Source organism: Ochotona curzoniae, unplaced genomic scaffold (genome assembly GCF_017591425.1).
Source record: "Ochotona curzoniae isolate NIBS_2020 unplaced genomic scaffold, NIBS_Ocur_1.0 contig_4105, whole genome shotgun sequence".
NCBI classification, from domain to species: Eukaryota; Metazoa; Chordata; class Mammalia; order Lagomorpha; family Ochotonidae; genus Ochotona; species Ochotona curzoniae.
Genome location: NW_024466129.1, coordinates 10,438,340 through 10,726,697, shown reverse-complemented (window position 1 = coordinate 10,726,697; position 288,358 = coordinate 10,438,340). Strand labels below are relative to the sequence as shown.

Below are 288,358 nucleotides of genomic sequence, written 5' to 3'. Positions count from 1 at the left end.
AGCCCCAAAGGATGAAAACAAAAACACCCAACAGCTTCTCAGAGTAATGAAGTCCATGAGGTCTCCATCTCAGGAGAGGAACTCATTAGATGGGACAGGAAGAAATTCCCAAGCACAAGATAAGTAAGTCCCTAATCAGTAGGAATTAGAAGCAGAAATGGAATGAGTCTGCACCCTTCAGCAACCATAAAGATTAGGGACCAGAAATCTCTGATGAAATGGGATAGTAGGTAGGTAGTCAGAAGCCACACCTCCTCCATCGTAGGTGTACCTATCCACCTACCTGCCTGCCAAAGGATCCCTTCTCCAGGATGTACTCTCCACACCAGAGACCTGGGGTGATGGCATGTGACCATTCCTACTTCCAGACTCATAAGCAGTAGGTCAGTGGGGAAAGATGCTTCCTCTCTTCCCACAGACACAGGAGAGCAGATTTCTACAGGCTCCACACATAACAAACCAGAAAGTGTTGGCATAACAGACCCGGTCTACCTGGTTCTTCTATAGCTCCAGATCTCGTCCCACCAGTCCGTACCAAAGACTTGCCCAATCTGCTGCACCAGTTCAACTCAGCAAGACTTGCACTGGCACCCTGCTCAAAGCCTGGAAGAGGCATCAGATGATGGCCCAGGTGTGTGGGTTCCTGCCACCCTGTGGGAGATCCAGATCAAGTTCCTGGCTCCTGACTTTAGCCAGGCCCATCCCTGGCCCCTGGGGCCATGGGTGAAGTGAATCAGCAGATGGAAGACCTTGCTCTCTTCTCCAGCTCCTTCTCTGTAGCTCTGACTTTCAAATAAATAAAACAATTTTAATGTACTAAAGAATTCTACTTATAGTATGGAAAAGACACAAAATGGCAACTCACATCTTACTAGCAAGATAATAGATATTATAAATAAAAATCTGCAGAAATGCTAAACATTTAGCCTAGCAGATAAGGTGCCCAAATTCCAAGATGCCTTGCTTGTGCTGGCACCTAGGAGCCATCTGGAGCCTGAGGACTTGTGTTGGGGGCTGGCAAAGTGTACCTGGAAACTCTCACACAAGCTTGGGTCCTAGGTGGGCCTGAGGTGGGGGGTGGTTAGGCTCCCAGGCTGGTATGGCATACTGGTGGACCAGCCTGGGACTCATGAACATACTTGGGTCCCAGGCAGGCAGAGGGGTAGGGTTCCAGCCTGGCATGGAGTGCCAGAGGACTGGGTCTGGAGACTCATGCATGTACTTGGGTCCAGGGTTGGCCAACAGGGCTCCAGGCCAGCATACTCTCCTGCTAGAAGAGTGGGCTGGGAAACCCATGCAATTATGGGCATAGAGGCCGTATATTGCTCAGGGACGAGGGTTTGGGATGTGTGGGTGGGGAGACCATTGAGAGAATACATTGAAGGTAATGAATAACTTCCGGGAGACTTCCACCGACAAGGCCCTGTACTTGCAGGTAAGCAAGGGAGCTGAGACTGAGTGATTTCAAGGAGGGAAACTGGAGGACCTTTCTGTGTCAGGCCAATGAACCTGCCCATGTGGGAAACCTGAACTGGGCTAGTTAACACTACCCACCACCCACCAGCATACACGAAATATAGGGCTAGGGGAGCTTGTCTGGCGGAACAAGACCACAGCACCAGCCAGTGAGTGCTGGAAGAGGGGATGGGTCATGTTAAGCTGAGCCATGACACTAACCAGCATGAGAGAACTGAGTCTCGGGGTAGATTCTGTGAGTAATATGTGGACTGTGGGACTGTTTGCTTAAGAGCTGGGAGTAGTGATGAACTAAGCTAGGCATGACCATGGAACTCACTGACACTCATGGGTACTGTGGCTGTGAACAGGCCAGGCTGGTCCAGGCTGCAGCACCTGAAGGCATAACTCAAGAATTGGGTGAGGGGAAGGCTGGGTTACAACATCCATCAGCACACAAAAATGCCCAAGACTGGGGGTAGGGGTTGAAGGAGGAGGCAGTAAGCTGGGTAAAGGCCTAGCACTCACTGGCATGTATGAAATCTGGGTCTGGGAGTTGGTCTGGTGGGGGAATTTTGGAAACTCCCCTGGTGGGCAGTAGCTTTCACTGGTGAGGATGTAAGTCAGGACTGGGTGTTGGTCAGGCTTGGCAAGGCTGCTCCATTTGTCAGCACGTATGTGGGTTGGCTTTAGGGGTATGGACCAGGCAGTATCAATTCAAACCACAGCACCCTAGTATACTGCAGGAGCATGAAAGGTATGCATGAAAGCTGGGGATGGGGACAGATTGCGCAGGACTAGGCTGTAGCACCCACCAATGAGAGTTGGGACTGGGAACAGCCCAGACCAGGCCAGGTTACAGTATTCATTGGCACACATGTGATTCAGGTTTAGGGGCAGGCCATAACACCCACTGGCAAATGCGAGAACCACAATGGGGTGTGGGACTGGCCAGGTTGGGCCACAACACCAGCCAGTTCACATTAGGCCCATACAGGGGGCTGGCTGGGCTGGGCTAGGTTGCAGCACCCTCCAGCGTGAGCTGGAAATGGGAGCAGACCAGACCAAGGCATGATGCGACATCAACCAGCAAATGCCGAGGTGAAGCAGACCATGCCAGACTTGGCTGCAGCTCCCACCAGCACACATATCAGGGAACAGGGTGTGAATCTAACGTGGTGGTGCGGGGGCTCCCGTGTTAGGTCACTGTTCCCATTGTAAGCACAAGAGCTGGGACTGGGGGCAGACCAGGCTGGGCAGGGCTATAAAACCTGCTAACCTGCATGTGAGTCAGGTTGGGGGAGAACCAAGCTGGGCTAAGCAATTGTATTCACTACTGCAAGTGTTAGCTAGAATAAAGGCAAGCAAATTGGGCCTTGCTGCAGCATCAGCTGGCAATTGCTGGGACTGGGGGCAAGTTCTATCAGGTTAGACTGCAGTACCATCTGGAAGGTACAAGATCCAGGTCTAAGAATGGGTTTAATGGGAAAGCTGTGGACATGCCTCTGATGGGTGGCAATTCTCACTGGTGAGCATGAGAACCAGGGCTAGGGCCTGGCTGGACAGGAAGTAGTGCCCATCAGCATAAGTGTGGGCTGGAGAGTGGGGTTGGTCAGGCTGAGCTAAGCTGTAGCACCCAATGGTGTGTACAAGAGCTGAATGGGATGCAAGATGGACTGACCGGTCTGTTGCACATATTGGCATGCAGAGAAACTGGGGATGGGAGCAAGCCTGGTAGGGGTTCTAGGACCATCACTCCAATGGGGCTGCAGATCCTGCTGGTGTACATGAGGGCTGAGTGTGTGTTGGGCAGGGTTGGGCTAGATCGCAGCATCCATTGGTTTGTATATGAAAGGGAGCTGGGGACAGCACTGACCAGATGACTGCAACCACCAGTGTGTGTGTGTGTGTGTGTGTGTGTGTGTGTGTGTGTAGGCTGATATGGGTGATGGACTGAGCTGGACCCCACACTGCCTAGCATACACAGGAGTCAGTGTGGGGTCACCTCAGGCAAGGTCTTTTGGGGATGACCCTCCCAAGTGGACTGCTGGACTCAAAGCTCCAGTCACAGGGAAAATCAAAGGATCTGTGGTCTGACCTGAAGTGCCTGTGTCAGAATAAGGCCTTCTCCACTGCTGAAGCCTGTGCAGGGGACAGAACGCCCAGATGCACGTGGGGGACATGACAGATCCTCAAGGCCTGCAGAGGACATCTAGTACCATGGAGGACAGAACAAATTGGCCAGCTCTGCTGGTCAAGCTTTGACAGTAAGCATCTGGGTGAGTGGAAACTCTAGGGTGGACAATGTCAGCCAATGGACCTTAGGATTTCCTCAACCTTGGAGCAACAAAATCAACAACATCTCAGAACTATCAAAACCACTTAAGCAGTACCCTGTTCCACACTGGGGACCTAGGATGACACTGGGTGGCCATGCTCCATTCCCAGGTACTGATGCCGTAAGGCTGCTGGGAGCCTCTCTCTCCCTTTCTGTTCTCCCACCCCTAGACACAGGAAGAAAGCAAAATTGGAAGTAATCACCTCGCCCACTTTCCCCCATTTGTCGACCCTCCTTCACCCTGATTAGTGGCCCATATGGGTTTATTACCTTTCTCAACTCTGTCAATATCATCAAAAATAAAACAAAAACATTTTTTAAAAAGCCCACATTGCATAGCATAGTGCCTGGGTTCTATTTCGGCTTCTGCGTCAGGCAGCGAACACCCTGGGAGATAGAGATGACGGCTCACGTACTTGGGCTCTTGTCAAACCTATGTGGGAGACCCAGGATAAGTCCCCAACTCCTGGCATCCTCCTTACCCAGCCCTGGGCAATTCAGGACACTTGGGGAGTGAACCAGCAGAAAGGAGCTTTCTGTTTTTCAAGACAACATGTAATAATAATAATAATAATAATAAATACAGGAAATAAAATGTGGAGATACTGGAACTCTGTGCCCTGGGAGAGGAAATCTGAAATGGGGCAGCCACTGAGGACGACAGCTTGCAGACCATCAGGAAAACCGAGCAGAATTGCCATGTCATCCACACTGGCGTGTCTCAGTACATACTGCACGAAAGGATTCAAAGACGGATCTCAAAGAAGCTAGCATTGTGGTCCAGCTCGTTAAACAGCAACCAGCAAGACCGTTATCCCACACTGGCACCAGTTCATGCCCCAGCTGCTCCACTTCCTAGCCAGCTCCATGCTGATGTGCCTGAAAAACTAGCAGATGATGGTCTCAGCACTTAGGGCCCTATATTCTGGCTCTTGGTTTCAGTCTGGCCCAGCCCCACTTATTGCAGTCATTTGCGGAGTGAACCAGCAGACAGAATATCTCTTCCTCTAGGTCTCTCTCTCTTGCTGTAATTCTGCCTTCCCAATAAATAAAATGAATCTTAGAAAGAAAGAGAAAAAAAAAAAAAAACGGTCTCAAAGAAGCCCTTGTGTACCCATGGCCATAGCAGCATTATTCGTAAGACTCAAACAGCAGAAGCAACCTGAGGGTCAATCGCCAGCCTGGGTGAACATAATGGAGTCTATCTTTGCAATAGAATAGTATTCAGCCTGACAATTCAAGAACATTCTAATGCTGACTACAACATGCCAACCCCTGGGGACAGAATGCTGAATCAAAGAAACCAATCACAAAAAGGGAAAGACTGCTGGATTTCACCTGCCTGGGACACTCAGAAGAGTCGGTCTCATACAGACACCGAGAATGGTGCTTGCCTGTGGCTGAGATGAGGGAAGGAGGAATTAGTGTTTGGCAGGTGCTCATTTCCAAAGAGCATTTGGAGAAGATGGACAACTGGAGATGGCTGTTGCAAAAGGAGGAGCAACGATGTCAATGTATTCAACACCCCTGACTTGCGTCTGTGAAAGTGACTAAGATGGCAGATACTGTCCTTTATGACTTTTTTTTTGTTTTTGCCACAATTGAAAAACAAACCCAAGCACCACATATTATTCATGCTGCGTTTCGTACAGTCACTGCCAATACAAACATCCTGTCAAATGCATGCCTACCTTGGGGTAGGTGGTGAAGATGACCTGCACTTTCTACAGCAAGTATACACCAGAGTAGGAAAAAAAAAAATAAAGTACCTGGAACCCAACAGAACAGCAGGAGCCAGAGCTCACAGACAAGCAAGAGGCCCACAGCACTGGGGCAGAAAGACCTCAGGGGACAGACTCAGGCCAAGTCCCTTAGCCTGCACCTGCTCCCCACGTCCTCCGAGGATTCCTCCCAAGACAGACACCCTTCTGCAAATATCAAGGAACCGGAGCTAGCCCCTTCTAGACCTAAGTCCAAGTGTTTAACCCACAGTCTTTCCCCACAGAAAAACACTGATTCCATCCATGCTCCACACATGGTGTTAAGCTGCGGCACTGGGCCAGGCACAGAGGCAACACAGTGAGAGGCAGCAGGTGCTGCTGCCCTGAGCACCAACACACAGGGAAGACGGGCCACAGCTGATCCGGAGGCGGATGGGCGGTGCCGAAGACCACATAGTCTTAGAGGCAGAAACTGCTCAGTGAGCAACAGTGGGCACAACCTTGGCAGAACCTCTTTGCTCCCAGAGGCCTTTCTGCTCCCTCCCTGCCAGACCCCACCAAGCTGGGCCCTGAAAACAACACCAGGCCTGGTTCCCTTCCAAGGCCACTGGGTTGCCTGGCCAGGAGGTGATGGGCAAAGTCCTGTATCTTCAGGCATCTTTCCCACTCACAGTGTGCCCTCCCATGTCTGTCTTCTTCTAGGAATACCTCAATGACCTGTGCATTCAATGAGGACTTATCTGCAGCCCACCATGGGCTCCAACGTAGAGGCACCAAGACCTTGAGTTTTGTGGTGTTCATATGGAGCTCTAGTTCAAGCCAAGGCAATGACAATGAACCAGTAAAACAGTAAGGAGAGACTGCAGCCGTACATGTCATCACGGCTCTGAAAGAACGCAGAGTGAGGAGCGAGAACTCCCTTAGACAGCGGAGCAAGTGGAAGGCATGTGGAGTAGTAACTAAAAGATCGCAAAAGGAACATCTGAGATAAGACTGAGAAGTACAAGAGCACCAGACACCTTCCCATGCAGTGTCCATGGTGGCTGCTCCAGCGAGCCATGGTTGGTCAAAAGAGGCCAGGGATGAGGGGGGGTGAGGAGGCCTGGGAAGCCCAACTAGCAATCAGCAGTTTCTGTGCAAGACAAAAAGCTTCAGGATGGGACAGCCATGACATAGGATGCCTGTGGAGAGGATGAACTAGGCTCTGCAGACTGACACCCTGCCATCCCTAACCAGGCACTGCTTCCTTCTTGGAGCTCAGTTGTGCACCAATCAGGTGTAAATTACCAGCATGTTACCAGAGAACCGAACCAACCGAACTAATCGAAACAATCGACCTCCCTCTCCCTATCTCCCTCTATCTAGCTCTCCCTCTCTCCCTCACTCCCTCTCTGCCCCTGCCCTAACCCCAACTGTTTAGCAATCACCCTCAGGCAAACAAATGCAACAATCTCAACACCAAGCCCTACGGGCCCACCTGCAGCTCCTCCCAGTTCTCCACCACTCCCCCTTCCAGGCTCACCTGGTTTGTATCAATGAACCTCCACGTGTGCCCCCTTTGCCTTTCTCCTCTTTACTCTCCCACCACCCCCTTCCTGTTGCTACCCTGCTAGCATAAAGAACCTCTTAAAGTACCTACTCCTGTCTGGTCTGTTTTCTACTTAAGGAGAAAGAGGACTTGCTGTGGGAATCAGCTTCGCCTAAGAACTTTAAGTGCATTAAAATGGAGCAGAAACAAGCACAGGAAAGAACCCGTCCAACGAGACAGAAGTGAGCAAGTCACAGGAGTCAAGGTTGCAGACAGGCAGGCATGTGGCACAGTGGTTTAGCACCAATAAAGGCACCAGCATCCCATACTGGTGGGCATGGGTTTGAATCCTAGCTCTGTTCCCAAGTCCAACTTCCTGCTGATAGGTAACCTGGAATGCAATATATAATGGCTCAAGCACTCTGCTCCCTATCACTCATGTGAGAGAGCTGAATAGAATTCTGGGTTCTTGGCTTGGCCTGCCCAGCCCAGCCCCAGCTCTACCCCCAGCTCTAGCCCAGCCCAACCTCAGCCCAGCCCAGCCCCAGCCCAGCCCCAGCCCAGCCCTAGCCCAGCCCAGCCCCAACCAGCCCCAGCCCAGCCCAGCCCCAGCCCAGCCCCAGCCCCAGCCCAGCCCAGCCCAGCCCAGCCCAGCCCCAGCCCAGCCCAGCCCCAGCCCAGCCCAGCCCCAGCCCAGCCCAGCCCTAGCCCAGCCCCAGCCCAGCCCCCAGCCAGCCAGCCCCCCCAGCCCCAGCCCAGCCCCAGCCCAGCCCCCCCCAGCCCAGCCCAGCCCCAGCCCCCAGCCCCAGCCCAGCCCCAGCCCCCCCAGCCCAGCCCCAGCCCAGCCCCCCACCCAGCCCCCCCCCCAGCCAGCCCCCAGCCCAGCCCCCCAGCCCCCCCAGCCCCAGCCCCCCCCAGCCCAGCCCCAGCCCAGCCCAGCCCCCAGCCCCAGCCCCAGCCAGCCCCAGCCCCCCAGCCCAGCCCCCCAGCCCAGCCCCAGCCCAGCCCCCCCAGCCCCCCAGCCCAGCCCCAGCCCAGCCCCCCCAGCCCAGCCCAGCCCCAGCCCCAGCCCAGCCCCCCAGCCCAGCCCAGCCCAGCCCCAGCCCAGCCCAGCCCCAGCCCAGCCCCAGCCCAGCCCTAGCCCAGCCCCAGCCCAGCCCAGCCCAGCCCCAGCCCAGCCCAGCCCAGCCCCAGCCCAGCCCAGCCCAGCCCAGCCCAGCCCCAGCCCAGCCCAGCCCAGCCCCAGCCCAGCCCCAGCCCAGCCCCAGCCCAGCCTAGCCCAGCCCCAGCCCTAGCCCAGCCCAGCCCTAGCCCAGCCCAGCCCAGCCCCAGCCCCAGCCCCAGCCCAGCCCCAGCCCAGTCCCAGCTCAGCCCAGCCCTAGCCTAGCCCCTGCCTTAGCTCCGTTTCACCCCCTGCCCTAGCCCAGCCACTGCCCCAGTCTAATCCAGTTCAGCCTAGCCCCAGCTAATGAGGGCAGCCTCTGAAAACCTTCCAAATGGACAAAATAAGCAGTTATGCTTTTTGAAAAATCACTTTGACTTTTGTGTGAGTGCAGGAAGGAAGTGGAGACTGACTAGGAGTGCCTAGATCAGCAAGCGGATGGGTTTCCAGCACTGTTGGAGACAGACCCGTCAGGACTCAGTGAAGGGGTGAGTCCTGAGAGGGAGAGAAACAAGGTCCAAGTCAGCACCTTGGTAACCGCTTCTGCCACTGAACAGGAGCCATTTAAAGGTATTTAAAGAGACCAAGAAGCCTCATGGAGCAGGCAAGGTGAGAGGGAAGATTCCAGAGGCCCCTTTTGGGGTGATTGTGTCTGAGATGACATTAGACATTAGGGGAGTAGACAGCAGCTGTTGTCCATATGAGTCTGAACTCCAAGGGCGAGGTCAGGGATGAAGAGGGACGTTTGGAGTCACTGACATGTGGGGGAGGCCACGGGCCTCGCTGGGATCGCCATGCTGGCCAAGCAGATAGATTTAGTTAATGAATGAGCAAAGAGCTTCAGGTGAGAGTTGAGGGGCTCTTGCGCTCTGGGGGAGGACACCTTTGCCACGGATACAGACTTGTGGAGGATGGACCGGGCACCATCCACCTGGAAAGCTTCTGCTGCTCTGCCCCCATGCCCAGCAGGGAAGAGAGAGCTAGGTGGGAGTGTTCTGCAACTCCAGGCAGGCTTCAGCCTTGGCTGTGCTGGGGAAGGGACGGGCGGGTGCCGCACCGACAGCCTCAGACAGAAGACAGCAGCTTCCTCCCAGCGTCTGTTCAGCACAGGCCCAGCTTGACTGCTGCTCCTTCCAGCTGCTCCAGAGAGGGGGCTCTCCCCATCATGGACAGCTAGATGATGTCTTTCTTTAATCCTTCTTGGCTGAGCACTGGCAGCCAGGAGCCCTGACCCCATCATCATTGGCGGTGTGAACTGACACAAGAGGCAGGGCTGCATCCTTTAAGGATTCAAAAAGGAAGCACCAAATCTTAAAAAAAAAAAAAGTGGGCTCACCGTTGAGACTGCTCTGCTGCATAAGCTTGCATCAGCCAGTGCATAGCAAAGCCAACGGGCTTCAGCTACCCCAGGGACTGTCTCCAAATAAGGAAACAAGTCTTCCCAGCAGCTTCTGATGATAGGGATCCAAGCACTGGGAAGTGGAGAATCTAGCAAGGCACCATGTACCAAGATTGTGGACAAGGGGCCTACCCATGGCATAGACCTGAGGTCCCCATCATGAAGAGGTGTGCAGGAGGGGAAGACCCAGCAAAGGCAGCTGGAAAAAAAGAAGAGCCAAGGGACTACTCATAAAACTGGTACATTCTGACAGCCAACACACCAGCATTGCATTTGCCAACGTCAAGAGGACGCAGTCATGCCAGTCCCAGTGAGAGGTCAATGAACCCAGTGGATCCACTGACTCCAGCAATGTGGAAGTAATGGACTGGACGGATACAGCCTTCCCTCCTTTGAATTCAATCATTTTGATTTCCCCCATTCATGCAACAATTGCCAATGCATTACCGGTACTGCTTGCATTTGTGCGACTTCTACCCCAGCTCATTTACAACCTCATGGCACCTACAGGTGTTGAAAGGCACAGATGCTTATTGGTTACCTGGACCCTTTAAGGATGCAGCACAAGGATGGTGACCCCAGGTTGGAACCTGCCACTGCCTTCTGCCACCTGCGTAATACTAGGCAAAAAGCTTTGGGCTCATGTTCATCATCAATGTCAAATGAGGGCAATAATTCCATCCACCTGTTCCCCCAGAAGGTGGGGTCAGAGAATGGAGGGAGAAAATGGGGTGACATGGATGCATGTGTGTGGGACACCAGAGACCAATTCAAGCTACTGTCCCCAGGACAACTTCAGTTGCCATCTGTCTTATAAATAAAGTATTGTTGGGACTCAGATATATGCCCAACTGTTGAAAGATTTTCCATGGTTGCTGTTATGTTCAGTATTTGCAATGGAGACTAGCCCGTAAAGCCCAAGATACACAGTGCCTGACTTTCCCATATCCTGCCAGTATACAGGACCTTGATTCAGAGTAGCATTCAGTAGAGGTGAATCAACCCTCACCTCACTGAGAGCTGTTCTTGGGGACACTAACTCCCTGGCACTTGCAGCCATCTCTGCACTCTGCCAAAGTGGTCTGAACTCCCTGGAGGCCAGAGAACGTTCCCAGGTGCCTACATCAGACAGCAGGTGGGTCCTGAGGGGCATTAGTAGATGCCAACAGGTTGGATGCCCTGTATCTCACAGTGCTCTGAGAGGCCCATGAAGGACAATCTGCATGGAACAAGAAACCAGTGATAGATAAGTGCTGAATACAAGCATTACCCATGGCTTCACCCATTAGGCTCTTAGCCTCTTCCTGCAATGTGTGCAAGGAACAGCCACCTCTAGAGAAGGCACTTGCCATCGTGTCACCAAAACAAGTCCGGCGCTGTTTGTTTGCAAATGGCCTTTCTCTCCATGAAAATGACAATGCTTACTGGAAAAGCAACACAAAATATCGATTCCATGCATTTCATTGGCCACGTTACTCATAGAAGGGGGACTAGTAGATTTCTGGCTTTCTCCTTGGGTGGGTGGGTGGGTCAGGCGGCGGGGGGGGGGGGTTCTCTGTGACATAGGGTCAGAAGAGCTCTGGACACAGCGCAGTGACCCTGCCTCCTGACATGTCATGCACCATTTGTGCAGAGATGGGAACTCAGAGAGACTTGCCCTTCTGGGTTGCTCTACGTGGATTTATTTCAAACTGAAGCAAGCACTACAAGAGATTCTCTCTTTTTTTTCTTAAAACAATGTAGAATGAGGCAGAAAAGTAGAACAAAGATAAATCTGAGAGAGGGGAGGATTTCATTGTGGAGCCGAGGCAGACCCAGACATGACCACACCCAGGGACTCTCAGGGAACCACTGCGCCCTGTTTCCTTGGGGTTCAGTTCATCTGTTCAGCTCAACCTCTGCACCTGCCACCTCTAAGCCCAGAGTCTCAATTCGCTTCCCATCTCCCTGTTCCATGTCTCAGGGCCTTGGTTTCTGTACCTCGCAGCGTGCCCCAGCCCTACACCAGGCATACTCAGAACTCATCAGTAATTCGTCTTATCTAAGCGCCTCACTATATGCTGATGTAAAGTCACACAAGTTCTAAACCACTATCATATATGCCTGAAGGATTTAAGAGAAACAGAGACTCTGCACCTCCTCCCGCAGTACCCTGACGCTCAGGGCTCCCTGCAGTGCCCTGCACCATGGCAGCCCACTCTGACCTGCTGCTCACGCTCCCTGGGAGAAGTCCTCCAGAAGAGGCCGACCTATAGCCTGAACGCAGCAGTGACCATCACACTGCCCTGGACCTCTCTGGGCCATCTTTCCCACGGCTGCTCCTCTCCCAGGTGTCCGTGATCTCGCAGTGACAGCCCATCTCTCCTAGGCTGGCTCCCATATTTGCATTTGCACAGGAACTTTCTGGAAACGATATTTTAAAGAAACGACACCACACACTGGATCTGAACAAAGAAGGTGGATTTGGGGCCAGATTTTGTTTTGTTTTGTTCTTGCTTCATTTCAACCCACCCCTTGTTGAGGTGTCTGCTGAGGAAGCACGCTTGGAGGAGATGCGGACTGGTTCTGAGGCTGCACGGAAAAGGTGCTGCCTCTGGACAGGTGCCTGACTCCTACAGCTCCTCCATCAGCACCTGTGCCCTTCTTTTCCTCAGCCCCTATCCCATGATCTCCTCTTTGCCAGCTGACATAGGGCACACCCTTCTGAAGCGAGCACCAGGACAGACCCTTGATTCTGTCTCCTTCAAGGGTGCCCCGTTTCCCTTTCTACACTGTCACTGGGCGCACCCAGCGCACCTGCTCCTGTCCCAGAGCAGGCTGGGAAAGCAGTACTGGTCAGATCATTGGCTACTAATGCCCTGGCAGAGCTCAGAGAAGCACCATGGACCTGCCTCCAGCCCACAAACCCACTAGCCATTCAGCTAAGAGGCAAACATCAGACTCAACCAAGACAGGGCTGATCAGACGCATCCTGACACCTCTCTGCAGACATCTGTCGCCTCTTTACCTTGGCCCGCCCCCCACCATACCTGGGTGGGCCCAGCAAGCCATTCTCCATTTGGCGCCTGTTCCCTTCACCTGGTTGCCCCACTTCCTTCCGGGCTCCTGACAGCTGTGCCCCCTGTAATCACTGCGAGTAGAATCATCACCTTTATCTTCAAGGTGGCTGCAAACCACCCAGAAACGCTCCAAGCCCAGAGGACAAATTAACATCCTGAAAACCTGATGTGGTTCTTTAACTCAATTGTGACTGACTGGTAACTTAGTGTGCCTGTCCATGACACCCAAAGCTACCCCAGTGAGTGGCCCCAACTCCACCCCAAATGAGGTTCAGAGAGGTGGACTGGCACTGGGAAAGACACAGCACAAGCAGATTCTGAGTTGGGGACAGAGAATCCAAGGCAGCTGCCTGCAGGTTCTCATTCTTCGACCTAGGCTGCCAGGTACTTTTGGCTGCCCAAGGCCAGGAATGACAGGGTAAAAGGGTTGCCTAGTGCCTGCCCCCTTGGGGAGGGGGAGCATCACCCCTGGTATGTACTCACCGCCACAGACCACACTGGGCTCCTGGGCACCCTGGGCTGATGCAGGACACAGGATTAGTGCAAGAAAAGTCAGCAGGACCAGGATCGTGGGCAGAGCTGTAGGTTCCATGTCCTCTCCAAAGCTGTACTTTGCAGCCTCCCTCTCCTCCTGGTCCCTTTGTGGCTGCCGTGTGGGGAGCAGGTAAATGACATGCAAAAGCCCCGGGGGCAGCCACATGGCCCAGGAGACTGGCACTTCCTAGGCCCCACCCCCACCAGGTGCTGCACCTGCGCCCCTTCCGGGTACAGGCAACTGTCTTAGCCCTGCCACATCTCTGTCCCCTTGCCAGTCCTGTTCCCTCCAATGGTAGCAACTCCGCTCTCTGTCCTCCAGACCCACTTGGGTCCAGTCCACCAACCTGGCTACAGACCCTGGGCCATAAGCTCATAATGCAAATCCTCAGCACATAAGAGAAGACATGAATGCTTACAGGTCATTGGGTCCCTCGGGACCTCCCTCATGCCACATGTGTGGTGGTGGGGGGGGGGAATCTCCTGTGGCTAAGAAGTTCCAGTGGTGGCCACTGTTGGAGCAGGCCTCCTTACCAAGCTCCTGCAGAAGATACCTAGGGGCTACCCTGTTCCACACCCTGTGATCTACTGATTTCCACTGTGCCCTTTCCCACTGGTCTTCTTTCCTGGATGAGGATCTGATGGCTGGAACTCCAGTAAGGATCCTGGACCTTGAGGAAGCCTTGTGGGGAAAAAAAAAAAAATTGTACCTTGTGGAACTTCCAAGCGGATTCCTACTGGAACCAAGCTGTTGTTATCTCTGGTGTGTGCTGCTAACAACTGGTGAGTTCCTAATTGCGAAAGCGGAAGAATGATGATTTCGGTCTCCTGTTAGAGGGGTCATCTGCTCCACAGGGCAGAAGTGGCAACCCCGAGCAGTCACCGCCCTGCACCTTACTCTAGACAGATCCCTTAGCAGGGCCGGGGTGGGCCAGAGCATGTTGGGAACCATATCATCTAGCCATGCTGAAGTCATTTTGAATATAGACAAAGGTCAGTGGAAAGCACCAGCTAGCGAAATGCAAGAGAAATCAAGTTTTAAGATACCCTGTGGTTCACAAGTCATTTAGCAACTCACCCTGCTCTGATCACCCTTGGTGCTCATGACAGGACGTTGGCTTATGCCCTGGCATCCTCTTGTGAGCATAAGGGGGTTTGGGAAATAGCTACCCAGACAGAGTTGTGAAACCATACCCTGAGCTTGTTTCCTCTTTCCCCGCACCCATAAATCCTGCTTTGCAGACTATATATATACAGTCTTGTGTGAAAAAATAAAAATTTGGTCAGCTTGATCAGACACACTGCCTTACTGTCCGTTCCTTGTGTCTTTTGTCCCCCATTCTCTCCTAGGTTGGTTGCGACCCCCTGTTGACTGTCCTGCTGGATGGGATAAGGGCAGTTGTGGGAGGAAGGCCCAGGGGTTAAGCAGAGGAGGCAAAGAAGAGAGAACACAGGAACCAGAAAGTAAAGACTGGGAACCTTGTGAAGCCTGTGGCATCTGGCTTGACTTCCTCAGCTGGAGCATCTGGCACTTCCCAATCTGTCATAAACATCCCATTTTCTTTTGTATTTGCAGTGCCCACCCTATCTGTAACACACCCCAAGAAGCTGGGAACCATTCCTAAGCCACCTAATTCATCCCAAGGTCCCAGTTCATTCCTCATTACTTCCAAACACTCTTGATTTTTTTCCTAACTATTTCTGGAACAGATCTACCGCTCTCTGCCAGCACCACCCAAGCCATATCTCTCTTGCCCACACAGCCACCGAGCATTCTGATCTGTACCCTCTCGGGCCCTCATCTTCATCTGCACTAGGAAGAGCGCTTAAGAACAAAGCTTAAGAGGCTGGCGGTGTTGTGGCTCAGGAGAGTAAACCATCACCTGCAATGCTGGCATTCCTTAGAAGTGCCCATTCAAGTCCCAGCTGCTCCTCTCCTTAACCCATTCTCTGCCAGGTGTGCCCAGGAAATCAGTAGTACTTGGACCCTTCCCATGCACATAGCAGATCCAGATGGAGTTTCAGGTTCCCGGCTTGCTCCTGGCCTGATCATCGCTATTGTAGCCATTTGGTGAGTAAGCCAGTCAGTGGAAGATCCATATCTCTCTCTCACTCACTTGCTCTCTCTCTTTGCTGCAAGCAAAGAAACTATTCAGTAAATGGTTACACAGTGTTGGGATATACTTTTCTCCAGGGTGAACTGCAAATGAGTAAAGAAACAAAACCATAAAAATACTAGGAATGTGGGCACGGCTCAGTAGCCTAGTGGTTGAAGTTCTCACCTTGCATATGCCATCAGGATCCTATACGGGTACCAGTTCTAATCTCAGCAGCCCTGCTCCCCATCCAGCTCCCTGCTTGTGGCCTGGGAAAGCAGTAAAGGATGGCCCAAAGCCTTGGGACCTTGCACCCATGTGGGAGACCCAGAAGAAGTTCCTAGCTTTGGATCAGCTCAGCTCCAGCTGTTGTGGCCGTATAGGGAGTGAATTGTGGATGGAAAATCTTCCTCTCTGTCTCTCTTCCTCTGTGTATATCTGAGTTCCCAATAAAAATAAAGAAACCATTTAAAAAATATTAGAATGGGTCCCGGCATGGTAGCCTAGCTGTTAAAGTCCTTGGGACTTGCACATGCCCAGATCCCATATGATAGTTGATTCTAACCCCGGCGGCCCCGCTTCCCATCCAGCTCCCTGCCTGTGGCCTGGGAAAACAGTCTAAGACAGCCCAAAGCCTTGGGACCCTGCACCCATGTGGGAGACCTGGAAGAAGTTCCTGGCTCCTGGCTTCAGATCTGCATAGCATCGGCCATTGCGATCACTTGGGGAGTGAATCATCGGACGGAAGATCTTCCTCTCTGTCTCTCCTCCTCTCTGTATATCTGACTTTGCAATAAAAATAAAATAGGTCTTTAAAAGAATACTAGAATGGGCATGGAAGCTATTTTTAAATATATACAGAAAGGGCTGTTCTTTCCAAGTATTGCCTTCTCCCAAACCCATAAAACAGGAGAGACTGAATCTATTCGTTGTTAGGTTGGCAGGTGGAGAAGAGAGAATTTTTAGTGCAGGAAAACTATTCTGTGTGACTCCCTAACTGTGGAAACATGCAGCTATGCATTTGTCTCAACCCATGAAACAGACCGCACCAACAAAGCACGGTGCAAGGCCGGCTCTAAGTGGCAGGCTTGAGTGGTGAACGGTGTGAACGAAGACTCACTGACGGAATGTGGAGTGTGCCCTGCCAGCGCAGGATGTTCATTGTGCGGGCAGAAACAGGAAATCTCTGTAACTCTGCTCAGTGTTGTCATCAACCTAGAACTGCCATGATGATAAAGTGCCGTGACAACAGGATGAATACAATAAAACCAACAACCTTATTGGAAAGGATCCTGAGTAAGGATTTGAACAAGTAGACTACTAAGTTCTTAACACAGTAAGGTGGTGATCACCCGATGAGCTGTCAGTCTCACACATTATTTGTAAGTATACAAATGGGTGGTGGAAATAATCTTATCATATCCAAATCATCATTTGAATTACAAATAAACATATTGGATGAGCCAGGAACTCCATTTGCAGGAATGTGTCTCACGCATACATTTGTATAAGTGTAATATGGGGCCTGGCGTGGTGGTGCAGTGGTTAAGGTCCTCACCTTGCACGCCCGGGATCCCATATGGGCGCCAGTTCTAATCCCGGCAGCCCTGCTTCCCATCCAGCTCCCTGCCTGTGGCCCAGGAAAGCAGTCAAGGACGGCCCAAGGCTTTGGGACCCTGCACCCACCCGGAAGAGGCTCCTGGCTCCGGATCAGCATAGCACTGGCCGTTGGGCTCACTTGGGGAGTGAATCATCGGATGGAAGATCTTCCTCTCTGTCTCTCCTCTCTGTATATGTGCCTTTCAATAAAGGTAAAATCTTTAAAAAAAAAAAAAGACAAGTGTAATATGATTTGTGTTTATTCATTGCAGCATTTCTTACGGAAGTCAAAAATTGGAAAGAATACCTTCAACAGGAAACCAGTGAAAGAGTAGTACAACCAACTCCCTTATCAGCAAAAAGAAAGGGAGGTCTTTGTGTAACATGAGATAATTCCCTAGTTACTTGCTTTTAAACTGGTTGATTAGATCTGTGAAAGGCACTGTTTGTGCGGTGTTGTCTGCTGGTTTACCCTCCACATGTCCACATGGTAGAACTGGGCCTGAGTCTAACGACAAGCTTGTTGGGACCCTGTCTAAGCCTGTGACATCTAAAGCTAACTTCTGGTGGAAACTCTTACTGCTAAGTGCTGGAGTTGAATTACAATACCCTAGGAGGGAACTTCCACACCCATCATTTTATATGTTACTATAGCATATTTTCTTTTTACAAATACGTGAAATTGAAAGAAAGGTTTTTTTTTAAACTCTGGGGAAATAGATAATTTTACACAAAAGCCATGTCTACATACAAAGTCAATTACAATACAATTTTTAAGCTACTGTTGAAGCTTCAGGAAAAAAGACTTAGCATTGACACAAACATTCGTTGTTGCAACTGCTGTACAGGCTTTCTGGTTTTACAGATGTGCTACTTATTTGCTTTTACAAATTTGCTATTTATTTACAGACACAGAGAGAGAGAGAGAGAGAGAGAGAGAGAGAGAGAGAGAAACAGAGGTAAGATTGAGACCTTCCAGCCACTGGCTCACTTTCCAAGTGGCTATAATGGGCCAGAGCTGGACCAGGCTGAAGGCAAGCACCTAGAACTCCATCCAGGTCTCCCATGTGGCAGTGGCCCAAGGACTTGGGCCATCTTCTGCTGCTTTCCCTGTCTCATTAGCAAGGAGCTGAACCAAAGCCGTCAGGACTCCAAGCATAGCTCCAAACGGGGACGCTGGCTTCACAGACGCCAGCTTAATCCACCACACAACAAAGGCCCTATTTCACAGACCTTCGTAGGATCTATTGTACTTCAAGATTTAGCCAAGCAGCCTTGAGAAAGCTGACTTCCCACCCCTGAAAGTCAGGAACATGTAGTTTCTCCCGCAAATCCCAGGGGACAGGACTCTGCTGCAGAGGCGAGCAAGGTGTGTTGTTGCTCAGCCTGAAAATCAGCACCTGGAGTGCGGTGGGTTTCACCACAGGAAAAAAATGCTCCTTAGGATGCACGCTCTGTGCTGACGGAAACAGCCCGAAGAAGGATCGAGAAAAACATTCGACACTTGGTCCTTGGGCAGCCCCTCTTCCAATTCACTGAATCCCTTTCTTCTCGGCTTCCTCATTTCTCCTCTGGGCTTCTCTGCTGCACCAAACAGAGAAAAGGAGAAGAAAAGCGTTCAGATGTGTATGTTCAGAGGCGATCAGAGAGTACCAAAGCTGGAAGGAATTTTGAGACCCTCCCTTCCTTTCATCTGCTTGGAGGACAGAGCTGCGGAGCAAATGAGTAGGAAAAACGGCGGGTAGCATTTGCATTGGAGTGCCACGTTGTCGCCAGGTGAGTTCTCTGAGCCTGAAACCTGTGTCAAGCCAGCACCGTGGCTGTGCTTTCTGCCTCACACTGCAGCCCTGATTGTCTGCTGTCCTCCCAGGAGACAGCCTCAGCGCTGCCCGTTACCATGCAGACCCATCCGTGCACATCCCTGCCTCAGCAGGTAATGTTGGCTCATACACCCAGGGGACACCTGGATGGTATTGCAGGTGTTTGTCGGGCCCAGTTCCAGAGACTGTAGCCATTTGGGGAATGGACCAGTACATGGAAGGCCTCTGTGCATCTCTCTCTCACTCTACCTTTTAAGTAAAATGAAAATAAATCATTTTAAAAATAGAGTTTAGGGGTCAGAGCTATGGCACGGCTATTTTGTTTGTGGTGTCTGTGTCCTATATCAGAGTGCTGTGCTGGGTTTGGACTGTTCTGTGTCCAGGCCACTTCCTGCTGGTGCACCCAGGAAGGTAACTGAAGGTGGTCTAAGTGCCTAGGCCCTGTCACCCATGTGGGAGACCAGGCTGCAGTTCCAGACTTTTGGCTTCCCTCTGGACCAGCCCTGGCTGTTGCAACCATCTGGGGAATGAAGCAGCAAGCAGAAGGTCTCTCTCTCTCTCTCATCCTCCTCTGTCCTTTTTCCCCCCTCCCTTTATATTCCTTCCTTTCAAATAAATAAATCTTTAAAAATAATTTGGGGCTGGAGCCATGGTGTAGTAAGTTAACACTCCCCACCGTGGTGCTGGCATCTCATATGAGCAGCAGTTCAAGTCCTGGCTGCTTCACTTCCAATCCAGTTCTCTGCCAGTGTGCCTAGAAGTGCAGCAAAAGATGGCCTAAGCTGTTGGGCCCCTGCACCTGTGTGGGAGACCCAGAAGAAACTCCAGGCTCCCGGCTTCAGACCAGCCTAGCTCTGGCCGTGGTTCATTTGGGCAGTGAACCAGTGGATAAAATATTTCTCTCTCTCTCTGTAAGTCTGTCTCTCAAATAAAAAAATATTTAAAATTCTAAAAACAGAACCTAAACACCCATTGTCCCTTCCATGTAAGTTGGTGGTGACTTTAGGATCCTGTTCATGGGACCGGCAGGGAATCAGGCTCTGAGAGGACTCCTGATCCTCACCCCTGTCTCCTTCCTCTAAATTCCACCCCAGCCAGACAAGCCCACGTCCCTGCTCTTGTAACGGCTCTTCCAGCATCTCCCATGGGCTGCCAGGGCTGCTACGAGGGTGGAGGGTATGGTTGTACACTGCCTGGTTCCAGGTAAGGAAGACAGGTTCTGTCTGAGCCAGGGCAAGTGTGCTGCCTGGAGCCAGTGGAGGCCTAGCCCTCTGAGACTCAGTTTCCCCTATCTGTGGAATGGAGTGTGACTGGTTAAGGGGTAGCTTTACCAGTGAGATGGCTGTGAGAGGATTTCCAGGGAGGTTGACATAGGAGTCAGTGGACTGAATAATGGAGAGCCTCCCTCTCCTCACATGGGTGGGGGCCGAGCAAGCAAAGGCCATCACGTCCTTTCTCTCTCTCTCCCCCACCCCCTTGCCTCTCTCTCTCCTGGAGCTGGGACACCTGCTCTGTTCTTGCATATGAGAACATCAGTGTCTACAGCCTCCAGTCTTCAGAACTTGCACTGTCTGACTCTATGCGTCTGGCTGGGGATTACCCACAGGCGCCCCTGGATCTGAGGCCTTTACATGTGAGCTGAGCCACCCGTTGGCTTTCCCAGTTCTGCTAGTCATGGGACTCCCCAGCCTCCATAGTCATGTGAGCCAGTTCCCCTAAGAAATTCCTCTTCTTCCCACCACCTATCTATCATGTAGCTATCATCTGCCAATCATCTCCCCGTATCATCTATCCATCCATCTATCTATCTATTAAATCTCTCTGAGTGCTTCTGATCCTCAGGGCAGCCACGATGCATATGTGAGTATAAGTACATTACCCATCTTAGAGCGTTGCAGTAAGTGCTAAACTACAAGTTAGCCCATCACAAACCTGCATTTTGCCCAGAGGGAGCGTTTGTCTTTTAAAATATTTATTTATTTATTGAAAAGTAGAGCCACAGAGACAGTGGGAGAGGTAAATTCTCCTGCTGAGTTCATTCTCCAGATGGCCGCCATGGCTGGATCTGGGTCAGTCTGAAGCCAGAAGCTTGATCCACGTCTCTCACATGAATGACAAGGGCCCAAGTACTTGGGCCTTCTTCTGTTGCTTTCCCACACACATTAGAAGGGAGCTGGATCAGAAATGGAGCAGCTGGGACCCAAAGGAGCACCCATATGGGAGGCTCATGTTGCAGAGAGAAGCTTTACCCACCATGGCACAATACTGGCCCCTGGAGTTATGTCGATAATCACGTGCCATGCACAACCACGGAAAAAACATTTGGTGTCAGAAGGCCTGGACCCAAGATTCGGAAGCATGTACTTCGAAGCTGTGTGTCCAGGATGAGTCACTGCATCCCATGCATCCCTTTTCCACCTGTGAATGGGATAATGCTACTTTTATCTGGGGGTGGGATGTGTGTAAGCAGTACTTAAGATCACACTGCAGACACTGCTTCATAAGATAGAAACTAACAGCTGTGCATTAACCCCAGGCCTCCTTGTGCCCAGTGCATGCGCAGTCCCGTGGCTGTTCTCTGGTTGCTCTCCCAGGGCAGTTCCTGTTTGCATGCTGCCACCCAGGCGGTCACAGGGAATGGACTAACTGGACATGTAACCCTCTTCCTCTCGGGCTGCCAGCTTCAAGCAGGCTTCCCTGGAGACAGACCCAGCCAGGACCTGAAGTCAGGCTTGACCACCAGTGTAGACAAACCCTTGCAGGCTTCCGTGTGGCCATATGTCCAGGAGTTTGCGGTAAGCTGGGAGAAGGATGGGTCATTGCCCAAGCACGGAGCTGTCTGCCTCAGTCTGCACCACCAAGTCCTGGCCAGTCTGTGCCCCATGAAGGGACTCAGAGAGGGAAGCTCTCTTTCCTGCACTTGATGTATCACTTTCAAGGCCGTGGTAATGACTGCAGAACTAACCAGGCCTGTAGAACCCCAGCCACCTCCCGGCCTCCCAGGATGGGACCATTTAGCCAGCGGTTGACTCCATCTTCAAACTCTGCCAACAGGTATCGACTGAGCCCCTTCTCTGTGGGTCCTGGGGAGGTGAGGGTGACATGTGCCACTCACAGCTTCCTTGTCACCTCCATGAACTCTACAGGCCGCCTGCGCCTCTCTGTGCAATCACTGCTACTGCCCTGGAGCAGGGGACATCACTTTCAGGGGGGTTGCCAGTTTCCAAGCCCAAGACCATAGCGCCCCTACTCCCCAAGGTAGCCCTCAGAGTCCCCCAAACTCCCCTAGGGCCACGGGCAGCAGGGACTCAGTTCACAGTCACCCTGCATCCCCTCACAGCTATCCCTGGAGAATACTCAAGGCAGGAAGGGCCTCCCCCGCTCCCCCGCCACCAAGGCAAGATTTCACTTTAAATGGACCCCATATCTTTGCATTAACAAAGCATTTCACATCTTCACATTGGAAGGGTTTTCTGAGGCAGGCTAGTGTTGAAAGTTTACCCTCCAGGCAAAGAAGAATGAATAGGAAGAGAAAATGCCAATAACCTCACCCTCTGAGGGTTACAGTACCATCTCGTTGGCCAGGGTCTATATTTTCTTTTCATTGAATTGTTTTGTCTCTTTTACTTAGATTGGAAACCTCCTGGGCAGGGGGCACATGACCCTTCTGCCCCCACTCCCCCCCTCCAGCCCCAGCACAGCCAACAATAATCACTTGAGTTAAATAAATGCTCACCAGAGCGAAGGCCTGAGGATCTAAACAGACCCACAAACATTCCAGAAAGCAGAGAGGGCAAACACCACGCTGGCCCTCTGCTCCAAGCCTGCTTCCCCACGCACATGTGAATGAGCCCCGCTGCCCAAGGGGCTTCATGAAGCCGGGGGCTGGGCCAGCCACAGAGGGCGTGGATGCCTGCTGTGCCCCACACCCCTACCCCAGCCTGCACACCCGCTGATATGGGCACAGAGCCAGGCATGGCAGAATCCCGCTAAGGAGCTGAGAGAGTGAAAGAGTGAGCTTTTGCCTATTTCATCTAAGACATGCCAGGAAAGAAGCTTCTGGAATAGGCACCTGAAAGTAACTAGAACGAGGAAGGAAAGCGGGGCTGGTCTTCTCTCTCTTTAATGCACCCACCTGCACAGCTGTGTTCTAGGGAGACGTCCCAGGAAGGCTGAGACCCTGCATAGGGAGCGCAGCATCAGCAAGAGATGGGAGCCTAGGGCTGGGGATGCCTGCTACCAGAACCACGCAACCCAACTCAGCTGTGGCTGCAAGATAGACCTTGGGGAGGGCAAGAGCAGGCATAAACACCACAGCACGGGACACAGGGGGGATGAAGAATCATGGGGCAGGATGGAGAGGAGTCCTAGCCCTGTTCTCATCTTGGGCACCCGAGGCAGAGGCAGGATGAGTCAGAGTCCAGTCAGAAAACAGTGAAGTGGGTTAAGCCGAGGTCAGAGACGCCAGCATCCCATATCGAGTGTTGATGCACATCCCAGCTCTCATCTACCTCTCTGCTAGTGCCCCTGGGAAAGCAGTGGGTGACGACTCAAGTGCTTGGGCCCCTGCACCCACATGGGAGACCTGGATGGAGCATGTAGCTCCAGGCCTCAGCCTGATCCAGCTCAGCCATTGCAGACATTTGGGGAGTGAACTAGCAAATGCAAGACAAATTCCATCTCTCTCTCTCTCTCCTCATTTGTTCCTCTTTTTCTGCCACTCCTCTTTGTCATTCTGCTTTTGAAATAATTTTTTAAAAAGACTTGTTTGTATTTTTATTTTTTATTGGGAAGTCAGATACACAGAGAGAAGGAGAGACAGAGAGGAAATCTTCCTGGCCGGAGCTACACCAACCCAAAGCCAGGAGCCCAGATCCTCTTCTGGGTCTCCCACGTGGGTGCAGGGTCCCAAGGCTTTGGACCATCCTCGACTGCTTTCCCAGACCAAAAGCAGGAAGCTGGATGGGAAGCAGGGCTGCTGAGATATGAACCAGTACCCATGTGGGATCTGAGCGCATTCAAGGTGAGGACTTTAGCTGCTAGGTTACTGCATTGGGCCCTGAAATAATTTTTTTTAAAAATAAAAAAAATAATAAGTACAAGTTGGGTCATTCAAAGTCAGTTGAAAGTTTGGAGAGTGTATAAAGGAAGGATGGAGGATGCACAGCCTGAGCTTAGTAAAAGCTGGGAGCTGTCACCCAGCCCTAAATCCCAGAAGTACCTGGAACCTGCAGAGGACAGCTGTCCCAAAGTTTGCTCTGCAGGGAAACTGGCCTTCAGTGGGGAGTGCAGGCAGCCCGCCTGAGCTGGGAGAATGCAGTCATCCCCACATCTCCCTACTCTGCAGATTCTGCAGTGGCTGCTGCCCTTTGGCCCAGTCTAATATGATGTGGAAGGGCACTGGAGCCCAGCAACGTGGCCACTTGTTTGTCTCAGAACCCAGAGAAAGGTGGGGAAGGGTTGTAGGGAGCCAGAGGGGAAAGTGAGATGCCCAGCATGGAAAGCTGGGAGCCGCGCCTGAGCCCCTCAGCCCCATACAGTCCGTCTTCACTCCACCCTTTCCTCCATCCTCTCTGCCCGTCTCTGAGTTATCTCCTGAGCCCCTCCCCAACCTTGGACTCTCCAACTTGTCCCATCTCTTCACAAGTGTCACAAGGATCCAGAGACCCCAAATCCATTTCATCCACAAGAATGAAACTCAGGTTGCTTAGCACCAGCTGAAAGTGCAGAGGGTCCCTCAGCTGCCAGTCTCTGTGTCACTTCTTCTGGGGATTTCACTCAGAGTTCCCTAAATGCCTTGCACCTCTGTGCCTAAGTTGTCCTTTCAGCCTGAAAGCTGTTCCGCCTTTTCTACCTGCTCCCAATCCTTGCCCCACCTGCTCTGGGAAGCTCTCCTGGCTTTCCGATACCATCTCAGGCCCAGCCTCTGTGGCCCCAGGGCATCAGAGACAGGGCTCCTGGAGCTGGACTTCTGTCACTCTCCCTTTATCTCAACACCCAGTGTGTCAGCCTGGGACCTGGCAGGCACCCAGAGGAGCAAGTGCCTGATATGTCAATAACTGATTTGCTTGCTCAATTTCCAATGCCTTCGGGGCTCTTTTGCAATCACACAATGAGGAGCTATTTGCTAAATAAACTCTGAAAGCACTTCCAGCACAAAATGGCTTTTTTTTTTTTTCCAGAAGAGCGGTTAGCCCATCTATCACCCGGCATGATTTGACTTGCTGTGTTCCGCAGGCTATGATGCTGCAGTGTTTGTGACCTTGGAAACCACGATTCTGACAAAGCAAATTACCCACTAAGCATCTCTGACTATCATTAAGCTTCCCCAGCAGCAGGGCAGTGACTGGATCCGACCTCAATTCTGATCTCAGTTGTAGCAGGAGTTTAGAACCATATGCGCCCCTCCGCCCGAGGGTCTGCATGGCTGTGTGGAACGGAGCTCACGCTAGGAGAACAGTGTTCAAATGCACCATAAACAATCTTGTGTGTGTACTTCATATGTTCTCTCTGCTTCCTTTGAAACTAGAGCTGGACAGGGTTAGGTTTGTCCATCCTGGAAACACATCCTGCCTTGATCTTCAGGAGCACAGGGACAGAACCCCCATCTCCCACCATCTCCAGGCAGGGTAGGTCCTGTCATTCCTGAGACTAACCTGGGCTTTGGCTGAAGGCATACTCAATGGGCAAGTGCTCTGACTGCCCCAGGCCAGGAGGGAGTGAGCACTGACAATCAGCCACTCTCCTGCTACTCCAGTGTCTGCCACATTTCTAACAGACTCATCTTTGGCCTGAGTTGTGGCACATCAGGTTAAGCATTCAACTACCACACCAACATCCCATATGGATGCTGGTTGGAGTCCCTACTGTTTCACTTCCGATCCAGTTCCATTCTGATGCTTCTGGGATAGCAGTGGAAGACGACCCAAGTGCTTAGGCCCCTGCTGGGTCTCTGGGACACCCACATGAAGTTCCAAGCTCCTACCTTGTGGCTATTGGGAAATGAGCCCCAGATCAAAGATATTCTCTCTCTCCTCTCTCCCTCTATCTTTCTGTAACCCTGTCTATCAAATAAGTAAGTCATAAAAAAGAAAAAGATGCAGGAGAACTCACTTTTTCTCTAGACTGATGCTCTGGCTTATCAGGCTACCTAAGAGAGCTATACATAAAAAGAGGGAAAGGGGACCATCACCATGGCTCAGCAAGCTAGTCCTCCACCTTCAGGCACTGGCATCTCATACGGGCACCAGTTTGTGACTTGACTGCTTGCAGCCTGGGAAAAAGCAGTGGAGGATGGCCCAAGTCCTTGGAGCCTGCACCCACGTGGGAGACCCAGAGGAGGCTCCTGGCTCCTAGCTTTGAATCAGCTCAGCTCCAGCCAACGAGGCCATGTGGGGAGTGAATCAGCAGATGGAACATCTTCTTTCTGTCTCTTCTCTCTGTCAACCTATCTTTCTAATAAAAATAAACAAATATTTTCCAAAAAAAAAAAGGGAGAAAAATCAGATCATAGTGTTCTTTTAAGGGTTCTTAGAGAGTCTTCTCATGTTTGTGAAAGTAACACAGCACAATTTTAAGCACCCAGTGTCCCAGCAAGACACTCCCTCAGAAGCAGTGGCTCCACCCAGCCACCTGCTTCCAATCTTATGAATGACTTCCTATCTTTTGAGCGCCACCTTATTGAACAGTCGTGCACTGCTATAAAGGGCTCTTGAAAACATTCATGAAAAATCTACATTTATGAAAAAATGCCTGGGTTTCAAAGATTTTAGCAACTTAGTCTCCTGTGGGGGCTGACATTGTCATGTTGGCCTCAAGAGCTTGGCAATCAGCTTTCCATCGTGGCAGGCCAAGGCGCCTGTCCTTACGACTGTCCTCACCTCTGCAGGCCCTCGGCATTCTCAGCCCCATCGTTTGATGCCACTCAGGTGGTTCCCTTTTGAATTCTTGCCTGTTTAGTCCTGACTTCCCACAGGTGCCAGACACCACAGCCAAATGTCACTATGCTTTTATTGGAAGGCAGAGTTTAACACACACACACACACACACACACACACACACACACACACGCCTTCTATCTGCTAGTTCATTTGCCAAATTGCTGTAATGGCTGAGGCTGGGCCGGGTCAAAGTCTGGAGTTTCCTTTGAGACGCCCACGTGGGTGCAGGGGCCCAAGCACTTGGGCCATCCTTTGCTGTTTTCCCAGGTATGTTAAGTGGAGCAGCCAGAACTTGAACAGGCTCCCAACAGGGTACTGATGCAGTAGATGGCAGCTTAACCAGCTGTTTGACCTGGTTTTCCTCTGGATGTTACCAGATGCTTCTCTTTTCCACCAGGCTCCTGCAGTTTCACGACAGCGTGCTTTTGTGGGGAGCTTGTTTTACTCACAGATCAGGGTGTTCTTTTTTTTTTAAAGATTTATTTTTATTATTTTTTTATTGGAAAGGCGGATATACAGAGAGAAGGAGAGACAGAGAGGAAGATCCTCCGTCCGATGATTCACTCCCCAAGTGAGCGCAACGGGCCGATGCTATGCCAATTCGAAGCCAGGAGACTCTTCCGGGTCTCCCACGCAGGTGCAGGGTCCCAAAGCCTTGGGCCATCCTCGACTGCTTTCCCAGGCCACAGGCAGGGAGCTGGAAGGGAAGCAGGGCTGCCGGGATTAGAACCGGCGCCCATATGGGATCCTGGATGTGCAAGGCAAGGACCTTAACCACTGTGCCACCGCGCCAGGCCCCTTTAAAAGGCCTGTGCTCAGCCACCACACCAGCAGAAACCAAGTCCCCTAAAGCAGGAGAGTGCTGGGCTCACAGAAATTCACTACCTCCATTCCAGGGACTGCAATCAGAGAGCAAGGTGGCAGCGGGTCTGGCTCCTTCTGACATAAGTGAGACCCTACCCCATCTTGTTATTGCTGCCATCAAACCTTGCTTGACCCGTGGCAGTTAATCCCAAATTTCACACAATCACTTGGTTACCCACATCCAAATGTCCCCTTTTCATAAGGACTCCAGCTGTACCAGATGAGGGTCCTGCGCTATTCCAGTATAACCTCATTTAATTAATTATATCTCCAATGACCCTATTTCAGAACATGGCCATATTCCAGTAATAAGAGGCCAGAATTTCCACATACAGTTTTGGGAAAAGAATGTTGAGGGTGCGGGCAAGATCATGCCAGACAAATCTAGGGTTTATTAAGGAGTCTTTATTAACCAGGCTTGGTGATAACAGGGTCTGCTAGAAATAGCAAATCACAAATCCATGTCGCTATCCAAGCAACTGAAACCCCAAGGGGGACAAATGTTCATTACCCTGAAGTCCATCCATTAAACTGAAGACCTATGTCCCAGCTTCCCCTGCAGTCGATGTTATCCTAAGAGACACACAGCGAACAACCTGGACACACTTACAAAGGCTACAGACACTCACCTTTCCCTGGCTTCCCTGCCCACATTCCATTTCTGCTAGGCCTCACCTCTCCTGGAACGCTCAACAGAATACACATTAGAAATACAAAACATTGGGGCCCGGCAGCGTGGCCTAGCAGCTAAAGTCCTCGCCTTGAACACGCCAGGATCCCATATGGGTGCTGGTTCTAATCCTGGCAGCTCCACTTCCCTTCCAGCTTCCTGCTTGTGGCCTGGGAAAGCAGTCGAGGACAGCCCAAGGCTTTGGGACCCTGCACCCGTGTGGGATACCCGGAAGAAGTTCCTGGTTCCTGGCTTCGGATCGGCATAGCATCGGCCGTTGTACTCACTTGGGGAGTGAATCAGTGGACGGAAGATCTTCCTGTCTGTCTCTCCTTCTCTGTATATCTGACTTTCCAATAAATAAATAAAATCTTTAAAAAAGAAAGAAAGAAATACAAAACCTCTTAATATTAACATCTTTACTGTCCCACCCAAGCAGCGAACAGAGGGTGAGGAATACAGACATACAGGGCCATGCTCAGGGGATACCTGTCCTCAGAGTCTGTCCATGGGAAGCTAGAGAGCAAGCAGGTGCTGGGGAGGCCAAGAGATGAGTGCCAGAGTGACAGAAGCACAGGACCAAGAGAGCGAGCCTCTCCCTACCAGGGGCCTTTGCAGGGGCTTGTGAGGGAAGTGGTTACACAACAACGCAACCCCGCCCCCTCTCAGGTTCCAGGTGAAGACAGGTGAGCATCACAGGTGGGCAGGAGGGAACACGTAGGTGGGGGAGTGGCTTCCAAGGTCATGACCCTGAACTACCCTACCAAATCCCCTCTGTCCAGGGTTCCCCCAAACAGCATTCCTCTGGTATGTTGTCTGTGCAGCACGTGGGACCCATGAGGCGGGACACAGAAGAGAGATGGGTTGGGGCGGGGAGCAGGAAGCTCTGTGGCTCAGTAGATAATCACTTCCTTCATTAACTATGAAGAGAAGTGATCATAGGGTGAGTATTAGCCAGGGAGTTGAAAGTGAGTGGGAAAAGAACACGGTTGAGAAGTTTAGATTGTTTTCATTGGTTTGATTCATTAAGGGGAGCATCGTTTCGTGGTAAGTAGGCTAGCGATGGTTGTGTTAATCCAGATGTTATTGTTTCTGGAATGTCATACGGTTGGAATAAATGTAATAGTTGGTAAGATAGTTTTGAGCATTGTGAACGGTTTAGATTAAAAACGCAGTCTATTCCGCGTGTATTGGAGACTATTAGTAAGAGTACTAATAGTGCAAGACCATGTCTCAGCTTCACAGCCTGCAAAGACCGACAGAATGACCAAGATTAGGAATGGCAGTGTGAAACTGCTAGTGTAGTAATAACAAATGATGATAATGTTATGCCTCCCAAGCATAACAAGGGGAATGCTGGATGTGATTGATAAATTAGTATTCCCAAATATCTAGCAATTGATACTGACTCTGGCCATACCTTGGGTGGGCCTGGCATGCTTACATCCAGAGCTAGCCTCTGGCTCAGTATTTACAGAAAACAAACCCTTTGCCATCTATAATGTGTCGGAAGGGCATGCCTGGAAAAGAAGGGTCAGTGGGGATGGGGATCTATGAGCCAACTGCTCTTGGTGCCAACTTTCTGCCAGAGCTCTTGGTCCTGGGGCTGTGGCCCTTGCTGGCCCTCTGGCACCATCTCCCATTGGTACAATAAGGTTGCGTCTCCTCCTCCCCATCCCGAAGACTTGCCCCTTCTGCTTGCATCGCTAGCAGCTCCCACCTTCTTCTCTCCTCTTCTCTCTCTTTCTTACAGCTTTTTATATATTTTTGCCTATTTCTAGGCTGTCCTTGTATGGGGATTTTGAGTGGGGGTGAAGGTCAAGTCTGTGTTGGCCAGAAAGCCTTTGCCTCTTTCACAGCGTTAGGTTGATTTTACGGATGGAGTTGTAATGTGGAGAGGAACAAAAGGCTCCTCCTTCAGAGGGAGTGGGAAGCGACAGGAGAGCAAAGGCTGATTACAAGGCTGCAGTGACTCAGTGCCTCATTTTGTAAGCACATCGCTCTAAACAGCCCATGTCTCAGTACAGTGTTAGCAACTTGTGGGTAAGTCAAATAGCACTTCAAAATAATGAGCGTTTTGCCACGAACGCTCCGATTCTAAATTCAGGATCTGATTCCATCGCCTGAGAAAGCAGTTGCTTTGGCTTAATGTGCTAAGTTGACAAATCAGAATTCACAGACATGTGGCAGTAAAATGAACCCCAGCTAAGGATGTGTGCTTGACCTCAGCCTCTGTTATAATGGAAACTGTCCCCAGACGCAAGGCGGCACCTGCAGTTCCCATATTAGCACACGGCCGGCATCAACGACATCGAGATCCAGCCAGCAGCTCATGGGTCAGATGCTCCAAGGTCAAGCAAGGGAAAGCTGGGACACATTTTAGGCAGGGCTGGAGAAAGACAAAAGGCAAAGAAACCTAGAGTGGCAAGGGAGGTGGGGAACAGTGATAATTTCTGCACTGCAAGGCTAGCTCTCAGGGGCTCAAGCTCATGGGAAAGCAAGCAAAGCACGGGTGGGAGCAGGCGAGTCGCCCAGCACCGCAAGCCATGGGTTGCCTGTGTGCTCTGAGCCTAGATGTGGCATTTTTACTCCCCAGTTTTTGCTGGCTGTAAACGTCGGCTGTAACGCCAAGTGCGCCATCAGCCAGTTGTCATCGGAAGCGCCAGCACACAGCCTTGCCGCTTCTCCGGTAGGACAATTAGCTCACAGACCCTGCTCTTCGGACTCCCACTGTGCTTCGAATCTCCGCACAGGCATTTAATTAGTCCCCGGCGGTTTCAAGTTTGGTGGTTTGGTTCTATTTACTTAGAATATTTATCTCGGTGCAGAAGGCTCCCTTCTCTGCAGAGCCTGCCTGCTGCCTGACGCTGATCCCTCGGTGCGGGAGTGTGGGTTCAGGGTAGGGCAGGACCTGCGGGGATGTCTAAGCCAGGGGCAGAGATGGGGTTGGTGAACAGCAGCAGCTCCCATGGCAGAAGGACTGCAGAATCCCGGGCGCCTGGAGGCTCTGCTCAGCTCCACGCCCAGGAGCCTTAGGTCCTGGCCAGTGTGGCCAGCCTGGCTCTCCCTGGATCTCGCTTCCTTCCTTTGGAACTCAGGGTCAAAGGCTGGATGCTGCCAGCCCCTGACTGTTCGTGTTCATTCAGGGGAGGTTGCAGACAGCGCCAGTAGAGCCTGCGTGTGTTTATGCTGGTGTAGGTGCCCATCCTGAATGTGGTCGTTGTTGCCATTTGACTTTTTTTTTAAGATTATCAATTGATTTTTATTTTAAAGATAGATTTACAGAGAGAAAATGATGAGAGATCTTCCGTCTGCTGCTTCAGTCCCCAGATCAACTGAGCTGATCCTAAACCAAGAGCCAGGAGCTTCCAGGTCTTCTGCAAGGTCCCAAGGAAGCCAGCTTTTGCTGCTCTCCCGGGTCGTAAGCAGAGAGCTGGGTGGGAAGTGGAGCAGCCAGGACATGAACCAGCACCCGTGTGGCATGTCAGCATTACAGAAAATTAGTCTGCCCACTAGCCCCAGCATTTTACTTATATATATATATATTTATAGTATTTTCTATCTGGTAGATAGGACAAAGGTGGGTCCCTTGGACTCCACATATGAAAGAATGAAATTAATCATGTGGCAGGTGAAAGGCCAGAGAAGCAGTCAGTAATGACAGCCTGGACAGACAGAGCACAGCCAGGCCATCCGTCAGAATCCAATTCTGCTCTACCATCTGCAGCAGCTTGCCCAGGAAACAGCTCTGGCCAGCAGTAAGCAGCTCAGAATCCCAGCCCACTGTGTGCAAACATGACTTAAGGGAAGTCAGGCCACCAGCTCAGCAAGACAAAACATAACCACTCGACAATCAGCCAGGATGTAATTCATCGCCACCACCCACTCTGATTTTGGTCGTCTCCGTCTTGTCGAACCTAGGAACCAACCACACAGGACGCCACGCTCCTAATCGCCCATCTTTGGCTTCCCTGGAATCCAGCAACTTCCAACCAGGACAGGGCCTAAGTCTTCCCTTTCTCCCACTGTGAAGCTTCACGGGGCTTACCATGCATTCCACTAAGAAAACATTTTAAAAGAATAATAGTATTTGTAATTTTAAATGGGTGGCCTTACAGAAGCAGAACAGTAAACTTTCTTCGACTAGGGAGAGGAGCTTTCTCTGGTCCTTATTTAGTTCCAACCTTGGATCCCCACCCTCTCTTGCAATGACCATCAGGGTCGCTCCAGAGCTCCCCCCCCCAAACACACACACAAACACACATACACACACAAATTAGAATAGATAGGCAGAGAACAACAAGGAAAGCTTAGAACCAGACAGAAAATGGTCAGCATGGACTCACACATGCCTTACTAGGTAGGACACAAATATTAATTACTCCTCACTAGGTATTGAAGATTTCTCTGCACACCCCTCCTAAAACTGTTCTGCACCTCAATTGTTGACATATGCCTTGTTAGAGTTATAACCCAGTTTAGACTAGCCTAAAATCTGCCAAGTTCAGCAAGATTATGCTTCAACACTATAAGCTGCCAAATACTAAAATGAAAATAGGCATGAGGCAGCTGAATAGTACCCTACAGCCATTTTAAGGTGTATAGCAGCCGGTTCTGTGTATAAACTAAAATAGAAATGTCAATGAAGTAGTCGCAGGATGTGGTTAAGAACTTGGATTTTTTTTAACATATTGGTTACTCAATATCAATATCAATAATTCCATAATGTTGTAAATTGTCATTGATGTTATGTTGTGGCTTTAAATTGATAGGGTGATATTCTGCCAGCTCTGCCTTCAGACCAGAGATGGTCTCTCCAAGAAACTGTTGAATTTACCTGGACAATAAGATGCTGGACTCTATGCTTGGTATACTCTTGCAATGAAAGAATCTTGACTGAATTTGAAATGCAATACAACAAAAAGGTGAAGGAATCCACCATGGGAGGAGGGTATGGGGAGGGACTGGGGGATCCCCAAAGCCCATGAAACTGTGTCACATAATGCAATGTAATTAATAAAAATATATATATTAAAAAAATGAGTTGCCTTAGAGAAAAAGTAATAATATCTTAACAGTCAGTGAAATTAAGTATTCGGGGGAGAATTGAGATGGCAGAATAGGGTAAGGACACTTTTTTTTTTAAATAAAGATTTATTTTTATTATTTTTTTTTTTTATTGGAAAGGCGGATATACAGAGAGGAGAGACAGAGAGGAAGATCTTCCGTCTGATGATTCACTCCCCAAGTGAGCACAACGGCCGATGCTATGCCGATCCGAAGCCAGGAGCCTCTTCCGGGTCTCCCACGCGGGTGCAGGGTCCCAAAGCTTTGGGCCGTCCTCGACTGCTTTCCCGGGCCACAAGCAGGGAGCTGGAAGGGAAGTGGGGCTGCCGGGATTAGAACCGGCACCCATATGGGATCCCGGGCGTTCAAGGCGAGGACTTTAACCACTTGCGCCATGGCGCCGGGCCCTCAGATAGTTATTTAGACTCGGCCTGAATGTGTGTTTTTATAAAGCTATTTGATAGAGCTATTTTAAAAGATTATGGACAGCAGTGGCCAGCTTTTGGCCAGGCCATAGCAGGAGCTAGGAGTTTCTCCTAGGTCTCCCAAGTTAGAGCAAGAACCCAGGTGCTTGGGCTACCCCTGATATGTCCCCAGGTGCCATACTTAGCGAGGAGCTGGGCTGGAGGAGGAGCAGCCAGGAACTGACCAGCACCAACATGGGATGATGGCATCACCGGTGGCAACGTGACCCGCTAAACTGTCCCACTGCAGGTTTTGCGTCCTCCCTGAATTCCTGAGTGGAAATCGAACCTACCTGTGATGCGGTAGAGCGGGGTGATTACCTTTAAGAACCAGGTGCTGGAGAGACACCTTGCTCCTTTGTTGCCAAAGGTGGCTGCTCAGAGAGCAGAGACCTGCCGCTGAGCTCCGGAAAACACAGGAGCAGGGCTTGCAAAAAGAACCCCCTACCGTGCAGGCAGGCGTCTCGGGAGAGAGCTGCTCGCCCAGGCCTTTCTGGATAAGATAGAGGTTCCCCCACTTCCGCTTCACTTCTCTGCCCCTCCAGCCCTTTTTGGGTGACTCTTGGGTGGGAGGGTTTCTGGATGTGGGGGTCCCAGGACATCCCCTGTGCAGTTTTGCAGGGGCTCCTGGCTCAGGAAAAGGAGAATCCCCTAAGCAGGCCCCATGCAGGGGGCTGAGACTCAACATGCCACGGTTACAGAAAAAAGTAGCTCCATAGAGAGCAAGTGCTCGTTTGCCGTCAGCGCTCGCTCCCTTGTTCCATCACAGGAGCATTCCTTTTCTTTAAAAGCCCCCATTTTCTTCGGCCCCTCTGACCCACAGCCCAGTGTCTGCCGGTAAGGCTTCACCATGTGAGCGCAAAGAAAGCCAGCAGCCATCCACAACCCAGGAGCTTTTGCCAGACCCGAGCACGTGGCCGCTCTGTGGCCGACGAGGCCCTCAGCCTAAAGCACCTGCTTACAGCAGCCTGGACAGGCCCAGGGACAGCCTTGCCTTTCGGCTATCTCTACCCACCTGCTACAACGCACAAACATACCTCATAGCTCACATATACTCACAGACACCCACACTCACACACACATACCTCACACACTCATAATTCACATAGACTTACATATACTACACACTCACACCTCACACACACAACACACTCAAACTTCACATGCACACTCACACACGTGAACACCCACACATTCTCTCTCTCTCTCGCACACACACACAATCTAAGCACATTATCTTGACTGCAGGGACATCTGGGACAATCCATGTCTGGATCCAAAGGGCTGTAAAACCTTGGCAGACTGGCGAGAAGACAAAAGTCTTAGAGAAAAATTGTGAACCTTAAAATCACAGTTGCAAGGTGCCAGCATGCGGTGCAGTGGATTAAGCTTCTACCTGCGGTGACGGTATCTAATATGCACACCAGTTCAAATCCCAGCTGTTGCTCTTATGAGCAGATCTGTGCCAATGTGCCTGGAAAAACAGTGGAGGATGTCCCAACTACCTGGGTCCCTGCATCCACACAAGACCTGGGTGGAGTTCCAACATTCTGGCTTTGGTCTGCCCCAGCCCTGGTTGCTGTGGTCATTTGAGGAGTGAACCTTTAAATAGAAGATATTCTCTATCTCTTTCTCAAGTCTATCTTTCAAACAAATGCATAAATCTTCAAAAAAAAAATAAACAAAAACTGTGGTTATGAAAGGGAGGGGAAGGAAAGCATAGTCACAATTCAGACTTAGCGTGCAACCACAGGCCCTGCACAGCGGTGCAGTAGCTAATTCCTCACCTTGCACACCCAGGATCCCATATGGGTGTCGGTTCTAATCCTTGCTGTTCCACTTCCCATCCAGCTCCCTGCTTGTGGCCTTGGAAAGCGGTCAAGGACGGCCCAAAGCCTTGGGACCCTGCACCCTTATAGGTGGGAGACCCTGAAGAAGCTTCTGGCTTCGGAATGGCTCAGCTCCGGCTGTTGCAGCCATGTGGGGAGTGAGCCAGAGGATGGAAGATCTTTCTGTTTCTTCTCTCTTGTAAATCTGCCTTTCCAATTTAAAAAGAAAAAACAAAATGTGAAGCCATAGTTCTCAGAAGGCATCCATTCCTGGTTCTGAGGAACACTGGCAAAACCCCTGGGATTCCCACTCGCAGGGCTGCTGTTAAGCCCACCGCTGTGTTACTTGCTCCAACTGTTCGAATCGCACTTTAAAGATGCCGTACTGCCTATGGGTGAGAGGAATGCCCGTCGGAGTCATTTTCCACAGTTCCGTTCTTTGGTCCGACTAGATCAATGAAGTAACCGAGTGTTTCGGAAAACCATTGCGTTTTGTATGCGAGGAGCTTCAAACGGCAGTGCAGATGCAAAACTGCTCTCCAATTATTCACGCCCGTTTTGCATCTTGAAACATGCACATATTCAGTTCCCTTTAAATCCCGCCCTCAGCAGGGATCGCAGCTCCGCTTTCTGTTTATGAGATGAACCTGGGCAATGCCCTGGCCGCCCTAAGCCTGTAAGATCTCTGAAAAGTAACTGTGTCTAACGACGCCCTCTCAGCTCCTCCGACCCACACACACATTTGATTTGATGCATCTTGCAGTGGTGGTCACAGGAGCAGGGCACCCTGGCCTTGGGGCGCCTTCGGAACCACAGCTCCGAACGCACAGAGGCCGACCTATGCCACCTCACTAGGCAGCCTGGGTCTCCGCATCCCTCTAGGTTGATTCGAATGAGGAGGAATCGCGCACGGAAAGCAACAGTATCCTAACGCCGTCAATGGGCAGCCCGGGTTTATCAGCTTCGGTTCCCGCAGCTCACTCTGTTTCGTTTTGTTTTCACTTGGAGCACCCATCGGATGGACCGAGAGCCTCTAATGAGAATAGCAGCCTTAGATGAAGTGCACGATTAAGCTGAAGACTTGTCCGAACACGCATGTGAATCGTCAGCTGACGTGTTGCACTGTGCAAGGGGCCTAAATGGGCTTGCTCGGCCTCCGTAGATGAGCCCGCAGGTTGTCCCAGCGGGAAATGTATTGCAAGAAGAAAAAAGAAGACGTGTTTCCCCAAGCACTAAGGGGCAGGTATCTGACAACGCAGTGAGACGCCAGCTCACCATAGGCTCTTGGTTTTGCTCTCCTTCCCCACCATTTAACCCCTGCAAAATTTGCTTGTGAGAATCAAAGGGAATACAGAATGAATAAGATTTTGCATTTCAAACTAGTTTGAAGATTCTGGTGTTGCTGCACCGGGGAAAGAAAATGAGTGATATTATGAAGAAATGTGTCGGTTAAAATAACTCGGTTATTTTGAAGCAATTTAAAGGGCTGATATTTGAAAGAAATATAAAACAAATTTTCCCACACTGAAAAGACAAAATTCTTTTATATGCAGTCAATCGGGTTGTACTTTTAAGTTGCCCTCTCCCTTTGAATAAATGCAGCAAAGCAGTGTGCCCTGTCCGCTGGGATGGCTTCCTTGGGCAGCCGGGCCATTCTAGAAGGACTATAATAATTCTGCCAGACAAGGAAGCTTCATCCTCATGCACCCCACCTGCACCTTCTCACCATCATCTCCAACCTCCCATGACTGCCATGTTTAGAAATGAGATCAGAGAATCAAATTGTGGATTTGACTTGCTTTGGAGCACAAATGTATCCATTTATCACCCCCGTCTTCGAGAATTTACATTTTGCATGACATAGTATCCAAAAATGGTCTTAAATCTTCGAAACGCTTTTGAATCCTCCAGCACAACTTCAGCCCAAGTTCGAAGTTGGTCTAGTCTCGGGGAGCCGTTCACTCGCAGTGCCAATGGCCGCCAGCAGGTGGCACTACCACGCTCGAATAGGACCCTAACCAAAAAATGAAATCCAAGTGGTGTTAGGCGCCTACTGTGATTCTGTCAGAAGGAAAATTGTGTTCTCTCTTTGCTGTTTTCTGCTTAAACATTTTGACACTCCAACTCTTTCTGCTTGCGGCTCTCTGAGGCCATTCTCTCGCACACTACCATGCCACTTCAGTACCATGGATTAAGAAGGATAAGATCCTATAGAAAGAATAGTTACATCTTAATTACCTCAAAAGCTTGGCATGGTAATTGAAGAATTCAAAGGTCAGAAAAAAACCTACTCTGTCCTTCCTATTTTTCACAAAATTAAGAGGCAACAACAAAGATTGATAGAAATACATTTTCTCTGTCTCCACTCGTTACAAGAAGTAGTGAAGATGTCAAACTGACAGTATTGTGATATTTTCTACCTAAAGGTGAATTGCCTTAGCATGCCCACTAATAGAGATGAGGACTTGGAACTAAAAGAAGTAACCAGAAATCATAAAAGAGGCGATTACGAAGGAGAGCAAACTTGGAAGGGGGGGAAATGTTTAATTCAACAGAAATCAAATACAAACAAAAGCCAATACTGAGATGTCATGATTCGCCCATCAAATTATCACACTAAAAAAAAAAATGTGTTAACACAAGTACTGCAAGAGCGAAGGTAATTTATCCAACCTTTCTAGAGAGGATGTATCCAGAGATTCAGACATATTGAAGATGCTGGGGCAAAGTATGAGGCTCTCTCAGGACTCCAATTCAGGAAAACAATGACAATCGGAAGACACGCGGGAGAGGTTGCTCAGGGCACATTAAACAGTCTGTCTTCTAAATATTGCAAGGGAAGAGCTGGCAAATTAGAAAATATTCTATTTAACCAACAGAATGAGGCTTGCATAGACAGAATAAAGCATCCGAAAGAATAGAGGCAAGTTGTCGCTTGCTAGCAAGCTCCGGGACCTTTTCTGGGCCACTCCTCGGGTGGTCTCTACTTTCCGGGTTTGTGCAACAGGCTTGCTTGTCTCAGTAGTTAGGATAACCATCAGAGGAGATCTCAATTAAGAAACATGTTTACTGAGAGTGTGTGAGCCAACTGCCTTGATAGCAAGTACATAGAAGAAAGATACCAATTCTATGTATACTAGGACCCAAACTTTGTAAAAGAATATATTTAGGGCCCAGCAGTGTGGCCTAGCGGCTAAAGTCCTCGCCTTGAACATGCCGGGATCCCATATGGGCACCGGTTCTAATCCTGGCAGCCCTGCTTCCCATCCAGCTCCCTGCCTGTGGCCTGGGAAAGCAGCTGAGGGTGGTCCAAGTCTTTGGGACCCTGCACCCGCGTGGGAGACCTGGAGGAAGTTCCTGGCTCCCGGCTCCGGATTGGCATAGCACTGGCCGTTGCGCTCACTTGGGGAGTGAATCATCAGACGGAAGATCTTGCTCTCTGTATATCTGACTTTGTAATAAAAATAAATAAATCTTTATATAAAAAAAGAATATGTTTAAAAAACCGGGGGGAGGGATGCACTAGTAAGTTGAAAGTAGCTATCATTTACAGCTGGATTGTAAATGATGTGCTATGTCTCCTCAAAATTGCAGCTTCAGGTCTAATGGCCAGTGTGATAGGATTATGAGATGAGGAGTGGCAGTGGCACCTGACAATGTTCCCAGGCTCCTCCTCTCCTGAACAGGATGCAGGTGCCAGGCAGGTGCAAGGGCCCTTCCACCTTCTGCAGTGTGAGGACACAGCATCGTCCCCTGCTTTGGAAATAACCACAGGGTGCCATTCTGAGGGGGAGAGCAAGCAAGCCTGCACACACAGCCAACCTGCTGGTGTCCTGTTTTCAGATTCCCAGCCCCCAGGCCTGTGACATCTACATCAGTCCATTAGTCAGTGTGTGGTTTTTTTGTTATAGCAGCACATGAACTTAAAAAAAAATTTATTATTTTCTTTATTTCAGAATTTCTTTTTTTTTTTATTTGTAGAGAGTTTTTTTTTTTTTTTTTTAAGATTTGTATCAGATTTGTAGAGAGGAGAGACAGAGCAAAAGATCTTCCATCCCCAAATGACCACAATGGCCAGAACTGAGCCAATCCAAAGCCAGGAACATCCTCCAAATCTCCTACTTAGTTAAAGGGTCCCAAGGCTTTGGACCGTCCTCCACTGCTTTCTCAGGTCACAGGCTGGAAGCTGGATGGGAAGTGGGGCAGCTGGGACATGAAACAGCACCCATAGGGGATCCTAACTCTTGGAAGTAGATTAGCCAATTGAGCCATCACACAGGGCCCTTAAATTTTTTTCGATAAACATTGCAGTATTTTTTTTTTTGTATCAAAGAACACCAATATAAAACAAAACAAGAATGGTGACTGTTAACATATGCCATAATGCACATTAACACAAAGTCTTTTCTAGGAACCAGCATGTGGCGTAGCACATGAAGCCACCATCTGTGAGCTGAGCCCATCATCCCAATCAGAGCACCAGTTTGAGTCCTGATGACAACGGCTCTGACTCAGCCCCCGGCTGCCATTCCTGGGAAGACAAAAGGGTTCAAATATTCAGGTCCCTCTTTCCTTCATGAAGTTCTGGTTCTTAGCCTGGCCTGGATGGTTCTTGTGGGGCTATTTATGGAGTAGACAATAACAAACTAAGTTTTGTTATTCTGATTTGTTTAAAGGCGTAAAAACCCACATCACCTGTGTGTGTGCAACAGAGAAACTCAATACGGTGTCACACACAGCCCCAAGCCCTCAGGGCTCACAGATACAGGTAAAGGAGCCCAGAGTTAGCTAAGCTCAGCCCACCACCCAGAAATATCAAACAGTTCTTGTCCTAAGGGACTCACTGAGTTGCTTTCTTTTTAAAGAAAGATTTATTTACTTGAAAGTCAGAATTACAGAGAGAGAGAGAGAGAGAGAGAGAGAGTTGTACTTCCCAGATATCTGTGGTGGCGATGCTATAGCCAGCAACCAGGACCTTCATGTAGGTTTCCCACAGGGTGGCAAGGGTCTTTGAGACAGCCTCTGCTGCTTTCCCAGACCATCAACAGAGAGGGGTATTGGAAGCAGAGCAGCTGGCACTCAGCTGGCAATGGTATAGGATGCCAGTATTGCAGACAGAGTCTTCACCCAGTACCCAGTGCCCACAACAGTCCCAAGGCACTCACTAGGTTCTGAGATGATTTGTTCAATAACCCATTACAAATCAACCATCTGTTCTTTTTTCTCTCAGCCATCCCAGACTTTATGAAAGAAATGAAGTAAAATATTTATGCCTGCTTGTCAGTGATTCTGCAGCAAATATTCCTAGACGTGAATTTGCAAGATAAACAAGCAGTCAAGTTCAAGAAGCAAAGTAAGGGAAGAGAATTCTGTAGACTGATTAAGATTCCTCTTGGGGATCAGTACTGGGACTCAGCAGGATGGGCAGCCAGCTGTTACGTCTGGCCTGGCTCAGCCCGGTTAGCGTGCCCATTCGAGGCTTGAACCAGTGGATCAAAGATGTTTCCTTCTCGTTCTTTACATTTTATGTATTTATTTGAAAGAGAAACAGAGAAAGAGGGTGAGATAGAAGAAGATCTTCCACCCCCTGATTCACCCCCCAAATGACCACAGTGACCAAGACTAGGCCGGGCCGAGGCCAGGAGCCAGGAGTCAAGTGCCAGGAGCCAGGAGCCAGGAACCAGGAGCCAGGAGCCAGGGGTTTTTCCTTGATCTCTCACATGGGTGGTAGGGGTCCAGGCATTTACTCCATCTTCTGCTGCTTTTCCTAGGCTGTTGGCAGGGAGAGTAATTTGAAGCGCAGCAGCCAGGACACGAGCTGGTGCCCAGATGGGGTGCTGGGGCATAAGTGAGCCTCAGCCAGTAGTACATTTGATTGTCATTTCCTGGTATTGTGAACCGTGCGAGTCAGCAAGTGGATGGTTCAAGCGACTGGGTCCCCCGACCCACGCCAGAGAGCAGCTCCCACTCCAACCTGGCCTACCTGACAAATGGAGAAGAGCTAGTGGACAGGAATTCTCTCTCTCTCTCTCCACTGCCCACGCAATACATTTTAAAAATACGCACTGTGTAACATCCAATCCCACATCAGAGGTCTTGAGTTCAGGTCCCAGATCTTTTCTGATCACAGATTCCTGCTAACAGTCACCCTGGGAGATAATGGGCGATGATGGTTCAACTACTATATCCTCACCACTTAAGTGGGAAACCCGGCCTGAATTCTGTCTCCCAGCTCTGGCCAGGCTCAGCTCTAGCCATTGTGGGAATTTAGGGAAAGAACTGGCAGATGGGAGACCTGTCCGCTTCTCTGCCTATCAAAATACATCATTTTTTTTTAAAGGAAAATTTAAAAAATTTATTTACTGAAAGCTTTCAATAAGCCAAGTACTTTCACTTAGGGGTGATACTGAACCCTGAAAACTACCTCATGAGAGAGAAATGACTATTTCTGTGTTTAAGGTTACAACCAAACTTATGGGGCCCAGTGCGCTAGTGTAGCTGCTAAAGTCCTCACCTTGAACATGCCGGGATCCCATATGGGTGCCAGTTTTAATCCCAACGGCCTTGCTTCCCATCCAGTTCCCTGCCTGTGGCCTGGGAAAACAGTCGAGGGCAGTCCAGAGCCTTGGGACCCTGCAACTGCATGGGGAGACCCAGAAGAGGCTCCTGGTTCCTGGCTTCAGATTGGCTCAGCTACAGCCATTGCAGCCACTTGGAAGTGAACCGCTGTATGAAAAATCTTCCTCTCTGTCTCTCCTCCTCTCTGTGTATCTGACTTTGTAATAAAAATAAATAAATAAATAAATAAATAAATAAATAAATAAATAAATAAAACTGGCATTGGGAGAGGTTCTGGTGGAGGAGCCTGGGCAACTTATCTGGCAGGACACAGTCCCATGCAGGTAAGCGCAAGAAGCACAATAGGGAACAACCCAGAACAGGCAGTGAAAATTATCCCACTGGCATATACATGGCATGGGTTGGGGGCAGACCAGCCTGAATCTGTTCACATTACCTTCTGGTGAATCTGAGCACCAGAACACAGTGTGGGTCGAGCCAGGTTCGGTTGCAACACATACCAGTACACAAGTAATGCTAAGGTGAGATGAGCCGTACCAGATGTGGTTGCAGTGCCCAAACAGCACATGTGACAATCGGGGAGGAGGCAAAGCCAACAGGGGAACGTGGGCACCCCTGCTGGATAACTACTTCCATTGGAAAGTGTGAATAGGGATGGGGGCAGTTCAGACTAGGCAGGGCCATAGCACCTGTGGGCCTCACGGTGAGCTGACTGTTCTGACTGATGCGAGTAAAAATTAGAGTGGGTTGAGGGGTGTTTGGGCTTAGCCACAGCATTAGCTGGCATAGGCTGGCAATGGGAGCTAATTCTGTCAAGTCAAATGCCAAAACCACCTGGAGACTGCATACTCTGGGAGTGGGTGTGGCCTAGTAGGGAAATAGTGAGCACCTCCCTCAGGGTTGCCATTCTCACTGGACAGCACGAAACCCAGGCTAGGAGCAGGGGTGGCTAGACAGAAAGGCACCTGCCAGTAGGTGTATGGGCTGGATAATAGGTTGGTTGGGTTGAACTAGGCTTCAATGTCCATTGACGTGTGCGAGAGATAAATGGGATGTGGGACAGACTGGACAAGCCTGCGGTACATACTGGCAAGCATGGGAACCAGGGTAGGGGGCAGAACTGGTAGGGGTTTTGGGGAGTCGCCCCAACTAGGCTGCAGCTCCAACTGGTTTGCATGAGGACCGAGTATAAAGTGGGTAGGATCGAGCTGGACTACAATACCCGTTGGTTCACAAGGAAGATAGGGCTGGAAACCGAACGGACCCAGCAATCGCAACGACCAGCATGTGCATAAGCTGATTGGTGTGACGAAGAGTGTTGGAGTCTGTACTAGCAAACTCACTCAAGAATCAGATCTGGGATCAACTCAGATGAAGTTTCTTTGGATATCTCTCCAACTGAACTGCTGATCTCAGAACCCCAACCATCAAGAGACTGTCATCCAGTGGACTCTGAATAGGTTTCATTGCGGTTGGGACGGTGAGATTGGCAGCAATCCAGAACTGATGAACTATCAAAACTGTTTGAGCAGGACCCTTGGAGAGCGCCTCATGTTGGGGATCGGGGATGGGTGGGAGGTAGGGTGGGGCTTTTCCCTTTGTTACTCCCCTAACCCTAGATACAGGGCAAAATGATTATATTAGTGTGGAAACAATGATATTACCCACTTTCACCCTGTAGCCCTTGACCCTTTGTACCCTAATAAACTAAGATTAAAAAAAAAAAAAGAAGAATCAAGTTCACGAGGAACAGCGCTTGGCACAGCAGTTAGGAAGGTGCCTCGAACGCCGTCTCCCACATTGGCGTGCCTGAGCGTGGACCCTGATTTCGCTCCAGATTCCGGTTTTCTGTTAACGTGTACCCTGGGAGGCAGCCGAAGATGGCTCAAGTCGCTGGGTCCCTGCCACCCTCATGGGAGACCTGGATTGGGGTGAGCCAGAAGCAGCCTTGACTATTTTAGGCATTTGGGGGAGCGGAAGGCATTTTTTTTTGGTAAGATTTATTTTTTATTTGAAATGTAGAGTTAACACAGAGATCTTGCATCCACAGCTTCACTCTTCAAGCCGGATCCCTGGCTTTGGTCTGGTGCAGCCCGAGCTGCTACAGCCTTTTTAGAAGTAAACCAGCAAGTGGAGGGTGTCTCTCTCTCTCTCTCTCTCCTCTTCCTCCTCGCTCTTTTTATCTGTAACTCTTCTTCAAGTAAATTAATGAATCTTTTTAAAAAAATATGGGGCCCGGCGTGGTGGCGCAAGTGGTTAAAGGTCCTCGCCTTGCATGCCCAGGATCCCATATGAGCACCGGTTCTAATCCCGGCAGCCCCGCTTCCCTTCCAGCTCCCTGCCTGTGGCCTGGGAAAGCAGTCGAGGACGGCCCAAAGCTTTGGGAACCTGCACCCACGTGGGAGACCCGGAAGAGGCTCCTGGCTTCGGATCGGCATAGTATCGACCCGTTGCGCTCACTTGGGGAGTGAATCATCGGATGGAAGATCTTCCTCTCTGTCTCTCCTCTCTGAATATCGGCCTTTCCAATAAAAAAATAATAAAAATAAATCTTTAAAAAAATATGAAGAGATAACTCACAAGAAAAACACTTCATATGAAAATGTTAAATCTCACACATGCAAATAAGACCCCAAAATTTGTTTCTAAGAGATTAACAAAGAGAAGTGTGATAATATCTTGTTAGTGAAGATGTGGGGAACAGAGGCCTTCACTCATTGTTGTTGAGAACAAAGCTCAGCACAGCCCTTAGGTGGAGTGTCAGGCCTTGGTTTTGGTTTAAATACAATGTGTTTCCTTCAATTCATACAGGGGATTAAATCCCAAAATCTTATGTTAATGGTGGCAGGGTTCTAAGGGCGTTAAAGGTGAATGTAATTATGGTGAATCTTGAAGAAGCAATCAGATTGAAGTAGGTTGTTCACATGGGGCTCCATGATGAAGAGGTCAATAGACACAGACTAACGACGGTGCCCCGTCTTGCCCTGTGATGCCTCGGCATGCTGCCAGGAAGGGCGATCAGTGCCACCCATCAGATCTTAAACAGAGAGCCTCCCAAAACACCAGCCAACGCTGACATTTTCTCCTAGAAAAGTTGGTTATACCAGGTCTGCTTTAGAGTAATTTTGTTCTGGGACTGTAAAAACTGTGAAAGAATGAGGTGGAAGGCCATTCATTACAGCATGGTTTGTAATTGCAATACCTTGCAGGTAATCTAATTCCCATAATACGGTAATACTTAAATATTTGCAGCTGTGGCAACCTAAATGATGAAAAAGCTTTCACACACACACTATGGAAAATAAGAAAACAAAAGTATTATCCATTCAGCTGCTGTATAGTTCCACCTTTATTTTTGAAGACTTATCTACAGATTTACAGAGCGGGACTGAAAGAGCACCCATCTGCTTTGCTCACTCCCAAATGGCCACAACGGCCAGTGCTGAACCAGGTCAAAGCCAGGATCAGGTCTCTATGTGGGTGCAGGAGCTGAAGTATGTGGGCCATCCTAAAATGCTTTCCCAGGAACATTAGCAGGGAACTGGACTGCAAGTGGAGCGGCTGAGACCTAAGCTGGTGGCCACATGTGATGCTGGTGTCAGAGGCAGCTTAACTTGCTACACCACAGTGCCAGCCCCTAATTCTGACTTTTACAACCAACTTAGCATTTTATGTGTTTATTTTTACTGGAAAGGCACATATGCATAGAAGAGGGGAGACAGAGAGCAAGATCTTCCGTTCGATGGTACACTCCCCCAAGCAGCTGCAATGGCCGGAGCTGAGCCAATCTGAAGCCAGGAGCCAGGAACTTCTTCCGGGTCTCCCACACGGGTGCAGGGTCCCAAAGCTTTGGGCCATCCTCAACTGCTTTCCCAGGCCACAGGCAGGGAGCTGGATGGGAAGCGAGGCCACCGGGATTAAAACCGGCACACATATGGGATCCTGGTGTATTCAAGGTGAGGACTTTAGCAGCTAGGCCGTCGTGCCAGGTCCCCAACTTAGCATTCAAAAAGAATTAATTAATGAAAAAATAAGTGGCAAAACTATGTAAAGGACTAGCAATAGAAACGAAAGCATAGGAGTGAGAGTTTGGCGTCATGGTTAAGATGCCCTTGGAATACCCACACCCTACACGGAGTCTCAGCTCTGCCTGTTGTTCCGGCTTCATGCTGCTGTGTTCCTGGAAGCAAGCAGGTGGTTGCTCGGTACTTACGACTCACGCAGCAGTGAGCAGGGTGAAAGGCGACGCAGGGTACAGCCAAGGGAAGGAGCTAGACACGAGGGTGGATTTAAGGCAGGGGAAAGGGGCGAGGGGTGGGATTCTCAGTAAGCTGAAGGAGGGAACACTTCCCAGGTTTGTGCAGTGGCTTTTTTCCTTCCTTCCTTCCTTCCTTCCTTCCTTCCTTCCTTCCTTCCTTCCTTCCTTCCTTCCTTCCTTCCTTCCTTCCTTCTTTTCTTTGTTTCTTTTTTCTTCCTTTCTCTCCCTCTTTTTTCTTTTGCACTTTTTTTTAGATTTAAAAAAATATTATTATTTTTGACAATTTAAAATATATATTGTTTTATGACAATAAGATCTGGACTTTCGGGCCTGGCGCGGTGGCGCAAGTGGTTAAGGTCCTCGCCTCGCACGCCCGGGATCCCATATGGGCGCCGGTTCTATCCCGGCAGCCCCACTTCCCTTCCAGCTCCCTGCCTGTGGCCCGGGAAAGCAGTCGAGGACGGCCCAAAGCTTTGGGACCCTGCACCCGCGTGGGAGACCCAGAAGAGGCTCCTGGCTTCGGATCGGCATAGCATCGGCCGTTGGGCTCACTTGGGGAGTGAATCATCGGACGGAGGATCCTCCTCTCTGTTTCTCCTTCTCTCTGTATATCTGACTTTGTAATAAAAGTAAATAAATCTTTTTTAAAAAGTGCAAAAAAAAAAAAAGAAGAAGAAGAAAGAAAGAAAAAAGAGAAGGAAGAGAAAAGAAAGAAGTTTCATTGGGAGTCCATCTTTGATTTGGAAGTAAAGATGCATACAACTTTGTGTCTTCACATCTTGACATGATAGTCTCTGTTCCTCTAGGTGACTGTGTGTATTACATATTTATCTACATATCTATTGATGTGGTATTTTTCATGAAGGTTGCCTTATGTTAGAGAGAACATACGATATTCATTCTTTTGGGATTGACTTACTTCAATGGTCTCTAGTTGACACCATTTGGTTGCCAATTGTAGAATTCCATTCTTTTTAATGGCTGAGTGGTATTCCATAGAGTAGATGTGCCACAGTTTTTTTATCCACTTCTCTTTGGATGGACATTTGGGTTATTTCCACATCTTTGCTATTGTAGATTGTGCTGCTATAAATATAGGATTGCAGGTCCCTTTCTCATATGCAGATTTCATTTCCTTTGGATATATTCCCACAAGTGAGATAGCTGGGTCATACAGCAGATCAATTTTTCAGTTCTCTTAGCATTTCATACTGACTTCCACAGTGGTTGTACTAGCTTACACTTCCACCAACAGTGAAGGAAGGTACCTTTCTTCCCATATCCATGCCAGCAGGTATTGTTAGTAGAGTTCTGAATGCAGGCCAATCTCACTGGAGTTAGGTAGAACCTCAATGTATAAAATGAAAATGTATTAAAGTATATTCCGGGAGCCAATACCACAGCATAGTGGCCAAGTCTCCATCTGTGGAGCTGACATTCCATATGGGCTCGTGTCTTGGCTGCTCCACTTTCATTCCAGATCTCTGCTTATGAGCTGAGGAAGCAGCAGAGGATAGCTCAAGTCTTTGGGCTCCTGTACCCATGTGGGATACCTGAAAGAAGTTTCTAGATCCTGGATCCTGGCTTCAGATCAGCTGAGCTTCAATTGTTGCGGCCACTTAGGAAGTGAGCCAGCAGTTAAAAGACCCCTCTTGTGTCTCTACTTCTTTCTGTAACTCTGCAATTAAAACAAATCTTTTTTAAACTGGGTAATTAAATATATCAAAAATAAAGTATGTTCCAAGGGAGGAAGAGCCCAAGTGACACACTCTTTTCTTGGTGTGAGGCTTTTGTCCCTAGAATCGGAGGGAAGTTGATTGGCAATTTGACCATGAGGTTCATGTTGGTTTTTGTGATTGATATCTGGCAGTTTCTTAACTTGGGGCTCTCTCATGTGGCTATGGACTAGACTTCTCCAGCTTGATGCTCTAGCCACAAGTTAACCTGCAAATTGAATGGCCTTGGGCAGGTTCCAGCAGAGAGTCCTGACATTCGATGCCACCCACCTCTCCAAGGAAGGTCTAGTGTACCCTTTCCAGGTGCTCCTGCCTAATCATGTACCTGGCACTGCCATTGGTGAACTCGAACCTCTAAACCATGCTATGACAGCAGAGGTTTGACACCATCAGGACCTGGGCTCCTAGCCTTCCTCCTCTGGCTTAAAGTGTCCTTGCCTGTCTAATGACAGCATGCAAATTAACTCACTGCATTGAGGGAGCTGGCCCTACAAGGTCCCAATCATCATTCGGTTCTCCAATAAATAACACCACACCTTGAAAGCCAGTATTGTTTTCAGGGGTCTCATTGAGGGGAATTCCTGGTCTGGGGTGGGAATTAATAATCTCTCGCGTGCGGCTCCAAGACTACCTGAAGCCCACGTGGCAATCATGAAAATTCCCTGGAAAGCAGGGCACTGCCAAACAATCAAAGGAAGGTCACAAGTATCAGTGAGCAGCCCGGAACTTAGACACGAGTTGAACATGATCGGGAACATGCGTTCAACCCCAACTTACAAATAGAAGAACCTTGGGCCAGGCGCACTACCCTAGTGGTTAAAGTTCTCGCCTTGCTCATGCCTAGGATCCCATATGGGCTCCAGTTCTTATCCCGACTGCTCCACTTCCTTTCCAGCTCTCTGCTTATGGCCTGGGAAAACAGTAGAGGACAACCCAAAACCTTCGGACCCTGCACCTGCTTGGGACACCCAGAAGAAGCTCCTGACTCCTGGTTTCAGATTGATTCAGCTGTGGCTGTTGTAGCTACTTTGGGGGTGAAACAGCAGATGGAAGCTCTTTCTCTCTGTATCTCCTTCTCTCTGTATATCTGCCTTTCCAATAAAAATAAATACTTAAATATACATATATGTGAGAGTCTTCACTCCTTACCCTTTTTAGAAGGAATTAAGCAATAGCTGCCAGGTTCCTTGCTCTGTATTTTTCTGTAATTTGCAATAAATGCCTTCTTTTTTTTTTCTGAAGTTTTTTTTTAAGGCATTTACAGAGAGCCAGAGAGAGATAGAGTGAGAAAAAGAGTGATCTTCCATTTGCTAGTTCACTTTCCCAAAAAGCTACGATGGCAGAGGCGTGGCTAAGGTGTGGGTGCCCAATGACTCATGCCATCATCCACTGCTTTCCCAGGCACATTAATAGGGAACTGAATCAGAAGTGGAGCAGCTGGTGTCCAAACTGGTCCCCTTTGGGATGCCATCATTGCAGGTGACAGCTCAATCTGTTACATTAATGCCAACCCTTAAATGCCTCCTTTCTTGCATTAACCCATCTCAGTGATGGATTGTCAGTGTCAGGCAAGTGGCTCCAGGTTCAGGGAATCTATGTCAAGTGCTCCAACAAGTTTTAGTTGTTGTTCCAGAACACCAGCATCCATAGGCTAATCAACACTCAGTGTTATCCAACTTGTAAATGTGTATATCAGTCTGTCACTGTGAAACAGTATTTCCTTAGAATATAAATCCCTCCCCAGCTGTAGGCAACTACTTAGGTTGCTTTGTATCTAGGCCAGTGTTAACTGCTGGGGGAAAAAGTAGCTAATAATAGCTGGAGTACATTCTGGGCCTGGTTAATGCCAAATTCGTGTTAACTATACCAGTTGCCTATTTTTTTAAAAAAAAAAAATATGTGGGGGGCAGACACTGGCATGCTGGCAAATGGGATCTGAGGACCTGCTCCTGAGTGTGTGTGAGTCCTGGACAGGTGGGCAGGGACCCAGGTTGGCATGACACATCACTGGAGGACTGGGCTTGGGAATCCACGCACTCACAGGCATAGCTCACAGGTGCTATGGATTGCTCAGGGAAGTGGATATGGGGCTGTTGGGAAGCGAGGACTGCTGAGGGAGAATGTGACAGATGAGAAGTGACTTCTGGGGAACTGTCACCAACAAGACTTACAGGTAAATGAGGGAGCTGAGATCAAGTGGCTTGGAGGAGGGAAACCAGAGACCTTATAGGGCCAAATCAATGTACCCATCCACATAGAAGACCAGTGTAGACACAAAAGCCATAGCTGGGGGACCTGCCTAGCAGGGGTGGACCGTGATACCCACCAGTGAGTGTTGGGGAAGGAGATGGATCATGTCAAGTTGGACCATGACACTAACTAGAATGTGAAAGGACTAGGTTTGGGAGAAGATTCTATTTTGCTAGAGCAAAATAGGGTTGGGAGTTGTGATGATCTGAGCTAGTCATGACCATGAAACTCATCAACATTCATGTTTCCTGGGGTTGGGAACAGGCTGGGCTGGTAAAGGTTGCAGAAGCCATAGGCGCACCCAATAATTGAGTATGGGGTGGACCAGGCTGCAACATCCACAGGCACAACATCCAAAGGTCAACACTGGGGGACAGAATGAGGGTAAGCGCTTGACACCTGCTGATACATGTGAGATCTGGGTCTGAGAGTGGGCCTAGTGGGAGAACTTGGGGAACTCCAATGGGTATAGCTCCCACGGGGGAACATGTGAGTCAGCTGGGTGTTAGGTCAGACAGGACTGCTTCATTTGTCAGCAGGTGTGTGGACTGGCTCTAGGGGGTTGGGGGTAAGGGGCACAAGCCACACAATAGCACACTGGCATCCACAGGTGCCAGGATGAGATGCAGGCCATGATATGCTAGGATAAGCTATCACACCTACTGGTTTACATGAAAGTCATGGATGGGGTCAGATCGGGCAGGGCTAGGTTTCAGCACCCACCAGCAAAAGTTAGGATTGGGGGTGGCAAGGTAAGGCTAGGCTGCAACATCTGATGGCAAAGACCATGCCAGGGGAAGGGCTATGTGAAGCTGAGTCAGAACAACTACTGGGACATTGCCGGATCTGTGGCTTGGAGCAGGCCAGGTCTGGGAGCTAAAGACACACCCCAGCTGGGCTGTGGTTCCCACTAGTGTGCATGAAAGCCCAAATGGGAGTGGCGAACTGGGCTGGTCATGGCTGCTGCATCTCTCTGCATGGATGTGGACTGGGTCTGGGATATGACAGATTGTAATAGGTTTCAGAACCCATGATGCAGCACCCAACTGGTGCTCACAGGAGCCAGGGTGGGTGTAAGACAGGCTGGACTAGGTCCACCTGCTGAACCACACGAAAGCTGGGTCTGGGAGTGGGCCAGTTAGGGTTGGGCTGTAACAACCAATGGCAAGAACCACAATGGGTTTGGGCTGGTTGGGAAAAATCACTGTACCTGCCCGGACAATAAGTGAGCCAAGAATGCACCTGTGTGCACAAGATCTGCTACTAGAAGATGACTTAAAGAGGAGCTTCAGAAAAACTCCTCTGCTGGGACTTAGTCCCTGTAGGTGAGTGCAAGAACCAAGACTGGGAGAAGCCCAGACCAGGCCAGGTTACAGTGCCCACTGACAAATGTGTGGCTCAGGTGTTGGGGCAGGCCAGGCTGGGCCAGTTCATAACACCCACTGGCAGATCTGAGAACCAGGGCAGGGTGTGGGAAAGGCCAGGTTGAGCCACAGCATCAGCCAGTTCACATTAGGGCTGGAACTGGGAGTAGTCCAGGCTGGGCTAGGCTATAGCGCCTACTAGCATGAGTTGGAAAAGGGGGCAGGCCAGGCCAAAGCATGATGCAGCACCCAACTGCAAATGCTGAGGTAAAGCAGGCCATGCCACTGGGCTGCAACATCCATAAGCACACTTAAGACCTGGGATGGGGGACAAGCCTGGAAGGGGGCACTGCAAGGACTCATCTGTTGGGCCACTGTTCCCACTGGTGAGCGTGAGACCTGGGACTAGGGGCAGAGCAGGCTAGGCAGGGCTACAAAGCCCATTGACCTGGATGTGAGTTGGGTTGAGAGGAGAGCCAAACTAAGCTAAGCAATTGTATCCACTATGGCATGCATGAGCCAAAGTAAATGTAGGCTGGTTGGCTTTGAGATAGTATCGGCTAGCAGGTACTGGGACAGGGGGCAAATCCTGCCAAGCTAGACTGCAGAGCGCACCTGGAAAATGCAAGATTTGGGGTTGGGGAGTGGGCCTAGTAGGGAAACTGTGGGCACCCCTCTGATGGGCTGCAGCCCCCTCTGTTGAACATAGGAACCAGGAATGGGGCAGATCTGGCTGGACAGCCAGTGGCACCCAGCAGCATGAGTGTGGGCTGGATAGTGGGGTTGGTCAGGCTGAGCAAGGTTTCAATGCCCATTGATGTGTATGAGAGTTGAATGGGATGTTGGACAGACTGTATCAGTCTGCTGCACACACCAGCATGTGCAGGAACCTGGGCAGGAGGAAGGCCTGGTGGGGATAGTTGGGAGTTGCCCCAACTAGGCTGCAGATCCTGCTGGTGTGCATGAGGAATGAATATGCGGTGGGCAGGGTTGGGCTAGGTCGCAGCATCCATCGGTTTGCATATAAGATGGGACTGCAACTGTGTGTGTGTGTGTGCGTAGACTGATACGGATGATGGACTAAGCTGGACCCCACACTGCCTATCACACATAGGAGTCAGTGTGGGGTCACCTCAGGCAAGGTCCTTTGGGGATGACCTCCCAAGTGGACTGCTGGACTCAAAGCTCCAGTCACAGGGAAAATCACAGGATCTGTGGTCTGACCCGAAGTGCATGTATCAGAATAAGGCCTTCTTGGGCCCGGCACCGAGGCGCAGTGGTTAAGGTCCTCGCCTTGCACGCCCGGGATCCCATATGGGCGCCAGTTCTAATCCCGGCAGCCCAGCTTCCCTTCCAGCTCCCTGCCTGTGGCCCGGGAAAACAGTCGAGGACGGCCCAAAGCTTTGGGACCCTGCACCCGTGTGGGAGACCTGGAAGAGGCTCCTGGCTTTGGATCAGCATAGCATCGGCCCTTGGGCTCACTTGGGGAGTGAGTCATCAGATGGAAGATCTTCCTCTCTTTCTCTCCTCTCTGTATATCTGCCTTTCCAATAAAAAAACAAATCTTTAAAAAATTAAAAAAAAAAGAGAGAGAATAAGGCCTTCTCCACTGCTGAAGCCTGTGCAGGGGACAGAACGCCCAGATGCACATGGGGGACATGACAGAGCCTCAAGGCCTGCAGAGGACATCTAGTACCATGGAGGACAGAACAAATTGGCCAGCTCTGCTGGTCAAGCTTTGACAGTAAGCATCTGGGTGAGTGGAAACTCTAGGGTGGACAATGTCAGCCAATGGACCTTAGGATTTCCTCAACCTTGGAGCAACAAAATCAACAACATCTCAGAACTATCAAAACCACTTAAGCAGTACCCTGAGAACATGTTCCACACTGGGGACCTAGGATGACACTGGGTGGCCATGCTCCATTCCCAGGTACTGATGCCGTAAGGCTGCTGGGAGCCTCTCTCTCCCTTTCTTTTCTCCCACCCCTAGATACAGGAAGAAAACAAAATTGGAAGTAATCACCTCGCCCACTTTCCCCCATTCTTCAACCCTCTTCACCCTACTCAATGGTCCACATGGGAATGCATCTTCCTAACATAAGCATCATAAAAAATAAATTCATTCATAAAGTAATAACAAGATACATATTTTTAAAAGAACACAAATCTTTTATACAAAGTGAGATTTAGCAGACACATATTCATTGGCTGTTTCAGTTTTTAAAATCTACAATTTACGTGCTTACATACTTTGTCCATTTTCTTATTGAGCTATTTGAAGGGCTTTCTCTTCTTAAAAACATTTATTTGTTTTTATTTGAACGGCAAATTTTACAGATAGAGAAGGGGAGACAGAGAGAAAGATATCCCATCCACTGCTTCACTCCCCAGATAGCCACAATGGCCAGAGCTGAGCTGATCTGAAGCTAGGAGCCAGGAGCTTGTTCCTGGTCTCTCAAGTGGGTGCAGGGGCCCAGGGATTTGTGCCAGCTTTGGAGGACTTTCTGCTCATTAGTCAGAGATATCTATCTACAGATAAACAAACTGATTTATCATTTCTTGGCCACATGTATTGGAAATGTTTTCCCTTTTGGGGGCTCAGCTTCTCACATTTGAAGTGATGTCCTTAGATACAGAGCGTTTCAAAGTGTAATGAGTGCAAATGTATTCATTTTTGTTTCTATACTGTGTTTTTTTATACCTTACTTACAAAAAAATCTTTCCTTATCCACTGAATTGATATAATTCTGTGAGGCAGATGTTTCTCCAAACATTGATTTTTTTTCAATGTGAGGTCAGTGTAGGAAATTTATAATGACACTTCACAAAATCCATGCAAAATGAAATTAAGACAAAGAACACGTTCCTTGCATTTCTTAAAAATCCATTAGTAGTTTTCTCAATACAACAACTTTGGTGATCTCAGTGTTGACTGTTGTAATCATCTACAATGTTAATAGCATTTTCTAGCAATACAACATTTGTATATGTGGTTTTTCAGTTTAAACAGGGTCTTCAGTGTGTAAAAAATGTTTTAAGAAAGCTGACAGCCAGACCTTTGAACTGCTCAGGTGTATAGTTCAATATTGAAGCCTCAGAGATTAACAGTGGCTTTGCTGGTACCTCTTTGACATGAGTCACACCATAAACCTACACCCCTTGATCCATCAATACTGTAATCCCTGAAAGCTCCCCTTCTCCCAGCTAATTACCTAACTAGCTATTGTTTCATATCCATTACTCCCAAATCTCTTTAGCCACATTAAAAATTCCTCTGGACCAAAATAGCTTAAAATGCTGCTTCCACTTCCAGCACTTTGTAAGCATGTTATAGATGGCAGCTGGCAAGTGAGAAAGGAACAGTTGGCCAATGCCTTTTGGACAGGATTGCTTAGACTTTGTGCAGCTGGCAAAAATACAGCTCCTTTTATTTTCTGCTGTTGACAAATCCACCCTTTATTTTGTACAACATATTCACTTGATTTAGAAGTTGAAAGGTTTCTCATTGTTGGACACAGGCTCTCCTTCCTTGCCCTTTGTCTGCTTCTTCTGAACCCTGGGATCCCTTGGGGAAAGGACATGGACATCTTTCGGGCTGCATCTGCCTGGCTTTGCTGCCTCTCCAGTGGCATTGTGCAGTGTGGCGGGATAGGTCTTTGGCTTGGCTTACATACTCACCCCGAAGGCCACTCTCCGAAAATAAGGCGGAAAGTAGAGGTAGCATTGATAAGACTCTGTCTTGGGCTCAGCAGCATCAGTTCTGTGTATACCCCATCCACTCCTTAAGGCCTGGGACACAGCATCCTAGCAAATGCCACTGACCACATGTTGGGGTTAGAGTGGAGAGGAGTTTTAGAGAAGAGAAGTGGTTTTTCTTCTTCAATAGATAGAACAATAATTGATCACCACCACCCAGGGTGTTGGTCCTGGGTCCTTATATGATATGTGACCTGACCAAGTGCTTCATCCACTCATGGCCTGTTGCCTTATATTCTATAAGATGTTTTGTAGTTCTGAAATTCTCTTATTAGCTTCTTCCCGAAGTTAAAAAAAATCTTCTCAGTGGGCATGGTGTGGCAGCCTAGTGGCTAAAGTACTCGCCTTGCTCAGCTCTAGCTGTTGTGGCCACTTGGGGAGTGAACCAGCAGATGGAAGACTTCTGTGCCTCTCCTCTCTATAAATCTGACTTTCCAGTAACAATAAGTAATTTTTTTAAAAAAAAAATAGTAATAAATAAATAGTCTTAAAATCTATTTATTTATTAAAAGGTGGAACTATCAGTATGGATGGATTATCAGTATTTTTGCTATCTAACTACTCTATTTTGTTGTTGTTGTTGTTGTTGTTGTTGTTTTGCTTGATAGAGCCCAGTTCACAGTCCTGGGGCTGATTTGCCAAACAAGCTACACAGTTGTGCTCAAGATCCTGTGTTCAGGACTCGGTGACTTTTCTAAAACAAGTGAAGAGAACGAGTGTTGTAAGACCAGGTTGGGAAGGAAAATCCTAGTTTTTGCAACATTTTTGTTTGGTTTTTCTTTTGACATCTCATTTTAAACTTGAATTTTTGCTAGCTTTCTCCTGATTTATAGTTTTTGTTCATCATTTTTAGGACTTAATTGTTGCAAAGTTTTCCAAAAAGGTCAGACCACTCTAATACTAGAACATGACATAAATCTGCAGCCATCTCACTCAGCAGGTGGGTTTTATATAACATGTTTAACTGCTACCATTAAATGTTCTGAGGAGTAAATGTAAAATGTAGAAAGTATAGAGTTGTTTCTTTTTTTATGACAATAAACTTTAAAAGAGAAAAAAATAGAGAGAGGGAGGGAGAGATCGAGATAGAGATAGATAGATAGAGAGATATATAGAGAGAGAGATCTTCTATGACTGGTTCATTCCCCAAATGGCTATAAGTGCCAGGACTGAGCCAGGGCAAAGCCAAGAACTAGCAGCGTCATCAGGGTCTTCCACATGGTGTAGGGGTCCAAGCACTCGGGCCATTCTCTGACATTTTCCTAGAGGCATTAGTAGAGGGCTGGATTGGAAGTAGAGCAACCAGGACATGAACTTATGCCCATATAGGATGTTGATATTTTAGGCAGCAGCTTAACCTGATTTTCCACAACTTGGATCTTAATTTTCTTAAAACTTTTGCCCATGCAATGATCTGTTTTTCAAATTTTAGAAACTGCCAGGTCTTTGTGATATGCTTGCCTTATAGCTAGAATGTTGCTGTGTAGCTTAGGAAATGCTAGGTATTCTCATTCATGTCTAAATGAGAATAATCAGATCCAGATATTTAAGTCACTATTGAAGTGACCTAGGACTGTAAAAAACACTCCAAGAGATAGCCAAGTGAAATGGCTGATAATGTCCTGATGGTTGGATGTTGAACTCTCTGACACCGTCTACGCCTCATTGTTGGGAGATATCTCAGTGGCAGCATGATGGACTTAGGAAAGTTCACAAAAGACACCCATCATAAGACTGGAGGGGAGATAAGTGGGGAAGGGAAGGAACTTGAGGAGGGGGAGAAGAGACCCCAGTGCCTATTAAACCATTTCATAAAACAAAATAATAATAATAATAATAATAATAATAATAATAATAATAAATATTTTTAAAAGAGAGAGATACCTAGGACTCACAAGGAGCCATGGAACCACGAGATTTACCATTTGCCAAAATAAGATATTAAAGTATAATATTTATTTGAAAAGGAGGTTGTTGGGGGCAGGGAAGAAGAGAGAGAGAGAGAGAAACATCAGGACAGAGGCAGAACTTGAGCTATCACTTGTCCCTCCCAGGGTTTGCAGTAGCAGGAAGCTGTATAGTCAGGAGCTAGAATTCAAAATTAAATCCATACAACTCTGACACGGGGCCCGAGCACCCTATCTGCTGCATCTGTTGCTAGCTTAGTCTTTTCTTTCCTTCTTCCTTCCATCACTCTCTCCTTCCTCTCCCCTCCCTCTCTCCCTCTCTTCCATACTTCCTTCTTTTCTTCTTTCCTTCCTTCCTAAATCCTCACCTTGCAAGCATCAGAATCCCATATGGATTCATGTTCCAGCTGTTTCACTTCCCATCCACATCCCTGCTTGTGGCCTGGGAAAGCAGTAGAGGATGGGCCGAAACCTTGGGACTCTGCACCCATGTGAGAGATCAGAAACAAGCTTCTGGCTTTGGATTGGCTCAGATCCGGCTGTTGTGGCCACTTGGGGAGTAAACCAGAAGATGGAAGATATTTCTGTCTCTCCTTCTCTTCATAAATCAGATCTGATTTTCAATAAAAAATATTTGAAAGGTAGAATTAGAAAGAGATAGGGACTGATCTTTCAGCTGCTGGTTTACTCCCAAAATGGCCACAATGGCCAGGGCTGTGACAGATGGAAGCCAGGAGCCAGGAGCCTTCTCCAGGTCTTTCAAATAGGTATAGGGGCCCAAGCGCTTGAGACATCTTCTGCTGCTTTCCTTGGCATAGTAACAGAGAGCTGGATTGGAAGTAGAATGGCCGACACCCAAACCAGTGCCCACATGTGATGGTACCACTGGAATTGGTAGTCTTAACCTGTTATGCTACAGTGTCAGTTCACCCAGTTTAGTTTTTCAAATTGTAACATCAGTGGCCAATTTTCCTGATTCAAGCAGCGGTTAGCAATAAAAAGATCAAGTTTATGGTTTTTAGAATGAAAGTGTTCAGCTTTTGCCAGTGGCACATTTACTTTTGTAGATCACTGACTTTTCAATAACAGCATCTTACAGGTTCACTCAGGGCTGGGTGCCCTAATACCAGCTACATGGAACTAAGGGCTGAGACTGACTGAGACACCCCATGGGGAGGAACAGCATCCTATTCACGTAGGTATTCCAGTGCCAAGCTCCAGGCCTGGTTCATGTCAATGCCCATCTGTGGGACGAATACCTAATGTCAATGGATGAATGTTAATGTCAGTTACTGGAGACCTGCTCCAGCTGACTTGGAGCTTGCAAAGCATGGACTGGCAAGAAGAAGAGACGGGATGTGGACTACTATGGCATGATGATCTTAATGGACAACTCAGAAAAGTTGCCTTCCTTATACACAAATCATCACAAGCTTTTGCACAACATCTAATTGTTTCATTTCTACTCCATCATAAAAGAATGGTTACAAAAGCAATCCTAAAAAACATTATTATTATTTTACTTCAGAGAAAATATTTTCAGCAAGCCATTACTCATTCAAACCTGCAGTGACCTGGCTGAAGCCAGGAACTCTATGGTTGCTAGCACATGCAGTTACATAGTGACAAGTAATTTAGTTATATCCAAAATCAATTTTCACTAAACACAAACTAACTAATGTTACTTAAAATACCAAGAGTATAGCAATAAAAGAAAAGCTCATAAATGAAAGGAGTTTATAAAAGCATATAACATAGATTTTTAAATTAAATCTTATAATCAATCATGCAGTAATTACTACCACCTTCACCCAGTGCTGATTCAATTGTTTTTTGTTCTTTTGTTAAAGGGCAGTGAAAGGGATCAGGGTAACTCAGCCATTCTACAAACAGAAGGCCTTTACAATATATATTTTTTTATTTTTATAAACTGTTTTCTTTCCTTAAATATGAGTGCCAATATAAGGTCAAAATTTTAAGCCATTTTTGGGGGGAGGGGATTCACTTTTTTTTCCCTTTAGAAGATGCCCCATATACTTTCTGCTTTCCATGGTGAGAAACCAAAATGCGTCATTTCATGTGTTGTAACAGTTCGAGGCGCATGGCAAACAAACTCTGCACCTCCATGACTACCATCTGTTCCAAGATATCATCAAGCTGTTTCTTAAGGAAAACATTACTTATTTTAGGGCAAGCTTCAGGACTAAGGTGGGCACATAACATGATGTTTGGAGACATTATGAGCTCAATTGTACTATCGTATGCTTTTAGCTGTGTGCCACTGCCTTATGTTGCTAAAGATGTTTTTATCATAACATGATTGATCAGTTTGAGGCGTTATACCAGGTATAGGAATCATTTCATATTAGCAAAAAAATAACAACACCCTCAGGAGAATTCCATGAAACATCAGAGAGGAGATCGAATGTCCATACAATGGGGTGAGGCAACAATGAGATGACCAGAGACATTCTGCTGGGCCTTGCCACGCAGCCAGAAACTCCTCATAGCTTTGCTAACCGAGGAGTGGTGCTCCTCACACACCCATGCCATCCTACCCAACTGCATGGCTTCCCACAGTCAGTGTAGACTAGCTCAGGTTCTTGCCTCTTAGAAGAGAAACCCAAAGACTGAGGGGGTACCAAAAGTAAACAGTTGTTATGTTGGCATAAAGGGAAAGTGAAGGCAAAAATAATGGGTTTTCAAACAACACAAGTAATTTGGAATGGGAAAAATAAAACAGGGTTAACTAAAGAACGAGGGGAGCTTAAATTAATTTTAGAAGCAAAGCTGTAACCTCGTCAAATGGTGAGAGAGAAATTATATTTGGAAGCAGAAAGAAAATTTCATTCAGAAAATTATTTAATATTGCTATGTTCAAAGCAATATTTTATTTGCTTTGAAATCACACATCATTAATATCATACATTTATTTTATTATTAAGTATTTGTGAGACAGAGGCACCTGCACAGAGACAAAGGTATGCCATCTGTTGATTCACCACCCCGCTCCCCTTCCTGTCCCAATCACTAAATGCCTACACCAGTCGGGGCTGAGACAGGCCAAAGTCAGGAGCTCAAAACTCAAGCCTGGTCTTTCTCACAGGTGTCAGAGACTCACATACTTGAGTCATGACTGCTGTCCCAACCAGGGTGCATAGCAGAAAGACAGAACTTAATACAGAGTAGACTTGAACCCCGGCATTCTAATATGAGATATAAGTACATAAGCTTACATTTTAACTGCTATACCGAATACCCATCCCATACGGCGTAGTAATTCCATACAGTTGCTTGTAATATGGAAAATGATTATACTGAAGTTACCTCTGGTGGGTGGCCCATGCCATGAAGAAGTTGTGTGGGCTTTGTCTCAGTCCTTACTATCAGCAGAAGATGTTGTCTCTTCAAGTTTCCACTTGTAAAGCAACACAGGGGAACTGGAGAAGTTCCTGGGACCAGGCAGTGTCATCTCCGAGTGCCCATGAGCACTGTCTCTCCATGTAGGCAACGCTTCTGAAATACGAGTGAAAACAAAATTCTGGGGTTGGCCCAGTGGCATAACAGCCTAATCCCCTGCCTGTGACACCAGCATCACATATGGAAGCTGTTTCATGTTCCAGTTGCTCCCCGCTTTAGGGCCTGAAAAAGCAGCAGAAGATGGCCCAAGTCAGGTCTTTGTGCCCACCTGGGAGACACAAAAGAAGCTCCTGGCTCCTGGCTTCATACTGGCCCAGCTTTGGCTGTTGAGGTCATTTGTGGAGTGGGCCAATGGATGGAAGATCTCTGTCTCTCCCTTGCTTTTTGTAACTCTTTCGCATAAAATAAGTTAGTCTTTAATAAAAATACAATTAAAAAAGAAACAGAATCTTGCCACAACCACTTCAAATAACATCTTTCGTCACACACTAAATGAGAATCAGGGGAACTAAGATTTTTTTAATTTTATAATCCAGCAAGGTGTGAACATAGCTTAATGAACATACTTGTCCTTTATCTCTTTGACATAGTGGGACTCTCTTCGATAACTGCTCTGATCTGATGCTAGAAATGAGAATCAGAATCACCATTTTTCCATAATCAACTTCTCAGCTATCTTATGCTTAGAAGCAGTTGAAATTCAAGTGAATGAAGAGTCATAACCTTGGATTTATATAAAACCCCACATAGGTTATTTATTATCCCAACACAGATTACTATGACTAAACAATATTTGATTGATTTCTTCAGATAAAAAACCACCTTGTCCCTATGGAATATTTTGCTCTTATTACTATGTATCAGGATGGATTAATGATTTATAAAGAGAATGCTTCTAATGTGGAAAAAAAAGTTAAAATATATTAAAATCATTATAACAGAATATTAGAGCTAAAATACCTGAGAATAAGCAAAATGAAAGGATGAACACAATTTTGTGTTTAAGTAGTAATAATATGAGGATATTTCATGAAAGTTTTGAAATCTGTGCAGTTTTTTTCATGATGTCCGTTTTCATGAACTTTTTGAAAACCTTTCATGTGTATGGATTTCAGACATTTTACTCTAAAATAAACTTATCTTTTAATTCTACTTCCCATCAACTTTTTCATTTTTGCAATTAGAAACCTTATTTTTTATTTACTAAATCAACATTTTCAAGAAAGTACATCTGGTTTTTATGGTTCATTTTATAAGCAAATTCTAATATAGAGCATGCACTCCAAATATGTTTTTAAAATCAATGTGGGTTTTTTTTTTTAAGATTTATTTTATTTTTATTTTTATTGAAAAGTCAGATATATAGAGAGGAGGAGAGACAAGGAGGAAGATCCATCTGCTGATTCACTGTCTAAGTGGCTGCCATGGCCTGAGATGAGCCAATCCAAAGTCAGGAGCCAGGAGTTCTGGGTCTCCCACAGGAGTGCAGGGTCCCAAGGCTTTGGGCTGTCCTCTACTGCTTTCCCAGGCCACTAGCAGAGAGCTGGATGGGAAGTAGAGCTACTGGAATTAGAACTGGCGCCCATATGGGATCCCAGAATGTGCAAGGTGAGGACTTTAGCCACTAGGTCACCATGCTGGGCCATAAAATCCATGTACGTATGTGTATTTTTAAAAATTTTACTATTATTATTATTATTATTTCATGATACAGTTCCATAAGCCCTGGAATTTCCCTTACTCGCTCCCTAATCCCCTGCTCTGTCACTGAGTTCCCCCATATTATTACTATAGTATAGCTCTTCCATAGTGGTTGTACTGCCTGCACTTCCACCAGTAGTGAGGAAGGGTACCATTCTCCCCACATTCACAACAGCAAATGTTGTTAGTAGAATTCTGGATGTATGCAAATCTCACTGGAGTTAGGTGGTACCTCAATGTGGTTTTCATTTGTATCTTCCTGATGGCTAGGGAGCCAGAGCATCTTTTCATATGTCTGTTAGCCATTTGGATCTCTTGTTTTGAAAGATGTCTGTTCATTTCCTCCGCCCATTTTTTTCACAAGGTGGTAAATTTTGTTGTCCTTGGGTGCCACATCATCAGATGGCAGAGGCTGGCACTGGTGGCTAACTCTGTTAAGTTAAATGCCAGAACCACCTGGAGAGTGCATAATCCAGAAGTTGTAGTGGCCTCGTAAAGAGCTAGTGGGCACCTCCCTTGTGGGTTACCACTCCCACTGGAGAACATGAAAACCAGGACAGGGGTGGGGTGGCTAGACAGAAAAGCACCTGCCAGTATGCGTGTGGGTTGGATAGTAGGTTGGCTGGGTTGAACTAGGCTTCAATGCCCATTGACATGTATGAAAGCTAAATGGGATGTGGAACAGACTGAACAAGCCTGCGGTACATACTGGCATACATGGGAACCAGGGTAGGGAGCAGATCTGGTGGGGGTTTTGGGGAGTCACCCCAACTAGGCTGCAGCTCCCTCTGGTTTGCATGAGGACCAAGTATGAAGTGGGTAGGATCGAGCTGGACTACAACACCCATTGGTTCAAGTGGAAGACAGGGCTGAAAACAGAACTGACCCAGCAATTGCAATGACCAGCACGTGCATAAGCTGATTGGGGTGATGGACTGTGCCAGACCCTGTACACGCAAACTCATACAAGAATCAGGCTTGGGATCATCTCAGAAGAAGTTTTTTTGGAGCTCTTCCAACTGAACTGCTGATCTCAGAACCCCAATCATGAAGAGACTGTCAGCCAGTGGATTCTGAGACTGTCAGCCAGGTTTCATCGTGATTGAAATGGTGAGATTGGCAGCAATTCAGACCTGTTGAACTATCAAAACTGCTTGAGCAGGACCCTCGGAGCATACCTCACATCGGGGACCTGGGATGGATGGGGCTTTTACCTTTGTTTCTAGCCTGACCCATGATACAGAGGAAAAAATATTAGCGTGGAAACAATTGTATTACCCACTTTCCTGTAACCCTTGACCCTTTGTACCCTAATCAACTAAGTAAGATTATTTTAAAAAATTCATTAGTTAAAAAATTTTTTTCTCCTGTCATTTTACCAAAGGGTTGTTCATTGATTTATTCTTCTGTTGTTACTTTACTGAGATGTTCTTCACATTTGCGTTTGGTTTTGGTGGGTGCTATTCTTTTTCTCTGTCAAGAGAACATCTTGAAGTATCTTTGTAGGGCAGGTTTGTAAGAGGCAGATATATAAGGGTAATATTCTTTTAACTTTTCTTTACTGTGGAAGAATTTTATTCCATTTTCAAAGAAAAAGGAAAGCTTTGCTGCGTATGTTATCCTGGACGACATTTTTTTTTTCTTTTAGAATCTGGAATATGTCACTCCAATCTCTTCTGGCCTGTAGAGTTTCCTATAAGAGGTCTCCTGTGAGCTTACTTGGCATTCCTTTACATATGTAAACTGATTTTTTTTTCACGTGCACATTTAAGGATGTTTTCCTTATGTCAGATTAAAGAGAGCTTGATTATCATGTGTCTTGGTGAAGACTGCTTTTGGTCAACCCTGTTGGGAGTTCTGTGTCCCTCCTGGATCTTGTTTCCCAATTCTTTCTCCAGATGAGGAAAAATTTCCCTTACTGCTTCCATAAATACATTGTTAAACCCAGTTTCTCTTCCTGCCCATTCGGGAACTCCCATAACTCTTACATTTGGACTTTTAATAGTGTCTTTCAGTTCTTGAATACTTTTTTTTTTTAACCTGACCCACCTCTGCTTCCAACTTTTTGTTTTTTTTTCCCCCGGTGGCAGGAAATTTCTTCTAATTTTGAGATTCTTTCTTCTGCCTCCTTCATCCTACTTTGGAGACTCTCCACTGTACTTTTAATGTGTTCTACTGTATTCTTCATTTCTGATGTATCAGCTTTCATTTGATTCATTCCAGTGTGACATATTCCTTAAATTTCTTGAACTCCTGCTTCACATGCTTCTCATTACTGATAAGAAGCTTTATAACAAGTGCTTGATATTCTGTGTTCCCCATTTTCTCGATGTCTTCCTCAGTGAACTCTGAGGTTGGCATAGGGTTTTGCTCCTTTGCAGGGAAGTCTTCAGTAACATTCACTGTGCCTTTTCTCTTCTTCTGCTCTTGGTCATTGGCCTTCTGGTTAGCAGAGTTTTCTCCTTGGGGCAGGTTTCTAAGCTCTGTCACCCATAGGCCTACAGTTCAATTTTACTTATTGCAGTTGGTACGTGGCTCTCTGTTTGCAGTCACTTGTACTACTCCCTCCAGCAAGTTCCAGGTCTGGGTTCTTACGTTAAACTTCCACCATGATCTCTGTAGCCCCAGCTCCTGGCTCACCACTCTCTACCTCCTGTGACCTTGTGCTGAGGCTGCACTGTTGTCTGTACTTCCTTCTCCCACTCTGATTCGAGCAGGTCCCAGGATTAGGGAGACACCAGGTGTCCTATATAGCTAGGTTGTTGGTGGTGCTGATCTTGCTGGAATCTGTTGGCTGTTAGGTCTGAGGGTCACATGGACCTATTTTGATACATAGGATGACAAAGTTGATAGTATTCTCCTGTGGGACCAGTGCAATGCACTGGGCTCAGTGAGTTCTCGCGAGCTCAGTGCATGCACAGCTCACTGTTGTCCCTGCAGTGTCAAAGCCTTTGCCACACTGTACAAAATGGCGCCTGATGTACCACTACTAGAGTTCTTGATCTGTTGGCTGTCAGGTCTGAGAGCTACTCGGACCTGTCTTAGGTGGAACCTGTAGGATGCCATGTTGTTGGAGTTCACTGAGCCAGCAATGAGTTCACTCCCAGCTCAGTACATGCGCAGTACTGTCTTGTAGCCTTTGCCTCCATCCACAAAATGGTGCTTGATTTGGCTCTATGGGGCAGACCAAGTTGTAAAATCCACCCTGTTCTTTCACTGCCCATCTGGGATCTGCTGTTCTGTCTCAGCTGCTGGTCAAATCAAACACACCAGCAGGGATGGGCAGTTCTTTGTTTGGGTTCACCTCCTGAACTCCCAGTCAATTTCCCTTCCCACCTTGTTGCTGGTGGATTTCAGGCTGTCAGTGCCATTCGGATCCTCACTGACTTTCATTGGGGTATAGGTCACTGCAGCACTACACTGTTGTGTCCACTGCTTTCCTGTGTCTGTGCTTTTCCCTCTGTTATTGTTCTGTCCTTTCCACTTTCCTGGGATGTGCCCTGTCTGCCTCACATTGGTTAATGTTTCTTTGTCTGTTTCAATGTGTCCTTACCCTATTCTGCCGTGTTGATTCCAATTTTATTATTTTCTTACAATTCTTTTTATGCTTTCTTCTCTAAGTAGGCATAGATTCAAGCTATCAATTGAGATTTTGTCCCATTTCCTTCCCTTGTGTTAGGACTTAGGGCAGTGCTACAGTGATGGCAGGAACATGGCATTGGGGAGAGATTGTCATATTTTAGTAAGTTTCAGGTTTGGCATGGTGGCTCAATGGCTAAATCTTCACCTTGGAAGCACTGGGGTTCCATATAGGTGTTGGTTCATGTCGTGCTTGCTCCACTTCTCATCAATCTCCTGGCTTATGGGCTGGGAATGCAGTCAAAGACAGCCCAGTGCTTTGGGATCCTGCATCTGGGTGGGAGACCAGGAACAAGCTCCTTGTTCCAGACCAGAAACATAAAAGAATATGTTTCAGTGGTTCTTGAGCATTTTATACATACTTTTGACAGCTACCCCAAGAAACAGCACATGCTCACAACATAAAGTACACCCTAAATCCTTTACAATCAGTCTTGCTCATTCGCAACTCAAGCAACCAAATCAGTAAGCTGCTTTCTATCACCTGAGATGAATTTTGCCTTTTTGAATTACATACAAATAAGTATACACTGTATGCCTTTTTGTTTTGCTTCTTATTTACACACACACAGATACAGAAAGAGAGCTGCTATCTGCTGACTTCTTAGACTAGAAGCAAAGTTGGAAGCTGTAAACTTACTCCTAGTTGGTGACAGGGACACAACTACCCAAGCCATCACTGTGCCTCCCAGCGACTGCATTGTCAGGAAACTGCAGGCAGAAATCAAGACCAGGCATTTTTAGGCTTCTTAAGCCTCATATTTTTGAGATTTGTTTATATAGTTAATAACTATATATTGCTTATATAGTGTATATATAAATATATATATATATATTTGTCTATATAATACAAGTAGCTTGCTCTGTTGTTATGGTTTTTGTACATTTCCAAAATAACAGTCCATTCTATGACTATAAGGTAGCTTATTCATTCACATCCCAGGGAATATGTACGCTGTTTCTATTTAATGTCTTTCTGAGTTTCCATTGTGATTGAAGGTGCTATAGTTCTCTTTTTATATCTTTTGTATGGACCTTTATTTCCATAGCTCTTGATTAAATAAACGGTAGTGTAACCCCTAGGTGATATAGTGTATCTTAACTTAAAAAAATACCAAACAAAAACACACAAAAAAACACCAGCCCTTTCCAAAGTGGGTGTAGGAAATTTTGCATTCCCTTTAGTAATATGTAAAACTTGTTGTTGTCAGCAGTTTCGCAGATTTTAACCATCTGATTGTGTAGTGTATATTAGGATAACTTTATTTTCCACTTTTGTCATGTTAATTGATGTTGCAGTTTTTTTTTTTTTGCAGTTTTTTTTTAAGATTTATTTTATTTTTATTGGAAAGGCGGATATACAGAGAGGAGAGACAGAGAGGAAGATCTTCCGTGTGATGATTCACTCCCCAGGGGGCCGCAACCGCTGGAGTTGAGCCATTCCGAAGCCAGGAGCCACTTCCGGGTCTCCCACACGGGTGCAGGGTCCCAAAGCTTTGGGCCGTCCTTGACTGCTTTCCTAGGCCACAGGCAGGGAGCTGGATGGGAAGCAGGGCCGCAGGGATTAGAACCGGTGCCCATATGGGATCCTGGGCGTGCAAGGCGAGGACCTTAACCACTGCTCCATGGCGCCGGGCCCTGATGTTGCAGTCTCTTCCCTTGATGTACATGCCACTTGTATATCTTCTTTGGTTACGTTTCTGTTTAGTTATTTTGCCGTTTTCAGGGTTAGATCGCTTGCTTTTTTATTGTTCAGTGTTCTTTAAATTCTCCAGACTCAAGTGCTTTATTCAGTGATTATTTGTACACATTTCTCTAAGTTTTATGGTTTATCTTTTCCTTCTCTTAAAAGTGTCTTTCACAGAAAGTTTGTCAACACTAACAGCGGTATTACTATTTTAATTATACAGAGAAGAGGAGAGACAGAGAGCAAGATCTTCCATCCGATGATTCACTCCCCAAGTGACCACAATGGCCGGAGCTGTGCTGATCCAAAGCCAGGAGCCAGAGCCTCTTCCAGTTCTCTCACGTGGGTGCAGGGTCCCAAAGATTTGGGCCATCCTCGGTTGCTTTTCCAAGCCACAAGGATTAGAACTGACGCCCATATGGGATCCTGATGCGTTCAGGCAAGGCGAGTACTTTAGCCGCTAAGCTACCGTGCCAGGTCCTGTTCTTTTTGTTCTCTCAATTTGTCTTATATATTTTGAAGATCTACATGATACTTAGATACTAATGATTTTTATGTCTCCTTGGTGAATTGGCCTGTTTATTATGGAATGCTTCTGTTTATTTCTGATCATATAATTTGCTGTTATGTCTGATTTGTCTCATAGTGTACCAACTTTCTTTTGGTTAGAGGTCACATCACATGCTCCTTGCTTTTTACTTAATCTCTCTGCATTCTTAAAGCATCTTTCATACAGAGTTCCTATAGTACTTTCTTGCTTCTCAAGGCAACTTGACAATTTTTGTATTAAAATTGTTTTATATATATATATACTGAATACAAATGTATTATATGTATAATATATATACTTAATACAAGTGTTCCATATATAATATATATAATAAATAATATATATGGAATCTATATTATATAACATATAATATACATATATGGAACACTTCGCCAGACCTTGTTGAGCAGCACACTGAACAGCGTTGAGCTGCTGCTCACCAGGCACTGCTCAGGGTACACAAACAGGGAGAGTTCCTTAAGAAATGGTGCTTCTTCAGTATTACCAAGGGCTTGAACTCAATGAGAACCAGAGGCCAGCTCCAGACAAGGTCGGAGTTCAATAAGGGGTTGTAGATTTTGTGAAAAGAGACACAAGCACAGTCACTTGGTGCCTTCTTGTAACAACTCAAGAAGCTGTTCTTTTTTATTCACCCAGTCATATCACAAGTTCTGCGCAAACATTTGATTGTTCTGTTTTGACTTCATGACTCAGGGGGCTTGCACAGACATTTGGTCATTCTGCTTGTACTTCATGGCTAAGCAGGTGCCCATAAAGATAATTCTGCAAAATACTATATTCATATTCTTCAAAGCAAGCCATTGTTCATTCTTCGGTAGTAGGCATGGAGCGACAGCCAGGACTCCAAGGCCAAGGCACATGCGATTACCTGCTAATCAGCAGTGCATCCCTACCATATTTCTACTTCTATAATTTATCCGTCACTTAATGGGAAAAACATGTCACAAGGGAAAAAACATAGAGACAAAAGTTTCAAATATTTAATCACCCTACCACTTCAGGTTCTACGACCCCATTAACAATCAAACAATAATTAAAAGCCTATCTTTGTAATTATTAATAAAAGCATCGCTTAATTCCTCTAGCCAAAAATTATATAAGCAGCTAAAATAGATATATTTTGTATGCTTCAAAGAAATTGCAAAGACAGGCCAGCCTTTAAGGTCACAGTAACTGTATTTGTCACTGTGGCAGTTTCAGTTCATACCCCCATCACTTTCATTAATTTTTAGGACACATGCCACATGTCTGGGTCAGATTCTGCGACAATGGGTAGGCACACAATAAGGTGTCCAGAAATGGCATGGGCTTAATTGTACTCTTGTGTGCAAATTATTAAAGGCCCACTCACCAAGACATTATCAACATTAACTTCCAAGCTCACATTGGTTACAAACCCCATCTCACAGGGGCAAACAACAATGCCTTAATAGATTGCAGAATTCTTAATGCAGTGGTTGAGTCTTCATGCAAAAAGGGGTGAGACTATGTCAAGGTGGTTGGAGAAGCATATGCCAGGTCCTGCCATACAGCTGGAAACTCCTCGCAGCCTTGCCAACAGGGGAACTGTTCTCTTCATGCCTTCGTGTCATCCACACCCACTGCATGGACCCCAGCAAAATCTGGCTCATCCTCTTCTCAAGTACAATCTCGTCACTCTCATAGTCCTGGGGCCTCTTAGTGTCACTGGGCAGAAGCAATCTGCTTGTATTTACGTCCAGGTCTTGGTTTCCATTGATTCATTTGTCTCTTGAAACAGCCTCACTGGCGGAGGCTTGTTTGCCTTCTGGATTGTATTATAAACACCAAAAGAAACTGCCTAACTTTGTTGAGCTTACATTTTAACCTGCAGAGCATGTGCTTTCTGGTCCATCCAGCTCCCTGCTTGTCTTGGTCTCCTCGGCATGAACCTTCTTCAGCAATTCTTCCAGCTTGCTCAGTTCCTCAAAGTAAACCTCCAGCTCCTTGTTCTCCACGACAATGATGATCTCTCTGTAGAATAAAAGCATATGTCAAAGCCCCCATGCTTCTTCAGGTGTATCAAGTCGAGGTAGACACCTGTGTCTCAGAGATCACTGGCTTTGGTCCTGGCCCAGCTGGCTTTGCCATTGTCATTGTCATTGCTGTGGGGGTTGCCTTCATTGGTGAACAGCATGATCCTTTTGTGGCTCATCATGACCTGGACATTGATAAAGAGGTTGGCACAGAACCACAGCACTTCGCTTCGGGAATAGTCACATCCATGGTCACTTAAGTCTTGCAAATGTTTCCCTTCTGGTCCCTTAAACCAGTCAAGCTCCAGCACTCATTTTGTACGTGGGCTGTTCAAGTCTTGTTAAGACATAAATATTATTGGGCCTGGTGTGGTGGCCTAGCGGCTAAAGTCCTCCCCTTGAATGTGCTGGGATCCCATATGGGTGCCAGTTCTAATCCCGGAAGCTCCACTTCCCATCCAGCTCCCTGCTTGTGAACTGGGAAAGCAGTCTAGGATGGCCAAAAGCCTTGGGACCCTGCACCTGCGTGGGAGAACTGGAGGAGGTTCCTGGCTCCTGACTGGCGCAGCACCAGCCTTTGTGGTCACTGGGGAGTAAATCAGATGGAAGATCTTTCTCTCTGTCTCTCTTCCTCTCTATATCTCTGCCTTTCCAATAAAAATAAATAAATCTTAATCTACTGAATTTTTGTCCTTCTTGGTACCTTAGACGACCATTGCCAAGAAATCATGATCATTGTTTATGATCTTACTGCTGTAAACACTCTGGATACACTGGATGCTCATATCAAAAGGAGTGAGATTATCTTTCCTCTGAGATTCCAGCACAGCCTAGATGCATCAACCAAAAAAAAGATCAAACTATCTCCTCCCAAATATTTGTATTCTCCACTGCTTTGGGGCTCTCATTTTCTTCCTCCATGTCTCCATCCCCGTTTTTGCAGTGAGATTCCCGGCCTGACATGGTGGATCCTGCTGCACTGCTAGATGAAAGAAGCAAATTAAAAGAGAAAGCTCTACTTCAAGGCACTTCTGGGGTCTGTCCCAAAGGCTCGGGAGGATCCAGCTGCCTTGAAGCGCCCTCGGATATGACGCAGGGCTCTGCTCAGTAGCATTTTCATGGCAGCCACCTCTGACAGACCAGTGCCATTTGGACTGGGAGGGTCTCTGCTCTGAGACTTGATATCTCACCAGGTAAGCTCCCAGGCCCCTGAGCTGGTCATGCCCAAAGACTGGTGGGCCTCACAGTCTGAACTGGGTCTCTTTCGCCCTCAGGTCTACCCACTCCTGGCTGACACTGCTGCCTACTGAGGTGGAGGAGGCCCATGAGTGACCCAGGTCAGCAAGCCACACACCCTTCTATATCCATGCCTCTTTCAAAAGCATCTGGGCTGTTTCCATGTCTTCATGATTGTGGCAAATCTGGTTAGCAGTTTTTTTCTCTCGGGTATTCTCTTAATACCCTTTTATGCTTCCTATCTTTTTCATATAGGTATTACTTATGTTTCTTTTTAAAAGAATTTTATATTTTATTTTAAAAATTTCCATTTCTTGGAAAGACAGATCTACAGAGAGGAGAGACAGAGAAAAAGATCCTCTATATGATGGTTTACTCCCAAGTGGCCTCAATGGCCAGAACTGAGCCAATCTGAAGCCAGGAGGCAGGAACTTCTTCCCACGCGGGTGCAGGATCCCAAGGCTTTGGGCTATTCTCTACTGCCTTCCTAAGTCACAAGCAGGGAGCTGGATGGGAAGTAAAGCAGCTGGGACAAGAACAGATGCTTATATATGATCCTGGCACATCAAAGGCTAGGACCTTAGCCACCAGGCCATCGTGTCAGGCCCTTTTATTTTTATTTAAAAGGCAGAGTTTCAGAGAGAGGGAGAGAGATTTTCTGTTACTTTACTCCCCAAATGGTTGCAAATGCCAGGGCTGGGACAGGTTAAAGTCAAGATCCTGGAAATTTATTTGTGTATCCCATGTGGGTGCACGAGCCCAATTCCTTGGGCCATCTTCCAGTGTTTTCCTAGGCTTATTAGCAGGGAGCTAGATTGGAAATGCAGTGGCTAGGAACTGAGAGGGCATGATACGTAACGCTGGTGGTACAAGTGGTGGGTTTACTCTGTTTATGCCAAACATCAGCCCTGTTACATGAACTTATTGTTTCCAAGTTTGATATTTTTTCTTCTTCTTCTTCTTCTTTTTTTTTTTTTTCTGGGGGAAGAGGAGAGACAAAGGGGGAAACCACACTTTCCAAAGGTCCCAGGACCCAGGGATGAACTGCCACCTCATATCAACGCAGGGTCTCCATATGTATATATTCCGAGGGTTCTGCCCAAGTGGTTTGGATGGTTCTGAATGTTGTTGATTTCACTGATTCAAGGATGAAGTTACCCTCCCAATGTCCACTGGCTGACAACAGTAAGCCTCAAGTTTCCACTCACTGAGATATTTTGCTGTCATCATTTGACTGGGGTAGTTGTCCAGTTTGTTCTGTTCTCCTTCTTCTGCTATGGCACCAAAGCAGCTGCCATATTCTCCTTTGACAGCTGGCCCTGTGCCTACTGCTTCACCTTTTTCATTCAGTAGGAAATGTTCTTGCAGGTGAGCCCAAGGTCCTGCGCCAGCCGGATCCCCCAACGTTGTTCCCTTACAATTCTTACAAAATACTTTGACATTTACTGTTTAATCTATTTTTTGAAGTTACACCTTTTCACATACATTTATATTACATTATATTCTACATATTACAAATTCCTTCCCTTCAGTTATTTTGCCTTTTTGCCTTTAAAAAAGGGTTTTCTTTTTTCCCCCATTTTAAAGGCAGATTTTAGAGTTAGATAAAGAGACAGAGTTTCTGCCCCAATGATGGCTGAAACAATCAGAGTGGAGATGATTCAAACCCGAGAGCCAGCAGTTTGTTCCGGGGTCTCCCATGCGGGTGCAGGGTCCCAAGGCTTTGGGCCAGCCTCTGTTCTTTTCCAGGCCATAAGCAGGGAGCTGGATAGGAAGTGGAGCAGCCAGGATACACCAACTGGTGTCCCTGTGGGAAGTTGGCGCTGCAGGCAGGGGTAGCTTACTACACCATACTGCCGGCTCCTGGTTTTGTTTGCTTGTTTGTTTTTTTAATTCTTAAGAGTCTAGCAATACAGTAAACAACATTTTCTGTTGAATCGCTTTTGCAGTGGGAGTGGCCCAAGAATGTTCAGTCCATTATAACGGTGCAAGAGGGAGGTGTCTGTATTTATTTTTATCTAAAATCAAAAAAGGCCAAGTGGTTAAGATGTCCAGTAAGATATGTGTCGCACTGGCACCCTCACCAGGAGGTATCCCTAGGTTTATCTATTCACAGTGCTACTAGTGGCAGCAGCTTTGCTTCGCACGAAGAACCCGGGGTAGCGGGGGCAACCCTCCATGCACTACAGTCCATGCAGGCTGCACTCTCCACATGGAGCTGGCTTGCGCCTTGAGGGGTAGCTATGCTGGCTTAGAATCACTCTCTTATGGTTCTCAGCTTCTTTTTGATCCCTACATTTAGTTACAACAGTAACTATACTTAAGATGTTTTAAGATTATTTGCACTTTCCAGGACCGAAATGTAGTCACAGGCTTTTTTTTTTAATCACAAGCAATGCCATTTCATACAATATTGACACCAATCTTCAATCAACTTCTTCCAAATCGGGCATTTGTTCTCAGTTAAAAAAATTAAAAGAGGGCCCGGCCCAGCGACCTAGCAGATATAGTTCTTGCTTTGAACGTGCTGGGATCCCATATGGGCACTGGTTCTAATCCCGGCAGCTCCACTTCCCATCCAGCTCCCTGCTTGTGGCCTGGGAAAGCAGTTGAGGACGGCCCAAAGCCTTGGGTCCCTGCACATGTGTGGGAGACCCAGAACAAGCTCCTGGCTCCTGGCTTTGGATTGGCTCAGCTCCAGCCACTGCGGTCACTTGGGGAGTGAATCATCGGACGGAAGATCTTCCTCTTTGTCTCTCCTCTGTATATCTGACTTTGCAACAAAAATAAATAAATCTTATATTTTTTTAAAGTTGGTGATTTATTCCCCAAGTGACCACAAAGGCCGGTGCTGCGCTGATCTGAAAGCAGGAGCCAGGATCCTCCTCTAGGTCACTTACGTGGGTGCAGGGTCCCAAGGCTTTAGGCTTTAGCCACTAAGCCATTGCGCCAGGCCCCAAAATAAATAAATCTTAAAAAAAAATTAAAAGATGAGGGCCCAGCACAATGGCTGTATTGGCTAATTTTCCTTCAAGTGCTGGAACCCATCTGGGTGTCATTTCATGTTCTGACTGCCCCAATTCCCATCCAGTTGCCAACTTATGGCTGGCAAAGAAAAGGAGGATGGCCCAAAGCCTTGGGATCCTGGATTCACGTGAGAGACCTGGAAGAAGCTCCCGGCTCTGGAGGTTTGTATTGGCTCAGGTTCAGCTGCTGATGCCCCTTGAGGAGTAAACTAGTGAATGAAAGATCTTTGCCTCTCCTCCCCATAGATTAATCTTTCCAATAAAAATGAGTAAATATTAGAAAAACATGAAAGATGAGGTGTTTGAGGCATGAAGGCATGGTTGTGCCACTGTGCCGACACTCACAGAGGTTGTTTACAAGGCTTCCCGTTAAAAAAAAATTTTTTTTTTAAATATTTATTTATTTATTGGAAAGTCAGATATACAGAGAGGAAGATCTTCTGTCTGATGACTCACTCCCCAAGTGAGCGCAACGGCAGGTACTGCGCTGATCCGAAGCCAGGAGCCAGGAGCTTCTTCCGGGTCTCCCACATGGGTGCAGGGTTCCAAAGCTTTGGGCCATCCTCAACTGCTTTCCCAGGCCACAAGCAGGGAGCTGGATGGGAAGTGGAGCTGCCGGGATTAGAACCGGTGCCCATATGGGATCCCGGGCGTGTTCAAGGCGAGGACTTTAGCTGCTAGGCCACAGAGCCAGGCCCATTACCATTTAAAAATTTAAAAAATATTTGCTGCTGATAGGCAGGAAAGGAGGGAGACGTCAAATGATGGTAGCAGCAGCTGGGTTAGGCCAGAAGGCAGGAAGCTGGAACTCAATCCCAGCCTCCCACGCAATGGCAGGGTTTCAGTACCTGGGTCACTATTCGATCCCCTAGCGCTCTCATCTCAGGTCGATTTTCCAATTGGCACCTTAACAGATTAGGCCAAAAGTCTGCCCCGGGTTGTTTTTTTAAAGACACTTTCTATATTCATCACTACTTACATATAAATATCTAGTCATGTTTATATTCTCCAGTACTTCATTATGAAAATTTCAAACATTTACAGAAGTGAGAAGAATTTCACAGCAAGGTTCTTTAAGGCCTCAGGACCTTACCATGATCATTTTATTACACACGTGTTACCACACAGCTCTCCCTCCATCCATCTCCAAGCAGCTCCCTGCACGGATGTCTTACTGCTTACTCAGTGCTGTGGGCCTCCCACTTTCACACCTGTCCACTGTTCCTAGCCGTCTTTTCAAAACACAACTCCTACCACGACTGCATAACTTCTGTATAACAGAAGCATAAGTAATATTCCTGTAAACATCGGAAAAATGTTCCAAAGCCTTGCACGCGTGGCAGCCCCACCAGCCTTAGGGCTTAACGCTTCTCTCACGCATAATACTCTAGTGGCCACACGCACGGCACGTCCGAATCTCCCTTGGTATCTCTTAGCCTTTGTTTAGTTTCCTCTTTCTTTTTTCATTCATGTATTTTAATTAGAAAGGTGGAGAGAAAAAGAGACACAGAGAGAAAAATCTTTCACCCACTGGTTTACTCCCCAAATGGCCAGAGCCGAGTTGATAGGAAGCCAGGAGCCAGGAGCTTCTTCCGGACCACCCACATGGGTGCAGGTTCCCAAGGCTCCGGGCTGTCCACTACTGCTTTCCCAGGACACAGGCAGGGAGCTGGATGGGAAGTGGAGTAGTTAGGATATGAACTGGCGCCCATATGGGATCCTGGTGCATGCAAGGTGAGGATGTAGCAATTAGGCGATGGCGCCGGGCCCTAGCATCTTTCTGCCTCAGTTGCCCTCTTGTTCCCTTACCCCAGTTTCACGGTTAGGGAACCAGTGTTTGGTTCCATGGAACTACTAAAAACTCGGAGCCACCTTGTTCGGTATCACATCCCACGGCCCTGGTCACCGTACCACCACTCCACTCCCTTTCCGAGGCTTCTGACTTTCCTCGCTGCTCAGAAGCGTATGCTCAGAGACGAAGGCCGACTCCTCATCCTCGCGCTCTGTAAGGACTGAGAACTCACCAGGGCCCTGTCGCCCACGTTGGCGCGAGGGCTGCCCAGGGTGGCGGCAGGTGCGCGCAGAGAGCCTCCTCCTGGCAGCGCACCCGCTGCTGCCTTGCAAAGGCCGGGGCAGCCTTCCCAGCCGCAGCCGTCCTCGCCCTTCCCTCTTAGCCCCCCGACACAGACGACGGCTGGCACCCCGCTGCCGTGGGCGGCGAGGGGCACCTTCCCTTCCACAGGCAGCCGAGTGGCTGGCGGCCGTAAAGCTCCGCGGCGCCGACCGCTGCAAAGCGCCGTGCGACACACCTGGCATCGACTTACGGCCAACAGCCGCCCCCGCCCTGGCTTTAAATCTTTTTGGTTTCGGAGCCGATCGGAGGCGCCGCCCGCGCCGTGTGTGTGTTTGTGCGCCTTCCAGGCTCGCCGTCCCTTCCTCGGAGCCCTCTTCGGGGTGCAGCGGCGTCGCCCGAGCGGGACCCCGCTCCCCGCGCGCCTGCGCCCTCCATCTTCCCAGCGTGCTCCGCGGCGGCGCGAGTCCGCGGCCATGTTGCGGTAGTTTGTTGTTTTCTTCCTGCGGAGGCGAAGCTACTGCTGCTCCTGCTGCTGTGCTTCCCAACCCGCCCGGCCTCGCCTGGCTCCCCTTCCCCTCCCCCGGCCCCAGCCCTGGCCCGCCGTCCCCGTCCCTCCCCGTCCTCCGTCCCCCCGTCCCCGGGCCAGGCCGGGCGGCCCAGCAGCTGGCTTGGTGGGACGAGGCTGAAGGCCGGCCCCAGCGAGCACCATGGCGGCCGCCCTGGGTGCAGGCGGAGGAGCCGGCGCAGGAGGTACGTGAGGCTGCCCGGGGCTGCGGGGATGGAGGGTGGGGGTGCCCCAGCCCGGAGCCTGCGGCCGTGCGGGAGGCTGGGCTCTTCCCTGCTCCCACTCGCCGAGTGTGGGCCTCTGGCTCCTCGCGCGGTCCATCCCTATTGTCATGCAGGCAGGTGCAGATCGCGGCTCTTCCGTGGGTTGCTCGTGTTTGCTCCTGGACCTTGCGGCCGTCTGGAGCGTGGGTGTGCGCCGAGCGACGGAGCGCGCCCCTGCAGTGGCCGTGCCACTCACGGATAGCGGCCTGCTTGCCCTAGGATGAGTGGTCCCGACCGCGGTGCCTTCCTGTCTTAGCCTTACTTCAAACGCATTACAAAACCAGCTCTGAAAGATCCCACCACGGTGAAGGAATATCATAGAACAATATGGCGTTTTGTAAAGTGAGCATTGTTGAGAAATGCTCTTAAACTAAAACTAATCCCCTTATCAGCGTCTTGGAAAGATGAAAGCAAGGAAAGATCTAGATTCAGATGGCCAAGTATGTGGAGCGATTCTTGCAATGGATTTTTAGAAGAGGTTGTGATGAAAATTTTGCTAATGAAGACCCTTAGATCAATCAAGTAAGAACAGCAAACGTATCTGGGATAAGCTCTTGCTATGGAAATGTTAGTGTACACTGCAGAGATATTCTTAGGATTGCTTACAGATATATATACGCGTATATACACATTTGCAATAATTTGCTTAGGAATTTTGGACAGAAATAGTGAAATGCTTGTGTGACAAAATGGAAAGGCAGAATTACGGCGATCGGATGCAAGAATGATGCTTCTGGAAAGGTGGTTTTTTAGATGTCAGTTTAAATGGATTGCTGTTTTGTATGTTAGGGCTGAGGCTTGTTACATTTCTAAGTGTGTGAAGTACTTTCATTGGTGGCCTTATGGAGGACAAAATGATTTGTGCCATTCAGTGCTCTTGGGTCAAATCTGCTTTCACTAAAAGGGTTAAGTGCGTTTTTTCATTCACTCAACCACAGTGATATTTTTCAAAGGCTGTATAACACATCTAATGGCTAATGGTGTGTGTTTTGTGCATCCTCCAAGTTTCTGATTCTTATTTGTCTATTTCTTTGATTATTTATTAAAGAGGGAGAATTAGAGAGGTGAAGAGAGAGATTGAGAGAGATTGAGAGAGAGAGAGAGAATGAATCTGACTTGCATCGTCTGGCTCATTCCCCAGGTGGCTGTGATGGTTAGGCCTGGGGAAGGCAGCCGGGAGCTTCTTCCAGTCCTTGGCCCATCTGCTGGCCGGGTGTTACTCCCGGGTGCACCAGCAGGGCGCTGGCTCAGAAGCCGAGAGCAGCTGGGACTGGAAGCAGAGCTCACGAGTGATGCCAGCGTAGCTTGTGCCACCCCGTGTTTTAATTTCTGAAATTGTGAACATGAATACAGGTCTGTGTAAACAAAAGCCTTTTGGGCTCCTTGAGAGTTTTGAGGCCCGAAGATGTGAGAATTGTCCGTTAGAGGTGTAGGTAGGCTTGCTTTTTTAGCACGTTAGTTTGTGTGATCATTTTGTCACGATTGCCAGGCTTTTCATCATGCCTAGACTGAAAGCAGGTTTCTTGCCGAGGTTGGTGAGTTCTGTGTCTGACCTGGGCCCTGTCTCCCTCGCCTACACGCCGTGTGAGTGTGGCCTCGCACCTGGCAGGGCTTTGCTGGGCCTGGGTCAGTCCTGCCCTCTCCGCTGTGAGCTACTGAGAGAGGCCTTTCTTCACGAGTCATTCTCTCTGTCCTCTGTCTCCTCCACCTGTGTTCTACAGAGCCTTGAATTCAGTTTGCAATTTTCTTTAGCTATCTGTCTGCTTTTGTTAAGTTTTCTCCTCTGGTAGTCTGAAGGCTCCAAGAGGAGAACCTGCCTGTCTGTCTTACCATGCATCCCAAGTTGCAGGTACATAGCTTGTGTTCAAGTATTTGGTGAATGAATGACTTAAATCATGGATCTAGAAAAACTACCATAAATTACTGCTAGTTCCATATTCTTTTTAAAAAAATTTTATTATTTTTTTTATTACGAAGTCAGATATACAGAGAGGAGGAGAGACAGAGAGGAAGATATTCTGTCCGATGATTCACTGCCCAAGTGAGCTGCAACAGCCGGTGCTGCGCCGATCCGAAGCCAGGAGCCAGGAACTTCTTCCAGGTCTCCCACACAGGTGCAGAGTCCCAGAGACTTGGGCCATCCTCAACTGCTTTCCCAGGCCACAAGCAGGGAGCTGGATGGGAAGTGGAGCTGCTGGGATTCGAACCGTTGCCCATATGGGATCCCAGCGTGTACAAAGCGAGGACTTTAGCTGCTAGGCCATGCTGGGCTTTAGTTCCATATTCTTTATCTGTAGAAGTGACGGAATCATATTGCGAGGTTAGAGACATGCTTAGGTGTGGTAATACTTTCATGCTTATTTGGTAACTGTGGCGTATTGCCTAGCACAGTGGCTTTTTCCCCCCCCTTAAATTGCTTCCCTCTTTGAAGTGATTGTGTATTTAGGATATACATAAAACAAGAAGCTTTGTGAACAATACTAGTGTATACTTATTTCATTACAATAAACTGCTCCTTGGAAAGCAAATAGCACAATCCATTGAGTGTGCAAGACTGTCAGTTTCAGAAATTAATGGCTTCCTGGCTAGAAAGTGGTTGATGTTTACTGCATTAACGGGGCATAGCTGTCTGGAACTTAGTCCAAAACTCATGGATTCTCAGAAAAGCCAAGGAAGAGACCACAAAGTGCTGGTTCTTCCGGGAATGCTTGCCTCTGCTGCTGCTTTCCCAGGCCACAGCGGAAGGCTGGATGGGAAGTAAGCAGACCTGGCACAAACTGGCACCTACATGGCATCCTGGCACTGATGGAGAATTGGTGCCACCTCAAGAATAAGTTTTTAATGCAGTTTTTCAAATCGCAGTTGGTAGTTAACTTTCCACATTGATTCACATGTCACCGTCTGTGGATGTTCCTTGGTTAATGATGGGATTACAGCCTGGTAAGCCCATCGTAGGTTGAACCGGCCCCAGTCAAACATGTGTTTATCATCCTGACCTATAAAACATCATAGTGCGGGCTCTCCTGCTGTAACTGTTCTCAGCATGCACAGTGCTTTCCTGCAGTGGAGTCTCACAAGAGACTCACAGGTATATCTCTCACATGGTGAAAGGGCAACATTTATTTTGTAAAGATTGATTTATTTTTTTATTACAAAGTCAGATATACAGACAGGAGGAGAGACAGAGGGGAAGATCTTTTGTCCGATGATTCACTCCCCAAGTGAGCTGCAACGGCTGGTGCTGTGCTGATCTGAAGCCAGGAGCCAGGAACATCTTCCGTGTATCCCACGCGGGTGCAGGGTCCCAAAGCATTGGGCCATCCTCAACTGCTTTCCCAGGCCACAGGCAGGGAGCTGGATGGGAAGTGGAGCTGCTGGGATTCGAACCGTTGCCCATATGGGATCCCGGGGCATGCAAGGCGAGGACTTGAGCCGCTAGGCCATGCCACCAGGCCTGTGGCAACATTTTTGAAGTACAGTTTTTACAGAATATATCACTTTCATACTTTCTTCATATTTATTCATTTCAAGGGCAGAGTTAAGAGACTGTGAAGGAGGGATCTGAAGCCAGGAGCTTCCTCCAGGTCTCCCACATGAGCGCAGGGCCAAGCGCTCCGTCCGTTTGCTGCTGCTCTCCCAGGCGCACAGTGTCAGAAGCTGGAATGCAAGTGGAGCAGCTGGGGATTTGAACCAGCACTCCTATGGCTTCCTCCCTCGCCCACTTCCTCCCCACTTTTAAAGAAAGTTTCTAACCTTCTAACTGATAGTTGTATATATACAGCAACTTTTTGATTTGTTTTTATTCAAGGAAATCCTTCATACTGAATTACTTAGTATCAACCAAGAGAATTTGGAAACTGTAGGAAAAAATAGTTTCTCTTTGGTTTTAACCATTAAGACAGCTTTTTTTTTTTTTAAGGGTTTATTTACTTTTATTGCAAAGTCAGATAAACAGAAAGGAAGATCTTCCATCCTGATTCACTCCCCAAGCGGCCACAATGGCAGGAGCTGAGCTGATTCGAAGCCAGGAGCCAGGAGCTTCCTCTGGGTCTCCCATATGGGTGCAGGGTCCTAAGGCTTTGGGCCGTCCTGGACTGCTTTCCCAGGCCACAAGCAGGGAGCTGGATGGGAAGAGTGATGTAGCAGGGTTAGAACCGGCACTCTTATGGGATCCCAGCATGCAAGACAAGGGCTTGAGCCACCAGGCTGCTGAGCTGGGCCCTTTGAGTGGCTTTTAACATTGCTTTGTGGGACCGGACTGTTGGTGACAAATTCCTTCAGGTTCTGTGTATGTGGGAACCTAATTTTTTAAGAATTAATCTGATAGAGAAATTGCACATGTGAGTTATCCACTGTTGGTTCACTCCCCAAACGCCTGCATTGAAACTTGGGAGTTGAGAATGTCGGAGTTGAGGTAGCGCAGTGGTGGCAGGAGCTTAATTACTTGAGGCGCCTCTGCCTTGCAACAGGGCCCATCTTACTAACTGCATGATTCATCAGGACCTGGAGCTGGGCATCACACCCTTCATGACGGATGCAGGAAGGACTGCAAGGCAAATAGCCACTGGTTTTTATTTTTGTAAAAGATTTCTTTGGGGGACTTTGTGGTCTATCAGGTTAAGTGTTGGCCTGTGATATGGCAGCATATGCACCGGTAAAGCAAAGGAACGGACTCTGCTCCAGTCCAGCTTGGTGCATGCGTGCCTGGGAAGCAGAGGACGGCCACACGGGCCCTGGTCCCTGCCACACACGGGCCCTGGTCCCTGCCACACACGGGCCCTGGTCCCTGCCACACACGGGCCCTGGTCCCTGCCACACACGGGCCCTGGTCCCTGCCACACACGGGCTCGGGTCCCTGCCACACACGGGCTCGGGTCCCTGCCACTCACGGGCTCGGGTCCCTGCCACTCACGGGCTCGGGTCCCTGCCACTCACGGGCTTGGGTCCCTGCCACTCACGGGCCTGGGTCCCTGCCACACACGGGCTCGGGTCCCTGCCACTCACGGGCTCGGGTCCCTGCCACACATGTGCAGGCCCTGTGTGGGATTTCTGGCTCCCGGCTTTAGCCTGGCCGATCCCCAGCTATTGCAAGCCATTTGAGGGGGACAACTAGCGTATGGAAGATCTCCTTTTCTGTGTAGCTTTTTCTTTGAAATGAAGAAGGAAGGATAGGATCTTGAGTTATTGTGCCCTGCGCTTTGCTTGGCATGAGTGATCTTCCTGTGATGCCCGAAGGGAGGTTCACTGCTCATCATTGATTACTGACGAGCTGGTTTCTCTTCGTGAGCTTTCCACTTCTCTTTTTCTTTTTGTGAATAATGCCATAGTAAAAATTTGCATGCATAGTATGTGTGTATGTATGTATACATATGTATAAATATAATTTTTTAAAATATTTTTTTTATTCGAAAGTCAGAGTTGGGGAGAAATGGAATTTTTTCATCTGCTGGCTTACTCCCCAATTGCTTCAACAGCTGGGGCTGGGTCAGACCCAAAGCCGGAAGCCCAGAGCTCTGTCCAGATCTCTTGTATGGGGTTGCAGGGGCCCAAATCCTGCGGCCGCCTTCTGCTCCTCCAGCTCTTCCAGCTCTCTCCAGAGGAGCGGGATAGAAGGTGGAGCAGCAGCACTCTCCTCGCAGCCGCCTGGGGTGGTGTTGCGGGCAGAGGCTGAGCTGGCACAGCCTGGTGTGCTCCACAGGTCTTCCGGAGGCTGGATACCTACAGAAACGGAGTAATGTGTTGTCCGTTGCGTGTGCTTGAAATCCTGATGGCTGTTTTCAGGTGGTCTCCAAAAGTTTGGTATCACCTTAGCCTATCAGTAGTGGGGGTAGTCCATTTCTCATACCATTTTTTTTAAAGATTTATTTATTTTCATTACAAAGAATATACAGAGAGGAGAGATAGAGAGAAATATCTTCCATCCGATGATTCACTCCCCAAGTGAGCGCAACGGCCGATGCTATGCCGATCCGAAGCTGGGAACCAGGAGCCTCTTCCAGGTCTCCCACGTGGGTGCAGAATCCCAAGGCCTTGGGCCGTCCTCGACTGCTTTCCCAGGCCACAGGCAGGGAGCTGGATGGGAAGTGGAGCTGGCGGGATTAGAACCAGCGCCCATATGGGATCCCAGCGTGTTTAAGGCAAGAACTTTAGCTGCTAGGCCACGCCGCCGGGCCCTCTCATACCATTTTTTTAACCCCCAAAGTGTATTTTTTTTTTAATGTATTTGAAGGTGTGACAGTGGGAATAGGGGGAAGATGCTTGTCAGCTCATTCCCCAAAATGGTAGAAATGATCGGGTCTGGGCTGATGGAAGTGCCTTTTCTCTTGTTGTTGTTTGTTTTTTTTTAAAGTTTAATTGCAAGGCAGAAAGAGAATGACTGAAAGAATCTTCTATCTTCATTCAGTGACTGCTGTGGCCAGTTCGGGGCCAGACCAAAGCCAAGAGCCTGAGGTTCCAGCCCGGTTTCTCACGTGGATAACAGGGGCCGAGTGCTTGGGCCTGTTCCTCTGCTTTCCCAGCTCGATTGGCAGGGAGCAGGGCCGGGAGGGTAGGAAGCGGGGAAGCCAGGAGTCGCACTGCGCACCCACGTGCGCTGCTGGCGTTGTAGGCAGCGGCTTAACTTGCTGTGCCACGTCAGTCGTTGAAACAATATTCTACTTCTAAAAGATTTAAAAATTTTATTTACTCTTTTCTGAAGATATATTTGTTATTTATTTGAAGGGCAGAATAACCAAGGGAGAGACAGAAGAAAAAGATTTACTGTTGGTTCACCCCTGAAATGGTGGCCACAGTTTTGGTAGTGCCAGGCTGAGGCTGGGAGCCAGGAACTTACCAGGTCTCGTGCATGGATGTGGGGCACTTGGGCTGTCTTCTGTTGCTTTCCCAGGCGTGTTAGCTGGGTTCCAAGCAGAGGGTCTGGGATTCTGCCTGGTGCTGCGATGTGGGATCTGGCAATTCAGGCAGTGGCTTAACTCACTCTGCCCCCAGACTTCTCCTAGTTGTGTTTCTTTGAAAGGCAGAGACACACAGAAATCTTCTGTCTAGGGCCTGGCTCGGTAGCCTGGTGGCTAAAGCCTGCCTTGCATGTGCTGGGGATCCCATATGGGTGCTGGTTCCTATCCTGGCTGCTCCACTTCCCATCCAGCTCCGTGCTTGTGGCCTGGGAAAGCAGTAGAGGATGACCTAAAAAGCCTTGGGACCCTACACCCACATGGGAGACCCGGAACAAGCTCCTGGCTCCTGGCTTCAGATTGGCTCAGTTTTGGCCATTGTGGCCATTTGGGGAATGAATCAACGGACAGAAGATCTTTCTCTCTGTCTCTCCTTCTCTCTGTGTATCTGATCTTCCAGTAAAAATAAACAAATCTTAAAAAGAAACAAAAAAGAAATCTGTTGGATTTTCCCCAAAAGGTCCTCAGTAGTTGGGGCTGGACCAGAGGCCAGGCGCCCACAGCGCAGGCTGTGGCTACTCTGTAGGGTGACAGGGTCCAAGTTCCCGAGCGTCAGCTGCTGCCCTCCAGGGTCAATGGTAACCGGAAGCTGGATTAGCGGTGGGGCAGCACTTGGACCCAGCACTGTGATGTGGCGTGTGGACATCCAGGTGGCAGCTTAACCAAGATCAAAAGCTTTCTTTGAGGAATTTGACGTAATCTTGTCTCCTCTCACTTACTTTAGTATCCTAGCCTTCAATTTCAGCACTGAATGAGCCATAATCTAGGCTCTCATGCTTCCTTCTTAATCTGTATGCTTTGTTCTTGTAGATATGTCGTTGGTTTTCATCTTAGGTTTATCTATGCTCACAGTAGAAATTGACTTAGAGTGTTTGTCCTTGGTGGTTGTGTGCCCGTGAGCTCTCCTGGCTTCCTGCAATGAATGAGCAATGTTCCGGGCTGTGCAAACGTTTGCCAAGTGTTGGAAGAACCTTGTGTACAAAATCATTTGGATCTGGTTCCTTTTTAAGTCATTTTTTCAGTTCTGTCATTCCTGTCTGTCTAGTTTTGACAATTTAGGCTTTTCTAGAAAACTTATTACCATGTTTTCTAATTAACGTGGGATTAATGTTTCTAGGAATGGATATGTTAAAGGTAAACATTTTAAAGTATTGTAAAAATTTTTTTTTATTGTATTTGAAAGGTAGAGGCAGGTGTGTGTGTATGTAATAAAGTTCCTAATGCAAGTCTGGGTTTTTGAAAAAGAGATAAAGAATGACTTGTATGCATTTTGGCTATCTAATTGTGTGATAGAAAATTGCAGAAACTCTGTAGCCTTGGTGATAAGGAAAAGTGAGTCCCTTTGCGAAGATGACTCCATGGAGAGGCTTCACAGAGGGCGTTGTTTGGCTGAGCCTTCCCCTTGGCAGTCAGGCCTGCTGCTGTTCTTGAAATTCTGGAGTGAATGTGGAACTTTAAGAAGATTTTGTCTGTATGCTAGAGGAGACCAGAAGGGAGATGATTGCAGAGAACTCAGAGTCAAAACGGACCCGCTGCTGGAACGTGCTGCTCCGTGGGAGTGTGCTGCTCCGTGGGAGTGTGCTGCTCCGTGGGAGTGTGCTGCTCCTTGGGAGTGTGCTGCTCCGTGGGAGTGTGCTGCTCCGTGGGAGTGTGCTGCTCTGTAGGAGTGTGCTGCTCCATGAGAGTGTGCTGCTCCGTGGGAGTGTGCTGCTCCATGAGAGTGTGCTGCTCCGTGGGAGTGTGCTGCTCCGTGGGAGTGTGCTGCTCCGTGGGAGTGTGCTGCTCCGTGAGAGTGTGCTGCTCCGTGGGAGTGTGCTGCTCCGTGGGAGTGTGCTGCTCCGTGAGAGTGTGCTGCTCCGTGGGAGTGTGCTGCTCCGTGGGAGTGTGCTGCTCCGTGGGAGTGTGCTGCTCCTTGGGAGTGTGCTGCTCCGTGAGAGTGTGCTGCTCCATGAGAGTGTGCTGCTCCGTGGGAGTGTGCTGCTCCGTGGGAGTGTGCTGCTCCGTGGGAGTGTGCTGCTCCGTAGGAGTGTGCTGCTCCGTGGGAGTGTGCTGCTCCGTAGGAGTGTGCTGCTCCGTGGGAGTGTGCTGCTCCGTGGGAGTGTGCTGCTCCGTGAGAGTGTGCTGCTCCGTGAGAGTGTGCTGCTCCGTGGGAGTGTGCTGCTCCGTGAGAGTGTGCTGCTCCGTGAGAGTGTGCTGCTCCGTGGGAGTGTGCTGCTCCGTGAGAGTGTGCTGCTCCGTGGGAGTGTGCTGCTCCGTGGGAGTGTGCTGCTCCTTGGGAGTGTGCTGCTCCTTGGGAGTGTGCTGCTCCGTGGGAGTGTGCTGCTCCTTGGGAGTGTGCTGCTCCGTGGGAGTGTGCTGCTCCGTGGGAGTGTGCTGCTCCATGAGAGTGTGCTGCTCCGTGGGAGTGTGCTGCTCCGTAGGAGTGTGCTGCTCCGTGGGAGTGTGCTGCTCCGTGGGAGTGTGCTGCTCCGTGGGAGTGTGCTGCTTCTTGGGAGTGTGCTGCTCCGTGAGAGTGTGCTGCTCCTTGGGAGTGTGCTGCTCCGTGGGAGTGTGCTGCTCCGTGGGAGTGTGCTGCTCCGTGGGAGTGTGCTGCTCCGTGGGAGTGTGCTGCTTCTTGGGAGTGTGCTGCTTCTTGGGAGTGTGCTGTAGGAATGCGAATCCATGTGCATCATAGCCCGGGGGTTCATCCCTGTCACAGCACATGGCAGGGTTCCCTTGCTTTTTAAGACCAACCAATGATTCTACTACATGTACATGTGAGATTTTTTTTTTCTGAAAATAATGTATCACTTGCTAAATACTTTCTTTTCTTGGCTGTTGTCATGAGCCTCGTGAAGGAATAAATACCTCTTGGAGCCCCTGCTTTTTCTGGATGCTTACCGACAAGTCAGCCCAGTGCCCACTCTGCTCCAGAATGATCTCATCCGAGCAATTCACATTCGCAGAGACCCTCTTTCTTAATCAAGTGTCTTTGGGGTTTTGGTGGCTGTGACTTGGAGGGACACTATATGTGATTTTTTTTTTTGTAACTCCTGCTCCCTGTGCAGGGCTTCTAGAACCGTTTTGAATTCTCTTTTGTGTGCTGAGATGACTCAGCAGGCAAAGTTCCCTGCTAGCTTCAGGACTAGGGCTGCTTGGAGAACCATCCTGTGCTGACAGGTGGAAGGTCTTTGCAATTAAAGCCTCAGCTCCCTAACCCTAGCAGCGGGCAGAGGGACTAGAGATGTGTGCGCCATTATCAGCAGGCGCTGGTGTTGCTCAGCCATGCCATTGTAACAGACCCCTGCAGACTCCTGAATCTAGACAGCTTCTGAGTTGGCAGATACATTCATGGTTTGGGAGGGTGTTGTACCGTTGCCCTCCACCAGCGTGACATTCAGTATTCTTTTGTAGCGTTAAAGCAGAGCTTGATATGCTCACTGCCCTGGATTGACTAGTTGTACCGCTACATCAATAGTTGGGTTCAGTTCTGGCACTAATTATCTAGAGTTATGGCAGGCGCCATAACTTAAAGGCTCTGCCCAGGATTGCTTCCACTGACGTGGGGAGCAGGTGGGGTGCCCGCGCTGCCTTGGTTGAGTTCTGCAGGCTGACAGCCAGGCCTCGTTGGCTTTGATGGCTGGGGAACAGCAGGAGGGAACTGGGAACACGCTGCACAGGGCTTGCAGTTTCCTCTAGTCTGACTTGCTTCCATTTTCCTAATGATGTCTTTTAGAGAATATAAGTTTTTTTTTTTTTCCTTTATGATTTTCTTATTTATTTGGAATAGTTACAGAGAGCAGGGTGGATGAGGAGGCAGATCTCTCCCCTTGCCCTCTGCTCCCACTGCAGTTTGTTCCCCAAATGACTGCAGGAGCCTGAAATGGGCTGATCTGAAGGCAGAAGCCAAGGATGTTGTCTGGTTTCCCATGTCGGTCACAGGCATCCGAGACTGGAGACTGCCTGCCCGGTGTACCTTAATAGGAGGCTTTGTGTTTAAGGGAGGCAGAGTTCAACTCCACTGTGCCACAACACCCACCTAGGGAATTTGGATTGGGACTGCATTCAGTTAATAAATCGGGTTGGGCATGAGTTGATATTTCATAATATTAACGCCTTTTTAAAACTTTAAAAAATTACTTGAGAGATAGGGCAACAGGTGAGTCTAAGCAGCACAAACTCTGACCTGCGGACACACTCCCCAGGTGACCACGGGCATTGGCATTGGCTCGGGGCTGAAGCCGAGAGCTGGGAAGGTGAGCCAGGTCACCTGTGTGGGAGGCGGGAACCTGGTGAAGGACAGCAAGAGCCTGGGCCAGGCCTCTCACCGGGTGGCCGGACGTGGAGTGTCGCCTGTGGGTGTCTTCACTGCCGCACGCCCGCCTCGATGGTGGGTCTGGGCCACTTAGCAAGAGTGTCTCACTCACTGAGGTGCTGAAGATGCTTGGCAATCTTTGTTCTTAGTTTATAAGTCACATCTTTTATTATGTTTCAAATATTGGGTATTTCTTTGTGATTGATTATAGGATGCTTTCAAAAGTACAATTTCTAGTTCACTGTGTTGATTGATTTTTGGCATTCAAATCTTGTGTGTTACAGCCGTGTAAATGCATTTACTCTAGTACTTTATGTTTGTTTGTTTCAGCTTATTTTCTGCATAGTCAGCCAGTCATGTTAGCTGTGAATAAAAGCAATTTTATTGACTTGTGAATCTGAATTCCTTTTACCATTTTTTCTAAACTGGATGCCTCAGGTAGATCTACCAATACAACAACGGATAGAAGTGATGCGAGCAGTCATCTGGTCAGGAGAGAAAAGATTGCGTTTTTCAGCTTTGTAATGATCGCAGCAGGTCTTTGATTGCTGCCCTTAGCTTGCTTGGGTTGAGGAAGTTCCCTTCTGTTCCTAGGATGGTGGGTATTTTTATAAAAGATTGGACATTGGACTTTATCTTTTACTTTTATGAGACAATCTATTGATTTTTCATTTTTAGTTTAGTTAATACGATCTGTTATTTTCTTCAACATTGAGTTTTGAGAATTAGCTCTGTAGTCTTGAAATAAGCCCCATGGGATCATGATATAAATCCTTTTGAAGTATTATTTTTAATTGAAAGGCAGAATTATAGATGTTCGCTGTCCTGCAGCAGTGGACTTGGTGATAATCCCACGCGTGGCTTACTGATGGTCAGTTGCCAAACTGTATTAGTGGCATCAGGCTTTTACAGACTGAGGGGCACATAGGATAAGGGGAGAGGTCCTGAGGAGTTTACGGAGTTCCTGTAAGCCTGTCTGCGGAACCCATCAATTGTTTCCACACCCTTGTCTGAAAGTTTCTCTTTGTTTTGTATATCCAATCCGTTGTTCCCATTCAAATGATACCCACTCAGTTGTTCTCATGCAAATGATACCAGTCAGTTGTCCTACATACAGAGAGAGAGAGAGAGAGAGAGAGAGAGCGCGCGAGAGGTGGAGAGCTTGATCTTCTATCCACTGGTTCACTCCCCAAAGGATTTGGGCCCTTTGCTGCCTTCCCAAGCTGTTACTAGAGCACTGGATCAGAAGTGGAGCTACAGAGGCTCGAACCAGCATCCATATGGGATACTGGTGCCTTAGTTGGAGGTTTACTATGTTATGTCACAGTGCTGGCCAATATGGTCATGAAAAATAGCAATGTGGTTTTTTTCTCTGTGTAATATCTTTGTTTAGTTTTATAGTGGTGTCATATAGAATGATTAGCTTGAAAGTTTTCTAGTCTGTCTCATTTAACTCGTTACATTTTCTTTTTTACTTTTTCTGTTAGTTTCTGGCTTATTTTGTTCTGTTCTTTTAACTTCCATATATAAAGTAATGCTGAGCTGTTCCTCCTCAGTTCTTGATGTAGGCATTCACAGGCTCAGGGACTGAAACACTCGGACCGTTCTCTGATGCTTTCCCAGAGGCGTTGGCAGGGAGCAGGATGGGAAGTGGGATGGTGGGGACTCACTGGTGTCTGGGTGGGATGCCGGTGTTGGAGGCAACGGCTTTACATGCTGTGCTGTCCCATTACCCTAACGGTTGTGCTCTCAACTGCTGTTTCTACACTGTCAGCTTCAGTAACCAGTTCATACACATAAAACACAAAGCGTCTGAAATACAACTCAGCCAGTAAAAATGGGCTGTGTGCAGAATAAGGCATGTAAAGTTGGGAGAAAGTGTAAAATATCCCATTAGCATATTTTATTGATTAATATGCATCTTATTTGGATATATTAAATAAAATTTCACCTTTAAAATTTTTTTTTAAAGCTTGCTTATTTTTATTGGTAAGACAGATTTACAGAGAGAAGGAAAGACAGAGACAGATCTTCTGTCCACAGTTCACTTTCTAAGTGGCCACAGTGGCTGGAGGTGAGCTGACCTGAAGCCAGAAGCCAGGAGCTTCTTCTTAGTCTCCCACGTGGCTGAGGGTCCCAAGAGCTTGAGCCATCCTCTGTTGCCTTCCCAGGCCACAGGCAGTAAGCTGTATGGGAAGTGGAGCAGCCAGGACATGAACTGGCACCCACGTGGGATCCTCGTGGTTGGAGGTGGAGGGTTATCCAATCGAGCCATTGTGCCACGCCCTGTTCTTTACTTTTAAGAAATGGGGTACTTAAAATGACGGGGCGAGTGTGGGGCATAACAAGCTAGTTGTCTGCCTGCAGTGCCAGCATCCAGTGTGGGCCTCGGTTCGAATCCCAGCTGTTCCACTTCCTGTATAGCTTCCTGCTTATGGCCTGGGAAGGCATTGGAGGATGGCCTAAGACCTTGGGCTTCTGTGCCCACCCGTGAGACCCAGAAAGCTCCTAAATCCTGGCTGCACAACGGTTTAGTTCCAGCCGTTGTGGCCGTTTGCGGAGTGAGCTAGTAGTTAGAAGACCTCTCTGTGTAAAATCTGCCTTTCTAATAAAAATGACTGTTTTAAAAAATGAAAATTATGTGTGTGGCTTGCATTATATACTTGTTACTAGAGTTATTTATGCTTCTGTTATGTAAGGATTTTGCCTTTTCTGATTATTACAGAGAAATGTGAATATTACAAAAAGGCATTATAAAAGTGTCATCCAACATATTAGATTTTCTTTTTCATGTGGTAAAACCTTGTATTCAGGACCTATTATCTTGTAAAGAATACATTTGGTCTGATTTCAAAAAAACTGTTTTTTTTTTTTTTCCTTTATTGACTACATTGTATTATGAGACATAGTTCTATACTGGGATTCCCCCCACTCCTCCCCTCACCCTCTGCCTATGGTGGATTCCTCCACCTTGTTGTTTAACCACAGTTCAAGTTCAGTTGACATTCCTTCATTGTAAGCATATACTAAGCATAGAATCCAGCATCTTATTGTCCAGATAAGTTCAATGGCTTCTTGGGGAGACCTCTGGTCTGAAGGTAGGGCCAAAAGAGTAAAATCCCGATCAATCAAAAGCCCCATCAGCAACATTATATAACATTATGGAATTAATTGACATAGTGTTGAGTAAACAATATGTTAAAATTACATGTAAGTTCTTAACAACATCCTGTGACTATTTCAATGACATTTTCACAATTGAGGTGCAAAGCAGTTTTAGGAGGGGTGTGCGGAGAAATCTCTCATACCTTGGTTAGGAGAACTTGTTCTTTGTGTCCTACCTAGTAGGGTATGTGTGAGTCCATGCTGACCAATCTTTCCTTGTTGTTCTCTGCTTATCTATTCCAATTTGTGTGTGTATGTGTGTGTGTGTGTGTGTGTTTGGAGGGGGTGTCTGGAGCGACCCTGATGGTCATTGCAGAGGGTGGGGACCCAGAGTTGGAACTATGTAAGGACCAGAGAAAGCTCCTCTCCCTTGTCCCGAAGGAAGTTTACTGTTCTTCTGATTCTGAGGACCGCTCAGTATTTCCTGGCAAAAAACAGTGTTTTTTGATGTCTGATACTGTTCAGTAGGTTTTCTTCAACTAACTTTGTACTTTAAAAATAATATATATATATAGTTTTTTTTTTACTAAAACTGACCAGTGTATCCTTGCTAGTTGCAGGTGAAAATTGTATTTTAAAATGTTGCATTTTAGAATGTTTCGTGCTCTGAACGTTTTGTGTGTGTGCCTTGATTTAGTAAATCTGACACTCTGGGCCCTTTCCTGCAGATGACGACTTTGACCAGTTTGATAAGCCTGGCGCGGAGCGCTCCTGGAGGAGAAGAGCCGCGGACGAGGACTGGGACAGGTGGGTGCGCAGCGGGGCCTCAGCGAGCGTGTGCTGCCCAGTGGGTGCCCCCAGCTGGCTGTGTTGAGAACACCGTGTTGGGCGTCTTGGGCCTTTTACTGTGTGACCCTGTGCCTGCTCTGCTGAAGGGGACTTCCACGTGCCTGGCTAGTCCGCGTTTGCACTGCATGAGGCTTCTCAGCAGATCGCAGCCCGTGTTTTTCTCTCTGTGCTTTCATTGATGATGACATTGACTTTATGGATATTCACAACTTGTTCTTTTTTTTTTTCTAGATGAGTTTATTGTTCATTTAAAAAGATTTATTTATCTGAAATGCAGAGTTATACAGAGGGAGGGATGAAGCGTTATCTCATCCGCTGGTTCATTTTCCCCAAGAGCTGCGGCACTCAGCGCTGGGCCGCACTGAGGCCCGGGGCGTGGGACTGCTTCCTGATCTGCATTTGTGCATGAGCCCAAAGACGTGGCTGTTTGCTGCTGCTTTTCCGGACGTGTTAGCAAGGAGCTGGATTGGCAGTGGAGTAGCTGGGACTTGAACCAGCACCTGTATTGGATGCTGGAGTTTCAAATGGTAGCTTAATGGTAGTGTCACAATGCTAGCCCTAGAACTATTGTTGTAGTAGTTGTATGCTAGAATTCCTGTTGACCTTCATGCTTTCTATACGGTGGACTTGAACATTTTTTGCCATTCAGTTATATTGAATGGTATTCTGAGTGTAGTTTTCATTTCCGTGGTTACTATTGAAACTGAAAATACACTTAGAGCAATACACACACACACACACACACAGGATGTTAAAAATACACTGAGATGACAGTTTTGATTTGGTCGACTGTGTTTACCTCTGGTGAGGAGTTCTGGTACAAGCCAGAGGGAAGTGCATTGGGAGAAGGGTGTGGTGCTTAACCTGGGAATTAATCTAAATGAGTTGAGAAATGATTTTTTTTTTTTTTAAGATTTGTTTTCTGTATTTGAGAGACGGTACACAGTGGGCAAGGGAAAGAGATTTTGCGTCTGCTGGTTCACTCCCCGAAATGGCTGTGACAGCCTGGACTACGGGGTCATGCTCAAGCCAGCAGCCTGAAACTGCATGCATGTCTCCCACTTGGGTGGCGGCCCAGGTCCTCGGGCGGGCCATCTGCTGCTGCTTTCTCAGCTCCCTCAGCAGGGAACCGGCTTGGAAGTGGAGCGCCACAACTGAAACTGGAGCTCCTATTGCTCGGGAGATGCTAGTGTCCTGGTGTGGCTTGCCTTGCTGCGCCATAGCACTTCTGCCCCAAGAAGTGATTATTTTAAAAACTTATACTGGGCCCAGCGCAGTAGCCTCATGGCTGAAGTTCTTGCCTTGCATGTGCCTGGATCCCATATGGGTGCCGGTTCTAATCCCGGCAGCTCCACTTCCCATCCAGCTCCCTGCTTGTGGCCTGGGAAAGCAGTCAAGGATGGCCCAAAGCCTTGGGACCCTGCACCCATGTGGGAGACCTGGAAGAGCTCCTGTCTCCTGTTTTGTATCAGCTGAGCTCTGGTCGTTGCAGCCACTTGGGAAGTGAACCAGAGGCTGGAAGATCTTTTTCTCTGTATCTTAAAAAGAAAACCTTACCATTCAAAATACTGTTTTTTTTTTTAATTTTTTTTTTTAAGATTTATTTTTATTATTTTTTCATTGGAAAGGTGGATATACAGAGAGGAGAGACAGAGAGGAAGATCTTCCGTCCAATGATTCACTCCCCAAGTGAGCGCAACGGGCCGATACTATGCCGATCTGAAGCCAGGAGCCTCTTCCGGGTCTCCCACGCGGGTGCAGGGTCCCAAAGCTTTGGGCCGTCCTTGACTGCTTTCCCAGGCCACAGGCAGGGAGCTGGAAGGGAAGCGGGGTTGCGGGGATTAGAACCAGCGCACATATGGGATCCCGGGTGTGCAAGGCGAGGACCTTTAACCACTTGCGCCACCGCGCCGGGCCCCAAAATACTGTTTTGAGAGTTAAAAACTTTACTTTGGAATTTGAGTCAGAAGTTTAGTAATATAGGTAAATCTGAATAAAGATTGCAAAGTGATGTCTTGCTTTGAACAGCAGTTTTGGTTCCTGTTTGGAAGCAGTAGTGTTCCAAAAGTCTCACAACGTAATCGATGGTGAGAGCTGCACGGGGTTGGCACTGTGCTGCAGCGGCTAGGGTCTCTGCCTGTCCTGTGAGGAGATGTCCTGTGAGTGCTGGGTGCAGTCCTGCTTGTTCCGCTGTGGTCCTGCCCCCTGCTAGTGGTACACCAGAGAGAGCAGAGGAAAATGGCCCAAGTGCTACACAAGTGGTGCTCTGGGCTCCTGGATTTGGCATGGCTTAGCCCCAGCCATTGTGGCGTTTCTGTGTTTCAAATAAGTAAGTATTAAAAAAAAAAAAAAAGCCAGTAGCAAAAGCCAGCTAATTCTTGCCAAGTGTTGATTGCTCTTCAGTAAATTGTAATGTATTTGTTAGAATTCTCCAGAGGAGGAAAGTCAGTGGGTTATACACACGTGCGTGCACACACACACACACGCATGCACATACATGCACACACACATGGAATGTACGAGACATTGGATCACACGATGTGGAGGCTGAGAGGGGCCATGATGGCAGCTGGGGGAACCTGTGCGTAAGCGCTGGGGTGAGACTGCCCGAGAGCAGGAGCAGGGCTGTCCCCGGGCAGCAGGCGACACCTTCGGACACCCTGGGCAGCATATACACACCTTCTACTGCTTTGGGGAATACCTGCCAAGGTGGGTGAGGAGGCTGCTGCTGATTTTTTTTTTTTCACTCAGTTTAATGATTCAAATGCTAACCTCTGCGGGGGACACTGTAATAGTCATTCATGGATATAATGTTTTGCCAGCAATCTGGTCATGCCTTAGCCCTGTCAGGTTGACTCATAAAATTAGCTTTCACATGCATTATACTAAAAAGTTCAGGAGAGAGCCCAGTTCTCTGGTGTAGCCTGCTAATCCTCTGACTGCAGCGCCTGCCTCCTGGATATGCTCTGCTTCCGATCCAGCTTCCTGCTTGCAGCCTGAAAGGGCAGCAGAGGATGTTCAGGTCCTTTGGACTGAGTACCCACATGGGAGACCCGGTGGAACCTCCTAGCTCCTGGCCAGGAGCACCCAGCACTCTGGCTGTTGTGGCCATTGGGGTGAGTGAGCAGGTGGAAATCTCTCTTTCTCTGCAAATTTGCCTTTCCAGTAAAAAAGAAAAGGTTCAGTCGAACTTAGAACTAAGTCTTTGTTGTGAAGGAAGTGGTCTGTCAGGCAGTGTTGAAGCTGGTCTGGTTGAGGTGACTGTGATGGTGAACAGAATAAAGTAACATGGCCGCTCGTTATCTGAGTCCTCTGGAATCGTCCCTGCTTAGCTCTGCCCGGTTTTCTTCCTGCTTGTCTCCTTGTTGGCGTTGGGGCTCCTCTGGGAGGCTTAGCATTTGCTACCTTGGCTGTCTCCACTGCTTCCCTAGTCCATGTATTCCTTTAGAAAAACTCTAAATAGGTACTGTAGCAATTTTTGATCTTTTTCCTGCATTTTTTTTTCTTGTTTTAAAGATTATTTGAAAGAGTTACTCAGAGACAGGGATAGGCAGAAAGAGAGATCTTGCGTTTGCTGATTCACTTCCTCAGATGGCCACACAGATGCACAGACGTTTGGGCCGTCTGCTGCTGCTTTCGCATGATGGTAGTGCGGAGCTGGATCAGTGGAACGGCCAGAACTGTGACTGATGCCCTTATGGAATGCTGGTATTGTATTGCAGGAGGCAGCTTAACCGACAGGGCCACAGTGCTGGGTCTCGCAAGATGGCCTAGAACTTGAACCATCATCTGCAGCTTTCCCTGTATTAACACGGGGCTGGATGGGAAGTGGAGCAACCAGAACTTGAACTGGTGACTGTACACTGGCACTGTACACGACAGCTTAACCTGCTGTGCAAAAGTGCTAGCCCTAGATTTGAACTCTGAAGCCGGATTGAGTTCATTTACTGGGGCCTGCCCACCTACCTTTATATATATATATATATACACACACACACATACACACACATCTCAATAAATATAAATACATATGTATGTATTTATATACTTATATATATTTATCTGAAAGGCATGGTTACAGAGAGACAGAGAAATTCCAGCCACTGGATTACTCCTTGACTAGATGGCTGCAGTGCTGGAGGTGGGTTCATGCCAAGCCAGAAGCCAGGAGCTTCTTCAAGCCTTCCACATCGGTGCAGGGTTGTAAGCACTTGAGCCATCTTTTCCTGCTTTCAGAAGTGGAGGTGTTGGAACTCGAACCACTGCCCACATGGGATGCCAGTGCCACAGGTATTGGTTTTGACGCTGCACCAGAGCTCTGACCTCTGGTGTCATCATTTCCAGTGGGGTACCTAGAGCACATTATTTTATCACCAGATGAAGAAGCATTAGCCAGTGTAAAGCTGAGAGGGCACGTTCTAGAACAGGAGAGGACAGAATGACAAGAGAGGGGTACCTGGAGACACACAGACATGGAAAAGCAGCAGACACAAGGTGTGGTGTTGCAGTGACCAGTAACCAGGCAGCATTCAGCCAGCGATGTTCTAAACTGCACTAACAGCTGGAACTCCACCAGCAACAAGGTGGGAAGGGAAATTGACTGGGAGTTCAGGAGGTGAACCCAAACAAAGAACTGCCCATCCCTGCTGGTGTGTTTGATTTGACCAGCAGCTGAGACAGAACAGCAGATCCCAGATGGGCAGTGAAAGAACAGGGCGGATTTCACAGTGTAGAGCCAAATCGGGTGCCATTTTGTGCAAGAAGACAAAAGCTATAGGAGAGGACTACGCATGCATTGAGCTGGAAGTGAACTCATTGCTGGCTCAGTGAACTCCAGCAACATGGCATCCTACAGGTTCCACCTAAGACAGGTCCGAGTATCCCTCAGACCTGACAGCCAACAGATCAAGAACTCTAGTAGTGGCACATCAGGCGCCATTTTGTACAGTGTGGCAAAGGCTTTGAGACAGCAGGGACAACAGTGAGCTGTGCATGCACAGAGCTCGCGAGAACTCACTGAGCTCAGTGCATTGCACTGGTCCCAGGAGAAAATACTATCAACTTTGTGGAATAAAATATGGAGTAAAATAGGTTCATGTGACCCTCAGACCTAACAGCCAACAGATTCCAGCAAGATCAGCACCACCAACAACCTGGCTATATAGGACACCTGGTGTCTCCCTAATCCTGGGACCTGCTCGAACCAGAGTGGGAGAAGGAAGTACAGACAACAGTGCAGCCTCAGCACAAGGTCACAGGAGTTAGAGTGGTGAGCCAGGAGCTGGGGCTGCAGAGACCATGGTGGAAGTTTAACGTAAGAACCCAGACCTGGAACTTGCTGGAGGGAGTAGTACAAGTGACTGCAAACAGAGAGCCGTGTACCAACTGCAATAAGTAAAATTGAACTGTAGGCCTGTGGGTGACAGAGCTTAGAAACCTGCCCCAAGGAGAAGACTCTGCTAACCAGAAGGCCAATGACCAAGAGCAAAAGAAGAGACAAAGGCACAGTGAATGTTACTGAAGACTTCCCTGCAAAGGAGCAAAACCCTATGCCAACCTCAGAGTTCACTGAGGAAGACATCGAGAAAATGGGGCACACAGAATATTAAGCATTTGTTATAAAGCTACTTATCAGTAATGAGAAGCATGTGAAGCAGGAGTTCAAGAAATTTAAGGAATATGTCACACTGGAATGAATCAAATGAAAGCTGATACATCAAAAATGAAGAATACAGTAGAACACATTAAAAGTACAGTGGAGGGGCCCGGCACGGTGGTGCAAGTGGTTAAAGGTCCTCGCCTTGCACGCCCGGGATCCCATATGGGCGCCGGTTCTAATCCCGGCAGCCCCGCTTCCCTTCCAGCTCCCTGCCTGTGGCCTGGGAAAGCAGTCGAGGGCGGCCCAAAGCTTTGGGAACCGGCACCCTGTGGGAGACCCGGAAGAGTCTCCTGGCTTCTGATTGGCATAGTATCGGCCCGTTGGGCTCACTTGGGGAGTGGATCATCGGACAGAAGATCTTCCTCTCTGTCTCTCCTCTCTGTATATCCGCCTTTCCAATGGAAAAATAATAAAAATAAATCTTTAATAAAAAAAAAAGTACAGTGGAGAATCTCCAAAGTAGGATGAAGGAGGCAGAAGAAAGAATCTCAAAATTAGAAGAAATTTCCTGCCACCGGGGGGAAAAAAACAAAAAGTTGGAAGCAGAGGTGGGTCAGGTTAAAGAAAAAAAAAGTATTCAAGAACTGAAAGACACTATTAAAAGTCCAAATATAAGAGTTATGGGAGTTCCCGAATGGGCAGGAAGAGAAACTGGGTTTAACAATGTATTTATGGAAGCAGTAAGGGAAATTTTTCCTCATCTGGAGAAAGCATTGGGAAACAAGATCCAGGAGGGACACAGAACTCCCAATAGGGTTGACCAAAAGCAGTCTTCAGCACGACACATGATAATCAAGCTCTCTTTAATCAGACATAAGGAAAAGATCCTCAAATGTACACATGAAAAAAAAATCAGTCGATATGTAAAGGAATGCCAGGTGAACACACAGGAAACCGTTCACAGGAAGTGGAGCGACATATTCCAGATTCTAAAAGAAAAAAAAATGTCGTCCAGGATAACATACGCAGCAAAGCTTTCCTTTTTCTTTGAAAATGGAATAAAATTCTTCCACAGTGAAGAAAAGTTAAATGAATGTGCTGCTTGCAATCCTGCCCTACAAAGATATTTAAAGATGTTCTCTTGACAGAGAAGATGAATAATCTACCAAAACCAAAGGCAAATATGAAGAATGGCCCAGTAAAATAACAACAGAAGACTGAATCAATGAATAATCCATTGCTAAAATGACAGGACCAAAGTACCACCCATACATAATAAACCCTGAATGTCAATGGCTTAAACTCATCAGTCAGATGTCATAGATAAGTAGACTGGATTGAAAAACAAAAACCGTTTATGCATTGCCTACAGGAGACATAGCTCACCAACAAAGATCAGTGGAAACTCTGTCATGGAATTTGATGATTTTTCTTTAAAGTTTCATGTCTTCAAAACTGTTTATGATTAAGTTGTTATTGATCATACAGTAGCATCATTTTCTTCAAGAAGGTTCTTGATTTGCATTTCTTCAGTGACACATTAGTCATTCGGTAGCATGTTATTTAACTTCATGGTGCTGTTAATTTCTTGTTTCTTCCTGTTGTTAATTTTGTTTTGTGGCTTTTCACTTAAGGGGATGTGTAGTAGTTGTGTAGTGGAGACTGTTATATCCAGATGTGAGGATATAGTGCTGTATGCATCTCTACCTCCAGCAAAAGATGAACTCCCAAAGAAACTGTTAACTGTATCTTTTTTTTTTTAAAGATTTATTTTTATTATTTTTTGTATTGGAAAGGCGGATATACAGAGAGGAGAGACAGAGAGGAAGATCTTCTGTCCGATGATACACTCCCTAAGTGAGCGCAATGGCCGATGCTATGCCAATCCGAAGCCAGGAGACTCCTCCGGGTCTCCCACGCGGGTGCAGGGTCCCAAAGCCCTGGGCTGTCCCCAACTGCTTTCCAAGGCCACAGGCAGGGAGCTGAATGGGAAGCGGGGCCGCCGGGATAGAACTGGAGCCCATATGGGATCCCGGGCGTGCAAGGTGAGGACCTTAACCACTTGCGCCACCGCTCCGGGCCCCTTTCTGTTGCTTTTTTAAAGACATTTGCCTGTGGTGGGGGAGGAGAGGGCCGACAGAATCTCAGGCTCTACAGAATTGTACCACAAAGGTCAAAATATAATACAGAAATTAAAAAGAAAAAGACAGTCGACAGTAAAAGATTGATTCCCTAGAACTAAAAAAATATTTCCATAATAACCATCTCCAACAGTCAAAAACAATACTTCCAGTGCCAAAAAAATGTATTCAGCTTCCTGATTTGCGAAAGTTTTCTACTTTAATCATTTCTTTTACAATTTTTTTAAGATTTATTTTATTTTTATTGTAGTCAGATATAGAGGGGAGAGTGGGAGAGACAGAGAGGAAGATCTTCCGTCCGATGATTCACTCCCAAAGGGACCACAACAGCCAGAGCTACTTCGCTGATCCGAAGCCAGGAGCCATGAACTTCTTCCAGGTCTCCCACATGGGTGCAGGGTCCCAAGGCTTTGGGCCATCCTCGACTGCTTTCCCAGGCCACAAGCAGGGAGCTGGATGGCAGTGGAGCTGCCGGGATTCGAACTGGCGCCCATATGGGATCCTGGAGCATTCAAGGCGAGGACTTTAGCTGCTAGGCCACTGCCCCGGACCTGTGCTTTAATCATTTCCAAACCCTAGTAGGTAGGGAAGAATTGCAGTTCACCACTGTGACTTCCACACTGAATAACGATCATTCCTTTGTCGCAATGATTTAATTTGGTGTCCTCAGCATAGTTATAAAGTTGATTGAGTTAGTTTTTGCCTTATTGATGACTGCGTTCTAGTCTCTTAGGTTTTGGGTCTTCCGAATTAGTGGTATTTAATAGTTTCTTGCTTCATCTCCTGTTTTTAGATTTACTTATTAGTTTCTTCTTTCATTGATTGTGCAGTGAAATTAAGATCTGGTACTTAGAAACCGAGAATAGAAGTCCAGTGAGGTACCTCATCATATGTTTGTGACCCAGAAATGCTCCCTGAGTATTTCAGAAGAATAGATAACAAAGTTAAAATGAGGGTGCCCAAACTCTGGAGTCCTTGGCAAATTTCAACGATCTGCAGACTTTTAGGAATAACACATTGCTGTATGTCTCTCCCCAGTGAACTGGAGGATGACTTACTTGGAGAAGACTTGCTCTCTGGCAAAAAGGTAAGCGTTCGAGTTCCTTCAGAAATGAAACAGTAATCATTTAATTGTATTTAGAATATGAAACTATGTTGCTCAGGCATCTGGAATTTGTTACTGGATGTGTCTACTGGGATGTGTCTACTGGGATGTGTCTACTGGATGTGTCTACTGGGATGGGTCTACTGGGATGTGTCTACTGGGATGTGTCTACTGGGATGTGTCTACTGGGATGGGTCTACTGGGATGTGTCTACTGGGATGGGTCTACTGGGATGGGTCTGCTGGGATGTGTCTACTGGGATGTGTCTACTGGGATGTGTCTACTGGGATGTGTCTACTGGGATGTGTCTGCTGGGATGGGTCTGCTGGGATGTGTCTACTGGGATGGGTCTACTGGGATGGGTCTACTGGGATGTGTCTACTGGGATGGGTCTGCTGGGATGTGTCTACTGGGATGTGCCTCCTGGGATGGGTCTGCTGAGATGGGTCTGCTGGGATGGGTCTGCTGGGATGGGTCTACTGGGATGTGTCTACTGGGATGGGTCTGCTGGGATGCGTCTACTGGAATGGGTCTACTCAGTGTAGGTTACATTTTTGTAAGTTGGTTTATTTTAATTGCACAAAGAGCTGATTGTAATTCAAGCAGTAAATCCCTTGAAGCACATCCTTTAGTTCCTGCCTCGTGCATTGCCTTCTAGCAGGCATTCTGGGTTCGAATTACTCATTGCCCAGAGGAAGGGGATATTTAGAGTTTCACATATTGCATAGTGAATCAGTAATTCATTATAGCAGGCATTCAAAAAAGTCTTAAGACCTGAATATATATTTAGTTTTTAATTTGTAAGAGTTAAACAGGGAGAAGGAGAGAGAGAGAGGTTTTCCATTTGCTGGTTCAGTACCCAAAAGGCCATGAACGCCAGAGTTAAAGTGATCTGAAGCTAAGAGCCAGGAACATCTTGCAGGTCTCCCATTGTGGGCCCAGACTCTCAAGGACTTGGGCCATTCTTTGCAGCTTTCCCAGATGCATTAGCTGGGAGCTGGATTATAAGTGGACCAGCTGAGAATCCTGTGCCTTTGGGAAGCTGGCACTGCAGGCTGAGGCTTAGCCTGCTCTGCACCATCATACTGGTCCCAAACCTGTAGACTTTTCAAAACCCTTTTGGATCAAGTAAAACTTTCACAGCAGTTACCTTTCATGTGCATCTGTCTGTAAGTTGTGTGCTGGTTCACTCCTTAGGGGTTGCAACAGTGAGAGCTGTACCAGGCTGAATTCGGGAGCTTCAGGCTCTGCATGGGAATAGTAAAGGCCCAGGTAATGGTGCCATCTGCTGCAGGGCACTGGATCGGAAGTGCAGCAGCCAAGACTCCAGTCAGCACCCAAATGTGTGTTCACATGGGTGCAGCTCTCAAGAGGCAGTTTAACCTGCTGGGGTCACGATGCCAACCCCTAGCGTTGAGTTTTAAATATATGGTTGAGATACAGGACTTCAAATTTAGGTGCTAATGAGACCAAGTTACAATTTTAAAATGCTGGGTAAGATTGAGAAAGAATTTGACATATTTCTTGTGTGTGTGTGTGTGTGTGTTTCAATTCTGCACTGAGTAGCAGTGAGCAGTTGTTATGGTAAATGAGGTAGTCCTTTTATGTATGCCATTGTGGGCTATATCTGGGGAACATTTTCTCCCGTTTTAATTTTATTTATTTGAGAAAGAATGAGAGCAAGCCAGTGCTCCCCCTAATTCTCTGAGTAACCTTCCAGTTACCTGTGGTAGTTGAGGCTGGCCCGGGATCAGAAAATGGATTTGGAAGTGCAGTCCGTTTCTGCTGGGTGGGTAATTTCTATATCTGTTACTCCTTGGGTCTCAGTAAGAAGCTGCAGTCAAGCATTGAAGCCAGGTACTGCAATGGGGCGTGAGTTTTAACTTGTGTCCCACCTGCTAGGCCAACTGCGTTTTCCTTTCTCCCTACTGTTAAACTTCTGATTGCCCATGAGCCCTTCCTTTTCTTTCCTGCCTACTTTTTTTCATGGGAGGAAAAGCCTGTTCTTTAAAATACATTGGCAGAAAGGATGTCAGTAGCATCCTTGGCCACCTTGTCTTCCTCTCCTGGGTCTGTGTGCCCTACTTTCCTGTACACCCATCACCAGCTCCTCCAGCCTCCGCTGAGCAGTTCACCCAGCCTCACTGGGACGTGCTGAAAATCGGCTTTGGCCTCGGGGTTTTAGCCCAGTTTTCTGTTCAGCTTCTCCAGTGAAGTGGTTATTTTCTTTTGTTTCCTGTGTCTGTTACTCAGTAGGACTTACATCTGTTTATGAAGGGCTGTATTGTAATAATATATAGGGGGAATTGGAGGAGGGCAGGCGGCAAGACATTTTGGGGAGGGGAAAGCAGAAATCCCATGGCCTGTGGAATGATATAAATAATAATATAATAAAAAAATTAAAAAGTCTGGCACAATGAGGAAGTGTACTATCAACATTTTTGTGTGTGTTTTATTTTGGAAAAACCAAAATTGCTAGTCTGGTGGTTCAGTTATCTAAAGCTTGCTTATTTTTAAAGTATATTTTCAGTGTCAGGCTTATAGTTACATCTTAAGCAAACCATTCTTTTTTTTGTGCCTGATAAGGAAAAAATTACTTGTAGGATCCCACCAGTGAGCTTCTACACTTCCTTTTGTGCTTAATTTGAATAAATTCAGTAACTGCATTTGCTGCTTCTGTCTTTGGTGTTGGCATCCACACCTTAGTCTGGAGAAAACAGCTGGTGTGTTGTATGTGGAATATCCGGACTGCCCACTGGCGAAATCAACCTAGGACCATCTTCTGGGTGGAAAGTGTGTTCATCGTGGTACAAATATTCCAGTTCATATAACTTTGTACTGTGGTAACAAGTCTTGTTATAGAAGTGGCACATATTAATTACATTTCTTGTTTTAATTAGAATCAGTCGGATCTGTCAGATGAAGAGCTAAATGATGATCTTTTACAGAGCGACAATGAAGATGAAGAAAATTTCAGGTACTATTAACTCATTAAAACGTTTGTTATTTAAATTAATAAGAATTATTTGTGGTTTTTAAATGAAATTGAATAATGTGCTATTTATCTTTCACATGTAGCTGTATTCTAAGTGGAATTATTATTAAAATTTCAATGTGAAAGCCAAATGTTTTCTGTAGCTATATACTGTTTATGGGTTAGTGTAAGTCTTACGTTTAACAGTCTTTGAGTTCCATTTAGTTGTTACTGGTCTTTTAAAAAATTAAAGCTATTTGGATGGAGGCCAGCAGCCTCGCCCTCTTTCTAAAGACTTATTTGAAAGAGAGCTCTCACAGCTAGTGAGTGCAGGCTTTCATCTGCTGCTGGATGGGCTTCCTGCTGGGAGACCCAGGGACTTCCTGTGTGAGTGCAGCTTCCCAAGCATTCCCAGGCCTGTTGGCAGGAAGCCCGGTTGGAATGGGAGCCCTAGTGGAATGCCTTAACCCCTAGGCTGCAGTGCTGGCCTCCACCCCGTCAGGAACTCTTGAGCAGAGCTGGATGTTGCTGCCTTTGTTTTTGTTTTAGACCGTTGTTACATACCATCCTATTTGCCAGCGTTACTGTTTTGAAAGTGCCTTTGTACTTCTGACTTTGGGTAATTATAATGGGTCTTTCTATTGACATAGTGATTATATTATGAAAAGAGGAGACTAAGTTTACTTTGAGAGTAGAATTCTTTCAGTTTTATGAGGAAATGTAAGAAAAACATGAATGTAAGTTTTGGTGTTTTATATGTATAAGTAATTAACAAATATATGCCATATATTACCTAGCCATAGATTTGAAACACGTTTTCTAATGTAGAGTAATTTTTACAGCTAAAAGTAGCTTTGCGTTACTTACCAGTTGCGTATGTTTTTAGTTCGGTGAGTTGACACTGTATTTTGGAAGTATTTACTGAGGGTTTTTTTCCCTAGCAGTATTGTTTCTTGTTCCTTTGGATTGGGTGCTTAGCCTGTATAAACACGTATTTACGTGCAGTCCTGTACTTGAAGTGTTCTCCGTGTTTAGCTGCTGTGATTTTTTTTTTGAAAGTTTTTTTGTTTTATTTTAAAAATTTTTACCCACCCCCCCCCTTTTTTTTAAGATTTAATAATTTATTTGAAAAGCACAGTGACAGAGATGGAAGAGGTCTTACATTTTTTGGTTTATTCTATGAATGGTTGCAGCAGTCAGGGTGGGGCCAAGCTAAGCCGAAGTCTGGAATTTGATCTATTCTCCCCACAGGTGGCAAGGCCATCTTCTGCTGCCTTTGCAGGAGCATTAACAGGAAGCTGGATCAGAAGCAGAGCAGCTGGGTCTTAAGCTGGCATTCTGATATGATAGAATGCTCAAGTCTTATCTCAAGTGGGAGCTTAACCCACTCTGCCACAATGCTATTCTCTCTGTTACTCAGAAGTTAAGAATGAATTTTTTTAAGATATTTATTTTTTCCCTTTGGAATGTTAGATATACGCAGAGGAGGAGAGACAGAGAGGAATATCTTCTGCCCTCTGATACACTCCTCAAGTGGTTGCAACGGCCAGAGCTGTGCTAATCTGAAGCCAGAAGCCCTGAGCCTCTTCCAGGTCTCCCACATCGGAACAGGGTCCCTAGGCTTTGGGCTGGCCTTGACTGCTTTCCCAGGCCACAAGCAGGGAGCTGGATGGGAAGCAGGGCTGCCGCAACTGAAACCGGTGCCCATGTCGAATTCCAGCACGCAAGGTGAGGACTTTAGCCGCTACGCTATTTTGCCAGGCCCAGTAATGATTTTTAAAAGATATTTATCACTGTTATAAATTTTATTTTATTGACTATTGAGCTGTATTTCATGTGGTCTTTTTCTGTTTTGATTTTTTTTTTTTAGAGTTTGCACTTTGCTTCATAGTTTTATAAAAAGAAGATCAGAGGTCCACATTGTGGCATAGTGCGTTAAGCTGTCACCTATAATGCTAACATCCTGTATGGGTGCCAGTTTGAGTCCTAGCTGCTCCATTTTCAGTCCATCTCCCTGCTAATGTCCTGGGAAGCAGTGCAAGGTGGCCCAAGTGCTTGAGCCCCTGGACCTGGGTCGGACATCCGGAAGAGACTTCTGCCTTGAGCCTGGCCCCACCCTGGCTGTTGAGGCTATTTGGGGAGTCGATCAGCAAATGAAAAACCTCTTTGTCTTTCCTTCTGTCTCTGTGACTCTTCCAAATAAATAGAATTTTTTTTTTTTTTTAGTGAATTGTTTTTAAAGTGCTGTCTACAAATCTTAATAGTAAGTCCTGTCATTTTAATCTAAAAGTTCAAGTATATTTGAGTTCAGTCTCAGACTCTGGTCGGTCCCAACTTCCTCCTCATCTGGTTGATTGGATTCTTGTGGTTAACTATGGGCCCGTGCTGAGAGGTCAGCACACCGAGCCCTGCTGTGTGCATTCTGGGTGTGGCACAGGAAGTCCTGCAGTGTGCGTGAGAGCTTACAGCAGGGACTCGGCACAGTGTACTGATTGAGCTCTGTTTCTCTCACTGATGGAATAAATGTACATTTTTCAGTAAAGCTTGCATGGTGATTTACTTTTGAGCCCTGTTCTCTTTTTATTCCTTTGCTTGCATTTCTTTGCTTTCTAGCTCCCAGGGTGTCAAAATTAGCCTGAATGCCACATCTGGCATGGTTACATCCTTTGACAACACTAATGACCAGTCTGGAGAGCAGGAATCGGAGTATGAGCAAGGCGAAGATGAATTAATTTACCACAAATCTGATAGAACGGAGTTATATTCGCAAGAGTACCCGGAAGAAGGCCAGTACGAAGGCCAGGAGGCCGAGTTGGCCGAAGACCAAATAGAATATGTGGAGGAGCCGGAGGAGGAGCAGCTTTACAATGACGAGGTGCTGGACATCGAGATCAACGAGCCTTTAGATGAGTTTACCGTGAGTCCTTCCGCTTTGTCTGACCCAGGCTAGCTAGGCTTCTGGTGCATTGCTTCTAGACTGATCTGAGATCTGTTTCCCTCCCTTGGGACGGAGGGAAATTAGACCTTATTATCACTGTCTGCCAGTTTCTTTATCTGAGCTATGACAAAGTTTGTGTTGACAGCTTGTTTGGCCAGAGGTAATGCTCCTTTGTCACGCTGGAAGGCTGCAAAAAATCCTGACCTTGAGAATTGCACCCTAAGGAAGAAAACGGCTTTGTGTGTTGGAGATATACCATGCATTGTTAGAAGTACTTAATGCAGAGCTTTTATCCAGGCTTTAGACAAGATCTGATAAAGTCCTTCTAAGGTGAAAAGATTATTGACCTGCTAAAGACATCTTTAAGGAGCTAATATTCCATGGTGATTGATGTCCTATTCATTCATCTTTTTCTGTAACTGAGAACTGTCAAAACCTGAATAAAGAGATTGGAGGTTAGTTTAGGAAATGTCACACATAATTTGTTATCTATAATCAGAAGGCAAAGATTGCACCGATCTTTATTTCACAAAGACAGCTTTTAAGGGTAGTTTCTTTTTTTTTTCCCTTAAGTTGAATCGTCATGGAATAAGAGCGTAGTGTAGGATTGCTCTCTGTCTCAGTGATTCTCCATGAGAGAGAGGTGTTTTTAAAATAAACAGTGAAATTCATGAGGGACAGATGTGATCTGTGGGTGCAGTATTGTCTTACAGGAGTTTGTAAATGGGGCTGTGAGACGGGGATGGAATTTTGCAGGATTGACCTTCAAGATTGCCTTTTAGGAATAGTTCAATTTTGATCTGTTTGTATTTTCTCCCAAAGTATGCCATAATTTGAAAATCAAGCTCAAAAGCTGCTGCATTGCTATTTTGATTAACCATTTTGAGAAGGAGTTTTTGTGTAGAACCTTGGAATAGTTCTAATAGTTCCAATCCTGACTGTGTTTAGTTGTCGGTAGTTTCAAGGTTTCGATTCTTTTGGTGACTGTTAGGTTTAGTCATGAAAAAATGTTTTTAGTTTTGACAAATAGGATCATGTAAAAGGCGTCCTGGGGAGTTGTTATTCCAGTAATGCTGTAACTATTTACTGTGGAAACAAGATCCTCACTAGGGTGGACAGGCGTCTTCTGGTTTCCTGGCGTGTCTGTGTGCTTTCCTAAAGGAAGACGCTGTAAAGGTTCAAAAACTACAGTCTGTCAGATATCTGCCTATTCTCTAGCTACATGACCTGTTCCACTACTTATTAGTAAAATAAAATTGACTAATCTTTTCTGGGGTCCATTTCCCTTATAAATTCTGCAGTTCAACAAATACTTAACCAGTGCCTAAGCATAGGGGACACAAATAATGCTCAACCTTCTAGTGAAGACATACAGGTTACCCATGAGCTAAGGATTTAGTGGGTCAGTCCCATGTGGGAAGTGCGCGATAGAGAAATAGGCACAGGCCACATAGGTGGCGTCTCCACTTTGGCATTCTTGCATTTTGCAGAATTTGTGTAAAGAGAATTCCTAGCGTGAGGAATGCCTCAGTCCCTCTGTGTTGGAATAATCTAGCATGATTACCCAGTATTTTATGGTCTCAGATCGATGTGTTTAAAGAAAATGTTAGAGCTTAGTAATAATGATAGTCTTCTTCCACATTAGAACTGAGTTTTATTTTCCTGAACACTTTTCCTTAAAAACTTCAAAAGAGTTTAGGGTTGTCAACTTTGAAGGTGAGAAGAATGAACCAGTTCAGTGTCTTCCTGGAAGGAGTGTCGGGTTACCTTCCTGTGTGTTAAAGCCGCAGTCATGCTGGGGTTGTTGTACTTATCACCATCACCATGGTGCCATCTGAAATAACCACCGAGGGAGAGGAGTTCCATAGAATTCTACTCGAGCACCATTCCTTTGCTTAGCAGTGGGAGCCTCTGTTACCATCTACAGGCTGTCGCTGGTGCAGTTAATTTTTTCATTGTAACTCTGATGAACCCATGAATAGAATATGTCCCTGTGTACCCCAATCGTATTTTAGTTTAGTAAGTGGTTTTCCCCTTGTCTCGTTAGGAATTATTCATAACAGACTAAATACAGACTGGAACTCTGAAGAGCAGGGCAGAAAGTAACATGTTCTTACTGCCAGCTAAGTGGTTAGTGCTCAATTGGGAGCAGAATTCTAAGGCTGCTGTTTTGTAATTGAATGAGACACTGTTAACCAGTGAAGAAAGGAGGTCTAAAAGTGTTGAAAGAGCTGGTGGCACAAGCTTGGTGTTCTTGCTTAGTATTTTGCAGTCAGTAAGGTCCTTAATTTTGTGAATTCTGCTTTTGCTATTTTTGAGGTTGAACTGTCAAAGTATTTAAAACTTGTGCTCTTGTATGTATATGGAATGTATGTTGCTTGTTAATCAAGAGCATGTGAGGAAATCATTAATGACATGTTTTCCTGAGCATTCAGTTTATTGGGGCCTGTGAAATGAATATAGATTGAGATTTCATAAAACATTTTGCAAAAGCAATTTCCGATTGATGCTTATGTAAGGGGTAGTGAATTCTTGTTTCGCGTTGAGAATCCAGTGGAGGGACTGTGTATTGACTGAACATTTTGGTGCGTATCCGCTGGCCTTGGTTGAAGTCTGTGTGTTCTGCTCTGGGTGAATGATGGATCGTGAGTTGTTCCTTTGGTAGGATGGTTACAGTTTGTTGTGGAAAGTTAAAACACACTGTTTCCAGTTGTCTTCAGAGCTAGTTATGGGAACTGAGGTCATTTGTCAATTCCAAAGAGATGGCTTTTTTTGGGATTTAAGGTGACACTGAATGTACCATATTGTAGGTGGTTAGGGTTATTAAGTAGTTTGCCTCGTTATCATTTTACTGTTTATTTGTAGCAGTTGGCCAGGGATCCTGGGCAGCTCACCTTGGTCAAGTAGGATCAGCTCTTCTCCATACTTGTTAGTGGTCCCAGTTGAAGCTCTGACACTTTAGTTGGTGTTGCAATCTTCAGTCAGCTTGCCTGCTGTCTTTCTTATGCCCAAAGGACGTACCTGCTCTCATATGCCCTTTGTCATTTAAAGCAAACCCTGGAATGGTCTTTTCATTCAGGGCAAGGATCACATGGGGAAACCAAAAGTCAGATGTGGTTTTCAAAACACTCCTGTGTTGACTTGCCCACACTCAGGTTGCCTTTCTTTAATCGTCAAGATGTGGGTGTGATTTAGACCCCTCTCTACTGCCGAGCTCCTCCATGAGAGCTTGCACGCGTGCTTCTTCTAAGCTTGCTTTTCCTTAGCATCGTTTGAAGGAGTCCTGTGAGACAGGGAGCAGAACGCAGGTGAGCAGTTCGCATGGTGTGCTTTGTTCGCATTCATGCATGGAAGAGATTACGTTCTTTATATGTGCTTAATGCTTTGTGCTTACTTATGTAATTATCATAGAGAAATTTACTAAAATAATTAAGCATGAGTGATAAAGATGAAACATACCTTTTTGGGAAAATTAAAAAAACAAACCACCCAAAAGCTGTATGAGAAAAATTTGCTTTCTCTTTAATGGCTGTTAGGATGAAGAATACTTGCAGGCTTATGGTGGGCAACAAGGGCTGCCAGAGCAGGAAGACTTTGTTGCTGAAGCTGACTTAGATGAGATTACTGGTTCCCAGGTTGCTCCTGAAACGGAAGAGGTATCTGTTTATCTTTTAAAAATAAGAGTCCAAACATTCACTGTTTTTTTTTTTTGTGGTCTTCCTTTTTAGAATTAGGGGAATGCTGATGTGTCTCTGAATTGTCAGTGTAGTAAAACCTGGAGCTTTCTAGAGTCTAGGAATGAGTTGTGATGTGCCATGAGTTCAGAAAGCTGGTTCCCTCTAGAGACCTTTAACTATTGTGTGGGGGTGTGGGTGGTAATCTTTAAGACGTATGATGGATACCTTTGTGTTTTGACAGCAGAGCTATAATTGGTTTAAATTGGTTAGCATTAGTTAATTTGGATCATTATCATTATTCAAGAAATACTTGTGCTGCTTTAGGTGTTGATGAAGCATGCATATTGAAGCTTGATTTCTGTCCTCAAGGAACATGTAGTCTAATATGGGGGAGAAGGAAGACAAACCAGTTCTTGTGACAATGATGGCAATGGCGACACTGTCCGTGGGGCTCAGGCTCAGTGTGAGGAACTCCCCGCAAGGACCTTGCAGGGGAGGGCTGTGCAGTTGCCAAGGCTGTGTGCAAGAGGGCAAGTTTCTTTGTGGTCTGCAAAGGTGGAATGCCATTGGGACTAAGAGTTGGGGTGAAGCAGTGGGCACCTCATTGTTCCCAACATAGAAATGACTCTCATGGCCACGTATCGAAGCATCAGGCTTATAGTTCCTTATTAGCATTTTCTCTCAATTTTTCCTAATACCTTTCCTTCTCTTTTTCCCCCAGGAGATGAGAAAAGCTGGTATTTAGTGCTTAGACCATATCCTTTAGATGTTACAGCCATGTCTTCAGGAATTCAGCCCATAAAATATTTCCTCAATGTGATGATTGTGTGAGCATATGTGTTGGGTGCAATGCAATAATGTTTCCTGAGCGTATTCCTCCTTTTCCACCAGTGAGCTACATTTGTTTTGTGCTCCCTTTCTCTGTTTTTGATAACTATTAGAGATTTAAAGAAAAGCTATAGTAGTACACACAGTTATCCATGAAGATTCTCTCATTGTAGAAGAATGTGTTTAGTTTAATGGACTAGGATAAGGCTAAATTAGATTCCAGAAACTCCGGCAAATGCTCAGGTGAGGTGAGATTGTCTTGATGCAGTGCCAGTCTCAGCCTTGTCCAAACCTTAGAAAATGTAGTTGAGGCAAATATCAGGCAAATACGAGAAGGCGCTAAGGGAGGGAGAAGCGTGGATAAGGTTACCTGGAAGCCATTCAAGATGCCGAATAGTTTAAAGGAAAAGTGACAGATTTGGTGCCTATTAATTAACTTGCTCTTCTTAATTACTTTGTTATATTTTAAAGTTGGAAAATTAATTTTGAATTTTTTGCCCCTATAATTTTAGTTTTTTAATTAAAATTTATTTATTTATATTTGAAACGCAGATTTACAGAGGAGAAGGAGAGAGAGAATGCACTTCTGTCCTCTGGTTTACTCCCTAGATAGCTGCCAGTTGCTGCAGCCCGGTTGGTACAAAACCAGACTGCTAGAACTTGTGAGTCTCTTGAGTAGGCGCATGGGCCAAGGAGTCGGGCCATCCTTTGCTGGTTTTGCAGGTGCATTAGCAGGGAGCTGGATCAGAAGCAAGGCTCAGGGCCTGAATGATGGCTCAATGGCCAAGTCCTCATTTTGCAAGTGCCGAGATCCCGTATGAATGCTGGTTAATGTCCTGGCTGTTCCATTTCCCTTCCAGCTCCCTGCATAAGGCCTGGGAAAGTGGTAGAGGATGGCCTGAAGCCTTGGGGTCTTGCATACGCATCTGAGACCCAAAGGAAGCTCCTGGCTTCTGGCTTTGATCAGCTCAGCTTTGGCCATTACAGGCAAAATAGTGTAAGGGAAAACAGCTGTTGCATCCATTGGTTTATTAGCCTGATGTGTCACAGTGCTGGCCTCAGTTTTTGTTCTTTTTTAGACGGTATTTCCCACATTCTTCTCTGGTATCATATTGCTTGCATAGCATGTTTTAGAATGGGGGATGGAAGGTCTTGTAGATTTCAGTCTTAAAATGGTGCCCAGAGATGCACACTTTTTGCTATAAGGTATTTAAGGAAAGTAAACACATGTTACGGCTGGATACTTCTGGAAGTGTCAGTATGGTTTGCCAATCTGGATGTTTTGGCTTTCTCTTCCTAAGCAAGGGAGCAGGAGAGGGACAGACCAACACAAAGAGACAGGTGGAAAAGAAGAGGAGAAATAGTCAGAGAAGGGGGGGAGGACATGGGTAATGAGATCTAACCTATTGATGAACAATAACCATATGCAAAAATATTCAGTTAAGTGACAGTTAAGGCCAAATTGAGATTTCCAAACCTGTCTTAATATCGGCAGAAATCCAAGTGCTGCTCCAGGTTTAGGGTCCATTCAATTAGGGAAGCATGCTGGAAGCGGGTTGCCCTGGGTCCTTGGTTTCTGGGTTTTTGTGAGCACATCTCTGTCTACCTTTTGTCTTAGAATTTCTACTCAGAAGTGATTGTCACAAATGTCCCTAGTGAAAGATAGTGTCTTCTGGAAATAAGGGCAGGCATGCCTGCTGGTCTATGGTGGATTTGTGCCCATCCTCTGGGCCTAAGGATTCCTCCTGGAGCTCATCCTGCTATGCAACCACCACTTTACTCCCAGCATTGGGGAAAGGGCCTCAGGAAGCCAGGGCAAGAATGCTGCCACTGATGTAATACATTGTCCTGGGCTGTGGGCCGAGCTTGAGTCTTCTCACGGCATCCATGATAGCTTGAAAAAAAGGGTACAGACTCAGCCCCTTCACTGGTCCTGACAGTTTTAAGAACTTTAAAAGCAGTTGTCTTTTGACAATTCCACTGTAATAAATTTATTCAGAAAGAATGAGAGAGTGTGTGTGTGTGTGTGTGTGTGTGTGTGTGTGTGTGTGTGTGAGTGTGATGCTCTCTGGCATGTGAAGACGCTCGGGTAACTTAAGTGAGAAGAACAAGATCACATAATTGCTAAGTTCCCTGTGGAATATTGTAGCTAAATGTGTATGTAACTCTCAAAAAGAATCTGGACAGATAAAAATTAAGACAGTAATAGTGACTAACTCTAATGGTAGGATTAGTCTTTGTATTTTTTCATTTTAAAATGTATTTACCATGAGCCAAATGAATTTTAGAGTTAAATTTTTTTTTTAAAGATTTATTTTTATTGTTTTTTCATTGGAAAGGTGGATATACAGAGAGGAGAGACAGAGAGAAAGATCTTCCGTCCGATGATTCACTCCCCAAGTGAGCGCAATGGTCGATGCTATGCCGGTCCGAAGCCAGGAGCCTCTTCCGGGTCTCCCACGCGGGTGCAGGTTCCCAAAGCTTTGGGCCTTGACTGCTTTCCCAGGCCACAGGCAGGGAGCTGGAAGGGAAGCGGGGCTGCCGGGATAGAACCGGAGCCCATATGGGATCCCGGGGTGTGCAAGGCGAGGACTTAACCACTTGCGCCACCGCGCCGGGCCCTAAATTTAAATTTTAAATAAAATATGAACATGGAAATTTAAACAGTTAAAATCTTGACTTTAATTTGGAATGCTAAGAATGAGTTTCATTGCTTGACTAGTGTGCTTTTTTAATTTTTTTTTTAAATGATTTATTTATTTTTATTGGAAAGGCAGATATACAGAGAGGACAGTCTGCAATTTCACTCCCCAAGTGGTTGCAGTGGCCAGAGCTAAACCAATGAAAGCCAGGAGCCAGGAACCTCCCCCCAGGTCTCCCACATGGGTGCAGGGTCCCAAGGTTTTGGGCTGTCCTCGACTGCTTTCTCAGGCCACAAGCAGGGAGCTGGATGGGAAGTGGAGCTGCCGGGATTAGAACCGGTGCCTATGTGGGATACATATGGATGCATGCAAGGCGAGGACTTTAGCCACTAGGCTACTGTTCAGGGCCCACACTTTTTTGTCTTTATCTTGCATGAAATTTCTTGAGGGCTATTTTGAGTTATCAGTTCTTTAAATTAGAATATAAGATAGCATTCAGATTAAATGTATTTAAAATATTTTGAAAAGTCATCCTTTGATTCTTGGCTTGGTTTAAATGTATCTTGTTTTTGAGTTGACTGAAAGATTTTTTTTATTAGAATGCTCAGTAGTCCTTATTAGAAGCAAATGATGTGCTGATCTTTCCCTATCAACAAACTTTTTTACAGTGAATTATGGTACAGGAATTACGGAATATTAGTTAGAAGGGTAATCATTGAGAAACTACATGTAAATTCTATCTTAAGTGCTAAGAAGTAGATAGAAACAGCCTAACATTTCAATTCATTCTGTAAACTTAGGTTTAGAAGACTATCGGTCCTTCATTTTAAGAAGTTTAAATTTAGTCTTCAGAGTGGAGCTTAAAAAAATTCTTGGAAATCATTTTATTTCTTTGGGACGCAGAGATGGAAGCGGAGATGAGGGAGATAGGAGAAAGGAGCTGGGGAGAGAAAGAGATGTATAGATGGGTGCATTTCTCACTCACTGGTTTATTTCCCAAATGTTTGCAGCAGATTTGAGCTGGGCCTGGCTAAACGCAGAAACTGGAGCTCAGTTTGGGTTTTCCACCAGCACAGGCCCCACCCCCCCCATTGAGCCTGGAGCACCCCAGGGGGTGTGGTTACCTCTGTCTCAGGCATCCACTCCAAGGTGGAGTTTTAATGTGCCACATATTCCTGTGTACTCAAGACAGTTCTTTGATGGAATTATTTTTAAAGGGCTGCAGTGTGTGGTTGCACGCTGCGTTTTTGTGCCTTTAGCGTGATGTCTTCTTCTAGATTGCTTGACAGGTAGAAGGCATCTTGGCAATGAATTTCATTCTATGTTAACATCCACATGAAAGCCTGAAGCATAGAAGCAAGAAACATTGAACTAATTTTATTAAAGAATGTTACAGTGGTTCCTTTTATTTACTATTCTTGAAATCACAAGAAAGAAATTTGAAACTTACTAAGGCTAAATAATTTTTCTGATTAATGTGGTCACGTTAGTGTTAATTACACTGTAACAAAGATAGCTGTTTCGGATAGTTTTACATTCAAGAAGAATGTAAAAAAAAAATTGCACCATTTAAAATAAAGTTGTGCCAACATTCACATTCAGTGATAGATCAGCAAGATATAAAATGTGTGATAAGTTCGATAGGTGGGTACATTGAGATTCCCAGACTTTCATTGATGTAGTAGTTCTGTATCACAGAAAGTTCCTTTGGTTCGTCGGACATGAACTCTGTTCATATTTCTGTCCTATAATTGGGCATAGACTTCGTTTCTGTCTCTTTTTTTATGAGTAAGTGGGTTGTTTGCCTTCTTATTTTTGCCTTTTTGCTATAGTTCTACATATTCTTCATAGAGAAGATACACAAGCAAGGGTACTTCGAAGTGTTTGAGGAAAGTGAAATTAAAAGATTAGGTACAAAATGATTTTGAAACTCAGGCGTAGCTTTCTCAGAATAATGTGTTTTCCACAAACTTTGGAAGTCGGTTATGTATGTAAATTTTAAAATAGAAGCTGTGTTAGAATATGTGTGAAAACCTTAGACCCTTTGTGGAATATGGAATTTAAAGGGAAAAATGAAAGCTATTTTTATGTGACAACACACCCTAGTAATGCCATGTTGTACTTAACCTCTCCACATCTGCCTGGGTTCTCTCTGGGTGCTGGGCACTGGCCATGTGCTGGTGAGTCTGACAGATGCTGAGGCTCAGGCTCTCTCCCAAGTCTTTGTGAGTGGGTCAGGATGACTGACTTGGGTATGGTGCTCCCATGGGTTAAGCCATGCTTGAGACAGCTGTCCCAGCGACTCAGCTTCCAATCCAGTTTGCTGCTTCTAATGCATTGTGTGGGTCAGCAGGTGTGGCATTATGTGCTTGGGGCCTTACCACTCTCTTGGAAGACCCAGATGGAGTTCTAGGTTCCTGGCTTCAGCATGGTGCCGACTAGGCTTTTGTGAGATTTAGGGAGTGAATCAGAAGATGGAATATCTCTTGCTCTCGTTTCTTTCTCTTGGTTGCTCTGCCTTTCAAGTAGATGAAAATAAATAAGTATTAAGGTACTATCCCATTTCCATATTGAATTAGTAATTTTATAAAATCTTTCTTTTAATCTTTTGGCCTTGTGCAAAAATATTTTCATTTTTGCCTCAGACCAGATTGCCCATCCATCTTTGTCAGGTATCCCTTATGGAAGTTGTTTGAAATAAATTTGTAACTTTTATGTCCAACGTCATTCTTCTGTACCTGCCTCAGGGAACATCACACGTGTTGTTGACATTCAGACAGTATCTAAGTCTCATCAAGTTCAGCACAATCGATTCGTCATATGAAAGTTATAGTTACAGAATGAGAGGAACAGAGAAAAAGAGAAAATGTTTATGTCTGTTGGTTCACTCTCCAGGTGACTGCAAAGGCTGGGACTGGATTGGCAAAGCTAAGGGCTAAGATTCATTTGAGTCTTCCACGAGTGACAGAGATCCAAGTGCTTGGACCATCATCCGCTGCGTTCCCCAAGCCCTTAGCAGGGATTTAAATCGGAAGGGGAACCTGACTCTGCCCATAAGCGGTGCTGATGTCACAGGTGGTGGCTTTACCCTCTATGCATAATACTGGTCCCCAACGACACTCGGAAGCAATAATAGACCAGCCATTTAGTTATCTCTAAAGTGCTGAGAGTCCTGGGAGTTTTACCATTTCAGTACAATTTCTGTTGTTATTGTTTTGTGTTAAGTGAATAGAAATAGGTGACCCAAGGGTTTTGTAAGATTAGGAAACAAGAAGTCAGAAGGAGCTGTTACGCCCATCATTCTGAGTTCCCCAAATGGATCCCCAGGAGTCAGACATTGATGCAGTGCACAGGGGTGGTTTATTCAAGCTCAGCATGTCTGAGATTGGGTCCCGACCATCACGTCACAGCGGCTCTAGGCTGAGACCCCAAGACAGAATATTGCGGGGGTTTGATACGATTCAGGGCATTCTTCACAGTTACACTCTTCACTTTCAAAAAGTGCAAGTTGGCAGGTTTCTATTGGTGTAGCAAACAAGTTTCAAACAAGCAAATTGGCAGGCTAAGCCAAGTGGTGGGCCATGGCTATGGGGCAGCCAAGTCTCGTCTCTGTGAGGCACACTAGGGGACCTTGTCCTGAGGAATGTCCAGTCACCATGACTTGCAGCAGCACTTGCAGAAATGCTTGTGCACCTTCAGATGAGGGTGCCGGGAGTCACTTAGGCTAAGCAAATGGAGTCACGTAAGCCAGTTAGGATTCTGATTCCGAGGTTCTCAGAGCCAAATCAGGGCTGTAAGGTGGATGCCCTTGCCTGGTGAGAAGAGTGAGTGGGAGTACCATGGTGAGGAAGGTCTCCGGTTATTTTCTGTTAAAACTTGGACTTATTTTCTTAAAACACTTCTCTCACTCTCTGAGCTTGTGGCTTTTTCTTTTCCTTTTTCTAAAATGGTTCTTTATGAGCAGAAAACCTTAATTTTGCTGAAGGCCAAGTGATTTTGTAGCCTTGGAAGCTTTTGCTCACCATTGCAAACGTATCCCGTTATCTTGTGGAGGAAGCTTTAGCTAATCTTAGTGTAGAGTTACCAGATGTCTCAGTGAATTTTGCTTATGTGTTATGAAGTGGAATTTTTTCCCATGTGTATTTGATTGTTTCACTGCTTTATTTTTTTTAAAGAGTTTCCCACTCTATTTTTTTTTTTTTTCAAAGACTCATTTATTTTGATTGGAAAGGCAGATCTACAGAGAGGGACGATAGAGAAAAAAATCTCTCACTGGTTCACTTCCTAAATGACTCCTGGAGCTGAGCTGATCCGAAGCCAGGAGCTAGAAGCCTTCTCCCGGTTTCCCATGTGGGTTCAGGGTCCCAAAACATTGGGCCATCCTCCACTGCCCTCCCAAACAGCAGCAAGTGGGGGGAGCTGGATGGGAGGGGAACAGCCGGGACACGAACTGGTGCCCACATGGATACTGGCACTTGGAGGCGGAAAACTAGCCAGTTAAGCCAACTTACTGCCCACCATTAGGTTGTTTGGGGCTTTTTGATTAATTAATTTTGTGATACAGTTTGCTATGCTCAAGGATTTCTTCTCTCCTCCCTGATCCCCTGCTTCTCACTGATCCTGCCTTACAATAGCATCGTCCTGGAAAAACAGTCATAAATCCATGTCATTCTGCTATTTGAGTGTATCCTGACGTCGTAGGTAAAGACAGTGGCAGAAGTCCTTGCCAGATGGGATTTCTGCTAGTTTGTGTTTGTCTGCTACTTCTCTCACAGTTAGACCATAGTTAAGAATTTTTAGGAAAAAACACTCCAGAGCTTATGTGCCCTTGTGCCACCCTTCTCCTGAGTACATGACAGTCCTTGGTGATGGTGCCACCCGTCTCCTGAGTACATGACAGTCGTTAGTGATGGTAACACAGGTCCTTGGGGTAGGACGGTGTGGCCAGATTTCTTCCTTTCCTTAATCTGCTCTTTGGAAACAATTCACTTAGGTCAAGGATCCCTCCAGGGAAAGTGAAGAAGGGAACTTAAATAATCAACTCCATTTGGTTGTGATGTAAAGTTCTTTTTCTATGTTGTTGTATTCCATGTGCTTTTATTTTCTGAAGGATGTTTTTTGAAAATTTTAATTTTTACAGATTTTGCTTAGTTTGATTGCCCCAGTCTTTCTACTTCATATGTTTTGATTGTTGGGAGAATTATTCTGTGTCAATTAAAAAAAAATATTTCACAACGTTTTATTTGTGAAAGAGACATAAAGAAATCATCGTTGTGCTGGTTCAGCCCGCGGATGTCTGCAAGAGCCAGGGCTGAGCTAGGCTGTGTCTCAAGTGCTTGCATCGAGGGTCGTTCTTTGCCTCCTTTCAGAGAGTGTGCTAGGAGGAAGCTGGGACGTGACCAAGGCTCTCTAACACGGGAACTCCAGCTTACCAAGTGCCTGCAGGCCCTTTATTAATTATCCTATAAGCACGAATGACTTTGACGAACCTTGTAGCAGCGTTAGTTTTTATAGTTTTTCCTGTCTCAGAACTACTCACTGTTTCTATTTTGGTTTGGGAATAGAATATTGAAATTGCCTGCTACACACTGAGATTATAGATGCTTTCAGAATTTCAGAAGTTAAAGATATAACCAAAGTCTGCTTTCTTACCCCGTAGAATTTTTAATCAGTCTTTCTCTTCTCTGACAAGACACACACACACACACACACACACACACACACACTCACTCACTTACCCCTTCTTAAAAAGGCCTATAGGGACCTTTTCATTTTTTAGAACTTTTCCTAGTGATTTTCATATCCATGCTTTATTACAGATTAAAAGTAATTCTTACAGGTTTTCAAAAATCACACTTTTTTTTCTATAATATAACTTCAGGTTTCTATGATTTAAGAGATTCTTTATTTTGTTATTTTGTAAGTGTACTGGCGAGAGCTACCAGATGGCTGCAGCACTTGGGACTGGGCTGAGACTCAAGCTGGGAACTACTGAGTCGGGCACATGTGTTCCAGGAGGCATCGCTGCTGCTTCCCCAGTTCTGCTGGAGGTAGCTGAAGCTGCACGTGGAGCTATGATAGGGGGTGCGAGCGTCTTACCTTGGCATCCTAACTACTAAGCCGAATGCTTTCCAATCGTGTAACACTACACCCATTATATGGCTTTTATACTGTAACCCAGTACTAACCTCCAAGGGAATTTTGCCTGAATGGGAATTGAGATAATATTTGTTAAAACTGAACAATGGTCAACATTTTGGCACATAGATTTAATTAACTGATTTTTAGAACTCTCCTTTTAGAGTAAGAATTAGGAGGGTCTTGAAGAGATGAGCAAACCTCAATGAGTGTAGTATTAGTTATGCTTGGTGTCCTTGCACCGGGAAGCTTGCCTAACCCTTGATGCAGGTCATTGCTTAACGGAAGCACGAGGTGGATTAACTATAATGTTTAGATTTTTTTTAAAGGCTTATTTTATTTTTATTTGAAGATGCAGAGTTAACAGAGATGGACATAGTAAGCTAGTACTTCAATCTCCTGGTTTACTACTCAAACAGCTGTAACAACCAGAGCTGGGCTAATCCAGAGCCAGGAGCTAGGAACCTTCTCTGGGTCTCCTACCTGGGTGCTCGGTCCTAAAGACTTGAGCCATCTCACTGCTTTCCCAGTTTGTAAGTAGGCAGCTGGATTGGAAGTGGGACAGCTGGGCCGTGAACTGATGCTCATATTGGTATGCTGGTATGCAAAGCAGAGGCTTGGCCTATTTTGCCAGGCCAGGCCAGGCCATGCCATGCTGCTGACCCTCCAGTATATACATTTTTGAAATTCATCCATGTAGCATAGTTTGTTATTTTCCCCCCTACTTACATCAGTAGTTTAGTCCTTTTTACTGCTCAGTAGCATTCTGAGACCTGGATATATCCCAGTATCTAATCATGGTGTTTGCCGTTTTGATGAGCCTGGATAGAGCTGTAACACTTTTCTACAGCTTTTATTTTATTGAATAGTGCAATGTCATGACCTATAGACACATCTCCCCACCCATCTCCCATAGGGTTTGCTTCAAAGAGCAATGATTTTCAATGTCTTTTTTTCATATTTAAGTTTGTTATGTGGAGATTTGGATGTAGAATAAGCTACATTAATTCCTGTTTATCTTGTGTTATGATAAACTTGTTTGGAAAGTGAACTGTTTGGAAAGTGAACTGTAATCACAGTTAATAGTAGACTTAAAAGTGACCGTTGTGATATGATTTTGTTTTTCCTCTTCTAACCTTGTTACTTACTCGATATGTGGACCTGAAGCACAGGCTTTCTCTGGGGCCTTGTTGGAAATGTTAGGCTATTCTTTGGACTTGCTGAATTAGAACCTGCTTTTCAACAAAATGTCCAGTGACTGGTGACAGGTTAAGTTGAACACTGCTGGAAGTGCTCTGGAAGCAGAGGTCATACCTACCACTAATTTTTTTCTTAAAAGATTGATTTTTTTAATTGGAAGAGTTAGTGGTGGAGACTCAGACAGGGCTTCCACGTGCTGGTTCACTCCTCAAATGGCTGCAGTGGTCAGAGCTGAGCCGGTCTGACACTAGGAGCCAGGAGCTTCTTTCAGGGGCCCAAGGAGCCATCCTGTGCTGCCCTCCCAGGCATGAGCTGGAATGGAAGTGGAGCAGCCAGGACTAGAACTGGTGCTCCTGGGGATGCTGGTTTTGTAGGCACAGTTAGCTTCATTAAGAGTCTCAGTAATACAGAATAATGATATTAAACAACAAAAAATATTTAAATTTTAGTACTTTGCAAATTTTGAATTATACCAAACAGAAGAATGCTCAAAGTTGGAGTTGTGATCTTTTGACTTAAAGTTACAATTTCTCTGTCTATTTAAACGTGTCCTTACCCTATTCCGCCATCTTGATCCCACAATTTCCCGTTATCCTTCTGTTTGTGGACACTTGTGTTCCTGAAGATGTCATTCCATGTGCACGGGTTGTGTTAGCATTAACATAAGATGTTGAGAAAAGAAAGTAAAAAATTGTGTCAGTGGGTTTAATCTTTTCTATGTTCATTTCTTGAGAAAGTAGTTCTTTTTTTGAGATTTATGTGTTCATTTTAAAGGGAGAGAAAGTTCTTCTCTTTGCTGGTTCACTCCTCAAATAGTCGCAGCAGCTGGGGCTGGACCAGTGTGGAGATAGGAAGCTGGGACTGCATCCAGAGCCTGAGTACTGGGCCATCTTGTGCTACTTTCCCAGCTGCATTAACAGGAAGCTGAAACAGAAGTGGAGCAGCTAGGACTCTCAACTCTAGGGTTAACTTGCTGTGCCATAAGCTGACCCCTTATTTTTATTTCTGTTTAGAATAAAAAACTTTCATCAAAGATTACAAAACATGAGATTAAAGAAGTAGATTATTTTCTTCATTTTAAAAAAAGGATTTGCGTGAACCTTGTGTTTAGTAGGTTCCTGCCTTACATCTAAGAGTGTGTATCTCTGACACTGACCTTGAGGGAAAAGGTGACTCGTCAGAGGAAACTTGAGTGATCCTCAGGGGTAACAGTTGGCCATGAAAAATTACTTTGGTTTTGGGGTGTGGGTAGGACATATTTTTTTGGAGAGTATTTATAGCATTAGATTTTATACCAAAAACTGGTTTGAATGTGAACGAATGGATGAAAAAAAATGGTTGTGTTCTTCCATCAGTCTCAGCCAAAGAAACAGTGGTGAAGTCAACTGTAGACAGACAGCAGGAAGGAGTGAGAGTGCATGAAAGGGAGAGCTTGGCGACTGGGCTGGGAACACGACAGCAGCAGTGCAGTCCGCATCAGACCACTCTGCCATCAGGAAAGGTCCAGCTCAATGGGATCCGGACTTGGGAAATGTTGAGCCCGTATAACTGCGAGTAATATGTTGTCATCTAAGTTACAAATTAGGTTATTTGTTAATAAGTCTGTAGAACTCTAGTGTTGGTTGAACTTTGCTATAATTTGAGTTAAACTTGAAGCAATAGGTTTATCAGCAACTTTTATGTTTGTTCCTTCAAAAGTGTGAGCAGTATTATATAGAATTTTGTACATTAACTGCAAATAGGAATTTGAACTTTTCCAACTTTCAGTCATTTAAAACCAGATTTATTTTATTTATCTGAAAGGCAGGGATGGAGAGAAAGGGAGAGGCAGAAAAAGCGATATTGGGCTCTTTGTTACTTCACTTTTCAAATGGCTGAAGTGGCTGGAGCTAGTCCAGACTGGAGTGGGGGTTTGGAATGCCCTCTGGGTCCCCCAGGTAGGGGGTAGGGGCACAAACAGCTGACTGCCATCTGCTGCTTGCCCAGGTACTTCAGCAGGCACATTATTGGTAGTGTAGTACCAGCACCTGAATCAGTGGTCTCCCATGAGGTGCTGGCAGGTGCAGGTGAGGGCTCAAGCTACATGTGCTGGAATGCTGACGCCTCATCGGGTGAATTTAATGGTTGGTACTATTTTCTTCAAGAGTGAACTTAGTGCTTCACATGACTTTCTAATGGCACAGTGTTGCAATGTTTTTATATCTTAGATAAGAATATTTTAGCATTTTGAATTTTAATTTGAAAGATTATGAACTCATTTTTTTGTCCATTCTTGCTTTGTATGTCTGTAATATAGGGAGGTATGGAAACTTTGGAACTCCAGAAGGACATAAAAGAAGAATCAGATGAAGAAGATGATGACGATGAAGAATCTGGACGATTACGTTTCAAAACTGAAAGGAAAGAAGGAACAATTATTAGGCTCTCAGATGTAACTAGAGAGAGAAGGAACATTCCAGAAACTTTGGGTAACTTTTTTTGCCTGTCTCTCATCCCTCTTCACTTCCATTTCAGCCTCCTCCATAATACTGTTTTTATTAATCAAAGAGAAAAGAAATGTGTCTGTAGGTGGTCGTGGATGTCATCAGGAGTCAGGAGTCAGTGCTGAGTTAATCGTGTTGTAAAGGTCGTTCTCTAAGATGGCTTGTTATTTCTGGATATAAAATGCTGAATAAAATATTTAAGAATCTTATAATAATTTTTCATTGCGAGTCTGTGGCCTAAAATTATTTTCCAACACATCAAATGATTCCTGGCTGGTTCTCAGGTGATGGAAGAGTGGTCGTTATGGGGCCATTTGAAACTCGCCGAGTCCTGTGGTTACCAGGACTAATTCTGTGTCAGACTGATTCTTTTGAACCTCTGAATGCTTCATAGCCACCTGCTTGGTGTCCTTTATTTTCTGTCTGCTAGCCTGTTAAGTGTCTAATGAAACAAGATGATCATCCTTCTGTGCAATTAAAGACCTAAAGGTAGAGCGATGTAGTTTGAACTGAAAGACCTTTGCAGCAGTGTCCTTACGTGATTTTTGTATAGTCTTCCAGTGTGCGCTGCGCAGAATAACGCAGTGATTCCAGTTTGAGCATCAGAGTCATCTCCAGGGCCGATTTTAGAACTAACAAGTTTGCTGATTGATTAGATCTAGGGTAGACCGACCTCCCCAGTCCCCCTCAAATTACATTGTTAGTATGTTTTCAGTTGATACTGTTTCAGAATCCAGTTGCAGAGTGAGAAGAGAGAAAGTGAAAGCCACACATGGTGTCTCATGTGCTGGTTCACTCCCCAGATGGCTGCTGTAATTGAAGCCAGGAACAAGAACTCCGTCACAGTCTTCTGTATGGCTGTTGGAGGCCAAAAACCTGGTCCGTCTTCTGCCTCCCCAGGGAGCTGAATTGGAGGTAGAGCAGCTGGGACTCGAAGAGCTGTCACATGGGATGCAGACTTTACAGACAGAGGTTTAGGGCACTGCACAACACCAGACCTGAGACCCTGAGTGCTTGCAGAAACACTGGGTTATTGCCTTCCTTCTAAGGAGGGTGGAGGCAGTGGAGTGTGCTTTTTGTCTTAATCTAAATAAAGATCAAGATTTAGTACTTCAGTTGCTTCTTAAATCTATTACTTTATTGTTGGGTTTAGTATGAGCTGTAGGCTCTTTCTTTAAATGGCAAGTGGGGATTCGGTGAATACTCAGCTCTGAAGATGCACTAGTTAGCAGCGACAAGCCAGTCTTTACCAAATTACTTCTCCCCAAGCCATATTTATGGAAAACTTCTTTCTTTTTTCCCCTCTTACTTCCTTCATTCTCCATCTTAGGCCAAGATTTTTCTAGAGTTTTCTCAGGTTGCAACGTAAAGTAACCAGATACCTTAGAAGTGTAAGTTTTAAGAGATAGTCTCTCTTCAGCAACTTGGATGAAAGGAGATGGAAGAAAGGCCTTAGAAATAGGAGGGTGGGGGAGAAGTGTCCTTCAGTAAGACTTGGTAACATTGCAGAGCGTGCCACAGAGGCAGGGATATCTGTCTGGTTGGCGTGAGCTGCCAGGAGAGGCCTTTATCCTTACCTGTGGACAGCAAGGTAGGTGGTTTTCTGAATCAGGAGTGAGAGTGGTGCAGCAGAGAGGGAAGAAACTCATCATTTTCCTGCTTTTTCTTGGTATAACCGCAGAGCTCTTAGAGAAGGCTTGAAAGCCAGTGTTGGGAATGGGAGTCTTCCCCTGCAGTCAGCTCCCATAGGGCCACTGTGCGTTTCATGGGTCTCTTTTTCCTCTTTTGGCCCCGCCTTCTGGGATCCATGATACTTCTGTGCTTGTATTCACCCACTCGCTCCCCAGTGTGGCCACCTCATCTCTGCTCGTTTTAGCTTGACCCAAGCTCTGGTTAGTGTCACGGTTCTGAAATATCCATCTTGCCTCTGGTGATGGGTTCTGCTTCATTTATGCTTGTTTCCCTTTTCAGATCTGTTCTCTTGTTCCTGTCTGATGTCATTTGTACTTTTTTTTATTCAAAAAACTCAAATTGAAAATTTTTTCCTCTGTCTCTTCCAGGCACCTGACTGCTTTGTGGTGGTTTAGTTGGGAGATAGGCTGGAAGGGCATTGGCTTGTGGTTGGCGTTGACACCTTTGCAGTGTGGGGGGAGTGGAGCTGAGGTCCTCAGAGGCATGGTGGCTAGAAACAGAAACATTTGATCAGTGCCACCTCGTAAGCATTTGCATAGAGCCCGAGTGCGTTTGTGTAGAACCCGATCGGGTGGATAATAGGGCACGGTGAATGTCATGCCTAACCGCTCTTTTTCTGTAGCTGTGAGCTCTAACTTAAGAACACTTGGTGTTTGGCATCAGTTACTGCAAAGTTAGCTCCCAATACAAATTTTTTTTTTTTTCCAATACAAAAATTATTCCAAGTACAAAATGGAATTTTCTGTCAAAAGGTAGGTTCCCTGAGATGGCTGTTTTTGCTTGTGAAGAATTCCTTTAGAAAGAAGGTGTTTGGTATTTTGTAAATTAGAAATTAACAAAAAATTTTATCCTAGCACTTTATTGATGTGATTCTAGTGATAGAAACAGCAGTTACAGATTCTCTATAAATAATTGGGATATATTGGATTTTATGAAGTTACTTAACTACTCATTATAACTTTTGACTTTTTTTTTTTCTTAATTTGTGTGAAGATTTATTTTTATTTGAAAGGCAGATTTTACCCAGAAGAAAAACACAGAGACCTTCTGTTCCCTGGTCATATCCAAATGGCCATGATGGCCAGAGCTGAGCTGGTCTGTAGCTGGGAGCCAGGAGCTTGTTCTGAGTCTCCCATGTGGAGGCAGGAGCTCAAGGCCTTGGGCCATCATCCCAAGGTATAGGCTTAGGCTGCTAGGCCATGGTTCTTTTTCCATTGCTCTATGAAATGTGTTTTTTGGAAAGTGGTATCTTTCAGCATATTAATACAGATAATATTTATGACATCAGTATTGACATCAGTATTGAAAACACTTCATTCTTTTAAAAAGAGCTGGATGATGCTCTGACATTTCCACTGTTCTGATTCTGAAGAATTACTTGTAAAATAGTTATTTGCAAAATCTAAAAGGCATTTTTATCACTTGTAGTTTCTGTTCACATACAGACACATTTTTTTAAATATGGAAAAACATTAGTTCATATATGTCAGAGTCCTGGCTTTTAAGGAACTCAGTATGCAGTTAAAGGTTTGTATTTTGACTTTCGATTGTATTGCAAGTAGGATTTTAGGTTTTCATCTGGGTTAAGGTCTTAGCTTTTTTCTCTGTCAACATGTTGGAATTTAAACCATACAGAAAAAGATTTGAGTGACTATTTTCTGTTTTCCTGAGAGTGGCAGAAAACTACATGTTCAAGGCCCGGTGTGGTGGCCTAGTGGCTGGAGTCCTCGCCTTGCACGCACTAGGATTCTATATTGGTGCCAGTTCTAGTCCCAGCAGTCCTGCTTCCCATCCAGCTCCCAGCTTATGGCATGGAAAAGCAGTCGTGGACAGCCCAAAGCCTTGGGATCCTATACCTGCGTGGGGATACCCAGAAGAGGCTCTTGGCTCCTGGCTTTGGATCGGTGCAGCTCTGGCCATTGCAGCCACTTGGGGAGTGAATCATTGGATGGAAGATCTTCCTCTCTGTCTCTCCTTCTCTCTGTATATCGGACTTTGCAATAAAAATTTTTAAAAGGAAAAAAACCTGCATGTTCAGAAGATAATTTAGTTCAATGAGCACCAAGAGTGGTGTTGAATATAAGTGGTGCTTAAATTCTCTTGGAACTCAAGTGGCTGAAGTCTTCCCCTTGAAGGCACCAGGATCCCATATGGGCTCTGGTTCTAATCTTGGCAGCCCTGCTTTCCATCCAGCTCCCTGCTTGTAGCCTTGGAGAACAGTTGAGGACGGCCCAAAGCCTTGGGACTCTGCATGCACGTGGGAGACCTGGAAGAGGCTCTTGGCTCCTGGCTTTGGATTGGCACATCTCTGGCCGTTGTGGTTACTTGGGGAGTGAGTCATCGGACAGAGGATCTTTCTCTGTCTCTCCTCCTCTTAATATATGTATATATCTGACTTTGCAAAAAATAAAAAAAATAAAAAAATAAATCTTTAAAAATAATTGCCATGGAACTCAATTAAGCCAAATTCCTGGAGCATAGATACATAGAGGAATGTTTGTGATTTTTGCTTTTGTTTTTATTTTTGTTGCTTAAATTTATGAGAGCAAAGAGAACTTGCGATGGGTCATTTCCCATTTCCCAAATGCCTGCAGTAGTTGGTGTCGGGGCCAGGGACTGTGTCTAGGTCCCTACATGTGGCACAGTTAGCCAGGAGCCAATGGCAGGTCTCCCACAGCTCTGCACAGGCAGCAGGGCCCCACCTCCGTGAACCTGTGCTGTTGGACTCCAGGGTGAGCATTAGCAGGCAGCTGAAATGGAGGCTGGAGCCACGGATCAAACCTCAGCATCCCAGTGTGAGCGACGGGCCCAGTGCGTTTAACCAGTCTCTCTCCCTTGGGGAGGGATTTGTTTGGAATGATAATGTCCACAGCAGTTGTGAAAAGCAGGATGTCATGGATGAGATCCTGAAGTGTCGGGCTGCTTTGCTTTTTGGTCTGTAGATTGCCTTTGAAAGCCATAAATGAAAGATTGTTTCTCTCTTAGTTATTACTATTTATGAAAAGGTTTCCGAAGTTCATGCTATTTTAAGTTACTTTTATTGCTTTGTCCTAAAGAACCTAGTTGTCACAAGCACATGATGTTATTTTAAAGTAATATCCTGAGTTTCATTTAAGGCAAATAATCTGCTGGCAAAACACTTTTCATCCAGTGAGAAATAGTTCAAGATTGTTGGCAGCCGCAGCATGCCCTCTTCTAGGATTGTACTCATTGTATGTGTATGCTTTTAAAAATGTCTTGATCCAGTTATTTTGTAAAACAAAATCTTGGTGTATCATTTGTTATTTTCATTTTGCCAAACAAATTGTATATCCTATAAATACTCATTTCCCACTATTGTAAAATTATTTACACGCAAATGTGTTAACACTTCTGCAAGGGACAGTACAGTGTGAACTTTGTAACATTGAGCCATTTCTCTTTACAGCTCTTTAAAGTCTGGGCATAGCTCAGAAAACACTTAAAGGGAAATTAACATTTCAGTTGAAGTTACAAATGTAATTTCCATCCTGTCATATTTTGGTGACCTTTTGTGACAGCTTGTCTCAATTGGAGGAGAGCATTTTTACTTGCTGATTAAAGATGTCATGTGAAACCATTTTATTACTGAGAATAGTGAAATTAATCTTGACACTCTGAACTAGTAGGAAAATAATTGCTGATTCACCGCAGAAATTGTGTGTATGACCCAATCATGTAGTCAAGATTAGAATGAAACTCTTTGCAGGTTAAAAAGAGGTTCTCTTTTGAATTGGGTCTAGATTCATTTGAAGGGAAAGGAGATACCGTTACAAACAATTTCAAGAAAATGAAATGTGGTTTAAGGATTTTGGAAGGGTCTGGCGATGATGGTGGTGGAATCCAAGATAGGAGGCAGACTCTGGTAATATTTATTTAAACTATATCCTACACTGGGGAAGAAGGCAAGATAAGGTGTTATAGCAGTCATTGGCATTTTTTTTTTTCCTAAGATTTATTGATTTATTTATAAGGCAGAATTACAGGCGGGGGTGGGAGAAACAAAGAGATCTTCTATCCACGGGTTCATTCTTAAATAGCTACAGCGACTGGAGCTGGGCTGGGCTGAAGCCTGGACCTCTGAGCTCTTCTTGGGCCTCTCTGAGGCCTAGGCACAAGCACTTGGCCCTTTGTTGCTTTCCCTGGTGTGTTAGCAGGAAGCTAGATCAGAGGAGGAATGGCTGACACTCAGGTCGGCACCTGTATGGAATGCCTGTGTCTTGGGTAGCAGCTTAACCTGCTGTCACAGTACCAGCCCCTCAGTGACATCTTTAGAAAAGAGATACTTGGGGCTGGTGTGGTAGTGCTGCATGCTAATACTCCACCCTGTGGTGCTGGCATCTCATGGGTGCTGGCTCCTGTCTTGGCTGCTCTCCTTTCTACTTGTGACATGGGAGGGAATGCAGCGGAGAATGGCTCAAGTCCTTGGGACTGTGCTCTTACACGTGTGACCTGGTAAGAAGCCCCTGGCTCCTGGCTTTGGAGAACTTAGCTGTTGCCAGTGAGGCTTGTTAAGGTGTGAGCCAGTGGATGAAAGTCCTTTCCTATCTCTCCTCTCTAAAATCTGCCTTTCAAATTAAAATAAATTCTTTGGGGAAAAAAAAAAGGAAACATTTATTATTTTAAAATCTGTTATCACTGTTTAGGTTTTATTGTAAAATAAGGGGACCATATTTGGACAAGTTAGTTTTTCCCACTTGGGATCTTAGAGGAGTTGCCTTTCATAATTTGTCTTCACAGTAAGTTCATGAAATTATTTGTTTTTATGATTTATTTACCTAGAAGAGCATCATCAGAGAGTGTGCCTATGTGTAGTAAGATTTAGTTGCTTTTTTTTTTTTTACTGAGAAATTGGAGAGATTTTATATCTGCTGGTTCATTCCCTCCATGGCTGCATCCGATGGAGCTGAGCCGATCTGAAGGTGGGACTCAGGCGTTTCCTCCAGGTCTCATGTGGATGTAGGGGCCTAAGGCTGTGGGGCATCCTTCCCTGCTTTCCCAAGCCAGAAGCTGGGAGCTGATGTGGAATTGGAGCAGCCGGGTACTAGAACTGGTACCCATATGGGATACTGGTGCTGCAAGTGGAGAATTGGGCTGCTGTGCCCCCATACCGGCCCCAGCCACCCTATTCTTGGCACTGCTAGTTTAAAAACTTGTTTATTTGAGGGTATGTTATGTGCTGTTCCAAAGATTCATTGTCATGTACTTCTTTCATATTGTCTCCCTTTAAATGTAGTTTGGACCATTTGACGGTATCTAATACTTGCGCATCTTTTCAAATAGAGCTTTCAGCAGAAGCCAAAGCTGCATTGCTTGAATTCGAAGAAAGAGAGCGACAGCATAAACAGGGACGCTATGGTTCCAGGCGGGGTGCAAGGAGAGGCGGCTCTTTGATGTGTCGTGGAATGGGAGACCAGAGGCGAGATACCAGTGACAGGGGGAGGATGAAAGATCATCGGCCAGCTCTGTTGCCTACGCAGCCTCCTGTTGTGGTAATTCTTACAGTTTTATTCAGACAGGTGGTCCATCTGAGGCATTTATTTGAGTGACCTTGAATCTTTCGAAGAAGTGCAAAAAAGTATGCTTTTATGAGTATCATGTTTATGAATCTACAAGTTTATGTCTTAGTCTGAAGTAGTGCCCAAGGTTTCTACCCTTATTGTCTGCAGTATATATATTTTCACTCATTGTCTCAGAAATTCAGTCCTCCAACTAACCTGGAAGTAAAAGTAATCCTGTGTCACTACTGCTTCCTGAGGAGGGACTGAGAGGTGCCCTGCTTCTAGACAGACGCACTCCTGAAGTTAATACAAGCGCAATTTAGGCAGCGCTTATTTATTGCATAAAATTGTTTTCCCTTCATGTTGTTTACACGAAGTTTTTCCTTAAATTGTGGTTTTTCTTCGAGGAGTATCATATGCTATCCACAAAGATAAAGCCTAATTTTTACTTAATTTGCATTTTCCTGGAAACATTTCCGAATGAGAAGCAAAGACAGGATTTGTAATTTTTGGTTGCTATGGTTTCAGTTCAGTTTTAGGAACGTAAGACAATTTCTCTCTGAAATCAGTCTGCAGGGAAAATTACCTTAGTACAAACCATGAGATCTTTGCATCTAGTACATGTTCCTCTGAATTGTTATCCAAATTTAGGTGGGAAAACTGCATCACCTCTGTGGAGATCTTACATGTTAGGTGGCATTCCATCTGTCTGCAGGCAAAATAGAGTGAGAGTTATTTTTGTAAGCCAGTTCTGTTTTGACAGAAAAGGACATACATGATCTGATAATGCTATTATTACACTGTTTTCTCATAGAGGTGTTTTTTGTTCTTAAGCTTTTTCTAATAATCAAAAAGTCTGGGCCTTCTGTTCCTTGTTTTCCCACGTTCCCTACACCTTGGCCTCATTGGAAACTGTGGCTTGCATTATCGTGTCTGTGTAACTCTGACTCTTCAGGTGGCTAAGTTGACCTGAATCTAGTTTATGAAATTCTGTCTCTGGATTTTGGTCTAATGTGACTGATCTGGACTATCAGAGTTAACTGTGAGCAGAGAGAACCAGGTTGCTGACCTGAGTCTGATGTAGCCGTGAGTGTGAGCTGTCATCCGTGCTGTAGTCCATGACGTGCACTGATACCCACCAGTTCACTAACGCTTCCCTGCTCCCAAAGCGCACATACCTTGATTCTGTGAGCTCGCCCTCCAGGGCTCCCCGGCTCTGTCGCGTTCATTCTCAACATTCTGGCGGGAATACTCTTGACTCGTGTTGCTAGTTCTGCCCGTTTTTCCTTGGTCAGTTTTGGCTCCCTGGATTTCATCACTGTTATTCTCTGAATTGCCACCTTACCTTGTGTGTTTGTCTTGGACCAGGTTATGGAGCCTTGAGTATCATAAGTTACTTCCCTGAAGCTCTTCTTGGGTTATGAGATTTTGAGTGTTTTATATTCTAAAGCTGTCTCTGTTTTCTCTCATTAAATCTGCTTGTTACTTCTAACTAGAAGAACAGTTGGCAGATATTTCGGGGAAAGTGTACTACGTCCTGGGAGGATGAACCACTCTGGGTTTAACCTTGTACTTAACTCCTTAGAGAAAATAATGCATGAGGAAGGACAGGCCAGGCAAGGTTACATGCAATTTGGTTTTAAAATGCTCCCCATTGTTTGCCTGGATTGTCTCTTAGCTCCCTGCCAGACTGGCCGTTTCTTCCTTTGATCTCTTGGCATATCTTGGTAAATGATCTGTCCTCTTCCATCCTCTGTATGCAGAGCATCTCACTCTGCTGTCTGCCCGGGGTGGGCAGGGCTTCCTCATTAGACATGTTGTACATGGCATCCTAAGGGAGTGTTCACTTGGAAATCAAAACCCTTTGTCATTGTTCTGGAGAAACTTTGGCTAAATCGCATGGTTGAACTAGTAATATTCTGCTAATCGTGTGGAATCAGATTGTTTGACTTCAATTCCAGCACTTCTGCTTACCAGGTACTTGATCTTAGTAAAAGGTTACACTCTCGCTAGTCAAGTTCCTGCGTCTGCACTTCTGTGTAATAATCTTACTATAGATAACATCAAGCAAGGGGAGGGCTCAGGACACGACAGCTTTTGGTGCTGTTGTCGATTTCATCTTTTCCGGTGACTCTGCTGAACAAAAGTTTATCCACCTCTGACCGCTTGCAGTTGGTCATTTCATACCCTCACCTTCCTCTTGTGTTAATGTGCTGTGGGCCCAGTGGTCTCGGTTCCTTCCCCTCGGTGCCTCCAGGGATTTCAGTCATTTGATCCCCAGGACGCATCTCCTCCTCAGTAGCCATCTTCTTGAACAAGCTTTCCACCATCTCCTCATCGATGTAGCTTTATTTCAGCTCCAGCCTTTTGTTAGGCGCAGGGTTTCTGGATATTTCTGGGCAGGGTTGCTAAGTAGGCATAGCTCTGTCCGAGATTTCTTGGAGGCGGAACAGGCTGGATATTCCGTGAGGGCCTGTATTGGCTTCCTTTCTGTTCCCAGAAAGCTGCTTTGCTCATTGTGGACAGTTTGATGGCTAAGATGAATTTGCTCTTTCAGATTTTATTCTTGGTCTTTTGGGGCTGCTGTTTTCTCTCTCTTTGCCTTGACCCTGAGACAGTAACCTTCGTCATGAATAGGTGGAACAGTTTAATTTTTTCTGTGATTTTTTTTTTAATGTAAAATGTTACAGTAAAGTTATTTCTTGAATATTAGCTTTTAAGCATTACACTTGTAGGGTATTAGCATTTTGTTTTACTTTTATTTTAAAAGGTGATTACTACAAATTTTCTCTTCTTGTGTGATTTATAGACTCACTCTCCAAGACTAATTCCGCCTCCCCAGCCACAGCCTCCCCCTCCGCCGCCGCCACCACCGCCGCAGCAGCCCATCAGAAGTCTGTTCCAGCAGCAGCAGCTGCAGCCACTGCTCCCCTTGCAGCACCCGCATCACCCCTCCCCTCCTCAGGGGATGCACATGCCTCCCCAGATAGAGACCCCGAGGATAATGATGACGCCTCCTCCCGTGACTCCCCAGCAGCCCAAGAACATCCACATCAATCCACACTTCAAGGGAACCGTGGTGACTCCTGTTCAAGGTAGGTCTTCTCTTTTACTGCTCTAATGGTGCAGATTGCTGTGCATTTCAAGGCTCTACAAAGTGATTGTCCCATTCAATATTGTGAGACTGTAGTTCCCTTGGTTCCTTTCCCTTGGTTCCTTTCCCAAACACTTAACGCATTTTGTTTGATAGCCACATTATCTGCAAATACAGTCTCAATTTGAAGCGCAGAGAGTAGGAGTTTGGGGCCGGACATAGTAGGGGCACAATTTTAGCTAACAACATCTGACAGATTGAGAGCTTCTTAACCGCTAACCGCATGTTTATGAAAGATACAGAATGTGTTTGGCTGGAAAAGAATATTTTTTAAGATTTTGTTTTTATTGGAAAGTAGATTTATAGAGAAGCTTCATAGAGAGAATATCTTCCATTCATGGTTCACTCCCCAAGAGGCCACAACAGCCAGAACTGAGCCGATCCAAAGCCACACGCTTCTTTCGAGTCTCCCATGTGGGTGCAGGGTCCCAAGGCTTTTTGGACCCTGCTCAACTGCTTTCCCAGGCCACAGGCAGGGAGCTGGATGGGAAATGGAGCAGCCAGGACATGAACTGGCACCCATATGGGATCCTGGCACTTGAAAGAAAGAAGGATTGGTCAACTGAGCCATTGTGCTAGGCCCAATAGCATGTACATTTCAAAGACAGGTGGAACCTAGCTAATTGAGCCCCAAGATATGAACCTGGCATATAATGCCTTCTCTTCTATGAAATGTCTTTTAATATTTGTCTCTATACTTGGAAGTCAGAAGTGCAGCAAGACAGGGAAGAAGAGAGAGAGAGAGATCGAGAGATATCTTCCCATCCGTTGGCTCACTCCCTGATGGCCACAGTGGCCAAGATCCAAATGCCAGGAGCCTCATCGTGATCCCGCACGTGGGTGGTGAGGATCCCAAATTGGACCATCTTCTGCTGCTTTTTCCAGGCCATTAACAGAGTGTTAGATTGGAAGTAGAATAGCTGGGATTCAAACCAGCGCCTATAGGAGATGTTGGTGTTGCAAGCAGAGGTTTTATCTTTGATGTCGTGACATCTACCCCTGAAATGTCTTTTATTGTTGTTGCTTCCTCCCCCCCACCCCCCTGCCTTTAAAGGTAGATTTTATAGAGAGAGAAGGAGATACAATCAGGTCACGAACTGGTGCCCATATGGGATGCTCGTACCATGAGCTAAAGGGTAGCGCATTGAACCACCACACCGGTCACTGAAATATCTTTTCAAAAATTATTTCATTTGCTATTTTGGTGGAAGATTGATGATAGTTTTGTTTTAAAAGTCATGGTCCTGGCACAATGACTGAAGTGGCTAGTCCTCCCTCTTCAGATGCCAAGAACCCATATAGACGCGGGATCGTGTCCTGGCTGCTCCACTTCCGCTCCAGCTCCCTGCCTGTGGCCTGGGAAAGCAGTGCAGGATCATCCAAAGCCTTGGGACCCTGCACCCATGTAGGAATCTGGAGGAGACCTCTGGCTCCTGGCTTTGGATTGCCTGAGCTCTGGCTGTTGCAGCCATTTGAGGAGTGAAGCAAAGCAAGGAAAATCTTTCTCTCTATCCCTCCTTTTCTCTGTAAACCTGCCTTTTTAATAAAAATGAATAAATCTTTTATTTAAAAAAAAGTCTGTAAGTGACCTGAACATTTTGGAATAGCAGTTTGTTTAATCATTTTCTATGAGGATATTTCTGCATTTCCTCGAGTTCCAGGATATGCAATTTTCCTTTTTCTGCTTGCCTCATTTCTTCCTTCCATTCTCTCATCTTTTTCACGATTCATGATGTTTTAGATTTAAATTTGCATATGATTAGGGTCTGAGGCTTATTAGCCTGAGCACTCTAGACAGAAGTATGAAAATAAGCATGTTTTTTCTTTAGAGGAATACTATTTTTTGTTGTGAAGTATTTGAATTTAAAATAGCAATTTACTGTTGAAATTGAAGATACCTTCAGGCTAGCGTGTGGCAGCAGGTTAATTGACCATCTGTGAGCACTCATTTAAGTCGTGTCTGCTCCATTTCTAGTCCTGTGCCCTGCTAACATGTCCGGGGAAAGCAGCGGAAGACGACGAGAGTGCCAGTGCCCTTCCATCATCGTGGAGGAGCCAGGCCTTCTGCCAACACTTTAGGAGTGTTGGAAAATTGCTGTGCCTCCATTTAACTGTAACTTCGCTTTTCAGATCAAATCTTGACCCAATTAAAGTCAAAACTAAATGTAAACTTCTGCTGCAGTGTACAGAAAAGGATACTCGTCTTCCGTTTCTGCACATAACACATTATAGATGTTTGGTATGGAAAATCAGATGTCTCTTGTCTGGCGAGTTTGCATATGAAGTGACATTGTTTGTAACGAGAGGTTTTTCTTGCAGTGCCCTTGCTGCCCGTTCCAAGCCAGCCGAGGCCTGCTGTGGGACCGCAGAGATTTCCTGTGAGTAGCAGCTGCCCCTCTGCGCCGAGGGCGGGGAGTGCACATTCACTGAGAGATCTTAGTGTCGCTCGCGCAAGGCCTTCCAGCCAAATGCAGTTTGACGTGTTTGTCAATATTGACAGGAGTTTCTGCAGCGCACAGTGTTTGCTCAAAGATTAAGGTCAATGAATTTTTTTGAGAGTGGAATTTGGTGTAACTAAAATTGTTGAATCAGGATCATCAGTGGAATAAGTACCTTTTATGTTTAAGAATATTTATTTTGAATTGTGTTACTGCTTTATGTTATAGGAAAGATTCCTCTTACAGTAGATGGTGCATGTGTGAGTGTATGTGTTGGTAATAGTGTCCAATCTTAAGAATTAAAAATAAGGTCTCTACTGGTTTTTCAAAGATCTCTAAGGTCTTGAATAACTTGTGTCATACTTTGAGAAAATTTTGAAAAGAAAGCACACATTCTTTGTGTCCCTCACTTGTATACTTACATGGACGCGAACGCATTATTTTCTATGATTTTATTCATTCTCCTATCATGCTTAAAGTGGAAGAATAACATGCACAAACTAGATGTATTTATTTGCGTTTCTACTGCCTTTGAACTTTTAGTTCAGTTTGTACTTTTTTTTTTTTTTTTACATTTCATATTATTTTGATAATCTTTACATAATTGGTTATGGCACAGAGGGTCAGGGACTACAGGAAAGTGGATTAAGACCATTGTTTCCACATTCTCTCTCTCTTTTTTCTGTATCTGGGGTACGGGAGGAGATAAAGGGAGAAGTCCCACCCAACCTCCCATCTATCCTAGGCCCCCGACGTGGGGCATGCTCCAAGGGCACTGCTCAAGTGGTTTTGATATTTTAACAGTTCTGAATTGCTGCCAGTCTCGCCATGCCAAGCATGAAGAAATCTCTCCAGAATCCACTGGCTGATACAGTTCATTTTAAAGTCTCTGTTGGCCCAGATTTTCACTGCCAACACACGGCTGGAGTAGTTGATTGATTTGTTCTGTCCTCCATCCTCTGTTGTGGTACCAGGTGTCCTCTGCGGGTTCTGATGGACTGCCATATCCTCCAAGTACACCTGGTTATGCTGTCCCCTGTTCCGTCTGAGCCACTGGGGAGGCTCAGCTTTGGCACATGCACTCCATGGTCAGACCAGGGAACCTGCACTTGTCTTCATGGTTGGGGTTCTGAGATCAGCAGTTCAGTTGGAGGAATCCCCAAACAAACTTCATCTGAGATGATCCCAGGCCTGAATCTGGTGTGTGTATGCCTGTACAGATTCTGGCACAGTTCGTTGCCCCAATCAGCTTATGCACATGCTGGTGGTTGCTATTGCTGGGTCAGTTCTATTTCCAGCCCTGTGTTTTACATGAACCAGTGGGTGTTGGAGGCCACCCCAATCCTGTCCACCACACATCTGGCCACATATAGCTGCAGCCTAGTAGGGGTGACTCGTGAGAATCCCCGCCAGGCCCACTCCTGCCTTGGTTCCCATGCTTGCCAGTATGTACAGCAGACTGGTCCATTCTGTCCCATGCAGTATTGGGTTTTTTAAGGCGGAGAGCACATGCATGTTTCTTTTTTAAAACAGTATGGGGTAAAATCTCAGAAAGAGCACAGGATGTGTCTTTGATAAAGCAAGCAATCTTCATTTTGAGGAGATACAAGCTGTCTAGTTAATTGTGTGGTATGGTACTTGAGTCATTGGAATCATGTATGTGATTTACTAAACATTTAAATGAAGGTTATGAGTGGCTAATTAAATGTTTATTGAAAAGTAAAATTAAGCTTTTCTTGATTGTGCTTATCATGTGTACATTATGGTATGGTTTCTGAAGAATGTTAATACTGGGTTGTTCCCTTCTATTTATTTAATTTTTTCTTAGATTATTTACCATGTTCTAAAAATGGGTTGTTCCAAACTTTTACTATTTCTTGTTTTTCCATAATCAGATACTTATCTAAGTAGCTATTTTATTATAGACATCAGTATAACGTATGCCGTAGTTATCAGATTTTTTAAATTTATTTTCATTGTATTTGGAACATTTTTCATTTGCTGGTTCACTCCTTTTTCCTTCTCTACCATCTTCATGCTGGCAATAGCCAGGGCTGGGCCAGGACAGAACAATGAGCTCAAAACTGCAGCTAGGCCACGGGGGTCGGCGACAGGCATTTGGAGGTCGGCGACAGGCACTCAGGTGCAGGAGCTGTCACTTGGTGACTCCCAGTGCACGGCAGCACAAAGCTGGATCAGCAGTGATGCAGGCTGTCGGGTGTCCTGAGGACAGCTGAACTGCTCTGCCAAATTCCCACTCCTATTAGACAGTTTTCTTCCAGTGCAATAATCTGTCTCTTAATTACTGTGATGCATTGACTTTTTAAGTCCTTTTCTCTTTCTCAGGATTGTTAGCACATATGTTAAAATTATTACTGGATGTATTGTGATGTTTCATTTGCACTTTGGGGTGAAATTTGATGACAAATTATAGTTTAAGAAATAAACAGAAAACAATATTGTCTGATGTTGATATTTTGTAAAAAGTTTACTGATATAAAATTAACATAGTTACTACTTTTCATTTTTTGTTTTTAAGATTTTTTTTTAATTATTATTATTGGAAAAGCAGACCTGTAGAGAGAAGTTAGATACTCATTCCATAAGTGGCTACAATGGTTGGAGCCGAGCTGATCCAAAGCTAGGCGCCAGGAACTTCTTCCAGGTCTACCACGCAGGTGTAGGGTCCCAAGGCTTTGGGCTGTCCTCCACTGCCATCCCAGGCCACAAGCAGGGAGCTGGAAAGGAAGTGGAACAGCTGGGACATGAACCGGCACCCATATAGGATCCTAACCTGTACAAAGGCAAGGTTTTAGCCACTGAGCCATTGTACTAGGCCCTCATTTATTTTTAATTGTGGAGATTTCATAAAATACAACACTTGGAGGTTATTACAGGATACTGGAAACAAGATTTTGTGATATATTTAACTTATTTTTTTTTAAGATTTATTTATTTTTATGTATTTATTTGAAAATCAGAAATAGAGAGAGGGAGAGGTGGGTGGAGAGAGAGAGATTGATTCTGTCTGCTGGTTCATTTCTCCTTTGTCCACCACAGCTAGGGCTGGGCCAGGCTGAGGTCAAGAGCCAGGAGCTTCATTTGGGTCTGTCTGCCACTTGGGCGCAGGGGTCCAAATGCTTGGGTCACCTGCCACTGCTGTTGCCAGGCCACCAGCAGAGAGATGGACTGGAAATGGAGCCGCCCCATGCCAGATCCAGTTTGTTGTCTTTTAAGTTATTTTGTACTCAGAAGAGCTAGCAGTGTTGAGCTGTGATTTGAAAGCTTTGTAAGGTGTGTTTGTTTTTGTTTTAGATTGGAAGTATATCATGATAGAAGTTAGTGATATATATAGTATGCTTTTGAAATTCTCCTTTTAACTCAGTTATTCACTACTGTTTAATATGTATTTGTCTTTAAGGTCCACATACAGGTTCTCAAGTAGAAGCTAGTATAGTGAACTTGAATTGAAAATGCTGTGTTCTACTTACTTCCGTAATCATGCTTTTTCAAAGAAAATAGTCAAATGTGGATTTTGTTTCAAATGTCTGTAGAAGCCTTGTCTTAGTGGGAGGTGAACTTTAGACTGTTTCCTGTGAGTTAACTTGAGCCAGGTCTTTGTTGAGTATGTTTTGTTTTTTTTTGCCTTTTCTACTAGATTGGACTTAATTGCTAAGAAGATGACTTTAATTTATAGGTGTCTAACGAGGCTCTGCTTTGTGTATGCCAAGTGATCTGCATAGTCCTGTTTTCTAAATTGTGGAATAATGAAACAAAGTGAAGTATAACCTACCATCACTAAGGTGCTTTTCACCACAGTGAAATTTGTCGATACAGTGAAAACAATACCTCGGTTTAAAGCCTGTGGGCGACTTCACCTGCTCTGTCAAGGTGCTGCTCCATAGCTGAGATCCTTGCAGTATTTTTCCAGATAGAAGGTTCAGGTCAGGAAGCATAACTTGAGTTTCATTGTTGGGTTGTTTGAGTTCTTGCTGCACAAAATTAGATTTTAATTTAGAAATCTGCATCAGTGCTTATGAAAACATGATTAGATTGTATTAAGTTTACTTGTGAACTTCCCTTTCCGCAGTTTAAGCCCCTTTAAATGAGTTCCTATTGCTTTGTGCTGAGCGTATCTATTGCTGCACAGATCAGAGTTGTAAGTTTGTTCATATGTCTGTAATTACCTAGTTATGGGAAAGACAGATATACAGAGAGGAGGAGAGACAGAAAGATCTTCCATCCGATGGTTCACTCCCCAAGTGGCTGCAACAGCCGGAGCTAACACATCCGAAGCCAGGAGCGTGGAACCTCTTCTGGGTCTCCCACGTGGATGCAGGATCCCAAGGCTTTGAGCTGTCTTTCACTGCTTTCCCAGAGCATAAGTAGGGAGCTGGATGGAAAGTGGGGCCAGCGGGATTAGAACCAACACCCATATGGATCCTGGTGTATGCAAGGCGAGGACTTTAGCCGCTAAGCAGTGGTGCCTGGCCTCAGCCTGTGGATCTGTATGTGTACAGAGCCCTGGTCCTCTTGTGTTCAGTGGTGTGGTCATGGGCCTTAGACAAGCAAGTGTGAGTACATGTTTGTTAAAGAGATGCCGACAAAAAATTGACCATTTCTTTTTATTACGTGGTCAACATAGAATGAGTTGTGTAGAAGGCACTTTGGTTTTTATGTTTGTTACAGTTAGTTTCAAGGATGCATCTGTGAACTGACACAGCACCTCTAGCTGTGTAGCAATTCAGATATATCTGTACTCAGCTGACTGAAGTGAAAATAGGGCAGGAGGATAGAACTATCACATGGTTTCTGAATTTTAAATATTTTTAGATGCTTTTGGTTTTCCTCTCTTCCCCGGTGCAGATAAGCTTTAATTTTCTTAGCAGTCAATTTTGTTTGACATTTTAGTGAAAACTTGGGACATATTTAGTTTATAATTAACTTGTATAAGAAGCTATTGGATGTTGCTTCCATGTTTTTAATTAGCCATAATAGAGAACTTTACACAATTCAATATGAAATGTCATTTTTATAAAATTGTTGTAAGTGTTCAATTAGGCCAATATATGGTAGGTTAGACTTCATATGATGTATGCAGACTAATATTTTTATTTCCTCTTAATATTATTTTAAAAATTGAATACTTTTAAATAATTTTAAATGTCAAAAATGATAAATGTCGTAAGAATATAATCCTTATTTTCATTCCTTTGGACATAATTGCTTAGTTCTCCACTTGAGCTAATGTGTGCTTTCGTCACAGTAGTCATTTTTTAAAAATTTTATTTTTGACAATCTTTACATAGTTAATTAGGGTAAAAAGGTTGAAGGGCTATAGGAAAGTGGGTAAGACTGTCATTTCCATATTGTTTCCTTCATGTATCTGAGGTAAAGGGAGGTATGGAGGGAGAAGCCCCATCCAGTCTCCCACCCACCCCAGGTCCCGGATGTGGGGCATGCTCTGAGGTACTTGCTCAAGTGGTTTTTGATAGTACACCAGTTATGAGTTGCTGCCAGTCTCGCCACTCCAAGCATGATGAGATCGCTGAAGAATGCGCTGATTGACATAGTCCATCATAGAGTCTCCATTTGCCCAGTATTTCGCTGCCACATATAGCTGTGATGGTTGATTGACTTGTTCTGTCTTCTTGTCATTGTTTGAAGAAATTTCTTCCCGTAGTCATTCATTTCAGGAATTCTCCTGGCCGCTTGAATAGGCTTCTGTCTAAAAATTAGATTCATGGATGTAATTTTGGTTTTGGATACAACCATTTGTGCTGAATTCACTGGCCGTTTTAGTTTTTCAAGCAGCTATAAATTGCACTCTCTCTTTTTTTTTTGCAAGTATGAAACATAGACCAGTTGATAGTGTACCATAGAAAAAAAGTTTGGTCACACATTCTGATTGTGAACTAGTCATTTAAAGAGGCCGCACACACCACACCTCTCAGCTCCTGGATTGTGTCTCTGCTTGGGTTCCTCTGTGCTGTGCAGTCTGGGACTGGCGTACAGCCAGCAGCACTGCCACTCCAATCAGGAACTGAGAGTAATTTCACAAAACTCCGCGCAAGAGGGAGTATTTAACATGGTAGTGAGGAAGGCAAAACTAGTTTGCCACTCAGTTTTTAAACATTTATTTATCTAATTTGTAGGAGAAAACATACAATTTCGCATCAGCCTGTCTCCTACCCTGATGTTTGAAGTGGCCAGGCCTGGGCTGAAGCAAGGTTAAGCCAGAAACAGGGAACTAACTCAGCTGTCATCGCATGAACAGGAACCCAAGTATTTGAGCCCTCCTCACCTGCTGCGTCTTAGAATGCGTGTGAACTGGAGGTGCGATGCAAGCAGGCTGGTGGTTGTGTCAGATGCACCCTGGCCCCTGGAGCCTTTCTGAGAGTCTGTCTTTATTTCTAATTAGAATTCTGTTTTCAGTTACAAATGTCCACTGATTTGCAAGTCTATCCAATTGGTTTCTCCTTCCTCAAAGTTCATACTATTTTTTCTTTCACCATTAATACAAAACTATAAATCTTGTTATCAAAAGTATCTTTTTACTTAGGTGTACATACTTACTTCATTGATAACACTGTGATTATGCTGTCAAATCTAGATTTCCTTCTCAAAAGTAATGCCGTACTTTTCAAAGTTTGCCCGATTAAAGTAACACTAAAATGTCAGTTTTTAAAACATTTTTTTAGACTTTATTTTTGGATTTATTTTACTTGACAGTCAGAATTACAGAGGCAGAGGGAGAGAGGGGTAGGAGAGAATTCTTGAATCTGCTGGTTCACTCCACAATGGCCGCTGTCCGCAGACCTTGGCCAGTCTAAAGCTGAGAGCCAAGAGCTTCCTTCCGGCTTCGCATGTGGATGCAGGGGCCTAAAGATTTGGGCAAACCTGGTGTCCTAGGCCATTATAGGGAGCTAGACCGGAAGTAAAGAAACCAGGACGCGAGCCAGCATCTGTATCAGATGCCAGCACTACAGGCAGAGGATTAGGCTGCAGTGTCATTACATTGGCCCTCGTTGTTGAGATAGTTTAATTTGTTGCTTAGAAAGAGCTTTTGCAATTGCATTTAATTGAAAGCAGAGATTGATGTGTCTATCTTCCATCCACTGGTTTATTCTCCAGATGCCCCACAACAGCCACAACAGTGCCGGCCAAAGCCTGGATCCATTAACTCAGTCTGGATGTCCCCCACAGGTGGAAAGCACCACAGTGCTTGAACCATAACTTGATGCCTGCCGGGGGGTGCATTAGTAGGAAGCTGGCTAGGAAGTGGAGCTGGGACTGGAGCCAGGACATCCATTGTGGAATGTGGGTGTGTGAAACAGCGACTGCACTGCTGGGCCGAGAATACCCACTTCATTCATTTTTTGTTTTGTTTGTTTTCAGTGCAAATGCAATCACTTTTTTTTTCTTAGAGTGTAACGTTTTACTGAAACAAGACTTTTACCAGTGTTTCCAAACAGCCATAGAAGATGATTACAAGCTTTTTTGAAAGGGAAATCCACATTTGGCAGCAGATGTCTTAAGCGTATTCTCGGCTCGTCTATGTGAGGATGATACATTTTGGCTATGAAATGTGCTTTGGGATCTGCCACTGGGTGTTCTGCAAGAAACAGTTCACTATGCAAAGTCTGTCCCTCCGTGGGGGAGTTCTGGAGCCGTCCGTGGCGTGGATCCAGCCAGCACTGCTGTGGTGCTACTCCTTGACGCCAGGAACCACAGACACTCCCTCAGCTGAGCCTTTGGTCGTGGCTTCAGCTCTGCTTACCTGCTGCTGTCACTATTTTTTTTTAAGATTTATTTTATTATTTATTGGAAAGTCAGATATACAGAGAGGAGGAGAGACAGAGAAGAAGATTTTCCGTCCAATGATTCACTCCCAGAGTTTGCACAACGGCCGATGCTATGTCGATCCAAAGCCAGGATCCAGGAACTTCTTCTGGGTCTCCCACGTGGGTGCAGGGTCCCAAAGCTTTGGGCCGTCCTCGACTGCTTTCCCAGGCCACAAGCAGGGAGCTGGATGGGAAGTGGGGCTGCCGGGATTAGAACCGGTGCCCATATGGGATCCCGGTACGTTCAAGGCGAGGACTTGAGCTGCTAGGCCACACTGCCGGGCCCTGCTGTCACTATTTTTAAGTGTACAGAAAAATCCCAAATAACTCATAGTTTTAAAGTTCAGTGCTTTAATTTTACATTGCTGTTTTTAGGTAAACAGTATTTCTGTGGGGCATTACGAATAGTTTGGCTGCTACATAATATGTTCAAATATTTAGCTATTTATTTGAAAGTCAGAGCATTTTGATTCTACTTTGTTAGTTTTGGATAAATGGTATATGTCTGGGCAGTTAATAGCTTGGCTGCTAAATAGTACATTTTAAACAAAAGTTTATTTATTTAACAGGCAGAATCAGAGAGAGATGGAGGCAGGGAGAGCGAGAGAGGAAAGCTTCCATCTGCTGGTTCATTTCCCAAATCACTGTGACACCCAGGCCTGGCTGGGCCGGGCCAAAATCCGGAGCTTCATTCAGGTTTCCCAAATGGGTGCAGAGGCCCAGGCACTTTCGCCATCGGCCTTGCTTTTCCTAGACCATTAGCAAAGAGCTAGATTGGAGCTGGAGCAACTGGGACTCACAATAGCCTGTTGGCACTGCAAGTGGTGGCTTAACCCACTGCACCATTGTACCACACACAGCCCAGGCCCCTGAGTCATTTCTCAGTGTTGTCTCAATTAAGAATGCAAATTGGGTTTAGAAAGACTACTCTAATTTCAAGTTGGAATTCAAATTAGCCACATCGTATTTTACTTAGCGATTGCAATTTGCATCTGCATTTTACTTCTTAATTCTGGCAGCATCACAGGTAGTTTAGCATGCGTGGTACCAGGTGGCAGTGATTGATGCTGCTTGGATTTGTCCTAGATGCCATTTCATGCAGATCATGTTTGGTGAGGCTGCTATATCAAATCACATTTCTCTCTGAATATAACCCTTGCCAAAGAGAATACAGCGTGTGTTCCATACAAGAAGGAAAGTCAGCATACTGCATCTCTAACATGTTTGCTGCACTGCCCTGTGGTTTTTAGGAAAGGAACGATGGGCATGTTCTCCTATCACATATGTGAGTCAAAGGGGGCAAATGTGGAAGAAGATCCTTCCAGCTGTCAAATGTTGTCAGCTTTGTAGGGAGAGAAAGCAGTTTAAAATGCTGCTGACATAGTAACCAGCATCCTCCTCTTGCGCGTGCATTTCTGATTAATCATGATTACCATATATTATCATACCATCAAATTTAATCATATCAATGAATTCCCATCTGCAGCCATAACAGGAGCAGCTACACACTGTGGTACAGCTATTAAAGAAGGGCGTTATCATATTGAACAAACCTTTAACTTGCTCCATTAGCAGGGCTAGCTTAACGGATGACCTCATAACTCCAAGGCCAAGGAATATTGACTCATTGACATAATATAAAATTGTTTCTTCTGGTTAGAGCTACTTCAATGGAACGTACTATAATCTGTGTTCTGAATACGGGGAGGAGCTTTTAGAGTGACATAGATCCTTTCAGATACATAGTGCTGTGTGAATATATAGTGCCATTTAGGCTTAAACCTAAAGGATAGTTTTCCCATGTGCAACTCAGTAAAGAACTGTTGGACAGGAGCACGAAGTATCTTCAAACTTTCTGTGCCAAGAACATCTGATCTATCCTTCCCTCCTCCCATGGTTGTGTGTGTGTACACACACCCCTCATCCCACCCCACCCCACCCCATCCCCAGTCAGCCCGCTTGCTCTCTGAATGCCTGGGCTGAGCCATAGGCTCTAGGTGGAGGCTGAGCGTCTGTCCTGTGCGTGGTAGGATTTCCACTCGGTGGAGCATGGGTGCTGCCTCCCACGGTCTGTGTGAGCTGGATTTTGGTGTGAGGAGCCAGAGTTACACACTGGACACGTACAGTGTAGTGAGATATGGCTACTTAACTGCAGACAAAACATCTGTCATTGTGATCTGGTTCAACTTCTTTGCGTTTTTAATTGTCTTTTTTTCTAGTGAGGAAATACTGTCTCCGTAAAACATGTTTTTTTTTTCCTTCCTAACAGATTGGGAAGCTGAGTGTTGAAAAGTTAAATTATCTAAATTTGCATAACTGGAAACCAGAAGTAGAATTGTAATCAAAGTAGTTTGTTTCTAAAGGCCACTCTTAATTTTATGTTGTACCTTATCCCTAAGTACTCAAATGTACTTGAATAAACAGAGTTAGAAAAGACTAATCACTGAAAAGAATTATCGTGGTGAGAGTTTGTGCTTTGGGGTTTGTTTTAGCGGGCGGTTCTTTGAGGAGGAGTATGCCTGGGGGAAGGGTACGTGTAGGAGTAAAGGTTTCTGCATGTCATAACTTCATGTCAGTATCTTCTGCAAATTCACCAAAAGCAGCGTTTTGTATCAATAAAACTTTCAGCTTGTTGTACAACGTGCTGTCTTCGCTGCTTGAGGCAGTAACATTATTTTAGTGTATGTAAATCCATGTGACATTTCCCCCTGTATCATGAAGCCTGGTAGTGGGCTCCAGATCTGTGATTCAAAATGATTAACATGCATCTATAAATGTAAAGTACCGTTTTCGAAAATGAATGTAGGTATTTAAGGCACAACCTGAATCGGGGCAGGGGGGGACGGGGATGCTGGGGGGAGAATCTGTGGAGAACTGCAATAAGAGGATTAACATATTGTGATAGAGAGCTGTAATTTTAATGATGTCAGGGGTCACTAGTGTCTTTATTCTTTGCATGTCACCCATTTAATCAGAATTAACCAAGAAGCCTTGAGTGTCAGTTAGTTTCTTATAGAGTTCTTTGCATTTTAAGTGAGATTAATAAATGAAAACATGTTGTAGAGGAAGGTTGCAGTTTATTGAAAGATTCATGAAGTTTCAATGACACTGTAAAGGTATTTAATTAGTTTTATTAAAATATACCAGCTGACCCTTTTAGGCAAGCTGATAAGTCACATAATAGCTGTTGGATTCTTTTTATTAAAGGCTTTATATGATTAACTTTGTGCTAAGCAGTTTATGCAAAGTTTCCCTTTCTTGGTTACTAAAGTTATCAATTCTTTCTGAATAGGATTAATACTGATAACATCATGTAATTAATGAGATGCAAAAAAAGTGAAACTACAATTTATATAAGAATTATATGAGAGCATGATAATTTCTTACTTTGGATGTTTAAACGACATGAAGAACAAAATAGAGGAATGACTTGAGGATTAAAGTTCTGTTGAAAGGTAGAATTAATATTAGTACTGAAGTTCTGTTAGGTAAGGCATTCATATCTCACTAACAGTATTAAAAGAATTTGTAGTTTAATAGAGGCAATTGGTGACATGCTATCATACCAAAGCAATTCTAGGTGTTGAAACATGATCTTATCGCACCCCCCCCCCCTTAGGTAGTGTGTGTCATGGTCTGGGGACCATGCTTACATTGCATTACTAGAAGACCAGCTTGGTCTTAGCAGAGACAGTGTTTTCAGATGGAAGGAACATTTTTAAAAGCTACAGTCCAAAAACATGGGGTCTTGTTTTGAGTTGTCATTAACTGACAGTGTAACCTTGGACAATTCCAATTTAACTATAATCTGGGATGGTGTTCGCTGGAGGCCAGATCCAGCTCAGTTCGGAACTTGGGAAGGGTGTGTGGAATAGGCGTGGAGAGAGAAGAAGTGGACCACTACAATCTCAGAACCACAATGGACAATGCAAGAAAGCTGTCCCCTTTATACAGCAGTCACACACTCTGGCACCGACTGTTCTTCAAGGCACTGGTGTTTTCCAAGGATAATTTTGCCATTTGTTTCACCTTAAAACTGTCAATACAAGTTCCCAATAGATGGTGCCTATCAATCAGTAACACATTCCTGCTGCAATCCTCATTCTGCAACTTAATCTTGAATCAGTTATGGGAGGAAATGCATTACCTAAAAAGGGGAACCTAAAGATCAAGAAGGTCGAATGGGAGCAGCAGAGACAGAGACAGCATGAATCTAAAAGGCCCTTTGGCAAGACTTAAAAGCAACATCAACTTCCAAGCTGGCATTGATAGTAAAAACCAACTCCACAGCTGCAAACAGTGCTTGAATAGGTCACAGAATTCTTCCTTGGGGTGGTCCAGTGTCCTTGCAGAGGAAGGTGGAGCTGCATTCAGGTGGTTGTAGAGACATCCACCAGGCCCTGCCATGTAGCAGGGAAATTCCTTGCACTCTCCTGCCTGCAGTGAAACAGTACTCTTCACACCTTCCTGTCCCCCCAGACCCACTGCATGGACCTCAGCATGTATTTACAGCAATAGAAAAGATATTAAAGAGTCAGAACGTGAGTGAGGCTACAGGAAAGTTCTGGCTGATACAGAAGCCATATGATATAACCAAGGATCTGTACGTTTTCCCCTTACCATCTTCTGAATTTGATGGGTGAAGGATGTCTGTTTCTCTGTAAGATAAACAAAATGATAATAAAGCTTAGTGTTTGCCTGTATTTTGGATTACAAACGAAAGAGGAGAAGAGTGTAAAAAGTCCTATGCCACAACTGCTAGATGCTCTGGTGGGTGTTAGATTCGCCGACCACCAGGAAAAGAAGAACTCAGCCAAATAGATGTAAAGAATTTAGATGACCTTTATTTCAGGAACCACGGTCACGGGCTTCCCTTCCTCTTGCAGCAGAAAGACAGACAGACATGAAGGAGTGGGCTGCAGAGGAAGAAGAGCACAGAAGAGACAGGGAAGGGCCCTCTTATACTCTGCTTGACACGGAAGCCAAGACGGGGGGCGGGGGGTCGCCTTGGCCCTTATTGGTGAGAGGATATGGGTCTGTGCCTCTCATGGTACAACGGTGGTCTCACAGCCTGAGGGGCCTGCCAGAATTCCATTCTGGGTTTGGTTGGAGGCAAACTCCACCCTTCTCTGGCCACCGTGGTAACCATCAGTGGGAAGAGCTGGTCACATGACCATCCTTTGGACAGGCATAATTTTAGGACACTGTTACCAGGGGAAAAATTTAGAATTTTTACAAAGTAGGGAATTAGCAAATTTTCCTTTTGGCTAAGACTTGTGCCAGAATTTCAGTAGTGTAATTGGAAAAAAGAAAAGTGGTCCCTGGTCAGAACAGTAAGGGAAAATGGTTCTGTAAACTTCAGGAGGGCCACCCTTTGTGGAATGTCGTCTCTTTCACAGAAGCAGTATTGGCAAGCTCAGAAATTCTCAAGTTTATTCTAATACTCAGATTCCAAATTTGAGTATCCAGTAATGCAAACAGAACAGACAGGAACTCAGATCTTCCCTAGAAATTCCTTTGTAACCAGGGAAGGTGACCTTGCCAAGAAGTAACCTTGCCTTCCACACCATGTCTTTATGTAGAGACTTGGAGGTTTCTCTCATTCTTACTCTTCTTACACAACTTATAAAGCCATAAATTAACCTGATTAGTCAACTGCTTCTGCTTTTTAATAATCTCTCATACATTATGTTGATCAGAAGAAAACTTCTGATTCTTTCACCTGTTCAAGCCAGCCGTTCTATCTCAGAGATGCTGTGACTTGCTGTAATATTTTTGTTTTCTCGATTCAAAAACACACATGTACCGTCATACGATGGAATGTATGTTTGAGTGTAGAATATTGCAACAGATGAGGGAATGTGACAAACAGCACCTGCTGCTAGCCTGCAAAAACATGCCCTACCTAATGAAAAAGGTGGAGCAGTGGACTCAGGCCCTGTTGTAAAAGGAGATTAAGGCAACCCATTTGGTGCTGTAGCAGAAGAAAAGAACTAACTGGACAACAACCCCAAACAAACGATGACAGTAAATAATTTCGGTGAATGGAGCCAGTGGACATTGGGAGAGTGACATCATCCTCAGATCGATGAAATCAACATTTCAGAACTATCCAAAGCACTTGGACAGAGAACCCTCGGAACATGTACACACTGAGACCCTGGGTTGATATGAGGTGGTGGTTCCTCATCCCTGGGCGCTGGGACGTGTGGGAAGTCATGAGTGGTTTCCCCCTTTGTTTCTCCCCTTCCCCCAGGAACAAGAAGAAATAGCAAATTTGGAAGCAGTGAATTCACCCAATTTTCCCTAAACCCTGATCCTTGCCACCCTGATCACCCATGTAATCATTTTTTTAAAAAATAATAAAAAATTAAAAAAAAATAGCTTCTACCATTTTGCTGTTCACAGCAAGTGGTGAATAAGTTCTCAGATAAACGTGCTTGCTCTAGGGAGTTCGAATCCAGACTCGGCTGCTTTCTAACCTGGATCTGTGTGCCTGATTGCTGCGAGCAGAGTATCTGCTTCATATGACATAGAAGTACTGTGTCTCCTGGCAGCCAGCCATTGGGAGCCCTGGTCATGTGAGGATAAACTGGAAAGTTGGACAGGAAGGGGATGGAGCACAGCCAAGCTTTAGATAAAACTTGTGAACCTCAGCTTGTTTTTTAGGGGGAGGGCTCTGGAATGTTAACTCATAAAGTTTCGAGCTGGGGCAGAGTGTCTTGGGCATGACTTAGTCCTTAGAGAGGCAATCCCATCAGCCTGGGTGGCATTTACAGCAGCAGGGACATCTGCATTGGTAACTAAAAGGCGAGCTGAGGATGGCCCCTGAGTGTTCATTACAGGACTGTTAGCACAACAGCCCTCAGTGTTTGGCACCCAGCAGTGGATTCCTGTGGGCATCACCGGCTAGGCTTCATGTGCCTGCCTCTGATTTGGCCCTCAGTGGCCTCCCTGGCTGCTGGAAAAAGAATGAGGACCATTTGCAGGGTGTTTGCTTATTGCTGTTACACATCAGCTCTCACTTTGATTGCCCTTGGGGGAGGCTGAGTGCCACAGCCTCTGTGCTTGCTCAGAACACAGTGAGAGCACAAATGCATTGAACTGCGGCAGCTTTTGTCTGGGGAACAAGGAGTCACTCTACATAAAGCCAAATCAAGGTGATTTATACTTGTAGCATCCTTGTTTCTGCAGTAGTAATAAGGTGATGGTTTTCGTTTTTTTAATAAAATGCTGTCTTTAGACATAAAAGTAGCTATCCCTGATTTGAGCAGATGGCAGAAATTACATATGAGATAGATGTAATGCTGCATGGGAAGGGAGCATACGTGTTTCTACTCCATTCTGCTTTTTCTCAAGCAATTTTTTTCTTTCAGGAGTTTAGTCCTAATTTGTTTACTTGTATTTAAGTTTAGAATTTGGCCCTGTGAAACTGCCTTGCTGATGTTGTGCGTGTGGGTATGTGAATGACTAAGCACCATCTGTTGAGTAACAAGAAAGACCTTACTCAAGTTTTCCTGTTTGGTGTGTGTGCCTTGTATCTTACCAGGGTGTGGCTCTTGGGTTAGAACCGTAACAAAGCAGAGGAGACTGGCCCGGGTTGCCCTGGTCCTTCAGTAACTACTGGGAAAGCTGGCACCACATACTGTTCACCTGGTTTACATTCTTCAGATGGTTGCAGCGGCAAGAAGTCAGTCTCCATGGTCATCTTTTTTTTTTTTTTTCCCCTATTTAATGGTATTAGATAATAGAGAAATTAAGATTATTTCTATAATACAGGTAAATCAGAAAATTAGGTTCTGTTAGTCTCCTGCCTCTAAACCAGTAATCATCTTGGAGCTTGACTGACACTGGATCATAGTGCGCTGTTCAGGGCGGCTTGACTGCAGCCTGGAGGCCCATTGCCCAAGATCGAAGTCAGGGCATTCTAGCCATCTTCATACACTCTCTTCATTTAGCCATTCAGGAAGTATCAGTTTTGTTTCCTTACATATGCCATAGTAATTCAAGGTTGAGAATGTGAGGCTGGGACAACCCTGCTGTTACAAATAGTTCATTCATCCAATTAAATATTTATGACTAGCTGTGTGTCATATGTTGCATCAATCATGCGAACACACTGGTGTAAAAGATGGGTGTAGCTCAGCCCTCATAGATCAGCAAATGAGTGAGAAGCGGGAAGGGATTTGAAAGATTTATGAGACAAAACTTGTAAAATTTGGTGGCATTATATTTTTCTGAGTTAAGCTTTACAACAGGAATAATATCTACATATATGTGTGTGTATATATAAATTCTCACAAATTATCTGTCAGTTACATTCTAGACTATATACCTACAGAAATGATAGGTATATATGACTAACAAAAGTTTTTATTTTTGTGTTTGAGGAGTGTGTTTTCTCACACATACACACAGAGAGAATTTTTCGTGTACTGATTCACTTCCCAAATGGCTAAAATAGCTGGGACTGGCCCAGGCTGAAACCAGAAACTCCATCTGCATCTCCTGTATGTGTGGCAGAAGCTCAAGTGATTGAGCCACATCTGCTGGATTCCAGGCGTAGCAGCAGGAAGTTGGATTACAAGTGGAGTAGCCCAGACTCAAACTGGTACTCTGATGTGGGTGTCCCACGTGGTGATTTAACCTGTGACCCAGTGTCTTCCTCTAAAAGTATTTTTAAATGTATTTGTTTTAGACATGGGCAGGCAAACTGGACATCTGCCTGCTGGTCATTCCTCCGAATGCCTTCAGTGATGGGCGCTGGCCCCGCTGAAGCCAGGTGCTAGCAAGTCAGCCTCGTGTGGGTAGCAGGGATGCCCTGCTTTCCATGGATGCTTCCTGCTGATGAGCGGAAGGTGGCATCAGAACTGGGGTGGGACTCAGATCCAGGCACACTGCATGGGGGTCCATGTTTGCCACACTGCCTTTACTTTTTTTTTTTTTTATTATTAATTTTTTGAGCACAGGGAAAATTTGATGGTGAACCCTTTGTTTTGTTTTGTTTTGTTTTTTAATACTTTGCAGTCCCTGTGAGGTAGGTACTAGTTACATCTATTTATAGGTAATCAAAGAGCAGGCAGATTGAATCATTTGCTTAAGAACTGAGAGCCTGGAAGCACGCGTCAGTCACCCCTGGGATTTGCTCCTGCCTTCAGTGTCGATCACTCCCACTGCTTTCTCCTCCACTGCCCCATAGGGACATTGGGCAGGTACAAAAGCATTCTGCTTAAGTGTTAGTGACGAAGTTGTTAAAACTTATGAGAGAATTTGAGGCGTCTTGTTAAATATCACAAACATTTTGCTATGTATGAATATGCATGTTTACAGTTAGTGAGTGGAGAAAACATTTGAGGAAGAGGTGGAAGTCAGAACATTAAAACTGCCCTTGATTGGGAGGTAGATTTGAGATTTTAACATGTTTTTAAATCTAACACGGAAAAACAGTTAGAAATTTTGAATGTTTAACATGATTTCCCAAGGAATCTAACAGTGCTTAGAGCCCCAAGAAATTTTGTATTTATTGGGGAAAAAAAAGGCACATTGATCTCTTTTGAGATCATTCTGCTAAATTAGTAGTAACTGCTTAATTTTAGAAAAGGAGAAAATACTTTTCCTTGATTTCAACCTGTGACAAAATCGGAAGTCAGAGCTTTGCGGATCTGCACGTAGTGTGTTGAGAGCTGGTCTCTGTCCCGGTAGCACATCTTGTCAGCGAGGACCTCTGACTGTCAGAGACCACTCTGATGGGAGGAAAGGAAGAAGGTTGTATAAAGAGCCTTGTGGCAGCAGCCCAAATACTGTTGAGCACAAGCCTTGGAGCTCTGCGTGGCAATTGTAGAATTCCTCGGTAACTGCCGATTTCATTAGAAAGTGATGTTTTTGGAGTTACCAGGAAGAAAAGCAGCAATATATATTAGACCTTCATATATCAAATAAGAAACAGGGAGATCAGAACTTCTTTGAGCTTATTCCAGTTGTGAACAAAGTCAAGGGAATTAAAAAGTAAAGACTACTGTTCCCTGAGTTTTATGAATGCGTGACGAAAGACCAACCACCAAAGTCCTTCATATTTTTCCACCCGAGTAAAGTTCTGCCGTCTGTATACTGCTAACTCAGGGATGTATCCACCCGCTGTGTGTGTGGTGCTGAGCTGAGGTCGGAGAGAGAGGAATGAACAGTGTGCGTCATTATGTGGTCATAGTTCAATTAAGCAATTTTTTTTTTTTTGCACTTTGTTAAAATGAGAAAAATAATTGTAAACTTCCGGAACATGTTTAAAATTGGTGATACTGATTTCCAGCCGTGAATGTAACAGAGGGCTTTATGGATTAAATGGAAATAGCTCCAGAGCACTCTTCTCTCTCTTCCTGTTTCTATAACACCTCCTCTCTCTGCTTTATTGTCCACTCTTTACACTGGCGATTGATAAAGCTAAATGAGTTGGGAGCCCTGAGCGGTGCTGACTTGTAAAGGCTGAAAGCTTGTCAGCAGATCCGCAGCTTAAACTCTGTAATACGTCAGCGTACTTTCCCCGCTTACTGTTTAGTAAGTAGACTGCTATTAAGAGTTAGCAAGCACATCATTTGTGGTGGAAATGATTTTTAGGTGTAGCTGGTTGGAGAGGGGTACAGTACTGTGAGGATCCAACACATGGCAGGCGGAAGGGGCGGCTCTCCTGTGGACTGGAAGGTGTTTACAGATGGGAAATGAGCACGGTGAGGAGGAAGGAGCTGACAGAGCACAGGTGAGAGAGTGCTCAGTGACATGGATGGGACAGTTAAAATGAAAATACATACTTTCAGTGATTTTGGTTTGTTGTGCACAATTTAAAAAAAAAAAAACCTCACAGTCCTAGGGTTATCTGCCTAGAGAGACAGAAGCCAGACATCTGAGTTCATCTGTAAGGTGTGACTCCTGAAATAAAAGGAAGTGGGCTAGCCAGCAAATAAAGTGGGGACAGGAAAGAATGAAGTCTCTGTACCCAGGGTTATAAGAAACACCATCATACAAAGTGGTTTTGCAGTTTGGCTGAGGTAGACACATAGAAATAGATGAAATATGAAAGTTTGTGTATATACTGTAATAGAGTTTTCATGATTCACAGTTCTTGAGTTGGGTGTAACAAAAACTGCCATTTTCATGTCATGTAGGGAAAAGGTTTCCTTGTTTTCTAATTGAAATTTTTAAAATTTATTTGAAAGAGCGACGGAGACCTACCATCCTTTTTCACTCTCCATATGCCAGGTCTCCTAGATGGGGTAGCCATCACCTACTTCCTGCTTCCTCCTGGGGTACTGTTGGCAAGAAGCTGGAGTCCAGAGCAGAGCTGGAATCCGACATCCCGGGCACTGCAGTATGGAGTGCCAGCATTGTCTTAACTGCTGTTCCAAGTACCACCCCAAAAGTCTGTTTTCAAAAAATGCCCAAATCTACTCCTTTTGTTCAGATTCATGAGTTGGAATTTCATCCCTGCTTTTTCATTGTGATAAATGAAATGAACTCTCACGGGCACCTCAACTTGTCTTTTTGACAATTGAATTTTTTTAAAGATCTATTTATTTAACGGACACAGTGGCTGAAGCTGACTCAATTTGGAGCCAGGAGCAGGAGCTTTTTCTGAGCCTCCCTAGTGGGTGTAGGGAGTCCCAAGGACTTGAGTCATCTTCTGCTGCTTTCCCAGGTCATAAACAGGGTACTGGGTTGGAAGTGGAGCAGCCAGGGCAAACGTGCCCATATAAATGTCGTGCGTGGAGGTGGAGGATTAGCCAGTTGAGCCACCGTGCTGGCCCTGACAGTTGAAATTTCTAATGGTTAGTAAACATAGTATGATTGAAAAATACTGAAATTGTGTTGTGAGCTTGAACCAATAATGTAAACTCAAAGTTGCAGTTAATGTGACTGCCTGTTAATGTGGAGATGGGGCCTGGTAATGAACAATGGTATTGTAAGTCACCGTCTTAACACCAAAAACTCCTGAACTCTGTCACTAGACCTGGTTCTGAGGTCCCTCAGGTTCTTCTTCAGTGGTGGATACTTGTAAAACATAGATTGGTTATTGATTGGCTTTGGCAGTTTTTTGGGGAATGATTGCAGCTGCCAGTCAGTGTTGTCCTCCTGGTATGGTGGGAGAAGTGCCTCCTGTTCTCATGGCTGGTGCCTTTCAGATCCTCTTACCTGGACACCAGCCATACCCGTTTCCTCCAACTCTGAGCCACCTACAGTACTTACAGCTTTGTTCTCATGTCCTCTGAGCTGGCTTCTGCTGAGCGTCAGGACCAGTTAGATAAGCCGGATGATGGGTACTTAACTCATCTTACCTCTTTGTGAGCAGCCAGTGGCCCCGGACTCTGGAGGTGCAGGCTTGCATCTCCCTGTGCTGTGGGTACGTCTCCCTGGTCTGGTCCTGTTACGGCTGCTTGCCTGGCCCGTGGCCTTCTGACCTGCTGTGAGTTCCTGTTTTAGCTCGTTCATGGCTGTGGGAACATTGCTGACCCACAGTTTGCTGGTGAGGGCAGACTCCTCAGGTTGTGTGGTCCAGCTCCTTTCTAGACCGGCCCTGACAGATGGTAGTTCTCCAGCGGGTTGAATTCCAGGTGAGAGTGATGAGTCTCCCTGTTCTGCCTGGAAATTCGCCCTGACCAAACTTGGGCATCGAGGCTATAAAACCATGAGCCATTTTGTGCAAACGAAAATGAACCTATTGAAATAACCGCAGGCAGATCTGAAGAATGCCCGGTCATTCATCATCATACTTTAAAGGTGGAAATGTTTGTCCTGTTGGTGGTAGTTTTATTTTCTAAGGTGAAGGTTAATGAACAAATAAATATATATACATTTTAAAAAGGCTTTACATTTTGTCATCTTTTATAGCTATTAGATTGTTTTAGGCTGTGATGCTTCCCTTTTTAGAGTCTTGGCAATGTGTTTTAGATGAGTCTTACCTTTCTCGGTATAGGTTATTTTGATGAATGGTTTGCATTTATCTCTTTGAAAACCTTCCTTTGTACCCTTCTTCCCCAATATAAGGACAGTCGTGAAACTGCTGAAGGAAAACTTAGAGTTTTGTCAGAAAAGGAGGTTTCCTCTGCCAGTCTTACTAAAATTATACTTAGGAGGCAGTGTGACTAACTCAACCTTTCCATAGGCCAGAGGGCAGGCAAGTATTTATTCTTCTGTGTTACCACAAGAGACCCCATTTATTTATTTATTTATTTATTTTGAAATCACCCAGAACCTTTAATTGCAAATTTATTGTTGGCTTGTAAGTTTTCAGGATTAGCCTAAGCCATATTTTTGAGATGCTTGTACAGGTTGCTTTGAGCATCCTTAACCCCAAACTCCAGAGCTTCTAACACGTAAAACTGAGTGTGGAAGGCTCAATTTCAAATAGCTGAGTCTACTGGATTTTGGCTTTTTGGATTAGGGATGCTCAACTTATATGTCAACATAATACTGTCACATAAAACTAAAGATAAAACATCAATGCTATACTTACAAATAGAGCATTAAAGTTACTTGATGAAATATACTGTATTTGGCAGTAAGTACACATGCCACCAATTTCATTGACTTCAAAGAAAAAAAATGAGAATGTTTTTAGAATGAAAAAATAATTTAGCAGTGGAAGAAATTAGGCAAGTCCTAAAATTGCTTATGCAGGTTTAGTAACTAGCAGGGCATCATAGCCTGTTATTTTTTTTTAAGATTTGTTTTTATTATTATTTTTTTTTATTGGAAAGGCGTATATACAGAGAGGAGAGACAAAGATGATTCCGTCCGATGATTCACTCCCCAAGTGAGCGCAACGGCTGATGCTATGCCGGTCTGAAGCCAGGAGCCTCTTCCGGGTCTCCCACGCGGGTGCAGGGTCCCAAAGCCTTGGGCCGTCCTCGACTGCTTTCCTGGGCCACAGGCAGGGAGCTGGAAGGGAAGCGGGGCTGCCGGGATAGAACCGGTGCCCATATGGGATCCCGGGCGTGCAAGGCGAGGACCTTAACCACTGCGCCACCACGCCGGGCCCATAGCCTGTTATTAAAAATAATTTCTCTAGCATGTTATCAGAAGCAAAATATTAAAGAATATTTTATCACAGCATTATACTGTTAAAGTCACAAATTAACATGGTGACACAGTGTACACATTGATTAGGGAAGTGAAGATCCTTTGTAACTCGGCCTGCATGTATGTAAAGCAGTGCCAATCAGGAACCTTGCCCGTGTGTAATCAGACATTGCTATGAGCGGGATTTCTTTGGTGTCACCTAAAGTAGTAAGCAGAAGTTGCAAAACTTAAGCTTTTAGGGCTTTTTTGTTTCACATACTTCAGTAAATATAGCTTTTGTGTGTTTTTCCTTACACCATATTTGTTTTTAACCATGTCATTAGCATTTGATAGAACGTCAGGTGTTTATACTCGTGTTCACTTGGGTTGCCCTTGCGGTGCCATCAGTAGAGCAAGCTTTTAAAGGGTCGAAAGAAGAAAATGTGGCTTGATGTAAGATGATATACCACTTTATAGGAAATTGCTAATCATGTCAGCAATAAAATGACAATGCATTAGAATTTTAAATTTATAAGGAAGAATCTGTTTTATAAGAAGCTAAGAAACATTAGCTAAGTTCCAAAGAATGAAGCGCTATTAAAATTATTTCTAATTGACATAGAAATTTTGCGTATTTGTAGAGTAGCCTGTGAATGTTTTGATATACATTGCATAATATCTGAATCGAGGTAAGCCTGTATGTCGTCTCAGACAGTTTTCATCTATTTGAGGCAATACATCTGAATTCCTTTCCTCTGCGTGGTTTGAGTTCAGTATGTCAGTGTCCGCAGTCGGCTGTGGACTAGATCAGTCCTTCCACCTGCAACGCAGCATCCCAAGATGAGCTTTCCCCTCCCATCTCCCTTTCTGTCCAGCCTGCGATAACCTCTGTTCTCCTCTCAGCCTCTCTGAGTGAATGGTATTTTGATGATGATAAAATATTTCCTCGTGTAGCAGGGAAAATAATTGTGAGCATTTCTTTTATTATTTGAAGTAGAGAACAGTTAAACAGATTTTTTGTTGTTTGATTTTATTTGAAAGGCAGAGGGGCAGTTTGTTGGGCATATCCTATGACAGCTGGTAATGGGTCAGGCCTGAAACCAGATACCCATAAATCAGTGTAATGCCCAGGACGGCAGGGTTCCAAATGCTCGATCCTCAGTGGGTACACATTATTAGGAAACTGGAGTTGAAATTGGAGCAGGACCTAGAACCAGGCACTGTGATAAGAGAAGTGGGAATTCCAAGCAGTGGTTTAACCACTAATTTCTTTATGCGACTTCATAGGTAAATATGGTATTTTAAAACACCGTCATGAGTGCTTGAAGAACCGACTGGAAAATGAAGTAGTTTTAGTTTGTCTCTATAATGTTGCACTAGTAACATTATATCATTGAAAGCTCTTCATCTGTAAGCATTATTTAAAGTTTTTCTTTTCTTTTTTTAATTCAAAGGAACCCAACTGTGTAATATTTTTCTTGCAGTAGTAATTTGGTTTCTTAAGCAGTTCACATTTTTCTGACATGTCAGAGATTGCCTATTTTTATTATGGTACAAATTGAATTTTTTTAATAAAGCAGCTTCATATCTTTGGCTTATCCCTCTGTTAAATACATAGCAAAGAATAGCATTTTTGAGAAGATAAATGTCATGAATGTTCAAAGTAGACATTTAGTGTTTTGGATTAATGGGAAACCAGGTCAGTAATTACATGGATTTCAGTATGCTTAAAAATGATATTCTTGTGGTATAATAATATTGAAATAATATTTAAACATTGAGTGTTTAGGATTCTTTTGGTTTTTGGCTTTGTGGCCCAGTCATGTATTTTGTAATACGCAGCTGTGTGTGTGAAGGAGGGACTGTCTGCAGATGAGTTATTGATATTTTCACGGGAAAATCTGCAAGTATGTATGCACTATGAAATTTAAAGAGCCTGTTGCTGTCTTTGACCCGTTTTTCCTGCCCTTGTTCTTTAGGGCCCTCCGGAGTTTCCCCAGCACACACCTGGGCCGGTTCCCAACACCTTCAGCCAGCCGCCCCGGCTTCCTCTCCAGGAGCAGTGGAGAGCACCACCCCCGCCCCAGGACCGAGACCCTTTCTTCCTGGGAGGTACTTAAAGAGTGACTGCAGCATTGGAAAGCTATAGCTTTGCCTTTTCATCGAAGGTAGTGTCCGATAGGTTGTGACTGGAATGTCAGGTTTTTGCTCCAGAATTGTGCATTTTGTTGGAAATGCTATAATTGTATATTACCGGAATCTTCAAGCCATCTTTCTGTCTGTCGCTCCTTCTTTGCTGCTTTGCCTTTCAAATCAGTCTTTTTAAAAAAATTGGCTTGAAAAGTGACCGATGATGAGATCTGGAAACAAAAGGGAAGATCTACATTGCTTTCAAACATGGGCTTCTGCCAACTGTGATTGTTGTCTGTTGAGAGACTGTAAAACTATTTCTAAGAAATGCCTGGTCTTCTGATCTGAAGGTAATGTTGTTACTTTGCAGTTTCAGGTGAACCGAGGTTTCCGAGTCACCTGTTTCTGGAGCAACGAAGTCCACCACCACCGCCGCCTCCGCCCACACTTCTCAATAGTAGTCACCCTGTGCCCACGCAGAGTCCCCTACCGTTTACTCAGCCAGCACCAGCGTTCAGTCAGCAGGGACAGCAGCCCGTGTTCCCGAGGGAGCGGCCCGTCAGGCCAGCCCTGCAGCCTCCGGGGCCCGTGGGCATCCTGCACTTTAGCCAGCCAGGGGCAGCCACCACGAGACCTTTCATTCCTCCTCGGCAGCCGTTTCTCCCTGGCCCGGGACAGCCGTTCCTGCCCACCCATGCCCAGCCCAACCTGCAGGTATGCACACGAGTGAAACTGGACAGGTGAAGTGTGTGATACCATGTTTCATGAAAGAAAAAAATTTAATTTCTGGTTAGCTTGTGATTGACGAATAAGGACATTGATGTTAAATGTACTGCTTAAGATGACCTTTTCGACAATCTTGTTTATTTCCTTAGTACTTGGAGAAATTGGGAAAATTCCTAAGATGAGCTGTTAGTAAGATTGGGGCATGTTTCATTCACTCATTTTCTCATCTTTGCAGTATTTCTTAAATGCTTTATGGGTACGCTGGTGAATTAAGTTTCTGCAGTAGAAGTACATTGTGAGTTGCTGTTCACTTTTTTTTTTTTGGAAGGCATCAGTGCCCTCTGCTGATGGAGTTGTGTTTCCTGGGTTGACTTGAGTTACTGTCACATTAGTGTATGTTTTTCTGTAACTTAAACTCACTATGAAAAAATTTTGTTGATGCTCTACTTGAGTCAGTTAAAAAAGGCACCTAAACTAGGTTATTATTTGCAGTGTTAAAGGAGAATAATATTTAAAGTTTTTTTCATTTTATGACAAAAGAAAAATGCGTCTGCATTTCAGAAAGATTAGAATGTAGACAGGTATAAGAAAAGGAAATTAAATCATCCCGCTAATATTTGGGTGAGCATTTTTTCAGTCTCTTTTAAAGTATCCATCCTCATCTCCGTGAGTTTCTTCCTGCCAGCTAATGTATCACCCGGATGCTTTTATGTCAGTTACTTTCCATCGTATCACTTAACAAATTTTGGACAAGAGTACCTTTGTGCTGCTGATCCTGCTGCACGTGTGTTATTTCAGTACTTCGGTATTACAGAGCCGCAGGGAACTAGCTGTGCTATACTAAGGATGTGTAATGGCCCTTTCAGTTATTTCCTTTGGATGCATTCTTGAAATTACTGGATTGAAAGGGTTTAATGTGAATATTACATTTATTGTGGTGGTTTGTCGCTTATTACTGCATTTGATATACCGTTGTCTTGTCTGCAGGTAGATTTATGTTGATTTGTACTCAGTGAATTTTTGTTGCGGTTTTCAAAGTTAATTGGCACAGAAGTGTCTTCCTCACTTACAAACCTGTTTCTGTTTCTTTTGGAACGAAAGGGGCCCTTGCATCCTCCGCTGCCCCCTCCACATCAGCCCCAGCCCCAGCCTCAGCAGCAGCAGCCGCAGCACCAGCAGCAGCAGCCGCAGCACCACCAGCACCAGCCGCCGCTCCAGCCACCGCACCAGCCGCCGCACCAGCCCCCTCCGCAGCACCAGCCCCAGCACCAGCCCCAGCACCACCATCACCTCTCTGTTCCTCCCCCTCCTCTGATGCCCATGGCGCAGGCACAGTTCAGGCCCCACGTGCAGACTGCTCAGCCTCAGCCGAACAACAGCCGGATGCAGTGCTCCCAGCGCCAGGGGCTCAGGCATGTAGGTACCACGCAGTGACATCAGCCTGTAGTCCAGGGGTATCTCTTAACTTGGAGCTTTGTGGGGGTGTGATTTTTGAGCTAGCTTATTTTCCAGTATGATTTAAATCATTAAAACATCTGCAATACATTTTTTTTTTGGAAGCGAATGTGTTTTAAAAACACTTAAGAGATTGCCTGCCTGTCTGTAGAAAAAACTGATTGCATTTGTGCCTTAAGATGTTTACTTTAACATCTGACGTTCCTGCACCTGTTGGACATGTATGTAGTGATGATTAATTGACACATAGCTTGGGGAAGCACCCTTGGGTTCCGAGTCACTCTGCCTTTGTCAGTGTCTTGCTTTTTTGAGATGTGTAGATTGCTTCTGGGCTGTAAATGAGCTGCAAGTGAATGGATTCAGGGACACTGAATTCAATATCTGTTGTTGGGTGCTGTGTGTTTGCTTGGAATACAGGAGTGACTGAAGGTCGTCTCCCTGACCCCAGTGAGTTTCGATCCGGCAGACATCGCCTTGAGCTGCATTAAGTAACTTGAGGCTTTCGTAGTGTGGTTTCTCACGAGCATGGCTCATGTTTTGCACAGTGTGGCTCGTGCTCGCAGCTGTAGGAGCAGCCTGTACCTGTGAGTCGTATCCTGCTGACTCTTCAGATACTCGTGTGGGTTTCTGAGACTTTTTAACTGTTGATTTTTTTTTTAGATGTAGCTTGTTTTGAATATAATGTCATGTATCGCTAATTTTTATGTAGGCACAGAATGTAGTAGGTATAAATAATAAATGTAGGTCATGGTTTCCTGCTGAGATTTCGAACGTTCACGAATTTCGATTTCATTATCTACTAAATGAGGCTTTGAGGAGGTGTCAGTAATGTCCCATTCTGCCCCCTGAGCTTCGAGCATGTTTGGTAACTACTTTGGAACTTCGTTTTCCTAAAAGCCATCTCTTCGTGTCTTAAAGTAATGTGATGAAGATGGTCTAGGCAATAAGAAAGGATTTCTGGATCTGAGAAGAGTGCTTTTTAACCTGGGTTTCGTTTGTTTGAACAATGGCAGACAACTTTCATGCGCATGCGCCCTTAGTTACCTGACCCTGAACACTAGGAACTGTCTGCTTTCTGCACTACTGGTTCTTTTAAGACCAAGAATTTCCTCTTTCACAAAGCATTCTGGTACTTTTATCGTTTTGTTTTGGACACTGACTTAATGCTTGATTTGTTTGTTTGTTTTTTTCACTTTAAATTTTGAAGACTAAGTAAAAATGGTAGTACCACTAATCCAGTTGACTTCTGCTGGCAGATAGACTTGCTGCTGTTCTGTTAAAGGTGTAAGTTCGTGTATGGAAGCCCCAGCTGAAATGATGGTTTCTACACGGAGGGCTTGAGGGCTTATCTGTAGGCACACCAGATGTGTACTTATGGTGTGATCAGGCAGTATTTAGGCATAAGCGAAATTGACCAAGGAGATAAGTATCTGCCCCCAGAGCAGAAAGTCACTTTCTGATTAGAATGATTTCTTACATTTTTATTTAATAACTGTGTCTTTATATGTTCCTTTTGCTATGTTTCTTTCCAACTGTGATGAGTTTTTTTGTTGTTGTTGCTGTTGTTCTTGTGATAGAACGCAACATCTCAGAATGTCACCAAACGACCAATGCAGCAAATGCAGCCCACCGCTCCTCGGAACAGCAATTTGCGCGAGCTACCCATCGCTCCCTCACACGTCATAGAAGCAAGCAGCCGCTGCTCCTCCACTCCTGCGGCTCAGGCCAAACCTGCCCGGAGCGCACCGGCCAAGGCGGAAGTGAAGGTGAAGCCGGTCAGTCCCGTGCCTCAGCCAACAGAAGAAGCAAAGACGGAGCCAGAGGTAGGACATTTTCCTTATTAAAGAGTTAGTCTTGCAGGAAGACTACAAACTACACCCTCAAGTTCCCCCTCTTCCAGCAAGGAATTTATAGAACTTTTCTACTTTTCAGCTGAATCCTCCTTGAAATTGAACAGTCATGTTCTTAAGATTCGTACTGTGTCCTCATTGCTTTGCAGTAGTAGTTTTTGTATATTTGTGCAGGTAATATATACTGAGCTTAGCAAAGTGTTTGTGAAAGGCTCAATTATTCTGTAGATATTGTAGACTTCAGAGTTCAAATTGTCTTGATTACTTAAAAAAACAACAACAATGTTAGCATGAAGGAATTCCTGATATGGTTTTGACATGAATGAGTGTGTCTATGTTCTTGTGAAATGTGTGGAATGACATGGGCCAGGTTTTGCCTGTGGGCTGCATTCCACTGACCCTGGAAATACTCTGTCATGGGCAGTTTTTAAATAGATGAAGGATGCTGGAGGTATAGGTAAGAAATGCAGATCATGGTTGCCAGCTAAAGTCTTCAACTTCTCTCAAACTTCAGTCTGTTTATTAAATGAAGATAAAACAAGGCTTTGTGTATGTCTGGACATGGTGAGGGACAAGTATGTGTAAGTGAAGTTAGTATTGACAGAATTTATGTAGATGAGCAGAGTAGAGTAGCTTAATATCAATGATGATATAATGAAGTGTTTCTTTAGAAAAGAATTTAAGTTATGCCTTGATTTTATAAAAACTAACGCTTATGATTTTTGTTTAAAAAAAATCGATCTTTATTTTGTTGGAATGATGCCTTCTGTCTGATGAGGCCACCTGCCCGAAGCCAGGAGGCTAGGTCTCGGTCCCAGTCTCACATGTGGGCAACTGAACTCAACAACACCTGCTGCTTCCCAGGGGGCACATTAGCAGGAAACTGGAAACGGTGCTGGGATTCGAACCCTGGGACTGTAGATGGCATGTGGGCGTCCTCAGAGACATTCTGACTGTGCTCTCAGAGTGCCAGTTAATGTCAAAATACTGAGTTCCCAATGAATTATTGTAACACTTTTAATAGCAGTACCAAAAAGGAAATGTAATGGAGTCAGAATATTTAGTTAACATTTAACAAGTTTCTACTAGACCTTTGCTTTATTTATTAATTTAAAGATTTGTATACTTTTAATTGAAGGGCAGATTTTTACAGAGGGAGGAGGAGACAGAGAACAAGACCCTCCCTCCGTTGGTTCACTTCCCAAGCAGCCACGATGGCCAGAGCTGAGCTGGTCCCATCAGAGGAGTCCAGAGCTGGTCCTATCAGAGGAGTCCTCTGCCCAGGCTCCCACGTGAGTGCAGGGTCCAAGACCTCGGGTCATTCCTTGCTGCTTTTGCAGGCCGTGAGCAAAGAGCCTGGTTGCAGGTAGACCGGCCAGGGCATGAATTGGTGCCCATATGGGATCCTGGCACTTACAGACAGATGACTAGCCTCTTGAGCTACTACGCCAGCCCCAAGGTTTTAAAGTCAATTTGTTTTTAAATTGTTAAAGATGGATTGAGGCAGTTTACAAAGAGTTCCTTGCTGAAAATTTTATCATCCTTTGTGTACTTCGGTCATAACTCATGTAAACTGATGTAGCTGAGCAAATTAAGTCAAAGAAATATTACTTGGAGAGCAAATATGAGGGAAGTGACCTTTAAGCCATAGTAGCAGCCACATCTGACCAGGTAATTCAGTTAGACTTCTAGAAAGTTCTTCCAGAAAATCGTTGTGAAGAGTTGCTCTACAGCATTGTGTCACAGCGGGCTTAGCCACTGCTTGTGAAGTTGTCACCCATATTATAGCCCTGGTTTTTATCCCAGCTGCTTTGTTTCTGATCCAGTTCCTGCTCACATGCCCGGGAAGCAGTGGAAGATAATCTGATTGGGCCCTTCCCGCCCACGGGAGGGGCCTGGAGAGAGTTCCTGACCCTGACTTTGACCTGGCCTTAAAGCCATTTGGAGAATGCATCATTACTGAAGATATTTCTCTTTCTCACTCTATCTCTTCATCTTTAAAAAAAATGTCTTTAAAACAATTTTTTTTTATTGGAAAGTTTGATACACAGAGAGGAGAGACAGAGAAGAAGATCTTCTGTCTGCTGATTCACTCCCCAAGTGGCTGCAACAGCTAAAGCTGTACTGATCCGAAGCCAGGAGCATGGAGCCTCTTTCAGGTCTCCCATGCGGGTGCAGGGTCCCAAGGCTTTGGGTCGTCCTCCACTGCTTTTGCAGGCCACAGGCAGGGAGCTGGAGGGGAAGTGGCGCTGCTGGGATTAGAACTGGTGCCCATATGGGAACCATGGTACGTGCAAGGCAAGAACCTTTAGCTGCTAGGCTACTGTGTCACCCCCTTCCCCCCCAAAATTTTGTAAAGATACTTTATGGGGCCCAGCACAGTGGCCTAGTACATAGCCCCTTTCATGCGCCGATCCCGTATAGTGGGTTCTTGTCGTGGCTTCTCTGCTTCCCATCCAGGTCCCTGCTTGTGGCTTGGAAAAGCAGTGGGGAAAGGCCTGAAGCATTGGGACCCTGCTCCTGCACGAGAGACCCAGAAGAAGCTGTGGTTTCAGATGGGCTCAGCTCCGGCTGTTGTGGCCACTTGAAGAGAAGCATTGGATAAAAGATCTTTTTCTTTGTTTCTCCTCTGTAAAGCTGACCTTCCAATAAAAATAAATAAATCTTTAAAAGAAAAAATACTTATGCATGAAATAAATCTTGTAGGTCACTGTTGTTTAAGGTTGATGTCTTAATTTGTTGTTTGCTTTTAATTTTATGTGTAAATTGGAACTAGATTAAAATTTTTAAAGCGTTTTTTTAATTGAAATGTTTACCTACTTAGTACAAATATGAGTTAAGATTTATTTTTCTTTTTACTTGAAAGGCAGACTTAGGCAGAGGAGGAGACGCAGGTCTCACATCCGCTGGGTCACTCCCCAAATGAGCAAGGAGCTTTTCGCAGGCCTTCCTCGTGGACGCAGGGGCCCAGGGCCTGGGCCATCCTCCCTCCGTTCCCAGGCCAGAAGCAACAAGCTTGCACTGGAAATGCAGCAGCCAGGACTTTTATTGGCATCTATACGGGGTGCTAGTACCACAGGCAGAGGCTTAGTCTTACCACTCCATGGTGCTGACCCCTTAAACTGCTTTTTTAAGAAGAAACGTATTTATTTTCATCAGCTAAGTATGCACTATTTCAGAGTTTAGTCAGACACAGGTCTTTCTAAAAATTATTTCTCTCTCTATTCTGGAACAACTTTTTATCACTTGCTTGGCAAAAGAGCCTTACGACGAGCAATCATTCCTGTGTTTGAGGCAGTGGGTCTTTGCTGCCCTGTGAGTGCGTGTGTGCGTGTGTGCGTCCTTGAGTGTGCTGTCCTCCTGCCGTTGCACGCGTTGTGTGCAGTCCTTAGCGTCACTCTTGCGTTGGCTTTGATATCCCTTCCACGTTTTGAGGTCGGGTAACCCAGAACACCTTCCGAGGTCATGAACCAGGCCTGTGTGACACCGCCAGGTGTCAGCTAACCCTCCGGTTGCATGATTGTCTGAACCGTTTTCATCCAGGGTGGGCAGTATTTTTAAATAGTGGAATTACAGGTAAAATAAAGCTTGTCAAAAAGGTATCTATGAATATGCATGGACGATTTTAAAAGAATTGTACAAATTTTCATCAATGCTTAAAATTTACAAAACTTTTTTTTTGCTGCTTTTTATAAAAGTTACTGGTCTTTTTTAACAATTTTTTTTTAATGGACTTTCAGCATGGTTTGGAGCTGGAACATTAAAGGCATTCTTTATGTACCATTAATATTCCAATACCGCAATTGGCAACATTTTGATTCTGAGGAGGGTGCATGAGTTCAAGGTCAGAGAGATTGACTTGTGCTGTTCATTATAACCAATTATTCTGTGACAAATGAGTTTGAGATCAAGCTGAAAATTCTGTACGAAAAATCAATAGTTCTAATCAGTGCCTTTCAGGTCATTTACACCCACCTTTTGTTGGTTTGTCAGGAAAGAGCCAGATAAAACCCGTGTGACAGCGGGGCCTCTCTGCTGTTGCCGTTTCCATTTGAAGCATATTTTGATATCTTAAATGAGTAGTTTAATTGGTTTCAAACTTGTAAATGAGTGGAAATTTATATTATTTCGTTTCCAATGTTCTGATAAGAGTTTCCAAATTAGCTGAAGCCGTGTAATTTTTCTCCTCCCCTGATAATTACACTTAAACTCTTTAAAGCAAATCTTCAAAGACTTCTTTCCATTGCTGAGTTAAAGGGATTTTGAAAAATGTATTTTCCTGTTTTGTGGAAGTAGACTAGAATGGTCAGCTGGCCTTGTACAGCAAAGTTAACCATATTTGCTTTTCCTGTTAGTTTCCTGATGAAGATGAAGAAACAAGGTTATATCGCTTAAAGATAGAAGAGCAGAAACGTCTAAGAGAAGAAATTTTGAAGCAGAAAGAATTACGGCGGCAACAGCAGGCTGGTGCCAGGAAGAAGGAGTTGCTGGAGCGGCTGGCGCAGCAGCAGCAGCAGCAGCAGCAGCTCTACGGTCCGCAGCCCCCGGCAGAAGCAGAGGAGCAGACGGCGGCGTCCTCGCCCACCAACGGGAACCCACTGTTACCCTATCCAGGCGCGCAGTGCAGACCGAATGTGAAAAACAGACTGCTTGGTAAAAGCCAAGATGTCACCGTCTCAAATGTTCAGCCCAAAACATCCAGTTTTGTCCCATCCGGTGCTAACACGCAGTATCAAGGACAGCAGACGAAACCGCTGAAACATCTGCGCCAGACCAGAACAGTACCTCCGAGTCCAGCGCAGCCCTTGCACAAAGTGCTGCAGGTAAAACCTGCAGATGCGGAGGAGCCCCCAGCTGCCTCCCAGACTGCCCGAGTGGCATCTGTCCAGAGCCAGCCCACAGACACAAAACCCGGCGTCAAAAGGACTGTGATGCAGCGGGCCAACAGTGGCAGCGGAGACGGGCCGCATGTCAGCTCCAAGGTCAGGGTGATTAAGTTGTCAGGCGGGGTAAGTTGATGAGATTTACGCGTGCCTCTTTGAATGTTTCACTTAGACTCTGTCCTCATTTCCAGACCACGTGTTTGATGAAGGAAAATTAAAATTGCTTCTGTTACAAGCATGTAGACCAATTTCTATCCATCTGAAGTCAGCATTTAAATGCTACTTCCAGCTGGAACCCATTTCATTTTCAGTTGTTTCAAAGTCTTGTTTTTCTTCTTTTCCAAAGAAGAACAGTACTACAGTCCCAAAGTTCAGTGTTTCTCAGTTTTATCTGCTTTTTACAGATAAAATAAGATGTCCAAATGTTGATGAGTAAGTTTGTGGTAACTAAAATGAAGCCCCCTGGAATCACCAAGATTGTTTTAAAAATAAAGTGCTCCTTTACACCGAGCAAGTATCTTGTGCACAAGCCTAGATTCAGGTAGCAAGTGAGCGGAGTGGGACTGGCGGACAGAGTGTGTGCGCATTAGGCAGCCCTGGGCCAAGCACCTGTCTGTATCAGGGCAAGTTTCTCTTTTACTGAACTGCAGTTGAGATCTCGAGGGTCTGATCTTAATGCTCTCCCGGTCAGCGTGTGCTTCTCCCCCAGCGTGTGCTTCTCCCCCAGCGTGCGCTTCTCCCCCAGCTGTGAGCAGCGCCCACTTGGGATCGTTTCCTGTCGGGCCACGGGAGCTGTGGCTCTCCACGGTAGCTTGGAGAAGTTTTAGTACTTCAGAATGAAAGTTTCTACAAATTAATTGCTATTATAGAAGGCGGTCTTATGAAGAAGCATCCTATTGAATGCTTCCCTCCCGTGCTTTCTGTATGGTCTTACTTAGCTGCATGAACTGAGATTTAGCTCGCGCGCAGTGAACCCTTGTAACAGTTGTCCTGGCCTTTGCCAGCATCGTACTCCGCGATGATGTAACTTGAGTCATTACTGGAGGAAGCAAGCAGAGAAACTGTAATACGCTTTTTCAGTACACCAACTGCTGATAATTTAGAAAACAGACACAAATACGTGCAGCAGAATCAAATCATATCCAGCTCTTAGTCCCTACCAGATCAGTGCCACGTGGGCTTGAGCAAGGAAGAGGAGTGGCAGCAACGTGGCTGTTACAGTGGTGGATTAAGAACAGCTCATTTTGCTAGTTGGTTGGTTGGCGAAACGAAGTTTTAGGTCTTCATTCATACACTTGTAAACTAAGAATAAACTTTGCTAAAATTTTATTCAAAATATAAATTAAAGGTTTTGTAGTGAAAATATCCGTAGGACCCATACTTTGATCTGAATCTTTGCTGTGTCTGCTGATGGTAGCTTAGAATATTGATGGACTATGTTATGTGGATTGAGCTTAGGTGTGCTTGGTATCTTCGGTTGGGAGCCCAGTCACCGGTGTCTGAGTATATCATGGCCCTTGTCTTTTGCCCTTGGTTTTTAAGATTTATTTTATTTATTTTTATTGGAAAGGCGGATATACCGAGAGGAGAGAGAGAGGAAGATCTTCCGTCCGATGATTCACTCCCCAAGAGACCACAACAGCCAATGCTATGCCGATCCGAAGCCAGGATCCAGGAACTTCTTTCGGGTCTCCCACGCGGGTGCAGGGTCCCAAAGCCTTGGGCTGTCCTCAACTGCTTTCCTGGGCCACAGGCAGGGAGCTGGAAGGGAAGCGGGGCTGTCGGGATTAGAACCGGTGCCCATATGGAATCCTGGGCGTGCAAGGCGAGGACCTTAACCACTGTGCCATCGTGCCCGGCCCTTGGCCTTGGTTTTTAAGCATACTGTGTTAATCAGTGTCCAGTGTCATTTTTACTTGAGAAGCAGAGAGACAGAGACAGAGCGTGGATGCTCCGAGTTGCTCCATCCCTCGTGGGATTCCCTCAGCCATGAACTTGGGAGCCAAAGCCCAGAGCGAGGGCTTCGGTGCAGATCTCCTGTACCTTGAGCCGCTGCTGTTGCTTCTCGGAGCAGAGAGTCTGATAGCGGTCAGGGTCCTCTTAGCAGGCCAGATGCCTGCCCCTTTGTCTCATTCTTTTCCTTGAGCTGCAGGCTCCTGTGACACAGCAGCCATCTCCACACAGTGTGTTGAACTGTAGACACATCTAACTGTATACAGCTCTGCAGTGGAGGAAAGAGACAGCTGGTAAACACCTTTCAAAAAATATCCTGGAATTATTGCTTTTTTTCTAAATATATATATATATATGTGTGTGTGTGTGTGTATTATATATATATATTTATACCAAGTCTTTCTCAGAAATAGATGCTAATTTTATAGTAAATAGGAAGGGAAAAAAAGGAATTTTCTGTGAAACATAGTTATCTGCCAAACTAGCACTTTGAAGAAAAAAAATTTTTTTAATTCTTACATTAACTAACCATCGTGTTTATATTAAAACTTCATTCCAATAGCTCCTGCAAGAGCATGTTGAGCATCTTGGACTTACTCGTTATGTCTGAAACTTGCACCCCCAGCCCCGCTTAGTTTTTCTTGGCGAGTGGGAGCTTTGTAAGACAATACAGTTGTCAGTTGCAGAGTTGCTACATCAGCTGGCGTTTGACTTTGATTTCTGTGCCTAACTGCTGAAGGGGCATCTGTAACCAGGTCGCTCTCTGCTGCTGTTGGCTGTGGCGTGCGTGCTCCAGGACGCCCTCTGTTGACGCCAATCCTGAAGTCATTTTCAGTCCCCGGGAGTGAACCTGACCCCTGGCGAGGGGCTGACAGGAGTTGGACATGTTGGGAGTAATAACTTGAACATTGTACTGATATTGAATGTTATTTGTATGTTTACATTATTTATTTAGTAAATGTGTTCTGGTTTTGGCAAATATTCCCATATCGTTTTACTCTGAGCCCTGGACTCAGAATACTTAGAGCATCTTTAAATATCTTATTTATAAAGCTTGCTAGAGAGAATTTCATTTAACGTGTTAACCAGCTATGACTATCGTATCTTGATGAAAAGTTCCCCTTGCGTTTAGGAAGTGGTCTCTGCATTTTAGTGTCTTCAGACAGGATACAGGGTCATTACTGTGAATAGCACCTCCCATTCAAGAACTTGTGCTACACTAAGCGACCACAGTTAAAATGCTAGGGTACTTCGGGCCCGGCGCAGTGGCGCAGTGGTTAAGGTCCTCACCTTGCACGCCCGGGATCCCATACGGGAGCCAGTCCTAATCCCGACAGCCCCGCTTCCCTTCCAGCTCCCTGCCTGTGGCCTGGGAAAGCAGTCGAGGATGGCCCAAAGCTTTGGGACCCTGCACCCGCGTGGGAGACCCGGAAGAAGTTCCTGGATCCTGGCTTCGGATCGGCATAGCATTGGCCGTTGTGGTCTCTTGGGGAGTGAATCATCAGATGGAAGATCTTCCTCTTTGTCTCTCCTTTCTGTATATCCGCCTTTCCAATAAAAATAAATCTTTTAAAAAAAAAATGAGAGGGTACTTCAAGAAGTTCATGGAAGACAGTTGAAACATAAGGTTTTGGTGCAAAAAAACTTTTGAAACTCATGCATGACTTTTTCTAATATGCCTTTTTTCTGAATTTTGGAGATCTTTTTAACTGTTTTCCAGAACCTTTTGAAGTATTTTGGAGATAGTTCATATGCATGAATTTTGAATTGTTTTGTGTCAAAATAATTGTATCTTTTTAACTCTTTTCCACAAGCTTTTTGAAGTATCCTGAATGTGTATCCACAAGATCAGTAATGTATGTTTATGAAAGGCCACCTGTCATTTTTTTATATTTGATAGGCAAGATTGCAGCAGGAACAAATTAATATTATTTACAGTGTTTTGAGTTAGCAGCAGGGTTTGTGCCGTTACGTGTGTCTCTGAGTGTTGTTGATATGAATAGTCCATGTAGAGTTGGATTTGATGGATTTTTTTTCTCTCCTGTGCGCCTTTCTTGGACTGTTACTTCTATACGTTTAATTTTGAGAAGCCAAAGGAGCACCTTGTTAAGTCATGCGTTTTAAACTGACTACATAATCCAGCAAGTCGCTCTGAGAGTAAATGCAGAAAACAGATGTGTTTAGTGTGCAGCTGTGGCTACCTACCGCCGTTCTCGTGGTGGAGACTCAAGGGAAAAGCATGGAAGAAGCATGAGCCGTGGGAAGTTCCTTGGTCGGATGCTGGCCTTCAGTGGAGGGAAAATGGCCGCCCTCGTGCTGTTTGCATCTTTCTCTTCGTCTCCTGTCTTCTTGTTCTCTGGCTGCAGATTCCTCATCAGCACGAGGAAGATTACCTCCTTCTGGGTTTGTTGTGAAGATGAAATGCTGTAATACGTGTACAGTGAGCAGCGCACGATCGTGCCTCAGTACATATCACTGTACTTTTAGGTTAAAAATTGGTCTATTTGAAATAACTGTCTAGAGTGCTATTTGAAAATGTGAACGCAAATAGTGAATTTGGCAGCTTTTTTTTCCGATCAAGGTAATGAAAATTTTAAGAATTTGGCAGCAAATTAAGTAAACAGTCTTTTGTTCTGTTGGCCACACAGGAAATGGCAGAAGCACAGAATGTCCCAGCAGGAAAGCCAGCTGTCCGATTGTGATACTCTTGTATTTTATTTTTAAAAAGCTGTCAAAATGCTACATACAGAAGGTCGCAATTTATTTTGTGTGATCTTGCTTTTGGGGATTGGCCTGTATTTGTAGATTTCTTTCCTTCCTCTTCTTGCCAGCTTTTCTTTGGAGAGGTGATCTGCGTACGTACCTGCTCTGTTCTGGGGGACTGTGCAGGACAGTGCGATTGAAGAGAACTTGTGAGGACATAGAAGGATTACCCTGCCCCTTGCCCAGAATAGCCAGGTGCTGCCATTTGGCCTTTTTTGCTTTATCCTTTTGTCTTTTTTTTTTTTTCCGTCCTTTGATGACACACACAACACACAAAATTTCCCCAGAAACCACTTGCAAATAGATTGGAGAACAGTACATGATGGTACTTCAAAAAGGTGGTTGAAGGTAGAATTTAAAGATGTTTATATTAGTTCAGAAAGATTGAAACCTATGGACATGAGTATTTCCTCAGCACAGAGTTTCTTAGGAAACTACAGTTGTGTCTTCTCACAAATTAGAAGGTCTCAGTGCTACATTGCTCTGCTGTCGCATGTCCCAATTATATCCTTCACAGCCATCCCCCCTCCCTCCTGGTCCAGGGTCCTGGGTCTCATTTATGGGCTCCCTGGAATGGCTGATGCCATTGGCGTTTTTGAAGTGCAGGGATCAGTAGAATATCCTTTCAGTTTGGTTTGTCTAATGCGTCCTCCTGGTAAGTTTAGGTTGTGCCATTCTGACATGGTCTTCGTTTGGGAGGCTTGTCCCGTCTGACCTGGTGGGATGACATTTGCCAGGCCTCCTTGTGGAGTTATAGCTTTGCCTTTGTAAGTAGTGGTTTGCCAGAAGAGACTTTCAGACTGTCTTAGTGCCTGCGCGCTTTCTTGCTGCTAGCAAGCAGGGATGGTTTGCTGCTGTCTCACTCCTGTGCTGACACTTCTCCCTCACTCCGCAGCAGTGTGGGCTTCGGAGTCCCTACTTGGTGTGATGACCCCTTGGTGCCGGGCAGGGAGTGCCCCCTTCAGGCTGGCTCTTGTGTTGCTTGTTAGTCTCTGTCATCCTTTGAGCATGTCCAGCTCCCCTTGGCTTCGTCTGCCTCAGCTCTGCACCCAGTCCAGTTCACAGAGTAGAGGCTGGGTGCTAGGTGTGCCCAGTTCCTGGCTGTAAGTACTTGGAAGCCTCAGCGCAGGTCTGATCTTAGCTCAGTGAAGTAGAGAAAGAGAGGAAGGGAGGGACTGATGTGGTTACAGTTTGTTCTATGACACATTTCTTAAACTAGGCCATTGACAGGCTACTTCTGGAGGGGAGTTGATCTTTCTAGTCATTTCCTGTTTCTGGGATTTAGAGCCATTTCAAGTACATTCTAAATTTTAATGTAAAAGTATCGGTGATTTACTGTTTCTTTCAACAAGAACGCAGTTGGCACTGCAGCTTTAAGAGGGAGAGTGGGCATTTGCGTAATGGTTACATAGTCTCACCCTACTGTAAAGGAAGTTCAAAGTTCATAGAAAAATTGAACAGGACAGGAAGTTTATCTTGATGCAAAACTTGTTTGTTCTTGATAGTCATTTTCTGTTAACTTTTTCATTGCTTCTTGTACAAAGTTGAGCACGTGTGCTGAGGGAATCCTCCTGTGAAACTCAGGAGTCAGGAGGTCTGTCTTCAGCATTGTGGATCTGGCTTTCATTCAACCTGTGTAGACGCATTTCTAGAATCAGGCAGATGGTGTTTTAGATTTGGTTCTGTGCTTTGCCCGGGTGCCATCCTATAAGACTTCATTGCAGAAAATAGAGAAAACTGCAAATGTGAAATGTTCTCACCTTGTAGCACACCGCAGTGATGTAACTGGGAAATTGACCTAGGAAACCTGGAAGAGTTTGTATTTTTGTCTTCTCTCGTTTAACCCAGCTGTCTTAAAAGAAAAACAGAGAAGCCTAAATGTATTTATATTTAGAAACTTCCTGTAGCCGGCATATCATTCACTGGGCAGATTCTGAATGAGCTGTATGAAGATTACAGGGATAGGCACTGCATTGTTGTAGCTAATAGAAACCTGTTCAGTGCGGTCTGGGCTGTGAGATCAGCAACACTGCGGGTGACAGTGAAGTGCGCCCTTATCGGCAGGAGAATTCCTGAGAGGCTGCCCCGGGCCACCGCGCCACTGTCCTCCTCTCTGTCCTCACAATGTTATCGGGCCTCTCAGTGTGGAGTATCAAATGTCTGTCATGAGTACAGAAATTAATTTAATGTCACCTGAAGACATGCAATTAATCTTTTAGAGGTTTTCATAATACCTTTACAGAAAGAGTTGCCACTTTGGTGGATTTGGATTTTGGGGTTTAGAAGAAGATAAGGAAAATTAATTTTTCATCAGGGTTAATACAAGCTAGCAGGGCCACAAAGGCTGAGAAAAATGGTTGGGGAATTTGTCAAGTGTTGTCACTCTAGAATAATGCTGCTTAACGTGTGATAGGTATAATCAAGAGTTGAGATTTCTATAGAGGGGGATTAATCAATTTGCTCGCTAGTGAATGCAAGGCAGTGATACCACTTCTTCATACGGTTTAAGAATGAAAGTAAGATTTGATCTGTCAAATTGTAAGAAGCCCTGACAGTATCAATAGGCATTTTGATCTATACGTTTAAACCATTTGTTATAAATAAATTTGTCCTGCTAATATTGGTGGCTTCCAATCTCATTTTTAAAATAATGATTAAGCTGATAGAAAGTCCCACCTAAGCTCATTTCAGTTAGGTGGGGAGATTAATATGTGCATACATACAAAATAAAATGAACGTAAGTCCAGGGCAGCCTTACTGTATTCGTTAAAGGATACTCGTTTGTGTAAAAAAAAAGTCTGACGAAGTACTCTTCCTTTTGTCTGAGGTGAGTCGGACTACTTTTTTCTCCATTCATTTTGGAAAACATGGGCAGTTTAAAATTGTATTCAAGCATATTGCCTGTGAAGAGTTCAAAGCTGAACTGTTTTATTGAAATTCAGGTTCTAAGCAAACTTTTTATAAATAAAAAGTTATTTTCCGTCCGTACACATCACTTACTTTGCTTACATTCCTCATTTAAATCAACAGTTTTTTTGCAGTTGACTTAGTATGAATAATTTTGGCATCTTTTTTTTTTTAACGTGTAGCTGTTTGCAGAGGTTTAAATGATAAATGGGTGGCTTTCCTTTGCCTTGGCGCTCGCTTATGCTTCTTATATCTTGGTGTGAGTATAGACATGCCAGCACGTTCTGTGGGCTGACCATTTCCAAAGTGGGAACTACAAATGTCCTCTACAAATAGTTTCCATCCTATTAGGAGAATATTCTCCAAATTTTGTTCCATTTTTTCTTATAAGATGAAGAAGCCTGCTGTTTATATTTAAGTCTTTATATATATATGTGTGTGTATATATATATATATATATATATAAAAATCTTGAGAGCTTGCCGTCATCATCAGAGAAAACCAGAAGTACATTATGTTAGCCCTTCATTTAATTGGAAGGCCTTGAGTGCTGGTCAATCCCTCTTCTCTCAGCACTCGCACATACTGAATGGGCTGATGTCAGCGCCCCCTGCAGGAGGCATCATGAACCATGTCTTGGGAACCCTGAGATGCCCAAGCACTAAGCGTGTGACCTGGGGCCTGGCTCGATTTCATCTGAAAAATGAGGACAACGGTACTAACAGAACACCACTCTTTTTTTTTTTAATTTATTTATTTATTGGAAAGTCGGATATACAGAGAGGAGGAGAGACAGAGAGGAAGATCTTCCGTCCGATGATTCATTCCCCAAGTGAGCATAATGGCCAATGCTATGTCGATCCAAAGCCAGGATCCAGGAACTTCTTCCGGGTCTCCCACATGGGTGCAGGGTCCCAAAGCGTTGGGCCATCCTTGACTGCTTTTCCAGGCCACAAGCAGGGAGCTGGATGGGAAGCGGGGCTGTCGGGATTAGAACCGGTGCTCATATGGGATCCTAGTGCGTTCAAGGCAAGGACTTTAACCTCTAGGCCATGCTGCTGGGCCCAACACCACTCATTTTTTAAAGAAGCATGAAAAGAACACCAGTGTCTTATACAGACATAGACAAACAATACATTTTTCGTCACTGTTTTTGTAGACATTTCAACATTTTGAATATGTAGATGTTCAAATAATTATTAACAAGTTATTGATGACTAAGGTCCAGGAGTGCCTTGGAAATTTGTGTTGTCAAATTGTGTTATAGGTTGAAGCTACGTAAGGTATAAAACTTGTTTTGGATGTTTTTCATCTCTCTTTGATGACAAATACGCATACTTGATGTGAAGCGGCCCTGTGCTTGTAGGAAACTCATGGCATGACCTCAAGTTAGGCCTGCTGTGAGAACTACCTAGCAGCTCCCTAACAGAGTGACCTTGGCATTGGAGGATATGTCAGGCCAAGTGAGCAGGTGGCAAGGAACTACGTGGCAGGAAAGATTTGGAAGGCAGAGCCAGTGCTGGGTGGAATTCAGCCACAGTGAAGTGAGCCGAGCAGCAGCGGAGCGGTCCTGACCGGCCAGTACAGGCTCATTGTGGACACTCCTTCCTGTCTTTGCATGCTGCTGTTTAATGTGTCCTCCATGAGACATGGCTCCATGGTGTCAGCAACACTAGTAGACAAAACCTAGTATTCCTCTCTGCATAAGGAAATTCCAGTTCTCGAAAGAGGTGAGGAAAGAAGAGGCCCTTTGTAACACATGATTTGAGAGGCGGAGAGTGGAGATAGAGTCGGTTTCTATCTGGCAAGAACTTGACAAGGCTGAAGCCAGGAGCCCGGAAGTCAGTCTAGGTGCCCAGGTACTTGAGCCGTCACTGTTTTTTTCTGTACATTTGCAGGAGGCTGGATCAAAAGCTGAGGGCTGGGGGCCAAGCCAGGCACTCCTCCGTGAGATGCTGGCATCATGGCAGTGGCCGCAGTGCCACACACACACCTGCCCCTCATCATGTATTCTGATGTGCTTCCTACTATGTCTGAGCCCGAGCTTAGCCTTTCATTGTAGTCGTGACATGTAATACAAACATATATATATATCCTGACAATAGTTGTAAGCTTTGTATTCTGATACTATGTTTTTAAGCATATTCAAGACTACTCAGTTTTTAAAATATGGATTAATCCAAGAAGTGTTTAAGTACGCCAGGCATTTTAATGTGGGGCACCAGAGCAGACGGCCTGGAGTCTAAACCCCTGTTCCTCTGTAGCACTTAGAACACAGCACTACTCTAGCTGTCATTAGCCCCCAGGCAGTTAAGCTCACCAGGGAGCTTCTTAAGATTTTTGTGTCTTTATCATCATAGAAGAATTTCTTGGGGCCATTGTTACTGTATGCTAGGGATAGCCACCACCTGCCATGCTGGCATCCCTGTGTGGGTACTGATTTGATCTGGCTGCTCTACTCCCGACCCACCTCCTTGCTAACGCTAGAAGAGGGCCCACAGGCTCTTTCCTGGCTTTGGGTTGGCCCAGTCCCTGCTGTTGGGACTAAAATTGGCAAATAGCTCATCCTGTCCTCCTATAGCCGACTTTCAAGTAAATAACTCGATTTTCTCGGAGAACAGAACTACCACAGTTACTTCGTTTGCCCATGTTACTGAAGACAGTATTAGTCGGTAGGTGATGTGACTGCACAGTAGAGAATATCCTGGCCCAGCATTGCTTCCACTTGGCATGGCAACCAGAAACTAGTGTGTAAAAAGAAAGATGGTTGTAATGTCGGAGTCTAGCATGACTGAACACAGGTACAGTGCATTTTTTTTAGGATTTATTTTTATTATTTTTTTATTGGAAAGGCGGATATACAGAGAGGAGGAGAGACAGAGAGGAGGATCTTCCGTCCACTGATTCACTCCCCAAGTGAGCACAATGGCCGATGCTATGCCGATCTGAAGCCAGGAGCCTCTTCTGGGTCTCCCACGCGGGTGCAGGGTCCCAAAGCTTTGGGCCATCTGCTTTCCTGGGCCACAGGCAGGGAGCTGGAAGGGAAGCGGGGCTGCCGGGATAGAACCGGCACCCATATGGGATCCCGGGCGTGCAAGGCGAGGACTTTAACCACTTGCACCACCGCGCCAAAAGATTGTTTTATTTTTCTTGGACAGATATACAGAGAGGAGGAGAGACACAAAGGAAGATCTTCTATCTGATGGTTCACTCCCCAAGTGGTCGCAAAGGCCAGAGCTGAGCCGTTCTGAGGCCAGAGGCCAGGAGCTTCTTCTGAATCTCCTGTGCAGGTGCAGGGTCCCAAGGCTTTGGGCCATCCTCCACTGCTTTCCCAGGCCACAAGCAGGGAGCTGGATGGGAAGCGGAGCCGCCTGGTTAGAACCGGCGCCCATATGGGGTCCCGGGCGTGCAAAGCAAGGAGTTAACTCCTCAGCTACCACATCAGGTCCTACAGTGGATTTTTGAATGTTGGAATCAGGTTGCACTGCCAGGAACCATCATTTCAGTAGAATTTTATATAAATTTATAGATTTGATAGGTCATTGTTTCTTAAGGTAGAAGAGAGTTCTTGGAAAAAGTCCACAGAAATAGTATGAAAAAAGAAAGTATGTTTGGATTTCAAACTTTTACACCAGAGTAAACTTAAAGTTTAAGTTTTTTTTTTCTATTTTTTCCAAGAACTTCTGAGTCATCAAAAAATGTTTTTAAAGATTTTTTTTTTTTTGTATTTTTATTGGAAAGGCGGATATACAGAGAGGAGGAGAGACAGAGAGGAGGATCTTCCGTCCACTGATTCACTCCCCAAGTGAGCACAATGGCCGATGCTATGCCAATTTGAAGCCAGGAGCCTCTTCCGGGTCTCCCACGCGGGTGCAGGGTCCCAAAGCTTTGGGCCGTCCTTGACTGCTTTCCCAGGCCACAGACAGGGAGCTGGATGGGAAGCAGGGCTGCCGGGCTTAGAACCGGCACCCATATGGGATCCCTGGCGTGCAAGGCGAGGACCTTAACCACTGCGCCATTGCGCCGGGCCCGAGTCATCAAATTTGAAAACTCTGACATAAAAGATTTTTAAACTAGGCAGGGTAGCTTATACCTCATTTGCTTTAAGTGTTTTGCTTTCATGAACTTGAAGGGCAGAGAGAGGGAGATGAGTGTTCTGTTTATTGGTTCACTTGCCAAATGTCCCCCCAGCCATGCTGGGCAAGCCAGTGGCAGGAGACCATCTGAGTGTGTCGTCTGAGCCACCGTTGGCGTCTGCCAGGATGCGTTAGTAATGCACTGGATCAGAAGAGAACATGCTGCAGCTAGAGTTAGCCCTCCAGCGTGTGATAACTCAGACGGCGGCTTAACGTGCTGAGCCATGATGACTGTGTACCTCCCTGCCCTAGAGTATCGCTTGGTAATGAACACTCTGAAAAACTGTGCACTTTAAATACACCCATCTGAGCCTGCGTGGGATGCCTGCTTCACTCCAACTTGTATGCATCCTTTCTTGCGGATGGTCTTATAGCGTGTTCATCTTCATGTAGGGATTATCACTTGGTCAGATAGAACCAACACTTGTAAGCAGTTGGGAAAGCAGCACCCATCTGGGCGAGCAGCAGTGGTCCTGGGCGAGATGAAGGTTTGACGAGTTTTTCTTTCCATGTATGCTTATGAGGAACGTTCTTTTGTTTTGTTGTGTCTACCTTTGTGTCAGGGTAATACCAGGCTCAACGAATGAGTGGGGCAGTGTTTCTTCTTCTGTTTTCTAGAAGAAATGGTGTCAGATTGTTAGCCTTTCTTCCCTAAACATTAGATAGAATTTGCCGGTAAACCTGTTCAGACCTAATTTTTGTCTTTGAAGAATTTTAAGTGATTAGCTGATTGTGTCTTTAGTTCATAGAATTCTGATGCTCTTTGTTTTTGAGTCAGTTTTGATATCTGTGTGTTTTATAGAATTTGTCCATTTGCTTGTATTGATGTAAAATTGTCTGTGCCGCCCTTTCAATTTCTGCAGGGTCTGTTGTGATCCATCCTTGCTTGTTCCTTCTGATGGTTATTTGTCTTTTTATCTTTTTATCAGTTAAAAGAATATCAATTTTGTTGATATCCAAAAACCAGCTGAATTTCGGTGGGTTTTTGTTTTCTTTCTATTTTTTCATTTACCTCAGCTCTGTTGTTCCTTGTGGTCTTTATAACTTCCCCCTTCTAGTTCTAATAGGTTTTTTGAGTGGATAAAAACTCAAATTATCAATTTTAGACCTTGTTTTTAACTACTTTTACTTTTTACTGCTTCACTTTTGATATATTGTAGTTTGGGGTTTTTTATTTGGCTTAAGCCAAGTATTTTCTTTTCATTGCCTGGCTTGGCTTTCACTCCGCTAACCTGATGGCCGGCTGGGGATCCTGAAGAGATTGTGCCCAGGTCCCTGGACCCCACGTAGCCACCTGTGGTCATTGACCTGTTCGTGGGTAAGCCGAAGCTCCAGCCCCACCAGCTCCCCAGGCACCACGTGAGGAGGTCTCACGGGCCTTGTGTGGCTCTTTTGCTTCTGTAGTTTTTCCAGTAGGTTTCTCAGCATTTCTGACAAATCTGCTTGTCCCAAACAGGCCAATGGCCAGAAGCGCACGGACCTCTGGGCCTGCCCGAGACGTTCCCACTGACTCACTGACTTACCCGTTGGACTGGTGTGCTGCACTGCGCTCCGCTGGGGTTCTGGCCCCATCCTGGGCTTCCTGGAGCAGCTGGGTTAGAAGGCTGCAGGCTGCATCGTTCTCAGCTCTGAGCAATAAGTGCTTCTCTTGTGTAACTTCTGTTGATTTCCACGTCTCAAGATGGGTTTGGAGGGGCAGTGGGGTCCAGCTGCTTAGTTGTTTTGAAGACGGACTTGCTGCCCGCTTCGTGTGACCGTAGCCAGACGTCTTGTACTCGCGTGACATTTCCCGTTTCATCTTTCCTTGGCTTCCAGTTCACTTTGATCATTTTTAGCAAAAATCTTGTTTCTACCCATGTTCCTTTAATCCCTATTCCTTCCCTTGTTGTAGAGGAGCCCATGTGTGATAGATTTCCGTTTATGTTAAGAGTAGGACATTGTGTTGATAAAAATCTTAGTCTTTAAATTTAAGCATCCATTTCTATTAAGATCACATGATTTAGTGGGACAGATCTCTCTCTCTCTCTCTCTCTCTCTCTCTCTCTCTCTCTTTTTTTTCCGCCCGGACTTTTCCTTCTGAATCTCCATCTACTCTTCTGGAAAGGTGCCACATGCAGTGCTGGAGGGGACTGTCAGGTACCACGCAGGGAGACTTTTAATGCTGTCTAGCGGTACAAGCGATGTGAAGAACACAGGTTTGAAACACACTTGTTTCACATCGTTAATAAGTGTGAAGGTCAAAAAGCGAGGGAACATTAACACGAAAGGTTCGGTTTCTGATAATCTTGAACTTCACAGGGCGGATGCTCCTCTGTGAGTGCGCCTGCTGTGTGCTTGGTGACGGCAGCTGTAAGCAGTGGCTGGGGACAAGTGTAGGGAAGTCTCTTTCCGGCCTCTCATGCATCGATGAGAATGGAGAGTGTGATGCTGTGGCTCACAGTTAAGGAGGTAAACACTAGTTATGCAGATTATATATCTCTTACATGGGTGCAGAGAGGAAAGGAGACCTTAAAGAGTTTGACATTTGAAAACCAGGGGCTGGTGTCGTGGCATAGTGTGTAAAGCTGCCACTTGAAGCGCAGCCACGAACTATCTCTGTCTCCCTCTTGATAACTCTTTCATAGTACACAAGTCTTTTAAAATATGTGTATGTGTCTCAAAAATATTGTTCAGACCTAACCGTTATCCAGGGCGAAATGTTCTTTCTGGCTCTCAGTGAGACCACAAATTCAGCTTCACACTTGTTTGGACTAACTTTGCGTCTTGGTGACTCTAAGGTGGACTCGCTGATGGGGCAGGGAGCTGTGGATGCAGGGCAGAGCAGACACTGAATTGTATGCCCTCTTGTTGCTTTCAGCAGGGAGGAGAAAGCGATGGCTTTTTTCACCCCGAGGGTCAATCCCAGCGGCTTCCTCAGCCTCCGGAAGTGCGGCAGCTGCCCATCCGCAAGGTGACGCTGACCATTGGCGGCCTTCAGCAGCCCCAGCACCCCCCGGTCGGGCCTCACATGCACTCAGCCGTGCCTCCCGGGATCAAAAGCATCCAAGGAATTCACCCAGCAAAGAAGGTACTGCTTGGTTCTGCCCCACCTCCACCCATTTCGAGGCTTTTTGCCATCCAGAGGTACTCAAATTAATAAAGAAGTCTTCATATTTCGTTTCTTTAGCTTTGAAAAGATGGTGACATTTTCACCGTGCTCCTCGTAAGAGCTCCCTAAAACACCCTGAGTTATGGTACAGTTGTTTGCAGGGCACTCGGCAGCCTCTATTCTGTGGGGTACAGATAGCACACGGGCGTGCAGCCTCCGCAGAAGCGTGGTTTTCTTCCAACGCTGAGTCTCAGGAGATCCCCCCAAGCACAGAGGGAGTTCGCGGACCCGATCAGAAGCCTAGGGCTTGGAGGCGAAGGTGCTCGCCTGAGTAGTGACAAGTGCCCTTGCTTCAAACTCTGCTGGGCCTGCCTGTTGGTCAGTCTGTCAGGCAGGAGGCCTGGGCACCCACCATACGCTTTCCTTTGGGATGGGAGTGCCAAAGGATGTGCTGGGATTCCAATGTTGGGTATTGTTTCAGCCTCGACAGGAGTTAGGGGGATGGCCAACTTTGAAGGTACAAGGCTGGCCCCAGTTGTCCATGGTGCCAAAAGGAAGTGAGGGAAGGGGACCAGTAGCACCTGCTGTGGGTTTTTTCCAGAAGGACTAGAAGCCTGCCAGTGCTTCCTGCCCATGTTGCCACTAATTGTTAATGTGAAGATCATTCTGGGCTTCTTGGAAGGATTTAAATTAGTCAGGTCTCTGTATCCATGAGTTCCACACCCATGGACCCAGCCAACTAGATTGAAATATTATACAATAAAAGAAAAAAGATTTGTATTGAATACATGCCAACTTCTTGTCATTTTCCCTAAACAATACAGTGGAACGACTATTTACATAACATTTACATTGTCTTAAGTATTATAAGTAACCTACAAGGGATTGAAAGTATATGGGAGGATGTATGTAGTTGAAATGCAAACACAAAATTCTCCATCTTACATAAGGAACTTGGGTATCCTTCAGTTTTGGTCTTGGGATACTGAGGGCCAATTATATTTCCTGTATTATGAGCATTTTCTGATGCTGGAACAAAGGATTCCATCTTGTAGCAGAGTAGATGTGCAGGCACATCGAGTGATGGTTCTATTGATGGAGTAATTGTCCCTTCAAACAAACAAACAAAAGATGTATGTATTTGAAAGGCAGAGTGACAGAGATCTGCTGTCCACAGGTTCACTTCCCAACAAGACTGGGATGGCTGGGACTGGGCCAGGCTGACACCAGGGGCCAAAACTGCACCTGGGTCTCCCACATGAGTAACACTTTGGCCATCCTCTGTCTTTCCAGGGAGTTCTGATAGAAAGAGAGACTCAGGGCTTGAACAGACTCTTGGATCCTGAACATACTGTGTCACACCCCAGGCCCAAGTACCAGAGTCTTCAAGGGCTGTTCCAGTCTAAGTGCTCTTCGTTTAGATGGTACCCTTTGATATGTGGTGAGAAAGACTATAGGAGAACAACACTCTGCTCTTACCACCACCTAAGGTGTTTTTTGTTTTTTCCTGCGATGGATGGAGAAACTTTGTAAAAATGTATTTATTTGAAAGGCTGAGTTTCAAAGGAGGTGGCGGAGACTTCTGAGAGAGGGACCCCCCCATCCACGGATTTTCTCCCCAAATGGCTGCAGCAAGCCACAACTGGGCTGGTCCAAATCGGGAGCCAGCAGGTTTTTTCATGTCTCCCATGTGGTTGCAAAGGCCCAGATGCTCGGGCCATCCTCTCTTGTTTCCCCAGGTACATTAGCTGGGCTCTGGTTCAGAAGTGGAGTAGCCCGCACTTGTGCCAGTGCCCCATGTGGGAACCTGGCACACTACACCAGTCCACGGAGTTCACTTTTATCCCTTCTTACCAGTTCTAGTGCAGAATTAGATGGGAGATCTGAAAAACCTCATACAGTCCAATTCCACTTGCTTTTGCAGTTCTGCGTTTCACGGGGAGAAGTTAGGTACAAATTCTGTAATTTCCTAAGTAGGAAAAAATACTGAAAATACTAACTTTGCATTTTTTTAGTATTGTTATTTTATGATACAATTCCCTTCCATTCTGCCTAAGTCCGCTGCCCACTGAGTTCTTCTGTATTATCACTCTAGTAAGTTCTTCATACACAGTCATGTCCATCATTGTGGGCATAGAGAACGGCAGAGAGCCCAGCATCCTATTGTCAAGATATAGTAAACAGTTTCACTGAGAGTCCATCTTTGTCTGGAAGTAGAGAGGCATACTGCATTGTATCCTCACATCCGAATATTACAGTCTCCATTACACAGTTACTATATATCCCCTTAAATGAAAAGCCACAATACAAAATCAACAACAGGAAGAAAAATAGAAATTTACAATGCCAAATAGTTAAATAACATGCTACTGGATATGATAGTCTCTGTTACACAGTTACTGTACATCCCCTTAAATGAAAAGCCACAAAACAAAATCAACAAGAGAAAGAAAAACATAAATTAAAAATGCCATGAGGTTAAATAACATGCTACTTGATGGCTAATGTGTCACTGAAGAAATGAAAAAGAAAATCAAGAACCTTCTTGAAGAAAATTATGCTACTGTATGATCCATAGATCATACATAGGTCAGTGAAGAATTTAAAGAGAAAGAAGAGATGAAATTTAAAAAGTTTTAAAAATCAAAATCCATGAGATTGTTTTTTAAAATCCAATCTGCTTATCTATGATAGTTGATTGATGAGTTTAATCCATTTACATTCAGGGTTAATAGAATGTAAATTCTAGATTCTAAAATTGGTACGTCTGGGCAACGTTGAGCTGGTGAAATAATGATTGGGAATGGAAGGAGGCTCAGTTGTTCTGAGGGTTTTTTGTTTGTTGAAGCACTGTACAGGTGCGCATGACTTACAGCCAAGGGTAACTAGGACCCTTGTGGCAGAGTCTACATTTGCGGCTTAGGGGATGGCAAATAGAAATGTTTACAAGATGACTTGGCTGCCTACTGCTCAGGCTTGCAATGGCTGTGTGATGGCTCTCGGACTGTGTGCGTAGCGGGTCCCCATTGGTTGGCCCTTCAAATGGTGGGACAGGTGTGGCCTCTGAGAAAGCTTAGGAGTGAATTCAAGACCTGAACTGTATTACACTCTCATCTTCCACAGGATGATGGTAACCGCCTGACCGGGAACTTTGTCATGGTCCGTCTCAACAGATGTGTCTTATGTGATCAGCTCACTTTTGTATCTTAGTAGCAATGGACCAACCCCAAACTGGAACATCAGGTTCTTCTTCGCTTGTTCTTGCCAGGCCCTCATGCATGGAAGAGGCAGAGGATTGGCAGGCCCCATGGGCCGAGGGCGCCTGATGCCAAACAAGCAGAACCTGCGAGTGGTGGAGTGCAAGCCGCAGCCCTGCGTGGTGTCTGTGGAAGGGCTCTCATCGTCCACCACGGATGCCCAGCTGAAGAGCCTGCTCATGTCGGTGGGGCCCATTCAGGTCAGTGACCTGGGCGTGGCGGCATTGCCAGAGGTCTGCCCTACTCCCAGACTGAATCATTCCTTGGTGGAAAACATGGTGCCTACTGTGTTTAACAACGCTTGAGAAGGAAGATGAGCATATCTGGGTATTCCTGATACTAGAACCTTTGCCTCAACATTTATCTTGAAATTTTCACATACTTAGTTGTAAAATTTATGACACTAGTGATTGGACTAAACAGGTTATCTTAGAGCTGCTTCAGCTACTCCCAGGTTCATACATACATACAGATTGTTTGTTCTGCCAAATCACTTGTTTATTTGAAATAATCTTGATTGCTCAAATTTCTTTTTAATTTGGCAGGCAAGGAGATAGAAGTAAAGGGAAATATTGCACCCTGAATGCCCACATTAGCTGGGTCTTGGGCCCACTGAAGGCCGGAGTGTGCAGCTCTGCCCCCCCTCTGCTGTCTGCTGGGCGCACGTTCACAGGCAGCTGGAGGGGTCAGGCACTCGTGCATGCCGGGCACATCTCCGGCAGCAGCCTAAGGTGCTGCACCAGTCTCTGCCTCATCTTGGTAATGATGTTTTAGACTTTTTCAGGTATTATCTTGGCCTTGATTTACCAAAATAGCCTCACATGTTAATAGCCGTGGAACTTGATTTAGACTTTACAGGAGGAGTGCATAATGAAGTGAACAGAGCTCCAGGTCTGTCGCAGCCTGGTCTCGCAGTGAACATCAAATGAGAACTGATTTCATGTTTTAGATGCCATTTCCTGAAGAGGAACAGATGAAAGCCCTTCTCAAACTGTGCCTGTTAGTTAGGTTGTAATCATGGTCTTCTGCAGCACATTCAGTCTCCGTAGAGATGGGAGGTGTAGCTTTTATCCTTCTGTGATGAGGACAAATTAGCCCCAAAACTGTAGTCGTACCAGAGGTATCTTAGTATCTTAGTCATGTGATAAACACTTTGTGTGTTTCCAGGGGCATCAGCCCATGCTCAGGGGAAGTTGTTTTAAAATAGTTTGTTTTAAAATAGTTTGTCCTACAATTTGTAGGACCTGATGGCAGATGATTTTAAACAAATAATGCTGAGAATTCTGACTCAAATAACAGCTTCCCAGTGGTTCTGACTTTCACAGAACCTAGAGGCCTGTCCTGTCTGCTGTGAGCCGTGGGCTCGGCACGGGCTGGAGGGCCCTGGCCTGCCCTTGGGACAGTCTGACCTCAGCCAGTGCTTGGGCCGTCCTGTGGTGCTTGCCCGGGTGCATCAGCGACAGCTGAGCGGGAAGTGAGGCAGGCAGGGCTGGGCGAAGCCCTCAGACCGATTGTCATGTGGAAGGAGGCGGCGCGGGCTGGAATAGGTGGTTTTTTTTTTTTTTCTTCTACTTGTCTCCTTTTTCAATTCTGAAAAGAACTAGCAGTCACTGTGTTAGAACCCAGCAGAAGCAATGCTAGAATTGATAAATGGCTTGTTTTAGAGAGAAAAAAAAGGATTATAAGCAAGAATGAAGGTTGTCTAGGTTAAGTCGGTCACCCTTGAGATGGCGTAGAGGAGCACTCCAACATGCCTCCTCCAAGTGTGTAAATCCTGATGAGGAATGGGGCACTTGTGCAAGGGCGTTCTTCCACACTCACACTCTGTAGGGTTAGGCCCTTGGATTAGATGGTTCTGAATGAGAGTTTATAGATTCTATATTTCTTAACTGTAGAAGATGGTGATAAAGCAAGCTGTCATCAGTATTAGATGGCTAAAGAAATAGTACTGATGTGCATGTTTTATAACAATAGTAAGTATGAATTTCTTAATAAGATTGCATGGTGGTGTGAATGTGCAAGAAGGGTTTGCACTGAGTGAGCCTGGGCTTCAGTCACCTCAAAGCTCAGGGACTTAGGGCGGGGCGCCACCTAGTGTTCAGTGTGCAACAGCAAGTGTTAACCAAGCAGGGACCAGTATTTCTTTGGATCTTTTAGTTACAGAAAATTCTAGTAACTGCATGTTAATTATACTTTTTAACCCTTGGATTTTGAGGAAGTATCGCTCATGGGAGTTACTTTTAAGACCATCTTAGAATAGACGGGCTAGATTAGCCAGCAGGTTTGTTTCCGTGATCCAGGTGTCCTTCCGCACTCGGCTGTGTTACTGAGTTAGCAGTGCTTTCATGAGGAGACTCAAGCTTCCTTCTTTTCTTCCTGCAGAGTTTACAGATGCTTCCCCAGCAGCGGAAAGCCATAGCGAAGTTCAAGGAACCAGCCCACGCACTGGCATTTCAGCAGAAGTTCCACAGGTACGGTCCGGTGGCGTGGGAGCAGAGGACAGGCCTCGGTAGCACTGCCTGTTATGCCGGGGCCGCCGCTGCTATGGGCACAGACCAGCCCGCCCATCAGCGCGTCAGGCCCTTCTCTGTGGGGCTTGCCCTTTGATTCCGTAGCTCTCGTCTGAAGGCTGCAGTCAGCATTTGTGTAGCAGCTCTGGATTGTCCAGGCCCGCTCTTCTACTTGATTTTTCTTCCGTCCTGGGGAGCGATTACTCGGCTGCCGAGTTGACCTTGATTGTGTCTTTGATTTCCACAGGCATATGATAGATTTGTCCCACATAAACGTGGCCCTGATTGTGGAGTGAGTGCTCGCGGCAGAGCCTGACCCTTCGCTGCACACGCACTGTGGAGTTGCTTCCAGGAAGCTGCCGGCCGGCGCAGTCCTCGGGAGCTTGCCTCCGGGAGCTTGCCTTGCGTTACTGTTGTCTGCAGCGGCAGCCAGCCGTAGGGTTGGTTCCGGGAAGAGCTGTACTTAACGGACCTAGCAAGCTGGAATTGGGTGTTCATTTGCTTCAGGTTCTGTTGTCAACACGGAGAACTCCAGTGTTTTGTTTTGTTTTCCAAGTGCTCACAGTGCATGTAGACATTTGTTCTTCATGATCTTACTGTATGATTGATCAGTGACAGATTGAGGCAAGAACACCAACGTCACAAATCCTTAAGTATTTTTCACAGCAAAGAATATTTGATAATGGTTGCACTTATCTTCAGTACAGGCTAGAAAAAGACTTTTCTTACAAACTTGACTTGTTTATTCAGCCCTCAAAAGGCTCTCATTAAAAAAAAAAAAAGAATAAGGAAAGAAAAGCAAAACTTAGTTTAAAATTTGGGTGGTGATTCATTGACGTTCCGTATCCTGGGGAGCCAGGGTATGAGCGGGGTGGTTGGGAGTGGAGCTGTTTCAAGTGGCAGATTCTGCTTCTTGTACATATCCCAAAAGCTTAAGCTGTCTGATCCTCCTTCTGAGAACCAGCCACTCCTTCCCAAACCAGGTGAAAAGGCGGACTCGTTCCATCAGGCTCCCTCAGCCCAGAGGAGGGCAGCCCCCTTCTGCAGCCCTCCGATCTAGTTTCTCTTTTAAACGCAGCTCAAGGTGGCATGTTTGTGCCACTGGCTCTGTGACATGTGCCATTCCTTGGGAAACTGAACATCATTGCTTTGATTCGCTGGTTGCTGTTTTGTTTTGTTTTTAAAGCAGATTTCCCAGCAGGGGCTGCATGGTCCTCCCTGGGACCTGAGAGGAGTGCTCTTCATTCTGGCAAGCCAGTCTCGGTGGCATGTGTGCTGTGAGGGTAGTTGTCTCAGAGGGACAACAGAGCTCCAAATAAGTGTATCATCTTTGGAACTAGGGAGGTTCCACTGGTTGAAACTCAGCTCTCTGCGGAGCATCATTTAGTATAATCCATCGTGGGCAAACACTGAAAAAGTGCCTTACTGTATTTCTGCTCATGCAAGAATTTCAGTGTTTTAGATTTGCTCTAAAGTATACCAGAGTGAATTACACTAGGGCAGACTCACACTTTTTTGGTCCTATTTTACAGCTGTGATTTCATGGCTGATTTCTTAACAGAATTAAGCCAGTGAGGACCAGAGTGGACCCCGCAGGTGAGGCTGGAGCAGGTGTGTCCCTTAGGCCTGCCAGCCTTCTGGCGGGGCTCAGGAGACCAGGGCACAGGATTCTGGAGCTGCTGCCATCCGCAGGTGGAATTTTATATTTATTCAGATTAGGTTACTGAAGCAAAGACTCAGAACTAGGGAACAGTGTTCCATACTCTAAAAGACTTGCTGTAGCATTGATTCTAAAATATCAGTGCACACCCTAAAGAACGCTACCAAAACGTAGGTGGTTGTTGATGGGAAGATTTGGGTTCCAGGAAAGTTTGGGCCATTGTAGGCTGTCTCAGAAAACTCAGCGGGGTAGCTAACCCCCTCTGTTCTGAAAAACCCCTGCCTAGCCCTAGCAGGTGGCCCTGTGAGCAGCCTCGCCTCCCCATGCCTGCGGTAAGATCCTTGGGTCAGTTTGTGTCTCTGCCAGGTGGCATGGCTGCATTTACCCATGTCAGGGTATTCATAAGTAGAAACATATGTGTTACACATTTAAGAGAGTAGTTCGTATGGCTTAGTGCTTAGAGAGCTGCATTAAAATGATAGGCTGCTGGCCCAACAGCTCTAAGGAAGGGACATCCAAACCACTAGTACCACCGGGCTGTGGGAGGCTTACTGACTTGGCGTATCATTGAGGACAGGAAAATGGGCTTGGCAGTCTTTCACTGCTTTCTAAAATAAACTGAACATGCTTTTGTCTTAAAACCAAAATTTGTCCTGCTGTCTCTGAAAAGGAGGCACTGAAATGTACTTTTTTCTAGTTAGTGTCACAACTCATCTTGACCGTGCACCGTCATTCAAGAGAGACTGGCGTCTCCGTTAGGCTCTGCCGTCGATGCTGCGCAGGTGGAAGGCGCTTGTCCAGATGACGTGTGTCCGTAGTTGTCTGCACACGAGTGCGCAGGCAGGGTTTTCAGAGTGCTCCAGAAAGACCACCACCACGTCTTCAGGACCTCTCTGAAGCTCTGCTTAGAATAGCGAAGCCTAGCTCTGGCTTTCCCTGATCGTCACAGCCGTTGGAAGTGGTCTCACAATGCCAGACAATCTAGGAATAAAGGTCTAGTTTCTATGAAGGAAACGGCAAAAAAAGGAAAGAAGCAGAATTAGAAAGTAATATTCTTTTCATTTTTGGTATACTTCTCCCAGTGAAGTCAGACCACGTCAGCTGACCCCTCGTGGAAGATCTGCTGCAACCATTATCTTTGTTCTTTCTTTATCATGCATTCAAAATGAGATGCACACGCGTTCAGCATACTGTGTACATACGGACCTTTTAAAATTAAACTGTTCTTGGAAATGCTTTCAACTCTGCAACATCTTAGCTGTTTGTTAGTTCTTTTGTGTTGTCTTATCAAAGTTTAATGGACAAAATTCCATGACTGTTGATGTGTTTGTGTGCATATTCGATTTTTATAAAGATGGTAGTAAGTCAATACATTTACCCTGATCTGTGTATTATTTGTTCACAAGTTCAAGAAACTTAAGGGCAGGAAGTACCATTATATCTCTCGTAAGGTCAATCAGTAGGTGGTTATGTGGAACCAAGCTGCTTTTCTCTTTCTTTTTGCGTTGTTTTGATTTTGTACTGTACTGTAAGTTCATTTAGCTATCCATCTGAACAGTTAACCTCGCATACCATTGGTCTGGCCACATTTGTTAAACCTTTACCCTGATTCTCTTCAAAAGGGGGGGGGCGGGACTTGTCTCTTTTTTCTAAAAGAATGCTGGGGAGTTTTCTCCCCTTTTTGGACAGGCAGTTTTGTGCCTTAGGCGCCTGTGCCCCTGCGCTGTGGAGGAGAATGGATGGGATGGGAGTGGGTAGTTCCTAACGTAATTTGTAAAGGTCCTGGACAAACAATTGTATGAGCTCGGTTCTGTAGCATTTTGGAATTGTGACAGCTTAGATTCTGCACCCAGGGATCTGCTTTCAAAAGAAATGTTTTGCCAAGTTCTACAAACAGAAGGCTTTGGTCCTGAAAGAGGCTGGAGAGCTGGAGTGAAGGGGAGGGAGGACTGGACGGCCGCAGGGAAGAGGAGTCTTGCAGACTGGGAGAAGTTGTCCCATAAGTGTTAATGGTAAACTGCCTTCTGACACCAACTGGCAAGGTGAGGTCACCCAGTCAAGCTGAGAGCTTGTGGGCAGGCATTCCAGGCTGCGGCCGGTGGCTGCTGTGCTGGGCATGCTTGCCGCGGGCTACTGCCGCCCCCCGGGCCGCGCTTGGCTCCTGTCACAGGACAAGGGCTGGGTGGGAGAGATGAAGATGGTGGGGTAGGAACCTGCCCTTTTCTTTTGGATTTTGGATTTTCTTTTTTGTTTTATTGTGTTGAATTTGTTTTTTATTTCCTTGCTGTTGTAATGGGAAGGTAAGCTCAGTACGCTGTAGAGCACTGGAGGGACCCTGGGTGAAGGCAGATTTTAGTTGCCTAGTGGCACAGAAGCGAGGGGCTCCGTGTTGGCTGCAGGGTCATTCTTAGACATTTGCAGGGTCCTAGAAACTGTTGCGCTCTGCATCCTTGGAGAGACACAGTGCCAGTCTGGCCCGAGGCGCCTTCCTAGTGCCCATCGGGCCTGGCCCCTGCTGCTTCCCGGACGCCCCTCCCAGGAGTCAGGTTTGAGTTTTCTGCTGTCCCACCCCGAAGGGCTGAGTTCTGGCTTCACTGCTCCCATTGAGATGCACCTGGCCCTTGTCTCATGACACTAAAGGCCACCTAGCTCTTTCTGTGGAGCGGGGAGACAGGGTGGGAGACGAAAAGCTGGAAAGCTATTGCTGTTTCTTCAACACATTGTAACATAATTAGAAGGGCTTGAGGGCTGCAGGATAGGAAGGGACCAAGATTGCACTCCTCACCCAGGAAAGCCACAGCAGCTTAGATCATTCAGAGGGAAGTGTAGATACTTCATTGTATTAAATGGCTGTGTCCATCGACTTTTTAAACTATGAAGTGTTACTTTAAAAATATTTTTAAAATATGAACTCTCCAAAGGCATTTAGCCTTGATCTAGCATTAAATCCTAAGGATTTTCTGTAAGGTTTTTCTGCGACCTACTTAATTTTTATTGTTTTGGGTGCCTGGTTCATTAGGTGCATCAGGTCATGGTTTTATGTACTAGAACCAAAGCAAAACCCCCTGATTCATATTGGATCCCCAGGTATACCGTCTGGTAGCAGCATGGGTGGAAAGGAGCATGCGTTGACACGTTTCTAACCAGCCTTTTCTAGAGCATGCTCTGAATATCTTAACTCTTGCTTTTTTGTGTCGTAGTTTGGTTGGTAGGGAGTCGTTCCGTTAAGATGAGCAGGTAGAACAGATCTTTTTAGTAATAAGGTTTTTTTTTTTTAATGGCTTCTTTTACTTATGACCAACTAAGATAAAAAGAGGTCCTCATATTGATGATTTGTTTGGTTTCGTTTCACTAAATTTACAAGTTGTATAGGAAAAAAATGCAGGTCTTTTTGAAAGAAATGTGTAGGTTGTTTTTTGTTTTAATTTATAATATATTCCACAGTGTGGACTGGCACACAGGTATGCTTTTTATGTGTTCTCTAGTAATGTAATACACTCTACAGGAAAGAAAAAAGGCCTTGGCATTCTTGCAGTGTGCTTTTCCTTTCAACTGCCTTTTATTTTAAGGACACAACTAGGTGGAATCCGAGTCTTAAAAATGACTTGACGTTTTTGTGCTCTGCAGTGTTTAGAATAGCTAGCCTTTTAAGATAGCAGGTGCCACACACATTTAGCCTGTCAGCCGAGCAGATAATCACATGTTTTTATAATTGAGTTTTGCTTTTCACAGGCATAGGATCCTGGATGGATTCCTCTGTGAGGATTTGAACACGTAGGCTTTTAATCCCACTGTTTTAATTTTCAGGTACAACAACGAGAAAGCACAGAGTCTGTTTTTCTGGGTTTTTTTTTTTGTTTGTTTGTTTGTTTGTTTTGTTTTCATCTTCGCACTGGTTCTCTGTTGGACGTTTCTGTTCTGTTCTTGCCACTGTTGTTCTGCTGATGAGACCACATCACTGAGCCCTGCTCCAGGCCCTCCCTGTCTTGTCTTTTCCATTTGGTTTTCTTGGCTAACCTCGCCCACCATCTTCACGTTCATCACCCCTCTCCCACCTGGCATTCTTTTTTTGCTGTTGAGTTGTCCATCTCCTATGCTTCCCACCCTCTCCCTCCGCACCTGCTCCTGGGCCGCAGCCCTGCTCCTCTTTAGCGCTGAAAATGTAGGATTGTGCTCTGGGTGGGAGGGACAGGTCTGGGGTGGTTTTTTTTGCACTGTTGTTCACAACCTGATTCCCTCTAAACCTTTGCTTTGACAGGTCTCTGCTTGACGATTTAGTCCTCCAGGTCTTTGATTGGAGAGAATAACGTTTGATTCTGTTATTTTGCAGTTGATGCTCTGTAGGAGTGTGCGGCGACCCCCCGATGCCAGCATCCCGCAGCATGCGGTTGGCCATGTCATTAACCACCCACTTCTTTGGTTTTTGTTTTTTTTTTGTCTCCTCTACTTTGCAGGACTTGGGCATGGGTCAGTGTAGTAGTAGCAGCGTGCCTTCTCATTCCGCTCGGAAGTGATGGCCGCATGAGCATTGTCACTGCCCTTGCTGACTGACCCTTCCTAAGCACAGTGTGTGTGCGCCTCACGAGCTGAGGCGGAAGGTGAAGCTGTGTGTGTTGGGAGTGCGTTAACATTTGGGAACCAGCGGTTGGCTGACTCAACTTCCCTCTGGGTTCCATCTCATCCTCGTTCTCCACCAAAACACACTGCACTGACTCTGGTCTGGTGCGTTAACCGCTGTGGGAACTTTGTCAAGCATATTTGTGAAGAGTACTAGTGCCATAGTGGAAAAGAAACAAATGTATTGTTGTGTGTATCATTTGTGTGACTTTTATACTGTTGGACCTGTATTGTAATCTGAAAGGTGTGTCAATAAAGCTGGCTGTTTCCACTCGACCTCTGCGGCTCTCATTGCTTCTCTCCCCGGCATCCACGCACACAGTGCGATGCCCACACACACACACACACACACACACACACACACACAGGTGACACCTGCCGTCCTCTAGTAGGTGACCAAGGGTGCTTTCTCCTGAGGCGGGGATGGTGCTGGACTGAGGCTGTCCCGGGAGACAGCCCCTGGCTTTGACACAGGTGGCCGGCAGCAAGGGGGTGCTGTGTTCTGTTAGAAGCCTCCTACACAGTTTTCATAAGAAATTCATTGTCTAACACTACAATGGAAAGATCAGAGATGGAGACTCGGCCTTGCACATGGCCACCGACCTGCTGTCCTGGCTTTCGGCTTTTGTCACGTGCAGGACCTATTTGGAATCGTGTTTCCACTTACTGCGTCGTAAGTGCTTTCACATGACTACAGATATGCTCATAGTTGATGATCAATTTGAAGGTTATTTTAAAAATCAAGGCCACTCTGCTTTCAGGATAAGAGAACCTGTGTGCCACAGCAGGCCAGGCCTCTCTCCTCTGGCCTAGGGACTCGCATTGTAGGCTACTGTGGGTGGGAGTTGCTGGCCCCACCATCCTGTTCTCCTCTGCTGCCCATGGAAGGACCACAGTTTTGTTCTTGGTCCTTGAGCCTCATGGAGATGAAGTCCATGTGATTGAGACCTTCACTATGCCCAAAGCAGCCGCTGGCAGATACGACACATCCTTTCTGGGCTTCCCCAGTGCCCATCCTGGCAGAGTTCGCAACAGAAGGGAGCAGAGAGCCCTGCTCTTACCCTTTAGGAATGTGGCATCTGAGCGTCATCGCGTAGCATTGGCTGCCATTCATGGGGGCTGCAGGTAGACTGGGCAGGGTGCTGGGTCCATTGTGCATATCACACTGTGACACGGCGGTTAGGGTGACACAGTGGGATGGGGGAGGGCGGCAGCCTGCCTGGAGGAGACATTGCAGTATATGCCCATGGGAGTCTGTGTGCTCCACGCCAAAAGCCACCCACTGTCTCACAAAGTTGTACTGACTTTAAAAGGCAGCCTACCAGAGAGAGGGTCCTTTGAGAAGTTCATGGAATATGAGCTTCAAAAAAAAAAAATGTTGAAAGTCACTCAGGTAGGGAAAGACCTGTTTTCTTTGCTGACTCACTTCCTGATGAGCTGCAGCAGCTGGAACTGGGCCAGGCTGAGGTAGGAGCTTTGTTCTCATCCCCCATGGGGGAGGCCAGGGCCTGATCTCGTGAGCCACCTCACACTGATTTTCCCAGGCCGTCCCTGGTGCTGTATTGGAAGTGGAATGGCAAGAGTGTGGAGTGGGCCCTTGTGGGATACTAGCATTGCAAAAGAGATTGAAATGCATGCGTAGCTTTGTTACACTAGCATTTTCCCAGTTTCTATCCTTGCTGTGGATTGCAAGAAAAAAAGAAGAGGCTGAGGCCCGGCGCGATAGTGTAGCAGTTAAGGTCCTCGCCTTGAGCGCGCTGGGTTCCCATATGGGCGCCGGTTCTAATCCCCGCAGCCCCGCTTCCCGTCCAGCTCCCTGCTTGTGGCCCGGGAAAGCAGTTGAGGATGGCCCAGAGCTTTGGGGCCCTGCACCCACGTGGGAGACCCGGAAGAGGCTCCTGGCTCCTGGCTCCTGGCTTTGGATTGTCTCAGCTCCAGTTGTGGCTGCTTGGGGAGTAAATCATCAGACAGATCTTCCTCTCTGTCTCTCCTCCTCTCTGTATATCTGCCTTTCCAATAAAAATAAATCTTAAAAAAAAAAAGAAGAGGCTGATTTGGGTGGAAAAGTGAAGTAAAGGAGAAGCAATGGAAAGTGGAAGTTCATTTCTGGTTTCATGGAATTTAAGTCCTAATCATTAGAACCTGAAATATCCCTGTTTCAACTCTGTTACAGAGAACAGCCGTTCTTTAAATATGGGCCTTTATTCTGGTCATTGGGCTCTGTGACCCCTGGAGTTTCCAAGTAGAAACTTGTTTGAATCTGGAGGACAGTTGGCAATATTACGAGGCATTGTGTTCACTTTTTTAAGTCAAACCAGTGGATCCAATGGGATGGCTCGGTGGCTAAAAGACTTTCCTGGCAAGCACCAGGTCCCTTGTGGGTGCTGGCTTGTGTCCCAGCAGCTCTGCTTCCCACCCAACTCCTTGCTTGTGACCTGGGAAAGCAGGGTGGCACCCATGTGGGAGACCTGGAAGAAGCTCCTGGCTCCTGGCCTTGGATTGGCTCAGTTCAGGCCATTGTGACAACCATTCCAGTGATGCCACCACCTTAGGTTTTAGAACCAGACACTGATGAGATGCCTGCAGAGGTAACCAGGTAATGGGTGAGTCCCTGTGACCGTGCTTTCCAATGCCCTGCAGAAGCCAGACGCAATGGGACAGACCTCTGAGTTGAAGTCACATCTCAAGTTGAGAAATAGAGGTAGAATGGAACCCACGTATTTGACGAGCCTTCACCCAGCCTTGGAGGTGAACCCGGGAGCTGGCGCTATGGCAGAGCACATCAGCCTGTCCGCTATAGTTTGGAGATGTGTCAACAAAGTGTCCCTTCTGCAGGGTAAGCGCCTTGACAGCATCCGCCGGCCACCTCGTGGCTTGCGCCGGAAAGTCGCACGCGCTGTCCCACACTCAGTGGCTGCCAATAATGTGAAGTGTTAGGAAGATGCAGAAGCGGCTCATAGTGAACTGCCTGTTCTGAGAAGGTCCCCCTCTTCTGGGGCTGTGACCGAGGACTCCCAGGAGAGCAGTGCCACTACCTGGCTCTCCTGACATGCTTCCTTTGCCGTGTAACGGGTTTCAGGATGAGCCTCTTGTTCCCCTTGCTTCGCCAAGTGTGGCTTGGATCCAGAGAGTGTCTGGCTCACTGTTCCCCACGGGGAGCTCCGAGGCGGTCAGATCCTAGAGAGATCAGAGCGCGGAGGGTTCCTGCCTCGGGGGGCTGTCAGCATCAAGCCCCTTTGGCTCTGCCTTGTCCGCGGGGAGCTGCTCTTCCTGGGAAAGACCGCTTTTCCGGAGGCCGAGTCCCCAAACTGCCCGCCAGAGGGCGCTGGGAGACAGGCGGCCCGGTGCGTTCTCAGGCGGGCGGCGAGGGTTCACGCGCCGCCATCCCCGGGATGTTCTGGAATGCCTGCCGCCCCTGAGGGAAGGGGCGGATGCGGCGGGAGGTCAAGTTGGGGGGGGGGGAGGACAGGAGGAGGAACTTTGCCCATTGGCGTCCCTCGCCACCTCTCCCCGGCCGCGCTGGTTCGGTGCCCGGCTGCCCTGCGCAAGGTGGGAGCGCCTGGGAGAAGCCACCCCCGGGTCCCCTCCGCGGCTCCCGTCCTTCACACTCACGGGCCCGGCGCAAGTACTGTGAGCTCAGCTGCCTTGGCCTTTTGAGAGTCTTGGTGCGTGCACATCTCTCTAGCTGGAAGAACACGCACGCCCTGGGCTCGGGATCTAGGGTTCGCCTTGCAGCCGCGTCCTGCCAGGCGACCCGGGTGTCTCTTGGTCTCGGGGTGTCCAGGGTCTTGGCACCCAGAAGGGTGATTTTGAGTTAGTTGCCTCCTAGCTCTGTGAATTCTTTAAAAAAAAAAAAAGAAAGAAAGAAAAAGTGCCCCTAGGTTCATCTGGGAAAATGCAAGTCATCACTGAAGTGGCCTTAAGCTCGCCGCTGGAGTCCCTGTCTTTCTGCACTTTCCCGGGTGCGCTTGGCTTCAGCCTCCTTCCCCGCCGCGGTGATGCGGCGTCAGCTGGCCACCTGTCCTCCGGCTGGACCACGAGAGGGCGCCAGGACTCCACGCAGAGCAGACCTGGGGAAGGACTGGAGAAGCGGAGGCAGGGGGGCCCAAAACTGGCCTGCATCTTTCTTGGGAACCGCTGGGCGGGCTGCCTGGTCCAAGGAGAGGCAGAGGTCGCTGGTAGGGCTGCCTGCGGGATGTGGAAATCCTAGAAGCAGCCTCCTGATCCGTGCAATGTACAACGGTATCTTCAAGACTGAAATGCTTATTTTTAGGGAGACACCCCGCCCCCAGCGGTGAATGGGCTCTAGTGAGTTACATGCTGGTGGGTGTGGAAGTGACACACTTGGCAGCGCAGCCCTGGAGTTGGATTGGGCATCTCTAGGAATCAGGGTGGGGACGAGACCCAGGCTTACCATCCCCTCAGGGCCTCTGGCAGGAGGAGACACGTGCCTTCCCACACAGATGCAAGAAATCAGAAGGGAAGCAGTACAACATGGGGTCGACAGGAGCCGTTCAGCGTGGCTCGGTGTCCTGTGGAGGTCTCACTGCCCTTGTGGCGGTTGCCAAGCTCCTGCAGCCACTTTTCTGGAGTTGCTTGCTGAGTTCTGGCTGGAGCCTTCAGCTGGGATTCTGGTGACCCTAGGCCAGCAGTGTGGACAAATACAGGGACCTGGGGTCTTCCCAGCTTTCTTCAGAGATGTTTGTTTTGGTGCCTTCAAGCTGCAGTGTTCCAAAAGCGAACTCTTGAGCTGTCCTCGGGAGCCTGGGAAGGGTGTTTTCCTGTGTCAGTTTCCCCTGGAAGCCGACCACAGACCCCGCGTGTAAGAGCGTGTTCTGGTGCTGGGTGAATTTTGGACATAAGAACTCCTAATTGACCCTCAGCCTGAAACGCTGTCAGCCGTCTTACTTCATGTCTCCTCGGAATTACGGACCTGGTGCTTGTTTACATAGTAGGATGTGAATGCCTTTTTCGCAATTTGCAAGAATCGGACTCAGCCAAAACAAGGAAGTTATCTGAAAGTCCAGACTTCCTATTTTGCTTACTATTGAGTGACTTTGGCAGAGTAGGAGAAAACTGGCATATGGCCCCGAGGGTGAGGCTCATCGGCTGTTCTCCTGCACGGAGCTGTTCTTTTTTCAGTTCAGCACTCAAGGTTGCTGTTGGAAATGGCTTCCTGGAATCCTTAACCTCCTGAGGTCTCCCATGGCAATCAGTTAGGGGTACGGGGTGGAATTGAGCAGATGGGCCTAACTGAAATAGCTGTGTGCCTAGTGATGGCTCAGGGGCTAAATCCTTGCCTTTCAAGCCCTGGGATTCCATATTGGTGCCACTTCGTGTCCTGGCTGCTCCACTTCTTCTCCAGCTCCCTGCTTGTGGGCTGGGAGAGCAATAGAAGGTGGCTCAATTCCCGGGACTCCTGCACCTAGCTGGGGGAACCCAGATGAAGCTCCTGGCTCCTAGCTTCAGATTTGCTCAGCTCCGGTCATTGCAGCCATTTGGGGAGTTAGCCAGTGGATGGAAGATCTTTCTTTGTCTCTCTTACTCCTTGTAAAATCTGCCTTTCAAATAAAAAATATTAAAAAAGAAAGAAAGAAAATGGGGCAAGTAGTAAAATACTTCAGGTTTTTTGGCCCATGTGGTCCCTGATGCCCTCATCCAGCTCTGTGGTGGTAGCCGGAAGGTGGCCACAGACAGCTTTTAAGGGAAAGGTGTGGTGTTCCAATAAAGCTTCATCAGTGGCTGCTGAAATTTGAGGTTCATATAATAACCTCACTTTTTAGATTTTTTTTTTTTAAATTGCCAAACATTACAAGGTGTACTAAACCACCTCAGCTCATGAGGAGTAAGAAAAATACAATGGACCAGATGTGTCTGACGGATGCTCTGACACGGGCCCTAGGATGTATTTCTAGCATGGCCCCTGCAAGAAGCCGGGAGTCAGCAGAAGCCCTGCTTTGAGCGTCCTGACTTCCTGCGGTGGGTGGTGTGTGTGTGTGCAAAATCAACCTCTCTGCATGCGGGGAGAACCCCGGAGCCTGGTGGAGAGTCATCGGCCCCCTGCAGGTGCTGGGCCAAATCTCATCAGCCAGCATTTCCTGTGTGGCTGTGACGCTCCCAGCAAAGGGCTTCCCCAGGGCTCTGCTAAGAGCTGAGTCGTGCGCACGGTTACGGTTCTCACTGCCTGGCCCAACCACCCAGAGTCTGGGAGCCTGTCCTCTAGGTGATTTCCGTATCAGCTCATGGAAGAAAATGGGAAGCAGGGATACCAGTGTGGAGCAGTGAAAATGTGTCACATAGCACACATTGCAGAAAGTCTCCGTAATTCCTTTAATGATTGAAACAATAGAGCACAAAGGTAAGTTTCAAGTACATTCTGATACACATTTTCAACAGGGATGGATACGCATTGGGTCATGATGGAGGCAACAGCTACGAGGCATACAGTTTGTGCAAACTCTTGGCCTCATCAGCCCTGAAGAAGAGTGGTGGGCGCTGTGCCTGGGTGGCAGTGGACTATATTTTCTTCATGCCCTGCCTCCCGTCTCTTTGCTGTGGCTCCATTTTTCCCGTTAGGAAAAAGGGAAACTTCGTATCAAGTTGCAGGCGGAATCTTTTGAGGGACCAGAGGGCGTTGCTGCGAGGGATGCCATTACCCAAGCTGTCCAGGAGGGGGAGCTGTTCGCCGCGCCACTTCCAGATGGCCTGGTTGCTGGAACGCTGCCCTGGCTCCCTTAGGGGCATTGTCAGTGCCTGATTTCTCTTTTTAACTAAGGAAGCCGCCTCGCTAATTCCTCAGGCCACTCAACATGGAGGAGCTGATTTACTTCATGTTCCTGCTTTACCTTTAGCCTACTTAGACTTGGAAAGACGCAAGAAAACATCAGTCTCCACCAGGCATTGGAAACAAACTTGCTTTGAACTTGACAGACACCTAATAAGAGCAAAGGCAATTCTACCTCAGGGGAAGAAGGAGAGTGTCCATCCTGCCTGTCGGGCCAGGCCTCATGGGAGCAGGGAGATGACAAGTCCTCTGCTTCTGGGCATGTCGCTTGGGCAGAGATGCTCCTGGGAGAGCCACTTGAGTCTTCCAAAGCTGAGTCCACACACCCTGGTCTTGGCACCCTGGCCCCACTACAAGACAGGTCTGATGGCTACTGCTCCCAGCATTAGAGAAATCCCCAGACGAGCTTCATAGGCCAGGTCAGCGGAAGCACAGAGAGGGCTGACTCCTTCCTGAGGTCAGGCTGCGGAAGTGCCTCAGCCCAAAGCGTGAAGTATGGCTCTTCTTTCAGCCAGCCAAAGAACCGGGAGCACCCCGTTGTGGTGGCCTGCCAGTGGCCGAGGGTAGAGACCCTCCGGATGAAGCCCACGGCGCAGCATGAAGCTCCCTTCCTCCAGATGCAGCTGATGTCACACTCTGGCTACAGAGCATCCTAGGGCTGAAGACCCACGCCTGGCACAGCTTCATCTCTGCAGAAGGACCACTGGGGTGTGGAGCTGCCGGCACCCCGAGGCTGCACCAACCAGTCCGGGACATCAGGCAGATGCTGTGCCCTTGCCATGCGAGTTCGGGAGACTCTCAAGCCAAGAGGACCAGACATCAGCACCTGCCCTGTCCTTCTCTGCCCAGATCAGAGCCAGCCAGCCGGCAGGTGCAGAGGCCTGCATCAGAACCACCCAGCAAGAGCCCTCTTTGGGACTCCCCAGGCCTCCCCATAAGGCTTTGCCAGTGAAGAGGTGAGGCTGGAGCACACGGAGCACCCCTCTACTCACTGGCCGTGTAGGAAGGACGTCACAGAGGAAGTTCAAACAGAGCTGAGGTTTCTCCGGTGACGGGGACACACAAGTGGATTTGTTTACCTACTTTGGTGAGCTACAGAAATCAGTCTAAATTCACAGTATGAACAACACATCCAACTATAGTATTAGGAACTCCTGTCAGCTTTAGATTTCCCAAACAAAGAAGGGGAAAAAAAAAAAATGGAAAGAAAAGGAAAAAGAAACAAAGAAAAAAAAAAGAAAGAAAAACAAAGGAAAAAAAAAGAAAATAAAAAGGGCTGCAACAGGAATTCTTAGTTATCATATACTAATCAGTCTGTGTGTGGCATATTTTATTTCTATAAAACTATTACAAAATATTCAAAAAATACATTTTAGTAAATTTACAGCAGTTATTTCTCAGTTTATTAATGCAAAAAAACATCCTTGTTTTTTTTTTTTCTCTGTACAAACTACAGGCTCCACCCTTGTGGGCTTATCACTATGTGCATGTCTAAAAATATTATTTTCTAATAAATTCTTTGACGTTAAAAATAACAGAGTTCTTCCAGTTTTTTTTTTAAAAAAAAGGTGTGTGTGCATGTGTGTGTGTGTGTGTGTGTGTGTGTAACAGTCTTGGCTTCCAACAATGCGGCCAGAATGGTGATGACAAAGCAAACACTAAACCATGTAGGCAGTACACGAGGCAGCTGTTACATTGGCAACTAGTTAAATTAAAATAATATATTTTTTTTTCATATTTTACACTATTTCGAAAATGAAATGTAATTCAGTTAAGCACTGATCTCTCAAGAAAATCTAATTTACAATTCTGTGTATAAAAATAGACTTTGTGGACCCCCACGGAGCACATCTGAGTTGACACTTGCTGAAAAGCAGGACCATGGCGAGGGAGGAGGAGGAGGAGGAGCAGTGGCGGGCAGAGAAATCTTGCTTTCCGACCGGAGGAGGGACGTGTAGAAAAATAGACTCTGAGCAGGATGCTTGGCCTCACAAAATAATCTTTCCCCCCTGTGAGTACAGTTCACATGATAATAATAAATTATCCAAGAAACAAATGTATTTAAGGCTCTTGAAGGTCCGGTTCATATTATTTAAAACATCTAGTCATACCAAACAAATAAATAGGCAGGAGAAGAGAAAAAAAAAATAAAACAATAATAACCAAAAAACAAAAAATTCAAAAAAATATATAAACTAAACACAACAGGAATCCCGGGGTCTCTGTTTCCTTATAGTCTACTTTGGACTGTCCTACTGTATCATTATTATTATTAATTATTATTATTATAATTCAAAGTCTCATTCCGTGCGCTCGTTCCACGTGTTCTTTCGCTTTATCTTGCCGTTGCTTCGCCCGCCCCTCCCCGCCCGCCCCGCCCATCCCGTCCTCCTGCCTCCCACCTCCCTCCCCGCCCGCGCCCCTGGGCTTCAGCTGGACGTGACCGCCATGCCGAGGGGGTGCAGCGCCTCGCTGTCCAACAGCCAGGTGCCTATTTGGTAGAGCAGCTGCGAGTACCAATGGATGCCCGCCGGGGCCGTGGCGCCCGGGGCGTCGCCCGCACCCGGGGCAGGCACGGGCATGGAGCCGCCGCCCCCGCCGTCGCCATCTCCGGTGCGGTCTGTGCGCGTGGGCGCCAGAGCGGCCAGCAGCGCGTGCGCCAGGCGGAAGGGCGCGAAGGCCCAGTGTGCCCAGCTGTGCTCCTCGATGACAGCGTAGCACGAGGCCAGCACCCGGTTGATGAGGATGGTGCCCTGGGCTGTGAGCGGCGCGTAAGCTCCCGTGGCCTCCTCGTGGAGCGTCACACTGCGCACGGAGGCTGGCAGCAGTCGGCGGTCCCCGTCACGTTCGACCATCACGTACACGCGCTGGCCAGGGCGCACCCGACTGGCGAAGAGCGCCCTGCGTTCTGGCGCGCCCTCCGGCGGCGGACGCCCCGCGCCCGACGGCACCTGGGGCTCCCCCGCCGCGGCCGAGTCGTTGTGCGGCGCGACAAAGAGCAGGTGCGCGGCGGTGAGCAGCAGCCGCTCGCGGGGCTCCAGCGTCTCGATCACGTAAAAGACCTTTTTGGCGCTGTCGTCGCGATCCAGGAAAGTGAGGAAGTCGCTGTACAGCAGCCGGCCCTGGTCGTCAGCCGCCAGCACGCGGTCCCCAGGACTCAGATCCTTCACCAGCTTGGTGCCACCCTGCTCCAGGTGCACAGAGGCGGAGCCCGGGAAGCAGCCGCCCGATTTGGCCGCCACTGAGTTCTCTGCGGGCGAGAAAGGAGAGGACAGGGTGTTGAGTTCTGAGATAGAGGCCCTTCCCGGGGAGGAATCTGGAGTGGGGGGTGGGCGCACGCTGGTGTCCACGGCGCTGGAAGCCCCCGATGCGCGTGGCTGTGGCGGGTGGAGTTTGCAGCTGCACTGGCGCAGACTCCCCTCCCCGAGTCCCATTGCCTGCGAGATAAAAATTCGGATGCAGGCGCATGAATGCCTCACCGGCTCTCTGATGGCGCTGGTGGTGACCGAGGTTAGCCGGTGGCGTCTCCTGAGAGAAGCCAGTTCCGCGCCTCCTCTAGCGCACTTCCTGCACCCCCACCCCCGGCTCGGCACACACGCCCCCCGGCCTCGCGGAGGATTCTGAAGGGTATTTGCTCTCCACTTGGATTTCCCAGGAAGCCTCCTTGAGCTCCCGCGGGCGCCGGGCTCACCGTCCTCCCCTCCCTCGCGCTGCCGGCGCTGCCGGCGCAGGGCGCGGCGCCTCCTGGTGCGCCCCGCGCCTCCCCGCCAGTCTTCCTGGCGAGGACCTCCCCTCCTCCCCGCAGTAGCACCCAGCCGGGGGCCTTGGGTGTCGGCTGTGGTTTTGAGGGGGCAGGAGTGAAAAATAGCTTGTAGTAGTTGTAGCAACTGGACAAACATTCATGCCGAGGTGTGAAAATCCGGGGCTTGTCCGGATTCTCTAATTAAAATCCAATAAAGGGCCCAGCATTGTCATTGTGATTTCTGGTATAAATACGAGATACTCTTGGAAGAGGAGACACTTCCAATCTTCTTTGCTCCACCTCCTCCCCCTAGCCCCCAGCCCACTCAGCTCGCTGGCCACCCCCTCCCTATTTGCTCAGGTGCGACCCCCACCCCGTGTGCAATTCACACACAGCCTCTCCAGAAGCCAGGCCTCACAAGCACTATTTGCACAGCCTGGCCTCTCTTCCAAGCACTCAAGATGTGTATTTGAATTTTAAATAGCCGGGCCTGCTCGGAGCGCTGGAAGCCCCGGTTCTCAAGGCTCCTTGACTACCATCTTTCTCGAGCCCTCTGTCGCTCTCGGAGGTTCGCTATCCCGGGGACAATAATGGAAGTTGGGGGCGGAGCGCAGGAAGCCGGGGAGGAGGGGGTGGGGAGGTCCCCGTCTTCTTTAGCATTCCAATCTCCGGGATCATGCTTTTTGCAAATAGAGGTTGCTAGAAAAAATCTTCCTGCTGGAATTACAGAAGGTTTTTAATCTTCTCATCAGTTTCTCCGGCATGAAGTGAGGGGCTGGCTGTGGCAGGCCCGCCGGAGCCCCCCGGAATGCGACCCGGGGCGCTGCCCAGCCCGAGTCGTCGAGTCACACGACCCTGCTTGACACGCACTGCGCCGCGCCCGGGCCGTGTGCGCCGAATGCCAATGAGCGGCTCTGCGAGCCCCGGGGTTCCACTGTGCTTTGCCAGGGCGAGGATCCTCCGGGCCGGATTACCGCTGCTCATTTGTGAAGAGACTCGAGGGACCCCGCCAGGGGGACCCCGCGGACGGGAGTGGGCTGGGAGGAGGCGGCGCGCACGTCCCGCCGGAGTGCGTCCAGGGAACTGGGGTGGCCTCCCTTTACCACCCCGAGACTGCAGGTTGGAACCGCAGGAGAAGGTTCCCGCCGCTGACCCCCCGCGAGGCGCGAGTGCCATCTCCCCTTCCCCGTTTCAGTGGCCGTTATCCCTGGGGCTGCAAACCCAACCCTCCTCAACGCGGTTCCCACACCTTAGCCTCCTGTCATTAGAAACACGGTTTTCTTTACCTACTGAATGTCTTAGTGTAAGCTCATCTATGCCGTGAAACCGGGGCAGGGGCAGGAGCTGGGCAGTGGATAGAGCGCATCCCAGACTGACTGTGAACCCTTTCGCTAACTGTGCTGCGAGATGGGGAAACTTCTATGAGTAGCGCCCGAGTCGAGGCATTTGCGCAGACGGACAATGTCAGCATTTCAGAGCTGTTCCTCCCTGGAACAGCGTGTGGCGTTGCAGGCTCAGGGAAGGCAGTCGCCCGCAGACCCGGACCAGCCTCTGCAGCTGCGCACCGCTGCACACGGCTCGCTTGTCTTTCCTGGTCTAGCCTCTGGCTCAGGGCATCCCAGCTGGGCTCCTAGTCAGAACGGGTGCTTCTGGGCCGGCGCGGCCTCCAGATGTTGAAAGTGGGAGCTACTGGGTTTATTACCTCCCACCAGGACTCTCCCCAAAGGCTTAGCCGGAGAGGTAAGTTAGTTTAGAATCCACAGGCGCCCAGCAGGGAGGAGAGGGCGCAGTAGGATGCAGCTTGCCAGGGTCTAAGCCTCCTGTCCTGGGGGTGGGGGTGGCGGTGGGGGGTGGTTGGCTAGGGGGATTGGTCCTTAAATTCTAAATGAGAGCAAAGAGCTAGACCAGACCTGGCTCAACCTGCAGCGGGGCAGCCGCTCGCCACACCTCCACCACCTGCTGTGGGGGCTCCGGAAATGGCAGTGTGTGTGTGTGTGTGTGTGTGTGGTGGGGGTGGGAGGGGTGCTCAGGAAGCCACAGGTCCCTAGTGTCTGGACCTGGGGAACCCTCCAAAGTAGGGACACTGACAGCAACCTAGTCTCCCCCGTGCCTCTGCCTCTGTGGCCCTTAATCTTCTCTTTCTTTGGAATCCAGGCCTGGGGTATGCATAAATGATCTTTAGGGCATACCTGGAGTTTGGGAGTGCAGGGTTGGTTTGGGTGGCAGGGAACAGCTGAGAGCCAGACTGGCTTACCTGCTTTCACGGAGCAGTGGATATGCGCTTTGGACTCATAGTAGACCCAGTCGAAGCCAGCTTCCACAGCCAGGCGGGCCAGCATGCCGTACTTGCTGCGGTCACGGTCGGACGTGGTGATGTCCACAGCACGACCCTCGTAGTGCAGTGACTCCTCGGAATGGTGACCATCCTCGTCCCAGCCCTCTGTCACCCGGAGCTTCACTCCTGGCCACTGATTCATCACTGAGATGGCCAGAGCGTTGAGTTTGTCCTTGCACCTCTGCAGAGAGAACAGAGGAACCCAACCCACAGACGAATTAGTACCAGTGACCCCTGCCACTCGTCCAGGCATCCTGGCTCAGGCAGCCCTGCCCAGTTGCAGTGGGCGATGGCTATTGGGAGAAGTGGGGATCAGAGCGGGAAGTGGCAGCAGGAAGAGGGGGCAGCTGGCATTTGCAGGAGAAGAGGTCCTTCTTGTTTCCAAATCGGAAGCAGTGGACACTCCTCCCAAGGCCTAAGAAACGAATGCTGTTTCCTTCAAAGATAGGAATTGCCCATTTTCAGACCCAGACCTCAGAGTCCTCCAAGGGCACCACTAGCAATGCCTGCTCATTCCCAGCCTGCTCCCCACTTGGGGCTCCCTCCCTTGGACACCTGTGTGAGCTACCCCTCAGCCCTTCTCCAGGGACTAAAACATCTCCCTCCTGCAAGGAGGCCAGAGGGAGGCCCCAGTGCAACTTTGCACAAAGAAAAGCGCACTGTGCACCTCAAGAATGGAAAGCTGGGCTTCATCTGGGGACCCTCCCTTCTCTAGCCGGTGCCTATCTGAAAAGGAAAGCCCAAGCTAAGAGAGGCAGGTGGGTGGGTGGCTAACAGCCTTGCCGAGGGGTGGGCGACAGCCACAGTGACAGGCACCAGGTGAGCTCTGGTCTCCAGAGCAGGCAGGCCCTGCAGGACAAACATTCTTTATCTGGACAGCCACATTCTTTTTTCTCGGTGGAACTTTTTCCTGCCTAGCTTTTCTGTGCTCTGATTGTGCTTGGTGTTTTCTTTAACCTGTTCCCTTCCTCCCCTCTCTTGTTTTCCTGGCCCCAGTGTAGAATGGTGTCCGGCAAGTTTGAAGAGGTGGAGAGGGAGGGGAGTGGGGGGGGGTGTGAGGGCGGGTGGGGGAGGGGAAACCTGAAAGGCACAGGATCAAATCAGGGTGAAATGAACCTTGGTTGGGATTGGGGGCGGGGGGGGGCTTGCTCATAAGTCCTGGGTCACTCTCAGATAAGAATGAATAAAAACCAGTGGAGCCAGGTGTGTGTGTATGTGTGTGTGTGTGTGTGTGTGTGTGTGTGTGTGTGTGTGTGTGTGTGAAGAGGAGTACTGGCTCACCACCTGGATGTTTAAAGGGTCCAGGAAGGAGAGGGGAGTTGGCAGGAGAGCTGGCCAGAGACAATGCTGCATGCCAGCCTAAGTGGAAGCAGGAGGGGCCGTCTGAAACGGATTTGTGCCTTGGGTAGGGTGCTCTGCGTGCGATGGGCTTATCTATTGGATGGGACCCTGGTTGCAGCAAGGGGAGGACTCTTACCAAGAGACAAGGGCAGAGAACTCTTGATGGGAGTGCTCCTGCCTGAGTTTGCAGAGACTGGGGCGCACAGTGCCACAGTGCGGCAGCAGTAAAACCCAGTACCTAGACGGTGGGTAGGGGTGGGGGCATGAGGCCCTGGCAACAGGTCAGTACTAGTAGATTTCAGGACCTGCCAGCTGTTTTCTTAAGGAAAAGTCGGAAGCGTAGAGTTTGGGTGAGGTCATCTTGTGTATTGAAAGCGTTTTACATGAAAATCAGTCACTCCACCAGAGTCAGTTCAGGGTGGGCTTCTGAAGCTGGGTGCGCGCAGGCGCACACCACCCAAACGTACCCATGCACACCCTTCTCGAGCCCCCTACGCCAGCCCGCTCCTTTCTTTAGCCCGAGCACAGACGACGCGACGCGTCAAGAAGCTGCCCATTCAGTAGCCCGAGGGAGGAGGGTGCGATCGGGAGGATCCAGGGTCCTCAGTACCCCGGGTGAACAGCCCTGGGCAGACATGGAGGACCTCAGGCAAAGAAACGCCAGCCAAGCCGGGCCAGGAGACTGGGGGGTGGCGGCGCTAGGACTGGCCCGGGAGTCGCCCTTGTAGTCCTCCTGTACCGGCGCACCCTCCCTCCCCTGGCACCACGCTCTGCGCAGCCTTGGCCTGTGGCTGCAGGATGCTCCCCCGCCCTGCCTGGGCGGGATCGCGGCTGGCCGAGTCGGGAAGCGCAGGCCAGTTATTAATTCATTGGGTCGTGTGCCGCGAATCAAGCCTGGCTCTGTGCACCCACCGTGAAGCTCCGCAGGGCTGCCGGGGCCTGGCTTTGTGTCGGCGGAGGCCAAATTGTTCCCCACGCCTGAGCGCCTGCCCGCCTCCCGATCCGCATCGCGACCGAGAGAGGGAGAGGAGGTGCCCCAACTTCCAAAGAGAGCTTCAGCCTTTACGAGCAACCTCTTTCCAGTCCCTCTTCCCTACAGGCCAGAGGTGGTGCTGGTGGAGAGGGCAGACGCCTCTCGCCGCCGCCGACGGAAGAACCCTGCCCCAACACGCGCCTTTCCCCAGCGGCTCCCGAAGCACGCGGGACAGCTACTCAAGGTGGCCTCTCAGATACAGCATCCCCCCACGCCCGCCCCAACCTCATCAGCTTTGAGATCCCGCCCCTGAGGCCCAGTCCCCAGGCACTGGCGACCTGCGCGGGAGAGTGTGTCTGTCTGCGCTTCCCCTCTCCCGAGTTAATATTAACCAGGAGTTCATGCGTTCCAGAACTGCTCTGAAAGTTCCACTGGGGACGAGCCTGCCATGGCTGAGGGACTTGGGTGGCGGTCACGTTAGAGAGCCACAGACCCAGGGAGGCCAGGTAGAGGAGGGGGAACGCGTACCTGGGCACAGGCTCCCGGTGGTTGTAGAAAGCGAGGGGTCAGCGGACAGGTGCCCCGAGGAGCCCGAGCGTGCTCTGGGCCTGGAAGGTGGCCCCGCTTGAGCCCTTCCCCCCCCCACCTGCTTGCTTCTCGCTACTCCATCCCCTCCCCCCCACCCCCCACCTTCACGCTTCAAATCCAGAGAATGAAGGACGGAGGGGTAAACCCAGGGGGACCTCTGTCTGTTGTGAGCTAGGGTTCCACGTTTTAGGGGGCAATTGTGGGGTGCGTGAAATAAACCCAACTTGGTTGTCCCCACCCCACCCCCACTTAGACGGTCATCCCCCCACCACCACCCTTGCTTTTGTGTGAGAAACGGGAATAGCCACTGCCAATGGGCGAAAAAGTATTTGTTTTCATTTTGTTCCTCTGAAGGAAGTTGACAGAAGGTCAGAAGTTCAAATGCTGCTAGTGCGCAAGCGGGTCTGGGCCCTGGGTCCTTGGCTAGGGCGGACTGCTGCGGGTGGGGGGCGGGGAGCGTTTCTAACTGGAGGATCTGGTTGGGGAGCCGAGGTCCGAGAGGTAGGGAAGGTGCCGATCCAGGAGTGGGGCGCGGCCCGGAGGAGCCAGCGCTGCACCCCAGTCCTCCAGCCGGCCTTCCCACCCCCCCACATCCGCGTCGCTCCACCCTTGCCAGTCCCCCCGCCCCCGCCGCCGGGGTAATTACGGCGACCGGAGCGCTGCTGTTAGCTCTCACGGTGCCCGCGCTTGGGCGCGTGGAGCTGCAGGGATTGGCGGCTCAAGCTCAGCCCAGTGCGCACTGAAAACCCTAGCCGCGGGATCGATAACCCAGGAGTAAGTGGAGCTGAAATGCGTCTGCCTCGATGCGCCGCTCTGCGCGCTCGCAGCTCTGCCTCTGCGCCGCAAGAATCCGGGCCCTGGACCCGGGCGCGGGCGCGAGGACCCCTCTCTCGCGCACAGATAAGGGCAGGCGCTGACCCAGCCGCTTTCCCTCGCCTCGCCTCCTTTCCAAGGGGACTCTTCTTCGCGGAAAGGAAGGGCGATCAGGAATAGGTGCCCTAGTACTCTTTCCAACCAAGTGCACGCGCCGGGCAACCTGTGCCCTGGTAGAGTTAATTGTGGCTTGCGCTGCTCTCTGGCATAGGCGCGCGTCTACACTCGCGGTCCAGATTTAAGGTGGCCGGGAGCAGAAGAGGAAGCAAGGGACCTTTCTCCACCAGCTCGGGCCAGGTGCCCCAGCTACTGAGTTCCTTTAGTTGGTCAACAAGCCAGGGTTTGGGTAGGAGAAGGGAGCACCCAGGATGGGGGGGAGGAGAGGGGACCAGGATGAGTTGCGCTTCTTGTCTTCCCTCCCGCACCCTCCCGGTGCACTTGCGCCCCACCAACATCTCTCCGCCAGCCTCTGCACGCACCTAGCCCTAAAGGTAGGACTTGAATATTTTAATAGGGCAATAAAAAGGATGTTGACCTATATTTGCAAGGAAACCCATTTCTGGCTTCAGTCATACGTGCACGGAGTTTTAGAAGTCTAGAATTGTTTGGGAGCCTGGCAGCCCAGAAGTCCCAAAGGAGCTGGGGGAGGAAGGAAGGAATTCATGTTTTGAATTCTCTTTTCCACCCCCACTAATATTTATTCGCCCCTAATTCTCATGCAAGCAGGTTGAAAACTGAAGTGATGCAACGCCAATAAGTTCTAAGTCCCTCCCCTAAGGTTCTCTGGGCTGGAGAGAATGAAAGAATATCCTTAAAGAAATATCAATATATTCACACTCTGATGGGCACAATTAGGGCCCGTGGAATGGCAGTGCGAGCTCTGTGATACAGCTGGGGACAAGCCCAGCCGGCTCTGGGTCCCCCGCTTTTGTCAGAGCGGCTTCCTGGCTTTTCCAGTTGCAGATTTTTCAGTGTGTGTGTGTGTGTGTGTGTGTGTGTGTGTGTGTGTGTGTGAGGGGATTGGGGGAGGGGGGTGGAGAGTGTATGGGATGGTGGAAAAGAAGCAGAGAAACCAGCAGGCGCTGAGCTCCAGTGCTCAAGGCCAGGTTTGCATAAGACCTAAAGGCCACTCTCTGGAAGAGATTCTTGGTCCTCAGGTCTACTTCCAACTTGAAAATGGTAGACACCCCCAAAGTAAAGGTGTCCCCAAGTTACAAGCCAAGCGTAGAGGCAGGTTAAGGAAAGCTAATCAAATCAGGACCATCCTGGACCACATCTCCTTCACTCCCCCCGACCCCCAGTGTAAACTTCTCCAGCGGGACCCCCTACCCTCCTTTCCCCTGCAGGAAGAGGAAGAGATAGATGCTAGGCTGGCAGGGGCTGGGGGAGACATGAGACACAACTGCTCTCCTAGCTGCCTAATAAGCAAACAGTAAGTCTGGAACTGCCAGGTAATACGTAGCCGCCCCCCCTTCCCACCGCATCTCACCCCCCCAGCGCCGGGCTCTACCTGAGTCATTAGCCTGTCTGCTCCCGTGTTCTCCTCATCCTTAAATATGATGTCGGGGTTGTAATTGGGGGTGAGTTCCTTAAATCGCTCAGAGTTTCTTGAGATCTTCCCTTCATATCTTCCGCTGGCCCCTAGGGTCTTCTCGGCCACGTTGGGGATAAACTGCTTGTAGGCTAAAGGGGTCAGCTTTTTGGGATGCCGTCTCTTTCCAAATCCCCTGCCCGGTCCGCACGCCAGTGCCGAGCCCACGAGCAGCGAGGAGAGCAGAGCCAGCAGCAGACACCTCACCAGCAGCAGCATCTCGTCCAGGGAACCCGATGACTCCAAAGCTCTCCCCGCGTGGGGCTGTGTGCGAGTGCGCGCCGGGGTGTGCGTGTGCGCTCTGTCTCTTGCGCTCTCGCTTCCAGGCTCTCCTCTGGCTGGCTTGCTTGCTGGCTGGCTCGCTGGCTGCTTCGCTCTTTCTCTTCCTATATAACCTTGCCCGTCGCTGCCACGGGGGACTCTTCACGGATCCCCACCCAGACAGGGGCTCCAATGGCAGGCTGCCGGTCGCTGATAACGGAACACATCGGAGTTGGGTCTCTAGACAGCAATCAAAAGACAAAAAGAGTCTGATTTCTAAATGGTAGCAAGCCTAGAGAGCTTCTGCACGCAGCAGCCTTTAGCACAATATTATAGCTGGCAGGCGCGCATCTGATTGGCCGAAGCTGCACAAGCTCGTCTTCTGATGTTAACCCTGCAGAAGACTACATTTTTTGTTGTTGTTGTTGTTGTTGCTAGTGCTGCTGGGTTTTCGCCTGAAGGCTTCCAGTTAGAACACAAAATCTCTGCTGAGATGAGGTAGGCAGGAGGGAGGAGGTTTAACTCACAGGATAACATCAGTTATCGCCTGCTTTGGGCTATGTCTGAGTTCCCCCCTTTACTTTCTCCATAATGGTAGGTGCTTCGATCAGAACCAACTTAAGTTTTTTAGACAGTCCAGAACCCCTTCTCCACATTCTCCACACTCGAGCCTCCAGAGCTGCAGTCATCCAACAATTTTTCCAATGTGTGGAGGGGCAAAGCTGACCAGATAGATTCAAAACAATTTTTTTCCCCCTAGAGATTTTTTATTCTGTAAGACTGGGTCTTTCTCTCTCCTTGCACTTGGAAGGAAGAGGACACTGCAGCCTCTCTCCTTTCCTGGAGCCTTGGAAGGAGGGTGGCTGGGAGTGACCACAACTTAGAACACCATTGTGGCAAACACTTGCAGCACCTTAGGGAGACTGGAGAATGCTCCCGTGCTTGAATGAGTGCATTAGCTTGAAGGCCTCTGCAGACTGGATGGAGGTATCCTCAAGGGGGGGCAGGTCCAGAGCCAGCCGAGGGGCCACTATGTGGCATGTGCCTGGCTATGTGGCATGCAGAGCAGGGAGAGTGTGTGCAAGATGGGTGGAGTCCATTGTGCCCGGGGGCAGCAGCAAGTGGGCAAGGCTGCGCGCACACACACACACACACACACCTCAGCCATGATCCATTGATCAGAGCAAAGTGCAGGACAGAGACTAGTAGACTGTGGGAGCTAGGCTCCCTGTCGCAGCCTGAGGAGCTGGACTCTGCAGGAATACGAGCTGGTCAGAGCTTAGGCACGGCAGCCTGAGGCGGATTGTTCTGTGCACCTGTATGTGTGTTTGGGGGGGGGGATGCCAATGTTCTAGTAAAAGTGTGTGGGGAAGAATTTTGGAACGAGCAGCCAGAGGTGAGCTGATTTTGAGTGCCCAAGAAAGAACCTCTTGTTTCTTTCTAGAAAAAAAAAATCTCAAAAAGTTCTCATTGAACCAGAAAAACAAAATGTGAAGCTTCCTCTTTTTAGGAGAGCCCCTCCCCATCCCACTCATATATACAATAATTCTTCCAGAATGGTCCAAGGGAGGGATGGTTTATTCATGTGGAATGGAGGTACTGATCCTGAGGAATAAGCAGATCCTGTGAATGTTGCCCTGTGCAGTTAAAGGTTCTCCCTTGACCCCTAGCCCAGGGTTGTGTGCAGGCTAGCGGAGGGGGGTGGGGAGCGGCGCAGGAACAGAGGTGGGGGGGGGGGCGGCGCCAGGGGCGAAGCCCAGTCTGAGTCCCTTTAACAATGGGACATTTCTTGCAGGTCTCCCTGCAGATAAACTTTCTTGTTTCTACATCCTGTCTCCTCTGTCCTTCCTTCCAGTGGGGGTGGGGTGGGGGGAGCTGTAGAGAAGGCGCTGCACACCTAAGGAGACACATATGACAAGAAACATGTATGGTGGATAAGAGAAAGCATGTTGAGGGGGCAGCCTTTGTCCCGTCTTCAAGGCTGACCCAAGCTTATCACGTCCCACTTGGACTGGTCTACCACAAACCCCTGGGGCCCGAAGTGGCAGAGCAACCCCCTCCTGCACTCTGGCAGGCAGCCAGGGTCTCCTTGAACCCAGGCTGCGGAGCTCTGGGGACAAACCGGACCCAGCGATTTTCCAGGCCCTATGCCCCGCGGCGGCTGGGTTGTGCGCTCCCAGGAAAAACAGGAGAAAGGACCCACGCTCCTCTACCTAAGCAGGGCCGACCTGCTGGCTGGAGCTACCTGTGTAAGCCGCAGACACCGTGTCGTGTCGCTGCCGGTGCTGGGCTCTCCAGGCACCCCGGTAGGGCACTCCCTCTGGCCCCTCTGCCTGGGCATCTCGTTGGGCCTCGCTCTCCCTTCCTTTCCGTTTCCCACCCTCTTGCTCCATCCCTCACAAATACAGGCAGAAGGGCCTAAGCGCCTGGTCGTGACCCTTGTGGAAGACCCCGCGACCATTGCCACCATCAGATCACCACTGCGCCGGGGAGGCGCGCGCCCCGACCAGCGACACCCGCACCTGCAGACGGCGCGTCTCCGCGTCGTGCAAGGTAGGCGGGCTGTGCTTTGGAAGGAAAGAAAGGGAAGAAAAGAAGCCTTCCGTTGCATAGAGCTTCTGATGGACACAGCTGGACTTGGGACCGCCTGCAGGCACGGTCAGCTCCTCCGAACCAGCAAGGACCCGGGCTGGGGGAGCCCTGGTGCGCAACGCGCTGCAAGGATTCGCAAGCGGGTCAGGACTCCCCCGAGGGACAGCGGGGTGGCAGGTCTCTTCCCGTTCCGTTCCTTCGCCTGACCAGCTCTGGACACTTGGAGTGCTGGATAGTCTCTTGCCTTCCCTGGGTCCTGCTAGGAAACAAAGATGCCTGATCCCTGCCGTAGACTAGAGAGATTTTCTGCGATTTTTCAAAGCAGTCACAACTTACATTTATTGTTGATTTTGAAACCAGTGTACAGGGTCAGTGAGGCCTCTGTGCCCCCCCCCCCCATCTCCTTCCTGGGCCTTCCGTTCCCCCCTCCCCCTTTGCACTTGCACACACCAGTCGCAGATGCCTTCCACCTCCAGACACCAGATGGCTCCCTCTCTTTGCCTTTCTTTCCCCCTCTGGTCGGTTGGGGCCCCTCCCTGTGCCAGTCAGAGGTTCCAGTCCCCAGCCTCTGCCAGACAGGCCCAGGTAGCCCAGATACCCTCAAGATCCATTTCTAACTTGTCTGCACCCTATCCTTTTATCGTTGGTCATTGCCTTGTGCCCTCCTCCCACTTAGCAGCCGTGCTCATTACAGGGGGGCTTCCTCTGTCTTCTGCCCCCAGCCCCCCAGGAGGCGCTTTTCTGGGCTCTGTGCCCCCCACTTCAGACCCCCCGCCGCTAGATGGCCTCCTCACTCTGCCTTCAGGCCCCTGCCTGACTGGTTTGGGGAATTCCCACAGTCCCTCCTTGAAGGGTCCCGGCAGCAGGCTGACTTCCATAATTGTTCCTCTGTGCTCCTGTGGCTGGCTTCTGCCCTCCTGTTGTGGACCCGTGGGTCCTGCAGCAACCTACCGTGCTGGGTGCCCCACCCAAGCCCTTGCTTGACAGGCTCCTCTAGCCTGTGTCCCAACACCCAACCCCTGGGGTCTGGTTCTAATGTTACACCTTCTTTCGGTTGCATTCTTCCTCATGAACATCCTACACCAATTCTTTTCGACTTTGTTCCAATCCTGGCAAATAGGATTTGTGCTGTACGGTGCCTAGCTGTGGTTATGAGCCTAGGTTTGGGTGTAGGGGATGCTCCTCCTTAGCGCTGTTCTCCTAACCCCATGGTCCTTCCCTGGTCTCTAAGCCTGTAGGAGGTGAGCTGGCCCAGGCGGGTTTTGTGGCTGACCCAGAAGCCTGGGAGCACCCTGCAGGCCATTGACCATGCGGGTGGATGGCACAACCCCTGTGGAATGGCTTTGGGCTTGCTCAACTCCCCATGTTCATATCCAACTGCACTCACTCCAGCTGGGAGGCAGTGAATGTGGCCAGCAGGAGGCGCTGGCTCTAGGGTCCTATCTAGTGGGCTGTACAACTTGTCCTGGCTCAGCAGAGTGGAGGACTCTGGGCAACTTCGCACTCCCTGGCTCCCTCAGCTGGGTTAGACTCTGGATTCTTCCTGGTTTCTGGGACCCTTGCAAACAGCGGTGCCAGTAGTGCAGCTGCTTGGCTCACCAAGTCCTCTTGAAAAAGGCTGATACTCTGGGGGTTGTGCTTGCTCCAGGTCCTTGCTCTAGGAGGGTGGACCTTTCAGTTTGTTTTCCTCCACTTGCCCTGTGATAGCAATGATGACTTTCAAACCGGGGGTGCTGAGAATCAAGGTTGTAGAGTCGAGGTGTTGGCCTGCAGCTCTCAGGAAGCTGGGATGGTCCCGGAGCAGCAAATGGAAGGTGGAACTGAGTTGTGTGTGTGGCAGGTGGTCATCCCCTGGTGTGAATACGCTAACTGAGCACTCAGCCTGAGCTGCACTGTTGTGTGATTTTTCCCCTCACACCAACTGGCTGGACTCCCTCCAGCTTCATTCTCATCTGGAAATATGTCTTCTTAGGCCTCAGCGATGCTTCAGGCATGTGGCTCCTTAGGATGGTTTCAGGGACACTTCAAGTTATATTTATCAGTTGGAAAGGGAATCCCCACATGGGGCAGATGTCCTTGCGCCTGGGGAAGCAGGATTGGATGGGACCCCAAACCCCACTCTTCTGATCCTAAGTGTGCATGCTGTTCCTTGCACCACAGCTACCTTGGAACTCCACCAGGAAACTATCATGCCTCCAATCTTTGAACCTAGTTAAGATGCAGATGCCCCTGGGAAAGTTAATACATTAAACCCTGTGCACATTAGAGTCACCTGGGGAGCTTTTGAAGCAAGAAGCCAAGAAACAGTGCCTGGGCCTCACTCCTGAATGATCACGTCAGAATTTCTGCTTTGCTGGTTTCCCTGTGGGAATCCCCCACACCCGGGGGTCGGGATGGGGTGGGGGTAGTTTGGGAGAAACCTTTGGCCTCAGGTTTCCAGCTGGGTCCCAGATCTGGATGGATGACTTGTTCAAGTCGGATGTGCTCTTGTGTCTGGGGACCCTTGCCTCCTCCAGGCCTGGAAGGGAGCTGCTCCCAGAACAGGTGCAAGGTTTGTTGTGTGCGTGCATAAGTGTGTGTATGTGTTTTTGTGTGTGGTTCTTTCTGGGGTGCAGGTGTTGGAAGATGGGTAGGATGTGTGGATGTAAGAGGGATGTATCTGTGTGAAAGTTGTGCTCATGTGTCGCCAGGAGATACCTAGCCAGAGTCAGGGGGTCCATGGGCCATGAAGACACACACAGGCTTGCCCGGGTACGACAGGGAGTGATTCACAGTGGTGGACCACCTGGAGTAGGGAGCTCCCGGCTCTGCATGCCACTCAGGGGTTTTTTCTTGAGGAAAATGGAAGACTCAGAGCCCATTTGTCATTGCCTCCTCCAGCCACCTTCTGTTGCGAGAGCTTTTTGCAGGAAGGAGGTGACAGTGACCCTCTGGCAGTGGCAGAGCATGACATAATCTGGGCAACTTCTGTTCAGAGGTCTTCCCCAAGAGGCAAAGGGAACCATTGGTGATACGCAGAAACCCAAAAGCCATTTGCTCACTGGAACCGAATCCACATGGAGAGTAATCAGACCGGGTGAGACACGGGTTCTGTAAGTCCTGCTGAGCCCCAGCATTGCCCGGCCCTTCAGTGCTGTCCCTTTGGACCCAGAAGCTGTCACCACTTCACCTAAGAGGAGCTGCTCTTCTGTTGCAGGCACAAGGAAGAGTCCAGAGGGCCTTCAGGGCTGGATTCTGTAGAAAGGCTAGCACTACCTGTAGTGTCAGGGACGACTCAGAAGCATGCCTGGGTGTGGCTCTGCTATCTGTGACTCAGGAGATTGACAGGGTCTTGGCCTAACCCCTTCCCACCAAGGCAGGAGCTCTTGGGCCAGGCATTTGAGTGTTCAGGGTTACAATCCCTTTGTAGCCTTAATGCTATGAGTCTGTGACCTTGATCTCAGATGAACCAATGAAACTCAGGAGGCAGCTTCTGTCCAGAGTGGAGGACGCTGGCCTTCAGACATTGCCAGCTGCCTCCAGCCCTGTGCACAAGAGAGATGCTACAGGTGTCCACCCTGCTCCCCTCCCCCAGCCCTGTGCTGCGACATCCTTCAGAACACAAACCAAATTCCACATTCCATGAGAACAGCCTCTTTCCTAGAGCCAACTTGCCGCTCTGGTCTTTGGGCTCTGTTGCTCATGGTGTTACTGGCAGCTTGGACAGGAGTCATGAGATGGGGTCAGGGACCTGCTTGGCCAGCCCCCCTGGGATAGTTGGACCCGGGCAATGTGAAGGGTACCATGGCCCTCCATGTCCCCCAAGCTCTTCCCTCTAGGGACTGTTTGCCTTCCTTGCTTTCTTGAAAGCATACTTCCCAGTAAAGACAGAGTCTACAGGCAGGGTGGGGAGATGTGCACGAATAGGCTTGGGAGGAGGGGTTCTGGGCAGAGGTAGGAAGGGCATGGGGAGGAGAGGCTTAATTGGTAGGAAGAGGAGAAGGGCAGAGAAGGGAAGCCAGCCCCGTGTCTGAATTTCATAAGCTCATCCAAAGTCGCTAGAATACGAGTTCACAGATATCTTACCTCTAGCTTCCACATGACCTTGATTCTCAGGGGTTGGCAAGCAAACCTTGGGTGACTTGCTCCTTTTTCTGTGGCTGAGGAGCCTGGAAGGTGGTTTGCACAGAGCAGAGTGTAGTGTCAGGGGCAGAGCAGTTCCTGGTTCTGAGACAGGAGCCACCTTCCAGAGAAAGCAGTGCAGGGGGTACCCTGGGATTACCCAGAACCTCAGGAGAAGTCGGATCAATGCAGACCACTGGAAGCTCAGGGCTGTGCCAGGCTCCGACTCGGTAGAGTGGCAGAAATGCTCAGGAGTGCCTGCTTGGACAAAGAAGAGACAGCTTTACGGGGAGGGTTCTGTCTTGGCCGAGTGACCTCCTAGGCAGCAGAGTGACCCTGGTGGGGCTGGGCTCTGGATGTGTTTGTTGACTGCTTCCCCAGGGAAATGCAGTCAGCAGGAGATCATAGCTTAGGCAGGAGTTTGAGTCATAACCGCATTTACCTGTTCAGTGTTCGTCATCCCTTCTAACTGCACCTCGATTGTATTTTAATTAATTCCTGTAAGCAACCTTATCAAGGAGGTGTCCTTGTACAGGCGAGGAGAATGAGATAACATATCCTGCTGGAACTCCCACACACCTGATCCACAGCAGGCCCTTCCATCAGACTTCAGTGGTCTCACTACCACACCTGTGCATGTGGAAACAGTAGATCCCCATAGGGGAAAGCATGTATGCCTAAGGACAGAGTTTGGGCTTGGGAGGAAATGAGGGCATGAGGGATGCCCAAAAGTGGCTTCCCTCCTTGCTATCCTATGGCTCCTGATACAGTTCGGAAGGATCAGTCCCATTGGACACACAGCTTCCATGCTTGTCACCTCCATTATCTCCACTGTCCTCTCTTCCACTGGTAGATGGTGGCCCAGATGCATGGGATGGTGGACAGTGACATGCACGATCCAGGGTTCTTGAGACACCAGTGCTTTGCTCCTCCACCAATCCTCCAGCTACAAGTTGGAGCTTCATAGGAGCTAGCAGAGGTGCCAGCCTGGCTGGCAGGAGTGGACAGTGTCACTAAAAGCCGGAATCAGTACACTGGCCACCACAGGTGACTTTGCCCAAGACCACTGAGCTATGAGTGGTCAGCGTGGTATCCTGGCTGACTTTAGGTTCCAAGCTCCGAGCTCCACATCCCTTGTCCAACAGGGCAGCACTTCTAAGCGAACTATAGTGTCAGCCACCGAGTAGCGGACACACATTCAAGTTCACAAGTTCCCATGATTCCTTGACTACAATTTGTCAGGTGTCTGTGGGATGGTGCAAAAGGCAGCAGGAACAAGACCTGTGAGCACAGGGCCCTTCCCAGCCGGGTTCTCAGCAAGATTTCTCTGTTTATGGGTCTGGAATGCCTGCACCATGGAAGTTTACCCAGATGATGTGCTTGCAGACAGCACAGAGATTTTCAGATGCAGATTCCTGAAGCCTCCTCAACCACAGTTACTCAGAGTTCCTTGCACCCTACGGCAATGCATGGCAGGCTTCACGGCACCTGCCAGAGCTTCCCACGAGGGTAGGGCCAGACACACTTGGGGTCATGAGGTTGAGATACCCTCTTCTTTCTTTCTTCATGGCCAGACTTGCTTTGGTTGAATTCAATTTATTTGTCAAATAGATTATTGGCAGTAGCCGGTTATGTGATGTGCAAATCCCAGCAGACAGCGTGGTTCTTCAAGGTTAAACCCAGCCCCTGTCTTCCCTGGCTACCTTCTCTCCAGGGAGCAGCTTCCATTTATTCCAAATGGATACCCCGCCTGTGAGTGTCATGGGCTGTGCTGCATTATCTTTTGGTCTCTGCATGTACTTATTTTAGTACCAGGAGGCCTCCTCTTTGGGCTGTCCTGTCACTTGGCCTAGGTTGTTGTCTCCCAAAGCTGTTGCATAGCCCACGCATCACAACTAGATGCCCTGCCGTGACAGAAAGTTCTTTTCTCATGATTCTGGATGCAAAGCATGTGTGTTCTGCTGTTGTTTGCTTGAAGGGCAAAACTGTGTCATGAATTTCTCCTGAACTTCCGTGGTGGCTAGGACAGAGCCAGACCTTGAGTTTAAGGCATGACTTTAAAGACCAGATGTGTGTGAAGCATTTGATGGTTTTTGCAGGGCATGTTCCCCCTGCAGTCTCATTGAATGCAGAGCTTCACAGAGGTGGTGAGGTGGGAACAGCACGTGCTTTGCACTCATGTGAGAATGGGAACTCAGGCTGGGGGTTCCCTGACTTTCCTAAGAAGTCAGAGAGTTGGGACCTGGTATGGAACACTCACCTCTGCCACAGGGCCCTGGTTTGACTTCAGCGTGAATTGTAATTTCTGGGTCTGGGACCTTTGCTAAGCAACTTTTGGTGAACTTAGGGTGGATTTCAGGTTTATTCATTTTGCATTTCTCTCTCTTATACCTGGTTTGTTACTTTGGGCCAGAGGATCTTCTGCCTCAGCAAGCTGTCACATTTAGCCATGGCCACACCCTGTGTGTCTTGCACTCAGTCTCTCCCGCCCTGAAGTCTTGTTGGGTCTCCTGCTCTGGCTCAGATGCATCATTTCCCATCTTCTTGACCCAAAGGCCCAGGGACTACTGATGATTGATTGAATCACGGACTACTATTGCAGCTGGCATCTATGGTTGTTTATATTCTTTAAATACTTGGGAGCTATTATTTGGGTTTGACATTGGGTTGCTATTTGTACCCTTAACACATTTCCTGATGCCCAAAAGAGCCTCCAGGGTCTCCATCTTACTCATCCCAGATTAGAAGATACGCAGCAAATGTCAGTTGACACAAATTTTGTATTTGCTAACTGGTCAGCCAATGGCATGATGTGAAATGCATTCTGGTGGTTGCTATTTAGAAAGTTACTGAGCAAGATAAGGCAGGCAAGCAGATAAGCACCAATAACCAAATTCAGCAACTGAAATATCAGGTAGTTTAATTTCTTCTCCAGAGGAAATTAGAAACTCAAATTTTGTTTGTTTTGAGGACAGAGTTGAGCCCAGAGAACCTGGAGAGAGGGGGCTGTTTTTATGCGTTTTCAAAATGCTGTACCTTTGGCAAAGGAGCCTTAGCACATGACTGGGCTGTGACTTGAGCCAGCTTCGTTTTCCTGGAGCCAATGAGCTTGAACTAGGTCTGAGCTCTCTTTGTGGTCCACCACCTGTGTGACCTTGGGCAAGTCTCTTGGTTTTTTTGAGGGTGCTTCCCCATCTGTAAAACAGGGAACAAACGCTTCCATTCTGGATGTTGTGGTATTCACCGAGCTCCAGTGCTGATGGAATTTCTCTCCACGGTCAGTGCCTGAAGCTCACTCATTCTCTGTGAATGAAAAAAAGAATTTGCACATTTAGACCTACTTCCTTGCTAATTAAGACTGGCCATTTCTGTTGTTGCAAATGGACTTTATAAAGCTAAGGATAATTTGATGTAAAATAAATTGTTTTTAAACCAAATAAGTCTAAAAACACAGGTTGCTTCTGTTTGACTGAAAAGGGTCTTCAATCAAACTGGGTTAATTGAAATCACCTTCCTTCTGTTGAGGCACAGTTTCCCTTTCAGGGGTTGGAAGTGGGCAGCCCAGGGGCCATATAAGGTCCTCAAAATCATCTGCTTTGGCTCTGCTGAGGCTACTGCAGGTAGGACTCAAATTTTTAAGTTGATCATTTTGTATGATCAGGGACTGATGTTCTAGAAGTTCAAATGGCTCTTGGCAGAAAAATGATTCCTTATCCCTTCACAGATAAACCACAGTGAATTTATCACGTGGAAACCTTGGTGAGATCTGTTCCTTCAGCATATGAAGGTCCCATAGGAAGAGTTTATACTCCTAACTTCAACAGAAGGATTCTATGTGATGACCTGAGATAGGCCAAGAAAGTTGTATCGATAACAATGATGTCTTTTCTAAGGGCATTCAGTCCTGGCTGTAATGTTACCATGAGGTTGAAGTAGACGACATACTATTATTTGAATGTGACAGATAAGGGGGTTTAGGTCTGAAGAGAGACGAAATGTCTGTGCCTAGAGCTAATTAATCAGCTAATCTCTGACTCTCAGTTCACCGTTCTTTCTATTTCTCTACCTTTTCATTCAGGAGTTGAGCATGCTTGTAGTTGATTGCTGGGAACTCAAATCTTCTAACCTAAACATTTGAGCTGCTAGAGTATCTCAGAGTCCAGGGTCTGCAAGACACTCTACATGTGCTTTGTTTTTCTATGGAAGAATTTTACTCAGTTTTTGCATAGGCTGTCTATCCATGGGATCTGGCTGGTCCTACCAGCGGTTCACCCACAGAGAAGAGAGATTCCCAACGGGCATCTTCCCTTGAGAGAGCCCAATGTCATCTGTTTCCACAGATGGGGGAGGTAGAAGAGGCCTGAAGGAGGTCGTGCCGGGGGGAGGGCAGGATGCCAAGAGAAACCCAAAGGTATGACGAGATCAAGTAAAACTCAACACTTCTCCTCTGGGCCTTTTCAGTGTGAGGATGGCTCACCCCAAAGTACACAATCCAACAGACTGAATTGCCACTCTCTGTTTGAGCAGTGCCCAGACAAAGCCTGCCCTCTGGAGTCCTCCTTCTGGCTCCATCCCGCCATGGTAACCGCTGAATTCACTGGGCCATGGGAGCAGGCCAAGTATGCGCATGATTGTCCTGCCTTCTCTTGTTCCTTCCCATTGCCAGTCGGTGTTTGAATGCTATAAAGGTGTTTTCTTTCGTAGCCTGACATATTTATGTCCCGGTTTTGTTTTGTTTTGTTATGCTCCGTGGAGGAGAGGGAGGATGGGAAGTGATGGAGTGGTTAGGAGAGCTTTGTGTCACACTGGTCAAGAATGCCCATGGATGGCTCTTAAAATTCTACTGCCCAAAGGCTGGTGTAGGAACCTCTCTCCGGGACACACGCGTCAATGGACTTGGAAGCAATCTTACAATTGCATGCCAGCGTGACTGTGTGGCATTTTGATTCAGCTATTAATGAAGAGGTAGGTACATAGGCTTTAGGTACCTTAGGCAACAGCTCCATAAAGGAGGCAGTAAAACATGTAATTAGGCAAATCAAATAAGGCACAGCAACAAATTCCAAATATTTAGTCACATGTCATTTCCCATTAATTTATTGTGTGTTTAAATGAGGTGTGTTTTTATAATCCATTGTTAAAATGTAAGTAATAGCAGCAGTATGGCTTACTTTTAAATATGACTTATTCACATCTCTGGGTGTTAAAACAGGAATGGCATAATTTTAACTGGTGGAGGGAGAAGAGTTTAAGTATAGGATCTTTCAAATATGACAGTTGTATCCATAACAGGAACTTATAAGTTTTATCCATGACCTATTACCCCTCAAGTTTATAGAGCTGCACCCAGAGGAATTCTTGCTGCTTAATGGTCTCTGTTTCAATTTATGTTAGGCTGCTCAGTATCTTGAGCAATTATGATAGTTTTGCCTGAATCTGCTGTAAATGTGACAACTAATCCATCGGTCACCTTTCTTTGTAGAAATAATCAATTCTAATCAGTAATTGCTTTTGGGCAATAGTTCAATTTTGCTGTCATCTTTTGGCTTCCAGCATCCTAACAGCATCTGAGTAGTTCCAGGGCAGTAATATACTTTACCATGCCGGGATTCAAGGCCACAGTGCTTATTCCTGCACTCAACCATTAGGTTAATAGATGGCTCACGCTTCCGTGTGTTACGCCCCAGGCTCATTGTAGAGAAAGGAGATGTGTGTAGAAAGCCGTGTCTTCTGTGTGTTGAGCATCCAAGTCCTTCACACGAATGATCTGATCATGAATGGCAGAACCTGGTACGAGTGAAGTCAATTCATTTTGGAAGGGAGAGGTTCTGTCAAGTCTTAGATTGGTTGTAAGAGGAAGAACTGAATGAGAAAAGCAGGCATTAGGTCGGAGGTAAACCGAGACTCTTGTACAAAGAGCTCTGCAACCTAAACCCATATCTGCCTGGCTAAACACCACAAGGGAAGGGACAGAAGCCAACGCAAACAGGCGTGGCTGTGAGTGACAATCTTAGCAAGGACAGCAGGCCCTCCCTTTCCCTTCCCCCACTTCCACTTTGCTTCCATGTCCTCCGGGAACTGGGTTGCTTGTCTTCCTCTCTGGCCTTGATGTGTCCTACAGCTAATTTGAGCTATTGGTGCCTGGTCGTGGGACTTCCTTTGTCTAATTTGGCTTTAAAACTCCTCAGGTTGGAGATTTATGTTACTACTTCATAACTGTATGGATTATTTGTGCTTATCTTAAGGATAGAGAGAAATAGGCATGGACGCAAGAGGGAAGAGATTCTCCTTCTGCTGATCCACTACCCAAAGACTCAGCACAGTTGGGCTTGTGCCAGGTGGAAGTCAGGAACCCGGAACTTCATCTGTGTCTCCCGCTGGGGGAGGTACAGTCCCTTCTGCTTGGACCATCACCTGCTGCTTTGCAGAGTGTATTAGCATTTGAGGCTTGAATGCACAGTGGGGGTGGGACCAGAGCCCTGGTGCCTCGTCACAGGCTGCGGGCATCCTGGGTGGTATTGATCGTAACGCCCAACATCCACCCCCTCAAATTGGAGATTTCAACGTCTACTGTAATTTATTCAACAATATATTCCTTAACAGGCTTCATTAAAATAAGGGTTATCTGTCTTCAGTATTGCCCTGGATTTGGGGAAAAGCACAGAGCTCTTTGAAGACTATGGAAAAGGAATGCTGTTGCATCACCAGCGAGCTGGTTTAAATCAGACATGATGACCCACATGCTGTTTTATAACTTGCAAAATTGTGACAAATTTCCCCTTTTCCTTCTCTTAAGGCAGAGAAGCAGAAAAAAAAATCAGATTCTTTAATAGGAAAAAAAATATGGCATCTGATCCTGGCCCAAGGTTTCTAAGATATTTGTTATGAAGGAATAAAATTCCTATTGAAATATTTATACATCTAAACAACCCCAGAAGCCACACACACAATTAGGCCTTTCAGCCTTCTATTCTGAAAGCCAGATAAATCATCATTCAGAGAGCGAAGATGAAAAATCAAAACAAATACAAAGTGCTCCGAGGGTGCCTTCAAGGGCGTCGTGGGATGTGGTCCAGAAAATCAGCCTTGACTCCGAGCAGTGCACGGTCCTCAGACATCCCAGCAAGCCTTTGGGTTGCTGTGTCCTCAAAAGAGGAAGACAAAAAGAAACAATTGTATCAGTTGCGTCACCTCAAGAGAGCACCACCAAAGCTTAGAACTACGTGGAAAACGAGCAATGCAACCAAACCTCCTACTTCCGCAGTCCAGGAGACGGAGATTACAAGGGCTTTGCTCATGTGAAAGAAGGAGGCAAAGACACAACTGAACTCACACCCCGGCTCTTGGGTCAGAGCTCCAGGCTCACGCCAAGCTCACTTCCTCTCAGACTCATAGTCTCTCATTGGAATTCGGGGGACTGTGAACCCTGGACACATCCAGAAAGGAGCTTATGCACTGGGTCATTTATTCACACATACATTCACTTCAGAAACCTTTACTCAATTGATGATATTATGCCAGGTATATCTTCTGATACAACAGTAAAATCCAATCTTGTGGTTGGAGAAATAACTAGCACCGTTGTCCTACGGTGATGCTGCAATGAGAAATGATGCTGGGACCAAGAACAAAGGACTACAAGACCCCAGGGGGAACCCCAGAGCTTCTGTGTTTGCCTCTGCTCTGTGCAGGTGAGTTACTCAGCTGGGAGCTGCAAACACAATGCCGGTGCTGTAAATCTGAATACCACATCCGCCTCTGGCACCACTGAGGTCTATATTTGCTCCCGGTGGAGCCTTTTCTGTTTCACCTTTTAAATTTCTGACCCACAGTTTTAGATTCTTTATTGCCTGTTTGAGCCAAACAGAAGTTTTCCCTGTTTTCTCTCCAGCTTCTTCACTATAATAAACACTTGCACATCCAGCGTCAGTGCTGGGCCCCCACTTCCCATGATTAAAGGCCAAGTTCTGCCACAGTCATAGAATTGCATTTTGGAGCCCTCAACTGGTCTGATGACTCAAAGGGCAACTGCAACAGGAGTTCACAAGCTTAAGCTTCTGACCTTAATTTTTTTCTTCTTTTTATTTGGAGTTCTCCTTATTTCTTTTCTAGATATGTCTAGAAAATGACACGTCACCAGTATCTCATATATTTGCAGTAGGAAGTATGTGGTTCCAGCTCAGTATACTATGTTGTTGCAACAGAAATTTGTTTATTTATTTGAAAGGTAGAATTGCATGCACACACACAGGGGGAGAGAGAGAGAGAGAGAGAGAGAGAGAGAGAGAGAGAGAGAGAGAGAGAGAGAGAGAGAGAGAATTTCAATTAATGATTCACTCCACAAATGGCAACATCAACTGGAGCTGGGCCAGGCAGAAACCAGAAATCAGAAGCTTCTGCTGGGTCTCCCATGTGGTTACAAGGGCCCAAGGACTTGGTCCATATTCTGCTGCTTTTCCAGCTGCATAGCAGGGAGCCGGATCAGAAGTGCAGCCACCAGAACATGAACTGGTTGCTCATATGGAATGCTGGCACTACAAACAGCAGCTTAACCTGTTGCACCACAGCACTGGCCCATATCGATTTCATTTGCATGCAACTCTTCATTTGGTGCAAAGATGGTCCTTGGTATTCTCAGAATTCCCCCTAAAGCCTGGAATTTAGCTTTCGTGACTCACATTCCCACCTTGGGACCTGTGACTGTGAGTGCAGATAATGTGGTTTTCTGACATTCCAGCATGGACAGGATGTTTAGCCAGGAAAAGCTCTTGAGGGCAAGACCCACCAGGTGTGCCTGATGTCAAAAGGACTGTGTAACTGGACAGAGGGGGTGAGGGTGTCGGACGACTACAGCACTTTACCTCCCTTTTTCAATTTTGTGGCTATTTTGATTGTTCCAGAAGAGTGCCAGTGGTATAGCCATTAGGGAAAATAGTATGGAAGCTCTTAAAAAAGTCAAAAATAGAAGTGCCAGATGGTCCAGCAATCCCACCAGTGGATGTATACACGAAGGAAATGCAGTAAGAATGTCGAAGAGATAGCTACATTCTCAGGTTCATTGCAGCACTGTACTTAATAGTTAAGATATGGAACCGACGTGTCCATCAAGGGATGAATGGGTCAAGAAAATGCGGTCTCTAAACATAGTGAAGGTATTATTTTGCCCTAAAAAGGGAGGAAATCTGGTCACTTGTAACAATAAGGATGAAACTTGAGGACTTTCTGCTAAATGAAGCCAACCAGACACAGAAAGACAGCCACTGCACAATTTTATTTATATTTGGATTCAAATGACTTCCTGGTAACAGAGAGTAGGATGGCCCTTATTGGGGGCTGTGGGTATAGGGAAAATAGGGAGATGTTGGTTGAAGGAAATAAACCATCAGTTACAAGGTAACTAGAGACCTAATGGACAGCAGGGAACCACGGCCAATAGTAATTACACATGAACGGTGCTAAGAGAGTGAATCTCAAGTGTTTTCAAAACAAAAAAGTCACTATATCATGGGATGGATTGGCATGTTAATGATGTTGATTGTAGTAATCATTTCACAATGTATAGGTTTATAAAAACACAATGCATACCCTAAATAGACACGTATAAATTGTAGCTTGTCAATCATAGCTTTATGGAGCTAGAAGAAGGTGACCCAGCAGGAGGCCTGTGAACGTGGGCTCTTCTGCTGCTGGGTCTCTTGCACAGGGTGAGTGTCCAGTGGCTGTCCCTGAGGACAGAGGGGACCTGGATTCTGTCCCTCTGTGGTCTGCCTGTATTTTGGATGCCTCTCACTTGATCCTCCTAAGGTAGTGCTAGTGGTGGCTTCCCTTCCATGACAGTTGGGAGAAGTGAGAGTAACAGAGTCCATGCAGCCCAGCCCCTTCTCACCATGACCAAGGAGACAGGATGCTTGATGAGCGATCTCCTGCAGAATCAGCTGTAGCACCCGGCGGAGCCTCTGGGAGACTCAGCACCCAGAAAGGAGTGGTTTATAGGGCGATGGTCAAAAACACCATCCATGGGTGTGGCGGCAAGGATGGCAAACCCCAAGGGGTGGTGGGGGTTTAGCTCTTGCTGCAGCGCAGGAATGGTTGATTATGCCTGGAGTGTGAATGCCTTCATCTCGTTCCCTGGAATCACTTCTCAGGGCTCCATCTCTGAGACTTGTTGGTCCCCTAAATGCTGCTGTGTACCACCCTATGAATAGGAAGGTGGAAGGATAGCTCAGTGAGGCCCTGTTGACCAAATGATAGTGGGAATCCCATGAGCAAGACCTAAATCTGGAATTCTGACTCAGGGTGGAGGGCCTGGAACAGCCAGAGGGTGTGCGGGAAGGAGGTTGCAGGTGGCAGAAAGGAATGGGGCAGGAGGTGAATCTGGGCGCATGGAGCCAGGAGCCTAGGTCTAGGAGCCTTCTGAAAATGCATGAGATCAAAAATCCTGTTTCTGGAGCGAATGTTGTAGCACAGTGGCCTAAACTGCCCCTCTCACACCCCCCTCCCACCACCGGATGCCTGCCTTCCGTATCAGAATGCTTGGGATCAAGTCCCAACCCAGCTTCCTGTCAATGCTCCTGGGAGGCAGTGGATGATAGTCCAGACACTTGGGCTCCTGCCATCCGCAGCAGAGATCCAGGCGGAGATACTGGCTTCTTGTGGGCATTTGGGGGAATGAGGTAGTGGCCACAAGTGTTCTCTCTTTGGCATTTCTGTCTCTCCCTATCTCTGACACTGAGCATCTTAAATCAGTCCATCTTAATAAGAAAGACTCGAATCTTTTAGGTGCCTTCTGGGTGTCTGGCCCCAGGGAAAATGAGGATGTGAATGCTGGCCAGGGTGTGAGGGTGGCAGGGGTTCAAGCCGCCATTGCCAGGAAACACAACCGATCCAAATTGCTGCTCACGAGGAGAGGGCCACTCGAGGTTTGTCAAGTGCCCATTACTTTTCAAAGCACCTCTTTCCTATAACTTAATCTTCTCAGCAACTAGATGCTGGAGGCTGGGACACCTGGGCATGCTCCCATTTTACAGAGAGGGGCCCCTGAGCCTTGGAAAGAGGAGAGAAGCAGCTGGCAGGAGCCCAGACTGTGGAGCTGTCCAGCAGAACCATGCCTTCTGCTTCTTCAGGCTGCTTCCTCTGCAGCCAGGAAACACTGTGCCACCTGGAAGAGACTCCCAACTGGGGGCTCCATCCTGTGGGGGTGTCACTGTGGGTGCCAGGATGGACACTAGACTCCTCACCCCTCATCCTGAGACCTCACTGATGTGTGCACTCTAGAATTGGGGACCACTTGCAAACCTGGGGTGCTTTGGAAAACATACGCTTCACAAGGAGTCAAGAGCCCAGTGGATGCGATGTGAGCTGAACCAGTCTCAAAGGCAGATGTGTCCTGTCCTCCGGGGTGTCAATTTGTCTCTTAGGATTTCCATTTTTCCATTTGTAAAACGAGATCATGGCATCCGAAGGTTCCAGATCCCTCTCTTGCAGCTCTGATAATTCACAGCCAGGGACATTTTGGAGCAAATCAATTAGGACTATCAGTACTCATCTTTTTCCTCTTATTTTAAGCTTTTTTTTTGTTAAGTTCATCATTTATGATTCTTCATCTGCTTTCCTTCTCTGAGGGTTAAAATCTGATGCAATTCATCAAGTTCTAGTGGGAGAATCGCAGCAAAGCCTGCTGCAGATGTGGCTTCTCTCTGTGGAATCCATTTTACACAGTCACTGTGTTTGCCTAAAACACATCCAGCGACTCTTGCTGGAGACTGTTTGCTCTTGAAATATTTCTCACTCACTGAGTTCTCTGGCTGCAAACATGCAGCAGTTTTAGGAATAAAACATCAAAGTGAAGGGGAAAGATTTGTTGAGGCTGGCACCCTGAGAGGCAGAGACAGAAAAAAAGAAAAGAAAAGAAAGAAACTGACCTGGGAAGACCTGACAGCTCCAAGTGCTGGGCCTGCTGTTGCTGTGTGCCCATGGAGCTTAGCTATAGCACCAAGAGAGGGATTAACTTTCTGGAGATGGCAACATTGTTCATGCACTCTCTCTCTTTTTAATAAAGTAGAGAAATGGTCTCAGATCTAAAGAAACACTTGCATCACCAGTGGTTCATAGGAAAGAAATTTGGGGGCTGGCACGTGGCATGGTGAATAAAGCTCTCCCCCTGCAAAGTCAGCATTCCATATGGATGCTGGTTTAAGTTCCAGACGTTTCATTTTTTACAAATTATTTCTATTGGAAAGGTAGATTTACAGAGAGAAAAAGACAAAGTTCTTCCGTTTACTCCCCAAATGGTGGCAATGGCCAGAGCTAAGCTAATTTGAAGGCAGGAGCCAAGAGCCTCTTCCAGGTATCCCACATGGGTGTAGAGTCCAATGGGTACAGGGTTCCAAGGTTTGGGGCCACCTGGCACTACCTTCCCAGGTCATAATCATTGGATTGGATCAGAAATGGAATAGTTGGGACACTAAAGAGCACCCATATGAGATGCTGGGGCTTGCAGAGGGTGGGTTAGCCAGTTTCAACCATGGCCCCAGCCCCTGGTTACTCCACTTTTGATCCAGCGCTCTCCCAATGGCCCGGAAAAAACAGTGTTTGAGTGCCTGTACCCTTGTGGGAGACCCAGGAGAAACTCCTGGCTTATAACTTTGATCTAACCCAGCCTTGGCTATTTGGGGGTGTGGGTGGGTAAACCAGCAGCTAGATCTCTCTGTTTCTCTTTCACTGTAACTCTTTCACATAAATAAAACAAATCTTTAAAAAGAAAAAGAAATCTGAGCATCAGAAAGGGCAGCTCTTGGTTCCCTATGCATTGTGGTATTCACGTCTCAAGCTTCTTTGATGTTCTGGAAACAGAACAATGCCTCCCTTCTGGAGTGGCTGAGAAAAAGAGAGAGAGCCAGAACACGGAGGGCTCATCTGAAAAGTTTGAGAAGAATGCCTCTGCCCAGCCTCATTTTGAGAACTGAGATTTCCTTCATCTGGAGCGGGATTCAGGCATATCTCCCATGGGATTCTGATGGATGGGCAGGGTTCTCACCTGAAATGGTTTATAAAGGGAATTCCCCAGGCTGTGGAGGGCCACCAGCTAGGCTTCTGATGGCAGCCCACTCTCTGTGCCTGCCACGGCTCTGTCTTCTCAGAAGCTCTGGTTTTTGGCAGCGGCATAATTTCTAAAACACCTAACCTGGGAATCACAGATATTTAGAGTCTTCCAGACAATTTTCCCTAATGAAACCCAAGAAAAACCTTTTGTACAAACTTCTGCGTATCTTAGCATCAACCACCAGCCAACTAGAATTTGGCTCATGTTATTGGAACATTTGAAATCTTGGCCAATTACGTGCTGATTTCCTTTTCCAATCAATGGTTTGCCACATTTTAGCACTGCAAGGATCCTTTGCAGGCATAAACACATCACTTTCCCTCTTCTGGGGGTCTCTGTGACACAACTGCCCTCCAACAAGAACTGGTAACCTGAGCCTGCTTCTCACCATCATAATTCCTCAGCAGAGCCCTGGAACTTGACTGCTGGGGGCCGGTTGGTGACAGCTGGTGGGCTGTCACCCCCCTTGCAGGAAGCTGCGTTAGAGGCAGCCTGAGGTGTCAGACACACAGCAGCTCCTTGATGGAGGATGCCAACGGCACATGGACAATATTTGCTCTGCTATGTATTCTGGTTATACTGCCTGCCTGCCTCCTTGAAGGTACATATGGGCTACTCCTGCAGCCAGGGCTACTGGTGGGACATCAGGGGCGGCAGAGGCTCTGGGAGCTGCCACCCTTACACATGAGTGGACTTGCGAGCACACTGTCACTTTCCCATCCTGCTCTTGAAAGAGATCTTGATTTTCAGACTGTTGTGTCATCCAGATGATTCTCAGCATGCGGAGCAGAAGGACTGACTTCCACCTATTGGGACGATGCAGGCAGACACTGTCCAGTGTATCCCAGCCTGGTGTGTGGCTAGCTGGGAATCCTTAATCCAAGGGCAGGAATTGGTTGGAGGTTTTAAAGTAACTTTATTGAGATTTAATCAATCAACTACACTCTTGGCTCCTATAACAAATGATTCTGTAGTTTTTAGTTCATTCACAACTGCTACCATGACTTTAGAACTTTTTCAAAAAAGGTTCTACTCTTTCTGTCCTCTTCCCTAGCCTGCCTCAACTTCAGACAACCACTCGTCTGCTGTGTCTTGATGGAGTTCTCTGTCCTGAACATTTATGGATGTGCTGATGCGATACATGGTCTCCAGCCACTGGCTTCCCTGTCACAGTATGATGAATGTCAGACAGATGAACACGGCAACATGGGGCAACAGGCAGTGCCCCATTTCTTTTAAATGGCTGAGTAATGTCCCACTTCATCACTGAGTAATGTCTCCACTCAAGCATTGATGCTTCTTCCATTTTTGGCTACTACGAGTCATGATCATATGCATACAAACTTTCATATATATGTGTGTGTCTTCAATCTATGTGTTTAGAAGAGGCTGCCCAAAGTCCGAATTTTCTTTCCAGCAGTGAGAGATGGAAGAGTGATGGAAAGCAGTGGTAAGAATTTGTTGGAGAGCTGGGTTGTAGGAGGCCTGCTTGACCGTGGACCTGAGTCAGGGGACAGTTTTTGAGAGCTTGACCTTGAGTAAGCAAGGGTGTAGCAACCTCTGAGGATTGACAGAAATGGTCTCAGCCCCTTGGCTCCAGTGAAAGTCTCTTGACTTTCTCCTTCTCTACAGTTCTTATAATTTCTTTATGTAATACAAATCACACATTTATGTAATATAAATGACACATGCTACAGTTTCCTATACTTGTAATGCCCACAGTTCTTACCTTCGGAAGTGACGCACAAGCATACCCTCTGAAGATAGAAGGCACAGGTGCATCCAGACTGGGAGAAAACCGAGGGCAGATGGCCAGGAAAACAGCCTGGCTTTGTGTAGGTTTCCTTGGGCAATGCTCAGGCCCTGTCTGGCCCAGCTCCTTCCAGACTGAGAGCTGCCAAGGCTCTGTGCATCTCTGGGCCTTGATGGTCCCATTCTTTCAACAGATCAACATTTGAAGAGGTCATCTCTGAGGAGTCCCCTCCTAGACCCTGGCATCAGGGACTGGGGTGGATGCTGGCAATGCTAAGGGCTCCCACTTTCAGTCCATGCCACTTGCAAGCATAGCTGGCTGGGAGAGCTGTTTCTAGCCTGTGGACAGGCAGGCCAGGGATCCAATTCCACAAACAGTCTTTGGTCAACAATGGGTGAGTCCTGAGCGATGCTTAGTTTCCCATCCCTCAGTGGGCTAGCCCACATGTGTCCTATACTGACTTCCAGAGCTCCCTGGGGAAGCTGCTCCCAGCAGTGGTCTGCCCCCTGACATCCATTTATTGACATTCTGGTATCAGACAATGGTCCCCTGCCCCAAACTGTTGGCTTTAAAATCTTGGTCTTGAAAGGACCACCGTAAGATAATCGCATTGGAAGTACTCACCTGCATTTTTTCCTCCAGGGTCCTAAGACTTCTGGCTTCTGCATGAACTTTCCTTCTGGGCCTTGTCTAGTTATCGCTCTTGAGAACCTGAGTCAGGTGAGCGAGCCTTGCTTATCCATGACTAGCACACACTTAACACTAACTGTTAACATGTGTCAATAAGGCGTGAACTTGATCCTGTCAGATGGTCATCACACTGGCTGAAACACCCACTGTCTGCCCTGAACCTTGCGAACAAAAACACAGAAGAAAACCAGGGCAATCATAGACGATAAGCTTGGACAGGGAGGAAATCTATTAAAGTGGAACTCACCATTGTGTGAACCCCAGTGTGGTGCAAGCCACGTCCTTTTGCACAGCACAGAAGTTCTGAACTATGAACAGAGCTGGTCCCAGGCTCAAACTGGTTACCCTGCTCTGATGAGCTTGGACTGATTGTCCTATTACAGACCAGTGCAAGGCAGAGTGGCGAGCTATTTATTTATTTTTAAAGATTTACTTATTTTTTTTTTAATTAAAAAGGCAGATTTACAGAGAGACAGAGAGAAAGATCTTCAATCCACTGGTTCACTAGCCAAGCAGCCACAACAACTGGAGCTGAGCTGGTTCAAAGCCAGGAGCTAGAAGACAGGCGCCTCCTCCTCCAGGTCTCCCATATAGGTGCAAGATCCCAGGGCTTTGGGCCATTCTCTACTGCTTTCCCAGGCCACAAGCAGGGAGCTGGGAGGGAAGTGGAGCAGCTGGGACATGAATCAGTGCCCATATGGGAATCCTGGTGTATTCCAGGAGAGGATTTAGCAACTGAACCATTGTGCCAGGCCACTGGCAAGGCCTCTGGCAAGCTGATGACAAAGGCACAGAGCCCAGGCTGGTGTCTTGAGGAGGCTGGTGTTTGTGGTATGGCAGGCTCTGGCCATTTGTAGCTGCACACTGGCCTCTGAAGTAGTATAAGACTTAAGGAGGGGATGTCATGGGCTGCACAGGCCAGAGGATGGTCTTGGGAAGGGGAAGGTGGCCCTTAGCATCATAGGATCCCAAGGCTTTTATAATGCAGAGCATGGGAACCTCTGTTTTCAAGGTCTCTTCACCCCAGCTCCTCGCTCTACAATAAATGCAGAACATATTTAAGAAATATTTATGACATACTTGGAGAATTGTAACTGATGCTCCCAAAACCTCACCAGTGAAGACATAAGGAGAAAAGCATTTAAGTTGCCTATCTGCTTTCCCATATGGTTTAGTGGAGACAATGGCTCCTTCTGGTTTTGCTCTTCTTGAAGGCTAACAGAGGCTGGGACCTCTTGGTAGGGGTCTGACACTGTGGTATAGAAATTGCTGCCTATGATGCCAGCATCCCACGTGGGTGTCAGTTCATGTCCTGGCTGTTCCACTTTACACACAGCTCCTGGATAACGTTCTGAAAAAATCAGCAGAATATGGCCCAAATGCTTGGGCCCCATCACCTGTGTGGGAGGCCTGGGTGAAGCTCCTGGCTCCTAGCTTTGTTCTGGTCCAGACCTGGCCAGTGTGTCCAGCTGGGGGGCAAAGCAGCAGGTGGAAAAATTTCCCTCTGTCACTCTGACTTTCAAATAAAAACACCTTAGTAGGTCTGTCTTGTGGCCATTAGGGACTCCCCACTTCAGCCTGCATCCCACCTAATGCTGGGTTGGGATCAGAGAGAGAGGATGTATGTTCTCTGTTCTCCATGAACTTGGACAAGCCACTCCTCAGGATATTTTCTCAGTTGTAAACAGGGACTCTCTCCTTTTCCTGTCCCATGGTTTTTCTGTGGCTCAAGTCATGCATGGCAGTGAGCATGAGTTAAGTAATAACTATAGACAAGATTTGACAAGCAAAGAGAAACAGACAGACCTGACACCACATTTGTGATTACTTTGATCATATTTGTGACCTGCTTGTCTTTCACAAATGTTATTTTGCTGCACAAATACAATCAGAATTTTCTCTTGGTTTTTTGGCTGTCTGTCACAGAGTAGCTCTTATTTCAAAGGGCTGAGTGTCTCAGATTATTGGAAGGTGAGACAGCAAATTATAGTTCAGTCTCAAAATGATGCTACTGCAAAACAGTCCCATAAAACGAACTTAGGGATGCCGAATGTGTTTTTGGACTGTTAGTTACAATAAAGGGTTAAAGCACAATGAGTTGGATTAAGGAGAAAACACCAAGTGAATGGATAAAATTCCCTTGATGTTGAGCTTAGGACCCAAGACATTTTCTTAAACCTCTGGCAGCCCTTGCCAAGTGTTATTAGATGAGAAAAAAAAAATAAGCACACACAGGTATTAAGTCAGCATCTTTTCAGAAATAATTACGTCTAGTTCAACGACTGTTTTTGCGGACATGTAGGCATGCATGTGCAGGGTGGTAGCTAAGATCTTATACAGTCAGTCTTCCATAAGCCAATAATTTTACTAGCTATGATTGAATTAGGCAGAGAAGTCCATCACGGTAGGCTTACACCCTGCCAAGAAAAAGGCCTGAGACTCTGTTGCTTTCAGGGAAGATCATAAAGCCGGAAGGAATCAGTGTCGAACTCCCAAGCCATCAAGAAGCCAAGCAGTTCTCCCATTTATTCCGTGGTGGAGGCCTCGAGGACCGACACAGGAGCTCATTTCACTGCCACAGTGGAAGCCGACATGTAGTGTGGATGATTCATTATAAAAGTAGAGCATAGAACTGGGAGGCCACAGTATGAATCAGACTGCTCAGAAGTCAGCAGTTCTTTGTTTGCTCTATCCAGATGACAGTAATCTGGAGGCAACTGTGCAAATACGCCAAGCCAAATCATTAATTTTGCCAGTCTCTAAGGCTCTGGAAGTTCTGGAATTATTAATGCTGGAGAACATCTTCCACCCCACCTATGTGGGACCCCTGACTTTTGGGTACCATGTGCCTCGGGAGAGTAGAGCTGTAGCATCCCACATGCTCCTCAGGTGAGTGTTCTGTTACGATACCTGGATTGTTTTTCTGATTGTATCCGTCGTGCTGTCAAAAGAGAAATCTTATCTTCACTCATTACTAAATATACAAAGGGCTGGGATTTCCACTTGGCAAATGTTCCTGTTTACCTGAAGGCTGCTTTCCCCTGAACTCAGGTAAAGTTCATTTTGCAGCTGTTTGCAGACACAGACCAAACTTCTAATCCCCTAGAATACTTTAGTACTCACACACAGAATTATGATCTTGACAGAGAGGACTTTCTGTGACACAGCGGAGGAAGTTAGGAGTATCAGAGATCCAATGATAGAAATAATCAAGAATTCTTAGGAAGACTTGCCCTTCCAGGAGTGGAACCATCACCTACATCTGCCATTGTCACTTCTCGTGCCTTTTTCTCACCAAGAGTGTATTAGAATTTGTGACCACCTTTTTTTTTCACTTGGAGGTTACAGTATATTTAAAACATACTTCATGTATATTTCAGTCACACTCAGGTAGGTCTTATTTGAATAATAATCATATCTGAGACACAATAATCAAGACTTACAAAATGTATCTATTTGCAGGTTTGTTTGATTTTCTTTTTCTTTTCATTTTTATTATATTTTTGACAATCTTTACATAGTTAATTAGGGTAAAAAGGTTCAAGAGCTACAGGAAAGTGGGTAAGACTGTCATTTCCATATTGTTTCCTTCATGTATCTGAGGAAAAGGGGAATATTGAGGGAGAAGCCCCACCAGTCTCCCACCCACCCCAGGTCCAGGATGTGGGGCATGCTCCGAGGGTCTTGCTCAAGTGGTTTTGATAGTTCACCAGTTATGAATCGCTGCCAATCTCACCACTCCAAGCACGATGAGGTCGTTGAAGAATCCGCTGATTGACATAGTCCATCATAGAGTCTCTGTTTGCCCAGTATTTCACTGCCAACATATAGCTGTGATGGTTGATTGACTTGTATCTATTTGTAGGTTTGTTTGATTTTCCAAAGGACTTTCCACAAAGTGTGTTTAAACAATAGATTCTTCAGTATGTTTACCTGTGAGTCTATTAACTCCACCAGATTTTAAAACAAGATGTAAAACGAATTCATCACACACACACGCGCGCGCGCACACACACACACACACACACCCCTAGCAAAGAAAGGCCATAGATGGTTGAATATCCCACATACTGTACTAATGCGTTTCCGGTGAATGCCTTTTCCTTCATACCATCACCACTGGAAGCTGAGCTCTTACTGTCTTTTGCTATCACTGACAGGCCATTGTACTCTGTAGAGTTGGTTTCTTAGGTCTCTGGTTGTTTCAAAAAGAGAAAATTCATCCCTTAGGACAAATATTGGTCTCTTTCAGGGGTGTCTGAAAAACATGCTTCAGCCGCTGGACACTGGTGTTTTAAGATGACCATCAGAACAGGTGCCCTTTGGGAAGGACAAGCTCTTTAGGAGGAACAAATCCTGCCGTGTTGATGGGAAGTCAAGGTCTGTGGCTGTTGTCAGACCTGGATATATATTCCACGTGGGCTCCCGTCACCATTTGATGTCTGGAATGCAAGGCCTACGATCGTTTGTTGGCTCAAGCTTTCTCCTTGTCCCAAGAATTCTCCTGGATTCGTCTTTTATTGGATTTTCCTGCCCTTCTGACCAGTTACTCACCTCTAGGCTTTGCTATGTCAGGTCTGGCAGCTTGGCTTCTGGATCCAATCACTTTGGCTTTCTGCCTGTTGGGCCTTGTTTTATTTCAGACTAGCTTCTGGTTCTCAGGCCTGTGCTGCCTTACAAGGCCCACGATGTCCCTCCCCTTTTCTAATTTCCCTTTGTCTAGAGGAGAGTGTGATGGAACCAGATGGGCACACGTGCCTTGAGGTGAATGGCACCTAGCTGGCCTAAATACCTATACATAGTCAAGTGCCTCTGAGCTCATAACTTCCATCCTATCAGCATCAAGCTCTGTTGAATGTGCCAGTGTAGCAGGGCCAGCTGTAAGTTATCGTCATGTCTGCTTCCTTCCATTGGCCACTTGGAACTTAACTGCAACAACATGAGAGAAGATCTAGTGTATGGATCTTATCTGTATGCATATTAACTTCCTCTCCCCAATGACATGGCGTCTCAGAGAACCACTGAGTTCTACCTCAGCTATCTCCTTCTCTATCAGCAAGCACGGGACCACATGTCTGCTCCGTGTTTGCACTGTGCTGTGAGACACTGGATAGATATGTGGGAACAGGTTTGGGTCAAGCACCTGCAGCAGCAGTGAAGCTGCCTTCTTGGAGGTCCACACCTTGTAGCACAATCCTGGCTCCACTCCTGATCCCAGCTTCCCACCGATGCTCACTCCGGGAGGCAGCAGGTGCTTGGGTCCTGCCACTCATGTGGGAGACCTGGACTGAATTTCAGGCTCCTGGTTTTCTCTTGGTCCAATCTTAACTGCAGGCTTCCAGAGGGGGTAAACAAGCAGATGCAAGATCTCCTTCTGTCTATAACTGTCTGCTCTTTAAATAAATACAGTTGAACCAAAATAAAATTATGAAGTCGTATTTCCTTCTTTTTGATCCACACAAAGCTTGCTCTTTACTTTAGGATGTAGATAGAATACACTCAATACCCTCCTGAAATACAGAGTTCTTTGGGTATTGGGTCGTCAGGACAGAGGCTAGGCAGGGGTTTGACAGGTGTGTAGCACTGAGGTGGAGAGCAGCAGCAGGAACAAGTGTTGGAAGAGAGCAAGAGGCAAGAGAGAAAGGAGGAGTCCTGGACAACGGCTGGGTGTCGTGCTGAAGCACAGCAGGCAATTGCACTGACCAGGGAGGGCCCAAGAATGCTTGTCCTTTTCTGCATCTCCACCTGAAGAGCTACAGGGACAGCCGGCACTAGCCTCGGGTCTTCAGAGTTCAAGCGAATGCCTGTAATGGAGTTTAGGGTGTGACAAGCTCTCACCCACAGCCTGCCATTGCAGGCTAAGGCCAGTGTCTAGGAGGGCGATGAACTCCTATTACATGAGCAATTAACACTTGCTCTTCTGTTGCTTCCAGGAAAAAAAAATCAAGAGAAAGCCCAAAGCAAGGACAAGTGTCCCTTGGGGTCCCACATTGTGACCTGAGGTGGTCTGCCCTGGCAGGACACAGCTGCTTGCCTTGACTTGGGCCTGTCTTCCTTGGGGGACTTAGAGTTGGTTCCTGGGCACTGGGTAGAGGAACTCTCAGAAGAGCTGCTCTGGGTCTAGACCTGAGTGTCTTGTGGCCCTGACAACTGTCCTTGACTTTCACGTGTTCCTTCTTACCCTCTGTGATCCATGGTCAGCTGCGACCCCAGCACTTGCCTGCAGCTGTTCTAGGTAGTGAGATGTGAGAAGTATATCTGAGCCCCTGTTGCCAGCAGTCTTCTCCCGGCTACTTCCTTAAAAACTCTTGGGCGGGCTCTGGCTGGCTCTCCCAGGGCCACATGTGCCGTCAATGATTAACTTGGGCATTTCTGGGTGTTCCCTCCTGGCAGCCCCCACCCTCAGCCACTCTTGAACAGGTGCCAGAAGGAAGGCAGGGAAGTGAGAACAGCCTGGGAAGGAAGGCAGAGCTGGGTTGTGTTCCACTTCTTTACTTTCGGACTCTGAGAAGTTACACAAGCAAAGCTCCCCTCACTTGATTCCATTTCCAAGCCCTGGAAGCTTCCCCTGGGCTCGGAAACCTGTCCCTGGAGATACAGCCAGCTTCCATAAAGGTCTCTGCTGGTGACATAAGACCCCTTAACTTCACATGGGCACATTCTGGGTGGTCAGGATGGGATTCTTGAGGAAATGACATCTGAGCAGGACTGATGGCCAGGGAGGGAGTGGGTTGTGTGTGTGTTTGTGTGTGTGTGTGTGTGTGTGTGAGGGTGCATTGTGAGGGAAGAGAATGGCCAACGCAAAGGCCCTGTGGTAGGCGTGCTTGTTAGTAGGGGCATGCAGGGAGATCTGTAGGACCCTAGAAGCTGCTGGAGTCCTGCACTGAACTTAAGGGGCCAGGCCCTGGAGCAGGGGCTCCATGTTCAGTGGTAGGCCCCACCGCCTGCATGGCTGAGAACACTGTGTGGTACCAGAAGCTGCCTTCCCCTCTGTTCTCTGTTCCCCTCTCCCATCCCCCTTTCATCAGTCACTGTCCTGGCTCAGTGGGAGGTGACATGTTGTTGGCTCAGCCCAGGTGCACAGTCTCCAAGGTTCCTTGCTGCTCCATCCAAGGGGGCAAGCAGAGGATGTGGGTGAAGGGACAGATGACAGCATGGGACCTTTTGAATCAAGTATATCATCTCCAGTCTGTGTCTCCTACTTTAGTGTCCACTTGTCCTCCTCTGTCTGATAAAAACATGACGTTCTCCTTGGAAAGCTGTTCTTACAAATGTGAGCTCTGCGGCCACTGATGTAGCACAGCAGGTTAAGGCACACCTGAACGTCTCTTGTAGGTGCCCACTCAAGTCCTAGTTCTCCACTTCCTACCCAGCTCCCTGCTAATGCACCCGGGAAAGCAGCAGAGAATGGCCCAGGTCTTTGGGCTCCTATACTCACATGGGAGACCCAGAAGAAGCTCCTGGCTCCTGTTTTGGCCTGGCCCAGCCCTGGGCCTTACAGCCAATCGGGGAGCAAACCTGTGGGTAGATGAGCTCGTTCTCTCACTACCTCACCCTGTAACTCTGCTTTTCAAATAAATAAAATAAATACTACCAAAAATTACAAAAGAAATTCCGTTTTCTCCACTGGTGTCCCTTGTGCTCTGAGGCTTTCCTGATGTGTTCCTCCTTCATCACAGAGCTGCGGTCATGCGGACACGTGCACATGTAGGTGATCTGTTTCTTGTGGTTCGGCTTCTCTGACCCCAGAATCCTATTTCTAGGGGATTGCCTGCATTTACTAGCGGGCCAGAAAGATTACCTGGGGTGGGGAGGGGAGTGAGTTATTCTCTCCAAACTCAAAGGTAAGCAAAATGTGGTGAGTGGTTATTCCGGACAGCAGGGAAGCCACCTGCTCCTGAAAGTCACCTTTCAGGATCTCAGCCCAGGTGGTTGGCATGGCTCCCCACCATCCTTGTTCAGGGCCTTCCCAAGGTGGACGGGGTTCCCAGCACTTCTGCCACAGTCACCTGGGGAACAGAGAACTGGACAGCTCTAACTCTGAGAAGACCTGGCTAGCAAGTTGATGATATTCCAGGTTGGTGTGCTGCCCTCCTGCTCTTTGCCAAGCTGCACTGTGGCATGAATGGTTTCAGAAGCCCCGGATTTGTGGTAGAAGTTTCCCTGCTCATCAAAGGCTCCCACTCTGTGATAATGTTAACCAGGGTTCCCACCTGATGGACATGATCAACGTCGGAGGCTTACTTCTTGGTATTGTGTGTGCTATGCTGATGTGGTACATGCTCAAGTCAGACTCGGCATCCCTGCAAAGTCCATCCCAGGTTGCTTAGCCAGGCAACCTGGTGGGCTTGTGTGCCCACTGTGCTGGCCTTTTGCTTAGGAAGCTGTACAATGCTCTTCACCTCTGGCACGGACTAGCATAGACGTGATGTGGGTTTTTTGGCACAACCCTCCCCCAACTTTTTAAAAAAGATTTTTTTTGGGGGTGGAAGATTTACAGAGAGAAGGAAAAACAGAAATATTTTCTACCCTCTGATTCACTCCCCGAGTGGCCACAAAGATTGGAGCTGAGCCGATCCAAAGCCAGAAGCTGGGAATCTCTTTTGAGTTGGTGCAGGGTCCCAAGGACCTGGGCCAAGCTCCACTGTTTTCCCAGGCCACAAGCAGGGACCTGGGTCAGAAGTGGAAGATCTTCCTCTCTGTCTCTCCTCCATATATCAGACTTTGCAATAAAAATGAATAAATCTGAAAAATATAATAAAGGGGGGCCCGGCACGATGGCCTAGTGGTTAAAGTCCTTGCCTTGAATGCATCAGGATCCCACATGGGTGCTGGTTCTAATCTTGGCGGTCCTGCATCCCATCCAGCTTGTGGCCTGGGGAAGCAGTCAAGGACGGCCCAAAGCCTTGGAACCCTGCACCTGCATGGGAGACCTGGAGGAAGTTCCTGGCTCCTGGATTTGGATTGGTTCAGCTCTGGCTGTTGTGGTCACTTGGGGAATGAATCAGAGGATGGAAGAGTTTCTTCTCTGCATATCTGTCTTTCCAATAAAAATAAATAAATCTTTTATTGCAAAGTCATGTATACAGATAGGAGGAAAGACAATGGGAAAGATCTTCCGTCTGATGACTCACTCCCCCAATGACCGCAATGGTAGAAAATTTTTTTTTTTTTAAAGATTTATTTTTATTATTTTTTTATTGGAAAGGCGGATATACAGAGAGGAGAGACAGAGAGGAAGATCTTCCGTCCGATGATTCACTACCCAAGTGAGCGCAACAGGCCGATACTATGCCGATCCGAAGCCAGGAGCCTCTTCCGGGTCTCCCACACGGGTGCAGGGTCCCAAAGCTTTGAGCTGTCCTCGACGGCTTTCCCAGACCACAGGCAGGGAGCTGGAAGGGAAGTGGGGCTGCTGGGATTAGAACCGGCGCCCATATGGGATCCCGGGCGTGCAAGGCAAGGACCTTTAACCACTTGCGCCACCGCGCCGGGCCCCAATGGTAGAAAATTGATTAAGATAATGGCTAAAATGGCTGAAACGTTCCCAAATCTTGGGTAGCAACATGGGCATTGAGATCATGGAAGCTCAGGTTTCCAAAATAGTAAGTTCATTCTAAAGATTTATTTTTATTATTATTATTATTTTTATTGGAAAGGCGGATATACAGAGAGGAGAGACAAAGAGGAAGATCTTCCATCCGATGATTCACTCCCCAAGTGAGCGCAACGGCTGATACTATGCCGATCCGAAGCCAGGAGCCTCTTCTGGGTCTCCCACGCGAGTGCAGGGTCCCAAAGCTTTGGGCTGTCCTCAACTGCTTTCCCAGGCCACAGGCAGGGAGCTGGAAGGGAAGCGGGGCTGCGGGGATTAGAACCGGCGCCCATATGGGATCCCGGGCGTGCAAGGCGAGGACCTTTAACCACTTGTGCCACCGCGCGGGGCCCAGTAAGTTCATTCTAAAGAAATCTACACCGAAGTGTATTAAAATCAAATTGTAAAGGTCAAAAGCATAGAGGCTGGTGCTGTGCAGTGCCAGCATCTCACATGGGCACTGGTTTGGTCCTGAGTGCTCTGTTTCTCACCCAGCTCCCTGCTAATGCCCGGGAAAGCAGCCGAGGATGGCCTACGTGCTTAGGCCCCTGCATGCATGTGGGAGAGAGCTAAAGCAAACTCCTGGCTTGTCTTAGCTCATCTGAGGAGTGAACCAGGGCATGGAAGATATCGCTCCTTCTCTGCCCTGCTCTTTCTCTGTAACCCCATCTTTTCAAATAAACGAATCATAAATAAACATTTCCAAAAAATAGTCAAAGGCAGATAATTTTGACAAAGGCAAGATAAAAGCGACATCCCATACAAGGTGATTCTCATTAGATTGTGAGCAGCTTTCAAAGAAGAAAACCTACTGGCCTGGAGGAAACAGGCCAGGGGAAGGAACACTAAGGACAAAGCCGAGTGGAAAGCAGGGACTCTGAGAAGTAGAAAGTCCTTCAGCAAGCAGGAGATGCAAAGATTATCCATTACAAACAGAAGCTAAGGTTCCATCAGCACCAGCACCGGCTTGCAAGAAAGCCTAAAGGAACCTTCTCAGCAAAAGAAGAGAACGCTAACATGAAAATCCGTGAGAATATAATGAAGAGAAATGTTCAAAGTCAGAATATGCTAACACTGTAATGATGGACCATACATAACTTTTAACTCTAAGATGAAAGGACAAACAACACAAAAATGATAACTTCAATATTTCTTTAACGGACATATAAAAATGACACAATGTTAATTATAACTTCAAAACATAAAATGTAGTGGGGTAAAAAATTGCAGCTTTTATTTGTAGTAGAAGCTAAACTATTGGCTCAAGTCCTTGCCTTGGCTGTGCCAGGATTCCATGTAGGTGCTGGCTCATGTCCCAGCTGCTCCACTTCCCATCCAGCTTCCTGTTTGTGACCTGGGAGAGCAGTGGAGGACGGCCTGGACCTTGGACCCTGTACCCACGTGGGAGACATGGAGGAGGTTCCTGGCTTCTGGCTTTGGGTTGACTCAGCTCTGGTCGTTGTGGCCACTTGAGGAGTGAATCAGTGGACAGGGGATTTTTCTCTCTGTCTGCTTCTCTCTATGTATCTGCCTTTCCAATAAGAATAAATAAATCTTTTAAAAATGGATACATTTCCCATAAGCCTCATAGTAACCACAAGCCAAAAGCCTATAGGATATGTATGTATGTAAACAGTGAAGAGGACAGAATAAAAACAAAGCATTATCAAAAATATTAAGCCACAAAGAGACAACAAAGGGAAAGAAAAAACAAAACATGTCTACGAAACAGCAATAAAACAATTTTAAAAGATAATAGTTCTTATCAAGTGATAATTACTGAAAAACATATGTAGATTAAATTTTCCCCTAAAAATATAATGATTAATGGAATAGATAAAAAGTCAGATTCAGCTACAGGGTGAATTTACGGAACTCAATTTAGTTTACAGGACTCCCAGAGCCGAAAGCAAAGGATTACAAAAGATGTTCCAAGCAAACTAAAGAAGGTCACTTCATAGTGGCCAAGGGGTTGACTCATTAGGAATATATAACAATGGAAATATTAGTGCATCTGACAAAAGAACACATAAACACATGAAGTAAATATCAACAGAAATAAAATGGGAAATCAAGAGCAATGAAATAATTGTAAGAGATTCAAAAATTCCACACGCAACTAGCCAGAAAGTCATCATGACAGAACATAAACCAAGAAGCAGCTGAGAGCTACAGAGAAAGCAGATCTAAAAGACAGGTACGAAAGATTTTGTAAATCGGAAGAAAAATTAGAAAATAATTAATAGCTTTCTCTTTTAATTCTTTCAGAAAAAAAAGAGGGAATACTTGCAAGCTCATTTTTCAAGGCCAGTATTACCCTCACACCAAAGCCAGACAAGAACAATAAAAGAAAGAAAATTGCAGGCCAGTAGCCTTAATAAACGTTGTTGTAAACCTCCTTAACAAATTAGGAGCACACTGAATTCAACTGTATTTTAAAGAAATAATATACCATGATTAAGTGGGATATTTTCTAGGGATGCAAAAGTGATTCAGTACATGCAAGTGAATCCACATGGTGCACCAAATTAATAGAATGATGATAAAATAACATAATCATCGCAATAAATTAAAAAATTCATCTGACAGAATTAAGCACTTTGATGATTAAACTCTCTTACCAGATTAGGTATCACGGAATGAATTCCAACGCGATACAGCTCACATGTGAGAAACCCTAAGTTAACATAATACTCAAGAGTAAAAGTTTAAAATCTTTTCCTATAAAATCGCGAATAAGTAAAGGATAAACGTTCTCACCACTTCTATTCAAATCAATACTGCAAGTCCTAAAAAGAGCAATTAGACCAGAAAGAAAAATTATCCAAATTATAGATCAGGAAATAAAGTTGTCTGTTGACAGATGATCTGATTTTATATATCAAAAATCCTAAAGACGCTACCAAAAATATGTTGGAATTGACCAATAAGTCAAGTGAAGTTGTAGGAGGTGCAGTTAACACCCAGAATTCAGTTGTACGTCCATGTACTAATACGGAATTATCTGAAAAAGAATTAACAATATCACTTTCATTTTCAGTAATATCACAATGAACACAATGTTAGACTAAATTTAACCAAAAAAATGCAAGAGGAAACATCATAAAACATCAATGGAAGATATTGACGAAGAGACATCCCATGTCAATAGATTGGATACTCTTACATTGTTAAAATGTGCATACCACTCAGACTGATTCATAAAGAAACGTAATTCCTCTGAAAATTCCAATGGTACTTTTCACAAAAAATATAAATAAAAATTTTGTAATTCATACTGAATTGTAAGAGAACCCAAATATTCAGAGTAATCCTAAGTACTAAACACAAAGCTGGAGACATACTTTCTGATTCAAGCTACATTAAAAAAAGGTGCAGTAATAAAAAGACTATGATGCTGGTATAAACATAGTCCTATGGACACTTATTCCAGAGCATAGAATAGCCAGAAATAAACCCACACATATATGGCCAGCTAATGTTTTACATGGATGTCAAGATTATATAATCGGTATAAGATAGTCTCTTGGACAAATGGCCTCAGGAAAACTGGGTAGCCACTTAAATAATGAAGTTGGAGTTTGTGTTATATCATAAAATTAAAACAACCCAAACTGGATTAAAGGCTTAAATGTAGGCTTGTGACTCCTTATGAAGGACTGTATACTATTGTAGTAATATGGGGAAAAAAATCTGTCGGGGGGTGGGATTTTGGTGGGGGGATTCCAGTCTCTACAAAATTGTGCCATAAAGTTCAAAAATTCAAAATAAAAATTTAACAAAAAATATTGTAGAAAAAATAGGGGGAAATCTCCTTCATGTCGGTCTTGGAAATGAGTTTGCAAACGTTACTCTAAAAGGACAGGAAACAAGAGAACAAACAAACTAAAGACTCTTCATGACTCAATAGCAAAATAACAGATAACCCCACTCGAAAATTGGGATGGAGGCTATATGCAGGGTCTAGATGAAGCTCCCAGCTCTTGGCTTCAGCCGGGCTCGGTGCTGGCTGCTGTGGCCATCTGGGGAGTGGCTGACATCTCTCTAACTCTGATTTCAAGATAAAGAAATCTTTAGTAAAAATGGACATGGGGTCTAAATAGGTATTTTTTTTTTCCAAGAAAGATACACAAATGGCTGACAGGCATATAAAAAAGTGTTTAAGATCATTAAGCACATCAATGCAATGAGTTGTTACCTTACACCCACCATGGGGACTATCATAAAGCAACCAGGTGATAACAAGTGGTGGTGAGGATGTAGAGAAAGCAAACTCTATACAGATTGTGGGATTGAAAATTGGTACAGTTAGTTACTATGGGAAACAGTAAGGAGGAGCTCCAAAGCAGAAAGGCAGGATTACTGTATCATCTGGTTATCCCAACTGTGAGAACAAATGGAAAGAAAATGGAATCAGTGTTATCAAAGCACAAGAAACATACCTATGCTTACTGCAATCTTATTCATGATTGCCAATATATGGAAATAATCTGCTGATGGATGAATGGATAAATATGTAACAAAAGATGATTCCACTTTGAATAAGAAGAAAATACGTGACCTGTAACAGCTTAGATGAACCCGAGGGTATTACATGTGAAGTGAAATAAACCAGAAACAAAAAGAAAAAAAATACGATATAGTTTCAGTTGTATGTAGAATCTAGAGAAAGGAAATTCATAGAAACAGAGAAAGCATGTTGGTTACCAGGAGCTTGGGCTTAGGCGAAACGAAGGGGTTTTGGCCAGAGAGCACAAACTTTGACTATATGACTTTGACTATGACTATGAGCTGAGGTACAACATGATAGACTATGCCTAAGTACTTTATCCCTTTTTAGATTCTATTAGGAATGGGATTGTTTTCTTAATTTGCTTTTTAGGTTACAGTTCTTTATTAGTGTATAGAAGTGCAACTGAATTTTGAATACTGCAACTTTATTGAATTCATTGTGAATTCCAACAGCTTTTTTTTTGGTCGAGTCTTCAGAGTTTTCTACTTATAAGATAATGTCATCGGCAAACAGAGAAAATTCTGCTTCTTTCTTTCCAATGTGGGTGGTTTTCCCCTTCTTTTTCTTACCTAATTACTCCAGCTAGGACTTCCGTATCGATTAGAAGTGGTGAGACTCAGCATTCTGTCTTAGAACAAAACCCTCTCACTTCTCATCACTGAGTATAATGTCAGCATATGTGTCCATGTGTCCGTGTGTGTGTGTGTGTGTGTGTACGGTAAAGGGATAGTTATCACATGTAAATTACATAATAGTTCTCACATGTAAATTGTGATGTCACTGTGCAGTGTTAATGAAAATGAAGATATCCGGTGATGTACCTTAAACATAAACTTTAAAAAAAATTATTAATCAGCCTCAATAAAACCATTCTTAAATTTTTTCCTTTGCAAATTCAGATAGACATAGTTGGCTCATTTAATTTCATGCGTTTGTCACATTGCCTAGAAACACAACCCCATTGAGTGTTCTTGGGACAGAAAGTAGTTTGAGCACGTTCTTCCTGTTTGGGGTGTTTCCTCACAGTCTTATACTTCCGTGCTTGACTTTCTGTGTGCAGTGTTTGAGTGTCAGTGCATCACTAGCATGAGAGGAACCAGGCAACCAACACCCAAAGTAGCCAATCACAGTACATGCCTCCTCCACAGACCAGCAACAGAGGCCTGCCCACTTGGAGATGCAGCCAATCATAGTACAGATCTTTTCCACAGACCAACAACAGAGGCCAGCCCACCTGGGGATGCAGTAAGCATGTATTACGCCATGCCTGCAATCATGAACTTTTGTTTGTACAAATTCTGAATTAAGGTTACTGGGGCAAGAAAATAGATTTCCTTGAGCTCTGTTAGTTCAGGGGAGGTGTGTGTGTGTGTGTGTGGTGTGTGGTGGGGGAGATCTAATTTTTGTTATTTTTTAAAAAGATTTATTTATTTTTATTGCAAAGTCAGATATACAGAGAGAAGGAGAGAGAAAAACAAAGATCTTCCATCCCATGATTCACTTCCCAAGTGACGGCAATGGGCGATCTGACTACAACTGCGCCGATCCTAAGCCAGGAGCCAGGAGCTCTTCTGGGTCTCCCATGCGAGTGCAGGGTCCCAAGGCTTTGGGCCATCCTTGACTGTCCTCCCAGGCCACAAGCAGGGAGCTGGATGGGAAGTGGAGCAGCTGAGATTAGAACTGGAGACCCTATGGGATCCCAGCGTGTTCAAGGCGAGGACTTTAGCCACTAGGCCATCGTGCCCGGGTCTTGTTACTTTCTTAAAAATATGTATTTGAAAGATAGTGTCATATACATTTTCACACACACATTTTCCAACTGGCTCAAACTGCTGGAGCTGGGCTAGTTTGGAGATAGGAGCCAGAAGTTTCTTCCTTGTTTCTTTTATGGGTGCAGGGTCCCAAGCACTTGGACCATCCTCTGCTGCTTTCCCAGGCATTAGCAAGGGGTGGGATAAGAAATAGTGCAATGGTGCCCATATGGGATGCTAATGCCGCAGGTGGAGGTTAAACCTGATACAACACAGCACTTGACCCTGGGGGAAATCTACTTTTCTTGGAGAGGGACCTAAAATTTTTCCAAGGAGAAAAAGACATTTTTAGATAGTTTTAAACTTAGATATCTTCACAGATGATCATCTGTGTTTGCTGAGGAATAATAGTCCAGCAGATTTGAACAGCAGAGTGTCACCTCTTGGTCAAGACTTATGCTATCTCTGGAGCATGATCCTCGTTAAAAGTGAAAAGAGGGGAGGTCAACTGAAAGAAGCCATAGAAACTTCTCTCAAGACTCCTTCGTTGGGACTGTCCTTGATTCATTCACAGGGCTTATTCCTGGGCAATGCGCAAAGCCCAGGCACTCCTGGCTTGGTTGTGGACAGCGGAGAGAGCAGTGGAGACTGGACTGGATGCTGCCCAGCTGTCACCCGAGGAGACGCTGTGGTCTCTCCTCAGTCTTAGCTCCCACCTGTTCAGTAAGGCAAAGGACTCTTCAGGTACTTTTTTCCATCAGGTTTGTGATGGACTCTGCTCAGGTTTTGGCAAGGCACCCATCCCCTGAGCATTGGATGTACTTTTGTCTGGAGATCTTGTGTGCGGTGTTCTGACACTCCAAAGTTCTCTGAGAATGTTCATCGTTTGGATCAGGATCAACCCCAAATATTCTAGAATGCGCTCCTGCAGGTTTAGTATGAGAGCCAACAGCATCATCACTGGGAGCTCGCCAGGAATGCGAGTGAGCATCAAATACATTTGAGCATATGAGAGTATAAATACTCAGATGTTTGTGTGGGCAGCGTGCATGTCTATGAGGCTGTGCATCAGTGCTTGCGAGCGTGTGTATGAGCATTAGTTCATGTGGGTGTACACGTGACTGCAGTAATTGTAGTGAGCATATGCTGGCTAGGTGTAAGAGTATATTCTGCAATGGTTTGTATATGAATGTGTGTTGGTATGCATGAATGTGTGTGCCTGGCAAGGAGATGGGGATGGGACAATAGGACACACGAAAATAATGAACAAGTGACCGTTTCAATTGAGCTGTTACCCAATTGGCTTCCAACCTCATTCCCTTTCTGCATCAGGGAAAGGCTGTCTGGCTTGACGGAAGGGTTTGGGGCCAATGGCTAACCCCACTTGATCACCTTTCCCCAATTCCAGCATCACAGCAATCTTGTGAGAACTAAGCAATTCATGAAAATCTCTTAGCCAAAGGCTTCACATTTTCATCGTCATAGCTATTTAGTTACCGTTACCTTTATGGTGCCTCCTTAACAATGAGACTGAATGATTTGTTCAAAGCCACACAACTACGATGAAGAGATGTAAGAACTTGAACTCAGTCTGTCTTACTCTAAATCTGTAGTCATCCCGTGTTACTATGTGGTGATCTGCTTATGTCCATGTTTGTGTTTATGTTATGTTTATACAGTTACTACATCTCCATATCTCTGTCTGTATCCCCGTGGCTATGCCCGTATTTATAACGATGTCTGAACCTTGTATCTCCAGATCCCTGTTCCCACCTCCAGCTCCTTCTCCACCTTCACTACCACCTCCATTCCTATGTCTATCCTTCCTCCACATCATCACTACCACCTCCATTTCTATGTCTATCCTTACCTCCACATCCCTTGGTATCCCTGTGCCTGAGCCTGCCATTTCATCACCTCTACTTCCACCTCCATCCACACATCCACCCCTCCCTCCCCTCACCCTCCTTCCCCACATCTACCCCTCTCTCTCCCTCCATCTCCACATCCCTCCCTCCCACCTCCACTCCCTCCATCCTCACATCCCTCCCTCCCACCCCCTCTCCCTCCATCCCCACATCCACTCTCCCACCCCTCTCCCTCCATCCCTGTATCTACCCCTCCCACTCCCTGTCTCCATGTCCATCCCTCCCTCTCCATATCTGCCCCTCCTTCTTCCTCCACCCTACTTCTACCCCTTCCTCTGCTTTCCTCCAGCCCCATGTCCACCCCTCCCTCTATCTCTACGTCCATCCCCATGTCTACTGCTCTGTCTGCCTCCACCCCTACATCTATGGCCGGCAGCAGAATCATCTGGCCCTTGCCCCTACTCCCTGAAAATTTTCCCCTCTTTGCTCTTCCCTGGGATGTCCTTGCTGACTCACAGAGCAAATCCCTTCTTGTGTTCCTGCCTGAGTTTCCACAATGACACACTGGGAATGGTTAAGACCATTTGGTCAATGGGTCACCATGTGTGGTGCTCATAGCAAAACAGTGTTACATGAAAGAACCAATGTTGAAGACTGTCCCCGGGCCTTCAGGTGACTCCTTGCATGCCCTGCTCCCTCTGCTTTGGGAATGTGTCTGGCTCCAGGAAGCACTGACGTTTTGAAGGATTCTGTTCTGAGGCAATCCGTGCAAGGTCTGAAGGGGCAGGCTCTGGGGAGGAGCAGCAGAAGCTCCCGGCCATCTGAGGCCCCAGGTGTCCTAGACCCAAACACACAGTCATACCTTGGACTTAGGGCTTCTCTAGCTCATATGAATGAGAAGAATTCACAAGAGGAGCGAGCATTTTGAATGACCTCATCCTGCTACCAAAGAGAAAGCTGACGTCTGCTCATATTTGCAATCATTTTTCCTCTTTCCTGCAAAACAGCCCCTTCTGCTGGGAGAGCATTTGGCAGGCAGCCCTGCTGTGGGCTTGCCAAGGAATAGTTTCATCGCTCAGTCTTTCTCAGCACCTACTGAGGGAGCCGTGGGGGGAGTCGTCCTTGGTGGTGCCTCCTGGGGGTGATTCTGCTGGACACTGGGTGCCTCCTGAGGTGCCTTCATAAGGAAGGCATAAAGCAGTCCTAGTGCAGAGATGGGTGACAGTGTCAGAGCCCGAGTCCCCACGCTGCTGTCCGACTGATTGCGGAGAAGCAGCAGTGAGCTGGCCCCCGTCCAACTGTAAAAAGGGCTCTTGTGGAGATCACCACCAAGCTTGTCTCTGAAGATAAGATGAAATCACGGTCATGCCCACTGGACAGATATGCCCTGGCACAGAAGCTGGGGAGGAGGTAGGGCAGAGACGGGAACAGGAGTGGCCCTGGCACTCGAGCCAGCCCAGGGATGGCAAAGCAGAGTTCTGGTGTTCAGGACTGCAGAAAGCTGGGCTGTCTGGCAAGGGGCAGAGGGCAGGCAGATGCAGTCCCAAGTGGGGGTCTTGCCCAGGAGCAGAGTAGCTTTAGGACATCATGGCCACTGGTGGGAATTACAGTAGGATTCCTGCTCCGAGTGGTCGCTCCCATCTGTAAGCGCATTTCTCCAGCAGACCTCCCCACCGACCGACCCCTGTGCATGTCCCATAAGTAGCAAGCTCTTAAATCTGCCATTCTGCAGCTCCTGAGCATGCCTCGGAGGCCGAAGCAAGGCCCACCGGGGAGAGGAATCCATTCTGTACACCTTCTGTATTTGCCCAGGAGCTGAACTCACCATCACCAGCCTTTGCTCACTGTCACCGTGATGTGGCATTGCTGTTGAGGTGCCGTTTCTTGCATCCCGGGAAAAGTGACACACTCTGAACTATCCTCCTTACGCTCTCCGCAATAGATACCGGCTATCTGGTGTGCTCAAACGACAGGCAACTATCAATCAATCCACAGATATTTATTGAATATTGTATGGTTAGGGTGTGGTGCTAATTATTCTCTTGTGTTTGCAAATCATACCTCTCATCTTCGTTTATCATGTCTTTGGGGAAAAAAAAATCCACCATGACCGTAAAAAGGATATTGAACTCCTTAGGCTGTCTTTTTATTCAGTTAGAAGAATCTAGAACATTCTTTAGCTAGTCACCTGTCATAAGACTGAGAAGCCATGCTCCACTCCCAGTTGCTCAATTCCAGCAGTATTGATTTTATTACTCATACTTTATAAATGAGAATGCTATTCTTAAAGAATGCAAACATTTGCTTCGCTGTGCTGATGGTATAATCCTCTCTCTTGATCCTTACCCATCGATTATTATTCTTGCTATTTCCAGGCGGGGGGCATTTTCATGATGATTTACAGGGTTAACTATTCCTGGATGCTAAACTTCTGTTTGCAATTAAGAAATGGTTAAACACAAACTCTGACAATGACTCTCGGGTTTAATGTGATGATAAGACACAAAGCATGTCACCTGGCCCTTCGGGGCCAGCCAGTGGCTGGCAAGGTTCTCCTCAAGTGCTTGTGCCAGGCTGGAGGCATGGCCAGCTCCCAGGCTGGGAAGTGGAGTTCCTGCTCCCTATGGGTTGACCTGACTTCCGAGGGCCCTGGGCATCTGAATGAGGCCATCCTCAAGTGCACTTTTTTCCACCCTTTGGATCTAGGGGAATGGTCCCTGGAAGAACATGGTGGAGGTGATGTTGGCCAATTCAGATCACAGGTGTGTTTGGTGCAGTGATTTTCCATCTTCTGCTCTGTTGGAGATACACTCAAGAGATGCAAGAAAGCCCAAAGGAAAGATGTAAGCTATAGCTCCAAGGGAACTATTTGAATTCTAGCTCAGACACCACTTTACAGTCCACACCTGTGAAATGAGGTTGCCAGTATGAACTCATGGGGCGTTTGGATATCCATACGACACAATATAGGGAGGCTGCTCCTTCAGGGCCTGCTGAGCTGACAGCTCTGAAGGCTGTATCAGTGGCTAGTTCTTGCCCACTCAGCCTGTCTCAACCACCACCAGGAGCCTGGCTGTCCCAGGAGCTTCCTGATCTTTGGGGAACAGTCTGAGAGCCTGTCTGTAAGTTAGTACTCCATTCACCCTCAAACCTACCTTCTTTTGCCACTTCTGACATCTAGATCCTGGATTTTGGACACTCAGTATTTTGGTAACTCACGGCTTTTTCAGGGCAGAATTTCACTTGCAAAAGCCTTTCAGAGTTAAAAAACAAAACCTCACACTGGTATTGAGACCAGTCCTCAGCTTTTTATTTATTTCTGGAATGGCCATGGTCCCAACACTTACAGTCCAGAGACATGCACTCAGGACATGCTCCCAGCCCTGCCACCTTGCTGGTGCCACCAGCTGCCTGCCCTGCCTGCAGATTGGCCTTCCACGCATTTGGGTAGCAGCCTCTCTTTGTCTCTTTCCACTCCTGTACTGTTGACGTTTCCGGTCCCCACAGACCTGAACCATCCAGTCCCACCACAGGGTCTTGAGAAAGGCACACATGGCTCATGTTAGGAACTTGTGGGCTGCAGGGTGCTCACTAGCTTCAGCCCTGCGTTTTGTTGGCATCTCCACAGAGCAGATCTGAAAATGCCTTTGAAGACTTATTTGTTTTACTTCAAAGGCAGATTGACAGAGAGAAAGGAGAGACAGAGAAAGAGACTCTCCCTCCACTGATTCACTTCTGCAAGCGGTCACAAAAGCCAGAGCTGGGCCAATCTGAAGCCAGGAGAGAAGCTTCTGAGCCTCCTACATCAGTGTAGGGACCTGGGACATCCTCCTGTACCCTCCCAGACCACAGGCTTGGAGCTGGATAGGAAATGGAAGAATCAGGACTTGAACCCATATGGGATGTCTGTACTGCAGGTAGAGAAATAGCCTGTTATGTCACTGCAGTGGCCCCTCTGACCATATTTTTGACCTCATGTGCTCACTAAGGATTTTCTGGAAATACTTTCAGTTCATTTCTCAGAACAATCCCAGTACTCCCAATTCCCTCACATGGGTGCACTGTGCAGCCTGTGCTGTGGCCACTCTGCCACTTCTCACGGCTGGAATGGATGCCTGTGGCTGTGCTTGTCCCAGGCGCAGACACATTTCTCATCAGCAGGCTAGAACATGACCTTATAAGCACTCTGCTTCAGGACCTTTTGCAAAGAAAGGTTGGTTGCCCTGAAACTTTGCCTGGACACATGGTTACTTCTGAATGACTGGTGGAAGATGGGCTCTTTCTGGTCTTTCCTGGGCTGGACAGGGCTTGGATGGAAATTGTCCTTTTCTTAGCCCAACAGTCACGTGGTCTATCTCCCTGGTCACTTGCTACCCAGAGGAAGCACCATAGTGGGCAATCCTCTTGCACATACTTCAGATATTTGAAAACCATTGATTGTGGTTGGATCCTAGCAGGAATCTGAACTCAGTCCTGCCTAGGCCTTAGCACAGTTCTATTCTTGAAGTCCTCCCTGGGAACTCTCTCATTCCTGTCCTCTTTCCCCTCCTCATGCAGGCACATTTCTTGGTGCTCAATGACCAAATTCCCTAACAGCCTCCAACCAAGACCCGATCCTGCCAACCAACCCCTCCTCCAACCAGGTCTGACTCCTACCAAGGCATGGACCTTCCCATACCTCAGAGAATATGATGCAGGCTGTCTTAGTCAAGTCCTGCTGAGAGCAGAGCCCTAGAGAAAGGCTTTGGGGAAGGATTCATGCAGAAGATGATCTCAGCAATCAAGAGTGAGGAGGGAGGAAGGCAGAGCCAGCAGAGGGTGGTCCCTGGGGTTCCTGCCATGGTGATGGGGACATTGCAAAGTATAGGAATGATTCTCAGAACCTCCGCTAGACTGAAGGCAGGCTGGGGTACGTATTCACAATTGCCTTTCTCTTTAGGTAGAAGGGTATCCCTGGGGCTGGTGAAGCTGCTGTTTCAGATGTAGCTTGCATGGAGTGGGGGAGCAGAGAAGCACAGGCATATGGGTGGAGGTCCATCGGTGGTCTGGAGCTGTCCAGCACAGCTGGGGTGGATCTGAGATCCTGAAGCACAACAGAGGCCTAGGGAGTGAACTTCATACCCACTGGTGAAAGTCACCATATCTACCCATGATATCTACCCAAAACACCATATCTACCCAAAACACCCAAGACATGGTGTTTTGTTGAGCTTTATACCACAAATGGATGTGATTTCTCATTTTCTGTATGAAACACAGTCTCATGCAATTATGTTTGAGCAATTAAGCAGAACCTAACTCTTGTAATGAGAGGAGTGGATATATAGAAGCTGACAGCTTCTGTATCCTTTTCTCCTTCAGCATTTCTTTTAAAAAATATTTTATTTATTATTATTATCATCATTTTATGTTACAGTTCCATAGGCCCATGGGAGTTCCATTATCCCTCCTCAATACCCCCTCCCGCCACCAAGTTCCCCTATATCATTACTGAAGTATATTTCTTCATATGTCCATTATTGCGGCATGGACAATGGCAGAGAGTCCATTACCCTATTGTCATAAAGTAAACAGTTTCATTGGGAGTTCATCTTTAGTCTGGAAGTAGAGATGCATACTGCATTGTATCCTCACATCTGGGTATGTTCATCTCCATTTCACAGTTACTGTAATCCCCTTAAGTGAAAAGTCATAAAACAAAATCAACAACAGGAAGAAAACAGAAATTAACAACACCACGAAGTGAAATAGCATGCTACTGAATGACTAATGTATTGCTGAAAAAATGTAAAAGAAAATCAAGAATCTTCTTGACGAAAATGATGCTACTGTATGAGTCACTGAGGAATTTAATCAGAAGGAAGTATTTTGAAGAGATGAAACTAACAATAAAAAAAAATCAAAATCCATGAGACATAGTTTCTGCTGATTTTTGTTGGTGAAATGTGTCTTTTCTAGACAATAAATAGATGGATTTTGTTTTTTAGTCCAGTCTACTAATTTATGACATTTGATTGAGCTTAAGCCATTTACATTCAGGGTTAATATGTATGGGTGGTACTTTGGTCCTGTCATTTTAGGAATGGGTTGTCTATTTGTTTAGTCTTTTGTTGTCATTTTACTGGGATGTTCTTTACATTTGCCTTTGGTTTTGTTGGGTGCTATTCCTCTTTTCTGTCTAGAGAACATCTTTAATAAGTATCCTTTGTAGGGCAGGTTTGAAAGAGGCAAATTCTTGTAACTTTTCTTTACTGTGGAAGAATTTTATTTCATTTTCAAAGACAAAATAAAGCTTTACTGGATATATTATCCTAGACCAACAATTTTTTTTTTCTTTTAGAATCTGGAATATGTCACTTCATTCTATTCTGTCCTGTATTGTTTCCTGTGAAAGGTCTTGTGTTAGTTTTGGCAATCCTTTATATGTCAATTAATTTTTTTCACATGCACACTTAAGGATCTTTCCTTATGTTCAGTGGAAGAGAGCTTGATTATCATGTGTCATGGTGAAGATCGCTTTTGGTCAACAATGTTGGGAGTGCTGAGCCCCTCCTGAATGTTGTTTCCTAATTCTTTCTCTTGATGAGGAAAATTTTCTTTTGTTATTTCATTACATACATTTTGAAACCAAGTTTCTCTTTCTGCACCTTCTGGGACTCCCATAACTCTTATATTTGGCTTTTGAATAGTGTCTTTCAATTCTTGAATACTTTTTTTGGCCTGATCCAACTCTACTTCCAGCTTTTTGTTTGTTTCCCCCTGGGGACAGGAAGTATCTTCCAATTCTGAGATTCTTTCTTCTGCTTCCTTATTCTATTTTGGAGACTCTCCATTGTACTTTTAATTTGTGCCACTGTCTTCTTCATCTCCAATGTATCAGCTTTCAGTTGATTCATTTCCTTTGTGACATATGCCTTAAATTCCTTGAACGCCTGCTTTACGTGCTTCTCATTGTTGATAAGAAGCTTGATATCAAGTGTTTTGAATTCTGCATTCCCCATCTTCTCAATGTCTTCCTCAGTGAACTCTGAGGTTGGCATAGGGTTTTGCTCTTTTGCAGGGAAGTCTTTAGTAATATTCATTTTGCCTTTGTCTCTTCTTTTGCTCTTGGTCATTGTGCTTCTGATTAGCAGGTTTCTAAGCTGTGTCACCCACAAGTCTACAGTTTGATTTTAGTTAGTGCAGTTGGTACATGGTTCTTTGCAGTCACTTTTGCCATTCCCTCCAGTGAGTGCCAGGTCTGGGTTCTTATGTTAGATTTCCATCATGTTCTCCATAGCCTCGGTTCCTGGCTCACCAATTTCCACCTCCTGTGATCCTGTGCTGAGGCTGCACCGTTGTGTCCACAACCTTTCTCCCACTTCCGATTGGAGCAGGTCTCAGGATTAGGGAGACACCAGGTTGTTGTTGGTGGAAATCTTGCAGGAACCTGTTGGCCACACGGACCTATTTTGACCTGGTTGCTGGTGGAATTCCGGCTGCCGGTGGAGTTCAGATTGCCATTCACTGAATGCCACTGGGCTATCAGTCATTGAAACACCACAGCATTGTTTTCGCTGCTTTCCTGTGTCTGTCAGTCTCCAGGTACCCCTCTGCTGTTGTTCTGTCCTCTCCTATTTCCTGGAATGTGCCTTTTTGCTTCATATTAGTTAAATGTTTCTCTGTCCGCTTAAACGTGTCCTTACCCAATTCTGCCATCTTGATTCTCTCCAGCATTTCTGTTGGAAGAACAGTGACCAAGAAAATGAAGGAGATAAATCTGTTGTAGAGAACATATCCTAAGGGAGATGGTGGCAGGTGAGGTTATGGTCCTGCAGATTTCTTTAAGACGTGAAGTGAAAAGAAGCGTGGCTGAAAGGACCTGGAGGAAGCAGAGGTTTGGGATGTGGTGTATTGCAGGCCCGAGCAGATCAGTAGGGAGGAGCCCTGCCTCATGTGGGTTCAGGTACAGAGATCAAAGGTACAGTAATCAGCAGCAGGCATAGGGGTTGAAAAAGAAGTAAGGCATCGATTTTCTAGGGAATACTCATGAAATTTACTTTTCTCTTGTATGTTTGTCTCCCAGTCCCCGGCACTTTGTTCCAGTCATTTGTGGAGCACAGGTCATAGGCTACAACTATTCCTTGAACTGAAAAACTGGAAGGAAAAATTTACTCCAAAATATATGACAATTTCAACACTTGGAGATGCAAATTTCAAAACAACAGGGTCTTGGTAAGTGTTCAGTGTGACAAATGAAGAAAGAGTTAACAGGTCACAGTGAACTTTCAGAATACTAAGACCAAAGGAAAACATCTGAGAACTTGCACGGAGGACAAATCCGGCCACCTATCAAGGGATGGAAATTGGCTACCTGTGGTTGTTTTCATAAGCAAGCATGTCAAGGTCAAGTAAGATTCAGGTATAAGGGGAAAGCAGTTAGAGCTTATTTCTTATGAGCCTTTTCTGAAAATATTACTTGAGGATATAGCCAGAAAGTCAATGAGGGAAGGGTGAGGAAAAGAAGAAGCAGAGCATCAACCCGTGGAGTCCAGTGAAAGAAAATCTATTCTAGAATGACTACGGTACGTGGTCTTTGAAAGAAACAGAACCCAGTTAGAATGGGATGTCAGCTGACTTTAAGAAGATCTTATGAAAAACAACTCCACTATGACATAGGTTGAAAGAGATCGGAGGAGATAGTAGTGGTATGGGGAAGGCAAAATAATTATTTTCTAAAATATTAAGAGTAAGCATGCTTTTGGTTGGAAGTAACAGATAATCTATCTCAAAGTGCCTTAGGACATGAGTATCTGCAGTTATTGTTTTGTTTTACAGAAACTCGAGCGAGAAGTCATCTCCAAGTTGGCTCAGAGGCCCAACCTGTCTCTCCTGCTCGGTTCTGCTACCCTCATGTAAGGACTTTTTTAGAGTCTCACATCATGGTTATCTGAGTACCAGGCACAAAGCACTCACCCTACATTCAAAGGCAAGGAGTAGGAACAGCGAGGGTTGTTGCATCATGTCATTCCTTTTCTCACAAAGAGAAAATCTCCTGGGATGAGATCTCCTGACATCGTGAAAATTACATGTAATTCAAAAGTTGCATTGGAAGACGAGCATGCTCATTCACTTCCACCTGTCTGTGAAAGGTAGCAGCACCAGTGGCCCAGCAGCTACCAGGGGCTTCAAATATTGACTTCCTGACTCTTTCCAGAATAAGCTTACCGATCTTCACTCTAGATGCATCTTCAAAGTTAAAATGTGCTCTGTGATTCCTACTTAACTGGATTTTTTCATCCATCCATCCATCCATCCATCCATCCATCCATCCATTCATTCATCCATCCATCCATTCATTCATTCATTTCAATCAGTGTTCAATTTCTTGCTCAAGGATAGTAATTATGCAATGTAATTCCAATCCCACTCCCCAGGCTCACATCTGAGGAGTGCTCTCTCTGTTTCCCCCCCGCCCCCACCCCGAGTGCTTGTCCCATGGAAACAAGAAGGTGACGCAGTTGCCTGTCTTCATCTACAGAATAAATTCTCATTTTTCAAAGGACATGGGAGGGTGGCATGGGACAAGGAAAACTCCTGGGGACCTCAGAGAGTGCAGTGTGCCTCACCTGGCCCAAGCTGTCTCCCACCAACCTGTGGAGCTCCTGAACTCATGAAATGAGGCCAGTAAAAACAGTTCCCAGGGGCCCCAGCCTCCCTTCAATGCACAGGCATAACATGGTTTATAAATATTACATGGAGTTGTTCATGCACAGCTGGGGAGAATAGACCCCTATTGTCAGCTCTGTCCCATGGCCTTGCATTCATTAACCCCGAGTTTGCAGCCAATGGGCCTGCAAGCAGAGTACCCCGGGGGCTAAGATCTTATCAGCTTTGGGTGAGCTCACAGGCAGGCAGCCCAGGGTAGGGGCGGGCCTTAGGCCTTGGGCCTCAGCCAGCTCTGGAGCTGGCCACACAGAGGCCAGGACTTGATAAGTATCGCCTTATCCTAACATCCCCATCCATGATGGTGATGGGTTTCTCATTGATGGGCCATGCTCTCCTTCATAGAAAATACTTTCAAGTAAGATACAATAAATATAGAAATAATAAATATATTTGTATAAATAAAAATTTAAATTACATATACACATAAAAATTAAAAATATACAGTAAGTATATTTTATATTAATATATTAGTATATTAATACATATGTACACATATAAAATAGATATATATATAAAATAGAAACAAATAAATTGATTTGGTGGGAGCAATACTAATGACTTCATTTTAACTGAGGTTGATTTTTTTTAGCAAGGTCTTCAAAAACCCTTTGCAGGGGCCCTGGCCTTTCCTTCTCAGGGGTGTCTCTGCCCCTTCCCTATGCCTCCTTCCTTGCTGTTCCAAGCATTCTTTCAGTACGCGTGTGCGCACACACACACACACACACCTCCTCCTTGCTGCTTGGGGCTAGGCTCAAGCCCACTTGCTTTCTTGTGCTGATCCTATGGTGCCCCTGCACTAACATCGCTTCTTGATTCTGCCTCTCCTAGCCTGCTGAGCTGTCCGCTCCCAGGGGCTCCTGGGCCACAGGCAAGACGGACAGCAAGTGCTCACACTGGACTCCCCAGGCTGCCTGGCTTGTGAAAGGAGCGCTGGTGCCTCCTCTGGGGAGGAGCTCAGCCACTTCACCTGCAACCACTTCACCCTGTGGTCTGCTTGCTTTACTGGCTGCCGCCTCTCAGGATGCTTCACATGCCCCCTAGGAGTTCCTGAGGGCTGCAGAGACAGAATGGGTCCGTGGTGAGCAGTGCAGTTACAGTCTGAGGTGCTGGCAGGGGGTAGAACTTTGATACACAGATTTTAGGGGAACTCAATACTGCATGTAACATAACTCAGAAAGAAAAACATAGAGGGGGCCTCGCGACACAGTGGTTAAGACCGACACAGCGGTTAAGACCGCAACCACATCCTGTCCTGCAGTGTCTGAGGTTGACTCTCAGCTCCTGCTAACGCACCTGAGGGGAGCAGGTGATGGCTCAGGTACTTGGCATTCCTGCCACCCACGTGGGATACCCAGATTGATTTCCTGGCCCCTGACTTTGACCTGAGCCAACCCTGGCTGTTGCAAGCATTTGGGGAGTAAATAAACAGACAGAACTTCTCTGTCTTTTTGTCCCTCTGCCTTTCAAATAACACGAAAATAAATACATACAAATTTAAAAAATGAAATTGAAACTATTATTTAAAAATTAAACAGCTTTGAAACTACTAAGAAATATCCATAAATAAATAATAATAATAATAAAAGAAGGACCAGAATGGGTTCAAAAGATGCCTGAAGCAAATAGGTTTTTGGGTGAGTTGACTTCTTAGTGCCCTTCTGGGGCTGCCTACGCCTCTGGAGCCAGCACACAGGTGAAAGCTCCTGTTTTGCCAGGGAGCAGGCAGAGCAGGCAGGTTCAGAGCCTGAGTCCCTGATGTGATGGCTGGTAATGGGGAATTTTGGCTCTGGGACCTCAGAAAACAGGCCTGTGTTTCTTTTTCTTACACCATCACTTGCTTTATATGACACGAAGGCAGGTGCGATATTGGCTAGAGCCTGTTTCCCACTGTATATTTCCCAGGCAGGAGAGGCCGTGGGTTTCTCATGACCTCTGACTCTCTGTTGGGATGGCACACGTGTGGTTCCTGTGTGGGCTTGTTTTCTGCTCCCCAGATGCAGTATGGTTCCAGGCTACATAGCTCTATGAGCTGACCTTCTGTATTCTTGGACCATTGGTCCAGGCAACATGGTGCTGAATTCTAACCTCCAGGAACACTTTTGTCTGGTACACTCACTGCATGTCCAGGAGTAAGACATTTTGAAGAGCAGTACAAAGATACAGCTGGCAATTGTCTATACTTTCTTCATAGTTTCATATTTCCTTAGTTTAGAAGATGATGTTACATTTGTGTTGAAAAACTCAACCTTCCTATTAATAGCAAATGCAAAGCCACGGCCATATCCTGCCTCTGTTCCGTGCTCAGGTCGATGGCAGGATCTAGCTTGTGCTGTGTGTGTGTGTGTGTGTGTGAGTTTCACTGATAAATTGTTATTTTTTATTATCGTCCTCCCCCCACTCCCTCCCAATGCAAAAATGAGTTACAGGAAATTTAGTCCACTTTTGATTGAAACCAAATTTTGGTGGTTCAGAAACGTGTTAAGGGGATTTCTTCCCGTGGTCTCACTGAACACTTCAAAAGAGCTAAATCTAATAAGCTTAACTTTCTCTTCTTGTTTGTGGCGGAACCCAAGGAGCCTTTTCCTAATCTGATGTTTTCTCTTGCTAATACTTCCTCAGTTCCAACACGGATGTGCGTGGTTTGCTGCTCTGTGGATTCTGGTCCATTGCTGCATGTTAAGTGATGCAAAGTTGGTGCCTCGGATATGAACTGTCTGCATGACCTGGATTTCCATCAGCCTGCTCATCGCAGTGGCAAATGGAAGCTCCTTAATTTTCCTATTGGTTAACTCAGAGGAACGTCTCTCTCTCTCTCTGGCAATGACCCAGCTGCCCATGCTATTATTGATATTGGCGTCTCATATGTACACGGGGCTGCAACTGATGGACTATGTTGCTGAATCAAGCTGAAGAAAAATAGAAACATACTGGAAAAATCTAATTAGATTTTTAAGAAAATAGCAACTCCCCCTGCGTTGCCCCTCAGTCTTTTTTATACAGCTCCAATAGGAAACAATCTCTGAGTGATCTGAAAATATGCACTAGCTTGCTGCTGTTCTCCCCAGCAAAGGAATATTGATCCTGCACTGCTTCTATTGATTTAATGTCACCTCTGTGATTTCATCATGTTTTCCTTCCTATATGTTTGCAGTCTCCTCTTCCATTGTCTGCCACGGAGCAGTCAAGGCCATTCAGCCTCTGAGCTGCTCACAATAACTTTGTTTTCCATTTGCATTGTTTTAAAGAAATGATTAAACTGACCAGGGTAGGCTGTGGTGGGCGGTGTGATGTGGAGTGCATAATGTCATATGAAAACACAAGGCCTTAGCCTTGGGGTCCCAGGCCAGGGGAGGGTGTGGGTCTGGCCCAGAGACCTGCAAGAGAGAGCTTTCTGTTGGTCAGCTCTGAGGGAAGCCCTTGATTCCACCCCTCCTTCTCCTTGGATCCAGGTGTCCATGGCTGCTGTTTCTCGATTTGGAGGTGGGCGAATGTAGAGGAGTGACACCAAGCCAGCGTAGCCTGGATTTGATAGCCAGGAGGCGGGGGGCTGGAAACCTCATCCAAGAGAAGATTTTGAGATGTACAATGTTGGCATGTGAGCCACGAGGGGTTCAAGCAGGTAGCTGATGATGGCCAGAGCAGGTGACAGCAGCGGGCAGCATGCTGAGCGTGGTTTTCTGACAGTAAGAGCCCTAGACCACTGAGTCCGTGCCTTTTGTCGGCGTGCACAAGGAAATGGTCCTCCAGCATGCCTTTGCTTGCACAGCTGGTGATGCGATTCCTATTTGATCATTTCCCTAATTCGAGAACCTTGTTGTCAGACTTTAATGCATGCTTTTATGTTTTTAAGAAGAGATTGCTTTTGGTGTCCATTTTAGGAAGTCAGGACCTACTCCTAGATCTTGCAGGGTATTTCCAACATTTTCTTCCAAGAGTTTGAAGGTTTCTGGATGACACTCTTTGATGGTCCATAAGGCTTCCCATGCTTGCAGCATCCTCCTTACGGGCTGAGGGGTAGGCACTTGACTATGTCCCTGCTCTGTCTTCCTGACTTTGTTTTTGGTTCCCCCTGCCTTCTGCTTTGTCTTCATTCATTGAGATCAGGATCTGGCACAATGCTGTTCACCGTGACTGAAAACTCAGTCCCAATCCTACACATTTTGGAAACGATGACTCACTCAACGAAGTACATTACAAACTAAAGCAGGAATCAAAATGGCACTTGCTATTTAGTTAGTAACACTGGAATCTTAAGTATCAACTTCTGTGGGAGTGGACAAGACAGTATTCATGAAAATTTACAATAGCAAATTCATAGAGTCATATGCTAGACATTCAAGAAGTTATAACAATAAATATCACGAGAACTAAAATCTAAAGCAAGAAAAGCCAGGAAAAATGAAATGATATCTGAATAAATCGGTATATTAGAAAATTAAGCTACATCCAACAGGTTGTTTGGAAAAAACAAAGATAATACAAAAGCGTTTAAAAGGAAAACTGAAGCTTACAATATTGGAAATGTAAAGGAGATTTGAGGATGGATACAAAGTTACTCAAGTGTGGTAACGTGGGAGGGGGCTGGCATTGTGGCATCTAGCAAGTTAAGCCTTTGCTTCTATACAGCTCTCCCAGGTCAGAATGCCAGTTCAAATCCTTGCTGCTCTTCTTACTGTCCAGCTTCCTGCTAATGTGCTTGGGAAAACAGTACAATATGACTTAGCTGGGTTGCTGACATCCATGTGGGAGATCAAGGTGGAGATCCCAGTTCCTGGCGTTAGCCTGGCCCATCCCTGCGTGTTGCAGCCATTTGGTCCAGAGGATACAAAAACCTCTTGGCCTATGTTAGTCGGTCAAATAAGTAAACAAGTAAATATACCTTTTGAAAAATGTATAAACCTGAGAATGAATATGTACAATACTCAAGATTTGGATTTTGGTTTATTTATTTCCTAGGAAAATGAAGGTTGACAAAATAATTCAATAGGGCGATTCAATGAGCATGGCTAAATTAATGTCATTGGAATGGAATTGAAAATATTGTTGAGTCATTATCTAGAAAGCATAGGTTCAAGTCATAGAAATTTTAATGACAAGTTCTTTTAAATTTTCCAGGATTAGCTACTTTTCCTGTTAGATAAATATCCATACCTAAATAAAAATAACCTGCCTGGTCTGGCGTAATACCTTAGTAGCTAACGCCTTCACCTTGCATGTGCTGGGGCCCCATCTGGGTGCCAGTTTGTGTCCTGGCTGCTCTACTTCCCATCCAGATGCTTGCTTGTGGCCTGGGAAAACAGTAAAGGACAGCCCAGAGCATTGGGGCCCTGCACACATGTGGGAGACACAGAAGAAGCTCCTGACTCCTGGCTTCGTATGGGCTCAGTTCCTACCATTGGGGCCCCTTGGAGAATGAATCAGCGGATGGGAGATCTTTCTGTCTGTATCTCTTTCTTTCTGGAAATCTGCCTCTCCAATAAAAGTACATAAATCTTAAAAAAAAAAAACCCTGCCCTAATTAATTTTGCCAAGTTAGTATAATTCTCCCATGAATTTTGACAATGAAAAATTACAAAAATTACTTATATAAATGTAAGTGAGATGGTTTATATTATGCATATATAATATAATAAATTGCAAAGATACTATAACCCAATGTAATCTGGTAGAATAAAGACTACTGCTGCTTGATTTTAATAGTTGTTCATTCATGTTAGAAATGAGAGGTTGACTTACTGTAGGGCTGACATACTGTAGGATTCGTCATGATTGCTGTAGGGCGCAGCTATCATGATTTACCACATCAGTAGGCGTAAGACTGGGAAAAATAATGTTTATCTTGAGCAATTCCTCAGAAATTCTATTCATACTGAAAAAACATTTTAGTAAAATAGGAATGGAATGATTTTTTTCCCCTAACTCTCTTCTTTCCATCTTAAATTAAAAACTAACATCAGATGTTAAGGTAAAACTGCGAGAAATCCCTAATTAAAAAAAAAAAAGTCAGAGAGCCAATTTTTCCACTTCAACATTGACATGCAAGTTTTAGAAAATTAACAAAACAACAAAAAGCTAAGAAACTATATGTATTGTCAAAGGCAGCTAAAAATTTTTATGATCTATAGATCTAAAATGCAAGAGGATAAATTAAAAATACTACTGTACTAAATTAGCTAGCATATATTCAGGCAGAACATAAAATATATTTGAATGAATTTAAAAAATATGAAGAACTTATATGACAAATTACCAAAATTTAAAAAAATGTAACTAAATGGAAAGATAATACTGCATTACTAAAGGAATTATTATGACATACTTTTAAAAAAAAGATTTATTTATTTTTTTTTGAATGACAGATTTATAGATAGAAAGATCTTCTGTCTGTGTTTCACTCTTCTTGGAGTTCAGCTGATCAGAAGCCAGGAGCCAGGAGCTTCTTCCTTGTCTCCCATGCAGATGCAGGGGCCCAAGGCTTCAGATTCTCCTTTATTGCTTTTCCAGGTCACAAGCAGGGAGCTGGGAGGGAAGTGGAGCAGCCGGGACATGAACTGGTGCCCATATGGGATCCGGTACATGAAATTAAAGATTTAGCCACTCAGCTACTGTGTCAGGCCCCATACTTTTCCTTTAATAAATTTAAAAATACAATATGGTTCTAGTCAAAATCAACCAAAGTTTTCTAAATTAGAGAAATAACAAAGGACTATCAAAGGCTAAGGAGATTTATTTATTTTTTATTGGAAAGGCAGATATACAGAGAGGAGAGACAGAGAGGAAGATCTTCCGTCCGATGATTCACTCCCCAAGTGAGCGCAACGGCCTTTGCTATGCCGGTCCGAAGCCAGGAGCCTCTTCCGGGTCTCCCACGCGGGTGCAGGTTCCCAAAGCTTTGGGCCGTCCTGGACTGCTTTCCCAGGCCACAGGCAGGGAGCTGGATGGGAAGCGGGGCTGCCGGGATTAGAACCGGTGCCCATATGGGATCCCGGGCGTGCAAGGCGAGGACCTTAACCACTGCGCCACTGCGCCGGGCCCTAAGGAGATTTTTAAGAAGAAAAGTTAGATTCATTCTATTTTCCCTCCCAGACTATAAATGTTGTGGAGAAACAGTACTTTAAACTATGCGGAAAAAGAGCAGAGCCATTATTTTAAAATAATTTAGCAAATGATGAAATATGTATTTCATTCAGGCGTTAAAAGAATGGATTTTTCAATGGAAGGTGTTGGAACACTAAGTTACTAATTTGAAAGTCCCATAAGATATCAGAAGCAATTTCATGTTGATTAAATAGTTTCAAGGGAATATCTAAACAAAAAAAAATAGAGAAAAAATTCATAGAAATATTTGTCTGATTTAATTAATTTCTTTAAAGATTTGTTTATTTTTAGTGGAAAGTCAGATTTACATAGACAATGAGAGATGGAAAGATTTTCCATCCACTGGTTCAGTCCCCAAGTAGCTGCAATGGCTAGGGCCAGAGCTGGGTCGATTTGAAGCCAGGAGCCGGGAGCTTCCTCTGGATTTCCTATGTGGTTGTGGGGTTCCAAGGCATCAAGCCATCCTCTACTGTTTCCTCAGGTCACAAGCAAGGAGCTGGATGGGAAGTGGAGTAGCTGGGATATGAACTGGCACCCACATGTGATCCCAGTGCCTGTAAGGCGAGGAGTTAGCCACTGGGCTATAGCGTCGGGTCCTATTCAATTTTATTTTTAATTAAAATATTATCTTGTTAAAGGCAGAGTGACACACAGAGAAGCAGGTATCTTCCGTCCACCGGCTCAGCCCCAGAGCCCTGCAATTGTTTGGGGTAAACCAAGCTAAAGACTGGAACTCTACTCGAGTCTCCCATGTGTTAAGAACCCAAGCACTTGGGTCGTCATCCAGTGCCTCCCAGATGCATCGGCAGGAGGCTGGATCCCAAGTTTAGGGTAGCTGGGACTTGGATCAGGCAATCACACATGGAATGCAGGTGTATCAAGCAACATTTCAGCTTCTTATGCCACAATGTTCACTCTTTGCTTTTAGGATGGTGAAGTCCATTCCAGGCATATCTAAGAAGACCAATAAGCAAAAGATGAGTAAGCTTGACCATAGTAGTAAAATTAAAATACTTATAAAATAAAAATTGTACTTTGAATTAAAGATCAAACTAGTTGTATAGAACAATATTTGCTCTAGCGAATAGTTGAAAATTTTAAATAGAAAATGCTCTTAGTAAGAATTTGGACAGATGAAATAATTTCTAATGTTTTGCATGATAGTCAGATAGCTATAGTTCACAGTAGCACATTTTATATTTTATATTTTCTGAAGCACTAGAAGTGCTCAAAAACTTCAGATACAAAGTAATATTAAGGAGATGGAGATGTTAATTACCCTGATTCAACCAGCGCACACATAAACACTATAAATATACTTATCTCCATTTACAGTTGAAATATATTATACTATTCACTTGTATATTGCTATAACATGCTAATAAAAGATCAGTAACACAGTGTTGGATATGCAAGGTGAAGAATGAGCAAATAACTGCAGCAATTACCAATAATAATAATAATAATAATAAGGCAAATGGCCAGTAGAAATATGTAAAATATTCAACCCCCTTAGTAATAAAAAAAATTTACAGAAATACAAAAAAATTTTTTCATTGATCAAATTGGCAGAGGTGCAACAGATAGCAATCAGACCGACAGAGGTTTCAATGAAGCGATGTATCAGAGGGCAGCTAGGAGTAAATTGGTGAGATTTTTCAGAAGTCATTTTATTATTATTATTTTTTATCAAGATTGTAGATGTTTAAATAATTTGACAGAGCAATAATCCTGTTCTTTACCTTGAAGACATAATAATAAGTTTTCCTCAATGCTATGTATAATACTAGAAGACCAAGGACAGTAGAGGCAGTTGAAGTAAGTGTTGGTCCCACGAAGCTCAGCCTGTTCTTGTAGTGAAGAAGCACAGAATAATGATTGGGAAAATTTTCATAATGAAATGTGGCAGAATGATTATCGCTTGTAAAAAAAAAATCTTACAAACCCAATGTTGTGTAAGAAATGTTTTGGATATGCGAATTGCATTAACAGTCATTATTTAGATTAACATGATAGAGTTAAGAGTGACCAAAGATTCCTATCTGTATCTCCCAAATTTCATACAATGAGTATTCATTCCTCTTATAATCAGAGGGGGAAAAAGGAACGCTGTGGGATGGACGCTGCTTACTGGAACAGAAAAAGTAAGTGCCTAAGAGAACATCTAGCCACTTGCAAAGAATGCTGAAGGAGGAAGCAATTTCCATTCGTTTTCTCAATATCGCTGTCCTGGGTTCCTGGAGAGAGGGCACAGGCTTGGCAAGCACTGACTGTGGACTGAGCTGCAAGGGACAGCACGGGCACCGGAAGCTGGCCCCGTCTTGTGAGAGGGCCCCGTGGAGCCTTCCTTTCTACCGCCTGTCTCTTTAGGTGACGGTGCTGTGGACAGGTCCTGTGTGGGTTAAGGGGGAGCATTAAGAGAGTAAATACTCTGAGGCTAGTTTTAGAATCTTGAATATTGGGCAGGTGCAGTACTTAGTTATGTTGCTTAACACTGAAGTGGCCGACGGTGTCTGACAAGGAACTATAGAGTCCTAGAGAAAGGTTTGGAAATCACCTCATTCACTCCATTCCTGCCCAGGATTTGGTGAATGCTTTCAGGGTAGTGTTTCTCAAGGCCACTGTTGAGAAATGCTGCACATCAAACTGTTAGTGGCATTTGCCTCAGCCCTGGACAGCTGGCCCACAGCTCCCACAGACCTGTCTTAGTTCCGTTTGCTGGAACAATCTGCTGCCTGCCCTCAATATTTCCTGTAATAAATATTTGAAGGCCATTCTTGTGCTTATTTTTATCAGAATATCTTCTTCACACAGTGACCACACAAGCAATAATTTAGCATGGGTCTTGAGTATGTACATTGTGATTCATGTAGTTATTTCCTTTTGAAAAAGTTTCCAAATTATGCTTATTTTGTGGTGGGAAAACAGATATAAAGTTAAGTTAATGCACGCTACTTATAATTGTCAAATTTGGGAATGGCCCACAAAGGCTGCCCTGCTGGTCACCTGCTATGATGTGCTATTTAGTGTGCCTTACTCTTTGGGTCTATTCTGTGCATTTGTTTTGAGATCCAATAATCTGCAGAAAAATTATTATCCAAGGGTCCAAATCTACAACCAATATTCTGAGTATAGCCTAATTAATTGGTCTGAACATTAAACTCTATTCAGGCAGATCTCGCTGTTATTTTTAAAAATGATTTATTTATTTATTTGAAAGGCAGAGTAATGCGATGGGGAAGAATAATCGTTCATCCTCCGGTTCACTCTTCAAATGGCTGCAACAGCTGTATCTGAGCCAAGAAGCCAAGAATTCCATCTGGGTCTCCCACCTGAGTGGCAAGGGCCCAGGTACCTGTGCCATGTAGTGACACCTTCCAGGGGATAAAAGCAGGGAACTGGATTTGGAGTGGAGTAGTTGGAACTCAAACCCGTGCTCCCATGTGGGATGCTGGCCCATGTACTTGGGATCCTGCATCCATGTGGGAGATCCATAAGAAGCTCCTGGCTCTCAGCTTTGAATCAGCTCAGTTCTGGAAGCTGAGGACATTTTTGGAACGAACCAGTGGGTGGAGGACCTCTCCATCTGACTTTTCATCTATCTATGTAAAAAATGCTTTTCAAAAAAAATTATTAAAAAAATTCTTTTGGTCCAATCATTTGCCATGTTAGCTGTCTTTTAGAGCCTAGGTCAGCCTTGCAGTTTATGTGAGGGTTTTGGTAAAATATGGTAAAATATGGAAGAGAAACATTCTACAGATGGAGGAAGAGATCTTCCCATGAAATGAACCCATTGTCAATGTTCCCTTCCATCCTGGTCCTCTCTCTCTTTTGCATGGACCTCCCCATTCTGTCCACTGGATTGTCATAAGACACTGACCGTGTCTACACATCCTTAACTTTGGGCTAGTAAAAAAACAGCCCATCATGTGAGTTCTTTTCAGTGACATTCTTCACAGTAGTAGGATGAATTAGGCATGTGCGGTAAATTCCTGGTTGGTGAGTTTTCTAACTGTAGAAATGGGGCCAGAGAACCTTCCTCTGTCTTCTTAGACCAAATATCTGCTTAGGGAACTCACTTGCCACTCTGGGAGTGTTGTGGCTTTATCAATTTGCTTACCATTCTGTTGGTATTCCTGTGCCCTGCAAGCTCACCACAGACATCTGATGGCTCCTAAGGATAATACCCAGCCAATTAGTTGACTGTGTTGCTTCCCAGACGAAGCTAGGGTTACACTCTGTTCTTCACACTGAGCGACCTACATACTTCAAGTGCAAACTGTGTGTTCTGCAGCAACGTGCCTGTGGCATGACTGTAACATGATAAGATGGGTTCTATTTGCCACGCGCCAGAGTCATCCCCCCAATTTGAGAGTGATGTCTCATTTATATTTAAGCTGAAGTGGGGATAATTTCTCGAGTGGCCTAAAGGTAGTGTTGCATTGTAAGGACCCAGGGAAGTCATAAGGTCCATTAGCCATCACTGTCTTGCTGACCTCCTGAATAGAGTGGCTTGAAGATCAAGGAGTTGGCTTTGCTTGGAACCAAGTCTTGGGGTTTCACTTCGCATGGTGTTTCCCAACCTGCCTTTGTCCACAGCGTCTCAGAATTGCTCTCCCCCGACCTGTCCCCAAGCTGCAGTCTAGCAAGTGGATCCCACCAGGTTCACAGTAGAACTGCAGGAGATGTCAGTGTTATTCAGGGACTGACTGAGGTGACAAATCGAATATGTGTGAGGGTAGACCCAACACTGGCTCTGTTTTCTAAAATTTGAAATACATTTTGTTTTCATCCCTTGGGGACAATGTCAGCAGTGTGAGAGTGTTAACAAATTAGCTTTTAGGACTATAATGTCATGAAGGGGACCCTCAATTAGACCTGTGGACAAAGGTCACCATTGGCCCACCATTTTGGGACAGTGGTTGTTGTATGGTTTCCTTGATGCATGTGAATTTGGGATCCATGGCTTACCCTGATGCCATGCAGGTAGCAAACATTTGCATTTTCCTGTTAGCTTACGCCTGCCATGCTTTTTCCAACTTGTAAGTGATGAGGCATTTTACAAAGAGAAATTTTTTTATAATTGCTTGAAATGTCCCACTCAAAGACTTTGCGGCTCATACCTATCACCCTGCGGTTGACCATTCTGGTTCTCTTTCACCAATCCCCTGCCCCCCCAAAAAAACAATCTCAACTGAAAATGCTAGCTTTTTCAAACCCTCTTCTTTGGCAAACAGTGTTCCCTGCTCTTCCTCAATGAAGAGCATTATAGGAATTGTGAATTCACATAAAATCAGATCCAATTACATTAAGAAACAGCATTGTCATTATCACAATGCTGTCTTCCCTTCCGGAGAATCCTGGAGAAAAAAGAAGAAACACCGTTTCTGGCTGTGTCACCTGTGTTGGCCACACATCAGCAAGCAAGAGCCACTGGGGGTGAATGCAGCTCCTGATTTAGCCCTTAGTCTACTCCAGGACACCTCCAGGAGTGCCCGCAGTGCCAGGGGTCGGGACTAGAGAGAGGGAACGGGGTAGACACAGAGTCTGTGGACCAGTCTGGAATCTCAGAAGACAATAAGGGTCGGGGTTGCTCCTTGGCATCAGATATTTTCCACCCTCTCCTGGCAGAGCAGTCATACATCTCCTTGCATGGGTCTTAGTCTTTCTGCTTTGCATTTGGCCCACTGGGAGCATGCTTGTCTTCTGGAAGACCCAAAAAATGTTTCTGCACTTTTAGGGGGCCCCCAGCCCACACTTGAGTTTTTTTTTTTTTTTTCTTTTCTGAAGGTTCACTCCCCAGCTCTGCCCTCTGCTAGCTACTCCACAGAACCGCTTTGTTCTGGCTGGAGCCCATTCACTGTCCCGGCATTGTGGACAAAAAACAAAGCACTCCCTTGGCCTGAGTCACTGCTGACCATTCGGGTTGGCCCTGCCCCTTCCCAACCCGAAGCTGTGAGTTCACCCGGCCTGCCAGTCTTCACCTTCAGGCCCATTGGGCTACTCTGTGACTAAATTTTTGTTTTCTACTTTGGCTTTTTTTTTTCTTTCATCTACCTCCTTCTTCTTGTTCTTCCTTTGGTGTTAAGGGAGGAGAGGTGATTAAACAGGTATACAAGGAAATTTGTTTTACAGGCACTCCTGAAAGCATACCCTATCCTATGGAGGAAAAGGGGCGGGGCTGCCAGCGACAAGCTGAACAGACATCAAGGAAGATGGCAGTCAGGTCTACCAGCTGAGCAGGGGACACACCCTCTGCTCTCCCTTGCCCCAGTCCCACTCCATCTGATGTCCATCAGCCCCGATCCTGCATAACAGTGGCTGAGGCCGGGGCTCTGCATCCCACATATGAGATCACATTGAGTTCTCTCTTTTCTTCCTGAGATGCCAAGGGGGTATGTGTCTTGCTGTGAGATCACGGGAACAGCACCCCAGGAGACTTGGATCTGGACAGGAATGCATTCATCCTAAGAGCAACCAGCTTCTGCTGTGGCTTCTCATATCAGTGATGTCTGGGAAGAGCAAGAGTGGGTCCTGGGAAGGGTGTGGGAAAGAGGGCGAATGACTTTACCAACCAAACTTGCAGGTGCCTTGTCAGCCCCAGATCCAGAAGGGCCAATGCTTTGGTGCTCTCTTGAGGGGGCGCTTGGCATAGGAGTCCTGCTGCCACATGCTGCCTGGTTGTCCAGGCTGTCAAACTGGGGTGTTCTCACTGCCTCAGTTTCTCTCCCATTAAGTGGACAGGGGAGCTGAGACCTGCAGACTGGCTGATCTTGTTTGGGGATCTGAAAAGACTTAACTCAACTTGGCCTTTGCTGGGGAAAGGATGCTGCCCATGAATTCATGGCTGCGGTGGCTCTGCGAGGAGCATCAAGTGATTCCATGGTGTTTCTAGATTTGCCAGGTGACTAGGGCACACTGTCCTAGCTCCCAGGACTGCCTCCCCTGGAATTCAAAACACATGGATGTCAGCATTCCTTGCACCCAAGTACAGAGAGAGAGAGAGAAAGAGAGAGAGACAGACAGACAGACAACACTCTGTCTTCTACTGCTGGTTCACTTTGCAGATGGCCACAAGGGCCAGGTCTGGCCAGGTCAAAGTACTCAAGCCGTAGCCTGTGTGGGATGCAGGAATTTCAGGGCATGGCTTAATCTGCAGTGCCACAATGCTGGACTCAATTTTTTTAAAAATTCTATTTATCCATTAACTTCTATAATATTCCTGTGCATCTTCTTTGGAACATGTCTTTTCAAATCCTTTTTTTCCATTATAAAACTGGCTCAGTTGCCTTTTGATTGTTGAGTTGCATGGATTCTTTATGAAATCAGGATGCTAGACCCTTATCAGATATATGATCTGCAAATATTTTCTCTCATTGGAGAGAAAGTGGATTATCCTTGTGCCTTGTTGATTATGTCTTTTGATGATGAAAGATTTTGGTTTTCATGAAATCAAGTTTATCCGTCTTTCCTTTGCTTCCCAGTCTTTAGAGTGTAGCTAAGAAACCACTGTTCAAAGTCACAAACATTTTTCTTACGTGTTCATCTGGAAGGTTTGTAGTTTTAGATGTTTTTGGTAAGTCTTCGAACCATTTTAAACTTATTATATATCTCACATTATAATATATATAATATATATATATATCTCACATTATATATAATGTGAGATAGGAGTCCAAATCGATTCTTTTTCAAGGAGATATACAATTTTCCCAACACCATTTCTTTCTTTTATTTTAAGATTTATTTATATTTTTTTTATTAGAAAGTCAGATGTACAGAGGAGAAGAGGCAGAGAGGATGATCTTTGGTCCACTGATTCACTCCCCAGGTTCCCGCAATGGCTGGTGCTGGGCTGATCCAAAGCCAGGAACCAGGAGCCAGGAGCCTCCTCTTGGTCTCCCACATGGGTGCAAGGCCCTAAGCTTTTGGGCCATCCTCTACTGCTTTCCCAGGCCACAAGCAGGAAGCTAGATGGGAGGTGGGGCCATTGAGATTAGAACCAGTGCCCATATAGGATCTCAGCGCATGTAAGGTGAAGACTTCAGCTGTTAGGCTGTCATGCTGGGCTCCCAACACTGTTTCTTAAATGACTTTTCTCATTAACTTGTCTTCATATACTTGTTAAGATGAGTTGGCCATGAACCTATGAGTTTATTCTGGGCTCCTAGTTCTACCTCCTAATTCTCTGATTGTTTCCTGTTCTCTATGCTCATTGCCCCTCTGACACAGGGATTTTCTCCCAGAGAATGACAGATTTTCTCCAAGGGAATCTACCTGTTGGAGGCCTCAGGGATCACACCACAGAATCTTAGGTGCCAGTAGCACTTTCCCAGAATGAAAAGATCTTTTCTCTCTGCTCTCTCTGTAACTCTGCTTTTCCAGTAAAAAACAATCATTCTTTTTTTTAAAGAATACAACTCATGAGCCCAAGGCATGCTTCTCCTTGATCCAGATGTCTACAGTGGTGGTTACTGAATGCTTTTGCAGCCACGGAAGACACCAGTTGTCATCACTGCAACTGTGATGAGAACCTAAAAGGGGCCAGTACAGCAGGTGAACAAGTTACATCAAGGGGATCTGGACTCAAAACCAGTTTTCAGAGACTCTGACATTGTTTTCTAGATGTCTGGAGTATGCGTTACTTGTGACAAGGACTTTTCATTCCTTCTCTCCTTTAGTACTCTGGTAAACTGGACTCGCATTTTTGGGTGAAACTTATTCTTTCACAAGTACTAGATATTTTTGCTATATGGGATCACACTTGGGTAAGAGTCCTCTATTTTTGTCTTTGGAATCATTCACTTTTTTAAAGATTTGTTTTATTTATTTATATTGAAAAGGCAGATATACAGAGAGGAGCAGAGACAGAAAGGAAGATCTTCCATCTGATGGTTCATTCCCCAGTGATCACAATGCCTGGAGCTGAGCTGATCCAAAGCAAGGAGCCAGGAGCCTCTTCTAGGTCTCCCATGTGGGCACAGGGTCCCAACGCCTTGGGCCATCCTCAACTGCTTTCCCAGGCCACAAGCAGGGAGCTGGATGGGAAGCGGGGCTCCTGGGATTACAGCTGGAGCCCAAATGGGATCTTGGCATTTTCAAGGCGAGGAATTTTAGCTGCTAGGCCATCATGCCAGGGCTAGAATCATTCACTTTTAAAGAGCAAAATGATTCATGGACTTGGCCAGGATTTCCCTGTTGGTTCTGTTTATGGTGTGTAATGAACAAATCCTAGGTCTATACTGCTTTTGCTTATTCACTTTTGAATTTCTCAGGCATGCAGTCAATGGGTTTTCACTGGATGCATAGCTTATACAAACAAGGCAAAGTAATTTCAAAGGTAACTCCCTGTCTCCAGGAGGCTGTGCTCAGAAGATAGTCAGTTGATACAGTGGCCAGATTTAATTCCCTGAAATACAAGAAAGCCCGTTTCTTGACTAGAGTGATACAGGAAACGTGATGCAAGCCCAGAAGTGCGACCGTTTCGTACTCAGATCACTTTTGCCCAGGGAAAATCAAGGAAAGCTTTGAGGGGGAAGGAGGCCTTTGATCTTGATATGTGGCATTTCAGCAAGTTGGACACGTGGTGTTTGCTCAGGGGAGGAAGTGACTATTCTTAGTACAGGGAAAACAAGCCTCCAAGCTGGGTTTGGGAGAGCTTGACATGGCTAGGAAAGGCCGGAAGCAGGTAGAGCGGTAGGCAACTTCAGGTGATCATCCCTCCTGAGATTCAAGGCTTACTACATGCCAGACACCACTAAGTGTTTAGTAACAGTGCCACATTCAACATCTACAATACTCTAGAAGGTAGGAACAGCTCTCACGTGTATCTTAAAGCAGAGGAAACCCATACTAAGTGAGTTACTGAGGGTTAAACAGCTAGGAACTGGCATGTCTGGAACTCTCAAGCATCTGTCAGCTGATAGCCGTCTCACCTTAGGTGGGGCACATTCAGGGGGACCAAATATCCAAGGCTGAGGTGTCTGGACTCTGGGATGAACACACGAGAGCCATGGCAGCCGTTCAGCAGAAAGATGGGGCAGGGAAGGAGAGAGGGGTACAAAGCCAAAAGAGACGGGATGAAAGGGCAACCTAGGGGCTAGAGCAATAGCTGGGCGATGCCTAGGAGAAGACAGAGGCTGGGGAGGAGGTGTGACATCTTTGTTTTAGCATCTGCTCTATGCAAAGTGCTGTAAGGTCTCCTCTGTGTCTTCTTCTCCCTCTTGGAGCTGAGGGTCTGAGTTCTTGTCTCTAAGTTTGCAGAACAGTTGACATTGTGAACAACACGGGGGCGGGGGGAGGATGTCAGCCTCAGTGTGTCTTTAACAAGTCAGCCAGGTGCATCTGGAAAGTTAACTAGTAGCCCCATCTGCAGTGGGGGGTCCTTGTCCCAGGTTTTGATACCACTTCCAGTCCCTCATTTCAAACATATGTTGAGATTTAGGTTTTTAAATCAGATTTGCTGCTCAGTTTACTCAGTTAAGCTGGCACTTAAATATTTTGGGGGGTTGGTGTTTTGCCACAGGGGGTTAAATTGCTTACTGTGAGGTCAGCATTCTATATGGGCACCAGCCTGAGTTTCGTTGTTGTTCCTCTTCTGATCCATCTTCCTGCTCACGTGCCTGGGAAAGCAACAGGAAATGGCTCAAGTAGTTGAGCTCTTGCCACCTAAATGGGAGACCCAGATTTGAGTCTGCTTTGAGTCTGGTCCAGCCCCAGTTATTGAGACCATTTAGGGAGTGAAACAGAGATGGAAGATCTTTCTGGAATTCTTGCCTTTGAAACAAATCAACAAGTTTAAAAAAAAAAAAGTTTCTGGGCCAAGATCACACATTTTGCATTTCTTTTGTGAAAACTGTGTTGTTTTTTTTTTCAATTAACAACTTCAGTTCTTAATCATGGAAAATTATTTTTTGGCATCTGGAAGAAATTTTAGGAGCAAGAAATGTGCCTAAAATGAATTTGAACTCACCAAACTTAGGAATAGTATGACTGTTTTACTTCTGTAGTTTCAAATACTCCTCTAAAACACTACCCATGAGGATAGCTTTTAGGATCCGTGGCAGTGAGTTTCAACATTCATAGCAGAGCCTCTATCATTTTATTTCTTCTTCTCATCCAATGAAACCTTCCTGTTGCTCTTCTGTTTGATGAGATAGCAGAGCGGATGAGTCTTCCTTGTAGATCTTTGGGGACTGAGAACAGGTGCAATGGACACTGGTGGCAGGACACTGTATGAAGTGCTGGGGATGCTGGGCAGCTCATCTGAAGGACTTGACTCTGGGAAGGCACCAGTTACAATGACCAGGACACAGGCCTCCCCACTGAGTCACAAGGAAGGACTTTTACCAACCTCTCGACACACAGCCCTCTTATCTGTTGGCACTGTCATCAGATCAGTTAGAAGCCTTGAAAATTAAATGACTTTTGTTATTAGATAGACTCATCTCAGTTTTTCTGTACCTTCTTGGAGTGAGAGTTCAAGTCCTGAGACATTTCTCAGGGCAGAGCTCCTTGGTCACAAACTGTTCAATAGCATCTTAGAGTCTGCACTTATAGTCTTGACATTGAAACCTTTGTACAACAGAGTCTCTAACCCTATACTTGGCACAGTTTATTGAAGACTTACTGGGAGCTGGTGCTAACTGGATTTTTTAAGTTTGTAATCCCATTTTCGATTTTAAACAACAACTGTTGGAGATGTAGGTGTTGCGATTCCCTTCAGTGGAAGAGGACCTAAAGTGCTTGTTTCTTTGCTCAGGCTGCCAGTAGAGGGGAGGGTCAGTCTCTCTCTGAGTCAAACTTCCATCTTGCAAGTGCACTGCTCATCTTTAGGAGAGTCCACTGGAGGCCACAAACTAGAGACCATGCCCCAGGCTTGCTTCTGCTCTGAGACAATGTTGGCCAAGAGGGCACAGAGCACGGGTGATCATGGGCTGCTAAAGGCATCAAGTTTTTGCATCCATAACCTGGGCTGGCCCCATTTGCAGGAGTACATCTGGAGGAGCCTGCACACCTTCATTGATTCTAAGTTCATCTTTTGTGTTTGAAGTCTGAGATAGGCTAGCCCAGGGCTGGCATGAACCGTGGGGTCTAGAGTTCTCAGCCAAATGGCATCCAGTCCGAAACTACCCTTTGAAATGCTACACAGTTGAAGAGGGAAACCACCAACAGAAGTGCTTTCTACTCACTTGACTTCCTCTCTCCCTTCCTCCCTCCCTCCTTCCTTTTCTTCCTCCCTCCCTCCCTCCCTTCCTTCCTCCCGTCCTTCCTTCCTCCCTTTCTTCCTCCCATCCTTCCTTCCAGCCATCCTGCCTCCCTCTCTCCCTCTTCTCCTTTTCTGTTTTATTTCTCTCTCTCTTTCTTTCTTTCTTATTTTAGCTAGAATATTTTTTCCTTCTTCTTTTTTTTTTTTTACATCTTATTTGAAAGGCAGAGCTATGGAGAGGGAGAGAGAGAGAGAGAGAGAGAGATCTTTCATCCATTGGCTTACTACCCAAATGGCTGCAACAACTGCAGCAGAGCTGATCTGAAGCCAGGGGCCAGGAGCTTCTTTCAAGTGTCTCACATGGGTGCAGGGGCCCACACAGTTGGGCCATCCTCCACTGCTTTTCCAGGACATAAGCAGAGAGCTGGGTTGGAAATGGAACAGCTGGGACTTGAGCTGACACCCATGGGAGATGCTGGCTTAGCCTACCATACCCTGGTACCAGCCCCCTGGCTTGCTTCTTTGTTGCTGAGCGTTGCTCAGCCTGTGTCACTTCCTCTGGGCCTGGGGAGTGCTTTCTTCATGGCATGACTATGTAGCATCTGCCTGCCTGTACATGCCTGTGCTCTGCCCCCTCCTTCTTTGTTGATAAGAAGGAAGTAAATCTCCCTATAAAATTTCCAAAGCCTGGACACTCACTAGTGGTTTATTTTATTTGGGGGCAGGATGGGGGAGCAAGTGACATTTGCCTCGGTCTTTAATACAGCCTTGCCCCTCTATAAAGGGGCCTACCTGGAGCCTGGTGGCGGGAGACAAAGGAACCCTGTGCAGTGCAGCTAGAAGCTTCTCTCATGCCAGGGACCCCTTTAGCTTTGTCCCGATTTCCCCGTGGGTGATGTGCACACATGGCTGTCTCTGCCAGGCAACTTTGTTGGCAGGGAGTTTGCTCACTCTCACCTTTGTTTGGATGGAGAAAGCCTTCATTTCTTGCCCTTGGAGCTGGTTTCCCTCTACCTTCTACTCAGAGAGTGGGGGCAGGGGAAAGGAGGGAGCAACTGTGGGAAGCTGACCTTCTAGGGACCCTTAAGACAAAGCCAAGGGTTGGGGGAGGGAAGTCTTGAAGCGAAGGCAAACACTGTCCAGGAAGCACACAAGTAAATGCCTGAGGCACACCAGGCTGGCTGGGGTGGGGGCAGGGTGCTGGGCACAGGACGCTCTTTAAAAAGGACAGGCTCTACCATGGGGCTGTGTGACAGGTGGCAAGACCAGCTTCTTTAGGCAAGGGCTACCCGGAGTCCAGAGGCCTCGGGGGCAGTCTGGGGCCTGGCACATGGCTGGGTTCTTCCAAATGGCTTCCCCAGAGAGAGGCATCCTGCTCCTGATCCTTTGCAGTGGCTTGGTCTAAGCGCTGCAAGGGCAGGTTTATAAGCTGAAAAGCTTTGAAAAGCCATCTGTAGCCTCCAAATAGAACTTTATGGGTTGTTTAAGCCTTTCCCCACCCCTAAAACTTTGTCATACCAAGGCCAGGCGGATTAGCACAAGCCTTGGTTCCAAGTGATAAAAACTCAAATTAGTTTAAGAAAAAATAAAAAAGCAAGCTTATTGGTTCAGTTCACTAAGAAGTCTGGAAGACAATGTTGACTTGGGTATTGCTGGATTCAAGCTCGCAAACACAAAGGCCCTGTCCCTCTTCTAATCTCTGAGATACCGGGCTTCCTTCTAAACCAGGGCTGCGCCCCCAACAGCAAACATGCCGAACTACAATGTTCACAACTCACAATCTTAGACCGATGAGAAAGACTTCATTCTACGTGGTCCTGAGGCTATGGCACTGGGTGATAGCTTCCTTGGACTTGTACAAGGTGAGGCAAAGGCAATTCCCAAAGGAAAAGACAAGCTGTAAGGCAGACAGCTCTCCACTTTCCATCAACTGCAAGAAAGGAAAAAGTGAGCCAAGACAGGGGCCGCAGAAGGCCAGTGGCTGGAGCCAGAAAGCCTGCCACGGACCCTGAGGAACGCCAAGGCTGACTGGTGTTGTCTGAGCCAGGGTTGGCCAACTGCTGGGACAACAGCTGCGAGTGTGAGGGCTGGAGACTTCCCCTGCTTCCTGCTCCTCTTGAAACCCTCAGCTCCCCAATGAGCACAGCCCAGCCACTGTCAGTACAAGTCAGTCTGCACAGGTTTGGCATCTGTTGATCCAACCAATATAAAAAAAAATTTGTTTTGAAGAATTATTTGTTTATTTGAAAGTCAGAGTTATGCACACACAGAGAGGGATTTGATATTCCATCTGTTAGTTCACTACCCTCACCCAAATGGCCACAGTAGGCGGGGTTTGGTCATGATAAAGTCAGGAGGCAGGGGCTTCATCTGATCTTCTACATGGTTTCAAGGGCCCAAGCACTTGGGCCATCTTCTATTGCTTTTCTCAGGGTACTAGCAGGGAGCTGGAGTAAAAATAGAGCAACTGGACTTGAAGTGACTTTCGTACGGAATGCCAATGTCTCATGTTGCAGCTTTACCCACCACACCACAATATCAGGATTGTTTTCAAAGATCAGAGTTATAGAGAGAAGGAGAGGCAGAGAGAAAGGTCGTCCGTCCTCTGGTTTGCTCCCCAAATGGCCATAACGGTTGGAGCAGAACCAATCCAAAGCCAGGATCCAGGAACCTCCTCCTGGTCTACCCTTTGCTGCTGAGGCCAGAGGACTTGAACTATCCTCTGCTGCTTTCCCAGGCCGTTAGTGGGGGACTGGGTCAGAGCTGGAGTAGCTGGGACATGAGCTTGCATTCATATGGAATGCTGGTGCTGCAGGCAGAAGTTTAGTTTACTGTGCCATTGTGCCAGTCCCTCCATTCCCCCGAATATTTTCAAAAGTAGATCAGCACTGCACACACAGAGACTGTCTAATCATTATCCCTTAGCCAACATTAAGAGACTTGAGAAAGTTCGTAGGAAAATGGAACTGAAGGATGCATGTTTTTTTGCAGAAAATTTGAAATGAATGCATGCTTTTTAAAGGAAAAAAATGTACATGTATTTATGCAACATTATGTGATGTTTCAGTGTATGTGAACATTGTACAGTGTCCACTTGGAATAAACAAATTTGGTTAGCCTTTATCCTAAGGCTTTGGACCGTCTTCCACTGCTTTCCCAGACTATAACAAATTACTCCTGACTTCAAACATTTCTTATATTGAAAAGGTCCTGACTCTTATCTTCCAGTTGTAGAGGTTTCGCACATTTGCGTGAACTTTTTGAAAACCCTCTGGTAGAGTATAACAACCACATGCAGAGTCTCTACATAGCTGTCATGTAAGCTAGAGAAGGTGTAAAGGATGTGGGTGGGCATACACCACCTGCAAATATGGTACCAGTTCTGTAAGGCACTGGGGCATCCTAGGATTTTAGCATCCTCAGAAGTCTTGGAACGAATCTTGTGTAAGTGGACTTCCTTGGCAAAGGAATGATGGAGGCTAGAGATAAGCATTGATCTTCAGTTTTCTGCGCCAGCTCAGTACCATTTGGTTGTCATCTGGTGATTAAGAATTTTCAGGCTCTAATGGTTGGCTATGCGGTCATCTCATCCTTCCTCCATCCACCGACATTGGGCAGCATCAGGCCCACCGTTAACAAGAGAATTTGCTTTGAGCATCTACATTTTTTCGACATGCCAGACAATCCTCACTGTTAACTATAATCTCCACTTTCCCTCTTAAAACTGTTTGTGGAGTTTTTGCCTTTGGCTGGACTTGAGGGTAGGAAC

At 46.4% G+C, this 288,358-nt stretch overlaps 2 protein-coding genes and 1 pseudogene across 5 annotated transcripts; 1 reads left to right on the top strand and 2 right to left on the bottom strand.

Annotated features, from left to right (window-relative positions):
• Positions 1-65,627: 65,627 nt before the first annotated feature.
• Positions 65,628-71,740, bottom strand: LOC121159244 (annotated as a pseudogene).
• Positions 71,741-77,076: 5,336 nt separating this feature from the next.
• On the top strand, positions 77,077-197,398 carry RBM33 (RNA binding motif protein 33). Its single transcript, XM_040984376.1, has 18 exons — positions 77,077-77,496; positions 92,652-92,730; positions 101,551-101,599; positions 104,518-104,594; positions 107,205-107,508; positions 124,311-124,482; positions 131,491-131,699; positions 134,551-134,803; positions 137,182-137,240; positions 161,167-161,299; positions 161,688-162,031; positions 163,145-163,459; positions 165,076-165,321; positions 169,704-170,357; positions 184,851-185,057; positions 188,347-188,535; positions 190,718-190,806; positions 191,093-197,398. Exons 1-18 carry the CDS (start codon positions 77,454-77,456, stop codon positions 191,139-191,141), a joined length of 3,471 nt encoding a protein of 1,156 aa, XP_040840310.1. The 5' UTR covers positions 77,077-77,453; the 3' UTR covers positions 191,142-197,398.
• Positions 197,399-206,300: 8,902 nt separating this feature from the next.
• On the bottom strand, positions 206,301-215,718 carry SHH (sonic hedgehog signaling molecule). Of its 4 annotated transcripts, none has more exons than XM_040984239.1 (5): positions 215,269-215,571; positions 209,903-210,164; positions 206,879-207,156; positions 206,556-206,824; positions 206,336-206,459 (listed from the first exon to the last, which is right to left on the bottom strand). In XM_040984239.1, the coding sequence occupies exons 1-5, from the start codon at positions 215,566-215,568 to the stop codon at positions 206,336-206,338; spliced, it is 1,233 nt and encodes a 410-aa protein (XP_040840173.1). In that variant the 5' UTR covers positions 215,569-215,571. The 4 variants fall into 4 exon arrangements, with proteins under 4 accessions (XP_040840171.1, XP_040840173.1, XP_040840174.1 ...); XM_040984240.1 differs by having other exon boundaries at positions 206,336-206,466; positions 206,563-206,824; XM_040984238.1 differs by having other exon boundaries at positions 206,336-206,824; positions 206,876-207,156; positions 215,269-215,568.
• Between the last annotated feature and the right edge of the window lie 72,640 nt (positions 215,719-288,358).

Coding starts and splice junctions, on each gene's coding strand:
- SHH (XM_040984237.1), bottom strand. CDS start 215,568: ATGCTGCTGCTGGTGAGGTGTCTGCTGCTGGCTCTGCTCTCCTCGCTG. Junction 210,165..215,268: donor CAGACAGGCTAATGACTCAG/GTAGAGCCCGGC, acceptor TTCTCTCTGCAG/AGGTGCAAGGACAAACTCAA. Junction 207,157..209,902: donor CCACTGCTCCGTGAAAGCAG/GTAAGCCAGTCT, acceptor TCTCGCCCGCAG/AGAACTCAGTGGCGGCCAAA.
- RBM33 (XM_040984376.1), top strand. CDS start 77,454: ATGGCGGCCGCCCTGGGTGCAGGCGGAGGAGCCGGCGCAGGAG. Junction 107,509..124,310: donor AGCCTTTAGATGAGTTTACC/GTGAGTCCTTCC, acceptor TCTGTAATATAG/GGAGGTATGGAAACTTTGGA. Junction 131,700..134,550: donor CTACGCAGCCTCCTGTTGTG/GTAATTCTTACA, acceptor CCGCCTCCCCAG/CCACAGCCTCCCCCTCCGCC.